At 42.3% G+C, this 288,358-nt stretch overlaps 3 protein-coding genes, 2 long non-coding RNA genes, 1 other non-coding gene and 3 pseudogenes across 8 annotated transcripts; 3 read left to right on the top strand and 6 right to left on the bottom strand.

Annotated features, from left to right (window-relative positions):
• The first annotated feature begins 59,518 nt into the window (after nucleotides 1-59,518).
• On the top strand, nucleotides 59,519-63,047 carry LOC110554967 (glyceraldehyde-3-phosphate dehydrogenase-like; annotated as a pseudogene).
• A 3,078-nt stretch (nucleotides 63,048-66,125) lies between these two features.
• Nucleotides 66,126-76,068, bottom strand: Mbl2 (mannose binding lectin 2). Of its 2 annotated transcripts, none has more exons than XM_021647896.2 (7): nucleotides 75,853-76,068; nucleotides 74,731-75,028; nucleotides 74,003-74,065; nucleotides 73,075-73,259; nucleotides 72,201-72,317; nucleotides 67,976-68,044; nucleotides 66,126-66,686 (listed from the first exon to the last, which is right to left on the bottom strand). In XM_021647896.2, exons 2-7 carry the CDS (start codon nucleotides 74,739-74,741, stop codon nucleotides 66,313-66,315), a joined length of 819 nt encoding a protein of 272 aa, XP_021503571.1. In that variant the 5' UTR covers nucleotides 74,742-75,028; nucleotides 75,853-76,068; the 3' UTR covers nucleotides 66,126-66,312. The 2 variants fall into 2 exon arrangements, with proteins under 2 accessions (XP_021503571.1, XP_060244306.1); XM_060388323.1 differs by having other exon boundaries at nucleotides 74,739-75,028; nucleotides 75,853-76,040.
• Nucleotides 76,069-81,533: 5,465 nt separating this feature from the next.
• LOC132655336 (uncharacterized) lies at nucleotides 81,534-102,337 on the bottom strand. Its single transcript, XR_009593179.1, has 4 exons — nucleotides 102,259-102,337; nucleotides 95,496-95,622; nucleotides 82,083-82,175; nucleotides 81,534-81,858 (listed from the first exon to the last, which is right to left on the bottom strand). It is a non-coding gene; the product is annotated as an uncharacterized LOC132655336 (long non-coding RNA).
• A 20,788-nt stretch (nucleotides 102,338-123,125) lies between these two features.
• LOC132651313 (U6 spliceosomal RNA) lies at nucleotides 123,126-123,226 on the top strand (annotated as a pseudogene).
• A 153-nt stretch (nucleotides 123,227-123,379) lies between these two features.
• Nucleotides 123,380-126,580, bottom strand: LOC132655329 (uncharacterized). Its single transcript, XR_009593178.1, has 3 exons — nucleotides 126,347-126,580; nucleotides 125,280-125,318; nucleotides 123,380-124,584 (listed from the first exon to the last, which is right to left on the bottom strand). It is a non-coding gene; the product is annotated as an uncharacterized LOC132655329 (long non-coding RNA).
• A 124-nt stretch (nucleotides 126,581-126,704) lies between these two features.
• Gldc (glycine decarboxylase) lies at nucleotides 126,705-210,396 on the top strand. The gene is made up of 25 exons (XM_021647898.2): nucleotides 126,705-127,174; nucleotides 127,715-127,793; nucleotides 144,255-144,390; nucleotides 151,234-151,398; nucleotides 157,376-157,453; nucleotides 158,734-158,881; nucleotides 159,197-159,393; nucleotides 161,208-161,304; nucleotides 166,355-166,460; nucleotides 168,554-168,693; nucleotides 169,229-169,309; nucleotides 172,667-172,764; nucleotides 173,176-173,260; nucleotides 173,431-173,472; nucleotides 175,072-175,214; nucleotides 184,797-184,872; nucleotides 189,496-189,621; nucleotides 191,711-191,860; nucleotides 193,663-193,775; nucleotides 194,834-194,975; nucleotides 197,762-197,873; nucleotides 205,180-205,275; nucleotides 207,200-207,372; nucleotides 208,941-209,021; nucleotides 209,731-210,396. The coding sequence occupies exons 1-25, from the start codon at nucleotides 126,917-126,919 to the stop codon at nucleotides 209,872-209,874; spliced, it is 3,066 nt and encodes a 1,021-aa protein (XP_021503573.1). The 5' UTR covers nucleotides 126,705-126,916; the 3' UTR covers nucleotides 209,875-210,396.
• On the bottom strand, nucleotides 179,696-179,799 carry LOC132652077 (U6 spliceosomal RNA). The gene has a single exon (XR_009589568.1). It is a non-coding gene; the product is annotated as a U6 spliceosomal RNA (small nuclear RNA).
• Nucleotides 210,397-217,151: 6,755 nt separating the features above from the next.
• Nucleotides 217,152-286,221, bottom strand: Uhrf2 (ubiquitin like with PHD and ring finger domains 2). 2 transcript variants are annotated; one of them, XM_021647900.2, is made up of 16 exons: nucleotides 285,719-286,221; nucleotides 279,646-279,879; nucleotides 262,303-262,562; nucleotides 241,903-242,121; nucleotides 237,821-237,930; nucleotides 236,687-236,873; nucleotides 233,422-233,545; nucleotides 233,084-233,191; nucleotides 231,589-231,693; nucleotides 228,921-229,027; nucleotides 225,210-225,372; nucleotides 224,332-224,472; nucleotides 222,790-222,886; nucleotides 222,396-222,553; nucleotides 219,068-219,166; nucleotides 217,152-218,146 (listed from the first exon to the last, which is right to left on the bottom strand). In XM_021647900.2, the coding sequence occupies exons 1-16, from the start codon at nucleotides 285,869-285,871 to the stop codon at nucleotides 218,000-218,002; spliced, it is 2,412 nt and encodes an 803-aa protein (XP_021503575.1). In that variant the 5' UTR covers nucleotides 285,872-286,221; the 3' UTR covers nucleotides 217,152-217,999. The 2 variants fall into 2 exon arrangements, with proteins under 2 accessions (XP_021503575.1, XP_060244285.1); XM_060388302.1 differs by lacking the exons at nucleotides 262,303-262,562; nucleotides 285,719-286,221 and having other exon boundaries at nucleotides 279,646-279,782.
• LOC132655323 (large ribosomal subunit protein uL23-like) lies at nucleotides 245,135-251,969 on the bottom strand (annotated as a pseudogene).
• Nucleotides 286,222-288,358: the final 2,137 nt, after the last annotated feature.

Here is a 288,358-nt window from a genome sequence, read left to right as displayed (position 1 = left end):
TTTGGTTCTGTTGCTCTCCTTGTGGAGTTCCTGTCCCCTCCAGATCTTACTATTTCCCACTTCTTTCCTAAGATTCCCTGCACTCAGCCCAAAGGTTGCCCATAAGTCTCAGCATCTGCATTGATAGTCTGCAGGGCAGAGCCTTTCAGAGGTCCTTGTGTCAGGCTCCTGACTTGTTCCCTCTTTTCTCCTTCTGATGTCCATCCTCTTTGCCTTTCTGGATAGGAATTTGTAGTTAAAACAAGCATTGGCAATTTTCTTTTTTACTGGACTATTTCTTTTTATATGTTAATTAATTTATTTATTTATTCATTCACTTTGCATCTCAATTGCAGCCCTCTCCCTCCTCCCTGTCCTACACTCTCACTTACCCCATCACTCCTCTCTTATTCTTCAGATAAAGGGAGTCCCCTCTACCCACCCACCCCCATCTCGTTAAGCTGCATCAGGACTGAGTGTGTCCTCTTATCCTGTGGCCACGGCAGTGATCAAAAAGCAGGCAACAGAATTGATCTCAGAGTCAACTCCAGCTCCCCTTGCTGAAGAACCCACATGAAGCCTGAGCTGCCCATCTTTAGGGGACATAGGTCCAGTCTATGCATGGTGCTTGGTTGGTGCTCCAGTCACCACAGTCCGCTCTGAGGCCTGGTTGTTTAGCTCTGTTGGTCTTGTGGAGCTCCTGGCACCTCCAGGTCCTTCTTTCCTTCCTTTCACTTTTCCAGAAGACTCCCTATGCTTTGCCTGGTGCTTGTCTCTGAGTCTCAGCATCCGTGAGGTGGAACCTCTCAGGGAACAGCTATGCTCAGCTCCTTTCTTATTCCCTCTCTGCAGCCGCTTCTGCTGTCTATTCTATTTCTCCTTCTGAGACTTAAGCATGCTCCCTTGGGTCCCTTTTGTTACTTATCTTCTTTGGGTCTGTGAATTCCACAATTTTGAAATAAAAGCATGTGTTTGATGATGAATCAGTTGAAAATAAAAAATGCACAGTGAAGAAAAAAATCAAGGAGCTCGTATGTGACTCGATTGTAAAATGCTCATCCAGCACACATGAACAAACCACAGTGACACAGTCACAGGCCCGTACTGAGGAAATGGAAGCAGGCATCATCTTGGCTACTTAGAAACCCACAGGTCAGAATGGGATACATGAAACCATGTCTCAGACATATAAACAAATGTTAATGATGATTAAATGTAATTACATATTGCTTGGCTGTTCTACACAAATTTATTTACAGTGTAATAATCCTTTCAATGATCAAATAGAAAATAATCAGAATGTACATGCTAAATTTAATACATTTTCTTTCCATATAGTCCAAAAACTAACAAATTTAATCATGTGAAATTAAAATTACATGTCTAATAAAAACTATTTAACTATTTCCACCAGCATCTGAGCTTGGGCTTAAAGAGCTCTAAAATGATTTAGCATCTTGCACAAAACGAGAAAATCAATTTTGAAATCACAATTAATTGTTACAAAATTTAAATTACACGACTCCCACCATATTTGTACAGAACAGTGATGAAGCAGGACCTGTAGTCGGTGGTAAGATGCTTGCCCAGAACAATGCTGATGCAAGATCACTTGAAAGAGTTTCATCAAACTTAAAAGTTTGCAGTCAGTTTTATGCTAATACTCTCTGTGGTTCTGGAGAGCAGCTTCACAATTGAAAAAAAAATATGTGCTATAAATACTTTCTCCTTGAATATTGCCTCCATGTCTCACACTTCTTTAGCATAATTCCATTGGTGTATATAGCATCCATATCAATCTCAAAATGGAATTCCCTTGAGTCTCTGAGTGCTGGTCAAAGGCTTGGTTTCATTATGACCATGTGTCTAAAAGCCTCAATCCCAACATATCAGGCAAGAACAAACTTAGAAAATGCTTATGAATATTAACATGGAAAAAAAGACAAAAGTAATTGGAATTGGAACACTCTGTAAGACTGGACTATGGAATAACAAATTAAATTTGAAATTGTTCTTAGAGGTACATACATGTGGAAACAATAGAAAGCCCCGGCTAGAAAACATGTCTGTTCAATCATGAATGGACATGGGATTTTTGTGAATTATTTTATATTAGAAATCTAGGCAAGATAATTTCTTCTTTTATAAGTTTACTGTCTACTTCCTTGCTTTTCTACAGAAATAGTAAAAAAAAAAAAGAAAGAAATATTTTTCAATATTTCTTAGTTTCAATATTTCAATAGTTTTCATGTCAAAATGTATAATTACATTATGCTATTTAAGACAATCATTCCACTTGCTAATTTTTAATCAGAAATTGCATAAAGTCCAAAAAACTATTTCTGACTTTTTCTCTAGAAAATGAAAGCATAATGTCGTGATAAACCTAACTCTCTAAACGCCATCATTCAATTTTCTTTCTTTGAAAATGTGTAAGAAGAATTGGGGAGACTCAATGGACTCAGTGAAAAAAGCACTTACCGTGAAGGCATCAAAACCTGAGTTCAACTCCCACGTCTACACTCGTAGTGCTCCCAGGGAAAAAGAGCAGACAGAGACCTGAAATCCCCAGGTGCTCAAAGACTAGCTAACATGGCACACACAGAAGCAAACAAAGAAATTCAGACTCAAACAAGATGGAAGCTGAGAACTGACCTACAGCTGAGTGAACCCTCCAAGTGCCACAAATACACCAGGGCAAATTCATGTGCATCTCATGCAATCAGAAAGAGAGAGACAGACAGACACACAGACAAAGACAGAGGGACAGAGAGAGAGATCGTACACACAGATTATCTATATATAATCATTTTCATATATACGGTATACATGTATAAGAAAAAAATAGTGCTCGCTCTGAAAATGCTAAATGAGATAATGTGCCTGGCATAGAGATATGGCTGTGCAGACACAGCTAAAGCACCTTTAACTTGGAATAAATCAACTCTATGGGGAAAAAAAAGGAAGAAGGAAATAGCAACCACATTGGTCCATTTGTCCCATTTGATGTGACTCCTACAATGGGACCATTAGTGCATATAATTGCAGAATTTGAACACAGGTATTTTTTGTACCTTGTACTTTAGGAAGAAGCTGGCTGTTGAACAAAGTGATCGAGAGTGCTTTCAGACATTTCTCAGAAGTGTGCTCAAGGAGCTGTCCAAGACAATTCATTATGAATGAAGTTTCTTTTTTAAGCGTTATTTCCAGAACGTAGGTTTATGACATTGCATTGGTAAAAATCTTCCTCTTCGCAATTTCTATTCATCATCCATGATCCTCTTAACAGAGCAGTTGTGTTTTTATCGCTATTGGACTGGAGTGAGAGATAGAAGCGTGGTGATCCCGCCATGGGCTTGTGGGAGCCTTTAGCACTTTGTTCAATCACTGAGACCGGGCTTGGATAAGGAACGTAACTAAGACTGTGTTTTCAAAACACTAAAATTAACCAAAACTTGTAAGACACTAAACTTAAAACTTTAATTTTTTTAAACTATTTTTTTTTTCAAACTTTGTTACCATGTGAATCTAAAAGAAGCAGGCTGTCACTTGGAAAGTGTGAGGGATAGGAGGTCCTTACACACGAACCAGATAACTGAAAAAAATAGAAGTTTATCGCCACAGAAAAACTGGCATGGTTTACTCCAGCCACTGTCCGCCAAGCACTTAACAAAGGAAGCGAGCCCCCCTTCATTCCAATAGGAACTTGGCGGGGACGCCCAGCCCCACACAAAGTAGGAGCGTCATAACTGACAATGCCACACAGTGCGCCCACTATCCCCCCGGGGTGCTGCTGGGAGAGTTATTTTTAGTTATTTGATGATATATTTCTCCTGATCCACAACGTTTTACTCTTCTCCTCTGCGTTTACATCTTAACCACAAAGTGAATGCTCAATAAATCATTTCATTCTTGCCACTTAAGAAACTTCTCTGCTTTTTTTTTTTTTTTTTAATTTTTTTTAAATCTCCATTTGTTGGCAGTTCGAGTACGTTGTTTATTTTAAGGTCGGGGAGGCAAATAGTTTTTAATTGTCCTGCAAACATCCACATCCTTTGCATCCTGTGATTATGGCAATTACACTTATCAGTTTCCCCGCCCTCTGCTGAGGTAACCACAAACATTATCATGAGGAAATCATAAAAAAAAAAAGCGCTTTAGCACACTCATTTGACTCTCACTATAACGCCAGGACAAACGCTGTCCTTCATGGACTCAAACAACAGGATAACTTTCCTCCTCGCAGCGATTAGTCTCCTTCTGCCACGGCTGGGCTGCCACTGCAGCAGAGCTTAAATGGGACCTAAGAAATAACAAGATGATTCCACTACAATGCCACGTCCTGCGAATGCTGGGTCTGTGACTGCCTTAAAATTCATGGTCCGCCATTCTTGCCCATGAGCTCACAGTCAGAACCACAACAGATTCCATTGCTTCTCGGTTATGAAGCGTGCAGGACAGCAGCGATAATAGTTAATATTGGAGTTCGTTTACCAAAGAAACACTTCCCAGAATTCTTCACGAGTTGATGGTGTTATTGAACTATGGTTCAGTTACTGGCTTGTTGGGAGTTTTCAGATTTTGGTTGGTTGTTTTATAACATGTACAAGAACAGAATTGCTTACCCATAAGGAAATAGTGCCAGTAATTTGGATATAAGATTAAACTGTATAATTCTGTACCTTATAGGTTTTCTGGCCTTTGGCCCTAGTCTCTTGTACTTAGAATAAACTGTACGTAAAATGAGGAAGTAGCAATAGCAACACCAGATTGCCTTGGGAGTATTGTGTGTTTCTGACAAGGTACAACTTAATCTGTTTCGTTTTGTTTTGTTTTGTTTTGTTTTGTTTTGTTTTGTTTTAGGAACTGGGCCACAGCTGAAATCCTCTAGGAAAGCTGCATGACCCTGTCTGTGTGGAACAGCAGTGACATCCAGTGATAACAGAGCTGGCGTGAAGAGTTCGAATAACACCACATCATTGCTCAGTAAAGGAGCAAGCCTGGTGACAAGAGAAACGTGGCTGAGACAAATGTCTTCCCGAGTAGCTGCTTAACTGCGTAGGTGAATGATAGACACAGATAGAACGTTTGGGAAGCACAGCCCAACACGGTACCCCCACCAGCCCACCGGCTTCTGGTTTGTTTCAGCATCACTTCTAGGGAACGCTGGCAGGGCCCTCGACTCTCAGCACACCCTCACTTCATATCTCCCTTCTGCCTTTGGTCTTGCTTCTGTGAGATAGTGGCGGCCCCTTGAGCTCTCAGCACTCTCTACGTTTATCAGTGAAATGGAGTTGGTGATGTCATCCCACTACTTGGCCACAAATACCACAGCCTCAGTATCTTTTATCCTGATGGAAGATAAATAGTCAGAAATGTCACTAAAAATGTAGAAAAGTCCTAACAGTAACTGGAGAAAGTTACTACTTTGCCTCATGTTGAAGCAGAACTACGCTTTGATGCTAGAATGCAGAGCCTTTGCTTATTTGTATGTTTTATTTTTAATGACAACTACCGCCCCCTTAATGGTCATCAATCTAGCGTTTACTGAATGTCTGTCACAGGCAGGCAGAGTGCTTACTCTTGTTCACATACTGTCTTCAGTTTTAACACGGCTCACATCACGCAGGTGTTGCCTCCGTTTTACGGGTAGAGACTGAGGCTTCAAGGAACTCAGTAATTCCCTGGGCTCACAAAACCGTTATGGGGCAATTGTATGATTTGGCTCAATATGTTCTGATACCACTGTTCCCTTTGTGCAAACAGAGTTCAGAATCCTAACCTGGCAAGAATGAGCATAATCTAAGAGGTACCCGAACTCCTCCTTTTGGCTAGCAGACTACTGAAGTGATGGAATTGCTCTAGGAATCTCATGCTAGAGTCTGGACGATTGGTGCCATCTCAGAGAGGAAGTTGTATCCCAGAAAGATATTTCATGTTGTTCCGACAACTTGGTATATCACTTTGTAGAGGAGACTGGAGTATGATGACGGGAGGGCCCACATCCTGACCAGAAGTTGTACTTTCCTCCTACCTTCTATTCATGCATAAACCTCGTGTTGGAACCCCAAAGATGGACCTGGGGTGGAGGTGACTACACTTCCTCGTTTCACTTCCCAGTGTGGCTGCTTTGAAGCAATCTCAGTTCCCTGCCTTTCATGGTTGCTTGCCCCTTTAGCTAGTCTAGCGAGGATGCATGGTTAGGTCCAGCTCATTAGGACTGCTGGGGCCCAGCCTGGGACCCCCAACAACACCAATAACACTAAGCCATCCAATAGCATCTCTAGACCCTCAGAGACTATAAACTGAGCTTCATTTACTGGTGGGAGCTGTAGCTCTAGAGATGGATTTATTAACATGGGTGACAGAGACGTGCACAGGTTCCCAACTAGAGAATTACAATTTTTTGATACCAATGACTGTACTGTTTTCTTGTCATCGAGTAGAGAATAGTTTAGAATATGTATAAAGCACTTCTTTTGTATTTGTTTTAAGTGGCCATGTGGCTAATGTGAATATAACAGCCTTACCCTCAAGTTCAGATCTCTTTTATTTTCTTAAATCTTAAATAAGGATGAATGGGATTATGTTTTCTAAGAAAAGAAAGTCACGGGATAGTTTCATTTGAATCCTTTGCAATCTGGGGCCCTGTGAAATGTGGAGACCGAGTCTTATAGATTTTTGATTACTTGAACTACCTAATCCAGTGAACTGGATGTAGATGCTGGACAAAAGCAGAGTTTGAAGACATATTGAATTTTGTTTGTTTGTTTTTCTGTGAAATCCAGCAAGTATGGGAAATACTTTCCTTTTCCAGAGACAGGAAAGAAACTTTATACAGAATCACCAGTTTCTGCTATCTCAGAAGAATCTGATTCTGCTCTCTGAAAGAATCAGCTTTCCTGGATGGTTTCTCTTCAGACTAAAGCAAGTTCCTGGAAGCATTCAAAGTATGTGGTGGGGAAAGGCCGACACTGACAGAGACAGAATGTGCTTGCACGCAGCCTCCTATCATAAGGAAGTGGGAAGTGTTTAATGAAGGCAATCTCTCGTCCTACACAGGCTGGGTAGGGTCCATACATCCTGAGGAGATGGGGCAACGGAAGCCCAGTCACACAAAGCTGCCACTGGCTCCAGGTCCTTGTCTGAAAATCTGAAGACTGATAAAATTTACGGACCACAAAGAGTGACTTTTAGAAAGGGAACTTTTGTTGAAGGGAGTTTAAGGAAAAGAAAGAAAAGCAGTGCCCCCTGGATATTGGGAGTGAGTACCAGGAAGTGGGGCAGCTCTGAGCTGTTAGCCCAGAGGCATTCTGCAGCGGAAACTAGGATGAGGTATGCGGAGGAAGTAGTTGCCCAACCACGAGGAGTCTAGACTCTTCTCATCTCTCTCACATCCTCAGGAACACTTTCCAGAAAGTGGTGCTCTTTGGGGGGAGCGAGACAACAAACTGAATTTCCTTTTGGCAAGAACAGAAATGACAGGACCAAGGATTTGTCCAGCTTTTACTCAAGAGCAAAATCTGCTAGCTTTCGAGGTCACTGCCTTAAAACTATATGACCAGTTTTTATCTCTTGTGCCCATTAGCAAGACGGCTAGGTGAGTAAAAATTCACCTTTTTCTCCCTAAGCAGACATTTGCAAAGCAAATACATGTAATTTAAGACAAATAAAACATTTACTCCTGCCATGAGGGCAGAAAGCATGTTTGTTTTGCTGAAAACTAGGTCCATAGGTCATAGTAACAAGATGGCATGCAACAACCAGTAAAATTCTTACAGTAATTAATAAGTGAATAAATATGTAGACTTTTTGAAGGACTTTAGCTGGAAGAGTCCAAGGTGGAGTTCAGAAGAGTTAACATCCAACTGCAAACTAAGCCAAACTAACCACATGTCACCATTTATATTTCTTTAAATAAAATTGGAAATTTAATTCTTCATTCTTATTAGCTGCACTTTAAACGTGTGGTGGTCACATCTACCTTATGGTTTCCATGAATCAAAATATAAATGCAAAATCATATCTAGCAGTATTGTAATGTTCTTTTGGACAATTTTGTTCTAGTGTATAAGACTTAAGGAAGGAAAGTCATGAATATTTTTAAAGTTCCCCTGCCTATGATAGTATCCATCTTAGATCAATAGTAAGAAAATATTCAGGACTCTGGAGTTAAAAAGTAATTCTGAAATAAGCAGTATTATGTGGCTAGGGAGCATCATTTTTGGTGTTTCATAACAGCAATAACTTAAACAAATCATGTATGCCAAGAGCATGCGGGGCATGAGGAGGTCCCCCTTAATGGCCTGGATCAGTCTACTCTCCAGTTAATCATACTTCTTTTAGGGGACTCCTAGGATTTGGAGCAAATTTTCACCTCAAGAAATAGAAGAAGAAGGAGAGGAGGCGGAGGAAGGGAGGGAAGTAAGCAATTTTTCTTAAACATCAAAAGTTAATAGGAATAGACGTGTTAAACAAAAATTTAAGTTAAAATGATCTGTTTTTCCACTCTGAAAATGACAAGTTTGAAACACAGCTTCTTTTTCTTTCTAAAGACTCATTCAGTAACTGCACTGCATCACAAACCGCTTTCCATGTCATTGCCATAAATAATCTTTTACAACTTCTTTTTAATGAGGCTATTTTAGACTGTGAAGGTACAAACCCTGTCTTGCTATTAAACATTTCATTCATTTGCAGTCTGGATGTCATTTTTATTACAATTAACATTCTCGTACAAAAAGTTACGGGTATCCTCAAAGCTATTATGAAGAATGAAAATTTAGGGTCAAGTTATCAGCAAATTTTAAGCCCTCTCCGAGAGTGTTTCCAAAACTGTCCACTGAACTTGTACTGGAGCTGCATCTAGCCACTGAAGTTCTCGCAGGAGCGTGCCTTTCTCCCAAGAGCAAAAGTTCTTGGCTGTCGTGCTTTGAGTTTCATTCAGGCGACTCAGATACTAATATGCCAGGCAGTGAATAAATCATACCTACAAGGAATCTCTGTCATACTGAGAACTTAAGTAATGTAGCCTAATCAACAGCTGCATGAATCTAAGTTCTCCAAAAGTATTTAGAGGAACAATAACATTGGTGTTATTGCTGCTTGTATCAGCGTACCGTCTGTAGCAAATGTTAGAGAGGTCAAAATGGAGCACGCTTACAACCTCATGTTGGTGTGAGGGACAGGCCATGCTACAAACAGAAATTCCTGGGTGTCAACCGAATAAAAATTCCTTTGTGTCACCACTCCAAGAAATGCTGTTTCTCCCAAACAATATGTCTAGTCAGCACATTTGAGTGTCAATTTTATTTTCTACTCCCGAAACCCTGGAGCAAAATAACATACAAGTTAGACACAGGGAGAAAAATGGTGTGGTCCCCTCTTTTGTTTGTTTGTCTGGGGGTTTGGTTTGTTTGTTTGTTTGGTTGGTTGGTTGGTTGGTTGGTTTGGGTTTGGGTTTGATTTTTAAAGATAGAGTTTTTCTGTGTAGCCTTGGCTTTCCCGGACTTGCTTTGTAGACTGGGCTGTCCTCGAACTCACAGAGACCTGCCTGCCTCTGCCTCTCTAAGTGCTGGGATTACAGGTGTGCACCACCAGGCCGAGCTGTCCCCTCTTATTTTTAGAGTCCCTTTTAGATAATGCACATCTCCAATTAATCTATTGGGCTTGCGTTGTGTCTTAGGTTAGAATAACGTGCTTTTGTTGCAGCAAAACGAGAATTGTTCAAGCCTTGCTTGCTGAGCCCTTAGCTTACCCTCCACTCCAGGGCAATCCTTTTCCTCAAAAGACACCCGCTACAATGAGTTAGCTTCCTTTATGCTGAGTCCCTAATAAAGCAATGCTTGTGATTTTGCTTTTGTTTTGGATTTGGTTCTTTTGTTTCTTCCAGCTCCTATTTTAGACAGACACTGAAGAGAAAGCTCTGTGAGTGACAAGACAGGCAAATGAAAACTCTGACGTGTCTATCTGTTTGGGTGCTTACTGTGTGTTGCTGAGTCACTTCCTTAACTTCTCTGACCCAAAATTTCTTGCCTGTAAAATTAGGATAAAACCTGACATTGCTTTGTAATTTTAATTGCTTATGATAGTGCCCATGCCTCGGAAAATATCAGGAAGTGTCCATTAATAAAATCAGAAGACCCTTCTTAAAGCCATCTTTTCACCCATGAAGGGATTTGGAGCATTCGTGTGTACTGTTGCTTTTGCTGTTTTGCTCCCTGTTCATGCATGTATAATTTGTTGCTTTTGTTCATTTATAATGGATTTTACATCACAGTGTAAATTTGAATTGCTCCCTCTTGTCTTAGATCAAACATTTAAGATGTCTTTCCAGGACTGCCTGCTATTGAGACTAAATAATGGAAGATGCATAGCACAGTTGAGCACTTAATTATGAACCAAAAATTAAAATAAAAAATTGCCTAGAATCTCCTTCAGTTCATACACACGCATGTACATACATACACACACACACACACACACACACACAAACTGTTAAACTCTTATCCTCATATCCCATACATGGCTAAAGAAATTAAGCCGTTCTCCCAAAATTGTATGAGCAGAGGCAGCAATAAACTGGGCTTGTTGAAGCTTTCCGAGGCAAGCTTCTCCCAGTGTATGCACAGACCAGAAACGTGGCTTACCCTTCAATTAGCTGTCTCCCAGTGAGCTGCTGCTTCTATACAGAGAGCCACCTCTGCTGGGTGTTTGACTCCCTGCAGCATCATCAATAGTTGTTGTTGCTTATTTTTTTTTATCTCTGCTTCACATGTGAGAGAGTCTGGAAGACGCGATTATAATCCCCTGATCACAAAGCTGCTAAGACACAGGTCAGAGCTCATTACACAGATCTCTTGTCAAGCTTGTCTATTATAATGTCTCCCCTAACATTGGCTCAGATCGATATAGGTTTATTTTTTTTTAATGAACTGAGTGTGTGTGTGTGTGTGTGTGTGTGTGTTTACCTGTCTGGATTGAGGGCAATGTAGAGGATGCTCATCCTTAGTTGAAATGATGTATCAAAGAAACAGTGAGGGGAGCTTACAGAGCCTACCCTGTCCTGCTTTTTCCATTTGTAAGAGCAAAATGCCAAGAAACAAAGAGTCCAACTGTAGGAGAGCCTTATTTGCTGTTACAGTAGGGAGTGACGGTGGTGAAAGCCTGCACAGATCCAGCGCATTGTTTTCTTGGAGCATTAGCATTCATCCTTCCATGCCTGGAATGCTTGGGAAGCTCTGTCAATCTCATTTAAACATGCTTCTGAAGAGGGCTCCAAGCTGTCTGCTCTGAAATGGAAGCTTACTGTTCTTATTTGTAAACTGTCAGCATGAGGCAGGAACTACCCATCAGTAGGATTCGCTCCTCCGAAAATGTCAAGTGATTGGAAGCCTGCGAGCATCTAGCAGTCTGCCTCCTTTCATTCCTTCCAACTCTTCCCTTTTCTGTGCCTCTCATGAAGAGGGCCTAGCATCCTCTTGGGAGTGTTCCTCCTTTGTGTGATTGACTTTTAATTCTCAGATGACTTAGTTAACTGCTGTGTCTGCAGAATCAGCTCATGAATGCAGGTTCAGAAAAAAAAAAAAAAGTAGCATTGCAAAAAAAAAGTTTCTCCCAGTCTTAGAAGTTGTCACGGCATTTGAAATGAATACCTTCTGGGTTTCCTCACATTTCAATACACTAAAGCACCAGAGATGGGCTCAATGTAATATTAAACACGGATCAAATATAATGATTCGGTATCTCCACTTCATGTGTGGTCTCCTCGGTATTTACAAACGCGGGATTGCTTTCCTAGTCACTCATGGTGCAGTCTCCCAGAAGCGCTCATTTAAAGACACTGTGCCCGCAGAGTAGGGAGGAAACACTAAGCAATGGATTTTAGCAGAGGGAGGGAGGGAAAACCTCTAGGAAGCTCAATCTCAGTAATTATAGGGCAGCACTGAGGCTCGGATCCACAGGCTTCTCTTGACTCACTTCGAATGTTTATTTGCCAAATGTGTGTGTCGGTGAGGATCCACGCGTAGGGAGTACGGTCTTAGGGTCAGCTCAGACCTCACGGTCGACTATTCCACAGCGAAGAGATGACTCCATACATCGGGACATGGCTCAGGGACAGCGCTGAGAAACTGGGTGGGTAGCACAGGAAACCGGGCACTTCAGTTCCTTTTGCATAGCAAGAAGTTAGCAACAGCCCTCTGGCAAAGGACAGGTTTCCACGTAATGTCAGCTTGCTGTGAGGATTGCTGCTTTCCAGAATAAAAGGCACAGGGAGTTTTTTACAGATCTCAAGGTCACCCTCCTCACTCTTTTTGCCGTCTTGCAAATCACCTGAAAGTCTGATTTAAAACTGATAGTATTTGAGTGTGCATTTTTAGAAGACCTATACACTGATTGCTTCAGATGCAATACTTAGCAAATATGAGTATTTGTTAAATAAATGAATTCACTGAAACATGAACAGAAACCAGTGAGTTAAGGTTTAGTGGGGAAAGGTACTCGGCGCCAAACTTTAGCAGCTGAATTCAATCCCTTAGGACTCATATGGTGGAAGAGAGAACTGACTCCTGCAAATTGCCCTCTGACCTCCTCATGCACGCTGCAGTCCATGAACGTAGCACACACGTACACACACATCTGCACAACCTAAATGACATTCTATCGATCATGAATGGGGATGATATCTGGTTTATTTAATATAAGGCTCATATGCATTACTGGAGCTGTGGGACAAAGCCCTGGTCCTGACAGTTCTAACAAGCTAGACTTACTCATCCATGTGCCAATTAAAAAGACAAGCAATTGTGAAAAACGGGGAAAGAAGATTTACTCAATGCGGTCACATTTGGGAAAGGAACGAAATGAGTTCTAATAACTCTCCACGTCTACCTTTGGCATTCTGACATGAAATTGAAGTTTAAACAGAGGGCAGGAGATGTGTAGAACCAGGCAGCCCTGATGAAGACATGCCTTCGCCTCTCACTGACTTCCCATTTTCTCTGTCCCTTGCTCTTGTCTGTCCAGCAAGTTGTCAGTACTTTGTGAAACTGCTTCCAGAGAGATGGGCTCCCCCTCTGACTGTCACCAGGTTCCAGTCTGCCTCTCCTTGCAGCAAGAGAGTCCTGGGAAATTTCCAATTCCACGGCGTCCACTGTCTCAATAGCCTGAACACCAATGATCATTATCATGATCATCCCAAGTGACTGGAAATCTTTATCGGATTTTACTTAATGTCCATACCCCTACTTGAACTGATGAGCCTTGCTAAATATAACATTGATATAACATCATGTATAAGATGCCTTGTCTTAAGGCTAAATAAGAAATATGAATATAAGATCCCCTCACTAGCCAACCCTAACATGCTCCAGTTTAAGAATGGACTGTATATAGGTACGAAAACCAAAACAATGACCAGAATTCTGATAGTGACAGATTCAGAATCCACTATGATTGTAAATATATTTAGGGATATCTCTAATAGAAAAGGAATTTTAAATATGGTGAAAGGAAAAACAGGGCATCTCAACACGGTTAAAAAGAATATTTCAAACTTCAGGAGAAAGTATACTAACCTAAGACACAGAAGCCCCTAAAAATATATTGAAGGGCAATATGACCTCAATTAGACAAAGTGCCCCAGACATTAGGTAAAATTATAAAGAAGGCTAGAGGCTTGTCAATTGGTAAGCATAGCCTGCAAGACAAGGTCCTTAATGATCAAGAAAATAGAAGGGTAGAGCAGAGTATCATCTCTATATGAAACATTCAGGGTGAAAATTCTGTAATCAGAGCCCCTGGCCAATAAAGGGAGAAGGTCTGTAAGAAAGAACTAATGTATATTCTAATATGAGAGTGTGCATTAGAGAATATCTTGTCCCAAATTCTCAAACCAAAAGAACTAGCTTTAAAAACAGCCGAAGTGCCTGACGACTTGGCAGGAGACAGAATTCTCACGTGAGCCCTTTCAGCATCGATGATTAATTCTCCACAGGAGCTGTAGGAAGAGTTGACAGAGGAGAGGAAAACCACACAAAAACATATTCCGTTTTAATGCTTTCTTTAGAGAAAGAACCAGCCAAACTGTGCCTATTATAGGAATATAAGGAAAGTCCCGAAGATGGGCTTTCCAACAGTCAGCCTGGGTGGTGGGCACCTGAATGTGACTGTGCATCCTGTATGTACCAGAATGTCCAGCTCCACTGTGGAAGAGAGAAAAACTATGCAGTGCTCAGGAATCATTCTTCCCAGGGGGGGAAAAAATCAAACACAGATAGGCTCTTCATCAACAGCACGCCTGTCAATGTTCTTTTCAGAGAGGGCGGAACACATGTCCCATGTAAAGCAAAAGTCTTTCAAGAGGGAGGCCCTCATGGGAATTCCAACTCTCACCCCCAATATTTATAAAATGAAACGTGGTAGAACTCTCATTCTTCAAATAAAGTAAACTTTGGAAAGAGGACTATAGTTGATTGTGGAACTATTAATGAAATTGTCCAAGAATTTCTTTCTACAGAACCTAATCCTACAGTCTCTGAATCAGAAGAGCCTAAATGGCTCTCTGCTCCTGATCTAAAGGGTGCTTTCGTTTGCTTTATGATTGAAAACCAGTCACAGCTACCTTTTGCCTTTGGATGAACAGACTGTAATCAAAAGGCACTCCTCAATACTGGTGGGTAGCCCTCCCTTGATTCAAACACTCACCGTCACCTTTGAATATATTGACTAAAGATTTGAGAGTGTTTCAATTAAGTTGGTCTCATTTATGAGGTTTTCCCAGAAAACATCATTTAGGTTCTTAATCACCTTGTTGAATGAGGGTATCTGGTGCCCTCTTCTAAGATACAAATCTACAAGGAAAAAGTTGTTTACCTGGGGTCCCAGTTTATAAAACATCAACAAGGCCTGACCAGAAAAAAATGGCTATTGCTAACATTTTGGTTCCCATAGCACAAAAACAACTGAGGAGTTCTTGGAGATGGCAGGCTAATGAAGAATGAGGGAAAAAAGATGAATACCTATTGCCTTTCCTTGGGATGGATCCTGAGCCCTTAACTCAGCCAACAGAGTAGAAAACTGCTTTTCACCTTTCAAAAACTAGCTGGCAGCTGTACCCACTTTGAGACTGCCTAACTTAACAAAACCATTTAAGCTTTTAATAATAATAATAATAATAAATAATAATAATAATGGATTTGGATGCAGGTTCTTGTTTAGTTTTGTTGTTGTTGTTGTTGTTGTTTTGTTTTGTTTTGTTTGCTTACTTCTCAAAGTAATTCAATCACATAGCCCAAGGGTGACCTTATCTGTTAGCACACAGCTCAGGCAAGGCCTCCTTATCTCTAGACAATAGCAGCCACTGGATGTGCTAAGAAAGAAGTTGAAAGCTTATCATTTGTTGGGCAGTCTATTACTGTATGTACACCACACAGGTATAGCCTTACTGGAAAAGAAGGGAAAGAGCGGCAGGGACTAACTGCTAGCAGGCCAAAAAGTGTCTTGTCAGGTAACCCTCATGTGACCCATCAGACAATACCAGCTTTAAATCCAGCCACTCTGATGCCTGCAAAACATGGGCCTGCAGCCAAGCATCAAAACATATGTGAAAGTCCTTGATGCTGTATTCATGGCCAGTCAGACCTGACGAGCCAGCTATTTGGTCAGATGCACTGAGGAAACTCTCCACAGATGGAAGCAGCTTCCTGAGTCACAGTGGATGACATGCCAGGCATGCAGTAGTAACTTTACAAGAGGTCACTGACTCAGAACCCCTCCTGGGAGAGACATATGTTCTGAATAGCATTTACCAGGGCTTCTAAAGCTTTCATAACAGAAAAGTCTTAACATTTCTACTGACTCCAAATGTACCCTTTGATTGCCCATACCCAAAGAGCTATGTGAAAAGAGAGGAAAGTCCTTATCTCTAATAATAAAGAGATAAAGAGTCTTTGGGATACATGACACTCCTGTAGAGGCTATCTGCATGCCAAAAGAAGTGGTTATCATACACGGTCATGGTCATCAAAAGGGGGACGGTCACAGCCCAAGACTACTGCCTGGTTGACCAGGACTCTGCTTTTGTCGCCCCTAATACTTGAAATAAACTTGACTTCAGTCTTCAGTCTTTCGATATTCAAAAGCAGACATGAGGAGACCCAAGGATGGGGTTTCAAAGAACAAGGCCGACCCTTCTCACTGGAAGATGAACTCCAATGGAGATGTGTGAAAAACTTGTGCTTGCTACAGTTAACCCTAGTCACCGAGGCCCTCACTGTGAGGAAGGCACACTCAATGAATTTTTTGGCCACAGCTCAGATGACCAACAATAAGTGAGGTAACTGAGACATGCCTCCCTGTGCTAAGAACAAGCCCCAAAATGAAACAGGTGACAAGAACTAGGAGACCCGACGTGGTAAGGCGTATCCCTTTAGACAGGCCAGTGTACTTCACCCAGATGATCAGGCTTGGAGTAGCTTGGAGTAGCTACTAGTCAGTGTGGAGATCTTTTTCAATTGATTTTAGAATAAAGAAAAAAAAATCTCATGAGGACAGAGAATGTCTCAAGTAGCATAGGCTCTTCTAAAGGGCATCATTCCCAGTTATGGTGTACCCAGCTCTGCTAATAACAAAAACAGTAACACCCCTGCCTGCCTTTGTCTCTGCAGTAACACAGTGGAATCGAGCCCCAGCAACTGACTGGAAACTATTCTATAAATGCCGCCTGGAGGCCTCAATCATCAGAAAGATGGAAATGATGAGCCACACTCTGAAAAAGACTTTAACTGCGATGTGTCAACAGGCTTGTCTAACGCAAAAGGTACTGCTCTTCTCTACGTTAGTGCGGCTCCTAAAGGCAGGCTTAGACTGAGCTTCATGAGATTACCTATGAGTGACCCTTCCAGACCTCCATAAAGGAGTCATGTGCCCCACAAGAAAACTGAAAACAAGCATTGTGTGTAACAAGTTAACTTAGTTCCAACCTCTGTACGTGAGTGTTTTTCCTAAGGTAAGGTCCTGTCCTGCGAAGAGCATACATCCTCGTCAACTAGGAGGTCAAGTCCTGTTAAAGACGTGGAGAAACTGGGATGCAGAAGAACAACTAATAGAAAAGTAGGTATTTCCCCTCTTAACCGCTCTGTTAGAACTTACAGGTCAAGTTGCGTATCCACAGGACCTGCGCAGAGATGACAGCCTCTGACAATTAACCTCCCACCCTTTGCAGGACCAGCAGTCATCTCGCTGGAAGACAACCAATCGGAAGGACCTCGGGTATCTATTATAAAAAAGATGTCCAAAAGAGAAATCTTACATAATCATAAACCGAGACGTTGCCACACTCAACTTCCTGTGTCTTTCTCTTGTTCCAGGTTAGAGCCGCTGTAACTTGTTTGCAGGTTAGACTTGTTTTATGAGGGTTACCAACATGCTGATTTGATGTGCAGGGAGCTCCCTCCCTCTCTCTGCCATTGATGGAGCCTTAGAAAATCCATCCGGCCAATCTTTCTATACGGAAAAGGTTCTCCCAGTTGTCTGAGATTGGAGAGTACGTTTTCCTTCATCTCTGTTTGAGAATACCTCTTTCCTTCCTTTACACAAGAGAATCCTAAGACGTTTTGAAATAAAAACAAAATGACACACGTTTGCCTTAACAGGGTGAAAAGATCAGTGGCACCGGGCATGAAGGAGCTGGGCAGTTAACAAAGGAAAAAAAATAGTGGTTGTCTTGGGATTCTCAAAATAATAGATTAACTCTTGCCCCAAGAAAGTTGTGTATTATGACTAACTCTGATGGAATCTATGTGGACCATTTGTCAGAAGTACTCTAGGGAAATGGGCACAACCTATGCCACGAGAACAGCGAAGATGGTGTACCCGGGGTTGCCAAGTCTTCTAAGATGAATCATCTCTCAAGAGCCAGCAGTAACTTACGCCTGGAACACTGAAAAATTACAAAACATAGTAAGAGCCTCCTATATTCCTGCCTCCAGGCCTTACTTGCCCCCGGAGCAGCTTCTATTGCTACAGAATCATAGGTAGAAACCGTAGTTAAACAACCTCTTTTAATCAAAGCAGATAGGCCATTGCCCACTTAAATAGAGAAACTGCACAAGTTCGCAAGGTGGTCCTCCAATACTGAACACCCTTGGCTATTTTGAGGATTATCCAGGAGGGAGTTCATGCTCTTACCAAGACAGAGTATTGGTGCTTGTATCCTCAGTCCTTCAGGAAGTTCCCTGAAGCAGTGAAGGATAGTCACAGAGGCACTATCAGTCCTTGGCAATACATTCAGCAACCGACTAGTCAATTCCTTCTCATACTTACAGTTATTATGTTTCTCCACTTTTCTTTTTTCTTTGCTGTTGTCTGACTTTCCACATATGTAAGCCCCAGGACCCACACAACCCATATCACCAAAGAAAAAGGCCTCTGCCTTTTTCAAGAAAGGGCATGGGAAAAGAAAGTTTCTGACACTGTCATGTCCTTACCCTAAAATATTTCTACAATGCAGCCTGCCATCAGGAAGCGGTCATTAAAGGAAATTACTTTTGGCCCTTAATCCTTCATTAAAATGAAATGGAGTTTTAGCAGGGGAAAACTTAAGGAAGAATGCCTGCCACTGGCCCAACTAACTCCATTTTGTTCTCTGCTGCCTCTGAATCTGCCTCCTTGCCCTTTCTTTTTTTCTGTACCCTTTCTTTGAATTCCAGGAACAACAGAACTGATAGATAAACTTTGTGGTGCCAAGAGACTCAAACTCGCCCAAGCAACAAATCTGCAGATGGCACCTGAACAGAGGCAGTTATCTGTGATGGTAAGGAGCAGAGGTGATCCTCTCATAAGAGCCAAACTCCTCTCTGAAGGGATGGCGAGTTTGAGTCTCCTGGCACAGAAACATTTATCTATCAGTTTGGTTTATATAGCATTTTTATCTGATTGACTTTTACAAACTGTTCAGGAGGGGGAAGAGTATATAAATAGTATATGAAGTATAAATATATTCAATTCCTTTCCTTAAGAAGCAATATTTAGTGTAGGTTAGAATGTAGTCATTAAATTCTAGGAATACACTGGTAGACGTTATGATATCGCAACTGCCTCTGAGGATTGTCTGGAGAAACAGGCAAGGCCACGTTTTCTGGAGGACAGTAAGGAAAACAAGAAACTCTTTCTGCTCAGAATAAGTTGATGTTTTCCTGGAGCAGCAGAGAGGCATGGAATTTGCAAGGTTCGGAAATTGAAAACGTGAGCTGTTTAAAGAGTTGCAGGAGCCCTAAGGAATGGGGGCACATGGTTCTCATCTCTGGGCCCGAGGCCCAGGCTGTCATGGAAAGTCAGACAGTTCATAGACCAGGTCTTAATCTGTGAACCTACCACAATGAAGTTCTTTCCATGGAGCAGCCACACACAATGCATTTCCTAACTTGTGTTACAATAAATACTTCTTCTTGTCTTTACAATCTTTTTTATTTTAAACTATGACAGATTTTTTTAAAGTATTTAACCATGTTAACTCAATGCAGCCATTCAATTGTTTTTCATTGTATTAGTAGGTTGGTTTTTTTTCTACTTTAAAGAATATTCAAAATCTTTAAGGATTATGCTAAGAGCAGAGAGAGAAATCTTGGAGGCAGCTCCAACCCAAAGAGTTTTCATGTTCCTTTCTTCTAGTTCAGAACAATGTTCACCTTTTAAGATTTATATGGTTCCTTTAGCCAAAAACATTGTTCTGAAAATAAGCAAAGGCTCCTGTGTATAAATAAGTCTGTTTTAACTGTTTGCCTAAAAAGAACAATTGTCCCTCAGAGAGACTCAAGATAATCTTTGGAACACCTGTTACTTCTCATTTCTCAGGCATGTCTGTGAGGAAACATTAAAACCCATCATCTCCAGCTTTGCTCAGCAGCCATTTCTGCCAATAGCAGGCCCCTCCACCATGCTGGGAGCAGTTCTCTCTAGGTATTAAATGTAAAGCTGTTAGATTGTTTCCCTTGTCTGTTAGTATTTTGGAACACAACCTGCTTCTGGGTTACCTAGCAGCCCATGATGATATCATCAGGTGTCGCCATCAGCAAGGTGACCACACCTGGAAGGCGTAGTGACCGTGTCCCCTTAAAGGGCCGATCCGACACGTGGTCGCTCTCTTACTCTCTTACACCCTCTCTTTACACTCTTCTCTTTCTTCTCTCTCTCTCTCTCTCTCTCTCTCTCTCTCTCTCTCTCTCTCTGAGCCCCTCCCTTTCCCCTTCCCTTTCCCCTTCTCTTCCCCCACCATGTCCCGCTACCCACTTCCTCCATACCCCCCTAATAAACCTCTCACAGAGAATACCAGTTGTCCCCCTGCGTCTTCTTCCTCTTTATGATTTTTAACATTGTCTTTGAGGAAATCAGAAAAAAGATCCATTTTTATTGCACAAAGCTTTTTTAAATTTAAGATAATTTAGTCTAAATCTGTTTCTTTTGTATTGTCAAAATATCATTCCTTAATCATGAAATTTGCAGGTAAATGGTGGGATCTGGAAAGGATCATCCTGAGTGAGTTGTCCCAGAAGCAAAAAGACACACATGGTATATACTCACTCATATAGACATACAACATAGGACAAACCCACTAAAACCTGTGCATCTAAAGAAACTAAGCAAGAGAGAGGACCCTAACTAAAATGTCCAATCCCCATCTGGAAAGGCAAAGAGGATGGACATCAGAAGAAGAAGAAAACAGGAAACAACCAAGGAACCTACCACTGCCCTACAGACTATCAAAGCAGATGCTGAGCCTGATGGGCAACTGTTGGGCAGAGTGAATGGAATTTTATGTAAGAACTGGGAAATAGTAAGAGCTGGAGAGGACAGGGTCTCCACAAGGAGAGCAACAGAACAAGAAAATTTGAACACAGGGAACTTCCCAGAGACTCATACTCCAACCAAGGACTATTCATGGAGATAACCCAGAACCCCTGCACAGATGTAGCCCAGGGCAGTTCAGAGTCCAATTGGGTTACATAGTAATGGGAAGAGGGACTGCCTCTGACATAATCTGATTGGCCTGCTCTTGGATCACCTCCCCTTGGGGGGGGGGAGCAGCCTAACCAGGCCACAGTAGAGGACAATACAGCCACTTTTGATGTGAACTGACAGACTAAGATCAGAAAGGAGAGGGGAACCTCCCCTATTAGTGGACTTGGGGAGTGGCATGCATGCAGAGGGAGGAGGGAGGGTGGGATTGGGAGGGGAGGAGGGAGGGGCTTATGGGGGGGATGCAGAATGAATAAAGTGTAATTGATGAAAAATTTTAAAAAAGGGGGGGAATAATTTAAGAACCTTAAATGACTTTCAAAAGTGGAGGAAAACATGGAGTTAGTCAATTTACATGGAGCACGTCTCGCCCCTGGGGGCAAAGGTCTCCTGAACCTACTCAGACCTCGGACACCACCACTGCTAGTTCTAGAACTGATGCAGGATGTTCCAACTAGGGGGTTAAGGCTTCTCATAATATTTCCTATAAGCCCACACCTGTTTGTTTATATCCCCCATTTATATTCATTATTAGCCAGATAGAGCCAAGTAATTGTGGTAATGATACTTGCTTTTTTTGCCCAATGCTGGAATGCTAGTAAATTTACTAGCTGGTTACTCGCATGCCTTGCTGGGTGCCTGTGCCCGTTGATGCCCCTCACGCTATGACTCTCTTCAGACAGAAAAGGGATCTTGGAATTACAGCCGCCATTGTTACTGCCATCTCATTGGTGGCTGTTGGAGCTACCACCGCGGCATTAGCCAGGAGTCATACTGTGCAGACTGCTCAGACCCTGAATAACCTTTTAGCCAATGTAGCTCATGCCTTAGATGTACAAAAAGGAATTAATGCTCAACTAAAAGGAGGCTTGATGGTGTTCAATCAGAGGATTGACCTCGTGCAGGAGCAAATTGATACCCTATGGCAAATCGCTCAACTTGGCTGTCAATGAAAGTATGCTGGACTTTGAGTCACTAGCATACAACATGAGAATTTTCCCTGTGCTGCAAATCTGTTTAAACAATTGTCTAGCTATATTTTAGGTAATTGGACTGGAGAATTCGATACTACGATGGAGCAGCTGAGAGTGGACATTGTCATGGTAAATTCTACCAGAGTGGACACAGGACTAGCCACAGGATTATCATCATGGATTGCTGCAGCCATGAATCATCTGAAGGAATGGGCGGGCATGGGAGCATTAGCAGGCCTTCTGGTGTTGGTCTCCTTGGTTTACCTGTGGTATATATGCAAGATTAGAGTCTCACAACAGTGTAATGCAGCCATGACCATTCAGGCCTTTACAGCCATTGAAGCAGGACAGTCTCCCCAAGCATGGTTGGCTACCATAAAAAGCTAAAATGTTACGCTCAGGATGCGAGGCTAAGCACTGCACTCAGGGTCAGCCGCTTTGGACCCAGAGAAGAGCATGTCTGATTGCATGCAGGTTGATGCCCCAGGTCCCGCCTCTGAGAAAAAGGTATCGGACAGGTCTGATGCTCTTTGGATGGATGACACCTAAATGAACATCGGTACAAAGTCCCAATTTATTTCTAATATCAGAGATCAGACCTCTACTCTTGCCTGATGCGTCTAAAACAAAAAGGGGGAACTGTAGAGAGCTGCGTAATGCCGTGCCTTAAAGATGGAGCTGGTTTCTGCCTTCCACCTTCCTGATGGTGAGTGCTCTCTGTCACGAACAATTCCATATTTGGCTAAGGCTGAGGATCTGGCTTGCTTCCATGTATGTGGACCTATCTGCATTGCCCATGTGGCATGCTGGGGCTGGCTACCCAGAGGCTATTTAAGCTGTGAGCTGGCTTTCCCCAGGGTCAGATGATTGTTCAAGGTTCCTGAATAAACTACATTGAAATAAATAAATAAATAAATAAATAAATAAATAAATAAATAAATAAAAATTAAGTATGAAGACCAGTACCAGATGCTGAGAATCAAAACAAAGTAAGATCTCAAAATCTCTGTAGCACTTTTGAAACATCACCTGCTTTATGGGGTCTATGTCCCACAATTTCAATTTCAGTGGGATTCTGAACACCTCAGCATTTTCATTCTGAGCAAGCAAGCATGTATATGGAATTACAAGCAATTTTATTTATGTCACCGAGGGTGGCTGGTGTGTAACAATAAAGAACTAAAATGACAAGTTTTCAAAAAAAAAAAAAATCATTCCTTTAATGACCTAATGATAGCAAAGATTGTGGTGGCCTGGGATGAAAGAGACAGCTCAGTAGCTAAAAGTGTGTACTGAGAATCCACGTTGGTTCCCAGCACTCATGTTGGGTAGTTCAGAAATGCCTTTAACTCCAGATCCAGGGACTCTATCAGGGTACCTAAACAGATTTCCTGAAGAAAGGCCAAATATAGAATACTGGCATGAGCTAGTAGAATTCATTCCATGTGTTCTTGCTTCTGGAAAGAGTCTAATTAAACCTACCCACTGACAATTGTGTTTTCAGAATTAGGTCTACACATACAATTCAAAGCACAGAGGCATCTCTTTCATTAAAGCTGTCTGCATGGTTCAGCTTGCCATGCTTCAGTGTCAACCACACTTTTCCTGAAGATACTCACACGCCTTTCATGAAAAAGTCAGGGTGTCTGACACATTGTGTCTTGTGTTCTTTGAACAGATGAAGACAAACATGACTCTTAGAAAGCAGAAGGTACTCTTATTGCTTTCCTATGATTGTCCTAACAATGTCAAAAGCCAGATGCTAAACAGAAGATGCCAAACTGCCTCACAGGCCTTGAGACCAGGGTCAGCAAGGTCTGAGCTTCCTCCAAGTTACTACAGAAGTAACACTTGTGTGTATGTCGCCTGCCTTCTTGTAGCCTCAGGCAATCCCTGCTCAACAGGTCCATCATACCAATATTGATGTCCCAAGATGATTCCTTCTATACCTGTCTCTTTTTCTAATTTCCTCTCTTTATAAGGAATCCAAGCCATAATGGATTAAGGACCACCTTCATGAGCTTATCTTCTTTTCCATTTATTTGTATATTTGTTTGTTTGTTTAATCCCTTTGCAGCCCCCTCCTTTCCTCCTAGTCTCACATTCTCACCCTCCTTTCTCCCCCTACCCCACATTCCCCACCCTCCTTCTTCTTAGAGAAGGGGAGGCCCCTAAGGGTACCAATCCATCCTGGCATCTCAAGTCCCAACAGGACTAAACATATCTTCTCCCACTGAAGCCTGACAAGTCCGCCCTGACAATTGCCACTGTAAAGATTTTATTACCCAAAACAGAGAGAATTCGAGGCATGGGTCAGAACTTCAGCACATTTTTTTTTTTAGTCAGATCACAAATAAATTCACAACAGTAGTCCAAAATGATTACTGTATGAGATGAGGTAGGAGAAGTCACATTTTGCCAAACAATGTGTTTGGAGTAGATCTAACTCGAAAAGACTGGAAAACACTTAAGACATGACCATGCTTAGGTTGTGGAAAATATATTTTCTTATTTGTAACCTTCCATTGTTAGCTCAATATTCAAAGTCACAGAGAACTTGAATGCTTTAGTAATATCCCTTAGATACTCAACACAGTAGAGTATAAGAGCCTATCCCTGGCAGTGGGAAGGAACTATCACTCACCAAGATCACATTTGATGGGATGTTTACCCTAAACTAATAACGGACTGCTTAGAATAAGAGACTGACTGACAAAAGCAAAACCCACAAAAGGTGAAATTCATTTTTACAAACTAACAAATGTTACACCAATACCATCCAAATAAAGTTCCTGTGTTCAGGCTTAAAGGGAGGCATCACTCAAAACAATTTTGTCTTGATTACTTTGAGGTAAGTTGTTCCCATTATGTCTCTAAAAGACCTTCTATTACCGTATATGGTAAGACAGCAGACATGAATGCGGCATTACAAAATAAGAAACCCCTGAAGAACACTATCTGGTTAGGCATGCAAGATGCTAACTATACATCAGCAGATTGTAATCCTTATTTGATTCATTTCTCTTTAGAAATGTATTATATTTTAAAGAGAAGGCTTTGGAGGTGTTTCTATAGTGAGATGGGATGAGATTTATATATATATATATATATATATATGTATACCTCTGGGAATATTAAAAAGTTCAACTCCGGAGTTCTCTGTTTTTCTTAGTTATATACAGTTCCATTAACCACAAATAGTCATTTTATTGCTTTTCTGCTGTTTTACAAGCACTAAGTTGGTGGCCAGAGAGACACCAGGGAGTCAGCAGTTCTAGACTGTCACACGTGAAAATGTCAGTTCCAGGAAGAAAGTCTCGTCCTCACAAGCATTGCACAGGGTTTGCTGTGTGGAAAGGTCACGCAGTTGACTGCAAAGAAGCTCGTGCCTTTCTCTCAACCTCGTCTCACCATCGCTCTAATTCTAACTGAATTGAACTGCAAAACCAGTGGAAGAATAGACAAGAAACCAAAAGAAAAATGACCACTATTTGGCAATCTTTTCTTTAATAACGTAGCATCACCGAAAGTATATTATGACTGCGCAAAGAAATAATAGACAGGTATTGGCTTTTATTTGAAAATGTTTCCTGTCTGGATACCTCAGTACCGTTGGCCCAGCTCGGGTTTATGTTTCTTCATTATTTGTATAGCTGTTGTCAGAATGAAGACTAATGAAGACCTGCAAGTGTTTCACTTACAAATATGTTGAAATATTTTAGTAGCTTCGATAATGTAGCCTACATAAAATAAACAGGCTTTTCACTTTAATGTTTTTTGGTTTTTTGGGGGAATACTTATTGAACCATTTATCCGTGTGACAGATAATTACTGAATTTCTCGTATGTACCAGACATTATTTAGGTCCTGACTAGGGGAAAACAAAACAGCCAACGGGCCTGCTCTGATGGGCTGTGTGTGTTTGTAGGAGCGGGGGGTGTGACATCTTGATGAAAAAGTAATGCCACCAACTCCACACAAACACAAGTGCTATGACAGGAATGAGAAACATTGGCAGAAAGAGTTCCCGTGCCATCCTCAGAGTGGGTGATAAGAGATCTCCCTGAACTGGTGACAGGTTAAGAGCAAAAGTACAAGAAAGACCCAGCCAAGGACAGAAGCAAAGAACCCACGGCATCATGTCAGAAGGTCACGGCGAGGCCCTGAAAAGTCCACGTTTTAAAACAGAAAGAAAAGTTAACCGTTGGAGTATAGAAGGCAAAGGAGCAGATAAGCAATGAGCTCAGAGAGGCAGGGTACAATCTAGGTTACACCAGATTGCATGAAACGAGGAGAATTCTCAGGGTGACAGGAAGCCACGTGGCGGTAGGGACTAAATTTTAAAATGACCCACATTTTAAAACTCACTCAGCGGGGCAGCAGAGAAGACCTTACCTGGGCTGTCAGCTGAGGACTGGTTTTCGGCACACGGCAGCTTACCAAGGATAGGTAGTTTCACATCGGCCGGAAAACACAACACCCAGGAGGGGCCTGAACCGCCAGGGATGTGCTGCAGTTCTTTCAGGGTTTTTTCCCCCGCTTTGGGTCCAGTATCTCTGACTCTGTTGCCTCCAATTGGATCCCTCTCTCGCCTAGCTGGGCTGCCTGGCCTCAGTGCTTGGCCCTGCTACACCTTGATGTGTATGGACCTATTCACGCCCAGAGGAGGAGGAGGAAGGGAGGGGAGAGCCTGGGAGGGTGGGACACCAGGGGGAGGCTGCGGTCAGGATGTAAAGCGGATAAATTAATTAATGGGAAAAGATAACATTACCAGGCACGGAACTGCATGTACTCAGCGATCTCCCCGCACGTGAGACTTCAAGAGAGTGATTATCCCTCCATGAGAGAGCAGAACAGGATTTTGTAGCGGGTGAGGGCGAAGGGAGTTCAGGAAGAGGAGGAAGTCGTGGCCTGCATAGAATCAAGAAATTCTGGGGTGCGTCTTACTGCAGAGAGAGCAAAAATCCCTGTAACAGTCATTCACCCTGACATTTCGAAAGCGTAAATAAATATTTTGAGTCTTTTCAGCATTAAAGCATACATTAGCCCCCAGGTAGCCGGCCTTTTTGGAGTCTAAGCAGAAGGAGGATGAAAGCCAGGAGGATGGAAAGGGTGTCTGTCAGCTGACTCCTTTCCCTTTAAACAGTGGGGTCTGCACTGCGTATGTGACCAACGCTTGCTCCGAGGAAGACCGCTTTTGAGGTTTGGATCAGACACACTGATGCCTGTCATGACCGTGGTCTCCGTAATCTCCTGCTTCCTTGTGTGTGCATAATTAATAAAATAACCGCGGGAGTATTCCGTGACGGTGAATTTTAAAACGTGAATGAGGTGACGCGAGGAGAAACAGTGAACACAAGGCATGATGTGGTGAGAGCCACAAACTCCTATTCGAAGGTAAGCTCCGTGAAGGCAGGAATCAAGCGTACCGCATGCAAGGACTTGATAAATATTTGCTCGGTGCTGAGGAAATAAATGCTCGAGGTAAAGTCTTCGTGAAGTTTAGGTGTTGTGACTGTGGTCGCACCGCAATGGGTAGAGTGTATACGTTTGTGTTAAAAATAAGGACGCGAGGGAAGACAGAGCAGCAGCAGGCTTTACAAACGTATAATTAGCTGCGCCCAGATTAAGCTCACCCTGCATTCTCTGGATTTTTGGAAGAAAAGTCATGGCTGGTGATGTTGTCTCTGGGGCCTCGCCAAGACTCACAACATAAATTAGCTTCAAGTGATGCTCTGAGGACAGAGGATAATGCAGAAGGAAGAGCAGTTTAACCAAGAAAACTCGAGGGTTTCTCAGTTCATTTGAAAACAAAAAACAAAAATAGCTATCATTTTAGTTATTTTTTCACTTTAGTAGAATAATTAACCTATTTATAAAAAAATGGCATTATCAACCATCTGCTAGTAATCCTTTTCAAGTTGCTATTTATATCTGAAGAAGGTGATTGATGTTTTTCATAAGAACCATCAGTATGCTCTTACCCATCAAGTCACTCTATGAAGCCTTAACTTTTTTCTTTCCATTGAATAGTGACAGAGAATACGAATGGACATCTGCTGCTTTTTCTCTACCTACATCTAAATTTTAAGGTCCTTGCTCTGTAGTTCTACTTTTTAATTTATTGTTATGAAATTGCATCTTCCAGAAATAAAAATTATAGTTAGCAAAATTTATGGAAAGACCTATTCCAGTGCCCAGTTACTGGTGAAGGTTTTTAAAGGGGAAGAGAAATAGTATATAATAAGTCTCTTTCCAGTAGAGCCAGAAACAAGGACCTTATAAGACCCATGCAAATGAATATATACTGTTTGCTTACTTAATACTTTTCACTTGTGAAGTTAAAATATAATTACATCTTTTGTCCTCTTGCTTTCCGCCCCCTCTAGCCACTCCTTACTCTCTTTCAAATTCATGATCTCCTTTTCTTTAACTATTGTTATATAGTATGTATTATTATATTTATATAAAAATTATATATTGTTATATTTAACATATGTGTCTAATTATATAAATACAACCTGCTCAGTCCATATACTGTCCATGTACATGTTACTTGCATGTATATGATTTCAGGGCTGACCACGTAGATAGCCAACTGGGGGAAGAGGGTCCTTCCTGGAGTAAGGCCATTTCTTGACTATAAAGATCCATGGAAGGATATTTGTCTAGTTTTTAGGTTAGAAATATGATTTTGTCTGCAAGATATGATTGATTTGAGAAAAGTTATAAAAGAGGTAGAATAGGGAAATATAGACACTCAACTAGTCAGGAATAATACGGTTGTGGCCGATGGTAGTGATGCACGCCTGTAATTCCAGAGGCAGGGGCAGAGGCATGTGATTTCTGTGAGTTCAAGGCCAGCCTGGTCTACAGAGCAAGTTCCAAGACAGCAAAGGCTACAGAAAGAAACCCTGTCATGAAAAAAGCATGTTTAGAACGTACAGTTGTACGCATTGTGCACATAGAACAGATACCTGTGAGTGAATTCGTATTGTCTTCTACAAGTAGAAGTTAGAGTAATAAACACAAATTGGATATGAAGAAACAAGGAAGAGGGAAAATAAATGAAAGTATAGATTTTACAGAAGGCAATTTAATTTAACAATGGATACAGGAGTAAGTCAGTGGAGAAATAAGTGAAGTTTGGACAGACCAGACAAAGCATCCACTCATGTGCAATTAAAAGATGAATGGACAGTGAAGTTTCTAGAGTAAGCTAAAAGATGTATAGAAAACCTAGTTGATAAAGCACAAATAGGTGCTTTCAGATTCAGAGTAAAGGGGCTATCTGGTTTAGGCAGCAGAAGAGGTCATCTGTGCAGATGTGTAGGCACAGAAGCCCAGGAAAAAGGTGGGAAATAAGATGGAGTCTGATACCTAAGTGTTTTTGTGTGTAAGACTGAAGAAGGGGGTGATGTCTAATTTTTAAAAAAGAAAAATCAGATATATCATCTATCCCAAAGAGCTTGGGCTTTTATCTTGTGGTTAGTGGGAAGCCATTGAATGGGTTGTAATACCATCACGGTGGTGGCAGTTATGATGGATGGCGGGCCAGGAATCTGGCGGGAAAAAGACTAATTAGGATGCTCTCGTAATCACTTGGTGAAAGATAATGAGAGTGTTTACTAAGATAGCAGCAGTGGGAAGGGATGTGAGGACAGAGAAAAGATATATTTAGTTGGTTGGGTAAGAGGACGGAAAGAGTGGAGGGGTCAAAGATGATGGCTGTCTCCATTCGAACAACACGATGACAAAAATCTCTTTAACAATTATGAAAATGGAAGAAGAAAAGGCAGCGTAGTCTAAGATAGGGCCAAATAATTAGGAAGAAATGTGGAAAGGAAGTGTAGCGTCCACATTAGGACGACGAGAGACTGAGGCGGCAGAGAGTGCTGTTAAATGCTCCTGGCTGACAAGTTAAGAACCAAGAGTTCCCCTCTGCTTTAATGGCTGAGCCTCTCTCTGGGTGAAAGCAGTTTCCGCCGGGTGGGAGAGACAAAAACCAGACTGAGGTGGGAGGAAGACTAAGACAGGAAATGGTGGTAGTCTAGACACCCTCTTCAGAGAGCTTAGAAAACAATGAAGAGGAGACAGACAGAGGCAAAGAGAGGCAGAGGACAAAACGAGCCTATAAAACAACTCTAATGTCTTCCTTGATTGAGATGTTTCGTATACGTGTGAAATTATGTATGCTTTGTCATATATATGATTATGTACGTATACACACCTATGCATATAACCTATCACCCACATAAGTACACATGTTAGTTTCTATTTTGTATATTCAACTGGTTTTGAATTTATAATATGAACAATAATTCTAAATTCTAAAAGTTGAAGATTAATACTAATATTAAGTAGTATTCTAGTGAACAATTTCAAATAAGAAATGTGGATCATAAACTATTACTTAAATGATATTAAATAGCAAAGAATTATTAGATTGATGTTCTAACTTATAGGGTATTTCAATTAAATGTTGTTTTGTCAATTTTTTAAAAAAATTAAAGAATAACATACTGATGAAAAGGAAGAAGTTTGCCCCCACTGCTTACATTTTCTATATCTTATTTATTTTTTTAACAATAGGATAATTATTTCCAGGTTAGCATTTACCCTCTGTAGGCCTCTGAATGTTTATTTTAAATGGGCTGCGTCTTACTGCTTTGCTGTTAAGTATTTCTTTAGAGTAGGATTTTATATGCTTAAGATTACCATCCAAAAACATGAATGGCCAATTATCAGGCCAAACACAAAGAATCTCATCCTTTAATAAAATGAAAATATTTCCCTTGTTGAGGTTCAGACTAGCTGTTTTAGAATGAGCAAGTTTTCTAAGCTCTTGTTCCTAACTTTCTCTCATGAGTTTGACCTATCATACAATACCTAATCATAGTACCAGTATGGTCCTGATACTGTACAGATGGTAGGGGACACAAAAGTATATATGTGTATATATATATACATATATATATGTGTATATATATATACGTATGTATGTGTGTATGTATATACACACAGACACACACACAAACCCAATAACTTTGCAGCCTCCAGGATTTTTGCTTTGTTTTGGTTTGGTGTTTTTGTTGTTTTTGTTGTTGTTTTTGTTTTGTTTTGTTTTGTTTTGTTTTGTTTTGAGAAAGGGTTTCCTCACTTTGTAGACCAGGCTGGCCTTGAACTCACATCGATCCTCAAGCCTCTGCTGGAATTAAAGGCGTGTGCTACCACATCTGGTGGTACCTGCAGGTCTGTAAATAAATTCTATATGAATGTGTTCCTTATCCAGCGCAAACTCAGGTGCTTACACCACATTGTACTCCTTTCCTGGCTTTGACATTTCAGACTGGATCATAGTGTTCCTTGACCTATGGGATTGTGGTTTGTTTTTTGTTTTGTTTTGTTTTGTTTTGTTTTGTTTTGTTTTTTAAGAAGTTTACATAAAACTGAGACTCAAGAATTTATTCAGTTGTGCACATCAGGAGAGACCTGATGACGTAACTCCCCCAGACAAACAGGGCAGGAGTTGGATGAGATGAAGACAGGAGAGTTGTGTGTGTACTTGGGAGTCATTTTCACTTTCACTTTGCTCTAAAGCTCCAGGTGAAATGGTGAAGACCTTTTGTGGTCTTCATGACCCTCACTTGCCATTATTGGTTCAAGTCCCTCCTGACAACTGTCACAACGGTTTTGCCAGGAGCTGTTTGAAAAGCCCCTCAGGTTTTCAAGGTTGCTGTGGCACCAACTCAGAGCAGAGGAAAGCATCAAGTGCAAAGAAATTAGGGTCTCTTTCAGGCTTCCGCTCTACCCTTCTCCCCCTGTCAGCATTTACTCTGCACGCAAGGAGCGTCTTTCTGTGAGATGTGCTAAGCTGTTTCCTTTGACTGAGTCCCAGCGGCTTTGAGACAGCTCTCTAACTTCCCATGTCTACATTTGGCAAAGATATTAAGATGAATCTGTTCTGAAGGGGGAAGGAAAAAGAAGGGGAAGAGGAAAGGAAGAGGCGGGAAGTAGAAGGGAAAAGACAATTAAAAAAAAACTGGAAGTGAAGGATTGTCAATTGCTTTTTTAAAGTGTTCTTGCCAATAAAATGCCTCTTCTGTTCATCAGCCCTCAATGGTTTCCTTGAGCTTTGGCAACATGAAGAGATCTGTGAAGATCAAGGGTATGTAGGCAGAAAGCTCTATTTTCTAGTTTCTTCATTTTCACTTACTTCTATGGCATTGAGGAAAATAATATTTCAGCTTCATTATTAGTGAACTCTGTGTGTGTGTGACGTGTATGTGCAATTTCATTAGTAAAGTAATTGATGCAGTCGAAAGAAGTCCAGTTCAAAATGTCTTGTTCAGAAAATTTCAGGGATGTTGAATTTGCACCTGGTGAGGGGGGTGGGGGGGAGGGAAGGAAGCTAGACTCAGAAAGGACAAGATCTAAAGGACCAGATCTTCCTCTGAGACATTTTATTTCCATTGCTTTTTGTGTGTTGATTTTTATGTCTTTTACTGCAATCAGCCTGTCTCTACAAGAAAAGAAGCCCAACATTAACATCCTTCACTACCAGCACTTCATCAACTCCAACAGAAACTTGTGTTTTATTTACCAACAGCAAGGAAAATACTTAGGAAGGGATGTGCATTTTGGCCTACCTTGGGCCATCTGCCCATCCTCAAGCGAACCACTGCGGCCAAAGGTATGAGACATTATGTTTAAATTATACCCTTTCTTGTGGCCAGAATTATGTTGTCAGTTACAGAGTCTTACCACCCAAGCCCAGACAATGGTCACTGTCCACTCCATACAGTTTATGTGAGAATTAGCTGTCTGTAAAAATACAGCCAGTGATGGCTGGGATACAGAGTTAATAAAATGTAACTGATAAAAAAAATAAAAAATAAAAAAAAGAGAAAAAAATACAGCCAGTGCTAGCGTGTGTGTGTGTGTGTGTGTGTGTGTGTGTGTGTGTGTGTGTGTGTGTAAAACAAAGGAACAGGATAACTCAAATCACAAAATAATGCAACCATGCTTTGGAAAACTCCATTGTCCTTAAAACTTCTCTAGGGTTATTTTTATCTGTTGTCTTTGTGCCTCGATTAAATATAGATAAGTTGTACAGTTTCTCTGGTTCATTTCAGCCACAAGAAAATCTTACCTATTGATCTCCAAAGGACATGGGTGATTTATTCTTATCCACTATTTAGGTGTGATCCGTGTTTATTTTTTCTATGAAGGTTAGAACTGTGTCGAGAGTAATAAATCTCACCATGGGCCACCATGTTTTACAACACTCGAATTTTACCTCAAGGAGAAAGATGAGTCAGATGGATGGCACAGGCAGGCACCGCTGCAATATGACTGATCACATAGCTGAGGAATATGCAATAGGATTTTACAGCTTACCAGACGTCAAAACTGACTTTTCCAGAGATTTCGTGCACATTCCCTGGTTTTCTGCAAGAACTTTTCGGTTCACTTCTATTCATTTGAGAATGCCATTCCTGGCTAGAAATTTTCAAGTCTGCTCCTGTTCTTCAGATCTCTGAATCACCTGTCTGATGGGTTACTTGACTCCTCCAAATGGCCTCTACTTCTTAAATTTTAATCTAACTATACTTCTATCATTCCCCCCTTTCCTTTTCTCTTGCTGACCTCTCTTATGCCCCACCTTGCTCTCTCTCTCAAATTTATGATGGATAGATAGATAGATAGATAGATAGATAGATAGATAGATGGATGGATATACAGATAATATATGTATATAACCACATATATCCAAATAGACAGCAAGCATGTGTCGAGTACTTATTTAACCCAGTAAGAAGAGAATAAGTGACATGGTAAAGCCAATTCAAAGAGTATTTGATAAAGTATACATGAGTACAAAAAAATGTTAGAAGAAAACATCTAGCAGATGAGTAGCTATAAACCTAATTCACTAAAGAAATATTATTTTAAAAAAAAACTGTAACTTTGGGAGTTGTCCTGCCCAGTGCACAGAAATAACTGACATCTCTACCTGACAAGAATGCACAGGTAAACATGGAACTTCACAGACTCTTGTCCTTCAGGACAATCACACTTTCAAGATGACTAACACTTCAGCACACGTGAGAACAATGTCCAGTCATCGTCTGCACTCCTCCCAGCTTTTCCTTAAAGGCTGTACGCATTTTTTATCTAAAATATTTATTGTACGATCATCCCTGGAAGTGTAGTTTCCTCACACCAAAGTTCCGTGTTTCCCACAGCCTCTTCGGCCCTGTTAAATATTTGGGGAGGAGGCAATTGTTACTAGGCACAGAACTGTTTTCACTATCTCCTTCTTTGCCCTCAGAGCATCTTTCTCTAGGACATAAGAATACTTGCCACCTATTGCATTGCTCTCATCATTAAGAACTGAATTTTTTTCTTTTCTTTATTTATTTATTTGCTTGACGTCTCAATTGTAGTTCCCTCCCTCCTCTCCTCCCAGTCCCATTCCCCTTCCCTCTTCCTCCAGAAAAAGCAACCCCTCCCCCACCTACCCATCCCAGCACATCAAGTTGTATCAAGCCTGAACCTCTACCAAGATGGCCTGGCAAGGCAGCCCTGCTAGAGGCAAGTGATAGAAAAGCATGCAAGCAAGTCCTTCTCAGAGACAGCCTCCATTCCCCTTACTAGGAAACCACTTGAAGACCAGGCTGTCCATCATGTACATATGTGTAGGGAGTCTAGGTCAGGCCTCTTTCATGCATAGAACTAGATGCTCCTGTGGGTGGGCATTTCCTTCAATTCTGTGCTCCAAGAACAACAGTTATCAGACAAGTTCCACTCCTGTCTAGCAAGCCTATGGTGTTTAATATGTGCTCCTTAAATGCTCATATTTTGAACTTTACTTTTATTACTCCCATTAATTCCCAAGAATAAAAGGTCTGCATGCTTGCATTACAGTGTCTTCAGAGGTTCCATTTTCAGAATCACCATTAGTCAGTTTTACATACCCATTGTCCCTCTGTGTTTCTGTCACAAGAAAGTAGCTGTTGACATAGGCATAATGGCTAGGAGCATGCAGTTTGTGGTTAGACAGAATTGAATCGGAAATGGCAATGCAAATTATCACTTGGGAACTTGGGCATATTGCTCAACTCCTGGAGATTTTAGTTTCCTTCTACCTAAAATAAGATAATAGAAACTTCTTTCCAGACTGTTATATGACTAAGGTAATGTTCTTGAAGTGTTTTGTGCACCGTACACTCTCCATAACTGATGGCTGTCCTCTCTGCGACCCTGAATTCCCATGTTCATTTCTGCTTCTCTCTTCGCATATGCTGCTACTTCTGATTTAGTTTCGACATTAAACATCCATAGGAGGATCTTAGAACATGTCCCCTGTACGTAGGGTAAATGACTGCATTTATTATAGTCTCCATTTATGAGAATCCCCCCATCTGATAAACATACCTCATTTCACTTTTACGTGCTCCCCAAATTATTTGTAGTTCTCCGTTGCAGCAAATGTTTCGTAGCGTATCGTAAGTTGTTTTTAAATGAGGGCCTTTTTAGAAAGAAAGGCAGAATATATGCGCAAATGCATGTTAATATACACTGTATATACATGTGCTAGACACATATAAAAAGATTGAATGTCCTCTCATCCTATAATATACTGTTCACTTTTATTCTAATAGCTTTGTTTTCATGTGTCCTGTGTCCTTACAGTCCACCATTTGTTAATAAGTTTACCTGTTATTAACTGATTTTACAGTTACATTGTTTTGAGAACATATTTTCTACTTTGTTCATATTCATATTTGTTAGCAATTAACTGTCGCATGCCTAACAATTTATTGAATATTGATGTGGATAATTACCTTGGTTTAGAAACTGTCACCAAATATTTTCCAAAGTAATAATGACTCATAGTAGATACCTTGTCAGTAACTGGATTCTTCGATGCTTTCAATTTACTTTCAAGATGCATTTAGCTTGTTTCCTAGGAATGTTTATTTTGTTTTATGTGTGTGTGTGGCCTGCAAATGTATATGGGCACCACGTGTGTATCTGCTGCCTGCAGAGGTCAGAAGACGGTGTCAGATCCTTGAAACTGAAGTTGGGCTGTTTGAGAGTCTCCACGTGAGTGCCGTGAACTGAACTCATGTTCTCTGCAAGAATCTTTAATGGATTTAAAATAACCACCAGCTTGTGTGTTTTTGAAAGACTAAATGAACAAGGAATAGAAATGTTGACCGAATATTCAAAATAAATTATTCAAATAATCAATTTAAAAAAAGGAAACCTCAACTGACTAAAATTTCCTCTGTTGGACTGGAGAAATGGCTCAATGGCTAAGGGCATTTGCTCTCTGTAGAGACAACCCAGGTTTGGTTCCCAAAACCCATGTAGTAGCCCACAACCATCCGTAACTCCTGCTCCAGGGCATCCAACACCCTCTTCTGGCCTCTGTAGCCACTGCACACACGTGGTGCACACACATACATGCAGGTAAGAGCATTCATACACATAAAATTAAAAAAAAATCAATAGATAGAAATGTTTTTAAAATATCTTTCTAACTAATTGGTAAAGAAACATGGCAGTAAATACAGGGATAAGATGTAAGAGTCCTTGTAAAAAGGTCCCTTGAGTTCTTAGCTATTACACTTCTTACTTTGCATTATGGATTTTTTTTACATTTTAATTAATCTTTTATAACAAAATTTCATGACATAATTATTTGAGAATCAGAATCCAATGTCCTGTTCTGGTTCTGGTTGTGGGCGTCATGGCAAATTGTTCTCCAGGCCTCATGTCCCTACATTACAAAGAGAACTTCACTTGCCTTAACTTTTGTCTTTTCCAGACACAATTGACCATTCTACCAATTATCTTCAAAGTACACGGTTACACTCCACAGAACTAGCTCTTGTGAGGTAGGTACATTCTGCCAAAAAGCTTTCTAATATATTAAACCAAGATTAAATCAGGAAGCAAAAGAACTTAAACCTACTGGAACTCCTATTAAATGACTATCGTTCTAAGATACTGTCTATCTATTCCTAAATTACCCAAAGAGAACAAATTGAAAATACTACTCCAGTTAAATAAGGCTGAACCCTGGTAGATAAACATATTTATATGGAACATTGCTTTTGCTTTTAACTATTTATAAAGTATGATAGAGATGTGCTTAGAGGCTTTGATTTTTTCACCAAACTTACTTTATTTAGGGTTCCTAAATGCTTTTACCTCCCTTCCACCCACTGACCAGAGATAGGGGAGAAAGAAGGTTAAAGGGCATTTAGACCTTTTTAGAAATAGTTCATTGTTTTGATAACCAGAAGTCTAGTCCAAAGGCCAACACCAAGCAGCAACATAAATCAGATGGTTCAGAAGACTGGGACAAGTCTGGGAAAGCCACAAGACTCAGTTGGATTGCCCCGAGAAGTTCTCTAGAATTCAAGTGTTCAAAGTGGGGTGATGTAGATCCAAAAACCAATGCCTCAATGTCTGTGGGCTTCTAGCTCCTCTTCTCAGAGTCTACCCACTGATGTTTCTCAGCTAAAGTCACACCCCTCACATTAGAGAGCTTACAGCAAAACATCATATGCCCTCTCACAAGACAGCTTCTTGCAAAGCATCACATGACTCAACTGAGTCTTAAAAAAAAAACCAGAAACTTGCACTTCATAGGTTATTTACAACAGTACTACTAATATAAACAACTTAGAAATTTCCATAACAAAAAAGGATGTGACACCAGGGACAACATCAATATGAGAAGATTGCTGAGGAAAACTGTAGAAGACATAACGTGTGTGTTCGTGTGCCTTTTTTTGTTTTGTTTGTTTGTTTGTGTTTTGTTTTGTTTTTGTGACAGAGTCTCTGCATGTAGTCCTGGCTGGACTCTAACTTACAAAGATCCTCCTGTATCTCTCTCTGCAGTGCTGAGATTAAAGATGTGCACCACTATCTCAGTCTAGACAGGGATAACCAAGTATCCCTAAAGAGAAAACTAAATAGAAAAAAAAAGTAATCCTAATGTAAAGATTCATAATGAAAACATATAATCTTCAAATTATTTTCTTAAGAAAAATTTTATGGGAAAATCATCATTATTATTTATTAAATCCTTCTGGCATTCGGGTTTAAGCATTTTACATATTATAATATATATCCTCCCATAATCTCATAATAGTGACAGTTTTATCATCTCCTCCTCAAAAGATAAGGAATTAAGCTTTGGCAAGTGTGCAGTCGTTCCCAGATTGCACAGCTGTGCTGACAAATGAAGAGATGAAGGTAACGTGGGAGGTAGCTGCTCAGAGGCGATGAGAAGTAAAAGGATAAAACCAAGAAAGCACAACATCATGTGCAGAGGCTGATGGGACTAGGACACAAGCGTCCCGCTGAAATCTACCAAAAGGGGCTAAGAGGAGTGCACATGATAAGGAGAGCCAAGTGAAATATGTCTGAGGTGACCTTTCTAAGCTTCTGAGAGTGCAGAACGTTTGCGTGTGTACTAGTTACTTTGCTGCGCCTATGATAAAGCACTATGCGTGACCAAGGCAACTTAAAGAAGGAAGGGTTTACTTGGGGCTTATGGTCCCAGGGGGTTGAGTCCATCGCTATAATGACAGGTAAGCATGCCAACAAGCACTAGGCATGGTGAGAAGAACCGTGGAAAGCTCACATCTGGAAGCACAAATAGGAAACAGAGCACTAGGCAGTAGTGGGAGTCTTTGAACCCACAAAGCCTGTTAGCAGTGACATGCTTTCTCCAACAAGGCCACCACTACTAAGCCTCCCCATACAGCTTCACAGATTCCTATTCAATTAGTGTATTCAAATGCCCAGGTAAGGATTCAAACACCCAAGATTATGGAGAACATCTCATTCGAACTATCAAAGCATGTTAAGATCACCTATTCTAAGTTACCAGTAAACTAAAATATTTTCACAATAGAATTTATTATAAAGTTTGTGTACAAATGTACAAAATACTCAAGATGTATTCAACTCCTGAGGGGCTTCCCCCAGCAGTTGATGGAAACAGATGCAGAGACCACAGCCCAAACATCAGACAGAGGTCGAGGAGTCCTTTGGAAGAGTTAGCATTGACAGAGCCAGAGGGATCAAGGACAGCACAAGAAGACCTACAGAGTAAACTAACCTGGGCCCACAAGGATCACAAAGACTGAAACACCAACCAAAGAGCCTGAATGGCCTGTGCCTAGAACCCCTGCACATATGTAGCAGAAGGCCGGCTTATTTGTCATGTGGGAGACAGCAACGGCTATCTCTGACTCTGTTGCCTTGGGTTCCTTTCCCCTAGCTGGGCTGCCTTGTCTGGCCTCAGTGGGAGAGGATGTGCCCAGTCCTGATGTAATTTGAGATGTGCCAGGGCTAAGGTAGGTTGGTGCCCATGAGAGACCTCCCCTTCTCCTCAGAGAAGGAGAGAAGGAGATGGGAAAGTAGGTGTGAGGGGACTGGGAGGAGAGAAGAGAGGGGGGCTGCAAACTGGATGAAAAGTGAATTAATTAATTAATTAATTAAGGAAAAAAAAGAGCCAAAGAGCTAAACAGACAGTTCATCCAAAAAGTTACAAATAATAAAGAAGGCACAGTTTCATTTTCCTTAATGTATGCATTAAATTTATTAAATGTAGTAAGAATGAGCCAGTGTGGTTAAAGGTTAACTTAAATGAGTAGTCCAATAGTGAAATGAAAGAGCCTTTTATCAAAATGTAGCCAGGGAGACCAGCAAGATGGCTCAGCAGGAAAAGACCCTTGCTATGCAAACTTGGAAGCCTGAGTTCAATTCCCAGAGCCCATCTAAGGGAAGGAAAGAACCGATCTCTATAAAACACCCTCTAACCTACACATACATGTACAACATGGCACGTCCACCCACACACATACATCACGTAGGCACACACAACAATCTTTAAGTATTACTTTGAAAAGGGGAAGTTGGCAGAAGAGACAACTCGGTGGTCATTACAGTTAAGTAACTTGATCTTCTTGTGGGAGCAGGGCTGGGACTTTTCCCTCCTACTGGGCCACTGTGTCCAACCTTAATCGGAGAGGAGGTGCCTAGTCTTCCTGAACCTTGATATGACGTGGCTAGTTGATAATCCATGGGAAGCCTGCCCTTTTCTGAAGAGAAATGGAAGAGGAATGGATAGGGAGCGGGAGAGGGAAGGTGGAGGGAGAGCCTGGGAGGAGAGGAGAGGGGAAACTGCAGTAGGGATGCAAATACAGAAATAAAGGAATAAATCAATAAACGATAAAAACAAAAACAGTGCTTGTTGCACAATCATGAGAACATAGTGGGCTGATCATCTGACAAATGGCTAATAACTAAAGGCCAGATCTAAGGATCCAAAAGTCCAATGTCCTCTTTTAAGACTACCTGGATCCACAGTCATGTAAACCCACACTCCTATACAAATCACAAACACACACACGCACAAACACATAAACACACACATGCACACACAAACAAAATAAATAGAAAAAAGAGAGATAAAAATGTAACAGCTTTTGGTTCTATGGTTCTATTTCACTTCCCAATTGATCCATGTATTTATTCACTTGCCAAAATCTAACCAGTTAGCTACTATACTGACCCTAAAGAGAAAATCTTCATTATCAGAAAGAATAAGATAAAAGGTAGAATCAAAATATAAAAAGAAACATTTAGGAAAAATAAAACATGTTATTTTTTTTACAATACCTAAGTAATTCCCATATAACTTAAGTAGCAAATTGATATCTATTAACATTGTAAACACAGAGAACCATTGTGTATGTGTAATAGATACATATACACAGAGAGAGATGTTGGAGATTGGTCTGATATGTGTCACTTGCTCTCAAGATCTGATCACACCTATCCTTGTTTTGTGAACTTTACAGCCTAATCACCACCTCTCCCTTCTCTTCTCCCAGTCCCTCCCTCCTGGAAAGATATTTCTAATTTCCTCCCTAGAGTTATGGTTCCACCTTGTACATGACACCATCATGTTGCGATCATAAATATACTCGATACAAATTAACACAATCTTACAAAACAATGTGAACACACAAAGTAAAAAGTTAAGGAACAGATAAAACTAGGGTTTGGGGGATGACCATAGTTTGCTGACAGGACACTTACCTATCATTTTGATTCCAAGCAGCGTGCAAAAATAAATAAATAACATTGATATAACCAAGATTTCCATTATTCTCTAATACTTATTAGGAATATTGACTTTGGAAATGCCACTTCCAATCCTTGACACTGCTTCTCCTAGAGCTACAGTGAGAAGGAAAACCTTTAATGTATCTGCATAAAGGAATTTTATTATAACCTTGGATATTTCACTAACAAATTTTATTTATTAATGTGGTTTTTCTGCTTGGATTAGATTCCATTAATGTAGTTTCCATTTTCATTTTTCATCATTATGTTTCTGGATATAGATTATCAGAATATCATGCCACTCTGTGGATGGACTAAATTAACTTACAAGCAAACACTTTGCCTGATGTTTCACTTTCCTGAGCCAACTTTGTCCATCCTTTGTTTGATATTATAAGAATACAACCTCATGGCTTAAAAAACAAAAAAGACGCTGGCAGCAATGTGCTGCAGTTGTTACTGGGTAGGATAATAATTTCTGTGGTAAGCTCCATAGACTATGTCTGTGGGAGATTTTTGCTTACATCACGTTTTTAAGCCAAACTTAAATACAGTAAAGCATAGGTTTCTGATACAGTATGTGCTAATAAATATGCTAAGTTCAAGAGTTTTTCTTTAACAATTCAGATCTTGCATAAAAATTACACTGTTAGTCTGAGTCAGTTTTTCTCTCATTCACTTAAAGTGCTTTTTTTTTTTTTGCATTTATCCATTATTTGTGGGAAGCAGGCGCATTCCATGGCACACGTGTGGAGACCGGAGGACAAGTTGCAGTAGCTGGTTCTCTCCTTTCACCGTGTGGCTTCTGGGATTGAACTCGGGTCTTCAGCTTCATGTTAGGCACCTGTACCCACTGAGCTGTCCTTTCTTTGATGTGAGTTTAAAGGTTGCCAAGCTTATGCTTACACACTTACTTAAAGAACTTAGAATTTTTCTGTGTGATTTTGTAATATCGCCTGACTTTCACCACCATCTATTAGCTTAATATGGAGAGGCAGGCTATAGCCATAAAGTAATCCGTATTGGAAAAGAATCACATCAGTGTCCTCTGTTATACAGTTATTCTAAGCATTTGGAATCTCTGTAACCAAGATGTTCCATTCACTTCCAGAATCGTATCATCTGCCTGTTTTGCCTGTATAATCGGCCTGTTTCTGGCAGTCTACTCATTAGAGCTCAGCTGGCATTTACTCCGACCTCCATGGCCAGAGGAGCTGCATGGCATTCTACACATCTAACAAAAACAACTATCATAAACACAGTGACCTTCAGATGACACCTGATGTGGGCGGTTTATATACATAATCATGGCCACAGACTGCCTGGTTTGGTCAAAGCCATGAAACAAGAGTGGGTTTGGTTACAACTTGGAGTCCTCCAATGTCTAGTTTGGGTTACCTGATGACCAACTTGAACTACTTTCATGTTCTTCAATAAGTACTGTGAAGACTGTCTCAATTTCAGAGAACGTATCATATATTTTATAGAATGAAAAGATGGTATCAATTTAATGTTAGTAGTCCCTTTCATTGAAGATGTCTTTTTCACACAGTCTATTCTGATCAGGGTCTCCCCTTAATAGCATTCTTTTTAACAAGTTGCTTTAAAACTGGAATATGTACATACATTTAAGAAAGACATAGTGGCATCTCTTCCCTGAGTGCCAATTTACTCTATCATTTAGTAGACAGTATGCCAAGACTAAACCCAGTAAACCCAGATTAAAATATTTGAAGAGTATCCAACACAGTTTAAAAATATGAGCCTTCAAAGAGTTAACTCTTCATTATTCCCCGTTCTCCCTTCATTCCACTGCACTCCGTTGTTCCTCCTGTGAAATCCACCCAACTACTTTTATACACAGGCATCCAAAGACCCAAAGCTGACATCACATGTAAGAGAATACGTGGCATCTGTCTTCCTGAGTCTATATTACATAATCATTAAGAACGACTATGTTCAGCTCTATTCATTTTACCTGCAAATTTCATCATTTTATTTTTCTTAAACAGCCAAATAATATTACAGTGTATAAATGTACCACATTTTCATTATCCACTTATCAGCTGACGGACACCCAGGTGGATTGCCTGGCTGTTGTGAACAGAGAATCGATAAACGTGGATAAGCAAGTAACATTACATAGGGTATACGCCCAAGGATGGCTTAGCTGGGTATGTGGTAGTCTATTTCTAGCCTTTGAAGAACCTTCATAGGGATTTCTATAGTGGCTTGCACCAGTTTGAATTCCCACCAGCAGTGAATAAGTGTTCCCTTTCCCAATAAATCCAGGAGAGCATTTATTGTCATTTTTTTTTTTTTTTTTTTTTTTTTTTTTTTTTTTTTTACTCAGCCATTCTGACTGAAGTAAAATAAAATCTCAAGGAAGTTTTACACTTCCCTGGTGGCTAAAAATGTTGACTATTTTTAAAAACACTTCTCAGCCATTTGTATTACTTTTGAAAATTCTATTTAGTTCCTTACCCCAGAATTTAATTAGATTTTTTGAGTTCTTTATACAGTCTAGATACTAACCTCTGTCAGCTCTGTAGATGATGAAGATATTTTTCTCTCTCTCAGTGGGCTGCTTCTTCAGTTGAATTATGATGTCCTTTGCTGTACAGATGCTTTCTGGTTTCATGAGCTCCATTAATTCCTAACAGCCGTGCTACTGGGGTCTGTTCAGAAAGACATTTCCTGTATCTGTAAATTCCAGGGTAATCCCTACTCTCTTCCGCCATATTCAGGGTATCCAATTTGGAGGTTCTAGCAGGGAAGCACAGCTACTAAAAGCCAGTCCTCTTTGTGAGGAAGTTCACCCTTGGGAAAGTCATCCTCTTCAAGCACTACAGAGAACAGGAGTGGACCTAGTGGGTACACTGGTCTCGTTCTTGATTACAGTGGAAATTCATTGAGGCTTCCCCTCCGTTTAGCATGGATTTGCTGCGAATTGCCTTTATTGTGTTGAGGTGTGTACTCTGTATCCCTAGATTCTCCTGGGTTTTTATCACGAGATGATGTTACATTTGTCAATGGCCTTTTCTATATGGGATGATCGTGTGGTTTCTATCCTTGAGTAAATTTATGTGATGGATTATATTAACTGACGTGTGTGTTGAAACATCAGAAGAGGAAGTGTGGGGAGAGAAAACTAGCACTAAAGACCTTTGAGAAATTCGTGTGGAAACCGACTACTGTAGAAGCTTCTTAAAATACACACATAATATAAAGAGTATAAATTCAGCTACCTGACGAGGTTGGACATCGCCTTTTCAAGAAACCAATGCGTTATCTTCTTTAGAGTTATTGGTCAGTGGAATCCCATCTCCCACCACCACTCTGCCAAAATGCAGGCTCTTGCCATTGCTCTTGGTTACCCTCCAGAACTCTACAGCAAAACGCTACTGCTAATTGTACCATATACTTGAATCGTGGGACACAGAGAAATAAGGCTGGCATTAACCTGGAAACTTTGTCCCTGCTTAGTAGCTTTCATGGTTCTAGAAGGTAGTATTCATGCCTTCCAGAGGAGAAAAGTACCCATCAGTCTCACCCAGCTATGAATCCTGAAAGCTACAGTAATGATTTGCCTTGGAGACTGTGTGTACACTGGTCCAACTGTATCATGAATGTTTTGGAAGTAGACAACCACTTTCTGATCTCATGGTCCACTCCAGAAGCTAGAACTGATGCTGGGGCCAAGAACCTGTCCCTATACAGGCACTAAGGCATAACCTACTAGCGTATTCTGCCATGTGGACAGAATATTGAACGGACTCCTAGCCACTCATCATTTTACTCAGGGACCTAGTACATCTTAAGACCGTCATCGGAGAAGCTTCTTTTTTGCAACAGCTGGTGATTAGCACAGAAACCCAGTTAGTCGATTTTGGAAAATAAGAAACTGGAGTGTACTCACCCCTGAGAGAGACATCTATATCATACCCTCAGGGCTTAACAATCATTGAGAAAGAACAGGCAGAAAGACTATAGGAGCCAGAGGCAGGGATGACGACAATAAAACAGTGGTCTTAGGACACAACAGGGCAGTTGAACATATACTCAGAGCATGCACAAGACCTGCTCAAGAGCAAGCCAAATTCCACCCTTAGCTGAGGAGCCATTGGTGACAGATGGCTGCTGGGAGAACAGTCAGGTGTTTTTTTCCAATGATGTGACCACTGAGAGGCTGCACATGCCCAGTAGATTCCCCCATACCTACACACACCGGAAGCACTGAGAGGACTTAGTGGGGGGAAAAAGAAGAAAACAGCTCCACAATGCTGGAGAGGAATACTGTATAGGGCTGTGCTGCATGGTCTTAGCAGGCAAAAAAAGGTCAGAAAGGAATAGTTGATGCAGAGGAGGTGGACTTGATCAAAACTTACTATATCAAAATCTTTGCACCAGCGCAGCCGGGTGACTGTAGTAGCTCTTTCCCCTCATCAAAGAAACTCCTTTTTGCCACAGGTGGAAACTATTCCAGATCCACAACTGGTCAACATGCAGAGGATTAGTCACTGTGGGATGGCCAGCACCAGCCGGCGGCATATCTACAATGCAGCCCCTACACCTAAGGCTCAGGGAAGATCGCAGAAAAGGAGGAGAAAAGTTTTAATTGCCGGAGGACCGGGATGCATGCTTCTAGATGGTGTCCTCTAGACAGGGAAGCCACCCCCACAAGACTGCAACAATATTGATGCCCAAACACAACCCTGCATAAGGACACACCACTACTCAACACGCCAACGTGGGTAGGGAAATCTTGCAAGGTCCCACCTATAGATTACAGACAATCAATAGCTACCGAGAGAAGGAGACTCCATTTTCTCCAGAGATGAGGTCCCTCATCTCTGTTGATGTTTAATTGGTCAGCTCTAAACACAAGTACATACAAACAATATTAGAAAGACTTGGTTTTGTGTGTGTGTGTGTGTGTGTGTGTGTGTGTGTAAAACAAGAATAATCTTAGAAGAGGCCATCAATTTGAGAGAGAGCTGGGGGACATAGGTGGAGTTGGGAGGAAGAGAGAGAGAGGTGGCAACAGGTGAAAATGCAGTGCTCATATATAAAATTCCTCCGAAAATAAGTCAGAAAGGAATGACTGATGCACATGGAATGAGGTGAACTTGATCAAAACTTACTGTCTCCAAAGCCTTTGCAGCAGCCCAGCCAGGTGACTGCAGTTAGCAGCTCTTTCCCCTCAGCAAAGAGACTTCTTTATTTAACAGGTGGAAAGTATTTACCGAAAAAAATAAATTTGAATTTAAAAAAACCACAGTGTATAAAATTCTTAAATAATAAAAATTTTAATCTTCATATTAAAAAAATTCATGCTTATTGTTGTACTATTCAGAATATCTAGGAAATGAAACCAGTCTATACATTCAACAACATATTAATGGGTAAAGAAAATATGGTACTAACACACAACAGAATGTTTCTCAGCCATTAAAAAGTAAAATCATGCTGGACAGTGGTAGCATACACCTTAATCCCAGTACTCAGGAAGCAGAGGCAGAAGGATCTCTGTGATTTCGAGGCCACCCTGATCAACAAAGCAAGTTTCAAAACAGCCGGCTACATAGAGAAAAACTGTCAAAAAGAAGAAAGAAAGAAAGGAAAGAAAGAAAGAAGAAACAGTGAAATAATGACAATAGTTTGCTATTATATTACAAATCTTGGTTTAGTATAATACCAGAAAGGAAGAAAGACAGAAAGAAAGAAGAAAGAAAGAAAGAAAGAAAGAAAGAAAGAAAGAAAGAAAGAAAGAAAGAAAGAAAGAAAGAAAGAAAGGAAGGAAGGAAGGAAGGAAGGAAGAAAGAAAGAAAGAAAGAAAGAAAGAAAGAAAGAAAGAAAGAAAGAAAGAAAGAAAGAAAGAAAGAAAGAAAGAAAGAAAGAAAAGAGAGAGAGACAAAAAAGCAGGTGGGTCTCTGATTTCAAGGCCAGCCTGACCTGTAAAGCAAACTCAAGGACAGCCTAGGTTACACAGAGAAAACCGTCTTGAAGGGAAAAGAAATCAAACAAACAAGCCTTATACATCTTTTTATTAAACGTCTACGAAGTTTTCAACTATTTATAACATTGTTTTTCTACCTGGTGTCATAGTTTTGGCTCATTTTCTTAGGCAGAGACTCACACAAATATAAAAATTTCAAGCATAGTCAAGTTTTTGGAAATTAACGCATTGCAAATTAGAAGCTGATGGCTTGACTATTAAGTTTCACAGGATAGTGTTTTGAAGGTCCTGATTTTCTCACTCGGCAAAGGGTTCAGTCTTCAAAAGGCCAAGGCCACTTTTAAAAGCTCCAAGCTTAACTGTCACAGTTGCCTGAATGTCGAGGCTGGTGTCCCGGAAGCACCACTTTCAAGTCTGTCTGGTTTACTGGGGAATTTCTTGATGTGCCTGACAGGGCCCATTTAATTTCACGTTCCTCTCTCATAATGCATGTGCGCTATTTTCCTTGGTTCTATAATCCTGACACATATAGATTGCGGAAACTCTCCATCTATCCCTCCTCTAATACGCATTTGTGAAGGTGAACTTTAGACAAACTCACTTTTGTTTTCCAGGTAAAACAATTTGAACATAATGTTCCTGCCTACAAGCAAACCAAATCATCTGATAAAATTGGTAGTACTAAAATTGAGGATATCTAAAAACAGCAGCAATCTGTAGCCGTGGGCCTCTGGGGTGATATAAATACTATGGCTGACAGCATTTTCAACCACAGAATTTTTGCCTTTTATACATTCGCGTAAGGTTGTTGAGTTGTTCTCTCCATGGTCCTTACTAAAATGCTTACGTTGGGGAAACGCACAACTGTCCATTTGTTTATCCTGTTTTCAAAATGAGTCCGTACCTGTAACCTTCTCGTCATGTCCGGGTCAATGTCCAGACAAACAGGTAAGTACATTCTCTCACGAGTGACAGCAATTCGATACTGTTTGTTGACAATTTGTCTGATGGTCAGACGCTTACATCATGTACATATATATGTATGTGTACGTATGTATATGTACATATAAGTGTGTTGTAGCATATGTATGTATATGATGTGTGTATATGCACACACACAACCCTTCTCAGTTGACCTAACACTCTAGAAGAGTTTCCTGTCAAACTTTATATAATCTAAGAAGAGTAACGCCACACTGATGAGAAATTGATGGACATCTGGGAAATCTTTGCTAGACTCATTTCAGTCTTCGCTATGCCTCGGCCTGCTTAATCTCTTTGTCAAACCCAGAGCCACAAAGCACTTCCTGCTGTGGCCTGCAGCTACTCTCTCTCGTTTTCCCTTGCGTTCATGTAAATGCAAACTAAAGGTATTCAAAATACTTTCTTTTGGGGTTCTACAATACCTAAATGAGGGTTATGGGAGTGGCCTCAGGCATTCTCATTTTTTTTTCCGTCTCACACTAGCTAAGTTCTGCCACCCTTTCCTCTCTTTGGGGGGGGAGGGTGGTGGCTTGTTTCTTTTTTTAATTAATTAATTTATTTTTTATTCATTTTATATCCTGGTTGTCATCCCATCCCTTCTTCCCTGAGCCTCCTGTCAGCTGTGCAGAAATAGAGAGAGATGCCCTCCGTGATCCCTTACCACCTAAGGCAGGCGGGAGAGCTGGCCCCAAGGTCACGAAAGTGGGAGAACTGTCTCTGTCCCTCGATGCAACACTACGGAGAGCGGGCCTGGGTCAACAGGGAAGAGCTGCCGCTGGTTGCAGGCGTTGCTGGTAAGCAGATGCCAGGCAGAAGAGCTGGTCCATGCCCTTGCCTGCTGCAGCTCTTAGATGAGCAGGCCCTGCACCTCACCTGGGCAGGAGGTGCAGCTGAGCCAGCACGGAAGGCATGAGAGAGCTGGCTCTGCTCCTGTTTACTGTGGATTTTAGTCCGGCAGGACAGAGCAGGGCGGGAGAGCTCACTCCAGTGGGTGCAGGGGAGCTGGTGGACTGACCAGATCACATATCTCTCAGGTCTAGATCCAGAGCTTTGAATTGGCACGCCCAGTATCTACGCCATCAGTGAACTTCTGGAGTGAATGAAGCTGCTCCTACAGATCCAAACTACAGGATCTCCCTGACACAGGGCCACAACAGTTTATCTGAGAGGTGTCCAGTGAGGCTCCAGTATTGATAGAGTACCGGAAGCCAGAGGCCCGGTGGCAAACCACGACTCGCTGCAATGAATATTTGCAAGCAGAGAAGTGTGCACAAAAGGACATTCTGTGGGTGTACTGTGAAACACTATAGCTGCCACGGCAGATTTTTTTTTTCTCTGTTGGGGGTGGCTGCTGTAAGGGTGGAAGGCAGGTACTGCGGGAGGGAAAGATGAGTGGGATTGGGATGCATGGTGTGAGGGGAAGATGAGTGAGATTGGGATGCATGGTGTGAAATTCACACACACGCACACAAACAACAACAACAACAAAAATTTTTCAAGAAGAATTCTAGCACAATTAACACTTCCTATGAAGGTTGTCTACATAGAGGCAATATTTCTTTTATTTTAGAGATATTTCAAAAGAGAGTTCTAACACAGCAATGAACCATGCTTAAAGCCTGAGCTTGCATGACATCCGAGTATGACCTTACTCTTTCCCCAGATCTTCTTTGGGAATGTCACAAGCAATACAATAGACTTTAATTTACAGTTAAAAAATATCTGAAATGGACTGAGGAGATGGCTGACTCAGCAAAGTGCCTGCCTCAAAAGCTTGATCACCCATGTTCAGATGCTCACAGGAAAGTCAGCGTGTGGGCACACACCCATAACCCTCGTGCTAACGGTTGGGAAGACCTGAACACCCTATGGAGCAGAGAAAGTAGGATTGATGGAGGAAAAGGGGGAAGGGGGACGAAAAGGAAGGATGTTCTCATGTATGTACTGCATACATACATGAAATTGCCAAAGGGTAAATTTAATTTGAAAACAAAAGAGAGCGATAGGAGTCTACACCTGCTATTGACCTCTGGTGTTCACTTGCATGTGATTTCACGGGCACCTACGTACACACATGCACACAAACACACATACCCCACACACACACCTTAACTTTCTGTGCAACCCTTAGGACCTAGGGTTCCTTTATTGGCTGCTTTGCCATCCAAAGAACATCAGAAACCACTTTATTGTCTCGTTTACTGAAAAAGAGAACCTTCCTCAACCCTCTGAGGAGTCGCTGAAGAGCCACAAAGATCATATACCCTGCTGCTTTCTGAGCTTAAGCTCGGTCTATCTCTCTTGCTGATCCCATGCCCAGACTTATGAGTTGCCTTATCCTTTTCCTGAGTTCTTCTCCATGCTTGATCCCTGCTGCAACAGCTTCCTAATAAAGTCCACATCTGTTTCACATGGACACATCGTCCAGATTGGTTTTTCCTGTGGCAAAGTCAAGACTCTTGGATTCCCCTCAGTAGAGGCTTCAGAACAAAAGTCCTCAGGCTACTGTAGGGCGAGGCTTATGTCCCCAGCTGCTTGTCCACTGTCCCTGACATTTTAGTTCTAAGTGAACTCAATCCTCACAGGGAACATTTAAGACATATTTTTGGATCCCCACAAATACAAGCAAATAAATGCACAAAGATGTGTTTAAAATTTATAAGGGTACTGCCTGGCCGGCTGGATAAAGCACAAGGCTAGCTTCTACAGTAAAAAGTCTGGGCTCCAGGAGCCCTAATAATCTAGACTCACCCACTGGCCCCTAGATGCTAATTAAAGAAATGAGTCATGGTGAAAAGCAGAAAGTGGTCACATTGGGAAGAAGAACAACTAAAGAGGTTCAGTGACCCCAAGTCCATCTTCAAGATGCTGACATGAGATTTAGTTTTAACCAGAAGGCAAGAGGTATACATGCAGTCCTGTCAAAAGTGTGGTCCTGTCTATCACTGACCCATCACCATTGTCTTAGTTCTCTCTGTCGTGAAATTGTTAAATAATTGATCTGGTCATTGCTGAGGGCGCAGCCTTGTCTTCAGAGATAATTATCTTCATCTGACAGGACAGTCTGTCTTGGGAGTGTTTGTCTTGAAATTTAACGTGACTGAAGAAAAAAAGTTAAGACAATTTATCTCTATGCCATCAGCCAAAGTACAGGTACAAAATTAAGACAGAAGTTCCAGGCTTTCAATCTGCTTTTCATTTTCTATAGGCACAAGTGAGTAGCCAAATTATTTTAAGAGTATGTGGGGGAGGGGCGTGCATGTGTATGTGGGTGCATGCTTGCATGTAGGGGCCAGAAGACAGCATCAAGATCCCCTGCAGCTGGAGTTACTGGAGGTTTTACATCACATGGTGTGGGTGCTGGGAACTGAACTTAGAGCCTCTGGAAGGACAGCAGCTGTTCTGAACCACTGAGCCATCTCTTCAGACCCTGAAATAATTTTGTAAGAGCAGCTTCTAGGTATCTGTTCAAACTCCACAGAGCCTGCCTACATTGTCACTGTATCAATGAGATCTTTTGTATGTATTTATTAGAAACATGGGGCCTGGAGGCAACTGTTTCAAGGATTAGTTGATCCTTTCTGGTACTTAATCTAGTACTTCTGTATAAGATACAGTAAGCCACTACTTCACTAAGAAGTGAACACTGGGCTGGAGAGGTGGCTCAGCGATTAAGAGCCCTGGCTGCTCCTCCAGAGGACCTGAGTTCAATTCCCAGCATCCACATGGCAGCTCACAACTGTCTGTGACTCCAGTTCCAGGGGATTTGACACCCTTACACAGACGTAGATGCAGGCAAAACACCAATGCACATAAAATAAAAATAAATAATTTTTAAAAAAAAAAAGAAGTGAATACCGAATAATACGGAATAGAAGTGTTTTAACGTATATACGGTATTTTATTAATGATGCTTTTGGGATATTAATTATCCTTATAATCTGCTACTTTGATATTCTCTTCTAGGAGGAGGCAATGGAGGAGGAAGAGGAGGAAGAGATGGGGAAGAAAAGGAGGAGGAGGAAGAGAAGGATAAATTAGCATCCCTCCTTCTTTCCCAGAGCCTGCATTTTCAGAAGAGCCCCACTCTGCCGGCCTTGTTGCTGACACTGGGTTACTTGACAGCTTCCTATGTTTTAAATGTATTTTGCAGAAAAGTATAATGACCTTTTTCACTTTCTTGACTCTTCTATTTGGAAAAAAATGTTACAGAACAAAACCTGCATTACTACTCTCCTGCATTTGCTCCTTGTGGTTCTTTTTCTGCCTCGTCTTACCTTTCAGTCTATTCCCTTGCTGTATTGTTTTTGTGTTTTGCTCTTAGATGTGTCATTTCCAGAGCCATTCCTCAGAGCTTTAGTGACTTTTTTTTTAATAGATAGTTTCAGCTCCGTGGCATTTACTAGTCCGCCCTCATTACATTGCTTCTGACTTTGACTGATGGAGGAAGTGGCCAGCCTGACTAGTTCACTGGGCACAGGCTCCCTGATCGCCGAGATCACTAACACCTAATGCTTCTCTAATTATAGGCATGTCTCATTCCTGGCTGGTTAACAGCCTCACCACAGGGAGTGACTCCACATCCTGACTGGAAGGCTCCCTTCATTAGCCTACACTATACATCATAACCTTCTAGCTTTACAATAACCCAAGGGCCCTCCCTCCCAGGAGTGCGGCACTGGGACATTCTTCATATTTGAACATGGACACAGATCATGATTAATGACCTCCAACTTCAAACTGAAAATGTAAAAACTAAGGGTTTGCGTTTGGATTTTTGTTTATTTGTTTGTTTGTTTAAGAAACTGCTTATTGAAATAACAGCTAAAAATGGGGATGTTGTTCTGTTAAAAGTGGAAACTGAAAGCAAATGAGCTATGGAGACTTCACTGTGATTCAAGGTTTCATACTCCAGAGGTGAAAGACAAAAACATTCAGATTGGAATTTTTAAGGCCTTGGTCCAAACTTTCCTTATATTTATAATGCGAATAATCCCACTTACCGCCTTGTGTGAAAAATCCTCGTGTGTCAAGTTCCGATGACCTCAGTTTGGATGAGAGGAAACCTTTACAGGAAATGTCAGCAAACTGGCAAGGACACTCAAAGGACGACACAACTGAAATTTGAACTCTTTGCTTGACTGGAGTATAAATCCTCTGTTTTTCATTGAATCTACTGTTTTCTTTAAGCTTTGTGGCTTTGTGATAACATAATATGTAAATTTCAAGGAAAGCAGCCTTCCCGCCTCTGACTGTCCACAGACACTTCCTGGTAAGCTTCTATTACACTGAGACGTTTTTGATCACAATAGGAAAAGTCATTTTACTGAACCTTTGTTATGAAACACAGTCATGTTACTCTCTTACTCCTTAAAATAATTCTTATGTCTTCACTCCCCAGTGAAGATCTTCAAGCTTAATAAGTTTACGTAAATAGGTCCAATGGCCCATTTGTGTTGGTGACACCCACTTTATAGTGCCCCTCGTGACGTTTGAGGCCCTAAATGGTAAACTCCATGCCAGCTCAGGCTATATAGTGAAACCTCCTCAAAAAAAAAAAAAAAAAAAAAAACACTAGCATGAAATAATGGTAAAGAACAACCAAAAAGTTTTCTTTAGATTAGTGACTCTTACACTATGTTGAATTGAAAAGACATGACAAATAAGTTTATCTCTTTTTTGTTTTTGTCTTTTGAGACAGGGTCTCACTATGTAGTCTTGGCTGGTCTTGAACTCACAGAGATCTACTCGACTCTGCCTCCTGATTGCTGGGATTAAAGGCACAAGTCACCATTCCTGTCTGTATAAGACAAGCATTTAGATTCGGTTCTTTCTTCAATCACAAAACATTAAAAAATATATTTAAATATTGCTATAATAGTAATCATTTACATTGCTGAGGTATTATCTATTTTCCCATTAACTTATTAATTTATTCACTTTACATCCTGATCACTGTCTCACTCCCTCCTCTTCTCCCTGTCCCTTATCTGTTTTACTATAAACAGACACATACAGATCACTTGCAGCTTTTACAATAAAGACACTACAACAATCTCTTATTTTAAGTAAGTCAGCAGAAAATTGATATTGTAAATTTATCAAAATGTTAATGTAGATTTATCAAATCTAAGATAGTTTTTCCAATTTTGTTTTATTATTTTATGTGTATGAGTGTTCTGCCTGAATGTATGTTTGTGCAGGGTGCATAGGCTGTGCCCGAGGAGGCCAGAAGAAGGCAGAAGATCCCCTGGGACTGAAGTCCCAGACAGTTGTAATCTGCCATTCGGGCTCTGGAATTTGAACCCAGGTCGTCTGGAAGAGCAACCAAGGCTCTCAACCACTGAGCCATCCTCCAGCCCCGAAAGATAATTTTCCTGTAATTTACAAATGAACGCAAATATCATTGAGTCCATATGACTGACAAGAACTGATTATAATTTTTCAACTCTTAGACTTCAATACAATTTGCCCTGCATAGCTTTTAAATGATGGAAGATATGTAATACATACATTTAAGCCACTAATTTGTTAACTATCATTATCTTAACACAACAAGAAATCAATATTAGCTATGAGTGTCATTAATGAGTTCAATACTGACATATAGAGTAGCGACCAAGGAGACAAGATCAGAAGGTTTGTAATTATTTCTGAGACCAGGCTCCAGAGCATGGGATCAATGCTGGCTTGGTTGATTACTGTCTTGTAACTTCGAGAAATTGTGTTATCCTCTGCTCTTAGTCTTATCACTAATAAATGGAATTTATGTCATTTATAACACTGGTATCACTATCTCCAGATATCTCTTGAATTAAGAGCAACGATGATTCAGCATTGAAATTCCTGATTGCAGGGTCAAGAGTCTCACACTCCCTGGAGTCTGGTCCTCTATTTCTTCAGACTTCATAGGCAGACAAATTTGCTCTGTTCTGCAGATTAAGTTGATGGTGAAATTACATGTATAACGCGGTTGGAAATTATTCTGCCAGCCAACCATTTTAAAACCTGGGACTGAAAAATTGTTCAATGTACAAGGATGGAAAAAAAATGAGAAAATATCTAAGGAGATTGAAAGGGAATAAAGTAGTTTCCCTGAAATGAGAGAAAATAAATAAATTTAGACACTAATTTTAAAGAAAACTTTATTGAATAGTGCTAAAATGTGTGTGAGAGGTAGGCACACAGACAGTTCTGTGTGCTCCAAGCTGTGATTTCTTTCTAGTTTAAAACACTGTTTAAGCTCCAGTCATCTGTCTTCGTCCCATGTTTTGTGAAATTTAAGGAGATGAAAAAAGAGTTGTGTTCAAATATTAAAATATCATTTAGCTTGCAATTTCTCTATGAATTTTATTTCAAATGTAATACAAAGATAAGAAAACCTCTCTAATCTCTTAAGAAAAGAAGTGATGCTAGGATTATCATATCATCACCTTAAGAACCCTTTAATAAATTAATGCACAAAGGTAATGGTTTTCACGAACTGATGGTATCATAAGAGGAGTAAAACTAGTTTCCATTCCAAATAAATGAAGCCTTTAGGAAGTAGCCTGCCAGGAAATAATACTTAAATTTTATCTATCTTCTAATCTTAATTAGTTAGCCAAAAATTCAGGGAACAGAGATACATAACAAATGAACTCATAGGGTTAGAATCTGAAAAATACAGACCAACTACGCTGCCCCCCCCCCCAAAAAAAAAAAATCACAAGGGCATAGAGAGATGGCTCAGCAGTTAAGATCACTTGCAGCTTTTACAGAGAATTCAGTTCAGGTCACATGACAGCTCACAACCACCAACACCTCCAGCTCCAAGGAACCAAGGCTCTTTTCTGGCCTCTACCAACAAGTATGTACGTGGTGAATTTATATACATCAAACAATCTTGTTCGCATGCACCCACTCATGTGGGAGGGAGTGCGTGTGCGTGCGTGTGTGTGTATGTGTGTGTGTGTGTGTGTGTGTTAAAAAAGAAAGAAAAAGATTTCAACAAGAATGTTTCTCATCAAACTTTAAAATGTTGAGGTTACAGTGTGCCTGCATCCCTTGTTGAAAGCTACATGGTGCTTTAAAAACTTCAGATATGCTTTGGAATTTGTGCGTGTAACATCTTAAGAGTTGTTGTGGACAACACTTTTGAGTACATGGCACACTGAAATAAAATAAACCTATTTATTTAGAAGCGAGGAGGCGGGGCTGGAGAGATGCCTCAGAGGTTAAGAGCACTGGCTGCTCTTCCGGAGGTCCTGAGTTCAATTCCCGGCAACCACAGGGTGGCTCACAATGAGATCTATACTGAGATCTTGTGCTCTCTGCTGGTGTGCAGGTAGAATATTGTATGCATAAAAAATAAATAAAATATATTAAAAAATAAATTAAAAAAGCAGAGAGGTGGTCCTATACATTAACCGCAACTCCAGAGACATGAGCTTCGAGGGCATTGTGCACTTTTCCCAGATGCATTGAATAATGAAGATAACAGCGAAGGTAAGGTCGTGAAGAAATAACTTAGTATTAGATAATCACAAGGAATTGCTTTATTTTAATTTTTAAAGGCCACAGTACCACTGTGCCGTTTTCGTTGTTTTTCTTTTCGCTTTTGTTTTAAGGCAAGGTCTAATCTATCCCAAACTGGCTCAAACCTGCTTTGCAGCCAAAAATGACTTTGAACACCTGAGCCTCCTGCCTCCACCTCCCAAGTGCCAGGATTACAGGAGTGAGCCACTCCATGCCTACTTTACGTGGTATCGGGATTGCACCAAGGGCTTTGTGCACCCTGGGCCAGCCTTGTGCCAACTGAGCCTGAGCGACATCCCCCGTCTCTTGGTCGTCGTGTTCAAGGAAAGTAGTCTGTGATACATGGGGTTCACATCAGTAATTTCAGCATTTGAAAGGCTTAAGCGGGAGGATCACGGTAAGGTTAGGAGCAGCCTGGGCTGCATAGTTATTTCCAGGCTAGCCTGAGTTAGAGAACGCCACATTGTCTCAAAAGACCAAAAGAAGGGGGTGGGGGGGAAGGAGAGGAAAATAGAAAAGAGGTTATTGCTCTGAAATACGGAATTTATGGTGGGATTGATAAGACATAAACTGTGTTTAAAAATCATTCGGTTTGGGAAGACAAGATCGTAATGGGGTGTCAGTAGAAGTAACTGAATTCATCATGGGGCTGTTTTGTTTTTTTTTTTTTTTTTTTTTTTTTGACAGTATGTTAAAAAAAAATTTCCCAATAAAACCTGATCTGATAAATAGAGCAAATGGAGAAGTCCAGAAAAGACGCACGGCTACCTGGCTGACTGCTTTTTGATGAAAGAATTCAGTGGAGGAATAATGGTCCTAGAACAACTGGATGTCCACACAGAAAGCCAAGCAGAGCAATGTCTGGTATGTAAATGTTAGCTCAGAATGTACGGGAGACGTCATGGACAACCCAGAGGTATAAAACCCAAAGAGCACATAGGACAAAAATAAGAAAAAAAAAAAAAAAACCTGATCTGAACTATTACTGGACATATTTTCAGCCATCACAATCTTTTTTAGTGTCCCTGAATATTTCTCAACAATTTCTCTAGGCATAAGTGAACAACTCACTATTTTGGAACGTCTGTAGCGTCCATGTTTCCAAGGACTACTGAATTAACAGGAACACAACATTAGCTACTTAATTTCCAAACCTTGTTTCCTTTGGAAAGTAGCAGCTTGAAGTGCACCACAAAAATCATTTCACTAAAATACGCTTCTGGTGAGTGTCTTGAGATGGATTTCCTGGCAGCTTGTGTCTTTCATTCCTCAGTGGGAGATTGCCCTCTGCTGTCGTAACGAAAATTGTCACCACAAATCAGGCACAATCGAATCGCTGCCCCCTTGATTTTTTTTTTTTTTCCAGTATGAGTCATTTCAAATGATAATATGTTGTCAAGGTGTGAGAGCAGAGCTGGCCAACCTTGCGGGAATTTTTTAAACGATTATATAAATGTCTTTAGTGTCTATATTCTGTATAGTTCATGTCATTCTTTATTCCAGTTGTAAGGCATGCTCCAAAACTGAGAAAAAAATTTTTTTTCTTTTTATTTGAAGAAAGAATTTGGTAAGTGTTGTTTTAAAAATTGTGTGATAAAGCCCCTGAATTCTTGTTCCAGTTTCAGAGGAAGGTTGTTTAATCTATTGGTTGTTTTGATTTTGGTTGTTGTTTTGTTGGGGTTTTGCCAATTTTCCACCTATAACCTTGGGCAACGGGTCAATACATATGTTGGCTAGATCCTGGAAGCCTGACGGAGCAAAATAATGTCAATAATTAAAAGGAGCTATCATTGCTAGCCATAGTGGATCTGAAAGCATTACATGGGATGCCATGAAACTACCTCAATAAATATACAAAGTTGGATTCCTTGGAAAATAAAGTGTATTAAAAATGATACAAAATAAAACAAGTGAAAACCCCTACATCATCATCATCATTCTGGTGACGCTGGAGCCAAACTTAGGGCCTCTCCCATGCAAGGTAAGTTTTCTGCTACTGAGCTCTTTCTCCAGTATTCAAGAACAGAGCTTCCACACACAGAACCAGGACCACGTAGCCATCATGTCCGGAATCACGTTTAAGCACAGACGGGAAAGTTCATGGCGAAGAACACAGCACGCTCCTCCGTAGCTGCTGTGAGCTCAGATCCTCTCCGGTTCTCCCCAACGGCTGAGACTTCTAGCTTCTAGGACAACACCCTGCGCAGGGGGAAACCTCACTGTCTTGAGTCCTCAAGAACTGGAGTGTTTAAGCTACGAGAGTAAATGAGTGCACCCAGAGATGCTCAGCGGCAACCATGGAGCAGGCTGAATGTGTCAGCAGTTCGCAACCCGCGGTCAAGACGCCTTCGGAGGCCGAAGGAGCCTTTCACAGGCGTCACCTTAGACGGTTGAAAAAAGCGTAAATGTTTACATCGCATGTCACAACAGCAGCAAAGCTACGGTTCTGAAGCGGCAATGGAAATAACGTTATGGTTGGGGGGGTCACCACAACGTGAGCACTACAGCTTTAGCGAGGGTGAGAACCGCTGTTAGGAAAACTGTTGGTGTGTTCTGGGAAGAATCTGGTGCTGGACCTGTTGAAATGTGCTTCGCCTTGACAAGACTCCTAAAGGCAGAGGCTGGCAAGATGGAGAATGTTGTACCTCTGGGAAGAGGGTGGGGCAGTTAGCTCTGGGCTGTAAAGGCCAGGCTGGCATGCATTGAGTGGGTCGAGGTACATGCCATACACTTGGGAAAGCCCGTTTCTGCTCTTGACCTAACCAAAGCAGGGCTGCACACCTTCACCCTCAGTGGCGAAACGGTGTCTCTTCCTCCAGGAGGTCCACAGAAAGAGCTCAGAACTTGCGCGGTCTTCCTTCTTTCACCACAGGGCTGCAAGTCCTGGGCTAGCCGGTGGCTTCTGAAATGAACAGGAGTTCCGTCTATGGGTGCTCTCAAGATCCTGTATTGCCTACCGATGAGTGGGGCCATTTGTGGAAAGGCCAACCTCCTAGTAAAGATTGGAGCGCCGGGAGACATCCTCTCCCAGATGGAGCAGACCCTGATCTGGAGCTCAGGCCTGCCACGTGGGTGTGGATTTATCTATCAACTGCCGTCCTCTGACTGGATCCATCATCACCATTGTCTCACATTCAGCATATCCATCTCCCGCCATGTGCCAGCACTCCCTCAGAATCAGGGACAACACCAAATCCAAACAAGAGCCCTCACTCCTGAACAAGAGCCTAAGACTTACTACCTCATTCATCCCACAGGACAAGTTTTCCCCTCAGGTTTTTTTTTTTTCCCAAAATCTTATCCACATTGCAAGCCTTGGAACCTGAAACTCCAACCCCAGCACGAGAAAAGGAAGAATGAGCCAGTAAGGAGGAGGCAAGATTGAAGGGCTCCATTAAACTTGCAGTGGCACGGCTCTGCAAAGCACCAAGACACAGCTCAGACAAAGCAGCTAAAGCCCTAAGTGTAAGGGCAAGTGTCAAGCAGCAGTCAGGAGCCCAAGAAGGCTCTTCATCGGATTGGACAGCTGAGGAGCCTTTTCATCCTGTGATGGATCTATACAGGAGATTCACAAGACCTGTATGGCAGATGATGTGAAACTGAGTCACCCTGTCGCCAGATAGCAGGAGACAGCAGTGTGTGATAGTGCGATAGTTCAAGCATCCAAGCTCCTCTTGGTTTCCTGTTAAATATTTACCACAGCCAAAGAAATTTTCCTATACAGAGAGACATGTTATATGCTAATAGCAGTACAGCTAGATGTAACAAAATGTGATGCCAACACATTTTGTTCTGTAACGGAAATAATGAAAACCTAGAACTGCCAGAGTCCAGGAAATCTCCCAAACTCTCCGTAGGCTGGAAGGATGGCTCTGTGGTTAGGAGTACTTGCTGCTCCTCCAAAGAACCACCCACATCTGATGGCTCATAACCCCCTGATCCAATTCCAGGGAGTCTGACACCCTTTTCTGATATCCGCAGGCACTGTATACACACAGTGCACATACATACACACACACACACACACACACACACACGCACATAAAACATGTAGAAAAATCTAGGAAACATCTCCTGTTTTGTGTAAAGAAAGCTCATAAGTGTTCAGGAAAAAAAAATAACCAATGTATTAAGATAGACATTATGGGATAATATATGTCAAAACAAATAAAAGTACTATAAGCCACATTTTTAAAGTACTATAGGCCACTGGAATTTAAGATTCAATAGTGCATTCTATGTATGCATGGAATATCTGATGCTGACTTTGTCGCAAATTAACTCAAGAACAGGGAATTTGCAGCTTCCCTAGAAAGGAAATGGTGATTTAGAAGTAGTGGATGGAGATTAAATTAGTCAGCTCTGCATCACTGCAACAACACACCAGAGGTTGTATGTAAGGTTTAATATAAAGAAAGAGGTTTATTTGGCTTATATTTCTGGGTATGCAAGCCATGACTCTGCTAACACAATGAGATAATGACATCCGGTCATTATGATATCATAATGGTATTATGACATCATAACGGTATTACGACATCACAATTTTATTATGACATCATAATGGAATTGTGACATTATAAAGCTATTATGACATTATAAAGGTATAATCATATCATAAAGGCATTATTTCATCATAATGGTCTTATGACATCATAATCAATTTTATGATGTCATAATGGTCTTACAACATCATAGTGGCATTATGGCATCACAATAGCATTATTTTATCATAATAATGGTCTTATGACATCATAATGGTTTTATGACATCATAATGGTATTACAACATCAAAATGGTATTATAACATCAAAATGGTATTATAATATCATAATGATATTATTTCATCATAATGGTATTATGACATAATAATGTTATTTCATCATAATGGTATCGTGACATCAAGGCTGATATCATAATACCATAATTACATAATGACCTGGGCCTCTGATGAGGTTACAACATCCAAAGAACCTCCTGACACTGTCAAGCTGGAGCCAAGCCCTTACATAAGGACCTTTGGGAAACAACCACCCTAGGTACAGCAGAAATGATGGTGGTAACTATCCAGGCACAAAGACTTTGAAAGGAAATGAAGTTGAATGAATACTAAGTCACAAGGTCTGGGCCCACTTGGTCTATATAACAAATTCCTAACCATCCAGGACCATACAGAAAGACCTTGTCTCCCCACGCCTAACGGTACAGAGGGTAAAGAAGAAAGGGTGAAAAGCATAGCAAGTGGGTTGGGTTTCTGTGTGTGTCTGGAAGCATAAGCGTGTGGATGGAGAAGAAATGATTCTGGGTTAATGGCTGGACACACTTAGGGTTCTTTGGTACTAAAGGTCGCAGATGACAGGAGTGCTAGCAAGGTGATATACTTGTCTTTAGCCACAGTCAGTTCCCCAAGCTCAAGCAAGAAGTAGATAGAGAGTAGAATGTAAACATGACTGAGGCTTTTCCTACTCCGTGTTTTAAAGGAAGGGAAAGTCAAAAGAATTATAGGGGCTCTTGGCTCCTCCCTATTCCAGAGACGTCTCTTCATGCTTATGAGATGGCTGGTTACCAGCCTGCTCATCTGGCAAGGTGGAGATTGTTGCCATCAATGACCCCTTCATCAACCTCAACTGCAGTATGACTCTACCCATGGCAAGTTCAACAGCACAGTCAAGGCTGAGAACAGAAAGCTCGTCTAGGAGCAAGATCCCACTAGCATCAAATGGGGTGATGCTGTTGCCGAGTATGTTGTGGAGTCTACTAGTGTCTTCACAACCATGGAGAAGGCAGGAGCCCACTTGAAGGATGGGGCCTGAAGGGTTATCATCTCTGTCCCTTCCTCCGATGCCCCCGTGTTTATGATGGGCATGAACCAGGAGGAGTAAGACAACTCACTCAAGATTGTCAGCAATGCTTCCTGCACCACCAAGTGCTTAGCCCCCCCGGCCAGGGTCGTCTATGACAACTTTGGCATCATGGAAGGACTCATGACCACAGTCCATGCCATCACTGCTACCCAGAAGTCTGTGGATGGCCCCTCTGGAAAGCTGTGGCCATGGGGCTGCCCAGAACATCATCTCTGCATCACCTGGTGCTGCTTAAGCTGTCGGCAAGGTCATCCCAGAGCTGAATGGGAAGCTCACTGGCATGGACTTCCTACCCCAACGTGTCTGTCATGGATCTGACATGCTGACTGGAGAAACCTGCCAAGTATGATGACATCAAGAAGGTGGTGAAGCAGGCATCCGAGGGCTCACTAAAGGGAACCCTGGGCTACACCGAGGACCAGGTCATCTCCTGTGACTTCAGCAGTGACTCCCACTCTTTCCACCTTTGGTGCTGGGGCTGGCATTGCCCTCAGTGACAACTTTGTAAAGCTCATGTCCTGGTGTGACAATGAATATGGCTACAGCAACAAGGTGGTGGCCCTCATGGCCTACATGGCCTCCAAGGAGTAAGAAGCCCTTGAACCACACACCCCAGCAAGGACACGAGAGCAAGAGGGAGGCCCTCAGCTGCTGAGGAGTCCCTGTCCCAACTCAGCTCCTGACACTGGCCATCTCCCTCACAGTTTCCATCCCAGACCCCCAAAATAGTGGGAGGAGCCCAGGGAGCCCTACTCTCTTGAATACCATCAGTAAAGTTCACAGCACCCTCAAAAAAAAAAAAGAAGAATTATAGGTTGGAAATAATGATTATAACAATTAATCTTGAGGCCAGCGTGGCATATATAGTGAGTTTAAGGCTAGCCAGAGACACACAATGAGACTCTGTCTTTAAACCCCACCACCCACCCCGAGACCCAATAAAAAGGAGACAGAGGAGGAAGAGGAAGTAGGGAGAGGAGGAGAAATAAAGTGTGCAGAAGAGAAGTGAAGCTAATAAAAAAAAAAACAGTGAAGCAGTGAGGGACAGTTACAAGACAAAGGGCTCAAGGGTTGCATGGCCTAGGAAGTCTCTAAGCTATTGGAATCTGGCTCCAGCACAGAGTGAGCTAAATACTGAGAGGGGAAAACTGCTGCATGTGTGTCTATGCGAGAAAGTCTGTCCCTCCCAGTGAGTCCCCAGCTAAGCAGTAACTAAGCTCATCTAAGCAAGAATGTGGCACAAACGCCCACCAGCACCCATCTTTATTTCAATCCTAACAGTCAGGTGGAGCCACAACTTTAGAGAAAGGTTAGGAATGGGTTTATTTTATACCATATGCCACTTTTCATTTCTTTTAAGCTTATGATCTTCATGGGTTTTGTTTGTTTTTTGTTTTTTGTTTTTTTTCTGTAGCGCTTGAGAACTGCTACCACACAGGCAACAGTTATAAAACTCCTTATCCCACCACTGAACTTGACTTTGGATTAGCTTTCTATCTCCCTTTGCCTAGAATTCTGATAAAAGCACAATGTCCGCTATGTTACTGAGAAATATTGACCACGGTAAAAATGACCTCTGACCTGGAAGGACAGAATAAAGTTAAAATACTAGTTTAGGAGACATAGTTTGGGGCTTCCCCTTACAAAGAAGGGTCCCAGTTCATACATGGTCCTTGGTTGATGTTTCAGTCTCAGCAAGAAAACATCAGATTGTGATGGAAATTGAAAAGACAGTTTAATCATTTATTTTGATACCATGTAGCTTTAAAAAAAAAAAAGCTGAAAGGCTTATATTGCCACAGTCATCCACAAGCACAGCAACGGTAAACATACACAGTCCAAAGACTAGTCCACACATATACACCTAATTTGCAGAAAGGTACCATTTTAGTTTCGATGTAGAAAACGCTTTTCCAGTAGACAATATGGATATGGGTTAGGGATAGGCAGAAAGTGTCACAATAGTGACAATGGGAAGGTATCATCACAGCAGGCAACAGTCAACTTTCCCAAAGAACTAAGCTTAGAAAATAGTAACAAGTGAGGCTTGCTCAAAAATGAAGGCAGGGAGGGGTACGCGGCAGGCTCTGAGGGGCAGGGGGGATTGTGAAATTATATTATAATCTTAAAGGTAAAAGACAATCCTACCTTCCTGGTGTTGGAGAGAGGTGCCTAAGAACACCCAGTGCTCTCTGAGGAGGCCAGCGCTCAGTTCCCAGCACTTACACGGCAGCTCACAACCAGCTGCAGCTCCAGTTCCTGGTGACCGGTTAAGGTCTTCTGGCCTCCTTCATCACCAGCAGTCACATGGTGTACATCAGAACATTTTTTTAAGTTTTTTTTTATTAATCTCTTATATTCATCAGAAATCAGTAACAGGATAAGTAAAAACCTGAAAGGGTGCCTGTGATACACATAAACAGAAGGGATTTGTGCCCTGAATGAAAAAAAAAAAATACCTATAAGTCAATGTGAGAAGCACAGACTGATTTAAACCAAATACAAAAGCTTCAAACAGGTAAAGCACAAAAGATGTTTAGATTACAATTACCGTGTGCACTGTTCTCGTTATAATTCACTGGAGAAATAGAAGAGGAACACGTAGAAGAAGAGGAAGAAGAAAAAGAAAACACAGGGTAATATTGCTTTTTACCCAGAAGAATGACCAAAATCAAAAGAGCTGTCGTGCAATCTCTTCCCTGAGCTACAGAATGTTCACACCCAACACACTATGTGGACAGAACGTGATTCATTTTTATCGACTTTAATTGCCTGCTTCCCCCCACCACCAACAACAACCAGCCACAAAGTAGCACACAAATCTACCAGAAGAAGGGTCATGAGGGCTCCCTTCTCTAGGATTTATTTTTACTCTTTCTAACTATGTGTATAATTTGTGTGAGTTTGTATGCGTGAGTGCGAGTCTCATGGAATTTGAAACAGGGTGTCAGCCCCCTGTGGCCATGAGTTGCCTGATGTCAGGGCCGGAAACTTAACTCAGGTCTGCTGCAAAAGCAACACCAGCTCCTAACACTGGAGCCCTCTCTCCAATCCCCGGAGTTAATGACCAAGAATTATAGGCCATTCAGTTGTGTCCATTAACAATAAAAACATAAACTATGATGCTTTAATATCCTTATTGCAACGAGAGAAATAAACTACCACACTCTGTAGCAACATGAATGAATATCACATGCTTAATTATGAAAGAACTAAACATAAGCCATCAAACAGTGCATACAGTATGATTCTGTGTTTATAAACAGATAAAATAATTTTGTTATGATACAGGTCAAAATCATACTTATCTTTGAGAACAGTGACCAGGAGAAGTAATTAAGGGGTTTCTGGTGTCAGGGAAGTATTCTGTGCCTCTACATACAAGATGGTTATTAGACAGACAGATAGATAGATGATAGATAGATAGATAGATAGATAGATAGATAGATAGATAGATAGATAGATAGATAGATATTTCGTGTGTGTGTGTGTATGTGTGTGTGTGTGTAAGAATTCATTGATCTGATCAGTTAAGACTTACATTCTGTACATAGTTTAATGTCACATTAAATATCTGAAAGTGGGCTGAGAAACAATGAAATTAACTAGGGTGACCTCATTACCCGAAGAGAAAAGAGCACTCAGCAGAGCACAAGCATTCATCGCAAATGAAAGATAAACTCATTTTTATTTCTACACCTTCACAAGAAACTACTATTCCAAAAAGTGTTGTAGTTTAACTGCATAGCTAACGTTTAATTGTTTGTGTTTCCACATATCTTATACTTGAGAACAAATTGTGGACTTATGGAGAGCAGCACACACAGCATCGAGGAGGGCTGCCAAACAAACACCCTCAGCCAGAGAATTCACAGACTACCAAGAAGGAGTCGCTGCAAGGGATGTCATTCCACTTGCCACTCGACAGAAGCACCACGCAGTCTTCAGCGCCGCCTACATTGTTGGGCTCACCGCCATTCCAATTAGTGTAGTCCACCTTGTTTCCCGTCAGATCCACAAAATTGTCTTCCCACTCCATATCTGTTATGCCCAAGAAGGCGTCATCTCTGGCCACGTTCAGGATGGCCTTGTTTTCCTTTTCGTTCCTAGGGGTGGCCATAGAGCCCTGGAATTGGGAGCACAAAGCCTTCGCTCTGTCAAAGCTCATCTTTTTACGACTGCTAATGAAGTACTTCTTCCCAACATGTTCAGCCAGAGCGAAGGTCAGCCCTGAAATGTAAAAAGGTGGGTGACATCGGCTTATCCTCTAGGCCACTCAGGTCAAATTCAAATTGAACTACGTATCTACTCCATTTTCTCTGAGCTTCATTCAAGAGACCCCTTGTGAAATGCTGACACAAATCAAAACATGCTTCTCTTACCTAAAATTTGACTGTTGTCCTCTTTTTTCCTTGTAGTCTTAATATATTAAAAAAAAAAAAACAGGTACAAAGCCTTTGTATGTTTAGATCTGTACTGTAGAGCACATGCTATCTGGAATTCTGAATTCTACCATTCTGTTAACTCACAAATAAACAAAAATGTCAGGGAATATCTGGACACAGCTGAAAGAAACATGATTGGCTCCTTCTCCTGGTCTAGATACCAGGATTAGAAAAGTGGCCCACAGTCTTTGAAAGACTCTACCTAGCAGCTTATCAAAGCAGATGCTGAGACTCAAAACAAACCTTCGGCAGAGTGCAGGGAATCATATGATAAAAGGGGGAGTTAGTATGACCGGAAGAGGACAGGAGCTCCACTAGGACAAAATATATCAGGGCACGGGGGTCCTCATTGAGACTGTTTCTCCAACCAAGGACCATGTATGGATATAACCTAGAACCCCTGCTCAGATGTAGCCCAGGGCAGCTCAGTATCCAAGTGAGTTTCCCTAGTAAGGAACTATAAGGAACTATTTCTGACATGAACTCAATGACTGGCTCCTTTACCTCCCCCTACCCACCCCCACCCCCCACTCCCCGCCAAGGGAGGAGCAGCCTTGCTAGGCCACAGAGGAGGACATTGCAGCCAGTCCTAAAGATACCTGATAAGCTAGGGTCAGATGGAAGGGGAGGAGGACCTCCCCTAGTAGGGGACTTGGAAATGGACAGGGAGGAGATGAGGGAAGAGAGGGTGGGATTGGGAGGGAATGAGGGAGGGAGCTACGGCTGGGATTAAAAGTAAATAACCTGTGATTAATATAAAAAAATAAAAAAAATAAAGAAAAGTGGCCACAGTTCATTTTGAGTGAGCAAAACCTGACTCTGCAGAACGGGGTCCTCATGTCAGACCCTCTGCGGTTATAAACTGCTTCTAGTGCTGCGCTACGGGAATCTGAGTACAAATAGTTTAATTCCCAATCTCCTCAATTTCTACCAAGCGACTGTTGGGATGAGACCAGGGGATCAGAACGTGAGCCTTTTTTTTTTTCAGGTCCTAGGAAATCACATGCTAGTAATATTCTGTCTTCCACCACTTCCAAAGTTTAAGCTGCCTGAAGAGTAAGCGAGGGTACTTACAGTTTCGTAAGCGTCCCACCTCTGATTTCAGGGCTTCGATTTCTGAATCAATTTGGCTAGAATCATATTCTATAAAATTAAGCAGTAAAAGGTAATGTTAGGACGAAGGACTCAAACTCTGCGTATTAGGGAGTGTGGTATCTTTTTTCAGATAAAAAAAGAATCGAGGTTTGCTTTTTGTTTTTAACATTAATAAACTTTAAAAGAAAAAAAAAAACGTTTTTCACCTGGCCTAAATAAAACACTAATCTTTTCCTGTTTTCTTAACAGGCAACTAAGAGCTAGTTTTTCTTGAAAATAATAATAATAAATAAATAAATAATAAAAAGACTTGACTCCTCACTTAGAATTACAAGGCATATAAAAAGTAGTTCTGCCAGCAATTTCATGATTTCCTGGTTTTTAATTGCTGAGTAGTATTCCATTGTGTAAATATACCACAATTTCTGTATCTATTCCTCAACTGAGGAACATTTGGATTGTTTCCAGATTCTGGATATTACGAATAAAGCTGCTATGAACATGCAAATGTCCTTATTGTGAACTTGAGCGTCTTTTGGATACATGCCTAGGAGTGGTATAGCTGGATCTTGAGCTAGCACTATTCTTAATTGTCTGAGAAAGTGCCAGATTGATTTCCAAAGTGGTTGTACAAGTTTACATCCCACCAGCAATGGAGTAGGGTTCCTCTTTCTCCACATCCTCTCCAGCATGTGTTAGAACTTGAGTTTTTTTATCTCAGCCATTCTGATGGGCGTAAGGTGAAATCTCAGGGTCCTTTTGGTTTGCATTTCCCTGATGACTAAGGATGTTGAATATTTCTTTTTTTTTTTTCAATGCAGTTTATTCAGGAACCTTGAACAATCATCTGACCCTGGGGAAAGCCAGCTCACAGCTTAAATAGCCTCTGGGTAGCCAGCCCCAGCATGCCACGTGGGCAATGCAGATAGGTCCACATACATGGAAGCAAGCCAGATCCTCAGCCTTAGCCAAATGTGGAGTTGTTTGTGACAGAGAGCACTCACCATCGGGAAGGTGGAAGGCGGAAACCAGCTCCATCTTTAAGGCGCGGCATTACGCAGCTCTCTACAGTTCCCCCTTTTTGTTTTAGACGCATCAGGCAAGAGTAGAGGTCTGATCTCTGATATTAGAAATAAATTGGGACTTTGTACTGATGTTCATTTAGGTGTCATCCACCCAAAGAGCATCAGACCCGTCCGATACCTTTTTCTCAGAGGCGGGACCTGGGGCATCAACCCGCATGCAATCAGACATGCTCTTCTCTGGGTCCAAAGCGACTGACCCTGAGTGCAGTGCTTAGCCTCGCATCCTGAGCGTAACATTTTAGCTTTTTATGGTAGCCAACCATGCTTGGGGAGACTGTCCTGCTTCAATGGCTGTAAAGGCCTGAATGGTCATGGCTGCATTACGCTGTTGTGAGACTCTAATCTTGCATATATACCACAGGCAAACCAAGGAGACCAACACCAGAAGGCCTGCTAACGCTACATTTCTTTAAGTGTTTCTCTGCCATTCAATTTTCCTCTATTGAAAATTCTGTTTAGCTCTATACCCCACATTTGAATTGGGTTACTTGATTTGGAATCTAGAAAAGATCATCCTGAGTGAGGTATCCCAGAAGCAGAAAGATACACACAGTATATACTTACTTATAAGTGAATATTAAACATATAATATAGGATAATCAAACTAAAATCTGTACACCTAAGAAAGCTAATCAAGAAGGAGGGCCCTGGGTAAGATGCTCAATCTTCATTCAAAAAGGCAAACAGGATGGACATCAGAAGAGGGAGAAAACAGGGAAAAGGACAGGCGCCTACCACAGAGGGCTTCTGAAAGCCTCTACCCAGCAGGTATCAAAACGTATGCTGAGACTCATAGCCAAATTTTGGGCATAGTGCAGGGAATCTTATGAAGGAAGTGGGAGATAAACACCTGGAGGGGACAGGAGCTCCACAAGGGGAGCAACAAAACCAAAAAATCTGGGCACAGGGGTCTTTTCTGAGACTGAAACTCCAAACAAGCACCATGCATGGAGATAACCTAGAACCCCTGCACAGAAGTAGCCCATGGCAACTCAGTGTCCACGAGATTTCCCCAGTAATAGGAACAAGGACTGTCGCTGACATGAACTCAGTGGCCTGCTCTTTGATCACCTCCCCCTGATAGGGGGAGCAGCCTTAACAATCCACAGAGGAAGACGATGCAGCCAGTCCTGATGAGACCTGATAGACTAGGGTTAGATGGAAGGAGAGGAGGACCTCCCCTATCAGTGGACTAGGGGAGGGGTATAGGAGAAAAAGAGGGAGGGAGGGTGGGATTGGTAGAGGATGGGGAAGAGGCTACAGCTGTGATATAAAGTGAATAAACTGTAATTAATAAAAAATCTGAAAATACATTCATAGAGTCATTAGACATATTCAGAAATAACAGACTGCTTTGATACCTGACAGAAAGCATATATATATATGCTTTCTATGTATATAACATATATAGAACATATATACAGTATATATCTATATATATAACATATATATAGATATGTATATCACATATATCACAACAGTGGCCTTTGGAAGCCTGCTGTTTCTGCACAGAAAATTGTGTGTCTAAATCATCTTGCATACACTCACACGGATGCTGATAATAGGCAAAACCACTAACACCAATCTCTGTGAACACATGGATAGACTCTTAAATGTCAACACAACATGAGAGAACAGTCAAAATGGACAAGTTTTAGCTACTGACATCACCGTGGAAGAATACCAAGAACAGAAGATTAAGTTAAAAGAAAAAAACCCAAGATGCATACTGTGTGGTATGAAAAATAAAGTTTTAAAATGGGAAAAAGGCAACTCTGTCAGTCTGTCTTCATTGTGTGCATGCTCCTCTTCTTTGGGCCACACCCCCTTACCTGTGCATGTCAGCAGGTTAGCTGGTCCCATACTGCCTTTCTAACCCTCAAAGAGGGTGCTCTTCAAGGATGACAGGGCAAAAATGTCCTCATTGGATCCCAGGAAGATCAAATTCTCACAGGACAGACCACCCCAAGATGAGGCAGTTACCCATGAGGCAAGACAATGCCGTGGGAATCAGTATTACACTTGTCGGAATCAGACCGGTCCCCTCAAGGGATGCTGGCAAAAAAGACTTCTTTAGCCTGCCTGTCTGAACCAGAACTGGGACAGTCGCCAGTGAAAGCATACCCAGAGCAGGACTGCTTAACTGTGAATTCTTTCTGTCCCTTGTTCTATTTGTTTCTATATTTAAGCCTAGCAACAGGCTGAGAATCAATGATACCTTTATTTGCTACTTTCTCAAATACTCATCCGTTTAATTGGTATATGGCAGTATGTGACCAGTCCTATCTTTTTGGAGGCATCAGAGCCCAAGCTTTTATCCTAAAAATTCTAGTCAGAGCCAGAAGTGATGACAAATGCCTTTCAGGCCACAGGCAGGTATATCTCTGTGAGTTCAAGGGTGCCTGGTGTGTATAAGTGAGTTCCAGGCCAGCCACGGATGCACAGTAAGACCCTGTCTAAGAAAATGAATGACGTGATTAATTAAATGAATGAATGAATTAATTAAATTCTAGTTCCATATACAAAGCTATTTCACGTACATGAAATATCACTAGCACATTAATGTATTCGCTGATTACAAGGCTTGATAACAGAAATGTGAGCAAGACCACTGACCATCGGCAAACAGCAGGTGCAGGTGAGAGCACAGCCAAAATCAGACCTTTTGTGGCTGACCCGTGGGATTATGGTTAAATAAATGGCTCTCTTCTTTACCTACTGAGTTTTGGATTGGTTTCTTAGAAGTGAAATATAACTTACATGCCTGCCAATCCACTTTGAGTAAAACAGACATTGTAAGCCCACACTGAGATCTAGTATTTTATCCTTGAGGTCAGAAATTCAGCTGAAGGAGACTGCTTAAGAAAACACAGAATCTGGACTCCCATCTCTTACAGAGTGCCTGGAAACAGGATTTCCTGAAAGATCTGCAAATATCTTCCCAGTCCTTGATGGAAACTGCCGCAGGCTCTGTGTCACCAGTGCTCAGGAAACTTGATCAGGGAGCAGAGCTGGACGTCTGCCCTTGCAGCATTGGGAAAACAGCACATCCCACCAACATTCTAGGTTCCCAGACCCGGAATGTTGTGAGACCACACGTTCTGAAATGACCGTCTTACCTACTTTCTCTCCACAGTCTCCTTTCTGCCCCACAGCTCCTTTTGACCCTGGAAGCCCTGGGGGTCCTGCAGGCCCTACCTTTCCAGGAGGGCCTTGCAAGCCTCTAATCCCTTGACCTGTTGGAAGACAAACAAAACGCTGGTCAATGTTTGTGGTTTTCCTCTTTTTCCAAAGCTTAATCCCCTGTGATGAGATAAGTCCCCTGTGTTCCTTGACACAGACCGACATGAGGTCCGCTTTCCAGGCCAGGCAACACAAACATCACACACTTGCAGGTGGGAGCCCAAGAGGCCAGAGACCTGAGGCTGTACCTCTTCTGAGCTACAGCATGTTGCTGACCAAAGTACAACAAGCCTAATCAAACCTTCCTCTCCTTGTATCCCTCATCAGTCTCCTCTGGAATGGAGAGTCAGAGAAAGGGGATGCAGAGATGGCTCAGGGGCTAAGCGCATGTGCTGCTACTGCAGAGGTCCTGAGTTCCGTTCCCAGCACCCGTCCGGGGAGCTCACAACTGCCGGTAACTGCAGCTTCAGGAGGATACTATGTTTTCCATCTCTAAGGTGGCCTACCACCTTGTTCCATATACAAAGCTATTTCACTGTGTTTGACTGTATTGATTACAGTGCACTGGGTCATAGTCATTTTTATTGTCGTAAAAGGTATATAACATCCCAATTTGACTATTATTAAATGTGTACGTCAGTAAGAACATTTATGTTGTTACAAGGTCGCCATAACCGTCTCCAACAATACTTCATCATCCCAAACTGAAATTCTACATATTAAACAGTAGCTACTCGAGTGTGCACGAGCATGCACATACACTTTTAAAACTAAATTTTTGAAGAGCAAAGAAAACAGCTTACTGCACACCTGGTTCTCCCTTTTCTCCCTTGGCACCGTCATGTCCATCTCTGCCTGGTAAGCCATTCAGGCCTGGAGAACTACAGGCAATCACAGGGCAGGTGCTTGGGGAAGCTTCAGTTACAGTCTCTGCATAAGATGCTGTTACCAGACACAGGAGAAGGGAAGATGAGAACAGGGACATGGTCCTCACCCTGGTGTGGGAAAAATCATGAAAAATTATCTCATCCCGTTCAGTTAATCATCATGTAACCACAACCTTGCCTCTGTCCTATAACTTGGGGACAGATAGTGTCCAGATTGGGCGTTTTGAAAATTAAGCATTCCTTATAATACTGTGTAGTTACTATTTTAACAAAAATAGGCACAATAGCATGCATTCAGTGAAGGCCCTTCTGAAGGAGGCCACCAGTGTCCAGGTCTCTAGTATCATGGCAGACAGGTTGTGAATGTTTCTCTCACAGCAACAAGAGCGAGATGCTTCTCATTGCCAACTCACTAACACCTGATGGCTTGAGTGAACTTCTTGGTCTTTCATTTCCACAAAGCAAGGCAGGATTGCTGGGGAACTCCATCTCTCTGTCAATTTCTCTCTAATAGATTCCTCTCTACGTTCTAGCTTCTGCATGCCAAAACTGCTGACAAGCGGACACCCTGCCTTGAACCCCTCTCTCAACACCTCCTCTGTCCCTCAAGACTTTCTTCTGACTGCTCCTCGCAGGAAACCATAACAGCTGAGCCCTAAAAGTCTTAGGTCCCACGACACTTTCTGTAAAGTCATCTTTGCAAACAAGCAGTTGAGAAAACTCCAACGCCTCCAGGCGAGCAGAATTAGTGCTGCCACCAACATGATTTCTACCTGAATGCCTCTCACCTCAGGCCTCCAGAGATTGACCACATCCCTAGACTTTAGATATAGGAACCCAAATCCACTCACCAGAAATGACTTCCAGGGCTTTGGCACAGCAAGGATTCAGCAGCAAGGAAGCTCTCCTTCAACCTGGAACTCTCGACAAAGAACTCAGAGTGAGGGAGGAGCTGAACCTGACTTTTTAAAAAAAGACAATCCAAGCTGACCTTCAACCCCAGATTAATAAGCAACTGTCATCGGGACTGTAGCATACGCTCCTCAGGAGCATTCCCCAGAGGCCTCCAATGAGTGCAACTTGGCTGTCCACCTTCCTACAGTACTAGCTCCCCTCTAACTGACATCCATTTGGCTGATTTTCAGCACTTGACTTGCTATGAAAAGTAGTCTCAAGGGGTTAGTCATATCAATCTTCTTGCTTCCAACACAGAAATACACACGAACCTGTACATATGCTCTCTGCACACTCACATATGTATGCACTTGCATACACTATAAAGCTTTCTCGTCTACTCAAAGATTCTAGTCTCAGAGAAACTCACTGTGACCTTTTCTAAACTGGTTCTACCCAGTCCTCTTACCCTAGGCTGTGTTTGACTGTATTGATTACAGTGTACTGGGTCATAGCCATTTTTGTTGTCGTAAAAGGTATATAACATCCCATTTTGACCATTATTAAATGTGTAAGTCAGTAAGAACATTTATGTTGTTACAAGGTCACCATAACCATCTCCAACAATACTTCATCATCCCAAACTGAAATTCTACACATTAAACAGTAGCTACTCAACTCTCACCTCCTTACCATCTCTGGTAACTGCTGTTTTACTCTCTGTCTCCAAGAAGTTAAATATCTTAGATGGAGCACCTTGTTGGAATCTTGCAATAATTATTGTATGGGCTCTGGTTTGTTATTTTTAGGATAGTGTCTTCCAATTTCATCTGTTACTTGACTTCATTCTTTTTTGAGGCAAAGTAATATTCTATGTATCATATATTTGGAAACTTCAGTTTTGTAGCCCAAATTACAAAAAGAAAAAAGAAAAATTTCTTCATCTGTGAATGATAATCTGATCTGTCATATAATGGAAAATCCTGAGGGGAAAAAATAGAATAAATTACTTATTTGTGCAATGAAGCATAAATCTCATAGGTCTATGTTAAATAAAAGAAGTTCAATTTCAAGTGTTTACAAACTGTGTTATTCTACGAAGTGGTTAAATTAAATCCACAGAGAAGAAAGTAGTGGTTGGCATAGATCTCAGGATGCTATCAGTTTAAAGTTGTCCAACAAGAAGATTTTATTTTGTGGTTGTGACATAAATCTATGATTTTTTTTTAAGTTTCATAGGAGTCACAAGAACAAGAGACACATAAATCATTAACCCCCCAAACATCTATATCTTACTATTTGATTGTCCCAGTCTGTTTTTGTAGTCTTGATATTTGCCCTACATTTCACAGATCAGAACCTGTGAATAAACGACAGATGAAGGGCCCATGGAAATCCTCATGTAATAGTTCCACAGCTTGTGTGAGATTCAGATGATGTCAAAAGAAAGGCATTTCAAAAAGGACTATCAAATACTGTGCCTTTCAGAGAATAGTCGTGGTCCTGTTAGACTCGGTTTTCTTGAAGTTTCACAAAGTGAATAACCTGGAATGTGGACTGAAGGGAAGGGAATCATCGACGCGATGAAGTCACCTGTGAGATCCACCTGGTAAGGAATAAAACTCCAGCCAATCGTAGCAGAGCTTACAAACTTCAGGTGTTCTCCAAGGGTCTTTAGAGGAATTCTCCCCCACCAAAAAAAAAAAAAAAAGCCCTTTTTCTATTTTTTAAGATTTGTTCTGTCTATGGTGACGAGAAAGACTAAGGAGAAACAGAACTGGACACTACAGAAGAAAGAGAAAATTACCTGATCATCTAAGTGACCGATGAGAGTGGCCAGTTGACTCAAGAAGGTGAACAAATCTGAGAGACGTTTGGGAAGTACAGACGGTTGAGCTCAGGAATTAGCTCAGTGTGAAACGATGAGAAATTCTGTACACGAGTTTCTGACTTGAGTACCTAAGGGCCGTTCAGCCGAGATGGGAAGCCAAGGCAAATGAAGAGCAGCTAGGGAAAGGAGACAATGGCGGGTCAGGGACAGAAGGTAAGATCAATAGTTGGTACCAGGTCATGCTGGTGGTGCTGTCTTTGATCACTGAATCTGTTTTTCACTTTGTTTGTTTTTTCTTTTGTGTGTACTTAGTCCCAAGGTGCGGAAACTGCCCTTTGGACCCTGCCCATAGCACGCCTAGAACTAGGCTGTGAGGGGGGATGGACACCTGGACGGGCTTTCAGCCTGCCCGCTAAACCACAGAGCTAAGGGCCGGTCGCATTAACAGCTTCTCCCCAAGACTCTCATAGGGCTGTTACTCCACAAGACAAAGTCACTAGAAAGGACTGATAACTAACATCTAATAATTAACACTGATGAAGAAATACGATCTGAACATCCAAAATAGGCAGGAGATGATACAAAAGCAATGGAGGAGAAATCTTAAAACAAACAATGTCATAATTTAAATCCTAAGCATAACCAGGATGTATTCAGCTAAAGAATATATTAGGAAAACAGGGCCTAGGCAGGGTGGAAGACGTTCCAGTGTTAGGAACTTGGACAAGCGAAAGTTGGGAGACAAGTATTAATGAAAAAGGATAACAATGAGAGATGGTGCAGCACACCTTTGATCCCAGAGCTTGGGAGGGAGAGAAGGCAGGTCTCTGTGAATTCAAGGCCAGTCTGGTCTACTACATAATGAGTTCCAGGACAGCCTGAGCTATGAAAGGAAGAAAGGAATACAGGAATAAGGCTTTCTGACACATAAAAACTGAACTGTAGAGGCTGCATTCAGCACCTCAAATAATCACAGGCAAGCAAGGGGGAAGAAGCAGAGATTGTCAGCGCAGTGTGCCTCGTGCGGGAACGCCAGGTAGAGGCCACAGCGGTACGGTGACCTCTCTACGCTCCCAAAAATGTCAGGGCTTGTGAGTACTTAGGCAGTCGCTAATGAGATCAAGTCTCCTTCTTTATAGAATTAAACAAAATATTTGCCCAACATTTTTTTCTCTTTTTATTACTGTGTCCATCTACATGTAATAGTAAAGCTTTAGCTCAACTGGAGACAAGGATGACCCTTAAATGAGAAAATGTGTGTGTGTGTGTGTGTGTGTGTGTGTGTGTGTGTGTACAATTAAAGAAAAAAGAAGCTAACAAAGGGGGGTACAGGAGAAGGTTTGTAGGGAGAAAAAGGTGGAATGATGTAATTATATCACAATATCAAAAATAAAATGTTCTTTAAATTTTTTTTAACATAAAAAGTGCTGTTGAAATCCTAAGATTCATATGTAAGCACAAAATACCCCAGATTGCCGAAGAAATGTTCAACAAAAACAATACTGCTAGAAGTATCATCACCACATCTGATTTCAAGCTATCTTACAGAGCTATAGGAGCAAAAACAGCATGGTACTGGCACAAAAACAGACACGTCAGTCAACGGCATAGAATAATGAACCAACATAAATGCCCACGCTATGATTACATGATTTTTGACAAGGATGCTAAAAGTACACATTCGAGAAGAAAAAAACAAAACAAACAAAACAAAAAAAGAAACAACTCTAACAAATGGAGCTGTGAAAACTGATTTCAACATGTAGAAGAATGAAACTTGATCTTTACCTTTCACCCTACCCCAATCCATCAACTCCAGATAAAAGCAAAATTTTAAAAAAGACCCTGACACAAGGCCTGAAGCTCTGTAACTCCTAGAGGAAAACGTAGGAAGTGCATGTCAAGGTACAAGGAAAGTAAAGACTTGCAGAACAGGACTCCAGTTACTCAGGAAATAAAACCAACAATCAATGAATAGAACCTCATCAAAGTAAAACGCTCCTGTACAGCAAAAGAAACTATCACGGGAAGAGACAGCCTATAGAGTGGGAAAAATCATCATCTACGCATCTGACAGAGGATTAACTTATAAAACATACAAGGAACTCAAAAGACTAAACACCAAGCAGGGAACCAATTGTAAAACTGGGTATGGAACTGAGAAAAGAGTTCTCAAAAGTAAACATAAAAACAGCTAATAAACATTGTTAAAGGTGTTCAGTATCCTTAGCTACCAGGGAATTGGAAGTTAATTTTGTAATTCCATTTAATTCAGGTATAATGTATAATAAGGAACGTGTAATAAGGAAAACAAACGCCAACAGTTACTGATGAGAGCGCGGTTGCGTTTACACTCTCAGCGTTGGTAGGGTTGTAAACTGGTACAACCACTAAATCAATGTGGAGGCTTCTTGAAAAGCTAAAAACAGAATTACTGTGTGACCCAGCTATAGCACGCCTGAGCACAGAACTAAGGAAAACACCTACTATGCTTGAGCAAATACCTACTATGAGAATAGTTGCATGTTCATGTTCTTTTCTGCTCTAGTCATAATAGCTAGGAACCAGTCTAGACATCCATCAACTGATGAACGATTAATGAGCCTGTGATACACATATGCAATGGAGTTTTACTTGGCTGTAAAGAAAAAAATGATTTTTGCAGAAAACTTGGTAGACTCGGAAGCTATTATGCTAAGCAAGGTAGCCCAGTCCCGGAAGGACCAATGCTGCATGTTCTTTCTCATATGGCAATCCTAACCTCAATTTTTTTACATTTGTGTATTTACTTTGGAGCGTCTGGAAGAGAGGAAGCTAGAAAGAGACCGTAAAAGAGGGGAGGAAAAAAGAAGCTTTGGGGTATCAGTAGGACATATGTAATGAGGGAATATGGGAGGTAGAAAGGATTAGGAGGGGATAGGTCCGGTGAGAGAGGAGGAGGAGGAGGGAGCATGGGAAGGGCCAACCAAAACTAAGGATGTACAAAAAAGCCGCATGAAAACTGTGTTAGAACACAGTCAAGAGTGATGCGTGAACAATGTGGCAGAGACTCCAGGAAGAAAAGGCAGAGGGTCTCCTGCCTCAGGTGCCTGTTTTTCCCTGATTCATTCTTGGACATGAGTTTGTGCCCTCCTGTAACATGTTTATTCCTGTGGGGTGTCAGAACACAGCTATGGAACCCGGTCTGGTGAAAGGATATGCCGAGCGCTGTCCTCAGCGTGCCCTGAATCTGGATATGGCCTCTGCCTTGCTTTCATTCCCTCCCAGATATAATCTATGCTATACGCCAGGCAATTGTGTTTAGACTGGCCTGTCCTGAGAAAGTTCTGGGGAAGGGGCTGCCCGGTTCATGTTTAGTACGTGCTTACTGACATTTATGTACATGTTTTTCTGATCATGTTATACGGATCCTGTTTTTCAAAACTCAAACAGCCTTCCTTGGATGATTGCTTTTTTGTTACATTTATATATAAAAAGTACACTGAAACTGGAGTAAGGCTGTCTATAACATTAGACTGTTATTTATTTATTTATGTATTTAAGTGTGAATAGTGGTATATCTTGCATCGATAAATAATGTTCTCCCAAAAGCTGTAGGTTATTAAACAAAAGAACCCAGTGCAGGGAACAGGATGCCTCCCTGTGAATTATGGAGCAGGAAAGCTCCGGAGACCCCAAAGTACTAGGTGCTGCTCCTCACGGCTCTTTGTTGCCCACCAGAACCAGGATCCACGACTGTATTGCTGCAGACACCGTATAATTTACTTGCAAGACATGGAAAAATCAAGCTGAAGCCAGGCTGGCAGTTTCCTCTCATTCGCTAGCCTCTGCGGTGCTGAAGGGTGTGGGAGAAAAGGCTGGGGGAGAAAAGCCTTCAGGGTCTTACCCAGGCGTGGACCTGGATGCTACCACACCCCCCTGCCAGGCAGAGTGTATACGGCAATGCGATGGCCGTGCTGCCGGCAGAGGCTGACCAGCTTCGTTCAGGTTGTGCGTAAGGCCTGCGCCATCGGAATGAATCCATGCCTGGCACTATAACCCATCCAGAGCCTGTGACTGAGAGGATCGTAGGCTAGGCACCCGCGTAACCTAATTGCCTTCTAAACACTGGTTTGTGCCCATAGGTTATTGTTCAGTCCGCCTTCCTTCCTGAAGCTTTTTTTTTTTTTTTTTTTTTTTCAGAATGTAAAGTGGTTGATGACATGACGAAACTCAGAACTGGTCAAAATGCTGGGAATATTGGGTGCCAAATCCCAAACAAGACACTTCTATCACCCCGTCAAAGCCTCGGGAAACATCACAGAAGAGGAAAGGACCTAAGAGTCAGGGGAGGTATCTTAGTGTCTTTTCCTGCACCGTAATAAAATATTGACAAAAGTCACTTAAGGGTTGACAGCTCAGCGCATAAAGGTTTCTGCCACCAAGGCTGACTATCAGTGCCTAATTCCTCTGACCCACACGGTAGCAGGAGAAAACCAGCTCCACACACGCATCCTGCCTGCACATTCCCACACACCTACACAAAACAAACAAAATACATCTTTTCAAAGCAACGTGAGGGAGAGGAGGGTCGCTCGTGCTCACAGTGTACGGGCACAGTCCGTCACGGAAGGGAAGTCAAGACAGCAGGAGCTTGAAGCCACTGGCCACATCACATCTGCAGCCGGGAGCAGAAGGTTATGCATTCCGTGACGAGCTGGCTTTCCCTGCTTGGCTATTCTGATAGCGAACGGGAGTGACAAACACGGACCCTTCAACAGTCTGTGATACAAGGACACACTTGTCCTCGCTGTTATTAAGAAGGCACTTGTAGCCAGGTGTGGTGGTGCCTTGCTTTAATCCCAGCCCTCCAGGAGGCAGAGGCAGGCAGATCTCAGTTCGAGGCCAGCCTGGTCTACAGCGTGAATCCAGAGCAGCTAAGGCCTGTCCATGTCACTAGGGTTCCTTCTGAGCTACTCAACCCCACCACCTGGCCTGCAACCCGGAGTCCTCTGTAGAAGTACAAGGTTGGTAAGTGCAGAAACTACCTCCGCTTCCTGTTTGAGGGCTTTTTTTGAGCCCAAACATCTACAAAATGAGGGGAGAGTGCAAGGAATGGTGATGAAAGGCAGGGACCTGAGAAGTCTCAGAAATGCGGCTGACCAGCACCTGGCCAGCAAGACAAGCCATTCTCTAGAATGGCTGGCTGCCTCTGTCCTCCCCACCCCCCACTCCCCGCAGCTAGGTTAAGCTCTCAACTGTCAGTTGTCCTCAGCATTCTCCCAGTCATCCATCTCTGCAGTAAACCACTCACCTGGATGGCAACAAGAAGTTTTTCTGGCAGAGAGAGATGGCACGACTCATCGATGGGATAAGTTAGTGCTTCGAAGGCGATCTGATAACGTGTCCCTTAGTAAAGCAACAGTAAAGTTGGTGGTAATTGCCAACTTGACAGACTGTTTCTGCTGGCTAGAGATGAGATGTGAGGCAGTTTTCCGGCCTTAGCCGGCTGCCTTCTCAGATCGCAGGTGCTCTGAATGAACCGTGAAGACTCGGATCCTCTCTCTCTCTTCACCGGCCCTGTGGTGGCAAGGATCCTCACTCTGCTTCTCCATCTGTGTGTTTGTTGATTTACTGTATGAGCAGGTGCGTCTGTGTGTGCATTCCTGTGGGAGGTACACATACTCATGGCATGCTTGTGGAGGACTGAAGGTCAACTTTGGTTGGTCCTCAAGCATTTTCCAGGATCTCTCGTGGGCTTGGACATGCCACCGTAAAGGCCAGGCTAGCTGGGCGAAGAGCTTCCGGGCATCTGCCTGGGCATCTCCCACCTGGGTTAGAGGCTCATGCCTCAGTACCTCACCTTTTCTGGGTGGCAAAGGGTAGTGGGGTCCAGGCTTCTTAACTCCTCTTCTCATGCTTTCTCAGGAAAGCATTTACACTCTGAGTCACCTCCTCGGCCTCATCCAGGGTTATAAGCTGAATCAATTATGACCTGAGAAACTGTCACATAGACACGAGCTTTTACATTAATCTCCATTGCTTGCCTGTGAAACTGGCTTAAGGGGGAGCATCCAGCAACTAGAGATGATGTCTCAGGGGGGCTCACGACTCCCCCTGCTCCCAAGAAAAGCAAACCCTTGTCAGTCACAAAAGGAGATTTCCGCTGGGATGCAAGGTGGCAGACACGTGGAGGTGCCCACGTGGAGCTAATCGGAACTACTTACCCGTGTTGATCTTTTTGCTTAAGGATCCATAGAACGCTAGAAAGGAAGGGTGTCTTTGTCCGGGCGGCAGCTCCGGGTTGGCTCTGGGAGGCGCTGTAATGAGCAAGTGCAGAGAAGAAGAACTTGAGAGAAATAAGCATGGTTCGTGTGTGCCAGGATACTGGTTCCATGGTCAACCCTGCCATCTTCTGGTCATACTGAGAACTGCAGTCAGCCAAGCTGCACGGAGAACGCTTAATTGTTAGGTACCTCATATATGCCTTACTTCACTGTTTAATTAAGGGGCAGTATCTCACTTAACTCTTGCAACAACCCAGAAATGGCGCTTGGTATACCGCTTTTGTTCCTAACTTATGTGAGCCACAGAAGTGCTTCCGTGATCCTGCATATATAATATGTGTGGCCACGAACGGTGAAAGGAGACACAACAGAATCAGCAATGAGAAACAATCAGCAATGGGAAATGGTGCGTAGGGTAAAGTCCAAGGGAAACAAGGACTGGGAAACAAGCAATGGGAAACACTTCTGAGAGTCCTTCCTGCATAGTTAGAAAGGTTCGTTCAATTCCTCCAACAAGGAACTGAAAAAAGAAAGCTGTACCCTAGAAATATTCATCAGTCTACGTGTCCAAGATTTTTATTGGATACTGACACACAGAGGGGTTGTGGTCTAAGACTTGTTAAAACCAACTTTATAAAGAAGTGTTCATTTTGCCTTTCAGCTTAAAAAGGGATGGAATCCATCCCAATGGGAGGACATGGTGGTGGAAGGCAGCTGTTCAGGTTATATCCTCGCTGGAAGCAGAATGAACGCTGGTCCCCATGCACACAACTGCATTCTTTCTTTTTCCCTCTCTATTCACTCGGGGATCCCAACCAGGGGGATGGCGCCACCTACACTCGGTGTAGGTCTTCCTTCAACTAAACCTTTCTGGAAACTACCTCAAGGACATGCCCACAGTGCGTCTCGAAATCCAGTCAAGTTGGCAATGAAGATTAAGCATCACCTCACTGAAGGCACCTTCTCATAGCAGGCACCAAAATCCCAGACTCCTGGAAGGACCCGAGGACTTTAGCATAAGTCATATTGTCCACACACAGTTTAGATGCAATTAGATATTTTTCTAAGCTCTGGGGATGATGAGAACTCTTAAAAGGGTTCATGTTCCTAGCCAGGTACAGACACGGCATGCCTTTAATCCCAGCACTCAGGGAGGCACAGGCAGGTGGATTGCTGTGGGTTTGAGACTGGCCTGGTCTACAAAGTGAGTCCAGAACAGTCAAGACTACACAGAGAAACCCTGTTTCAGAAAAAAAAAAAAAAAAAAGTTCAGATTCCCAGAAGGAAGTTTTTCTGATGGAGATTTGGTTGGTCGGTTTTCCCAAGATGACATCTCTGTGTAGCCTTGGCTGTCCTGAAACTTGCAGGCCTCAAACTCAAGAGATTTGCCTGCCTCTGCCTTCCAAGTGCTTGGCTTAAAGGTGTATGCCAACACATCCCGGCCCTGATGGAGTTTTGATGGCAGGAGCCAGAGCAGGTCACAGACAGACTTAACTTAGCAGAACAGTCACTAATCCACTGTCTAAGCAGAGCTATGGGGACAGCAGTCAAAACTCCAAAACCTTCCTGACCACTACACAGACGTGCATAATTCACGGCTGGAGGGCAAGGTCTTCAGCCTCGAGTACCTGCGAATGACGCTGGTGAAATGGATAATGAGCTGTTGGCCTCTGCCACCGCTGTCAACCTAAGTGTGACCACGGTCAACAGGAAAACATGGCAGACGGACCTCTGACTACACGGCAGGCAAGAGTCATAACGATGTGTTTGGGTACACTGCAGAAAAAAACCTGGAGTGCTACACTTTCTGCTGCACCCAGTACAAACCACTCAGTAGGGAGGACAGAAACCTAAGTGGGACAGTTCCTTTTGAAAGGGACAGTGTCTCTTGAGAATTTCTAAGGGCTGCAGTCATGTTGTGGCCATGTGCTTCGAATGCCTGGATCCCTTAAATTCGTTAATGCGATCTCTCGGCTTTTGACGTTACTGTGATACCCCTGCTATCGGTACAAACCGGGGTACAGGCCTTGTATTAGCTATGAGAGGTGGGAAGCAAGAGGGGATCTTCCCAGAGGTGTGAACCCCCTGGGAAAGGCTCTCTGGGACCAGAGCGAGGAGGCACTTTGGAACCCTCTTTGTGCCCATCCCAGCGCTAGGCTTCAGGGTTTTGTCTTCTTTAATCATCACAGACAAAAAGGAAGGGGGTAGAGCCTCCATTTCTACGTAAGGAAACCCTAGCTCAAAAACCAGAAACAAGCAACAACAAAAACACCAGAAACAAGAGCTGGAGAGAGGACTCTGCTTAAGAACACTGCCTGCTCTTCCACAGGACCCAGGTTCTGATCCCAACATCCACATGGCAGCTAACAACCACCTGTTAAGTCCAGTTCCTTGGGACCTGATGCCCCCCTCGGGCCTCCACAGGAACTGCACCCACGTGGTGCACAGACAGAACATGCAGACAAAACGCCCACATGCATAAAATTAAAACAATAAATCAAAAAACAGCCTAAACACTGAGACTGCTAGAATGAAAACATTGTAAGATGAAGGAATAGTGTTTGTATGTTTGCTTGTTTGTTTCTTTTAAAAGAAAACCTTCCTGAAAAGGACTCCAACCATGCAGGAAATAACCCCAAGAATTGACCCTTGAGAGAACGTTAAATGGCTTTTGCAGAACAAATGAAGATAACCTCGAAGACTAGTGTGGTGGCACACGCCTTTAATCCCATCACTTAGAAAGCAGAGGCAGACGGATCTCTGTTAGTTCAAGGCCAGCCTGGCCTACATAGGGAGTTCCTGGCCAGCCACCACCCACCCACCCCAGCCCCTCACCAGCTCCTGCAGTCGGGAAAGCTACCCACAGGGTCATGATCGAGGTAGAGAGCAATCCCTGTCCCTCACCAGCTCCAACATTCGGAGGAGCGGGCCCTGCACCTCATCCAGACAGCACAGTAAAGCTGAGCCCCACAGCGGGGGGGCACAGGTGAGCCACCCAGAGGACAAAAGCGAGGGAGCGCTGTCCCAGCCCCTCCCAGGCTATAGCACTTGGGATAGAGGGCCCTGCACCTTGCACAGTGGAGCGGGCTGTGGAGGTTGCGCGGAGATGAGCCAGCCCCTGCGGGCATGAGAGCAGGACAGTTGTCCTTGCCCTCTGCTGATGGCAGCCTGGGCTGTGCGGGCGAGCTCCCCCTGTTGGGTAGGTAAGGGAGAGGAGGCAGGCTGACCAGGGCAGCTACCACTCAGGCTCAGATCCATGGCTCTGAATTGGTCCACCCCAAAACCTTTATCATCTGCGACACCTTTATCATCTTGAGACACGTGAAAGGGCCAGTCCTGCTGATGCAAAGCTGCAGGATCTCCATGACACAGGCTAACCAGCAGGAGGCCCGCTGGGGGTTCAATATGGTTGGTGTCAAAGAAGCCAGAGATCTCAGACCAAACCAATGACAACATTTACAGGTAAAGATGCGTGGACAGAGGGATGTACTGTGGGTCACACTGTGACACGCTACAGCTTCCGTGATGAGATGTTTCCTATGCTCTGTTTTTATGTTTGTTTTGTGCGTGTGTTTGTGGGGGGGGGGGATTGAAAGGATGGAAGATGGGTATGAGGAGTTGGGGAGATGAGTGGGACTCGGGTGCTTGATGTGAAACTCACAAAGATTCAACAGAAGGCTTTGAAAACGTTCAATATCCCTAGCCACTTACAGAATAAAAGTTAAAATTACCTAGAGATTCCATCTCACCCACATATACAATGGAATTTTGTTCAGCCAAACATAAAATTGAAATCATGAAATTTGAAGGAAAAATGAATGAATCTGGAATTTATTATGTTGAGTAAGGTAGCCCAGACTCAGAAAGATAAATACCACATGTTCTCCCTCAAATACAAATCTTAGATTTTAATTTTTATATGTGTGCGTATATGTGGGGGGCATATACCATGAAACGAGAAAGGAGACGGAGAGAGAGGAAATTAGGCTTTGAGGAAGTGGGTAGGGATGAAAAAGAGGCTAATAGAATACATGTGACATGAAAGCAGAGAGGAAACTCCAGGGGTGGGAGGGGTGCAGGTGGGGGCCAAGGATGAGGGAGAGAAAGGATGGAAGAGGAGCAATGGCAAATCCCATAATGAAACTCATGTCTGTGCTAATTAAGAAACAAAGAGGGCTGGAGAGATGGCTCAGCCATTAAAGGTTAGGCTCTCAACCAAAAATACAAGAAACAGAGAGAGGGCACTGGAAAAAGGCTGGAATATGTGGTCTTACAGTCAGTACTTCGTGCCTGTCTCCTTCCAGAGTTAGATCCTGATGATGTGCGTCAGAAAGGGCTTCAAAGACCTATTTTGAGCCATTCAATTTAACGTTGCCAGATAATTATCTCTTGCACTGTTTTGGAAAGATACTTTATTCGAATTGAAATGGAGTACTACCCAGCAACAAGCAAGGGTGATCATTGACTTGTTTCATGATAGCAAAATTCTAGAGAAATCTCTGTGTATAAAATGCCACTAAAAGGTCACGGCGAAGTTTTGTATTATGGGGTGGGGGAGTCAGTCCTTTCCTTTAATCTTTTTTTCTATCTTTGTTTGAAGAAGGTATAAGTAGCTGGTTCAATGTCCAGCCTTCAGCCAAATGTTACCTTCTTTCTAGAAAAACTAGGTGTAATTGGGGATCAACAGTCTGTTAGAAAATCCTGTTCATCAAAGATTTCATAAGAAAATAACAAGTTGTGAAAATGTCTCACTCGGCTGCTCCCATTAAATGTTCTCTGTGGATCTCATTCCACTTTTGTTTAAAGAGGTAAATGTATTTCCTGGATCTTTATTGCCATTTAGCAATAAATAATTTAGGGGCTCTTTGATATGAGAAAGAATAATTTTATAACTTGTATAAAAAATGTATGACTTTCAAATTATTTAAAATTATACTATAAATTAAGCCATGAGCAGAAAACATAATATTTCTGATAAGTAATTACAACAGTGAATTCCCATCCTTATGATACCGGTATAATTTTTGTGACAATGCATTTCTATCTCAACTAGTCTAGATTCTGTCACACAAGTATAAAATTGAATTTCTAAATACCTAAATCACCCCTTTTCTGAAGCCCTGCCATGAAACTGAAAACGAATATTTTTTTCCTGTGAGACCTGTTTTAAAAGAATAACAATAGTCAGGCAGTGGTGGGGAGCACTTGGGAGGCAAAGGCAGGCAAATCTCTGAGTTGGAGGCCAGCCTAGTCTTCAGGGCAAGTTCCATGATAGCCTGGGCTACCCTGACTCAAGAAAAAACAAACAAACAAAAAGCAATATAAAACTATTTGTGTTCCTACACAAACATTATTGCATGTGTCCATTATATTACCAAATGTATTACAGCAGCTTATTTTACAATATTTTACAATATTAGATATGTATTAGCACCACTCCCAGTCAAAGGCAAACACAAAAACTTTATTACAGTTCATCTCCTGTAGAGCACGGATGCAGTTTTTTCAAATGTTGACAGTCAGAGCCTCATACCATTCATTCAGGTGATGCGGATGGATGGAATGAGATTTATAGCGAAGGCAATAATACAGTACGCCTTCCAGGGCTTGCTTACCCTTGAAGATCTAGGTGCTGTGCATTGAAAGGGTACATGGATTTATGAAAATCACCAGCCTCAGCTGACTACCTTGAATAAACCTGAATATTTTTAAAGTGGTAGGAGATGAAAGGTTTTAGAAATTTAGAATAATGCTTTTGATAGACAAGTCATCAGCCCTTTTTCCCCTCACTCATTCACTTATCCTTCATAGATAGACTGCTGCTTTTTTTATTACAGATTCCTATAAAGCAAAAGAGAAAGAAAAGAATAAATTCATTATGGTTGGAAAAGCTCTTTTTGTCTGTCACTAGTTTGGCCCTGTTTCTATGAATTGCAGAGACTAAATATTTGTATGAAATAAACTAGCTGCTTCGTTTAATTTTTTTCTGTTTGTTTGTTTGTTTGTTTGTTTGTTTGTTTTTGAGACAGTGTTTCTCTGTGTAACCCTGGCAGTCCTGGAATTCACTCTGTAGACTAGGCTGGCCTCAGACCCAGATATCTGCCTGCCTCCGCCTCCGGAGTGCTGGGATTAAAGGCGTGCACCAATACCACCTGGCTTAGTTAATGATTTTTTTTTAACTTGTCTGCACCACTTGTATGCAAGAGGGGGAGACCAGAAGTAGGCATCCCATGCCCTAGACCTGGAGTTACAGACCATATGATCTTGCCCTGTGGATGCTGGGAACTGAACCAAGTCCTCTGAGAGGGCAGTAAATCTTTTTTTTTTTTTTTTTATCAGTTACATTTTATTAACTCTGTATCCCAGCCGTGTCCCGATCCCTCATTCCCTCCCAGTCCCTCCCTCCCTCCCTCATCTCCCCCGTGCCCCTTTCCAAGTCCACTGATAGGGGGGACCTCCTCCCCATTCATCTGATCCTGTTTTATCAGGTATCTTCAGGACTGGCTGCAAAGCCCTCCTCTGTGGCCTAACAGGACTGTTCCTCCCTTCGGGGGTGGGGAGACCAAAGAGCCAGTCATTGAGTTCCTGTTAGAAATAGTCCCTGTTCCCCTCACTTTGGGAAACCAATTGGTTACTGAGCTACCACAGGCTACATCTGAATGGAGGTTCTAGGTTATATCCATACATGGTCCTTGGTTGAATGTCAGTCTCAGAAAAGACCCTGTGCCCAGATATATTTGGTCCTTGTGGAGCTCCTATCCTTTCCCCATCAGACTAACTCCCCTTCTTTCTTATGATTCCCTGTACTCTACCAAAGGTTTGGTCATGAGTCTTTGCTTTGAAAACACTGCTAGTTAGAGTCTTTCAGATGCGCTCAGTAGACTCCTATCATACATTCAATGCACATCCCATCTGTCTTTCTAAATGAGGATTGATCATCTTACCCCATGTCTGCTCAATTAATTATCTTTTTTAGATGTATAGATTTCATTATGTTTATCATATCTTATAGGTCTATATAAGTGAGTATATCCCATGTTTGTCTTTCTCCTTCTGGGATATTTCACTCAGAATGATCTTTTCTAGATCCCACCATTTGCCTGCAAATTTCATGATTTCCTCCTTTTTGATTGCTGAGTAGTATTCCATTGTATAAAAATACCACAATTTCTGTACCCATTCCACCATTGATGGACATCTGGGTTGTTTCCAGGTTCTGGCTATTACAAATAGAGCTGCTATAAACATGGTTGAGCAAGTGTCCTTTTTGTGTACTTGAACAAACTTTGGGTATATACCTAGCAGTGGTATAGCTGGGTCTGGAGGAAGCACTATGCCTAGTTGTCTTAGAAAGCGCCAGATAGCTTTCCAGAGTGGTTGTACCAGTTTACATTCCCACTAGCAGTGGAGGAGGGTTCCCCTTTCTCCACAACCTCTCCAGCATGTGTTATCGCTTGAGTTTTTCATCTTGGCCATTCTGATGGGTGTAAGGTGATATCTCAGGGTCGTTTTGATTTGCATTTCCCTGATGGCTAATGAGGATGAGCATTTCTTTAAGTGTTTTTCTGCCATTCGATATTCCTCTGTCGAGAATTCTCTGTTTAGCTCTGTTCCCCATTTTTTAATTGGATTACTTGGTTTGCTGCTTTTCAGCTTCTTTAGTTCTTTGTATATACTGGATATTAGTCCTCTGTCAGATAAAGGGTTAGTGAAGATTCTTTCCCAATCTGTAGGCAGTCGTTTTGTTTTGATGATGGTATCCTTTGCTTTACAGAAACTTTTCAGTTTCATGAGGTCCCATTTATTGATTGTTGCTCTTAGAGTGAATCTTAACTGAGCCATTTCTTCAGCTCCCAAGAATTTTTTGTTTCATTATTTACTTTTTTGAGAAAGTAACTATCACATATTAACTTCTCAGTGCTATATTTTTTTTCATAAGCCCGTTTTTACGCAAGGAAAATAACAACAAACTAAATTGTGTGTGTGGGTGGGTGGGTGTGTGTGATGTATGATGTGAAAGGGATCATAGCGCACTTCTAAATTGATAATTTGCTGTTATATCTAATTTGTTCTCCAAATGAGACTGAGAAATTATTTATAAAAATGTTGCAGTGTGAAGAATTTGGAACTCACTAATGCTCTCCTTAGGACAGCCACAAAAAGATGGTCATGCTAAAAATCAGCAAAGTTTCCCTGGCTTTAATTTTCTGATGGGTTCAAGGAAAGCTGAACTGTGGGAGAAGTGCACTGGGGTTAACCTACCTGGAGAAGTGAGACGCATTTCCCTACCAGCAAGCTGGTTCTAAATGGCTACGAGTATTCCCATGAGTCATCTAGACAAGCATCCCACCACCAAAGACTCAAGGGGCTTCACACACACACACACACACACACACACACACACACACAAATGGTGCAGAGCGTAGGAGCCAGTGTGCAGAGAAGAGAGCTGTGACGTGCCAGTTCTGGACATCACGTAGCTGTAGCGAGCGTCACCTCACAGCAGGGGGGTTACCTGCACGCAGTCAGACTCCAGAGCGAATAGGGGAAGGAGCCCCTGAAACTCCACCCTGATCGTGAGAGCTGATGCCAGTTGTTGATGGTAACAGAAAGAGAGTCACCCTCCTTCGGGGAACGTGCTCACTAAGAGGCTGATACTGCTTCAGTGAGGGGCCACACACCTGTGTGCCTATGGGCAGCTCCAAGTGGAGTCAATGGGCTACTAATAAGGCTAAGAATGGCAAGAAGACATGATCCCAGGAGGGGGTCATGATAAGTGACACTAGAGAGGGGTGAAAGGGGGGTGGATGAATGTGATCAATAGGTCATATAAATTTTATACTTTCAGAGAATAAAATAATACTATTTTAAAAATTAAGACGCGCATGGTGGCACGTGCCTGTCATCCCAGCTTTTGGAAGCCTGAGACAGGAAGATCTCTATGAGTTGGAGGCAAGCCTCATCTACATACTAAGTTCCAGGACAGCCAGAGTTACACTGAGACACCTGACTCAAAAGAAAAGAAAAAGAAAGAAAGAAAATTTGAAAATGGAGATAGGAAGCGAATGGCCGTTAAGGTGATTAAAGATAGCCCAAGATAATTTGGCTGTGTGTTTGCAACCTCCGAGCCTCGACAGTGATGGTCTAATCAGTCAGCCACACTTTTTGAATCTTTAACGGAGGTAGGGGTTTGTGGGTCGGGAACTCCAGTTCAGAACACAGGACTTGCTGTGCAAACCTCCACAATGGGGAGATTTACAGAAGGCTGATTACGTGCCGTGCCCTTCAAGACCATCAGATAGCACTAAGTATGATTCACGTTTGAACCAGCCTGAACACTCATTCTGCTGTAACCACACGCTCCTTACTAAAAAGAAGCACAAAGCAACCTTTCAACAGAAGCCTGAGAATGTGTGAGTCTGTTCCATTCAAAGAACAGGAAGTTAGTGTGTGAAGTAGCATCAGCATATTCTTGTTTCACAAATACTACAATTACTCACTGTATGACAAGAATCCATTAGAATTTTTTTTCAGTCAATGCGGAAGAAGTGTAGGAATGTTGTGGTGGTTTGAACCAGGATGTCCCGCAGAGATGCCGATGTTTGAATTCTTGGTCTCCAGTTGGTGGATCTGTTTGGGGAGGATGAGGAGGGGTGGACTTGGAAAAGGTGCATCACCGAGGACAGGCTTTGGCATCTTAAAGAGCTCCTGTCGTTCCCAGGTAGCTCTTCCTCTGTGCCCTGTGCTTGTGGATCAAGGTGAAAACTCCTAGCTACTGCTTAGCATGTTAAAAAGCAGGTCATTCAGAGTTAGTTCTGCCTCCTGCTTGTGGGTCAAGGTATGAGCTCTCAGCTACTGCTCCAGCACCATGCCTGCCTGTCTGCCGCCATTCTCCCTGCCGTGACAGTCAAGAACTCTAACCTCTGGAACTGTAAGCCCCACATCACTGTCTTGTATAAGTTGCCTTGGTCATGGTGTTTTATCATGGGCTTATAAACATGATGTCTGTTGCGTGAGTAGAAATGTTTATTTTAGACAGGGTCTCACTATGCAAGCCTAACTGTACTTGAACTCACAGAGATTGACCTACCTCTATCTTCCGAGTGCTGGGAATAAAGGCATGTACCACCATGCCTGGCCTACTAAAGCTTTATTATGTGAAGGGAGAAAAAGTTCCCTCTTTGCTTGTGATCATTAATTAGGAGCCTGAAAACTAAACCCTCTAAAGAGAGATTGGTAAGAGAAAAGGATTTTGTGTGCAATGCAGGCACACATGAGAGGTTCACTGATGAGTAATTCGAAGAAGAGATTGGAAACAGGGTTTATACACCTAACAGAGGAGAAAAGGAAGGAATGGGAAGGCAATATGTATGTGGAAAGAACAAGTAAGTTTCTTTTTGTTTCTGTGACACAGAGTCTCACTCTGAAGCTCTGAATGGCCTAGAACTCAATTCGCAGACCAAGCTGGCGTGGAGCTTACAGAGATGGCCTACCTCCCTCTGCCTCCCAAGTGTTGAGACTAAAGGTTGGCATGTGTCACCACACATGGCCACAAATAAGTTTCTTCTTTTCCAGCATTTTTTAATTTTTTTATTTATTACAGTTTACTCACTTTGTATCCCAACTGTAGCCCCCTCCCTCATCTCCTCCCAATTCCACCCTCCCTACTTCTTCTCCTTCCCTGTCCCTCCCCAAGTCCACTGATAGGAGAGGTCCTCTTCCCCTTCCATATGACCCTAGCCTATCAGGTCTCATCAGGACTGGCTGCATTGTCTTCCTTTGTGGCCTGTTAAGGCTGCCCTCCCCTTCAGGGGGAGGTGATCAAAAAGCTAGCCAGTTAGTTCATGTCAGAAACAGCCCTTGTTCCCCTTACTAGGGAACCCACTTGGAGACTGAGCTGCCATGGGCTACATCTGTGCAGGAGTTTTAGGTTATCTCCATGCCTGGTCCTTGGTTGGAGTATCAGTCTCAGAAAAGACCCCTGGGATATATACTCACTTATTAGACACATAATATAGGATAAACATACTAAAATCTGTACATCTAAAGAAGCTAAGCAAGAAGGAGGACCTTGGGTAAGATGCTTAATCCTCATTCAGAAAGGCAAATAGCATAGACATCGGAAGGGGAAGAAAACAGGGAACAGGACAGGAGCCTACCACAGAGGGCTTCTGAAAGATTCTACCCAGCAGTGTATCAAAGCAGATGCTGAGCCTCATAGCAAAACTTTGGGCAGAGTGCAGGGACTCTGATGAAAGAAGTGGGAGACAGAAAGACCTGGAGGGAACAGGAGCTCCACAAGGAGAGCAACAGAAACAAGTAAGTTTCTTAAGGAAAACAAGGCATGTCTAAAAAGTTTGAAATAATGTTCTTATGCAAATATGGGCCTTTCAGAAATCATAAAATCCCTACAGAGGGGTTCATGTAAGCTTGCTCTCTTGCTTGTCTTTCTCCCTAAAAGTAGAAGCCACCAAGAAGGGGAATTTACAGCAGCCCTTCCTCCTTACATGTTTCTGCTTTTAGATAAATGGGAAGGACTGAAGGCATGCGTCTGTATTTGTTGGGTCTCAAATGCTGCAGTTTAAAATCATTTTTATGCTAATTCTAACTCACCACAGTTATAGATTGCCTATGAAATCTGGCAAGTATTGTATATAGCACTCTCTAGTTTGCTGGGGGAGGGAATGTGTGGGCTCCTACAGGACATAAACAAATCACCTACCAAAGATGGCTCTTCACTCATTATTTTTGTATCTGAGTATCTACTACCACCCACAATGGGCTTTCTTCAAAGCCAGCAATTCCATAGGCTCTGTAATAGTCCTGTGGTTATTCAAGCAAATTATTGTGACAAATAACGATGAATATTAGGTGAGCTGCGGGTTTGATTGTTGTTCGCGTCAGGTATAGCCTCTGCTCCACACGTTCATGCAACCGGACTCCATCTGTTGAAATCTCTCAATGTCAACAAGATCTTTAAATCTCATCTTGACATTTATGATGATTCCCACCCGCCCAGCCAACCCTGGGGCAAGAACCAAAATTAGCTCCAGCATCCTTGCCGCAGGAAGTCAAAGGGCACCAGGAATCTTCTGAAAGAGGTCCCCTGGCTTCATCCCACTCCTCTCCTGCAGGTCCCAGGTGCTGCACTCTGAGGGCTGACCCAAATCCTGCCAGTGCTGCCTCACAGGTGCTCCGTTTTACGGCATGCCCTGAAAACCTGTCATGGTTTTTACCTTGTCCGAAGTCATTAAGGTAGTCTGACAACCATCCATGCAGCAAAGGACAGACTGGATCAAGTATCTGAGCAGAACCCTAACTTGGGAAAACTCTACTGAAAGGCTTAAGGAAAAAGAAAGTTGAATATCCTCATCTGAAAATAGGATATTTTACTTCTCCTTGTTGTAAAATCATCAGTTCAAAGCCTTGGGTTTAAAGTCCTCGTTTAACCTTGTTTCAGCAAACAGGAAATGCTGAAGAACCATTAAGTTATTAGGCACATATCATGAGCCTGCATTATACAATCTAGACACAGAAAGTATCAATGAAGTAAGCCAACAAAGATCCTGCATTCATGGAACCCATACCTTAGTGGAGGAAAAAGGACACATTGTGTGTAATTACTTGAGACAGGAGTGTAAAAAATGAAGTTAAAAAAAAAAAGAAAGAAAGGAAGGAAGGAAGAAGGGAAGGAAAGAAGCGAGAGGAAAAGTGGACCAGAAAACAAGAAGTTGGGATTTGGGGCACTGGAACCTGGGCTGAACAAAGTGTTGGCAGAGGTGATGAACAAGATGATGGTAGAGGGTTGAGCAGGGTGTTGTTGGCAGTGTTGACCAGGGTGTTGGTGGCGGTGTTTGAGCAGGGTATTGATAGTGTGTTTGAGTAGGCTGTTGGTAGCAGCGCTATTGTGCAAGGTGTTGGTGGCAGAGTTGAGCAGGGTTGAGCAGTTGGTAGTAGTATTAAGCAGGGTGTTGGTGGCAGTGTTGAGAAAAATCCTCGAGGTAGATCTCTTTGAGAGGGTGAAAGCTGAGCAAAGTAGATAAAGAGATTAGGTAAAACAATATGTGAGAAAGCATGTTCCGGCTAAAGAAGATGCTGGACAGACTCCAAGAGAGACATATAGAATAAGGCCAGTGCAGCCTAGAGGAGTGAATGAAGTAGAGATGTAGGCTGAGTTTAGAGGACTGTGCCGTGGGCTTTCGATGGTCCTCTGGACCGGCCACTCACCCTCTCCCACCCTGGTGTGTGTTCTTGTTCAATGTCCCCTGTACATTTGGAGCCCTTTCCCTTATGTATGGTTCCTTTAGCATGGGTCATGCTGGGTGCTCACACAGTAGTCTGTGCATCCCTCACCTTCCTCCTGTGGGACTCAATTTGGAGGAACCACACTTGGTCCGAGTTGCCCATGGCCTTCTCTTTCCTTTATGCTTGAGATGGTTTGGGGCAGAAGTGTGTGACCCAGGTCTCAGGGCGGTCCATCCTGAAGGAAGAAGAAGCAGAGAAGACAAGGTCTCCTTAGCTTAGAGTGAGTAATAGCACTATAGATGTGATGGCTGGGGAGGATGAGCCACCCTGCAATCATAGGGGAGTGACGCCAACATTCAGTTAGTGATGGGAGGTAGGTGGCAACTGGGCCGCTGATGACATTGTTGGGCTGCCAAAACCGACAGCTGCCTATGCCTGGATCTGAATGCCCCCTCACTAACTCTGCCCTTTAAATGCCTTTGCAATGTGAGCCAGGCTCACGCTGCAAAGTACACTGTTGTTTGCCGCCAATGGATTCCTAAACATGTCAGCCTTTGAGGCTCATTAGGAGTTGTCTGACCTCAGCTGGTCCCTGGGAAACCAGGGCTCCGAGCCTGAGTAGCATTCTTTGCCTAGGGAAGCAGCTCGCCAATGGTGCCTACCTAGGGGTGCCTATCTGGGTCTCACTTGGAAATGAGCTCTAGTGGGGTAGGGATTTTCTTCCCTGTGTGCCTAGAGCCTGCAAATGGAGCCTTCTATGCACCCAGGGACTGCCAGGCTCCTCCCATGAACAGATGCTTCAACCAAATGCCCTAGGATCTCTGAGGTGCGGGTGCTGTGTCCAGGCCCCACTGACTTTCCAGCCTCACTTGAATCCAGCTGTCACCCTTAGGTCTTACACACCTGCCGGTGCTGAGCTGTTAGTGAGTTCCCCGTCATGGCTGCCATGAGTTCACTGCAAAGAGGTGGAAACAGCTGAGCTGGGCATACACACACCTGTGCTGGGGCAGAGCAGACATCCCTCTTTCCAACTGGAGTGTCCATAAGTTTTGAGCAAGGCTCTACTCCACGGGGAGAGGATCCCAACAGAGGTAAGGGCAAAAGTCTCAGGCCCTCCACTGAGAGTAGGCACTGTCTGTGAAGTCAGACAGTGTCTTAGTTTGCTTTCTGTTGCTGAGATAAACACCACGGCCAAAAGCAGCCTAGGAAGAAAATAGTTGATTTGGCGTAAAGGCTACAGTCCATCATCAGGGAAACCAAGGCAGGAACTAGAGGCATGAACATAAAACAGAGGTCATGGAGGACCATTGCTTAATGGCTTGCTCCCCATGTCTTACTAAGAATGCTTTCTTATACAACCCAGGACCACACAGCCCAAGTTACTAATACAACCTTGAAGTCAGCTAAGACTTCAGACTGCTAGCCTACTGTGTACACAGCCTGTTTGTTCAACCTGCCTTAAGAGAACAATGCAGCAACCAACCTTCCTTGTCTTGAATTTCCCGTATAGTCAACTTTTACAACCCGAGCTAATGTATAACCACAATCTTAAATTATGTACTCTTCCATGCTCTTGATCCAGAACAATGCATGGGTATCAATTTGCTGAAAGCAGCAAACACATAAAAGCAACCTCCTAAAATCTGCCATCCATTTATGGACATCAGTTGATAAACAGTGATATCTGTTATCAGGGTCACTAGGGATCAGTTAGAGCCAGAGACTTAATCCCTTGCAAAATTCTGTTAAAGATTTCTGTAAAGTATCCCATTCCTTCCCCATGTGATGGTCTCTGGGCTGTTCAATTAATACAGAGAAAAGCCCTTTCTTAGAGACAGACATCGCTCACATACACACAGACACTCACACAACACACACACCCATACAAAAAAAAAAAAACAGAGACAAACACACAGCTCATACAACAGACATCACAGAGAGAGAGACAGATAGACTGACTGACTGACTGACTGACTGACTGACAGAGACCCAGGAACAAATAGATTCACAAGACAGCTTTCAGGCAGGCCCAGATTCAGACTCATGCAATAGATGGACAGAAGATGGAAGACAGGGAGTAAAAATGAAGCAAAGAATGCAAATCTGCACTCTTGTGTAGACCACCCCAAGGGGAAGTAGTTTTATTTCTTTCCTTGATGCCTTCTTCACTGCAAAGAAGCTGGGTGACTGTGGGAGGAAGGCAAGAGCAGGGACAGTGTAGGGATCAGGGCACACAGGAGATACATCACTCACACTGAATTCCACTGCCTTGGGCGTCTTGAGAACCTCTTGGAGACAGCGCCCAGTGGCATTATCGGTGACCTGGAGTTAATCACTAGCATGTAACAATTCATACATCTTACCACCCTGAAGGCTGGAAGCAATTCTCCCTTCCCCGGACCTATTTTGTCCTCTAACAAATGGAAGATGGATTTTTATCTGACCAGATTTGTCCCCTGAGGATTTTTGTGGGAGATAGGAACCATCAGCCAGAAACAACCCCAAACCAGATTCTGCCAGAAGCCATCAAGTCTCCGGTTTTGGCTCAGAGGCCATCTATTTTGTGTCTGAGCACTAGCAAGGAATGGTATCCCAGCAGCTTGTGGAAAGTCAATCTTTTCAGCCTAGGGGTCTCAGTTTCTCCAGCTGGTAAGACCAGTCAGAGCTCCAGCATCCAATGGTAGGAAACCCAACCCAAAATGATGTAGACATGCAAGCAAGGCAAGGCATCAGCAATCATCAGGTGCAATGGGAAAGTGGCATTGGGTGATGCTGTACCTGGGAGTTATTCTGACCTCTGACTCTGCTTCTTCCCTCTGCCCTCTGTCCTCTGCCCTCTGTTATTCTAGTGGGAGTCCTGACTTTAAATCGACAAAGTTGTCAACTGTTTCTGAAACCCTCACTCATGATTCCAACCCTGGAACCTGACTTGTGGAACTCACATGACCAGACACTAGCCAATTACATTTTCCAGGGAAAAAATACGTGTTTATTGACTGGATGGTAATTGTGTGGATGCTGTCTCCAAGGAGCCTTTTGTACTGTCTCCCAGTGGGGTCTCTTGAGATGCCCAAGGTAGTGGAATTCAATATGAATGATCTACCTCCTGTGTGCCTCAATTCCTACGCTGTCCTGCTCTTGCCTTCCTCCCACATACAGCTAGCTTCTTTTCAATGAAGAATTTAGCATCACTTCTTCACTTCAAGATCCAACTCCCTCCTGCCCGAAAGAAACAAGACTTGCCACGTGAAGGTACTGCTGGGGACTTGCTCCTAGCTTCTAACACTGAGCACAGCATGAGACTGCAATCAGTTGTGGTCCACAGACATCCACTGAGCAACTTCTAAGGATGTCTCTTGGCGGACTTCTGCATCTCTATAAAATGCCACCTGGCTGTGGGTGTCTCTCACAAAGTCCTCTAGGAATTGAACTATGGCTGACCCAGCACCTGGAGCTGTTTTCCCTCCTACTCAGAAACTTGCTGAGTGAATGCCTTCTCCTCTCTGGACCATCGTTTTCTCTTTTGTAAAAGGAGGCTCTTGGGAGACTAAGGTTCAACTCCTCCAGCTCTGGAGTAGTGCAATGGATTTTAACACGCATTCCTGCAAGGTCTCTGGCTTTCAGCACCATGGACAGGATGTGGCACACCCCGAGTGGGGCGTTTCTGACTTGACTCACAGCCACAGCTGTTCATTATTGAGAACGTCCATGTGTTCCTCCAAGCCTGGGGCTCCCTGGGAGCCTGTTGGGTGACATCTTCCCCTCAGCGGTTCTGGCTTCTGGGGCACAGCTGGATGGGGCCCACGTGGTTTATATCCAACACCCTTTCCTGCCATCCCGCTCTGTCTATCTGCGTTTTCATCCCCGAGCTGATGGCACCAGCATTCACTTATTACAGGAGGGCAGAGAGGCGAAGGTTCTCTGTCATCAGCACTAAGGTGCTGTGGTTTGCTGAGTACCTATATGCAATCAGCCCCTGCTCTGAGCAAGCAGGGACCTAGAAGTGACAGCTCAATTGCTCAGGTTGTCTTCACTTTCAGGTTAAGTTCTTTTTCAAGGAAGCAAGTGTTTTCTTTCTAGAGTGGTTCATTTGAGTGAATCTCTGACTGTATGTACAATGTGTTCTTTGTCTCTTGCCCCGTCGATTCTCAGATTCTTTTTGAGATTAAAAATGAAAGCGAATCCGGCATTGTGGCACTTTCCTTTAGCCCTGGTGCTTGGGAGGCAGAGGCAGGTAGATCTACATGATTTCAAGCCCAGCCTGTCTCTATATGTTTAGGCCAATCTGGGCTATATAATAAGACCCTGTCTCAAGAAAAAAAAAAAAATCAGTCTTTCCTTCAGACCCAGCCTTCCAAGGCATCTTGTCAGAGAGCACCTGTGCTGGTTTGCTATCAGCGAGTTGACTTGCAGACATCTGAAATGCTGACTTCTGGCTAAGTTACCCACCTTGCCAACTGCAGAGTCTAACATTACAACATACAAGTCAACAAGATGATTCTCCTGTGGTCCTGATGGAGACAGGTTCCCTAGCAACAAGGACAACACTGTTCCCTTTAATTCAGCATTTCATCAAGTCAGTCAAGGCACCCACTAGGTGTGGAGAGATTTATAAATAAATGCAAAGGTCTCTACTTTCCTATCTGGTCTTAATAGAGGGAAGCCAGGGTCTGTCTCTTTTCCTTTTATTGACCCCCTCCAATTAACCACAGGCAATGCTAGATTGGTTATTGTATCCAAATGTTATAAGTAGCCTGATGGACAGTAGAGCTGTAACCATATTCCATACCTTTTGTGGAAAAAAAAAATAATTGTTTCAGGGCTGGAGAGATGGCTCAGTGGTTAAAAGCACTTGTCCTTCCAGAGGACCAAGGTCAATTTCCATCACCCACATGGACGCTCACATTTATAACTCCAGTTCCGGTGCCACTATACCAACTTTCCTCATTTTTTTTTTACTGTTTTTTTTTTTCATTTCTTCCTCCTTTTTAGTTAGAAGGCAATTGTATATGATAGGATCATTTCTAGTTTTTTTATTTGCTATCAGTACAGAACAGGGATGTAGGAAAAAAATAAAGTCATAGTCTATATAGTCTGTATTGGAGAGACACAGAAATTACAACCACTGACCCAGAATATCTGTCACCAAAACCCCTTAGCAATGGAAGAGAAGAGAATGGGGGTGGGGGGAATCAACAGGGCTGTGTGTTCTTAGCTTCCCTTTGAAGGCTGTTGTGTAGAATCCGGACATCAATGCTGAATGGCCCTGACAGAATCACATCACTATTCCACTGACTTCCCTTCCACTTAAGATGCAGCCTCCAGTCCACGGGTACAAAGCAGATACAGTTGCTAGGCAACCTGCTCCTGGAGGCTGAGAATAAGGGGGTTGATGTTGGAGTAAATGGGATAGAATGCTGCTTGCAGCACCGCATGGCTAGGACAAACAGCATCTGCAAACCTCTACGTGTGTGATTTAATTCCCAGAAAATAGGCTCAGAGTAACTGTTACTTGCCAGGATGGCTCTTGATGGGAGAAGATGAGGATAGATGGAGAAGATTGGAGGCAGGCCTTGGGGAGTCCTTTTACTCCCACAATGAATAATTCACTCAGTATCTCACACAGGCAAAAGTTGGGGTGGAAAGGTCAGCGTAAGTGACTTTCTCTCTGTAGGTAAAGGGAGGGCCACAGAAGATGTGGTCCAAAATATGGCCATTGCTCTTTATTTTTCTCTTTTAGATGTTGTTTTCAGATTTTCTACCTCTTCCCTGGAATCACACTCAGAAGAGAAACAGTAAGGTAATGCTTCCAGTCGATCAGGCCCCTTGAGCACATCCTGTTTCTTCCCAGCCCAGATCTCTCCAGTCTGTGAAGGGGAGAGGGAGAACCAGGGCCTTGAGGCAGCAGCTTCAGTGTCCCATATCTTTCCCCCTCCACCAATTGGACCTTCATGCCTGCCGTGCAGGCACTGGCTAGATTCATGCTGATTTCAGAAGGAGGCAACCTCGTAAACACAAAGAGAAGGAAACTCACCAGGCTATTTCAAGCTAGAAAAAAGCCTCCCAACGTGCCTACAACACGCATTAGGCACCACATGTTTTTACTAAATGTGGCCACGGATGCCTTGAAATCTGCTGTCACTAGTGATGTTGCAAAAAAAAAAAAAAAAAATGTCCTGAAGGGGAGTTTCCATTTGAATCCCCAAATACTTCCCTAGCCCAGAGCACTAAAGACGAGCCTGGGCCTTGTCTAACGTGGTCTTAGATGTAAGGTGTGGAAGGCACCTTCTAAGGACATGAGGTTGGAGGTTGAAATCTATGACTCCATTCCTGGAGCTTCAGTGCTGCTCTCGGCTTAGCCAGGGTGGATGACAATGACAGACACACCCCAGGGCCTCCCCAGGCCAGCACAACTGTGCCAACACTTCCCGGGTGCTCACTCTGCTGTGGATGATTAGTGTGAGCATCAAAACCTCAGCGTGGAAATGAGCAACACCCGCCCTGTGCTCACATGGAGCGCATGGAGAAATAGGTGCCTCGTATCCACAGCACAGTGGGTGACTGACAAAATGGGACATGCCTTCAGAGGGAGAAATCAAGGACAGTGTCTCACGACTACAGACAACACTGCAACCAAGACCTGTTGGATTTGGTTTTGGATGTCAGTGCTGGGATGAACCCAGGTCCCTTGCTCCTATCTATCAACTGCTGTACCAGTGAGCAATATTCCCAGTCCTTGTTTTGTTTTGTTTTTTAGTTGGGGAGGGGTCAGTACAGAACACCGAACCCAGGGCCTCCCGCATGCCAGGCAAGCACTCTCTCTCTGCTCTGCAGCCCAAGAGGATTTCATGCTGGAAGCCCAGGTTCTTACCTTACTTCGATGTCGTTAAATCTTAAATCTGGTATCCAAAAATAAAACTGGATTTCACTGGTCCTTCCTAGTATGTACGATCTCTGAAAGTGAACACTAGATGGCAGCATTTAGGCAGGATGTTCTGAATCTGCCCAAACTACCCGTCACAGGTCACCCCAGAAGGCCCCACTAACTCAAAGGCCCTCTGGTTATCTGGATTGCTTCAGTTGGAAGCTCAATTAAGGGAAATTTGTAAAATTTGTAAAAGCAACCACTAAATTACGCGAGAGATGAGGGAACTTCTTGACATCTATTTATGCCCAGCACTCAGTTTTAAGTACTTCTTTTACAAAGAGCAGATGAGGGCTTTGGGGAACCCAATAGGACTCATATGGATATGTCTAGAAGTATCCTTATATAAATACATACTTACGTATATACACACACATAGGAATATCTTCTACTAAGGAAAAATAAACAAGAGGTGATTTTTACTTCACTGTAATGAAAGGGTCATAGATTTTTAATCTCTTTTCTGTTATCATCATTCATGCTTGCAACATCTATTTGTTTTTTACTTTTCTTTTAGACGTATTTATATTTGTTGTATATGTGTGAATGTTTTGCCTGAATGTGTTTATGGAAACTACCCACATACCTGGTACGAGCAACGGCCAGCAGAGGATGTTGGATCCCTTGAACTAGAGTTATAAATGGTTGTCAGCAACCATGTGGGTGCGGGAAATCAAACCCAGGTCCTCATCAAGCGCGACAAGTGCTCCAAACTGCTGAGCCACCCTCCAGCCCCTCAAGAACTATTTCTTAAGTGCACAGTGATCAAGGTATTAAGTGTGAGCCACCCTGGCTCAAAAACAAAGACCAGCTCCTGCCAGAGTGTGTCTAAGCTCCCACAGCCTCTAAAGCCCTTGCTGTAAAGCCAGTTCCAGCAAGGGGTTGTGAGGGAAAGGCTTATGCCTGAGCCTGAGGTCCTGAGTCTGATCCCTGGAACCCACGTGATGGAAGGAGAGAACCAACTCCTGAAAGCTGCCCTCACACCGCCACATGCACGCCTACCCACGTATGTGTGAGTGAATCTCTGTGAGTGCCAGGACAGCCAGAGCTACATAGCAAGACCTTGTCTCAAAAAGAGAGAGGGGGGGGAAGGAGGAGGAGATGGAAGAGGGAGGAGGAGAAGAAGAGGAAGTGGAGGGAGAGGAAGAAGAGGAAGAGGAAGGGTAATATAGCTGGGCACTGTGAGGTGACAAGTTCCTGCACTTACTCCAACTATTCTGAAGGTAAAAGCAGGAAGACCATGAGTTCAACACCAACATGGGAAACGTAGTGAGACCTCATCTTTTCTCCCTCAAGATAATCCAGATTCATTTTCCAGAAAGCCAAGATTATGTGTGCATTACAGGACGGTAGAGCTGTGACAGGCCAGGTGAAAAGTATCCAGGCATAAAGCACACTGAGTCCAGAGAGTGTGGGGCTGCAGAGCAAGTAGTAAGTCTGGTAGGAATGTGTGTAGATAGAGCCCAGTGCCTTTTGTAGACAGCTTGTTGCCCAGGCTGGCCTTGAACTCATGATTTCTTGTCTTAGTGCCACAGCCTCCCAAATGCTGAGTTACAGTTATAGATCACCATGCCAGGCTAACAGCCATTTTTAATTTTTTATGTATTTTGCGATTATAATATGATTATATATAATTTCCCCCCTCCCTTTCTTCCCTCTAACCCCTCCTATATAACCCTCGACACCGCTAGCTTTCAAATCCACACCCCTTTTTAATTTGTTGTGTCACACATACATACTTACATAAACACATAGTATGCATTTCTAAATATATAAATATATCCTGCTCAGTCCATATAATGTTACTTATCTGTATGATATGGCCTAAGCAGTTAGTGTTGGGTAACCAACTCTTCCACTCTCAGTATTTCTTAGTTTGTTTCCTATGGTTGAGGCCTCTTGAGCGCTTCCCCTTACACATTATCATATCTGTTGGTGCCATCCTTGTTCGGGTCATGTTTAGGCAGCCGTGTTGGTGAGACTTTATGAGTGTCGCATCTCTGGCATTTCTAGAAGACACAATCTTGCAGCAAACTCCCTATTTCTCTGGCTTTTGCAATCTTCCTGCCCCCTCTTCCACAATGATCCCTGTGCCTTGGATTCAGGAATTGTATTGTAGCTGTATCATTAAGGACTGGGCTTCACAGCTGCGTTTTAATTGGTTGTGGTTCTTTGAAATGGTCTCCATCTGTTGCACAGAGAAGTTTCTTGATGAGGGGTGAGAATCACACTTACCTGTGGGTACAAGAATATTTGGTATATAGTTAGAAATTAGTTAAGTGATTGATATAGGTTCTCTTCCAAGATCCATGACTTCATTAGCCCTGAATATTTTGCTTTGTTTCCAGTACCAAACATGAGTTCCCTCTTTTTCAGCAGGTCTGAGGTCCAGTTACGGAGCTGTTGGTTACCATCAAGGTACACTTGCTGCTACTGTACCCTTAGGGTTGTTGTGCCATGTTGGTGATTGTTGAGGCTCAGAAGCATGGCAGCTGGGCAGGACTTTTGGTTTCTTCCTTTCTTTGGAAGCTTGCATGGCCGATAGCCATTTTTTAAAGCAGGGGAATTTTTTTTTTTTTTTAAATATCCCCTAAGCCAGATGTGAAAGTGCATACCTGTAACTCCAATGCTCTCCAGTTGATGCAGGAATTGGCAGCTCAAAGTTAGCCTGGGCTATGTTAGAAAGACTATCTCACAAGCAAACAAATAACAACAACAACAACAAACTCCTCAGAGACAAGAGATGGCTACAAACTATACCATGCCTGGCTTTCTATGCACTTGAGTAAAAGACTGTTAGCCAAGCAGCCAGCAAGATTGTCCTCGTACCTGGACTGGCTACTTTGAACACTCCATGGACACCTCGAGGAAGCTACACACTAACAACAGCCTACTGTAAAAGAACATCAGTTCCAACAGATTCTATGACTGTCTCAAACAGCTTGCTTCACATTTTTTTGCCATCACTAGGCCAGGTGAACTCTAGGTGACCTTCTAGTCACTTTCGTCAGACTACAAGGAAAGTGCTTGGTCTGAAGAGCCAGCAAAAGGCCTGTGATTGGCAAAAGAATAGTTTCTCTTTTCCATGTGGAAGTCTGCCATGATTGTTGCAGTCCTTCTAAGGATGGCTGTGATGGATACAGATGCCTAGCCACACCGTCTCTACCAACAAGCTGTTTTGCTCCTGAGCGGGCTGAAAGCTGAGTGAGTTGGCACACATCTGTAACACCAGAACTCGAGGGATGGAGGTCCCTAGCTCCCGAGGCTTGAAGCTATATGCTTCTGGCTCTGCTAGTCTTAGCCCAGGCCTTGAGCACTCGAGAACCTAGGTTGCCAGCAATGAAGGGCTTCTCCTGGTTTCTCTACCCATGGTTCCTAGCTACACAGAACAAAAAGACCCAAGCTAGCTGACTGGTAACCCCTGAATACTTTCCATTTACTCACACATAGACTTCTTACCCTGTTGCTTCTAACTTAAGGTATGGCCTAATAACGTTTATTATTAGCCCTATAATTATTAAGGCAGTATTATCTAATCCACTATTTATTATAATCAACAAAAGATGCGTACACCTGATAAATTTTAGAATAGCCTTATCTGACCTGGAGCAGGGCAGATGTTAGCCCTCTAAACTACCTTCACCTCCCAGCCGCCTCCCAGGCTACCTCCCATCCATAATTCCACAAATACTTGCTTATTCTCCATCTGGGCCGCTTCCTCCACCCATGCCAGCCATGTGCTTCTCTCCACGATAACCCATGGCCAAGCATTTCTTCCTTCTTTCTCCTCCTGTACCTCTCTCTCCAGGAGCCTTCTGCCACCAAAGCCCTCCAACCTTAGCCCCACCTACCTCCTCTGCCCTGCCCAGGTATAGGCCTTCTTTTTTTCTTTTAACTTTTATTAGTTATACTTTATTCACTTTGTATCCCCCATAAACCCCTCCCTCCTCCCCTCCCAATCCCACCCTCCCTCCCCCTTCTTCACACATGCCCCTCCCCAATCCACTGATAGGGGAGGTCCCCCTCTCCATCCTTCTGATCTTAGTCTATCAAGTTTCATTAGCACTGGCTGCATTGTCATCTTCTGTGGCCTGGTAAGGCTGCTCCCCCCTTAGGGGGAGGTGATTAAAGAGCAGGCCAATCAGTTTATGTCAGAGGCAGTCCCCCTTCCCATTACTATGGAACTCACTTGGACACTGAACTGCCATGGGCTACATCTGTGCAGGGGTTCTAGGTTATCTCCATGCATGGTACTTGGTTGGAGTATGAGTCTCTGGGAAGACCCCTGTGTTCAAATTTTCTGGTTCTGTTGCTCTCCTTGTGGAGCTCTTGTTCTCTCCAGATCTAACTATTTCCCACTTCTTTCATAAGATTCCATGCACTCTGCCCAACAGTTGGCCATAAGTCTCAGCATCTGCTGTGACAGTCTGCAGGGCAAAGCCTTTCAGAGGCCCTCTGTGGCAGGTTCCTAACTTGTTTCCTGTTTTCTTCTTCTTCTGATGTCCATCCTCTTTGCCTTTCAGGATGGGGATTGAGCATTTTAGTCAGAGTCCTCCCTCTTGATTAGTTTCTTTAGACATGCAGATTTTAGTAGTTTTATCCTATATTATATGTCTATATGAGTGAGTATATACTGTGTGTGTCTTTCTGCTTCTGAGAAGCTCACTCAGGAGGATCCTTTCCAGTTCCCACCATTTACCTGCAAATTTCATGATTTTCTTGTTTTTCATTGCTGAGTAATATTCCATTGTGTAGATATAGTATAGGCCTTTTAATCAGCCAATCAGGGATAACTGGGGAACATTTCTTCTCATCACATTGTGATAATACCCATGACAGGGAAGTAACCAGATCTCAAGGTAATAAAATCAGCATTTGAATACATAGCACCAGACCAACCCCCAACATTACTCTGAAGGAAAATGCCAAGTACTGTACTGTGGGGTTTATGTATAAAGGCCTGCCAAGTGGGGCCTCTGCTTTCAATTTCTTCCCTCTAAAGTGTTGTCAAAACTGGCAGTTCCAAGAGAACAATGAGGGATGTTGGGACCATCTCCTTGGTATTTTCTTGCAAGTACAAGCTGGATTAGGTGTCTGACGAAATTGAGCAAAAGGCCATGAAAATCCCCAAACCCACAGAGCTGCTTTTGAAGAATCTGCAAGTGTTCTGATTGACAGTGGCACTGTGTAGGCCCCCCAACAGTCTCTTTGCACTTTTACATACAGTTCAGTATCTACCTGGGCACGATCTTAAGCGCCCGAAGTCCTGGAAGACGCAGAAGCTCTGCTCTGTCTGGAAGGATTGTGTTCAGCCTCTGACCAATGTTCAGCTCTGGTGATCCTGAGCTTTGCTGACCCTCAGTTTACTCTCCCGAAGGGCTGATTGACTTGGGGAAGATGGAGAAGTGTGAATGATTAATAGGAAGGGACTCGTGACGTCATTGCCGGTGAAACATTGCTGGAGCAGCGCCCTACAGATAGTGAATGAAGCCTCTCTGCACTGAGGTACAAATTTTCTGCAGAGGAGAGGGCTGAAAAGAAGTAATTTTTTTTCTTTCTGTTTTTTGTTTGTTTGCTTGCTTGCTTTCTTGTTTTGTTTTGTTTTTTAGGACAAGGCTGGCCTCCAGCTTCTACCTCCCAAATACTGCTATTACAGGTGTACGCCACCACCCCCACCCAGCCTTGTCGGGGGATGGGTTACTGTGGTTGAGTCGGGCTTTTGCTTTGTAGTCCTAGCTGGCCTCAAACCCAAAGCAATCCTCCTGTCTAAGCTGGTGCTGGCATTAATGTGTGTGCTACCTTACCTAGCTGGGAAACTATTCCTAGAATCGGAGGTCCACTTCCTGCTTCTTGCTACTTCATCAGGAGAGAGGTGTTGGGAGGGTTTTCTAACTTCTGGGGACGGGGGGCAGGGGGGTGGCTCTAGTCAGAACTGGGGAGAAAAGAATTCTCAGCTTCTTTCCATTTGCCTGTAGCACTGTGGTGGTGTTACAGTTTGTGGAGAAGATGAGACAAAAGCCAAGAAACATGTACTTGTAGATAGAGCTGGAAGAATGGCAGGATCTCCTCCTGCCCCAGTTCTTCTGGTAAGCTGAGTTCCAGGCTATCCTAACCCTAACTGAGATTTCCCTGTTAGGCCATTACAAAAGTAGTCAGGAACTGAGTTAATTTTCATTATAGCTTCTCAGGGATAAGAGGGCTAGACCCAATTCTCCCTCCTGCCTCTCCCTAGGGGCCCATTCTCTTGCGCTGGAGCAGAATTCTAAACCCTGGGTGGAAATCAGGCTCAGAAATCAAGATTGGTGGTCTCCTGGTTGGGTGTAGAGGTCACAGAGGCTTTGCCAATCACATTCCAAGAGAATGTTGATGTCAAGACTGAGCCAGCCAGAGTTCTGAGAATGACAGACCTGGTTCTCTCTCAAGCCTCTCTTTCTTTGTGGCCAGCTGTAGCCATTGGCCCAGCCCAGACTCTGAGGTTAATCCAATATCCTGGTTTCTAAGTAGGAGACATTCTTTCCAGCTTCATTTCCTTGCTCAGCATGGGATATTGGAGGGGCAGGGTCAACTTAGATGACCTCAACCTTGTAAATGTAGTATTTATTTCCTCAGATAAGGGGATGGAATGAGAGCCATTCCCAAGCCTTTCTAGCTCTTTCTGAACTCTCGCTGACTGGCTCAACTCAGCTGTTCTGGCCCAAACTCCTCTCCAAGATGATTGATTCAATCTGGCTTCTCACTGAACTACTCTGCCTGGCCTCAAATTAATTCTGGCTCCTTCTCATTCTCTAGGTTGTTCTGTCTTCACCTGTGTCTGGCCTGTTCTCTCTGCAATTTGTCTTTGTAGAACTGTCCTAGTTAAAAAAAAAAAATCTCTAAGTAAAAACTCCTCCTCTCTCTTCCTGTGCTGCTCCTAAGTAGCCTCTTTCCTGTCCTATTGGGTATGTTCTATCTCTGACTCATTCTGCCAAATCTTCCTCTGAATCATCACTTTGTCTGCACCTTGATTAGATGTCACTTTCAAAGAGGACTGCTTCATTCTATGAAGTAACCTTACCTTCATTGTTTGGAATTAAAGGTGCATACTCAGGGCGTGTTTGTATACCAGTCAGATCTTGCTATAATCCAGATTGTGTCTGAATTCCAGCCAGATCACATACTCCCAGAAGGTCTTTGAATGTGATCCCTTGCCAAAGCAGTCATGTTGCTGGATTCAAATTCCTCTATGCAACCTTTTTTTCCGGCACTAATTGTTGCCAACTGTTTAATATAACTTTTAAATAAATTTTATGTATTTTTAGCTTATGTGTATGGGTATTTGCCTGTATGTATGTCTGTGTACCACACTCATGCAGTGCCCACAAGGCCAGAAGAAGGCATTGGATCCTTTGGAAATGGAATTGTAGAGGGTTGTTAGCTGCCAATCTGTGAGAGCCTTTATTTTCAATACTTTGGGTTAAGAGGACAAGAATCTGGAAACAACCTACCAACCCCTGAGCACTGATAACAACAAAGCTGAAGTTTTCCTTTTGTCAAGATTTATACTTTCATAAACGAGATTAGCATTTGTAAGTGACATCTCAGGGTCCCTCTTCAGGCTTGTCAATAGGGAAGGCAGCAACTTAAGTCTGCATAACAGATCTTCCTAAATGCTCCTCTTCCTCTATACTTTCCCTGATCAACTTCCCATTGCTTCTCCACACCCCTTAGTTTAAGAACAGGATACTTCAGAAAACAGCATTTCTTTTTTGTTCGTTTGTTTTATTTTGTTCTGTTTTTCTCAAGACGGGCTTTCTCTGTGTAGCCCTGGCTCTTCTGGGACTTCTTTTGTACACCAGGCTGTCCTTGAACTCACAGAGATCTGCCTGCCTCTGCCTCCTAAGGGCTGGAACTAAAGGCATGTACCACCATGCCAGAGAAAAACCACATTTCTAACCACCTTTTTTGCTAGGGTCAGACAGTCAGACAGTAGGGAAGAACTTCCCCTATCAGTGGACTAGGGGAGAAGGATAGCAGAGGAGGAAGGAGGGAGGTGGGACCGGGAAGAGATGAGGGAGGGGACCACAACTGGGATACAATGTGAATAAATTGCAAAATAATAATAATAACAGGAAAAAACTAAAATTAAGACAAAGCAGAATCTCTAAATCCAATGTGCCGGAACCCTGAAACACGCAGAGGAGGCCTGTGTGCTCTTTCAGAGGTCCTTTATGTACAGACCATGGGCCACCCATGTTTTATTTGCTGTTTTCACAAGCTGGCCACAAAGTGACCTTTGGAGTTGACTCCCTGGGACCTGCTGGTGTAAAGCTCTGACCAGCAAATACTAACTTACATCACAGGCCAGCAGCAGCCAGGACATCCCATGTGGAGATGAGACAGGATAGCAAGGGAAATTTAAGGGGACATGAGAAAGGAGACCCCCACTCCAGAGCTTTGCTAAATATTTTCCAACCGAGAATCTGGAATTCTGGCACAATTAACAAAATTTGCTGTGAAGAGACAATGCTCTCTTTATGTAGTGATGTTTTTAAACAGGAAAGAGAAAATAGCAATGGACCATGCTGTGGCCTGAGCATGTATGTCCTTTTAGTCCTTCTCCACATCTAAATCAACAATTTTCTTGGATTCTCATAAATAAGTCTGTAAATTTTGCTTATAGTAAAAATGTCTGATTTTTTAATGCATCCCTTGTGACCTTGGTTTTGACTTCTCATCTATAATCTTATCTAAAACAGCTCAGGGACCACACCACAATCTTTTTACAGGACTGGTCCCCAATGAGCCAGGTTTAGCCACCTGTCTTGGATAAACCTTAATTAAAAGAACCAAATTAATACTAAAAAGCAGAAAAGGGAGAATTATTCCACATGGCTATATCGGAAGGGAAACAGAGACCCAAGCACTCCCCACAAGTCCTTCTTCAGGATCCTAACCTGAGAGTAAAGTTTAAATAGAAGGTAAGAGAAGCCTGGTCTACAGAGTGAGTTCCAGGACAGCTAAGGCTACACAGAGAAACCCTCTCTCAAAAAACCAGAGAGGGGGAGGGTAGAAAGAGCAAGAGAGAGAGAGAGAGAGAGAGAACTAAACAGTGAGGCCAAGGTGTGGTCTCACTCATCATTGTCACAGCTTCAAATCTTTCTTGCATGATCTTCTGAGAAGTTATAAATCTCCTAGAAGCAAGTTACCCTGGCTGCCCTCCAACATTTTCTTCTCCCAGCTAGTGGGCCTATTGTTTGAATAGTCTGACAGCCAAAGAAAAGGGCATGCATTTAAAAACCCAATGTGCAGAGAGTGAGCTACCTTAATCCACTCGGTCCTAAGTGATACGTCTTCATCAAACCTCTTTCCTTGGGGCTCTGGAAACTGTGTGGAAGAAGAGGTAGAAAGAGTGTAAGATCCAGAAGGGATAGATGAGATCAAGGAAACTGTCTTTCAGACACAGCAGACAGACTGTGGAAACCTACATAGGACCTGCAGAGGTAGGGTCCCAACCCTGAAAGGGAAAGTGGACAGCAGCTCCCATCCCTAACCAAGAAGGTATTGCCAACTGATAACCACCCACAGGAATGGCTTCTTCAAGGGAGTCTCTCTCGATGGGTATACAAACCATAGTTAAGGGCAGGCTCCATGCCCAGGAGTAGACGGTCAACATAAAATGAACTCAAAGATTTTTTTGTTTTGTTTTGTTTTGTGTCTCATATTACTTTGTTTTTTTTTGTTTTGTTTTGTTTTGTTTTTTCTTTTGGTCTGTTGCTTATAAATTATGATTTCTAATTTTGTGTTTTTATGGGTTTTGTTTGTGTGTGTGTTTGTATCTTTGCATGTGTATGCGTTTCTCAGGCACCTTACCTTTTGTTCATTTTGTTTTGTTCATGTTTATTTGTTTTAATTGCCTGTTTGTTTTTGTTTTTTTTTTCTTAAGAGAGAAATATTTGAAGTGGTGGAGAGGGAGAGAACCTGGGAGGGGAGGAGGGAGGAAAAGACATGATCGGAATGAAATACATATTTTTTTTAATTTTTAGTTTAAAAATTTTTAATTATTTTGAGTGTATGAATGTGTCCGAGTATACACATGAGTGTATACCCCTGAGTTCAGGAGCCCACAGAGGTCTGAAGAGATGCCAGATCCCCTGGAAATTACAGATTGTTGTGAGCTACCATGTAGGTGATGAGAAATGAACCCAAATCCTCTACAAGAGCAGTAAGTGCTCTCAACCACTGAGTTATCACAACCTGAAGAGATAACATGAGGCTCTTTAGAATATCTCAGTGTCTGACAGAAAGACTATTTGTAATCTAATTTACAAAAAAAAGAGAAAGTTCTTTTAGCAAACTTCTGGTGTTTTACAATATTTTAAATTACATTTATTTATGTGTTTATATGTATGGAGCTTCAGTTCTTTTTTTTGTGACTTATGTACGTGAATGTTTTGCCTGTGTGTGTGTGTGTGTGTGTGTGTGTGTGTGTGTGTGTGTATGTATGAGCTCCTTGTCCAAAACTAATGCCTGGATCCTGAGGAACTAAAGTTGCAAACAATTGTAAACCACCACACAGATGATGGGAAACCAACCTGAATCCAAAAGAGCAGCAAGTGCTGAGCCATCTCTCCAATGGTTGAAGCTGGGATTCTTCACTCTGCTATAAAAAAAAAAAGAATTTCAGGAATGCCAGGATGAAGCTGAATTGCAGTTAATTAAGAAGAGATTTTAAAGTAGCTTAAGCATGAAGGTCGACAGTAAAAAGAGGAAAGGGGCATACCCGAGTGTGGGCAGGAGCTTCTGAAAACAAAACAACAAAAAAACAAAACAAGCAAACAATAAAAGCAACTAGCTTAATAAGTCTTTGCAATAGCCACATACATAATTTTGGTGTCTTCTAAAGTTATATCTCAAAAGATGGCTTAAAACAAAAAATGGTGTCTCACAGCTGCAATCCGTGCATTGGGGAGGCTAAGACAGGAGGATTACTATTGGTTCAAAGCCCCAGAACAAGAAAACAAAGCATGTGGTGAGCCCCAGAACAAGAAAACAAAGCAACAGAAACAACATACTGGGAGATGAGATGGCTCAGCTGGTAAATGTCTGGCCACCAAGCCTGGTGTTCCAAGTTTGATACTAGGGACCCACATGGTAGAAGGAGAGATCCAAATCCTGCAAATCATCCTGTGACCTCCACACACATGCAATCACACACACACACACAAACACAAATAGATGTGTGAGAGAGACAGATGCAAGAAAAATAATAACCATGTTTCTCAAAGGTAGAGCTCAGTACGCATACCTCTTCGATTTTCAAGTTTCATTTCTTTCATAAGCCGCACAGTTCAAGTGTTTTCCTGATTTATCACCAGGATAAAGGTACATGGTTGAGAGTAGTGGTTTATAGTTTATCCCACCAAACGTCCACAATCTCTCCACATTTTTTTATTTAAAAGATGTTAGGTTTGCTTTTTCACATTCGTTTATTTTACGTACGTGAATGTTTTGCTTGCACATACATACAAGGACAGCAAGTGCTCTTAGCTGTCAAAACTTCTTGGTAGCTCCACTGTCCACTTTACAAGCTACTTTGTCACTCCATTGGCTCAATTTGAGACTGTGACTAAAAGGTGAGAGAGCACCATGGGCAAACCTTTTCCATCTTTATCAAGATGGAAAGCATGAATAGTAATCATATTTCACCAAGTGTGATAATATTATCATCCTCTTTCAAGGGCAGCGCTTCTGTGCATCTGAAGTATGGAGAGCTGCTTGTTACTCTTTCACCTTGGCCGTCTCCTGCAGACAGAGAAAAGAGGAAGTTTTGCCAAGTTTCTTAAAGCTTGCGTGACCTTGGACCATATCCTCTAGAGGGATGTAGTTTTTGAAAAGAAGTTAGGCATTTCCACGAACCTTTTCTTTTTGTACTGATGTGACTTGTTTTTGCTTTACCTATAAAAAAATAAACCCTGAAATAAACCCACCCTGCTTCAGTCATACTGGCAGCCCTCTCAAGCTGATCCGGAGTATAGTGTGATTTGTTTTAGTTATTTTAATCCTCACTCCCCACTTTTGACTCTGCTGATGGGCTCCAGCACTGATTCTCTCTGTGGTAGCAGCTGAGAGCCCAAGAGCACGTTGGTGTCCAGAGTTTCTTGTACCCTCTCCCTCCCTATCTTTTTTCCTCCCTCCCTTCCATTCATTTTTCTTTTCTTTTTCTACAGTCTTTCTTTGTAGCACAGGCTAGCCCCAAATTCAAGATCCTTGTGCCTCAGGCTCCTAAAGCCTTAGAGTTACAGGCATGTCCCACCATGCCTGGCTTTGTACCTGCTTCTTATTCTTTTTTTTTTTTAATTTTTCATCAATTACACTTTATTCATTCTGCATCCCCCCATAAGCCCCTCCCTCCTCCCCTCCCAGTCCCACCCTCCCTCCTCCCTCTGCTTGCATGCCACTCCCCAAGTCCACTAATAGGGGAGGTTCTCCTCTCCTTTCTGATCTTAGTCTGTCAGTTCACATCAAAAGTGGCTGCATTGTCCTCTACTATGGCCTGGTAAGGCTGCTCCCCCCCAGAGGGAGGTGATCAAAGAGCAGGCCAATCAGATCATGTCAGAGGCAGTCCCTCTTCACCAAGGTTATCTCAACACCCTTCACTTTGACCTGGCTCTAAATATCCAGCCTCGTAGAGAAGAGGCTCTGTGTCCTGCAGATATCATTATGAAATGCAAACTCTGACCACATCAGCCAAGATGCACCTAATCGGGGACAGTTTAAATGTGTGATTCCTCAATTTCTTAGCCCAAATCCTATATTTTCTTTGCTGTGTTTACCTGAATCAAGTTTTTAATAGAAAGGTTTTAATATAGATGTAAGCACAGAGAGTGGCATCTGAGCAGAGAGAGGCCTTCTGGGAGAAAGACAGTGTTAAATAACCTGTATTATGTTTTGGCTTCTCAAGAATTGGAGTCTCACAGTTCTCATATTTTCATGTTAACAGGATAATCTCCCCTTGAGAGAGATCCACATCATAACCATGTTCTCAGCCTAAACCTACATCTTGGTAGAACTTTCTACCAAGGCAGCCCACCCCTACTCATCTCCATGACTTCTGTAGCATGGGTGTAACCAAGCAAGATCCCAGGGGCACAGAAAGTGGTTAGGGTTGAAGGGGCGTGAGAAATAGACACTCAGAGGAGTTGGCTTTTCCCTCTGGGATGAGGACACCACTTTGGAACTAGATGGCGGGGCACAGCAACACATCTTTACAAAGATGCTGGGTGCTGCTAAATTGTTTGCTATCGCAAATTAAGGGCCATGAAGAAGGTTTCTTTCTCTTTCTTTCTTTCTTTTTTTCTTTCTTTCTTTCTTTCTTTCTTTCTTTCTTTCTTCCTCTCTCTCTCTCTCTCTTTCTTTTTTTTTTGCCAATTAAGAAAGCTATATGCCAATGATGCTTTTCATTTGTGCACCCAGGTTTATTCTTTCATGTTTGGTTTAAAGATATTTACTGTGGAACGAACTGCCTCACTTCAGACCCAAGAGAAAAGATGTCTGCAGTGACAAAAGATGTGATTAAGACGCTTTCATTATGTCCAAGGAAGATGTACAATAAAGGAGTGAAGAGGATTGTCTTCATAGAAACAAAAATCCACAAGTATGTATCTCTTTAATTATTAAAATAGAACTCCAAGATAGTGTTCTGGTTTACGTAGTTCTAAAAAGGAGAGTCCAGCAACCTGCCCAGGTACTTCAGGGACCACTTTCATTTATTCTCAACATTGGACCACTGTCCACACCCTTATTCTTCAGACTCTACTACCAAGATCAACAAAAGACTTCTTCTTCTTCTTCTTCTTCTTCTTCTTCTTCTTCTTCTTCTTCTTCTTCTTCTTCTTCTTCTTCTTCTAATACTCTGTGTAGCCCTGGATGTCCTGGAACTCATTCTCTAAACCAGGCTGGCCTCAAACTTAGAGGTCCACCTGCCTCTGCCTCCTGAGCACTGGCATTAAAGGTGTGCAACACTACATCCAGCACAAAGAATCATTTTTAAACATGTGTCTCCACGCCAAAAGGGAGGTCCAGACGGAGTTATGTGTCTTCTCTACCCACAGCTCTCTGTGAAATTTCCAGGGCTCAGGCAGGCAGCAGCGTCTGTTGAAGACACAAAATTCACATCAGTTAGTCACTAGAGTTGTTTTCATATTTGCTTGTTTTTGCTTCATTTCTTTCATGGGGCTGGCATCCTTGGCTTGTTGTTTTTTTACTCTATGGAAGGAGTTAAACAAGCTGAGTGTAAGGGCTTATTTATTGAGGAGATAGATGGAAAGTGTCATCATGATCTTTCAAGTCCTAGGACTGGCGCCCAGAGCAGAACGACAGCAATCCCAATGTGGATGTTATAAGAGGGGTTTGGGAAGATTTCACATCTTGCTTAATACTGAAATGACTAGCCATCAAATCATTACAGCTGCCCTTCCATGTCAGGTAAAAATGAAGATATGCCCTGGGCTTTACAAGTAACAAAAACGCCCCTAGTGTCCCACCCATCATCCTGTACCTAACATTACTCAGGTTTACCCATAGCTCCAGATCTTTGGATTGGTATGGCTTTTGCCATTCTGAATCCTGTGGCGTTTATGACATGATTTGAGCCCAGCAAATGACCAAAAAGGTCTTGTTCTAATTGCATCATATTGAGTTACCCAAGTTAGGAAAGCGTTGTGAAAGCAAATAGAAATAGCAGCCTGTTCAAATATTTGGCGTTGTGAAGCCTAACACATTGGTAGTACAGGAGAAAGAAGGGAAATAAAAATTTATATATAACTTAATGTCACTCTTTCATTATCATATATTAATTACATGTAGTAATAGGTTCACTTGCACCTTTTAATACATATAAGGATATATATGTGGATATAATATATTTTGATAATATCCGCTTTGTTACTTTCTTTTCTCCCCCTCCCACTCAATGATCCTCCTCCTCTTTCTAAATAGTTCCTCTTCTGCTTTCATGTTTTTATGATTATGTATTAGTGTGTGTGTGCACATGTGTGTATTGAGGAGTGGCACACATGTCACAGCATGCGCATGGAGTCAGTTCTTTCCATCTACCTTTGTGTTCATTCCAGGGATTGAACTCGTCACCTGGCTTTTATGGCAAGCGTCTTCGCCCACGGAGTCATCTTGCTGACCCTTCACTTTACTTTTTAAAGATTCACAGAAATTAAATAGGGTTGCTGGCGTATCTTCCCCCCCCCCCAAATTCTTAGGCTTAAAGATGCAGTGGACGCCAGAGCATGCCCAGTGGCCAGAACAGCACTTTGACATCACCTCAACCACTCAGTCTCCTGCCCACAAAGTTGAAGCCTACAGAGGTCATTTACAGCGCACCTACCAGTACGCCTGGGCGAATGAGGACATATCTGCTCTGACTGGATCCAACCTTCTGAAAACATACACAGAGCAGTATTTTGGCATTTTGGAAGGTCCTGTAGACCGATCTGTACTCAGCAGTTATTCAGACACACCCTCAGGACTGGTGAACGGCCGGAAAAATGATAGCGCACCCTGGCAGCCTTCCTTGAATTCAGAAGCCGTTTATCCTATGAACGGGTGAGGGAACTTGAGGCTAACCACAACCACAGAAGAAAATACCTCCCTTTTCCTCCTCTCAGCAAGCGTCCTCTCCTCCAGCGTCCGCAGGGAGGGGTGAGGCCCCAGGAGCCCTCCCTCATCTATGACGCGGTGCGGATGAGCGCAGTCTTGTGCAGGTCATCACAGTTCCTGCGAGTTCCTGAGCGCAAGGGAAGATAGTGCTCCACAGCACTCCACCTCTTCCTCTGGCTCTCACATTCGTTCACTGACAACGATTTCCTGGTGGAGGGAATTCGCCAGAGAAGACTATTGGGACACAGGTTTAAGGCAATAAGAAGTCCTTCTTAGCCAGCCATGACCACGCTGGGTGCTTAGGATCCCAGGATAGCCCCTGAGATTTTCTCAGGAGGAGTTTTAAAGCACAAAAACCATGTCCTGAGTTGTCACACTTCAGTTAACAAGAACAGTTCATTTTAATTATGATAAAATCAATGAAGAGTCAACAAAATAATAAGGAGAGGGGGAAGTAATAATACAAGAAGAATCAATTTTCTCTTTTCTTTTCTTTTTGTGTGCATGTGTGAGTGTGTATATACATAAACTACAGCACACATGTGGGTATCAGAGACCCATTTTCAGGAGTCACGTTTCTTCTGCTACCACATGGCTTCCAGGAATCGAACTTAGGCCGGCCATTTGGCAGCAGTCACCTGAGTCCCTAAGCCACATCACTGACCACAAGGAGAGTCGTTTTCCCACTGGTCCCACAGAGAGAGCACAGTTATTTATAGACTGACTTTCCCCCTTAGGTTCATGTATTTGCACACTTGGTCTCTGCGTGGTGGCAGTCTGTTCCTGGAGGAAGAGAAGCCTCCCTGGAGGAAGCAGGTTGGTTCCTGGGGGCAAGATTTGCAGTTTCATTATCCTATCCCCATTTCCTGACCATTCTATACTTACTGTCTGCTTCCTGTTTAAGACTGTTCAAGATGGGAGCCTTCAGCTTCTGCTCTGCCTGCCCCGCCTCCTACTTCTCTGCCTTACGGGACTGTTGTCTCTCTGGAACCACGCGCCAAATAAACCACTCCTCCAAGATGCTTCTGGTCATGATGTTTATCATGGCAATGGAAAACTACGCCTGGACACTTCAGCCTCGTTTTTGCACTTTCCCATCATCTGCCACCCAATAAACCCCTTCTTCTATAAGTTGCCTTGGTCTTGGTGTGTCCTCACAGTAACCGAACAGTAACGAAGGCACGGTGTGTCTGAAAGCCGGCTCTCAGACTTCAGCATGAGGGCTGTCCCTGAAGGGGCAGAATCAGACCCGTCGAGCTCAGAGGCCGATCGCAGCCCTAAATTTAACGAACAGCTCTGTGATCCTCAGTGATGAATGTGTGTTTCATCTTCTCATCGATGCACTGAGCTCACATGGAGGCACCACATGTCCTGGGATGTTTCTGTTTTAGTTCACAGGAGCTTCAACACACAGCAGGAAACCGTTCAAGCATGCAGTGGCACGCATCAGACACGGGCTTGAGTATGAATCACATACGGGCTTGGTGCTTTCCCTACTTTGCTTTGGTTTTGTTGTTTGAGGCAGGGTCTCTCACAGCCCAAGCTGGCTTCGGAGGCACGGCGATTACTCCCGGCACTTCTGATACCACCTCTTGGGGGTAGGATTGATATGAGCCCTTGCCCTCTCCCCTCACTGGCTCCAGTAGAATGTGCAGCATAATGATTATGTTATTTTATTTCTTGCATGATAATTCCGACAAGTATGCTGCTTTAGAGTCTAGTTCTAAACATGGTTTATGTCTTTAAGTTGTGTTGTTCCCTGGACTTTGCGAGCCTTGAAGTTTCCCGTTGGAAGTCTGATGTGATGCTTTGGAAAGAAGTTGTGTAAAGGCCAGAGAGATGGCTCAGTGTTCATCCATACAGAAGTGTTCCTACCACCCGCATGGCAGCTTACAACTTCTGTGACTCCATTTCTAGCGGATATAACACCTTTTCTGACCTCCACATGCATCAGGCATGTCTCTGATGCAGACACATATGTGTGGAGAAAACACTCATACACATACAGTAAAATAAAAATAAAATAATTATTTTCTTTTGAGGTGGAAGTCTCTCTATGTAGCTGAGGCTGGCCAGGAACTCTCACCATGTGGACCAGGCTTGTCTTGAACTCAAAGAGTTCCATCTTGAGTGCTGGGACTAAAGATACCAAAAATACATTTTTTAAAAAGCACCTATTTATAGCATATATGTGTATATACAATATTTTATATACATTATACATAATATATGCATGTTATGTACTGTACTCTTATATATTATACCACACACACACATAAAACCTGCTGAATGCTGGGACTAAATGATGACAACAGGAGATAGAAATGAGCTACACAGTTTAGGGTAAAAAGTTATGTTTCTTTGGAGAAAGAAACATAACCAGTTTATTTCTAAACTAAAGCTAGACATATCTTTTACCTCTTATTTCCATGCATCATATATATATTAAACATAACACAACATTTGGATTAAGGATTTTATTTTAATTTTGCTGGGAAGTTAGACTGTGTTTAGTTTTCTTTGGGCAATGATGACAAGGGCTTTGATTTCTTCTAGTGACCTAGTGGTTTTTTTTGTTTTTTTTTTTTAAACTCCTTTGATATTCTGAAAATTTTCCTGCACATTCTTTCAGAGAGTCTGTCCAGCATACCTAACAGTTGCCATCACTGGGGCCTTACTGGACTTAGTGTAATTGGGGGGGGGGGCACAACAGTGAGTGTTCTTTAATGTTCTGGTCACATGTCTGTGTCTTCACAGGCCTAAGTCTTGGGCTGTGACAACCTTTCTCTATGTTTCTGTACTGATACTTTTCCACTCCACCTCTTATCCTTTCCCTGGCTACAGAGTTTCCCATTGCATTTTCCTCAAGTGCTTACCCCTGTTGATCAGTTGATCATGTTCCTTTATTCTGTTATGCAGGGGTGGGGGTGGGGGGACTGGAAAAAGAGGAAATCCAAGCCTCAGTTTGAACAAAATCCTGACAAAGTCCTTTCTTTTGAAGAGAAGGCTATTGTTGTGAAGGACATTCTGGGCAAACTGGGTGTGGTGATGCAGGTCTATGATTCCAGGGTCTGACTGAAGTAGGCAAGATCAGGAGTTCAAGGCCAGTTTGGTTACACAGGAAACTTGAGGCCAGCCTGAGCTACAGGATACCCTATCCCCAAAGGAATGCACCCAGCCCGCACAAAAAAAGGAGGAAGATAAGGGAAGAAAGAGTGAGTGTGGAAGGGGAGAGGAAAGTAGGAAGAATAGAAGAAAAATATTTTAAAAAATAAGAAGGGAAGAGAAGAGGAAGAAGAAAAGAAAAAGAGGTAAAGAGAGGAGAGAAGAGAGGAAAGGGGAAGGGGAAAAAGAAAAAAGAAGAGGGGAGAAAAGGAGGAGGGGGAAGGGTGGAGAGAGAAAAGGAAAAGAGGAAAACCGAGAAATTCCATGCATGCTTCACCATGGCTCTCACTCATCTTTTCCTGCTAAAAGAGTTCACGCTGAAACCTGGTTGAGGTTCCTGAAAGTTAAGTCTTGTAAGTGTGGGAGTCCCCCCCCTCAAGTCCACACTCCCTTAAAATCAGACCAGCAATTCACCAAAAGTATCATTTATACATTCTTACGCATTTGTAGCTCCAAAACTGTTTTTACTTTGGTTAAGTGGAACTTGGTTGACTATCTTTGGATTGACCTTGTATTTGTAGAAATTATAGTGGTATTTTTCTCTGGAATCTTAGTTTGCTGATGTGTCAAATATACATAGATACATATATACACATACATATTTGACACACACACATATATTTGACACATATATATGTATATGCACATATATGTGTATATATACACATAAATTGGTTTTTCAGGCCAACAAGATGGCTCATCCAATAAAGGCACTAGCTGTTCAAGCCTGACAATTCAGGTTCTATCCCTGGAGGGGGAAGAAGAGAACTACCTCTGCAAGTTGCCCTCTGACCTCCACACACGTCTGGTAACATGGGAGCACGCACACACTCAACTAATAAATAGTCTGAGGCATCATCTCTATGCAGCCCTGGCTGGCTTAGAACTCACTGTGCAGACCAGGATAGCAGGGAACTCACAGAGCTTTCCCCACCTGGCTTCTCAGATCAAAGTAAAAAGTCTCTGAAGAAAAGGAAGCAGTTTTTTTTGTTGTTGTTTGTTTTGTTTTTGTTTTCCTAAGCTAAAGCTAGAAATATCTTTGGGTCTCTTGGTAGCCTTATCTTTGCCAGAGGCCAACAATGCCAAAACATATTCAGAGGCTCTGACCTCTTACCTGGTTTCTACAATGGTTTTAGGGTTGCAACTTCAGATGGGGCCGGGTGGGGGGGGTGTTAAAGTAGAACAACTTCTGCTTGCAAGACTGGAATCTCTGGCTTGGGTGGAGACCTAGCATTCCAGTTGGTTCACTCTGGCGAAAGGACCACCTCGGGGAAGGTGTCCTTACCTTAAGTTGTGCTAAAGAGACGGTGGAAAATCTGGTTCCTTAATGAGATACTAAACTTTTCTCTCCCAGACGCCCCACTTTCCCTGTGCAGGAGCTTACTTACGCACCTTTGCCTGGTGAGGTCGTAACTTTTCCTTCTCTTCTCTCCCCTTTCTAAGCATGCTCTCCTTAACATCTTGGGCTTCTTTACTCTCCCTCCCTGCCAAGTGTGCAGCTTGTCAATCATGTGTCTGATCTACAGGCCAGTTTACATTAGGTGGCTTCTCCTTCTCTCCTCCAATCATGGGTCTGATCTCCATTCTCCCTTCTCCATTTTCCTTCTCTTCTCCAGATAGCAAGCTGAGCAGCAGCTTGCCTGGCCTGAGATTCTTCTTTTAAACCCTAATAAAACTGTCTTGCTGCTTCCATTTGAGTTTTTTCCTAATTTCTTTTTTTTTCATGAGACTAAGAACCCCGAGGGAGGTCCCAATTTCCCTCATGTAATAAAGATATGCTCCACCACACCTGAATTTTTTTAAGTTTATTTTATTCTATGTCTATGGATGTTTTGTCTGCATGTATGTCTGTGTGCCATGTGCATGCCTGGTGGCTCAGAGGTGAGAAGAGAGCACCAGATCCCCTGTAACTGGAGTTATAGATTATTGTGGCAGCTGGGAATCAAACCTGGGTCCTCTGGAAGAGCAGCCACGTCTCCAGGCCCCAATTAAAATAAAAAGTTCTTCTACCAGGATGTATACTAAAGATTAAAAGATACAGAGGTTAGCATAACCTCCATGCAAGGATGACGTGCAAACTCATGAAGCATTCCCTACTTTTGGACCCACAAGTACCCTGTGACACCACTGGCTCCATGATGCTGCTCTATACTGTCTCTTTAGAAGGAGACAATTCTATCTCCGCTGTGTTCCGTGCTGCTGTCATTTCACAAGAATTAATGAATTAACTGATTAAAAAAAAAACATGCTTAGCTTTTTTTTTATTGTAAGGACGTGTTTAATGACCTCATCCTCCTACACATTGGAATTGAGGCTGTAAGCCCCTGTCTCCGTTGTTAAACTGTCTTTCATAACTCACTGAGGACAGTGGTCTGCCTCTGCAGATCTGCAGGGCTTAGAATCATCACAAAACCAGGCAATAGTACCCCACCAGAGCCTAGATATCTCTGTTTCCTTGGTAAGCGGCCACAGGTCTGCTGGTGGAGAACAGGAGCAAGGTGCACAGTATATCTGCAGCAGGATCCTTTATCAAGATCTCCTCACCTAAGAGGCACTGGTGAACTGGGTCGTAGTTCAAATGAGGCCTCCGTTTTAGTGACTTTTCAAGTTGTAGTTTCTCAGCTCAGGGAAAATATTAGCAGGCTGTACAAACCTACAGATTGTCTGGGTCACTGCCAGTTAGAGTGACGCTCCTCACCTTCTGTTGGCTAGTGCTGCCAATGGGGTTGGCCTCTTCCGCTCTGGAATTCCACTATTACTACTGTAATACAAGAGCTTATTCCATCAGTTCCCTCTCACACCATCACCACACCTGCAGAGGACAGCGAGTCCAGGGCTTCCAAGACCACCAGTGCCCCTCTTAGCAATGGGTGAAAGGACTGTCTTCTGGAAGATTGTGTTGTTATTTTCTCATCAAACTTTAGGGTACGCCCTCCTCAACTGCATCAACAACGATCAGGTATGTTAGTCCAATTTACAGAAGGGAGCGTTGTGCTGGATTTCATCAACCAACTTAGCAGACCGAGAGCCACTCCTGGTTGAACTTATCCACTGCCTTTGTTCTTTTCTCGTGGCTGTGATGAAGCACTCCCCAGGAGCCCCTTTTCCAAGGGCTTCTGGATTCTGTTAAGTTGATAATTAATACCCACCACCACAGTACCAAATCCATAATCACTGGTGCTGCAAACATCAGCAATTTCCATACACTCTCAATTTTCACTTGGTCTGGAATTCAATCTCAAGCAGAAATCTTGTCATTATAAAGTGTTATGAATGACACGAGTTGTCCCCTGTAGAATCCTCACATCGGACATCAGGCGTCTCCCTCATCTTCCTGGAGTATGATAAGCCATGACTTGGGCTATGGGTCTAGAGGCTAAGAGATGCTGACAGGTCCTCGCATGGTTAACATCTATCTGGTGAACTCATTATAGGGCTTTCAAGGAAGGTAGGGCCAGTCTGTTAACAAAGGAGGAGCTGGATCAGCAAGCAAGAAAGACTCAGGGGGAAAAAAAAATTATTAGACAAGGCCTCATACAACCCAGCCAGTCCACAGACCCCCTATGTATCCCAGGATGACCTTGAACTCCTGATCCTCCTGTCTTCGATCTCCCAAGTACTGTGATTACTGACATGCACTACCACATACTGCTTACCTCAGTAGAATGTGCCATTCAAATAATCATGTACATCCCAAACTACTAAAATGTCCTCATTCCCGGTGTTCAGATAGAAGGCTAAAAAAGCGTTACAAAGTCAGCTTGCGTGCAAATTTGGCAATCCAACACCGAGTGTAAATGATTGTTAAATATACAGTTCCTCTAGCAACAGGAGGAGATTCCTCCAGAGCACCGATGTCTTCTAAAACTTCAGAAAACTGACAGTTTTCTGACCTGTCGTTTTAACCCTCAAACGTCACAGCAGTTTTCCCTCCCTCTGGGTGTGGAAATCTGCTTGTTAAGCTGTTTTGTTATGTTTTCACCTTGGCCTTCAACTTGACAGAGAAAAGAGGAAGGTTTGCCAAATTCCTTAAAAGCTTGCTCCAAGATCCTTAAAGCTTGGACCCTAACTGCTTTAGGGAATTAGTTTTAGAAAAGAACTATATCTGCTATAGGGAAGTAGTTTTTGAAAAGAAGTTAGGCGTTTCCACGAACCTTTTCTTTTTGTATTGATGTGACTTGTTTTTGCTTTATCTATAAAACAAAACAAAACAAAAATGAACCCTGGAATAAACCCACGCTGTTTCAGTCATACTGACAGCCCTCTCAAGCCCATCCCCTGTGTAGTGTGACTTGTTTTAATTATTTTAATCCTCATTCCTCACTCAGGTACTGTCGACTCTGCCGGTGGGCTCCAAGCTCTACTGGTCTAAATTTAGCAAAGACCTGCCTGCAACAGGCATTTCAGTCACTCACACTAGTTTAGGCAACACTGTGTCTTGCGTCTTTCCCAAGACCCATCATTTTCTCTTTCCCCTCTAACTGTAAAGCCATCATTAAGGGTATAAAGGCTAGATAGCCAGTCCCGGTTCCTGTCCTTGGGGAATAGGGTGTCCTAGGGGTCCTCATCCTAAAGATGCTTTTGCTTCAGTTACAGCATCTGTTTAGGTTTATTCAGGAAGACAAAATATATCCAATATACCAACAGCATACTCAAGCATTCCAAGTAGAGGAAGATTAAATTTCAGGAATGGGTGCATTATCAAACCATTGCAGAGGGGAGGAAGGGGGAAGGAGGAAGACAGATCCATCCATTTGCCAAGGAAGGTAGGTGCTGGGGTGTCGTGTAGTGCAAAAGTCCTTGCTAGCACGATGGAGGCCCAGCGGTTTGAGCCCCATCACATTTTATCTCAAACAACGAAAGTAGGAGGCAGGAGAGATGGCTCAGTGGCTGAGCGCACTTTGCTGGTTATCAGCACCCACCTGACAGCTCACAACAGCCTGCAACTCTAGGGAATCGGATGTTCACTAGGGAGTTCTGCAAGCATTAGGCATGCATGTGATACGCACACATACATACATTTTCACACACCCCTCAAACAAAAAATAAAAAAGTAAACCTTTAAGGAAAATATAATACTAAAGCGATCTGGTAAGATATCTTAGAGGCTTTGCTCTTTGCCCAGATGTCGTAACTATAAAGAACCTTCATTTGCCCATCTGGTTCTCAAAAGAGATGGGACCTTAAAGTCAGTGAGTGGAGACTAACTACAGGAGTCTACCTTCAGTGAGAGACTCCTCTGTCTCGGTGCCTTGGTCCAGGAACGTCAAGAAACGTCAGAGCTGCCAACACTTCTTTCCGTGCTCCAAGGGGCCCTAGCCCCTGCCAGGGGGCCCATGGTGCATCCAGAAACCCCTGTTAGAAGCGCAGCTGGGAACCACAGACTGCGGGGGTAACGCAGGGGGCTCCACCCAGCTCCTGAAGAGGGGAGAGGAGTGGGAGGAGGTGGTAGGAGAGGAGGAGAGAGAAGGGGAGGGGCCTGCCTCGCCCCCGCCCCGCAATCCACTCCCATTGGCCAAAGGCTTCCTGGCCCCATCCCACCGCCCGCCTTCGGGCGACGCTTAAAGTGTGCGGAGCAGGTGCCTCCAGTGGAGGACGAACTTTGCAAGAGTTAGTTCCGATCGCTGCACCCATTCATTGCCCGCAAGCCTCCATCCTTCGGTCCGGCCCGCAGTTGTGGGGAAGGGGATCCAGGGGCCGCAGCGGCCGCTTGCGGACTACGGGGACCAGAGGAAGGGCCGAAGAGCGCCGCTGACCCTCGTGGGCTGGGGAGGTGACGGCGGCTGCGTCCATGCAGCTGTGTGCCAGGGCATCGGGGCTGCGCCTGGGCCGCGGAGTCGGGGGCGGCCACCGCCTGGCTCGGGGCACGGGCTGGAGCTGGGCGCCGCGTAGACGGGACAGCAGCGGCGGCGGCGGCGCGGACCGTGGCGCGGCCGGGGCCTCGCGCCTCCTGGAGCGCCTCCTGCCCAGACACGATGACTTCGCTCGGAGGCACATCGGCCCCGGAGACAAAGACCGGAGGGAGATGCTGCAGGCGCTGGGGCTGGAGGTAAGGCCCTCCGCTCTGTCCGGGCTCCGTCCGCGGGGCCTCCGGGCTCCCACCTTGCCCTCCTCCGTCCTGCGTCCCGGGCCCCAGCATGGAAGCCAGCTCCCTCTTAATCTTGGTGCCTCCCGCCTTCCCCTTAACTTTTCTCCTGCTCCCGCTCTTCAAAAGTGCATTTTAAAAAACTAACCCCAACTCCAGACGAACCCTAATTTTGCAAGAAAGGGAGGAAGACTCGCTCCTTAAAGAGTGCCTTAGTCCGGTCGGCTCCAGACGCAGACTGAACTCGAACCCGGAGTGGCGGATTTACCGTCTGTCTCCATCATTTTTCTTTTCCTCCAGAAGCTTTCTGTTGCCTGAAGTTTCGCTTTGAAAGAAACGCTAATTAGGCGATTTAAATGAAGTTCCTACCAGCCTTTGAAGATGAAAAACACAGAGGTGGTTCTCAATTCAGTCATTCTTCGCTGCTTGCCGTGTTCACCAGCTTGCGGGGTTTTTGTGTGTGTGTGTGTGTGTGTTTTGTTTATTTTATTTTTTTAATTTTAGAGCATTGATGAACTCATCGAGAAGACGGTCCCCGCCAGCATTCGCTTAAGGAGACCCTTGAAAATGGAAGACCCCGTGTGTAAGTGGCCGGGAGGGCTCCCCGGGGCTCTGCTTGCTCTCATTTATTTGGTTTCTGTAATCCTTAATGGTCCAGCCTTGGGGTCGGATTGGTGAGGACTAATGTGCGGTACGTTACAGACCCTAAAACGGCGGGACTCCCCCACCCCCACCCCCACCCCCCGGGAAGAATCTCCCCTGCCCCTCTCGGTGTTCTTTACCCCTGGGTTGCAGGCGAGGTACCTAAAAGCTTTCCCGAGGAAGGCACAGCACACGTGGTGCGTGCACTAGGACTCTCTCTACCTCACGCACCCCCACCGGAAGGGCTCTGGAGTCCTTTGAGCTGGGAGTGTTATCTCTGCAGATCCCGTAGAGAAAGGAAAAAGGAATCACCTGAGGTCATCATACAGCTAGCGAAGAGGCGCCAATTGGCCAGACCTACCTAGACTTCTCAGCCTTCTTTGCACCAGAGTTCCAAACTGTTCTGTCTCACATCCCTTATCTGTCTCACACTCACCTTCTGAAAGGCCGCAGTGCTTTGAGAGTCCGAATGATCTGATTTTTCTGAAGGGCACACAAATATGATTTATATTTGCTTAAGAAATCTTGGCCTATTTGTAGACTCTATCTCTATCTATCTATCTATCTATGTGCTAAGACTTGCTTGTATTTATCTTCGTGTACCACATGGGGTGTTGGATCCTCTAGAATTGGTGTTCCACATTGTCTTTGGGGGGTATTTTTAGAGTGGGGATAAAATCGAGACGGCAAGGGCATGGTCAGGGTTGAAAAACTCTTTTAAGAAAAAAGAAAAACCGCCAGGCTCCTCCTCCCCTGGTTACTCATATCATGGAGATACAGGGCAATTGTTTGTTTGTTTGTTTGCTGTTGCTTTGTGGGTTTGCTCACAAAGAAAACCACCTGCCTGGGACCTAGAGAGATAGCCTCACGCTGTAGCTAGCCTACCTCAGTTTCAGGACATCACAATTCCGAGCCAACAAATGTGGAAAGAACAAGAAGGTTGGCTTATTTGTCTTTTGAAACAAGGACTTTCACTCAGATCAGGCTAGCCTCAAACTTGTGCTTCTCTGGGCCTTACTCATCCAGTGTTTGTTTATAGTATGCGAGCACCACAATGTGGAACTGTATTTATTTATTTTTGAGCAACCATTGTTGTGCGTGTGATTCTTTCTCTCTGATGCCAAACTGATGCCGTCCTGCTTTTTAAGACAGGGTCTCGCTGCGTTGCCCTGGCTGGCCTGGCTACGAACACCAGCTGGGATGAAAGGAGTACACCACCACATCTGGCCTTAGTTGTGTATTTTTAAAGGAAACTATTGGTGGACATTTGTGCAAGTAATTGCCTTCCTGAGGCTTTCAAACTCAGAATGTCTAGATTAGCCCCTGGTACAAAATGCTCTAAAGTAAGATGTTCTTTTAAGAGTGTTAAAGCTTAGGGAACTAATCAGGGTTCGTCTGGAGTTGGGGTTATTTTGTCTCTTTTTCCTTCTTGTTTTTTTTTTTTTTTTTTAAAATAGCATCTCCCTGATTCTTTAGCTGGCCTGGAACTCACTAGGTAGACCAGGCTGTCCTCAAAGGCAGAGATCCACCTGCCTCTTCCTCCCTACCCCCCTCCCCCAGCACTGGGATTAAAGACTGACTTGTTTTGCTGTTGTTTGGTGCCAATGAGTAATTTTTATATCAAGAGATGTGCCCTGTCCCTTGGAACAGGTTCCCAAGATTTGCAACTCTGTAGACACTAAACCTAGCAGCTTCTGTGAGACTTTAGGTGGGTTCCATCTGCTTAGCCCACATTCACTTGGAGAAAATATTCTACAGTCAAAATTCCCACCTTCCCTTTCCCAAAGCTTGCTTATTGGATCAAGGGTCAAGGGTGACCTGAGGGTTAGGGATGTCCTGTTTCCAAGACTTGGCTGTTTTATTCTGCTGTGTCATGGCTGAAGAATGTTTTTTTGTGAGGAAAGCAGGTTGGCTTCTTGTTGCCTCCAGCAGGAGTGTATAGAAGTTGAACAGCCTTACTGAAACTTACTTCCTGTGAGCACTGATGCCGTCCTGCGCTCAGGAATAATTCTGCAGCCAGGATTTGTTTGCTATGGTGTCATCCTCATTGTAAGTAATGAGTAGATTTTTGCATTAATACCTGTACATAACTATTGTGAATGCCTGTGACCCCAGGACTGTGGGAGGCAGAGGTAGGCAGATCTCTGTGAGTTTAGAGTCTACCTGGTCTACGAAGTTCAGTCCAGGACAGCCAAGGCTACACAGAGAAACCCTGTCTCTAAAAACAAAAACCAACCAAACAAACAAAAACTTAAACATTTATATGGTACCTTTGAAAAGTGTTTTCTGTGTATTTATTCAATTCTCATTATAACCCACAACTAAGTCAGTCTTTTGCCCTTTCTCTCCTTTCTACTGGGTTGTCCAGACTGGTCACAAAACCATGAACTCAAATGCTTCTCTTCTCACACTACCATGCACAATTATTATCCCCTCTAAAAGGAAGAAACCATGGCATACAGAGGCTCTTTAACTCACCAGGGTCTAGCTAGGGACCTTTTGGTGGGAACAGGATGCAAACTCAGGCCATACGGCTCATTGCCCCCACTCTAGTCATGGCATTGCTGCAAAGCAGGGAACTCTTGTCCTCACTCTTCTAAGGTGCACAAAACCAGGCATCCCCGAGTCACTCTTGTCATGTGCAAAGCGCTCCAGTGGAAATGAGAGGCTATAATGAGGGCCTAAGTGTGGGAATGCTCAGGCCCGCTGTCAGGGTGAAGGGAGTGTAGTGAGTATTGGGGCCCATATCCCCTTCCCGACAAACCTGGAGGATGTTGCTACAGGCAGAGGGACCAGCAAGTGAAAGACAGAGCATAAGGGTTCCATCAGCCTGGAAGGAGACTTTCTCTCAGACACTTCAGAAAGTGCCTTGAAAAATACTTTTTTTATCAGCTAGTCATTCAGTAAGTCATTATTTAGAGAAGCAAGCAATGACACTCAGTTCAGAATCCTGTCAGTTTAATTCCACTGGGGTGAATATCCTTTCCCCAGTCACAACCTTGCACCAAAATAATAAATTAGTTTAAGAAATACAGTTTAGTGGGAACATTAGTTTCTCTGAATGGTAGAGGCTGTTTTTTAAGTATTTTGGATTTTTCTGCAGTACTATTGAAAAGTACTTCAGAAACCAAACTGATGACTCTTCAGTTGTGCTCTGGTTTGCTGTGTAATCTTTCCAGTCATCTCACAGGAGCCAGATTAAACTAGCCCAAATTAACCAGCTAACCGCCACAGAGATTAAAGTTTACACCAAACCACACGCAGCTTTTCCTGGGCATGCTCTGGGAGAGAGAGGAGAAGGAAACCCCCTCATGCTCAAATCAGTCAGCTGGGGCTGAGGAGATGAGCTGTCAGAACCAGAGCTCTCCTGGGGCCTGTGAGAACTGAATGTTCTAAGGTGTGTGGTCAGAGTGAGTTTTTAAATAAATGTTTAATGGAGGGCAGTGTTCAAGGGAGGGGCATTGTGCAATGTAGATGCAAGTGATAACTTTACCACCCGGGAGGGTTCTGGAGTCCCTGAGCTGATCCGAGAGCACCGAGAATGGGGCAGCGATCCTTTCCCATCAGTCCTGCCTGTAGGGTCAGTCCTCAGTCTCTCTCTTAGCTATTTCTGGCTCCTCCTATTCCCAACTGATATAAATATACCTCATTTGTAACTAGCATTTTTTTTCCCTTTAATCTAACAACTGTGGATGTAAAGACTAACCAAATGACAATGTCAAGGTTATTTACTCTGAACTAGCTGTAGCAAGAATCAGACTTGACTTTTGGAAGGAAAAAAAAAGCTTTAGAGCATGGGGTTGAAGGGGCTTCAGGTATGTTCCAGCAGGAGGCAGTTGGCTACCAGGACAGTACAGGAGGGCTATCGAGAGTGCAGTTTTTCCTGGGTGCAGCTTCAGGTGTGATGATGTAAGCATGTCTATATGGCTCCCTCTGGTTGTTAGGAATTGAACCCCAAGCCTCAGGACTACTAGGCAGCCCAAAAATGTCAGTCCTTATAAAGTTTATTTTTATCATTAAAATAAGTTTTCTTGGGTTTGGATGTATAACCACACTGACCAAGCTGTTGACAGAAACACCAAACTGTTACCTTTTCTTTTTAAAAAATTGCATGTGAGTGTGTGGGGACAGGGTGTGCACGGGAGAGCGGGTGCCCTTGGAGTGTAGAGAGGGGTACTGGATTCCCTGGAACTAGAGTTAGGAGTGGTTGTGAGCGACATAACCTGGGTGCTGGGAGTGTCTGAGCCATCTCTCCAGCCCTCCTCCTCCTCCTCCTCTCAAGGGATTGTGGATCCTATGCAGCATCCACAAAGATATTCCTTTTTTTTTTTTTGTTGTTTTTAATTTATTTAATGTGCTAGTGTGAGATGGCTCAGTGTGTAAGGCCACTTGCAACCAAGTCTGATGGATACCCAGAGCCCACAAGGTGGAAGGAGAAAGTGAACTACACAGAACTACACAGGTTGCTCTCTGACACGCACGAGTGAGCGCACATACACACATACTAAGTGCAAACCCTTAAAAAAATATATTTTGTATTCCAGGCATAGGTGGCACAAGTCTGTAATCCCATCACTTGGACTGGGGTATGGGGAGGGCAGAGACAGGGAGAGCTCTGTGAGTTCGAGACCAGCCCGGTCTCCAGAGAGCTAGTTCTAGGACGATCATTCCACTTTTGCATAAGTAAACATTCTTTGACATTGATTGTTTAAAGTGGACTGTTTTGGGAAAACTATAGGCTATCAGCTGCTAGTTAGAAATTATTGTCAAAATCAATAGTTTTTCTAAAACAATAATCTGCTATAAGAGTCTATTGGGTCTGCTTGCCTTAACTTTTCCTTTTTCTTAGTTTTCATTTCCCAAAAGGGGTGTAAAGAGGCTAGAAAGGCGGCTCATTAGGTAAGGGGACTTGCTGGTTTTTTGAGAGAAATGGAGTTCGGTTTCCAGCATCCTATGGCAGCTTACAACCACCTGTAACTCTGGTTCCTCGGGGTCTATCTGATGTCCTCTTCTGGCCTCTGGCTACCAGGCATGAGTACACAGTCATGTGCAGGCAAATATACTAGAAACGCACATCTTTTTCCTTTCCTTTCCTTTTTTTTTTAACTCCGAGATCTGCCTGCCTCTGCCTCCCTGACTGCAGGGATAGAAAGCACCTGCACCACCATGCCTGTCTCACCTTTATTTCTCAAGGGATTTTAAAAGCTATTTACAGATGCAGTGTTTCAGACAGATTTAGTGCCGTATACGCAAATTTCCTGTATATCTCCCATCCTCACCTCCCATCAGATTGCTCAGTTTGTTATGATTAATGGACCACTTTTTCCTTCCTTTCTCCCCTTCATCCTATGTATCCTGTGATGACCTCATCCTCGTGATGGTCTTGCTGCGCGCTAGAATGGATGTGCCCCACCATGCCTGCCTGGTGGATCCATGTTACCTATGATTCATAGTTAACCCAGGAATAACCGTAATTTCTTATGCAGTCAGTGGTGGATAATGAACTGTGCAATGACCTGCATTAATCATAGAAGTAGACAGATCAGTTTCACAGCCTTAAACTCTTCTGTAGGCATAATCCTAAAACTGCTGCATAGATCCCAATTTGTACATATCTCTTACGTATTATTAACTTATGGTGAATTTTAAATAGCACCAAAAATATTAAGATCTATTGAAGTCACTTATTCCACAGCATTGTAGATATATCTACAGTATTATCCTTGAAGACCACTAAGGATGGAAGGACCCTTTGCCCCTTCATGAAATTCCCTGCACCATTTTGGCTCTTTGGGTTTTGAATTGGTGTTTCCTATGGTCTTTGTCACCGGTAGGTATTTGATCCGCGTAACTAGATCTGCCTCCGTGGTTTCCTCTGTCAGCTTTCTGTCCTCATTTATCGAGAGGCTCCTCCTGAAAGGCACTGCCTAGGCACTGGATACACTAGAGTCAAGTGATAATAAAGATAAGGAAGACAGTGAGATAAATACTGAATATTTTTGCAGATAGGATGGAAACAGATTACGGCATCTGCAGAGATGAAAGTGTAAAAACACATGATTATTTGAGGAATGGTGGATCAACTGTAAGCAGACTATTTAGTTGCTGGGGGAAAACGAGATATGAGATGTCACTCTGGAGGCTTCAGAGCCAAAAAGTTTACCTGGCCTACGTTACATGTGACATAGTTCAGTTCTACCTGGAAGCAGACACCAAGACGATGTTAAGCAGGGGATGACAGGAGACCTCAGGCTGCTGCAGCTCTGACCCGGGTAGAATGGAACAGAGGTGATAGGAAGACTGAACGAAGAGACTCTTGGATGGTTGCACACTTCCTGGAAGAGGAAGGGCTGAGAAGCGTACAGAGCTCAAAAGCAAGCTCTGAGGCGATGCTGTCGATGTAGACAGTTGGCAGCGAGTTCACGGGAAAGGGTGACGTACCTAGTGGAATGTGGAGAAGAAAGGCAGCACCTAGAGGGGGGCAGGACAGTCAGGAAGAGTCACCAGGGCCAGGAAGACGTTTTCCACGAGCGCTGTGGTCCCTGTGTAGAATTCTGGACCTCTCTGAGGTCCGGGAAGGAAGAATGTCCAGAGTCAAGAGCGCCCCCTAGAGGGGTAGGAGTTTGGGCGCTGCCTGCTTGGTGCTCTCTTTGCGTGGTAAGCAGGAAGAAGACTGAATTAGGCAGAAGCGGAGTTTCAAAAGAGTCAGCATGTCTGTCTAGGTGGTAAAAACGGAGGTCACCCCTCGCAGAGAGCCTGCTGAGGTCAATGGCATCGACTCTGCCAGGCGTCATTTAGTGATCCAGGAGCAAGAACTTGTGGTGATTGAGTTCAGCTGAGGCTGACGGTTGGCGTCAGGTGCCAAAGACTTGAAGGTCTGCCAGTCAGCTCAGGTCACTGGGTTCGCAAAGAGAGGGAAAGGCTCATCAGCCTCGCACCTAGAGTTCCAACGACCTTCATGGAACGGGGAGCGAGGGCATGGGCCGCGCCCCGATTCCGAAGTCAGAAGCTCCGGGTGCACTGCCCCAGTGTCTGTCTTCTGACTTCTGCATGCCTTGGTTAAACCTCCTGCCCAGTAGCTGTGTACTTTCGTGTATGCTGTATTGTAGATGAAGACGTAATCTCTTTTTGAGATTTATTTGTAAGTTATGGCCATACCTGGTGGTGCACGCCTTTAATCCCAGCACTTGGGAGGCAGAGGCAGGCGGATGTTAGTGAATTGAGGCCAACCCGGTCTACATGGTGAGTTCCAGGACAGCCAGAGCTACATAGTGAGAGCCTCAAAAACAACAAAAACAGAACAGTTATTGTTATTGTTTATTTATATGGATGTGTACTTGTGGATGTCCTTGGAGGCCAGAAGAAGGCATTGAATTTCTTGGAACTGAAGTTATAGGTGGTTGGTTGTAAGCTTTCCAGTATGGGTATTGAACTCTAGTCCTTTGCAAGAGCAGCAAGTGCTTATAACTCTTGAGCCATCTCTCTAGCGCCTTAGATCTCATTTTCACTGCTCAGGCCTGTTTTGCTTAGTAATCCCAGTATATTTTTATAGTACAAACAGAGTTTTAGTATATATAGATGAAGTCTCTGAAAGTCTAAAGTTATTGTAGGCACTGATAGAACTTTATCCACAGTGTTGACTTTTCATTCCTAAATGTTCTTCCAAAGCTTTTGCTTATGCAGTTGACCCATGTATGAAAACAGTTTTTGTAGTAACCCGTCAGGTGCATTATAGGCATTCCGGACGACCTGCACGGTGAGTCCTTAGGTCATTTTCACTGCAACCCGCCGTGCTCCTGCCTACCAAGAGATTACAGTTCATAACTTGGTGAGCTTATAAATTAAACCACACATTTCTCCATAGACCGCTCCTTTGATCTATAAGAACTTGTCCTTTGTCTTTCCTTCAGGCCAGGATAAGTGGTTTGAGTTAAGCTTTCACTCTGCAAGCATAACAGCATGGCCAGGGGGCAGAAAAGAGGAAAAACAAAACACCCCACAGATGCTCGTTTCAGTCTAACCATCTGGCCTGGATATGAACACATAGGTCATCTGCTGTTCTAGATAAATATTGTGATTTGCAATGTTTCTCTGTGTGCTTACTTTAAAAAAAAAAAAGTGAACTAGAGAGGCCCTGAGAAAGAGATTTGAGTTAGAGGAGCAAAATAGCAGATAGCAATGTCCCTCTGTCTTCTCTCCTCCCATGTGGTTGCTGTTCTGGTGCTCTTCAATCGGTGTGTCTTTCAGTTGAGCAGGGTGGGCTGCGGAGGGCTGCTGTGTCACGTGGAGAAAGGAGCCACCAGGACCACAGAGGCGACATGCCTCCCCTCCTTAGGTGGGAGTGGGGGTGCGAGGGGTCAGGTGTGTTGCTACACATAGTATCTGTGATTTTCATTTTAATTGTCAACTTGACACTGCCTGGAATCACCTGAGAAGGGAATGTCTAAGGGGCAGGGGTGGATAGGGTTGTTCCCTGGGCATGTCTGGGGGCAGAGAGCGTCTTGATTACATTACGATTGGAAGTTGAAAGACCCGTCCATGATTGGTGGCACCTTTCCTGGTCAGGGGCCTCTGTATTGTTTAAGAGTGGGCGTGGTGTCCAGGACACTGGCATGCCGTCATTCATCTAATTGCTCTCTGTTGATTGTTGATGTAAGAAGATTGACAGCCCCAGGCACCTGCTGCCTTGACTTTCCCACAGTGACTGTAGCTGGAGTTGTGGGCCAGATTACTATTTCTCTCTAACTCTGCATTCAAAATTCAGAGTATTTTTTATCAGTGTGGCAAGAAATGGGACTAAGACAGTGATCCATTGCCAATAGCTAAGGGCCTTCCAGGGCATTTCTCCTCTACAGAGGGCAGAGAATCTAGTTTGGTTTGGATTCTCTTAATGAAAAAAAAAAAAAGAAAGAAAAAAAAAATCTGTGATTGAACTGAAGTTGGTCATGAAATCTTTCACTTCCCAGAGAAGAAAATTGACGCCAACAGGAGGTTTTTGGATTTTTTGGATTAGTGAGTGGCTGCTAGGTGGTCATATGGGTAAGACTTAAACGGAAAAAAAAAAAAAAGGTTGTAAATTGACTAGGTGATGTGAAAGAAAGGCTAAGTCTTTAGGCAAAATCTGAATCCTCATTCTGGCTTTTACTCAGAAAAATCAGAAAGTTGTAAAATAAACTATCACTCATAAAATATTTATGGTGGAAAACATTTATCATGGTTGACAGCTGCCCCCTCCCCCCACTGTGGTGGTTTCCACACAGCTTTGAAGCTGGGGATATGAATGCTGGCAAGAAAAATCTGCCAAGACAGCCTCCACCCTCACAGTCTGTCCGCAGCTTTTCCCTTCGGCCTCTGGCAAGGAAAGACCTTTCTCAAACTGGTGACATTGTCTGGGCAAACTCAAATATGAGTGTGTTGGTTTTCAGTCCTGACATGATTTCCTTGGAGACTTCCTCAGGGTCTTGCCAAGTGTAGGAGGGCGACAAGTCGGGAGAGGCTGCGACACTGCTTACTCTCTGCTCAGTGCGGGTGCTGCTGGCTGGGCTCCCCAGGAAATGGTGTCACTCACGGAGCGCCACACCAGTCTACTTCCCAAAGAGTACTGCACTCCAGGAGTGAGGCTGTCACTTAATCGTTATCGAATAAGTGGTATGAGTGCATTTTCTAACACTCAGATGCACAAAATTTTCAAGGGAAAGTGAGACCCGCTAACCTCAGCTCTCTGTGAATCATTTCAAGAGATGTCCTCTGTCTAAGCATGAGCATGTTTATTTGTGGTCATTATATTTATCTATTTAACCTATTTGCTTGTGTATGAGAATGTGTGTGGAGGTCAGAGGACTAGTTCATTCTCTCCTTCCATGTGGGTCCCAGGGATTCAACTCAAGCAGACCATCAGGCTTGGCAGCATCTTACCTTTACTGGGGGAGCCATTTTACCAGCCCTATTGTTTTGTTTCACTGAAGCTCTCTCTAGTTCAGGTTTGCCTTGACATCAGTGCGGTCTTCCTGTCTCAGCTTCTTAAGAGGATTAATAGACACACCCATCTTGTATTTGTTCTTTAAAAATATAAAGGTTTAGGTGTAGCTCAGGGTAGAATGTTTGCTTAGCATGTACAAGGGCTTTAAATTTAATCCCTCATACTACAGAAGAAGAAGAATCTGAGCGGTATGTTTGAATACCATCTTCAGATTACACAGCCTGCTAGTTAGATTCATTTATCTGAGGAATCTCAGCAGCTGATTAAGACCTATACTGTTATAAAACATTTATTTGAGCCAGGTGTGGTGACACACACCATTAATCCCAGCACTGAAAGGCAGAAGCAGGAATATCCCTGAATTTGAAGCTAGCCTCATCTACACAGAACTGTAAGACAGCCAGAGCTCCATAGTGAGAGTCTGTCTCGAAACAGATCAGTTGATACAAAGTTCTGGATATTTTAGGCACACATGGCAAGGAAGCTGCTGTTAGAAAGTCTTTCTCATGTGGAATTACATAAGGAGGAAGGAGGCGTGCGCATCGGTAAATTCCAAGAAGACGAAATGCTGTTGCCACCTGGAGACTCAGGAAGCTGAGCCCAGAGGGCACTGAACTCTGTCCTCTGTCCATTAGGGCCAGGGCGTTATGCAACACTCTGAGGCAAAGGAATAAACAGGTCAGAAGCAGGTGTTCATTCCACAAGAAAAGAACTTGCTGCTTAGATGTGAGAAAGATTGCTTATGCTACGGCCCGGCTGGGAGTGCTCGGTTGTGAGGGCACAGTGGCCAGCGGCCCTGCAGGGCTGAAGGCCGCAGAAAATAACAGCCTGTCTCCAAGTGGTTTTGTTTGTTTTGTTTTGTTTCGTTTTTTTCCTGTTTTTGTGAGAACAGGATCTCACTGTGCAGTTCAGGCTGGCCTCTGATTCAATATGTATCCCAGGTTGTCCTTGAACTCATGGTAACCATCCTGTCTCAGTCTTTGAAGTGCTAAGATTGAACAGTGCACAAATCACCATTGCCTGGTCCCTCTCCTTTTGTTTGTTTGTTTATTTTTGTTTTTTAATAGAATGAATACCTTCCTCGTTCTGTCCATTTCTCTCCTAGTTACTTTAGTTATACTCCACACTCCTGAGTCAGCCTTGTGCCTAGGAATATATTTGCTTTAGGTTGGTAGGAAAAGCATGAGAAATGTGCACGTTTCTCAAGGTGGGAGGCTCTGGTGTGAGAGCAGGGGATCTGGTCTTTTCCCTCATTCCTTTGTCTACGCAGCTTCCCCGGGGATGAGCTGCCCAGCAATCAGATGACACAATCTCATCTTTATGGGCTTCTCTTACCAGGTCGGAGGCAAAGGCGGCCATTTTGGGATTAAAGATCTCATCTTGTTTTCTATAGAAAGAGGGGTACTTTTCAAGGCAGATGAGAAGGGAAAGCAGTGGGTACTGTGTTCTGGCCAGTGGGAATTTTATTTAGATTTAAGTATGGTCTAAATCTTGGACTTTGAGGCCGGGCTCTGCTCAGCTCCATTTCAGCTGGTTTGGACTCAGTGTCTATGTCACTGACTGAGTGAACCTGTGTACTTTCCTCCTGTCTTTCATTTGCTTTCCTTTCGACTACTCCAGGCTTCCAGATACATTGGGTTGACTCTTCTGCATATGTTCCTAAGTGTCCTTTTTTTTCTGAATGGATCTGAGTAACAACAGCAGGGAGCAAACATTGGAAACTATTCATACACCAAGCTCTGGGTCTGGAGGATGATTTTCTTATGCGTAGGTGAGGAAGCCTGAGGTCCTAGATTTTTATCATAGCAATGTCCTGGCTTCTGGTTGGGGAGTTCAGTTATGGTGAGCAATGGATGAGTGAGTGGGAACAGCTTCTCACAGCATTCACACTTTAGAAAGCATGACCAGGAACTTGCTGTCTCAGTTTAGTTTCTAGTTGCTGTGATAAACACGCTGACAAAATTAATTAACTAGTTAATTAATTAACCAATTAAAGGGAAAGGGATTTATTTGGCTCTGAATTCTAGGTCACGGTTCATCGTTGTGCAGAAGTGAAGGCAGCAGGAATTTGAAGAAGCCTAGTCACATCTCATCCACAGTCACGAGCAGAGAGCAGTGTATCAATACCTGCATGATCAATACTCCCTTCCCAGAGGATTCGAGAGCATGTCAAGTTACCAATACCCTGTATTGGCCCTAGAACCCAGGGCTTCTGCGTTGCTGTGCAACTGAGCTACAGCCCCAGCCCTTTTTTTTTTTTTTTTGAGACAGGGTCTTGCCCTGTAGCCTAGGTTGGCCTCAAACTTAAGAGCCTCTGCCCTGCTTTCAGAGACCTGCTACAATACGTTCCCATGGTGAAGATTTCATGGCCTTAGTTAGGTAGGAGTAGAATCAACATGAGTCTTATAAGTTTGGCTTTCCCTGTAGGTAGGTGGGAGGAAATAGATTATAGGAACTGGGCTGGAGCTCACTGTTCTCCCTCACATCTCGAAGTATTAAAGGTTTTGTTTTCTTGTACAAGGAAGATTCAGGCTCCTTTACTAACCTAGTTTAGAGCCCAGGGTCTCCAGAAATGCCAGGACCTTCCATGGCACTGTCATGCTTTCCCACCCAAGTGACTGTCACACTTGAGATTTGTTTGTTTGTTTGTTTGTTTTTTGTTTTTGTTTGTTTGTTTTGAGATGATCTCACTATATAGCCCTGCCTGGCCAGGAACTTTGTTTGAAGACCAGGCTGTCCTTGAACTTACAGAGATCTGCCTTGCCTCTCCCACCCGCCGAATAGTGGGATAAAAGGCATGCACCAACAAGCCCAGTTCAAAAGCATTTTTATGCTTCTAGGTGTAATTACTTTGTTCCTCATTTATGCTCAAATGCCTTTTAAAAACCACACAAGTGTTACATGGGCTTTTTCACACTCAGTTTCCTGCTCTCTTTCAAGGGTCAAGTGCCATCTTAGTCCCTGTGTTCCATTTGTCAATCGAAAAGACGTCCCTACCTCTTATCCCCTGTAAAGCTGTCATTGGATTTAGTCTCTTAACTGGTCTTGAGTCTGGTCTTGTTGAGCTACTTCTTAGGGGAAGGGGGTAATGTCTTCTTGCAGGGATCCTAGACTACTCCTCTCTTACTGCTCCATGATAGGGTCTTCCATCGCAGACCTAAAACAGAAACTGTCTTTAGTGTCATTGGGAATGAGCACACACAGCCAGGGCCATCATAAGAGGACCAGAAAATGAAGCCTTGTGAAAGTAGAAAATGAAAGAATAAAGAGGAAATTAATTACTGCTGGTCTGATAGCAAAATCCAGCCAGCTTAGTGGAGCTTCTCCTGCCAGGAAAAGGCCAATGGGTTAATTGTGGTTCAGCAGTCTTCCTGAATCCCAGCGCTGAGCTCCGGAGCTCCTGTCACTGTCCTGACCTGCTTCTGAATCTTTGAATCTGAGTTTTAAAAACACATTTGTGGGGGCAGTAAGGTGGCATAGAGAATAAGGACATTTGCTGTGTAAGCCTGGGTGACCTGGGTTTGCTCCCAAGAAGCCATGTAAAGGGAGAAAGAGACAACTGAGTCCATGAAGGTGTCCTCTAACCTCCATACATGTGTTATGACAGACACACGCGTGGGCATATGCAGTCGCCCTAACACACAAACACACACACACACACACACACACACACAGTGCATTTTGCAGATAATTTGACTTAATGAGAAGTTGTGGATCTTGGCACAGTGGCCATTTCCCTATCCGGGAGGCCCATGTGTTCTCAGAGAACACCCCTGTTCCAAATGGTAAGGAGTCCCCTGCACTGAAAGAATTGTATTGGGAGTAGCCTGGGTAAATGTGAAAACATAGATGTTTTCCTGGGATTAAAGCCACACGGGTCAAATGTGAAACATTCTTCTGCTGTAGTTCTTTCTACTCTGTTGCTTTCAAGACTCTCCTGAGAAAGCTAAAATGTGTCAAGACCTAATTCATCAGGGAAAACCAGGAGGAAGCTCTTGGCCAGCATTTCACACTGGGCGATGCCATGGTGTGATGGTTGGAGGACCTCTCCACAAACCAGTCTCTCTTTCCACCATGGGTTCTGGGGATTAAACTCGGGTCTTCAGGCTTGTATAACCGCACCTTTACCCACTGAGCCACCTTATCAGTCTTATCATAGTTACTTCTAACCAAGACAACTAACTAGGATGGCTTCAAACTCTGATCCTCCTGCCTTATAGCCTCCACAGGTGCTGCTGTTCCTGGCTATTCAACATTCAGAAACATAGTACCAACCATAGTGCTAGTGGATAAACACCTTTTAAACCATCTGGGCTTGCTTCTTCGGTGGTAGAGTCTTCATAATATACTGAAAGTTTTTGTCTGGCTAAGACCTGGAGACCACCCTGGCCTGTGGCTATGGTTTCAGTGTCCAGAAGGGACAACTGTCCTACAGCCTCTCTAGAAAATGTCTGAGCAGATGCCTGTAAGGTTGCTGAAGTGTCGTACTGCAATCCGGATGGCTCAAGCAAAAGCCATTTGTTCTCTCTAGGCTGATTTCAATGCAAGGTACTGGCAGATTGGTTCCATTCTGGAGCTCTAAGGATGAATCTCTTCCATCCTCTAGCTTCTAGTCATTGCTGGAATTCCGTGGCTTACAGACACATCCCCAAACTCTCTACGTAACATGGTATTCTCTCTATCAAATGTGCCAAAATTGCCATGTTCTTGTAAGAACACCAGTTGCTGAATGGAAATGGCCCCGATTCAGTATGACCTGCTTTAATTTGATTATTTATATCTGTGAAGTCTCAGTTCCCAAGCAAGGTTATATTCAAAGATATCAAGAATCATTATTGTAATGTATTTTGTTTCAGGAGATATAGTTCAATTGACAGCACCCCTCTTTCTCATCTCCCTCCTGGACTCCAGTGCTAACTTCTAGCCACGTTTCCCTGTGACCAGAGTCTTCTCCACACCTTGTATAGAATGGCCTCCCCATCAGACAGAGTCGCTCTCCCACTATCATCAAAGAACTAAACTCTTGATTTGACTAGCAAATCCTTTCAGACTGTTCTCATTTGAAGGTTGGACCTTTGTCCTGATGGCAAAATGTGGAGCAGGGACCTGTCCATCTTGCACAGGGTCTTAATTGAAGCTGGGCTGGCCTGCCAGGCACCACTAATTAATCTCCCCTCCTACTGGGCTTTTGAATTACTGTTCCCAAGAAGATTATTTGGGGAGTGATTGGATCTCCTGCATTCACTCAAGCACTTTAAAATTCCTTACTAACTAGATCCCTTCATGGGAACACTAGGTGAGAGTTCATGTGAGCCTTTTATTATTATTTGTTATTTTATGTTGTAGGGTACTAGGGTTTTTGTTGTTGTTGTTTTGTTTAATATCTCTTCAAATGACAAGGAAAGTATCCAGTTCAGCAGAACAATTATAAACAAAATCGAAGCAATGTATTATATAAGGCTGTGACCTTGCTTGTCTCCAGAGACTATAAAACAACTGGGAAAAAGAAGAAAATAAAAAAAGAAAAGAAATAAGGAGCAAGAGAAGTGACTCAGTAGTTAGGAGCACTTTTTGCTATTGCAGAGGATTTAAAGTTTTATTCCCAGCACCCACAACGGACAGCTCACAGGTGCCTGCAGCTCCAGAGGGTCAAATAGGTACTTCTGGCTTCTGGGGGTACCTTTACACACACACACACACAAATAAATAAATACATTTATAAAAGAAGAAACATAATATCACTGCAACAAGACAATTTATGTAGAGGAAACAAAGCAGAAATTTAAAAGATACAGAAGAAACATGGATTTAGGCAACTGTTAAAACAGTTGGGTAAAGAGGCTGGGCACGATGGTACATACACTGGGGAGGTGGGTGGATGGCCAGCCTACATAGTGAGTTCCAAGCCAGTGGAGGGGACATAATGGACATAGTGAGACCTCACTCACCTCTGTCTCAGGGAGACAGAGAACTGAATGGAGGAGGAGGAAGAAGAGGGAGAGAGAGAACGAGCTCTGAATGAAGAAGAGTTGAAAAGAATCATGAATGGCTCAGTGGGTAAAGTGCCTGCCACAGAAGCTTGAGGACATGTGTTTGGTCTCTAGCACCTCCATAAAAGCTGACCATGACTGAGCATGCCTGTAACCAGTGCCCCGGAGGCTGAGACAGACACATCCCTGGGGCTTGCTAGACATGAAATCTATCAGTGAGCTCTAAGATTGAGAGGTCAAGTGTGATTTGGGGATCCTCCTACTGGGTTTCCATATACGGTATTATTTAAGGGTGGTTGAATGGATGATATTTATTCCATCTAGCTGCTCTCCTGATACAAACACCCAAACAGCAGGAGACTTTTAAACTGTAAGTGGAGCTTCCTGTCAGGGCCTTTTCTCTAGTAACCTGCCTTCTTTTCCCCACCGTCAGGTGAGAATGAAATCCTCGCAACCCTGCACGCCATTGCAAGCAAAAACCAGATCTGGAGATCATACATTGGCATGGGCTATTATAACTGCTCGGTGCCCCAGACCATTTTGCGGAACTTACTGGAGAATTCTGGATGGTAATGTATCTCCTCACTAGAGAACAGGTATCCGGGACTCGCAATCTGTGATGCTGTATCTCACAGATCAGACGCTGGCCCCTGTCCCCTCCTGCTCTCTAAGCTCCAAGAAATTCCTTGCAGGCTGTTGAAACAGAGTCTGTTCCCTTCCATTTCCATAAAGTCCAGCTCTGGCGATCTTTTTCTTGACAACCCGAATCTCTGCGTTGCTTTTGAACAAGGTTTCACTCCTCTCTGGTGAGGCCCCTGCGGCGTTTGGGGCTGTGTCTGAACTTAGTACATCTCGGTCCTTTGGCCTGTGCTTGCACAACCAGCTTCTTGTTCTCGTCTTACCTTGTGAATCAGATAATTCTTTCCTGCTCCTGAGAAGCCTTATGTGTGTCAGAGGACAGTTCTCTTCTGCCCTGGGACCTGGAGATAGAAGTCAGGTTGTCAGGTTTGTCTAGAAAAGTGATTTTACCCACCTACCATTCCTGCTGCTTTTGTCCCATCTTTACAGGAACCAGATCTGCTGCCATCGCCATGCCTGCCCTCTACCCCATGAGTGGAGATTTTCACTACAATAGACTCTGCTTCCTTATTAGGAAGAGAACAGGAAAGCAGGCCCATCAAAAGAGAGAGACAGCCAACTTTTCAGTATATAAATGTGCTTGCTAATGTGTTTGCATTGCTGAGGGCTTGTTTTTCACTGTGGCTCTGGTAAAAGTGTGCATGATAAACTCTAAAGGCTATTTGATTTCAAAAGCAAATAGCCTTTTTCTCCTCGCCCTTAAAAAAAAAAAAAAAAAAGCCTGGTGAGGTCCATGAATGAGCTGAAGCTTTCTCTGCCTAAGCTCTGGCCTGTAGCCTTCGCTCTTAGTGACCATACAGAATATCTGCCATATTTTTCTCTGGCTGTGAGCTAGTATGCTAATTCATTTGGGGGCAGCCAGCATTTTGAGAGGGAGACAATACTCTGTTTTGTAGTCTCTGGTTTGGGTGAATTTTAAATATTGCTGCTTTGCGTTATCCAGAAGCTGCCCTGGGCCCCAGAGCGATACTGCAGCCTGCCCATGCTGATAGGGAGGGCTGTGAGCTCATGGGTGGGTGGACTTCACATTATACTTCTGAATGGTTTCCATAGCGATGGAGCCAACAAATTCCGGTGACGTGAGAGGAAAATAAATGGGTCACATAGACTCGAAAGAACACAAACATTTGGGCTCTTAAAAGAAACTGTACACTGGGCCTAGAATTTGTTTCTTGGAGCCCACTGTCCCAAAGTATCCATTGCTGATAACGTCAGCAGCTAAAATCATTTCATAATTGCATTTTCCTTGTGGCTTTCTGTTTCGTTTTTGTTTTGTTTTGTTTTTTGTGTTTTGTTTTGACAATCTTGGCAATAAGATTAAAACAAGCTTTTTTATGACTTTATGAGCCCTCCTGAAAGCCCCTGCTTTTTCCTACTACCAAGAGAAAGTCATAATCAAATGATAGGGACAAACTGGTTATCTGGGAATAAATGCCAATGTCATATTGAGTATATTCCCAAGTAACCTAAGTTCAGAACTGTAAGCCCTTTCAGATATGGAGATACTTGTAAAATGCATTTATTAAAATGCATCTAGAAAAAGGAACCATTTGAACTAAGACATACCAATGGATCACAGACACCATTTTTCCCTCTTATAATTCCTCTTGGGTAGCTCAAACTGAACTGATGTCTTCATACATGCCACTGTCAGGCATCGCTGAGTCTGCAGGTCCTCAGACAATCGTTTTTAAGCAGATGTGGGTTTTTTCCTGATTGAGGTAAACTCCTGTGGTATGACAGCAGCCCTTTCATGGCATCTTGTAAGACCTTTTTTCACAGAGATCTGCCCCTGCCTCCCAAGTGCTGGGATTAAAGGCCTTTGCCACTATGCCTGCCCTATGTGTATGAGGTTTGCCTGTATGTGCCTTTCTGCTCCACATGCATGTCTGGTGCCCAGAGAAGCCGGGAGGGGGCATAAGATTCCTTTGGAACTGGAGTTACAGATGGTTGTAACTCCATATGTGTGTAGGGAATTGAACCCTGGTCCTCTGGAAGAGTTCTTAACTGCTGAACCAGCTCTCCAGCCACCCTTTGACAGCATTTCTTCCTTCCTTCCTTTCTTTCTTTCTTCCTTCCTTCCTTTCTTCCTTTCTTTCTTTTAAATTTTATTAATTAATTTATTTATTTATTTTCAGATAGGGTCTCATCATAATTACCCTGGCTATCCTGGAATTTGCTCTGTAGTTACCACGCAGTCCTGGAGCTCTCAGAGATCCACCTATCCCTGCCACCCAAGTATTGAGAGTAAATGATCACCACCATGTGTGGCTTGGTAGCATTTTTTAATCATGAGATGAGGGTTATTCTTTATTTCCTTTCACAGACCATTGCTAAGAAGAGCATTTTTGCCTGTTATATTTTCACAGTGTTAAAAAAAAAACAAAACCCACTTGTAACTATTTCAAAAGTTTGAAAAAAAAGAAGTGACTTTGAAAGCAATGGTGGTTACATTAGCTCAACTTTGGCTTATAGAAGAGTCATGGCAAGGATGGAATTACTAAACCCCAGTGACAGAGGTCATGGGGTCAAGGCAATCTCAGATATGAACAACTATGGTCAGAAAATATACTACCTTTTCCAATGGATAGTAGGAGGACATAGAGATTTTAAAAGTTGTTTTTATCACCTGATTAATTGCTGTGTCAGAGGCTTACTGTTTAATAAACTCACCCTTTCCAGCTCTTTTTGAACTCTGGCTGGCTGTTTCAACTCAGCTGTAAAGTAGGAGTGCACATGTTTTTAAATTAAAAAGAACACTTTAGTAGCTAGTTTTTTTAATTGATAAGCATAGAAATTTGCATGTGTTTGTGTGGGCCCCTTACGTCTGCTCTAGATAACAACTATCTAGTTGGCTCTTTAAACAAATTAGATATAGCTGGGTGTATTGGAGAATGTCTTTAAGCTCAGCTCTGGGAATTTAATCTGAGTTTGAAGCCCTCCTGGTCCACAATAGATACTTCCAGGCCAGCTAGGACTACACAGTGAGACCCTTTTCTGAAAACAAAAACCAAACAGAAAGAAAGAAATTTTCTGCGCAGTAATGTTAACTGAAGAAAAAGCAGGATGTAAAACCTCACACAGACTATAATTCCACTTCCTACGAGTGTAAATATGATTATTATGTGGAAAAGAAGCTGCAAAAGGCATCCAAATGTTGGTTGAGTTTTCTTGAAGTCTGGGGATTTGGGGTGCTATTCCAGCTCATTATGATGAACATTCTTAACAAGCTCACAAAAAAGATGCACACAGAAGTTGGTTAATAAATTGTAGCCACTCTCTTTGACATGTTAACGTGTTCAATAAAAATCTTAGCTGTTGCTAGTCTGATAGGTTGGGGGAAAGAACCTAAGGAAAATCACCCAAAGGAAAATCACTGTTCGCATTTTGGCTCATTTACTTGCTTTTACAGATTTACAGGAATTAGTTGATATTTTATACTTTGCCTTTTTTTGGGGGGGGGGTCTTTTTGTTTGTTTGAGGCAGGGTCTCATATACTTCAGTCATGTCTCTACCTCTCAAGAAATGAGCTTGCAAGCTGATTGGCTGGCTGGTTTCTTTCCTCCCTTCTTTCCTTCCTTCTTTCTTTCTTTCCTCCTTCCTTTCTTCCTTTTTTCCTTCTCTGTGTGGTGAAACTGGACCCATGGTTTCAAGAGTGCCAGGCAAACACTCTACCATTGGGCTACATTCCCAGTAAATACTCTACTTGTAAAAAATTAATATATTGAACGGGACGGGCGCTCGTCTTCTGTGTTGTCTTCAAAACCTCGGGTTTGGCCCTCTGGTTCCTTTGGCATTCATATGTTTAAAAGCTATTTATCTTGGCTTAAAAAAAATTAGTATATTATAAACCTCATCTCTTGTTAGGAGTATTTATAGCATCATTTCAGTGACTGCAGTCACTATGTGTACATGGATTAATTTGTACCATTTCCTCTTTAATAGTCACACAGCTCGTTATTCCCCCCCCCCCCCGGCCCCATGCTGAATTATTTCGGAACATTACTCTCTCCTAGTGTATTCTATTCCTGGAACATGTTTAGTCCTTTCTATTCATCAGCTGGGCTGGCTGGCACATGCATATGGCACCCCCTCTGAGGGTGTGTGTGTGTGCCTGCCTACCCGTCTAAATTTCAAATGATGGCTCTAAATGCCGTGCACCTGTCCTGCTGGGCGGTCAGTCCAAGCGTATGGCAGGAACAGAGTCACATCTGCCTTCCTAACAGCCAGCTGTGTGTGATGGTCCTGTCTGATTGGAATCACCACTGCCCATTGTCTGCGCTTCTGTATGACCTCATTTCTCTCTCGGCCCCTTCCACTTGCTGCACTGTGTATTGTATTGTGTTGTATTGTGTGCGTTGCTCATTCCAGTTCACCACTCACTTAGAATTTGCCTTTACAATAGCTGATCCAGGCTGCTCCGGGAACTAACTGAAGTACCGATGTTCTGCTGTACACATACACAGTTAACCCCAGTAAAAGATAGAATTATTTCACTGTGCTGATGTAGAACTGTGTGCTAAGACAGTCTTCCATGGCAAACCCTTTCATTTATTTATTTATTTATTTATTTATTTATTTATTTATTTATTCTTTTGCTATTTTTCCAGAGCTTTATTTTTGTGGATTTGTTTATGCATGTGCATGCAAAGACTAAAAAAGGACATTGCGTTCCCTGGTCCTTTAGTTAAAGGTAAACCCTTTTAAATAAAGCCACCATGACAGTGCTTTCAAAGCCTGCATATAATTATCAGAACAGGAGAAAGAAAAAAAAAAAAAAAAAAAACAGAAAAAGACATAAAAAATCGAAGCCATCAAGAAATCACTTAAAACTCTTTTGGCTTGGTGCCTTAGTTGATGCTTATAAGAAATCCATGACCAAGGCAACTTACAGAAGAGTTTATCTGGGGGCTTACAACTTCAGAGGGTGAGTCCGTGACCCCCATGGCAAGTCCATGGGAGCATGGAGGCAGGCAGGCAGCAGGCATGGGTTTTAAGAGCCAGCTTATAACAAACCACATGCGGATGTCCTGGGCAAACAGTCAGATCCCCAGCATTCGCATACGAGCTTAGGGCAATGGCATTCATCTGCAGTCCCTGTGCTGAGGAGGAGATAGGTTGTTCCCTAGAGCTCATGGGTCCTAGGGGAGTTGATGAACTCCAGTTTTAGCAAGAGTGCCTGTCTTCAAAGACAGGATAAAGCTGGAGGAGACAGGAGAGATGGCTCAGCAGTTCAGAGCACTGGCTGCCCTTCCAGAGGACCCAGGTTCAATTCCCAGTAGACACACAGAAGCTCACAACTGTCTGTAACTCCACTGCCAGAGGATCTGACACACTTACACAGACATACATGCAGGCAGAGCATCAATGCACTTAAAAAACAACAAACAAACTTAAAAAAAAAAATAAGCCAAAGAATGGTTGAAAAGACACCATCAGTTTCTGCCCTCCACATTGCAACGCTCATACAAATACATTTGTACAGTAAGATAATTAAAAATAAGCCAAAGAATGGTTGAAAAGACACCATCAGTCTCTGCCCTCCACATTGCAACGCTCATACAAATACATTTGTACAGTAAGATAATTAAAAATAAGCCAAAGAATGGTTGAAAAGACACCATCAGTCTTTGCCCTCCACATTGCAACGCTCATACAAATACATTTGTACAGTAAGATAATTAAAATAGTAATGTAACAATAACATAACTGGGAAAGAGAACGAGAACCAATTCAAGGCCAGCCTGATCTACTGAGTGAGTGACAGGTAGCCTGAGCTACACAGCAAGATCATGTGTTTAAAAAAGTAAGAAAGGACAAAATGTCGGGGGGCTGAGGAGGTGGCTCAGTAGTTAAGAGCACTTGAGGCTCTTGTGGAAGATCTGGATTTGTTCCCTAGCAGCTACATAGTGGTTCACAGTGATCTGCAACTCCAGTTCCGAGTGATTTGATAAGCATGCAGGCAAAATATTTGTACATGTAAAATAACATGAATAAATCTAAAAAAAATGAGGGAACATAAGTATTGGTTGTGTCCCCAAAATAATTATTGTTTCTGTGACAATTCTGTTCTTCCCCATAAAAAGTTCAAAGACAAGATACATTGATTTGCTTTTTATTGCTGTGACCAAATACTCAGCATAAGTAACTTAAGGGTGAAAGGTTTATTTTGACTCAGGGTTTTGTCTCTCTCTCCCCCTCTCTTTATCAGGGTGGGCTGCACTTTCCAGGGACGTCCACAGCATATGCTTGATAATTTGTGGACTTAGTTGTCTCCTTCTACCGCTCGGGTCTCAGGGATTGAACTCAGGTTGTCAGGCTTACTAGCCAACACCTTTTCCTGCTGAGCTATCAGCTGCCCAGGCTCACTAAGGATGTCAGTCTGTCATCACTGAGAGGGGAGGGGAGGGGAGGGAGCAGAGCAGTGCACTTCCTGGCAGCCAAGAACTCGCCTTTTCTTTTAGTCTAATAGTCCTCCGACCTCTTGGGTGGTGCGGTGCGTGTTCAGGCTGAGTCTTTTTTTGCCCACATTCCGTCTGGGTCTTCTGTCTCAGTCGTTTCTGGAGATGTCCACACAGACACACTCAGAAATGTACTTCATTAATCTAAGCGATTTTAAGTCCAATCCAACTGATCATCTCAGGGTCTTATCAATGCGTTACATAGCTCTCAGGAGATTTGGACATTGAATCTGAAAAGAAAGGGATTTCCTGAGCGGTTCTGGACAGGAGAGGCACAGTTTGAATGGACATGGTCTTCTGTTTCTCTCTCAGGATCACCCAGTACACTCCGTATCAGCCAGAGGTGTCTCAGGGGAGGCTGGAGAGTTTACTCAACTTCCAGACCATGGTGTCTGACATCACAGGTTTGGACATGGCCAACGCCTCCCTGCTGGACGAGGCGACCGCGGCTGCAGAGGCGATGCAACTGTGCCACAGGTGAGAGGGTCCCTCCAGCGGAGGGGCATCCCTTGCTCCCAGCACCTTAAGAGTGCTTAAGCCCTCTGTGGGGTGTCATAGCTCAATGGACAGTTTGCCAAAGGAAGATTGGCCATGGTAAAATGGTTTTCTGAATGTGCAGCAACCAAAAATTAACTTAAAAATAAAACACTAATGGATCTGAGGCGTTTCCGGCAGAGCTTGCATCATTTGGCTTCTTTGAGGCCTTGGTCCTCAAGTGCACGTGACACATGCACTCGACACTTCGAACCTCCCGTGTCTTCATGTCACATACCCGCCAGCAAATGCTGCCTGGAACGTCTCAGCTCAGGCTCGAGGTCATTGTGTGCTGTGAATTTGCAGGAGTGTTTTGTTTTGTTTGCTTGTTTTTGTCCTTTTTGGTCAGGGCTTATGCACTCCTGGTTAGCTGCATAACTGAGGATGATTTTGAACTCCTGATGCCCCCCTGCTTCTACCTTCTGAGACTCAAGGGTTAGGACTACGGGCATAAGCCACCATGGTCACCTGACTCATGGTGTTTTGTTTTGTTTTTTTTTTAGCTGTGCATACAGTGTCTTCTGCTCCTTGTTTTACACTTTGTTAGAATGCATGACTTCAAAAATTTGCTGGTTTTTTTTTTTTTTGCTCATGAATTTTATAAAAACTGTTACATGAATTTTGTCTTGGGGTAAAGATAATTTGTGAGTGGCTCTAGATTTACTTCTGCCATACTGCACTGTATTTATATCAAGAAGTACTTTAGTGTGGGCCACTGTAAAATCAAAGTGGCCATCAACTTGAGAAACCTAAAGGTGTTTTACATCTTCTATGATGTAAATGTTTATTCAGCTATCTCCTTAATATGCAAATTTGATTCAGTGGTTGGGCCGGGCATTCCAACCAATCTGTTAATCAATCAATCAGTTTGCTTTTGTTTTTATCACTTGACATATATACATATGTCAAAAAATATTTCAAAATAAATTTCTTTATGCTCTATTGTCAGAAAATATGTGATTTGGATGTGTATTTTGTCCACCTATTTGCCTTTTGGTCTTAGTTAGGATTTCTGTAGCTGTAATGAAACACCATGACCAAAAAGCAAGTTGGGGAGGAAAGGGTTTATTTGCCTCACACTTTCATGTTGCTGTTTGTCATTGAAGGAAGTGCACATATGTGTACATATACATTTATATATATGAGAGAGAATTGTATCGGTTAATTTGAAGTCTTTGACAATACTGTTTTTGTTTTTTTTTAAGCCTCTAATTGTTTGACAGAAAAATAATTGTTTTTCTTGCCTAAGTCCAAAGGTGACTTACTGGACTGGTGCCCCGTCTGTCTGCCATCTTTAGCATTACATTTTATTCTCATGTGAGTAGACAGCTGTTAGGCCTCTATCCAGAGTATCAACCCCTCCTCTCAAGAAGAAGCACAGGGCTGGGACCCTGCGGTGCTTCTACCTAAAGGCCTCTGCAGAGGTTTCACTCAACAGCTTTTCCTTACATTTCACTGAGCACGCTCTCTTCACGTGACCTGGTCACGTCCTTGCCTTTGTTACTTGGGCTTTAGGGAAGAGTGGACAGTGAGGGGAGCTGACATGGTGTCATGGAATGCAGTCAGCCCCACCTCCTTAGGGACAGGTTCTGTTTAAAGTGTTTGCGTTGTTTTCGTTTCTGTTTTTTTAAATCTGCCTTTCTCACTCCCCACTTCTTGTGCTGCATATAAACCGGGGCATGCTGTGACACTCCTACTCCTTGGTGTTTTGAGAGCAGGAGGGCTTGAACTGGAAATCTTCCTGCCCTCACCCTTAGTGCTGTCATTTCAGGCATATGCCTCTCCACCTGCCTTTGTTTTCTCTTTCACAGTGTATATTTGAACACCTCATTCTTCCTCTAGAATATTCCATTCTAGAAGAGGACTTTGGAAAGCTTTTTGGTTTTTTTGGTGTGTGTGTGTGTGTGTGTGTGTGTACATGTTTTTGTGTGCCACATATGAACAAGTGATTGCAGAATCTGTTTGCTGAGGCTTCATTTCCAGAAGTTATCAGGCTAGAGATCTCTCTACACTTTCCCTTCCTCCTCTTTCCTTGGAAGAATATTGGAGCGTGTCTTCCTGGATGAATTCTCATGGAGGTTGGGAAATCTGCCTACATTCATGGTGTCTTCTAAGAACTGGAGCCTCTGTCCCTGAGTGTCCCTGAGGTTATTTCTTGGCTCCCACAGATATGGGGCTGTAGGTACAGGCAGGTACAGTCTCACCCAAGGTATGATCATTCCTGTGGTGGAGGCCTTCTGGGGCCCTTCCCCCACCTCAGCAGTGTTGAGGGTAAGGTCAGGCTCTTCATGGAAGTCTTGCAGGATGGCCACCTACATGTCTTCTTGGTTACTAACTAGTCTCAGCTTTTTATTTATTTTTTAGTAATTTTTGTTCCCTCCTTCTAAACTTCAAAATTATTTGTATCTTTTCATGCAGGATCTCATAGTTCATGCTGTCCTGGAACTCACTGGATAGCTGAGGATGATCTTGAACTTCCGATGCTCTTGTTGTCATAGCCCAAGTGCTGAGGTTACAGATACACACCACCACACCTGGTTTCTGCCGTGCTGGGGTTGGAACCCAGGGTCTTGTACATGCTAGGCAAGCACTCTCCCAGTGAAGCCACACCCCAAGCCATCAGTGATAGCTTTTACCTCACACTCACAGAGGTGGAGGTGTTTTCTTCATTGCTTATTTGATTGTTTGGGCTGAGGATTTCCCACCTGCCCGTCAGGGTTTGCTTTGTGATGGCCTGCACTCCTTCAGGAAACACTTGCTTCTCTCCTGCTTTCTCCTTGGGTCTGCGTGTAGACTAGCTTTACAAAGCAGCCTGGGATGTGCATTGAACGTATGACAGGAGTCTACTGAGCGCATCTGAAAGACTCTAACTAGCAGTTTTCAAAGCAAAGACTCATGACTAAACCTTTGGCAGAGTACAGGGAATCATAAGAAAGAAGGGGAGTTAGTCTTTTGGGGAAAGGATAGGAGCTCCACAAGGACCAAATATATCTGGGCACAGGGTCTTTTCTGAGACTGACATTCAACCAAGGACCATGTATGGATATAACCTAGAACCTCCACTCAGATGTAGCCTGTGGTAGCTCAGTAACCAATTGGTTTCCCAAAGTGAGGGGAACAAGGACTATTTCTAACAGGAACTCAATGACTGGCTCTTTGGTCTCCCCACCCCCGAAGGGAGGAGCAATCCTGTTAGGCCACAGAGGAGGGCTTTGCAGCCAGTCCTGAAGATACCTGATAAAACAGGATCAGATGAATGGGGAGGAGGTCCCCCCATCAGTGGACTTGGAAAGGGGCACGGTTGGAGATGAGGGAGGGAGGGAGGGACTGGGAGGGAATGAGGGATCGGGACATGGCTGGGATACAGAGTTAATAAAATGTAACTGATAAAAAAATAATAATAATAAAATAAAAAAAAAGAAAGACCCACAGCTAGTCAAAATGCAAAAAAAGGGAGAGGGGGAATGTGGGATGCCCAACCCCAGTTGCTATTTCTACAATGATACCTCTACCCCTAAGCTGTAGGGAATATTGTGGATGAAGAGCAGAAAGATTTAAGAGTCACATCATTGGGATACCTGATGCTAGCTTGTGTCTCCAAAGCATTTCAGGGAAGCGACACTCACAAAATCTCAACAATATGGTTGTATAAAAAAATCTGCATAATGACAATACTCTATGACATGCGAGCGTGGATGGAAAAGTTTCATAGGTCCTCACTTCCAGATGAATAGCTACAAGCAGTCATCAGCTATGGCTGATGAGAGAAGATACTGTTTTCTCCAGGGATGGGTTCCCCAATAACTTATCCAACCCTTAGCGGTCAGCCCTAAAGATATGCCCAACTAACACAAACAACAATAAATGGACTCAATAACGAATACATGTATGTATTTGTATAGCAATAATAATTATAGATGGTGTCATGGATTTGAGAGGGAGTTGAGGGCATGAGTTAGGGGAAAGGAAGGGTGCAGTGAGGTAAATATAGAAGCTACATACCAAATTCTCAAATGAAAATAAATTAAGTCATAGTTGAGTCATTTCAATAAGAATGGACGGGCACGCATGTTTTGTAATGTATTAAGACATACAGAGCAGATTCAATAAGCAAATTACTTTTGTGTAGTTGAATGAATAGTGAGGCTATTTACTTTGACCAGTAGAACAAAATAATGCAAATATGACATGCAGGCCACACAGTCTTCTTAGAGGAAGTGTGGATTGTAGAATTAGGTATAATGTGCTCTTCAGTGAAGAGACTATAACCATTATTAAACAAGTAAGCTGGAATTGTTTAGAGGGGTAAAGCGGGAAACCTGCCTCTTACTATATGCCCTTCCTCAAAAATAAACAATTTTTATGAAAATAGATTTTTTACAATTAATATAATTTCTAAGTCATAAAAAAAAACAAAAACAAAAACAAAGCAGCCTGGAGAGTTTCGGTGTGTACTTCCCAACTTTAGAAGTTGTTATAGACTGCGCTTGGCTCTCTCCTCAGGTCACTGAGTCCCTACTATCATTTTTCTTCAACTTGTTCCCGTTCAAACTGTGGGAAGTATTACACATGAGGTAATTATTTTTCTTAATTTCCCCAACTTGACTTATTCCTTTATTAAATTGATGTCTATGCCAAATGTAGTTGTATGCATCTATAATCCTAGCACTCAGGAGTACAGCAGGAGGCTTGCTATGAGTTCACAAGCCAGCCTAAGCTGAGATCCTATCTCAACAGCAACAAAACAGACAAAAATAAAATAAACTGTATGTAGTTGTGAAAGTAATAACTGTATTTAGTGAAAACACATCCATCAAACTGAGTGGAATATAATTCAGTGTAAAGCATGCTGTTTCCTAGTCCAAGCCCCCAAAGAAACCATTGTGCAGCTACAGAAAATTAATTGTGTAGCATGACACAAGTGAGCATACTCCATGCCCTTTTTTTCTGTGTTCAGATACTCAATGGTTGCCGGAATTTTTATATATCCACATCAATCATGTTTCCTGAAACCATAGAAAGAGAGGTATCTCCCAGCGCTGGCCCCTTGAGACCCTCCCCTGGCCCCAGTCCTGGGTCTTCCTGTGTGCGTTTCAGGCCTCAGTCCTTTTCCCTCATGCCGGGTGAGGACATTCGGCATAGATGATGTCTAAGTGTTCCTCTTTATTCTTTTTTATTTTTGTATGTGAGTGGTGTGGGGGGGGTGGTGTGTGTGTGTGTGGGTGGTGTGTGTGTGTGTGGTGTGTGTGTGTGTGTGTGTGTGTGTGTGTGGTGTGTGTACCATGATGCTCATGTACAGGCTGGAAGGTAGTCTCTGGGAGTCAGTTCTCCCACTTTGTTGAGTTCAGGCTCTGTCTCGCTTTTGCCTGACTGAGACTCTAAGCTAAAGTGCCCCTTGTGACAACAAAATCCTAAGATGTATTACTTCAAAAGTCTTTTTTTGTAGTGGTTTCAATTTCCTCAGATACCTAATGTTTGCCCTTTTCTTTTCATCGTGATACAGAGTTTTGAAAAAAATTGAATTGGCGTTTGTTATGCTCCGTTAGGACAGGCTTGGCTTTCTGGGGACTGCAGTCGGGAACTGTCAGTCATCAATCTCTCAGTTCTTTTTACACTATGCTTGGATTTCCCCTCCCTGCTTTGCCTTCTTAGAAACTCTGGCTTTGGTGCCAGGGAAGTGGCTCAGGTGGTAGAGAACTTGGCCTGGCTGATCACCAGCCGTGCCTACACTAGGGATAATGGCACACACCTGTCATCTCACCTCAGCACTGTGGAAGTGGAGGCAGGGGGATCTGAAGTTGAGTAGAGTTAGAGGCCAGGCTGGAATACCAAAGAGAAGAAAAAAAAAGCTAAACAAAACAAAAAAAACCTGTGATATCTGGAAATGTTCAAGCCTGAATGTGCTTTTTCTTTTCAACAGACACAACAAGAGGAAGAAGTTTTTTGTTGATCCTCGTTGCCACCCTCAGACCATAGCAGTTGTCCAGACTCGAGCCAAGTAATTGATTTATTTTGGGTTTTGAGCTGAGGGTAATACCGTATTTTATCTCTACCTTGTCTCTCTTTCCCACTTCCAGTCTGACTGGAAGTGAAGCCGCTTTACCCTGAATTTGGTGAGTTTCCTTTTCCTCCCCACTCTCTCCCATGGGTATTTCTGCTAAGTACCTGGGTATTTCTGCTAAGCACATGGCGAGTTTATTTGCCTTGACACAAGGGTGAGCTATTCTGCCGTCTTTCGGTAAAATTTAAAATGTCAAAATCAGTGTTGGCAAGAGGATTTCAAGTCTGTGGTTAGAGTTAGCCACATACTATGAACTTGTCCCAATGTAGAGATTATGGCTATAGCTCATTGGTAGGCCCTTGCCTTGAGTGTTGAGACCCCAGGACCGTGAAGGAAAGACTCTGAGGTCCTGTCAGACAGTGAATAAATACAGAAGCAAAAGACGAACTAGAGTAACTTCAGCAATGTTTGGGCATTGTAGGCGGAGCTCACACACAACTGTCATGGTGTCGTGTCTGCTCCGTGCACACAACGCCCAGAGGCTCCATCAGTGTGAGTAGCCCTATGTGCCTTCTCACGTCTGTTTAGTCCCATAAGCAAGTAACCCACCCCCAGTTGAGCCAACGCTGTATCTGCTTCCTGCTTTGGCAATGTGGGGCATTCTTCTTCAATCCACACCGCCCTTCAGAAGGGACTTGGAGTCTTTGGAGCGTTTCGAGAAGCTGAGGAAGTCTTTCCTGCCATCTGGATGTTTACTGTTTACTGAGTCGGGGTGGTGGCTCTGTTGTAGGCATCGATCTTTAGCTCCGGAAGTGATGCTCCTCTCAGGAGTAGGTTCTTAGAGGGACTTTAGGGGAGGGGAGCGGGAAGGGACAGAGCAGGGTGAAGCACATACGTAGGTGTGGAGCACTGTTAGCACGGAGGGCCAGGTTACCACGAGAAGAGGTGGGGCTGGGAGTGAGGCTGGAAGGACACTGGGGGAAAGCATAGAAAAGGAGCATAGCCTCCCTGCAGAGAGCTAGTGCTAATCACATGGGGGGGGGGGGCTGGCGTAATGGCTCAAGAGATGACTCAGCAGGCCTGACAGCCTGAGTTCTATCACCAGAACCCATGAGGAAAAGAGAGAGCTCACGCTCTGAAGTTGTCCTATAACCTCCACACATACGCCTCGGAACTTGAGCATCTGAGGCGCGCTCACAAACACACCACACACACACACACACACACACACACACACAGGAATAATAAAGGGAACAAATTTTCCTTTATACTTTCAGATATAGGGGGGTGCTGGTTGAGCTGAAGTTACCCCACGAAATGGATTTCAGTGGCAAAGATGTCAGCGGGGTGTTGTTCCAGTACCCAGACACTGAGGGGAAGGTGGAAGACTTCACGGAACTTGTAGAAAGAGCCCATGAGACTGGGGTAGGTAAGCCCCTTGTTGAGGCCCGGGAAGGTATGTCCCAGTTGTCTTCTGGTATATTTTAATCTCTTTATAATCATCACCTGGGGGGGGGTGATGTTCTCCTTCCCTGCTCTTTCCTCTTACTCAACGCTGCTCACTAATTCCTTGTCCCCAGTAGGCACGCGGTAGATATGTGTTGCATAAATGCATAGGCAAACGGAATTCACAGCAGTGCAGCCTCCCAGCCTGTCTGTCTGTAGTGGAGATAACTCCTGTACACTCTCACTGCTCAGGATAAGCTAACAACCCTGACCTCTTCTCCTTCTGCTCTCCAGAGCCTGACGTGCTGTGCTACCGACCTTTTAGCGCTGTGTGTTTTGAAGCCACCTGGAGAGTTTGGCGTGGACATTGCCCTGGGCAACTCTCAGAGATTTGGAGTGCCGCTGGGCTATGGGGGACCACACGCGGCCTTTTTTGCTGTCAGAGAAAACCTGGTGAGGATGATGCCTGGAAGGATGGTGGGGGTGACAAGGTAAAGCTTCACACCCCTTGCTGCGGGTGATTATGACCTTCCCTGTTCTTTTTCTCCGCTTACGAAAGACTCCTTTGCGTTTTGCCTATGTGCGTGTGTCCGCCCGACTGTGTTTCATGGGTGCCCAAGGAGACAGAAGAGGGCATTGGGTCCCCTGAAGCTGGAGCTAAAGGCAGTTGTGAGCTGCCCAGTGTGGGTGCTGGGAACAAACTCAGGTCCTCTAGGAGGGCAGCAGGTGCCCAAAATCTGAGCACCCGCCCCCTCTGGCTCCCCTGTTCTTTTTCTCTGATTTCTTCCTAAATTTAATTGGTCCATGTCAAGTAGATCAAAAACAAGTACAACACAAGTGAAGATGAGGGACACCACGGTCTGTGGTGTGCTCTGAGCACTGTTACAATGTGAAAACGTGTGTGCGTCCTTTGCAAGGCATTATATGGTCATGTACGGGCAGTTTAGGGTGATGGCCTGAAGAGACCTGCATCTTTTAAATGCTTTGTACTAACCAGTTTCTTTCTTAAATACCACATTGTAGAAGGAAGAACTCACCCATGTAATTTGTCCTTTACACACATACACACACACACACACACAGAGAGAGAGAGAGAGAGAGAGAGAGAGAAATTAAAGAACAAACTTAGTGTGACCCAGTTGGCTTCTGGAGGTTCCTGTCACATAGATTTGAGTCTCAATGCTCTGATGTTTTTTTCTAAATTCAGAATTTGGAAGAATTCCAGGGTTTTTACTGGGGAAATATCTCAATTTTATCATAGTCCCCCAAAACTGTGTGTGTGTATCATATATATATATGTGATATATATGTGTGTGTGTATGTATATACATTTGTTTATCCATATGTACATATATAACTTGTAAATATATATATTTATATTTACATTAAAGAAGAAAATTTTTCATGAAATAAGTAGTGAGACTGTTAGCTTTCCTTTCCATTTTCTTTTCTTTTTTATTGATTAATTAAATTTATATCTGGTTATAGGCCCCTTCTTCCTCTCCTCCCAGCCCCACCTTCCCTCCCTCTTTTAGTTTTTTAGTTTTCTGAATAACCAGTCTCTTCAAACCTCTAATGAAGAAATTCTGTTTTCTCAGATTATCACCCTTTCCCCTTATCAGCCATGAAGATTGGTCCCCATCATCCAGCTAGGCAGAATAATTCCTAGGAAATTTCTTTTCACTGTTCTAGACTTTACTGTATATATTTCAGAGACCAAATTAAAGCCGATAGTCCTATTAGAGAAGGGACATTTGGAAGTTCGTCTTTATGAACTTGCACCCACACAAATCTGCTGAATTCCCTCAGCTGGGGAAACAAACGCATCTAAGGCCCGGGGAGACGGCTCAGTGGGTAAGATGGAGCCAAAAGTGAAAGGACCCATGTGCAGATCCCCCAAAGCCCACACAGAGCCAGACACGGAATGCGACCTTTGACCCCTGGGGTTGTTCCCCTGACCTCCACATAAGCGCCCTGACATGTGTGTGCCCACACTCACAGATACACGAAATCTTCTCAAAGGTTGAAGTTCTCAACCTTCCCAATGCCGCAACCTTTTAACACAGTTCCTCATGTTGTGGTGACCCCAACCATAAAATTATTTTTGTTGCTACTTCATCATTAATTTTGCTACTATTATGAGTTGTAATATAAATATTTGATATGCACGATATCTGCCGTGAGACCCCTGTGAAAGTGTCTTTCACCCCAAAGGGGTCACAATCCACAGGTCGGGAATCACTGTTCTGAGCCATTCCTGGTGCTGTGGTGGTCTGTGCTGACCGAACATGTTGTCTTGATCTAGGGATGCCACAGGGAAGGAAGTGTATCGCCTTGCTCTTCAGACCAGAGAACAGCACATCCGGAGAGACAAGGCCACCAGCAACATCTGCACTGCCCAGGTGAGTGCCGGAGCCAACCCGATGCTGAATACCAGGAGGGCCCCACTCACTCGCTCTCATTTTCCTATTTGATCACCGCCTACTGAACAGGTTGTACACTAGCGATGGAAAGATCTTATTGACAGAGAAGCCCGGTCTCATAAATTACTGCATGTCTATATCACATACTTGGAGCATGCATTCATTTCATTATTGTTAACAAAACAATAAAAAGTAAGACATTGGGCCGAGTGATGGGGTAGAACGCTTTTAATCCCAGCATACAGGAGGAAGAAGCAGGCGGATCTCTGTGAATTTGAGGCCAGCCTGGTCTACAGTGTGAGTCCAGGACAGCCAGGGCTACACAGAGAAACCTTGTAAGGCGTCACTGGTGTTTATTCTGCCTAAAATCAGACCTTCAACAGCTTGAACTGAATAAGATCGGAGGGAGGATAGAGGAATACTCTTTACTTTAATTTCCATGTGCTTTAAGTGTGTCAGTTAGAAGTATTGGGCTCATGGTCTCTTGAAATCTTAGCTATGGCCAGTCCATATGGGTTTCCACCATCCCTTTGAGTTATAAGGAAGATTTTCAAGAATGAGGCCAAGAGAGCAGAGGCAACAAGCTGGAGGGGAAGGTCCAGATGGGCATCTTCTGGTATCATGAGACATGTTTTAGGGGAGGAGTCATGAAAAGTGTTCCTGAAGTTGATGGAATACAAGTAGCAATTCTGGGGCTTCTGACCTTGAGTTGCTTCAGGACCTGAGTCAAATGAATCAAACAGCAATAAACAAAATAATCCAATAAAAAAAAAATGGGGCACAGAACTAAACAGAGAATTTTCGACAGAGGAATCTCCAATGGCTGAGGAGCACTTAAAATGCTTAACTTCCTTACTGATCATAGAAATGCAAATCAAAATGACTCCAAGATTCCATCTCACACAGGTCAGAATGGCTAAGATCAAAATCTCAAGCAACAGCGCATGTAGAGAAAGGGGAACACTCCTCCATTGCTGATGTGAGTGTAAATTTGTACAATCACTTTGGAAATCAATCTGGGGCTTTCTCAAAAAATGGGGAATAGCTTTACCTCTGGACTCAGGGATATCACTCCTGGGTATTTATCCAAAAGACTCTCCACCATAAAACAAGGACATTTGCTCAGCTATGTTCATAGCAGCTTTATTCATAATAGCCAGAATCTAGAAACAACCCAGATGTCCTTCAACCAAAGAATGGATAAAGAAACTGGCACATTTACACATTGGAATACTACTCAGCTATTAAAAGCAAAGAAATCATGAAATTTGCAGGCAAATGGATGGAACTAGGAAAGATCATCCTGAGTGAGGTAACCCAGAAGCAGAAAGAAACACATGGCATGTGCTCACTTATAAAGGGATTTTAGCCCTCTAGTACAGGATAAACACACTAGGGGCACAGACCCAAAGAAGATAAGTAACAAGGAGAGTCCAGGGGAGGATGTGTCAGTCTCACTTGGAAGGGGAGAGAGTGCCTAAAGAGGTAGTGGCTAAACAAGGGAACAAGGTAGAAGAGGGGGCACAGAGAGTTAAAAGGGTGGAGATCAGACATGGGGAAAATGAGGGCTAGAGGACAGAAGGCCTGTAGAGAAAAAAGAAACAAGGTGGGGGTCTCTGTGACAAGCTGGAGACTTAGGTCAGGGTAGTCTCCTGGGGGGATATGAGAAGGATTCAAGCAGAGACTGCTAGTAGCAGAGACCATAGAGACAGTAAAGGACATCCTCTAACTACAGTAGCCCAGTAGGGGAGGAGAACTCCAACCCACCCACAAAAACTTCAACCCCCCAATTACCATGTCTGTAGGATGTGTAGGGATATCTGGACGACGCTTAGAGAGTCTTATGGAATAGTTGGAGGAAAGAGAAAAGGACCTGGAGGTGACAGGCCGCTCCACAAGAAAACCAGCAGAGCCAACTAAGCAGGGCCCAAGGACCGTGCAGGAACTGGACCTAGGCATGCTACAAAGATGTAGCAGATGGTCAACTTAGGCTTCAAGTGAGAGTCCTCTAGTAAGGGAAGTGGGGACTGCATCTGATAAGGACACCCTTTCCAGCTTTTTGATTACTTCCCCCTGGTGGGATCGCCTTACTAGGCCACAGGGGAAGAGGACATGCTTATCCCTGACAGCAGGGGAGGGATAGGGGATGACGGGTGGGGGAAGGGAGCTCCCCTTTTCTGAGCACATGCGTGTATGAGTGCAGGTGCGTGTGTGCCGTGACACACTTGTGGAGGTCATAGGACACTTGCATGGATCTGTTCTTCCACCACAGAATCTGGAGGTCAAACCCAGGCCATCAGGCTTGCAACAGCAGATCTTTCACCTGCTGAGCTGTCTCGCCGGCCCTTTTGCTTCAAAGTTTGAAAATCATTTTCCAAGTACACCCAGGCTGTTTACAAGGAACAGTGTTATGTGGCTGCTGCTTCTTCCTTTACTCTAGTAGAACTCATTTCATCATTTTTTTTTATGTATCATTTACTGCAGTTATGAAAATGGTGCTTGTAAAAAAGAGAGAGAGAGAGAGAGAGAGAGAGAGAGAGAGAGAGAGAGAGAGAATGGTGTTCCCCTTGGGAATGACCGGTGCTCTGTCTGCCCTGATTTTTGCCTTTTCATTTTGCTCATCATCTAGCTCTTTATTGCATCGTTCCTTTTCCTCACCTGTTCTGAAAGCAACTGATGGTTCAAAGTACTCCAGTGTCTTGTCTCTGCACGTGTGCTCTTGCCCTTCTGCTAAGACGTGGCTGACCTTCCCCGAGCTTTTTCCTCCGTGCTGTCTTTGAGTATCATCTGCTGCCGTTTCTGTCACCTGTTCTTTTAGTCCTGCATGGGGTCCATCACGAACCTCTCTTAGATTTATATCACTGATGAAGCATGGCTATCTTAAAAACCTCTGAAAGGCTGTGGATGGATTATATTTTTAAATCTTTCTATGAACTTGTGGCCCAGCTGATATCAAAATTCTCACCATATTTTGTGGGACCCCCTCTCATTTTTCTTTGAAACAAGGCCTCGTTGTATCCTGGGGGTAGGGAGGAGGCTCAGAACCACTGTATAACTAAGGCGACTCTTAAATTTCTGACCTTCCAGCCTCTAGCGCTTGGGAGGTAGAGGCAGGAGGATCATGATTTCAAGGCCACCCTGCATAAGACCACTTCCCCTGGAGAAAAATAGATTTATTTTTACTGTATAAAATGATAAATGTGTTATACATGAATCAGAAGAATCTCTGGGCCAGTGGTTCTCAACCTTCCCAATGCTGTGACCTATTAATTATTACAGTTCCTAACGTTCTGATTCCCAACCATAAAATTATTCTCATTGCTACTTCACAACTGCTACTGTTACGAACTGTAATAGAAATATCTGTGCTTTCCAATGGTCTTAGGCAACCCTTGTGAAAGAGTCATTCGTCTGCTGGTCTAGGCAAAGCATAGACAAAGAAATTCAGAGGCCAGAGGACTGGATCTGGAACAACGAATACTCAGTCTGAATCAGAATGTATATGTACAATGAAAGCTTTTTAAACAGAAAATAGGAGTCAGGCATGATGGCGCACGCCTTTGATCTTAGCGCTTGGGAGGCAGAGGCAGGCGGATCTCTGTATGTTGAAGGTCTACCTGATCTATATAGTGAGTTCCAGGACAGCTAGGACTGTTATACAGAGTGACCCTGTTTCCAAAAAAGAAAAAAAAAGAAAAAGGCATTTTAAAAAATCTCCTTGGAAGCCAGGTGTGGAGGTACATGCCTGAACTCTCTGCAGTAGGGATAAGAGTGTATGTAGGTCAATATATACATATACACATATATTTAGTTTTTAAAAATTACAGAGCCTCCCAGATACGGTGGCACATGCCTTTAATTCCAGTACTCAGGAAGCAGAGGTAGGCAGATTTATGTGAGTTCAAGACCAGCCTAGTCTACATAGTGAGTTCTTGGTCAGCCAGGGCTGCAAAGAGAGACAAAACATATAAATAAATAAATTACAGGGCTGGGGAAGATAATCCTGTATTAAGATCTTTTACTGATCTTGCAGAGGACCTGGATTCTGGTCTCAGCATCTCTGGTGGCTCGCAACTGTCTGTAACTTCAGGATCCATTTCTGCTTCTGACTTCCATGGGTTCCTGCACACATGTGATGCCCAATATACACATACACTCAGGTACACACATACATGGGAAGTTAAATGAGTGAATATTTTTAAGTTACATTTCTTTATTTAGTGAACCGGTTCTCAGCTTGTGGTTCATGACTCCTTTGCAGGTCACTTATCAGATATTTACGTTATGATTCATAACAGTACAGTGCAGCTATAAAGTAGTGACGAAATAATTTTATGGTTGAAGGTCACCACAGCATGAGAAACTACTGTTAAAGGGTCACAGCGTCAGGAAGGCTGAGAACCACGGACTTAGTGTGTGTGTGTGAATTTGGACACACACATGTCATGGTACTTATGCAGAGGTCACAGATGTTACATTTCTGTGTCTGGCTTTATGTGGGTTCTGGGGGGGCGGTCTGAACACAGATCTGTTCACTTTTGCCTGAGTATCTCACCCACTGAGCCAACTTCCTGGGCCTCACTGACCTGTTGGTTCCTGAAGTTCAGTTTCTTGTGCTTTGTATTCTCTGAGGGTTTGAGGGTTTGAGAATTGCTTGCAGTTTTGCTTCTTGAAGAAATATCTAAGTGTGCATAAAATTCTCAGATCTCGCTTTTTCCCCATTGAGGTCTTTATTGCCCCACAGTGTTCTAATGGTAGATCTTGCTTCTTGGTGATGATCACAGCCTGCTTTCCCTCTTACGCCAGACACGATCCTGCTGTACCAGTGAGACCCCTTTGTAAGGGTCAGGATAGTGACGACTCAGTGCTGTTTTCGTATAAATGGTTCTTACAGAGAATGCAGGAAATTAAATCATTTTGGCTCACTTCAGTGTGGGCATCCTCAGTCAGCAATTCCTCCCGCCCACCACTTGCCTTCCAACACATGGTTGCTCGTGGTTAATTCCGGAAATGCTCTCTCTTGTTTCAGGCCCTCTTAGCCAACATGGCTGCCATGTTTGCCATCTACCATGGATCCCATGGGCTGAAGCACATCGCTAAAAGGGTTCATAATGCCACTTTGATCTTGTCTGAAGGTGAGTGCGTTATGTTCCCGGTGTAACAAGACTGATACATGTATCTAAATACATGAAAACTTGGGGTGTGTCCAGGACTGAATACAAAATAGAGGTCACATAAGAAACAGGATGATATTTTCAACATCTATGACAGTATGACAGACTACTATCTTTCTTTCCATCTGTCTTTTTTCTATCTATCTTTCTTTCTTTTTTTTTTTTTTTTTAAGACAGGGTCTTGCTATGTAGTCCTGGCTGGCCTGCAACTCACCATTATAAATCAAGCAGGCCTTGAACTCAGAGATTCTCCCATCTCTGCCTACTGAACATTGGGACCAAAGGCATGTGTCACCACACTCAGTGGATACTGATATTTGTAATAGATGAAGTTCGTAATCTTTCTCACCCAAAATACAAAAGGATGGACATTTTTATGAGAACGTGATCAGAAGTCATTATATAATTTAGAAATAAATGAGTAAGTATACAAATAAATGACCAATAGACTCATGTAATTTCAACATTATTAATCCAGGAACCACTTAATCTTTTTGTTGTATTCTTGACAAAGTTTTGTGTAGCTCAGAAAGCCTCAAACTTATGAAATAGCTGAAGATAGCCTTGAACTCCTGATTCCCACCTGTGCCTTCCAAGTGATGAGATTGCAGACATGCACCATCACACATACTGCCTTATTATTTTTAAGGTTTGATTTTTGTGTGGTTCTGGGGCTGAAGCTCGGGACCTGTACATCTGCATGTTCTACCATTACTTAGGCTCTCAGCCCTTGCCCTCTACCTTGGTAAAGATTAAGAAATGACAACACTCTATGGTGGTAGCTTTTTATGGGTGGCAGTTAAACATCAAAAAAACAAACCAAACAAAACAAAACAAAACAAAAAAACCTAAGTGTTCTGGAAGATGGCCTCACAAACACAAGGCCTTGAATTTAAATTGTTAGGCCCCACTTGCAAAGCTGGGGTGTGGCTCAGATTTCAGCACATAGCTGTAATCTCCGCAGTGGGGAAACACTGACTAATGATGCCCGGTATTTACTAGCCGGCTACTTTAGCTGATTTGGTGCACCCCAGATTCAATTTGATCCTGTTTCAGTAAGTAAGTAAGCAAGTAAACAAACAAACAAACAAACAAAGTAGAAACCCAGGGTTGACCTCTAGGAAAAAAAAAAAAAGCTTAATTATGCCTACAGTTTGATTCAGCTATCCTACTATGAGTTGTATACCTAAAGGATATAAGTGTGAAAGGAGAAGTGTAAAGCATAAGTGTGTCCATTGGAAGCTTGTTTGCAGTAAGTAGCCCAGTCTCGGAGGCAGATAACACATAATTACATTACAGCACACCTGTAACAGATATTGAAAACAATCATGCGGGAATTGATCTGTAGACAAGCTGAGACCTAGCATAGACTCTGTGCTCATGCCTGTAATCACAATTGAGGTAAGTTGAGGCGGAAAGATCGTCACAAGTTAAGGCCACCCTGGTCTCCGTAATGAGCTCCAGGACAGACAAGGCTACATAACAAGATCCAGACTTTAAAAAGAAGTATTTATGAGGAGTTCCAGACCTGTGTGAAATTCATTGCAGTCCTCCTGTCTCGGCCTCCCAATTTATAGGGTTCTAGGCATAATGTTCTTGTTTTTCTTTTTTTTAAGATTTATTTATTTATTATGTATAGAATATTCTGTCTGCCTGTACGCCTTCACACCAGAAGAGAGCACCAGATCTCATTATAGATGGGAATTGAACCCAGGACCTCTGGAAGAGCAGACAGTGCTCTTAATCTCTGAGCCATCTCTCTAGCCCCATAATGTTCTTTTCAAAAGTGTAATCACACACAATCACATCCATTTCTAATATGTACATCAAAATGTAGGTAGTATTTATTTCTGGCTAGTCAGCTCGTAATTTTTCCTCACTTGTTTGATATGTTTTTCATGATTTTCTGTAGCACAGTAATGAATTCATTTACTATTCTTCTTAAAAAGCCACCAATATACTTGCCAGTAAACAACCTACAGTGTTGCCTACTGTGATGCCAGCGGCTGTTGTCCAGAGCTCTGTCTGAGTGGGCTGTTCCCTGTCTTGTCTAGGTCTCAAGCGGGCAGGACACCAACTCCAGCACAACCTGTTCTTTGACACTTTGAAGGTTCAGTGTGGCTGCGCCGTGAAGGAGGTGCTGGGCAGAGCAGCTCAGAGGCAAATCAACTTCCGACTCTTTGACGATGGCACAGTAAGTCGATTACTTAATCTTTTCACTAGTTCTTTGTGCCTCAGGAGTTCTCTCCTGAAAAGCCTTCCACGTTGTTTAACAAACATTGGAATTGGGAGTCTATATTTTGTAAACAGTTCCTAATTTCCAACTTGTTCTACTGTGACCTTTTCAAAGGAGAATAAATTGTCCTCGACTTTTCTCAAAAAAAAATTTTTTTTGAGTGTATGAGACTGTTTATGATTATGGCTCTGAGTTAGAAAACAAAGAGAATTAAGGGATGAAGAGCCTAACACACTGAGTGTCTGTGGGAGCATCCTGAATTCATTAGACTGGTAGGGTCCACAGGTGGCTTGCCAGACTCCAAAGCTTGTCAAGTCTGAGACCGGTCCACTCACTTTCCCTTAAAGATCAGCTTGGTCCTAAGGGTACCCTGGTGTTATAGAGTGGATGAGGAGTTTGACCGGAATCTTCTCCCCCGTGGTATCTTGTCCAGTTTCCCCCAGTGATGTGGGATTTGGAGCTAATGATTTCCATCTGGTTTTCTTTTCTATAGCTTGGTATTTCTTTGGATGAGACAGTCACTGAGAAAGATCTGGATGATTTATTGTGGATCTTTGGCTGTGAGTCATCCGCAGTAAGTAAAGACATTCTGTCTTTTATTAGATGTGATGTCAAGAAAGGTTCTGTTCTGCCCTTCTGTGGGCTTGAATATGAGTGAGAAAGGGCTCAGCTCGGCAATGGCCACTCTGCTCTTCAGATTATGACACTGCCCGTCCCTTGTTCCTGTGACTGCTGATAGCTAAAGGTCACTGTTAACAGATGCTACCAAGGCCAGCGCCTCCAGGCTAAGTGGATTGTTGGTGGCGTTGCGCCCTGACTTTGAAACAAAGATCTGTGACAGCGCATCTCGGTTTTTGTCAATTCTGGGAAAGTTATGACACTCTTTCACTTAATGAGTAATTACCAAACCTGTAATATGTGCCAGATATTGTGCCATGCCCTGAGGTTATGGTGGCAGATAGAACCAGGTTCCTGCCTCCGCTAACATAGTGAGGAGCCAGACACATAATCCCAGCATGGTCTGTGAGGAAACTGAGCCGATTGGATTAGCTGGTCACAGGGCGTTTGGGTCAGTTTCCTACACTAAGATCTGAAACATGAGTGTGAGTTATTATATACCAAGAGAGTGTGCTAGAGGAGAAGGGTGGGTTTAGATATGGGCTCAATCCTAGTGAAAACAGCCATAAAGACCAGGAGGAAAGATAATTCCTGTGACACTAGAGCAATTCTGTATGACTGAGTGGATTTCCACACAGTGAGCTATCGGGGATGAGCCATTCGATAGGATGGAAGTAAAAGAGAAGCCAGTTGCTCCCTAGACCCGTGCCAGGATCTAACCCCGGGCACGTTACACTGCTTATTGCCTGGAAATTACTTCAGTGAGTATCGGCTGAGAGAGTCCATGAAGAAAGCTATTCCTGTTCCATAGAAATAGAATTACCTTCCTGGGTGCTGAGTGGTGATCTTTGGTTGTCTGGACTCCTTAACTGCATTATTTAGCTCCAGATACCAATTACAAGCTACCAAGAAGCTTCACAATGTTTACCCCAGTGTTGAGTTTTATTAACTAAATAGGACCACGTAAACTCCTTCCCTGCAGAACACCTGGGTTTAAGACTATTGATGGGTAAGCGTTTGAGGGGCGTTTCTGAAGTCATCAGCATGACTCAAGATGCTGTGTATCTCTGTTCATTTTTTTGTTGCTGTGACCAAAAGCCGCTGAGGGGCAGGAAAGCAACAGTCCATCGCTGAGGGAAGTCAGGGCAGGAACTCAGGTGGCGACCATGGAGGAACAGTGCTTACTGGCTTGCTTTCTCCTGTGAGCCAGGCCCAAGGTGGGCCAAACCCTCCCCCATCCTCCCCAGGGGGCCAACCTGATGGGAGCAGGGCCTCCACTGAGATTCCCCCTTCCCAGGTGGCTTTGTGTTGGCCAAGCTAAGAAAAACAAACCAACACATCATGCTATTAGCACAGGGAGGGATGAAGATTAGATATGTGATTAGATGTTTCAGATGTAGAACCCTCACATTTGCATATGTTTTCTCCCATTATTTAAGCAACATCACGGCTTCATGGCTTTCCTGATGATATCAGTGATGAACGAATGTTCTTGTTTTTTGCTTACTCCTTTTGTTGTGCTAGTGACTGAACTCAGGACCGCACACATCCTGGGAAACTAAGGACTACTAAGCTTTAACTTACAGGTCTTGGTTGTTGTTGCTAGTGGTGGTTTTTAGTTTGTTTGTTTGTTTGTTTGTTTTTGTTTTAAATTCTTTTGGTGGCGTGTTCTAGCTTTTAACTTGGGCCTTGCTTATGCCAGGCAAGCGATCTGGTCCTTAGCTACACCCACAATTCAAATGGTTTGTTTATTTATTTGTTTGTTTATTCATTTATCCATTTATTTGTTTGTTTGTTTATTCACTCATTCACCCATTTATTTATTTATTTTAATTTGTTGTTTTTGAGACAAGGTGTAATGTAGCCAAGGGCTGAACAAACTTTTTTTTAGATTTATTTATTTTTATTTTCAATGTATCAGTGCTTTCTGTATGTGGTCAGAAGAGAGTGTCAGATTCCCTGGAACTGGAGTTACATTGGGTTGTAAGTAATGCTGGTGAACTGAACGTGGGTACGCTGGAAGAGCAACTAGTGCTCTTAACCACTGAGCCATCTCTCCAGCTCCTTAAAGATGGAACTGTTAATCTTCTTCCTTCTACCTCCCTAGCACTAGGATTATAGGTTTGTGTCACACATCCAGTTTGTGCTGTTCTACTCAGATCTCATGCTATTTAGCTACACCCTCACCCCCTCAAATCTTTTTAATTTTAATGAAATGCAAGTCTGCAAGGACCTCTGCAACCTTCATGGGCAGCAGATAGATGAGCCAAGGGAGGCAAGAAGACAGTTCAGCTCAACAAGACTCAGAAGCCAGTGTTGGTTCCAACTTTGTGAGTCTGACCTCTGGTGGTTTATTTTAGGTGTATTTAAGCACAGCATAGTTTGGTGAAGTTTATTCTGGTGATAATTGACTCAGTCTTGCACACATAACAAACCATACCGAGATCTCCCTGAGGAGCAAAGTAAGCTAAATACAGATTAGATGGGACTACATCAAAACTCTGTAAAGTCAGTAAAAATTGGCTCCCTAAATTGATTGGGATAACAGGCTTATTTACAATTGATTGAGGAAAATACATTTGTGGTATGGACCTGGAGGAGGGCCCAGTGCTGGAAGAGTCTGTACCCGCAAAAATACTGGAGATAGAGCACAAAAGTTACCAGGCTAGAGAGCACACCTGCGCCAGCCTTCCCAGTAGAAAACAAGTTTTACATTCCTTCCCTTGACGGAACAGCCCTGTGCCTTTAACTTTCCAGGCTCCTCTCCTACAGTTCTTCTCAATCTCTGGGTCATAGCAAGAAAATAATTTTACAGCTAGGGGGTCACCAGAACATGGGGAACTGTGTTAAAGGGTTGCAGCATCAGGAAGATTGAGACCTCTGCTCTAGTGCGTGTCTGTGGGTGGGCACAAAGACCTCTGTGCCCCTTACACAGGTCACCATTTTCTTTCTTTTGATGCTCATGCTTTTTTGTACAGTGTGGAATCCTTATTAATGAATCCTTTAATCCCAGCACTTGGGAGGCAGAAGCAGGTGTGCCTCTTTGAGCCCGAGGATAGCCTATCTACACAGCAAGTTCCAGGCCAGCCAGGCCACACAGCGAGGCTCTGTCTCAAACAGATAATAACAGGGAACAAGAAACTATTGCCAAATCATAGGTCCTGCATTATCTGGCTCTATGTTTTCTTCTAAGTGTTCAAGAATTTGGGCTTTTACACAAATGTCTTGGCGCATTTTGTTAAGCTCGTAATCTAGCCTGGAAACTTCCCGCCTGGAAGCCCCTATCCTTCAGCCTCTGCGCTCTCTCTTTCAGGAATTGGTGGCTGAAAGCATGGGAGAGGAGTGGAAAGGTATTCTAGGGTCTTCATTCCAGAGAACCAGCCCATTCCTCACACATCAGGTGTTCAACAGGTTTGTGTGGCTTTGGAGAATTCTGAATTTTGTGTTCTGGCAGCGAAGCAGGGAGCCTTGGGAGGGTGTTGTTTCTGACACTGACCATAATAAAAGGTTCCGGTTTATTGCCGCTTAGCCAGGGTCACTAATATATTCATGTCAGAAAGACCCCATCCCTGATGAAAGCCGAGCATACCTTGTCTCCTGATAGTTCTGCTGTGCTGGCGCTGTGCTGGGGGTGGGGGCAATTTTCAGATGTACTTCCTAAGTTCATCTCAGGAACCCCATCCTCATCTCAGTATTTCCTCCTTCTTGAGATCCATTAGAGTCTGTGACGTGCAACTAATGCGTCTTTGAAGTTGGGGCTCCTTTCTCTTTTTGTAAGAGGACCAGCATGATTCTAATTTAATGGCTGTTTTATGCTTACAGCTATCACTCAGAAACCAATCTCGTCCGGTACATGAAGAAACTAGAGAACAAAGACATCTCTCTTGTCCACAGCATGATCCCATTGGTAGCTGTTTGGGGCCCTTTCTTCTCACTTCTAAACCCTTGCTCGGTTCCTCCTGTGCCTCTAACACAGTGCAGGAGGGGAGAGGCAGGGCCTTGTGGGGAGGTGGGAGGGTCCCTACAAGGGCCGTAGAAAGTCGCTAACGGGATGCTCCTCGGATGTGCTTCTTCAAGGGCTCCTGCACTATGAAGCTCAACAGCTCCTCCGAACTCAGAGTAAGTAGGTCATGTCTACGAAGTGTGTACCTAGGGGCAGATTCCCAGTTGTACAGAAATGGATGACAAAAGCCTGCCTACACTGGGACTCTTTGCCCTAACGATCCTTTCTGCATCCTTCTGCAATCGTGGTAGAGACCCTGATATCTCTCACAATTTGATCAGTTAAATTCACAGATAAAGCTGGGTGTGGAGGCACACAACCTTTAATCCCAGCACTCTGGGAAGTTGAGGCAGGCAGATCTCTGAGTTTAGGGCTAACTCAGTCTAAAAAGTGAGTTTGGGGATAGCCAAGGCTATACAGACAGACTCAAAAACAAACAAAAAAAATTATGGATAAAAATTATTATTCTTATTGACAAAGTTTTATCTCAAGGAAGTTTTAAAGCATTGATGAAAATCTTCCTAGCCCAGTGTCCCAAGCAGCTGTGTCTACAAGCATGTCCACCATACCCAGCTATGTAAAATGATTATTATTGTTATCATTTTTAATAGTTTCTTTTAGTATATATGTGGTGTGTGTGTGTGTGTGTGTGTGTGTACATGCACTTGCATGGCACAGTTCTCCTATGCGTGAGTCTCAGGGATCAAAGCCAGGTCATAAGGCTTCATGACAAGTGACTTTGTCTCTGAGGTATCTTCCCAATTATGTGAAATAAATTTTTAAATTAAAATAATCAGGTGACTAGTTTTTTCCCCCCTAAATCTGGGCTTTTAAAGACTTCTATTTTTTTTTTCGTTTGGAGTTAGCCTCAAAGGTTCATTTGAGAATGTTCGGCCTGGCCTGGATGTTGGCTCAGTGATAGAACAATTGCCTGGTACTCATTTGCTCTGGTTTGCATCTTAGTTACAACAACAATGAAAAAAAAAGAATTAGAGGGCTAAAGCAAAAAAATTAGAGGACATGCCTGTAATTCTCTCACCCGGAGAGCAAAGACGGGACCTTGAGTTCCTGTGTCAAAAACCAAACAGACAAATGAAACTATACCTCTTTCTAGAAAGCCATTCACAGTGTCAGAGGGTGAGGTTTGAGGTTTGGGTTTATTCTCTGGGTCAACAGGAATTTGATTGACAAGGTGTGGTGATACATCCTTATCTTTTACGAGGCCAATATTATATTAGCAGAGTTAATTCATTCTCTTTTAGGATTCTTCTGATGTTGTAAGTCATTTCAGGCAAAGAAACTAGGTTTGAACTGGGTTAGGAAGAGTCTTTCCTATTTACATTTCTGTACATGGCTGGTTTGCTCAGTGAAAAGAAACTAATCTATATGCTTATGCACACATGTAAGAATTTGATTAAATGCACTGCTTTATGTAAGTCTGTTTTGGGACCTTTCTTCTCCGGGATAAGTAGAATGGTGTTTCTGTGTGAGTTTTCTTTATTGCTTCTGTGTCCCACTTATATAGTGTAGACATTAATAGTTTTTATTTGATTAGGCTGTGGACAGAAACTGAATGCATATTCTAAATGTCTTGAGAGCCTCTGGCTCCTTGATGCCATTCTTGGTGTTGGCATATATGTCGTCATCGTCATCATTAAAATCATTGTTAACTTTTACAGCCTACACATGCTTACTTCCCTCTTCTTGCTCTTCAGCCCATCACGTGGAAAGAATTTGCTAACATCCACCCCTTTGTGCCTCTGGACCAAGCTCAGGGATACCAGCAGCTTTTCCAGGAGCTTGAGAAGGATTTGTGTGAGCTCACGGGTTATGACCGAGTCTCTTTCCAGCCTAACAGGTAAGGGCTTCATTCCCTCTCTTCAGCAGCAAAGAGCAAAGCGTCCTTTCATCGCCGTATCCTAGTTTTATCACTTCTTACCAGGTATCATTCTGAGTCCAAGGTGGCCTCGTTTACACAGCTGGAAATTTGGTGGTCATTTGTGGGCTGGGAGAGAAACCGGGAATGTTGAATAGGGCCTTGGTTTTCCACCCTATGAACCTCTCCCTGTTGTTCTTTGGGTCTCCTTAGAGATAGCGTGGTGCCTAAGTTCCAAGGTGAACTAATGTCCCAGGTGAAACCATGCAAAGTTACAAATGTCCCCAGCCCCCAGCCTGCTTCTCAAGTTACATGGGATGCGCTGAAGTGTGAAAGAGTGAAACATGGTGCTTCCGTTACGATGAATTAGCCATAGAAGCTATGAGTGAGTCAAATCACCATAAACTTTGACATGTAAACTTTACTTAATATTAAGAAAGGCATCACTGTCCTTTCTACTTCCCTGGAATATTTAGATGTTAAATGCAGAAAAGTCAACAGGATTGTCCCTGCTGGGCACAGGGGCATGCATTTGTAATCCTGGCATTCAGCAGGCAGAGGTAGCTAGATCTCCGTGGGTTCAATGCTAAGTCTGGCTCTACATAGTGAGTTCCAGGCCAGCCAGGCCTACATAATGGTTTTTAATCCTGTTTGTATTCATTTGTTTGTTTCAACCCTGTTTTTCCATTTATTTGCTTAAAGCATAAACCCAGAGGACATTTATAGCCTGGGCAAGAAAAAAGTCTAATAATATTTAATTGCCTTTCTGTTTCCCCATTGAGCTCAGCATGGCTTGCTTCAACTTGTTCCTAGAACTCTTTGCTGTTCTTAAAATTATGCAATAGCACACAACAAATATACTCTAGAAACTTTCGAGGCAGTTACTGTGCTCTCTAGTTTTATGTCAACTTGACCCCAAGGTACAGTCATCAACAGAGGAGGGAGCCTCCCCTGAGAAAATGTCTTACAAGATCAGGCTGCAGGCACACATAGACCATTTATTCTTTCTCTCACTCTCTTTCTCTCTGTCTCTCTGTCTATCTGTCTGTCTGTCTCTCTGTCTGTTTTTCAAGACAGGGTTTCTCTGTGTAGCCTTGGCTGTCCTGGACTCACAGGCTGGCCTTGAACTCAGAGATCCGCCTGCCTTTGCCTCCCAGAGTGTTAGGATCACCACATCTGGCTGGCATTTTTTTAATAAATGATTTGATGGTGGTGGTGGTGGTGGTGGTAGTGGTGGCTGTGCAGCCCTTATGGATGAGGCTACCTCTGGGCTGGTGGTTCTGGGTTCTATAAGAAAGCAGACTGAACAGGCCATGGTGAGCAAGCCAGTAAGCAGCACCCCTTCCTGGCTTCTGTATCAGCTCCAGCCTCCAGGTTCCTGCCTTCCCTGAGTTCTTGTCCTGATTTCCTCCAGTGAGGAACAGTGTTTTCAGTCGTGATGTTTCCTCACAGCAATAATAACCCTAACTAAGACAGTTGCTTTTGTAAAAAGAAACTGTAAATGGGCTGGAGAAACGGCTCAGTGAAGTAAAGCATGTGTTGAGCAAATGAGGAAGTGGTAGTAACCTGGGGCCCTGTGGTAAGGTGGGAGGCAGAGTCCTCACAATCTGTTACTGCTTTTTGTTTGTTTTTCTTTATTATTATTATTATTATTTACGATTTATTCACTTTGTATCCCGGTTGTAGCCCCTTCCCTCCTCTCCTCCCAGTCCCACCCTCCCTCTCTTTCTCCCCTATCCCTCTCTCCCCTAGTCCACTGATAGGGAAAGTCCTCCTCCCCTACTATATGACTGTAGCCTATCAGGTCCCATCAGGACTGCCTGGATCCTTTTCCTCTGTGGGCTGGCTAGGTGGTCCCACCAGGGAGAAATGATCAAGGAGCAGGCAGCTGAGTTCATGTCACAGATGGGCTGTTCTATTACTAGTGAACCCACATGGAGACTGAGCTATCTGTGGGCCACATCTGAGCAGAAGTCTAGGTCCTCTCTATTCCTGGTCTTTGGCTGATGCATCAGTCTCTGCTGCCCCACCTGGGCCCAGCTTTTCTATGGCTCTGTTGGTTTCCTTGTGTGGCTCCTGTCCCCTCTGGGTCCATCTATATCCCCCTTCTTCCATAATACTCCCTGCTGTGAGTATCTGCATCTGCCTCAATCCCCAGCTGGGCGGAGTCTTTTAGAGGACATTTGTGGTAGGCTCCTATCCTATTCCCTCTTTTCTACCATGTGTGGTGTCTATCCTGTTTTCCCTTCTGAAAGAGAATTAAGCGTCTTCCCTAGGGTCTTCCTTATTGTTTAGCTTCTTTAGGTCTGTAGATTTTAGTATGTTTATCCTATATCATATGGCTAATATCCACTTATCAGTGAGTATATACCACATGTGTCTCTCTGCTTCTGGGTTACCTCACTCAGGATATTTTCTAGTTCCATCCATTTGCCTGTGAATTTTATGATTTCCTTGTTTTTTTTATAGCTGAGCAGCATTCCATTATGTAAATATACCACAATTTCTTTATCCATTCCTCTGTTAAGGGATATCTAGGTTGTTTCCAGATTCTGGCTATTATGAATAAAGCTGCTATGAAGAAGTTGAGCAAATGTCTTTGTTGAATGGTGGAACATCTTTTGGATATATGCTGGAATGGTATAGCTGGGTCTTGAGGTAACACTATTCCCAGCTTTTTGAGAAAGTGCTGGAGTGATTTCTAAAATGGTTGTACAAGTTTACATTCCTACCAGCAATGGAGGAGGGTTCCCTTCTTGCCACATCCTCTCCAGCATGTGTTGTCACTTGAGTTTTTGATCTTTGCCATTCTAATGGGTTTGAGATAGAATCTCAGAGTTGTTTTGATTTTCATTTCCTTGATGACTAAGGACATTGAACATTTCTTTAAGTGTTTCTCCATTCGATATTTCTCTATTGAGAATTCTCTGTTTAGCTCTGAACCCCATTTTTAAATTGGATTATTTGGTTTGTTTGTGTTTAATTTCTTGAGTTCTTTATATATTCTAGATATTAGCCCTCTGTCATATATAGGGTTGGTGAAGATCTTTTCCCAATCTGTAGGCTGTGTCCTTTGCTTTACAAAAGCTTTTCAATTTTATGAGGTCTGATTTATTGATTGTTGATCCTAGAGCCTGAGTTCTTGGTGTTCTGTTCATGAAGTTGTCTCCTGTTCCAATGTATTCAAGGCTCTTTTTCACTTTTTCTCTTCTTCACTTTTTCTTCAATAGATTAGTGTATCTGGTTTTATGTTGAGGTCTTTGATCCACTTGAACTTTTTTTGTTTTGTTTTGTTTTGTTGTTGGCTAGTTGGTTGGGTTTTTGTTTTGTTTTGTTTTTTAATTTTTATTTTATTCTCATCTATTACATCCGACTGGCATTTTCACCTCCCTCCTCTCCCGCTAGCCTCTGCCACACCATCCATGCCTTCCCTCTCCCCCAGATCCATCTGAAGGCCTCCCAGGGACATTAACCAAACATGGCATAATAAGCTACAATCAGACCAGCACATGCCATCACATTAACACTGGACAAGGCAACCCAGTAGTAGGAAAAGGGTCCCACAGTAGGCAAAAGAGTCAGAGGCAGCCCCTGCTCCCACTGCTAGGATTCCTACAAGAACACCAAGCTATGCAGCCATAACATATGTGCAGAGGACCTAGCTCAGACCCCTATAGGCTTTCTGATTTCTGGAAGTTCCCATGAGTCCTGCTCAGTTGATTCTGTGAGCTGTGTTCTCCTGGTGTGTCCACGTCCCTTCCGGTCCCTCCTCCACAGGACTCCCCAAGTTCCTCTTAATGTTTGGCTGTGGTTCTCTACATCTGCTCCCATTTGTTTTTGTTTTTTTAAGTTACATTTTATTAACTCTGTATCCCAGCTGTATCCTGCTCCCTCATTCCTTCCCAATCCCACCCTCCCTCCCTCATCTCCTCCCTGCTCCTTTCCAGTCCACTGATTGGGGAGGACCTCCTCTTCCCTGCACTCTGCCGAAGGTTGGCTATGAGTCTTAGTATCTGCTTTGATACACTGCTAGGTAGAGTCTTTCAGAGGCCCTCTGCTGTAGGCTCCTGTCCTGTTATTTGTTTTTTCCTACGTCCAATGCCCATCCCATTTGTCTTTCTAAGTGAGGACTGATCATCTTACCCCAGGTCTTCTTTCTTGTTTATCTTCTTTAGGTGTATAGATTTCATTATGTTTATCCTATCTTGTAGGTCTATATAAGTGAGTATATACCATGTGTGTCTTTCTCCTGTGATACCTCACTCAGGATGATCTTTTCTAGATCCCACCATTTGCCTGCAAATTTCATGATTTCCTCATTTTTGATTGCTGAGTAGTATTCCATTGTGTAAAAATACCACAATTTCTGTATCCATTCCTCCATTGATGGACATGTGGGTTGTTTCTAGGTTCTGGATATTACAAATAAAACTGCTACAAACATGGTTGAGCAAATGTCCTAAAAATGTATGGAACGCTTCACGAAATTGTGTGTCATCCTTGAGCAGGGGCCATGCTAATCTCTGTATCGTTCCAATTTTAGTATATGTGCTGCCAAAGCGAGCACCATTTATTTGTTTTTAAATCATGACAAGGTCTTAGTCGATAGCTTACGCTGGCCTCAATTTCATAGCAGTTCTTCCAACTCATTCCACCCTAATGCTAAGATCATAGGCCTGAGCTGCCAAGCCAGCTTTAGCTTTTTTGTTTGTTGGTTTGTTTTTTTTAGCTTTAGCTTTGTAACTAAACATAATATGATATGCTAATACTATTATAATATATCCATAATATAATCTTTCCTTTAGGCAACAATTAAATGCTTTAATTGATTATTATTAATAAATATAATTATTAACTAACATAACTAATTGATTAATTATTAATTGACTAATTGAGACAAGATCTCACTATGTAGTCCTGGCTGGCTTGGAGACTCAATAGGTAGACCAGACTGGCCTCAGGCTCACAAAGATCTACCTGCCTATGCCTGCTGAGTGCTGGTGCCACGCCTGTCTTGTAGTCGTTTCTCGGTGTTAGGTTTGACTGAGGGCCTGTGTATTCTAAGTATGCTGCAGTACTCCTCAAACCATAATCCCCTCTGACTTGTACAAAATACAGTATCCTGAGTTGGACATGGTGGTGTGTACCCAGCATTGGGAGATGGAGGACCAGGAGTTCAAAACCGGTCTGTGCACATGAGACCCAGTGAGAGATCTGCGGACAGCTGACGCTCAGCGTGTTCTTCGCTCCCGAGTTCCGTGTTGCTCTTGTGTGTGGAAAATATGTAAAAATATATATCATTAAAAAAACAAAAAACAGTGACTACCGTGACACCTGTCTCCAAATACTCCAAAGCAGCCCTCATTTGACAAATTTCTAGGGTGCTTGTGAAATTAGACACGATGTTCCTCTTTCGGCACAAGGAAGAACTAAATACACGCCCCTAGATAAAACTAAGATGACTGCAGCAGCTGCTTTAAATCTCAGACTTTTCACCCATGATTCCTGGCAAGGGACCTCTAATTAAAAAAAAAAAAAAATCATTGAGCTTTATCACGTCCTCAAATTTTTATTCTGCACTCAGGAAAGAAAGCTTTAGCTGTTAGGAAACACCTCCTCATCTCTGTGTGCAACACATTTATTTATTTTTATTTATTGAGTTTTATTTATTCTTCAGTTCACATTGTCTAGCTGGGCTTGTCCATCAGTGTCCATGTACCGAGACAGGGAGACTTTCGTTAGCCATAGAACAGTGGGGTCTCCTCAACTCCAGCCTCTTGCCATCTTGCTGGCTCCTGACCCATTATTCCGGATTCACCTAGCATATTAAATTTCCTGGGGCTTCTTTGAGGAGTAAGTACTAGTTTTAGATGAAGTTACCCACCATTTTCCCCCTCATTCTGCATTAACCAGTGAAATGCACAGCCCCTCCTTCCTCTGCCTGAGGAACTGGAGAGGCAGTTCAGGCCACTGCTCACTCAGCACAAGCAGTTCTGAGGCCTGCCATCCCTGAGCATTAACCCCCCGAAGGCCGCTGGGCAGCTCCGTGGCCATCGCCTTGTCATTTCAAATTGATGTTAAAGCTACTGCCTTAAGTCCGCCTCCATATGAGGTGCTTTTCTGATGGTCTGTGCCTGGCTTATACAGATAAGCATTTTTTCATAACGCTTTTCCACCAACAGGTGGCACTAATAACTTTATTTAAGAATTCCTCTGCATACTTGCAATATTCAGAGGAAAGAGCTGATACTAAGAGCATCTAAGGCAAAAGAAAGAAAAGAGCATCTAAGGCAAGAACTAGTCAGCATTTCCAACCTTTCACATAGTGCTCTCCTTTTGGATTACCAGCTCATAGCTCCAAATAGCATCTTCTTAAGAAACACACACACACACACACACACACACACACACACACACATATACACACACACACACGATTTGCTGAGTGCGTTTAGTGTTGTGTGTGTGTGACTTCAGGGCTGACTACTTTGTGTTAGATAACTAACCAGGGCACCCATCCCTCAGGAAGACTACTTGCCTGTAGTTCTCTGCCTAGGGGTGGAACCTCTCCTCCCTCTTCCAATGTCAGCACATCTGTTGGTGTCATCTTTGTTTATCTTGTGTTTAGGCAGCCATATTGTTGAGGTATCGTGGGCGTGGCTTCCCATCATTTCTCAGAGACACAATCTCAGCAATTTTCTTGTTTCTCTAGCTCTTAAAGTCCTTCTGCCCCATCTCCCTCAACGTATCCCAGCTTCAGGTTCAGGAGTTGTGTTGTAGATGTGTTCACTGGGACTGGGCACCCCATGATCACTTGTTCTCTGCATTTTGGCCAGTTGTGGTTTTCTTCAGTGGCCTCCATCTGCCACAAAGAGAAATCTGTTTAATGAGGGGTGAAAGCTACACGGTATCTGGGGTGTAAGGATAAGTTCAGAATGCAGTTAGGAATTACGCTGGCTTAGTAACGTGTCTTCAGCAGGTTCTCCAAGGCCCATAACTTCACTCTTGCCGTGCAGTTGGCTAGGCTTCCAGTATCAGGTGTGCTTTCCTTCTGTTGGTTCAATTAGACAGCTGCTGGTTACCTCTAGGATATGAGTGCCACTATACATTTTTTTTCAAAGTCCCTTACTACAGTGGAAAGGATGTCTTGTGTGTGAATTGCCTGGACTGAAGGGTGAAATTCAATTTGGAACGAGACTCCTGAGCATCTATTTCAGAGCCACTTCATAAAGATACAGTTCTTTAGATTCCTTGTGGGAAAATGCTCAGAACTCCAAGTCAAGATCGTACTTTCAAAGTGTCTGGTTAGTTGAGAAAAGGTAGGCATACCAGGTGAGCATCGTAGAAACTTTCCCAGTCCAGTAGATGGACAGTTAGATGTACAGGCTGATCTTAGGTCACGTGAGCATGTAATGTAAAAGTCAAAGAGGCTTCTTTTTAATGATGTGTGTGTGTGTGTGTGTGTGTGTGTGTACCCCAGGAAATCAGAAGAAGGTGTCAGAGCCTCAAGATTGCTGTTTCAGAAATGTCCTCCACAGCTAAACTGTCTCTCCAGCCCCTGCAGTAAGAGTTTGTCGGAGGAAGATCATTCATTCACCACTCTGTCTTATCGAGCATCCTCCTTTCCGTCGGCATTCTTGGCACAGGAAACAAAGTTAAGAACAAAGTAGACAAGAACCTTGCTTTCAGGGATGGCCAGCCTCTTTGGGGCCTCCAGGTTGAGAACCAGTCACTCACATTGTGATCTGGAGATACTATGCTAGCACAAGGACCTTGAGTAGGAAGCCCCATCATGGGAATTGGCTAGATATGGCTCAAGGATGGCCTAGGCAGCTGGAGGACACTAGAAGAAATTGGTTATAGGGCCACAGGACTGGGCTAGAGAGTGGGATGGGTGGCTTTGGGAAGGCTCATAGAGTGGGGCTAGTCGAAAAATGAGTAGGACCAGGATAATACTCTGCATGGATTTCCTTACCACTCATAACATCTGCGTGGTTTTTAAAGCCCCATTTAATAGATGACAGAGCAGCAAAAGGGGACCATGTAATGAGTGATGACAGCAATTTTTAAAGTGTGACACTCTTTTTCTTGTTCTTGAAATTAAAATGTATTAGGTGTTCTAGAACTTTGGTTTCAGAAATCAATAAAGCAGATGAGTAGCCTCTGCCTGTGGAAATAGGGGTAAGGCTGACAGGGGGGTGGAGGGGAGTGGCTAAGTGTCTTGGCTCTTGTCAGACATGTTTTTGGTTTGTTTGTTTGCTTGTTAGTATTTTTGTTTTTTCATATTTAACTTAGTCAGTGTCCATTTCCCCTGCCCCACCTGCCTCCCTCACTAGTGATTGATCACAGAGTCCTTGAACTTGCTAGGCATGTGCTCTAACCCAGTCTCTATCCCCATCCCAAGAGCTCACTCTTATGACTCTCAGTCCTCAGACACCAACATGCTCAAAGAGCACTTTGACATAAGCTGACGCCATTCCGAACTCTCCATCAGTCACTGCTAGCCCTTGACCCCAGCTTAAGCTGTAAAATGAGAGAGCCCAGGGCCATATCTCAGGGCAGTGTAGAACGGAGGACAGAACATTCTGAACGAGACAGAGAAACCTAGTCTTCACGTCCCTTTCCTTGCTTCATGGAGTTACCAGGGCATTGGCCCCTTTGCAGTGGAGTCAGATTTGCTCACAGGGACATTAGTCATTAAGCATCCTCTCCAAGTGGTGCCTGAAGTTAATGCCAGGCCTTCCAAGCAGCCATGCAGATGAAGGGTAGGACCAACCAATGCCATGATGAGAGAGGAAAGTTCCTATGGAGATAGTGTGTGTGGCCTTTGTCTGACTCAATATTTGATAATATTGGAAAACTTGTATTATTCTAAGTGATCATTATGCTGCAGTTACATTTTTAAAGCATCGTCCCTTCGAAGTATACACATTGGTTTGAGCTGATAAAACATGAACCCGAGGGCCTGAGGTCTGTTTCCTAGTTACTTAGTTTAGCTTAAAGGGTTCTGTAGAGTAGAAGATGTGCTTAGGAATGAGACTGCCCATAAACTGATCCTTATGCCTTTTTTGTTTTGTTTTGTTTTTAAGATTTACTTATTTATTATTTAAACAGTGTTCTGTCTGCATCTACACCTGCACACCAGAAGAGGGCACCAGATTTCATTATAGATAGTTGTGAACCACCATGTGGTTGCTGGGAATTGACTCAGGACCTCTGGAAGAGCAGCCGGTGCCCTTAACCTCTGAGCCATCTCTCCAGCCCCCTATGTCTTCTTAAAATTTCAAATCTCCCCATTGTTAGAACTGGGCGATGGGTTCCTTAAACAGTCTCACAATTTTTTTTTTTAACCAGTCAAATCATGCAGGTAAAACCAGGTTCGTTTGATGGTCCTGAACAGACAAGTAAGGCCCACTTTTGGTTAGTGCCAAGCTGTTCCCTTTGCTCCTGTAAAGATCCTTTGAACTCAGACCGTGACTGCTTAGAATGTGGTCAGTGAATACCGAATGAACAGGAGAAAGCCTAGAGACCACAGCCTTGACCGCTCTCTTCCTGTCTTTGCAGCGGAGCCCAGGGGGAGTATGCTGGCCTGGCCACTATCAGAGCCTACTTAGACCAGAAAGGAGAGAGGCACCGAACGGTGAGCACGCGCAGGTGGCGCTTACTCCCTGTGGGTGGTTTCCGGCTCTCAGGGTCTCTTTTGTTCTGTGGCATTCGCCTTTCCAGCCTTCTTGGAAGCCGACAGGGAAACGTATCATCAAGAAACACATTTCTGTGAAGTGACCATCATGGTTCTTGCCTCCAAGACATCCCGTGAAATCACTGTGAGGGAAAACATGCAGAGATAAAAAGGCTTTTGTGCGAAACCAGCGGACGGAACCAGCCAGCTAGCCATGGGACTGCCCTCTGGGGAGAGGGAAGCGGGCAGCAGGGGCATTGCCATTGCTGCCCTTCGCATTGGCTCAGCCCTAGCTCTCGGCCTAAGACCGGAGCACTTTTGAGCGAAAGCATAAAGTAGGTCATATGTATCTTCAGAAGAGACAGTTGAATAAATGTTTTCCCGTGGGCTTGTTCTCAGCACTGAGCAACCATGGTGTTGGGAGGCATATGTATTTCTGCTGCTACATGCTTTGCTTTGGGCATGGGAGTTTTCAAAAACGGCGCCTCGTAAAAGATTCCAGCTGTTGCCACTGGCCCAGACAGATGTGTTGTCATCTCTCCACAGCCCCTAGTTATGCCCACAGGAGGTCTCGGCACCTGGGGTCGGTCCCTTTGCTTTGGAGGCCAGCTCTGCTAGTGTTTCCATAGAGCTGTGGAGCTGAAATTCTTAGAGGGATTTATAGGATAGCGTCAGGGCCAGGACAGAGACCCTGGCTGCTTCAGGAGAGATAGTACCAGTGAGTCACAGCCCAAGCTCGGGTCCTTTCTGAGTTTATTAAAACTGAAAGCTCTCACCATTGCTTGTTCATACTGATTATAAAAGCGTGTCTTCCTATTGGACTAGATTTTTTTTTTTTTTTTTTTTTTGTGGTGCTGGAGATGGAACCCAAGCCTTTTCCACGCTAGGGCAATACTGTATACCCGAGTTACATCATCAACGGTTTTTTGCTTATTTGTTTATTTACTACTATACCATTATTATTACAGACTTGTAGCCCAAGCTAGCCTCATACTCTGGCTAAGAATGCCTCACTCAGCCTCCTGCCTCCACCTCCCAGGTGCTGAGGTTATGTTCCTTAGCCCACACCCCACTTGGCTTGATATTTTGATTTGTTTGTATATAAGTTGAAGTAGGGTCTCAGTACATAGTTCAGGCTGGCCTTGAACTTGCAATTGTTTTGCCTCGGTACCCTGAGTGCTGGTTTCACGGATGTGTCCCACCATACCTGTCATGTGAATTGATCTTTAAAATTCTTTAAAACAAGCCATATATGAATTCAGAAAGTGCTGAGTCCTGGGCATGCACAGTGAAGAGGCAATGACAAGAAGCCCCAAGGTTTACAGGTACTTACTTAGGAACCATGAAGGAGCCAGGAGTGAGTCCCTATGCTGACATTTCAGCTCCATAGTTCCCTTTCTGATTCTGTAAGTCTCTGGATCTAAACTACCTTTCCTCCTCACGGTGGAGCTCAGAAACACGGACAGAGCTCACCAGTCTAGAAACGTCGGCAGCCTTCTAGACAAACAGCTCTAATTTTAGCCCATTTTTAGAGGAGAAGAGAATGATTTATTATTCAAATAGCCAGCGAAGAGTTTCCACATTAGTGGTGTCTAAGGCAGCTGCTCCCACACAATAGGCTTTAGTTGGACTTCGGTCCAACATACCCTTCTCTCTTGAAAAGGAGTTGGAGAAGTTTACATGCCACAAAACTGCCCAGGTTCCCAGTGGTGCTCTGCCTTCAAGCTGCTTTTGGAAGTTATTTTACAATTGCTCTTTGGTCAAGTTTCAGAGGCTCCTGAAATAGAACGCCCGAGTTCATGATTCATCAGTTTAATTTGGGAAAATGAATTATTTAACAAACACATTTAGCAATTACCACGTGCCAGGCACAAAGCACTTTGCTGGTCAAATCTGAACTCAAGCGTTCTGGCCAGAGACTGAGTTTCCTATAGAAAGGTGAAACACTCAACTCTCACATGTACACATCCCCCTTTTTTTTTTTAATTAATTTTTGAAACCCGTTTCTCTTCCTGAATGATTGAATTGGTTATAGCCTTTAATCGTCAGGTTTTAACCCCTGGAAAACACAGCTTTAGCTGTTATACATTCAGCAATTCTTTGAGGATAAAATCCATGGTTCTGCACCAGGCTTCCCGGAAGCTAGGACATCGTCCCCCCCAATAGTCCCCCCAAAGGCTATAAATGTACCACAGCTGGATTCACCTGAGAGAAACCAAACATCAGATCTGGGTCGTGACACTTCTGTGTCCAGCACAAGACTATGATTTTAAAGTGAGGGGAAAAAAAAAAATCAACGCTCATGAAAGTAACTCAAGGCTGCTAAGTCTCCCGAGAACACAAGGATGTCCGCAGCGCCTGTGTCGGCTGTTCCGGGGTGGAACTGATTTTCCGTGGCTGCTCTAACAAATGACTGTAAACTCGGGATCTCCGTGACAGCACTCAGAGCCCCCTAGAATCAGAAACGGTCAGGATGCTTTCTCGCGGTGGAGCTTGGGAAGACCTTAGGCCGCTCCTAGCTTCTGCAGGCCACCTCCCTCCCGGGCTCATGGCCTCTTGCCATCACACAGAATTCTTGTTTCACCTGTTACAGCGCCCTCTGCAGCCAGGTCCTTGTGGTGGACCCCTGTGAGCACATTTAGGAACAGTTGAAAATCCAAATTCGCAACCATACTCTCTCCTCCAGACCTTTCCCTCTCCCTTCCTGTAGAAGCTAACACCCATGCCCCAAGGACTTGGACATGAAAAACTCGAACGAGACACAGGATGGCTGACAGTTTCAGCTCGTGTTCTGGTTCTGGTGACTTCCTTTGTATAAATTCTTAATTTTGGCCCATTAGGTATATTTTATATTCTTTTTCTTAACAGTCTTCTTTCCTGTTCCTTATCAACATTATGTCCTCAAGGGTTGGTTTCCTCCTGGGATGTAGAATTAAAAATAACTTGTGAGAAAGAATAATTCCTCCAGCTTTGGTCCTGATAGATTGGGGGGGGGGAGTTTAGCCACTTGAAACAAGTGTTTAAACAAGGAAAAGGACTGAGAAAAAAAATCAGCATACACAGCGGTGTGACCACTAGTCATCTTAAAAGGACTTAATCAGTTAGCCAGAGAGTTGGATAATTCCATTTGCTCTTTGCTTAGGGCTCTGGATGGGGTGCTGATTGTGTAAGCACGCACAAATGCAGGTGCCCACTGACTTGAGATGTCAGATCCCTGGAGCTAGGAAGGGAACCGGAATTCAAGCCCTCTTTAAGAGTAGTGCTCGCTCTTGACCGATGAGCCATCTATCCAGCCCCCTCCTCACGTGGGAGTGTTCGTGTGTATTTGAGTGTGTGTGTTTGCACACATGTTGTTTTTCTTAAGTCAACCACTGTTTTGGAGGAATCAGCTAGAAGCCACAGGCTCATTTTTATAACTCCTCTCCAGCGGAGATGGCATACTGGGTCTATGATTTTTTTTTCCAGGGTAGGCTCGCTTTCCCACTTGAGTTCTATTGGGGAACTTGTGTCCTGTCCTCTCTCGATATCATTCTCCTGAGATCTGCAGGCTGCAGCTTTCCAGTATTCATGCTACAATGTCTCTGCCACCCATCCGCTGCTGCAGATCAGTATCAGAGCTTGCTTGGTTTGCCTGGCGTGCACAAGACCCTGGGTTCAATGCTTTGTACCTACCCTTCTTCCAATTAAGAAAAAAATACCTTTTTTTAACTTTTATTAATTATACTTTATTCTTTTTGTATCCCCCCTCCACATCCCCTCCCAATCCCATCTTCCCTCCCTCTTCTTCACGCCTGCCCTTCCCCCAAAATACTACAAGGGCTGGGAATATTGCTCACTGGTACAGCAGTTGATAGATAGGAGCAAGGGACCTGGGTTCATCCCAGCACTGACATCCAAAACCAAATCCAACAGGTCTTGGTTGCAGTGTTGTCTGTAGTCTTGAGACACTGTCCTTGATTTCTCCCTCTGAAGCCACGTCCCATTTTGTCAGTCACCCACTGTGCTGTGGATACGAGGCACCTATTTCTTCATGTGCTCCATGTGAGCACAGGGCGGGTGTTGCTCATTTCCACGCTGAGGTTTTGATGCTCACACCAATCATCCACAGCAGAGTGAGCACCCGGGAAGTGTTGGCACAGTTGTGCTGGCCTGGGGAGGCCCTGGGGTGTGTCTGTCATTGTCATCCACCCTGGCTAAGCCAAGAGCAGCACTGAAGCTCTGGGTCTGGAGTCATAGATTTCAGCTTCCAACCTCATGTCCTTAGAAGGTGCCTTCCACACCTTACATCTAAGATCAGGTTAAAGAAGGCCCATCTCTAGTGCTCTGGGCTAGGGGAAGGCATTGTGATGTCTTTAGGAAAGGACTTGGGGATTCAAATGGAAACTTCCCTTTGGGACATTGTTTTGCAACAGCAGCAATAATGACAGCAGATTTCAAGACATCAGTGGCAAGGTTTTGTAAAAAACACGTGGCCCCCAATGTGTGCCATTGGCATGTTAGGAGACTTTTCCCTAATTTGGAAAATCCTGGTGATTTTTTTTTCTTTCTTTCTCCTTTTGTGCTTCCTTTCCTTGTGTTCCCAAGGTTTGTCTCATTCCCAAGTCAGCACACGGGACAAATCCAGCCAGCGCTTACATGGCAGGCATGAAAATCCAGCCTGTGGAGGTGGACCGATACGGGAACATCGATGCTGCCCACCTCAAGGACATGGTACCCACTCTCCCCTCCACAGATTCGAGCGGTCTGGAAAGAAACAGATGATGGTGATGGGGGGAGAGGAAGGGGCTAGATGGATGGTGGGAACTTTGTCTTCTCTTATATTAATGAAAGACAATGATTCCTCCTCTAAGTGAGTCTGTGGGGAAAGAGTACAAATTCACAGAGCTAACCATCTTTAAGGAAGGAGAAAAAGAAAAAGCAATTGTATTTTTGGTTCCCAATTAAAACTAGCCATGTCTGCTAGCCCCTCTCCCTGTCTCAGAGAGAGAGGAGTCTTTTCATTGACTCCTCCTCTCCTGATTCTTCCCCTTGAAATATAATAAACGAAGTATTTGTTGTGATGTCATAGTATGAAGACTCTGCAAGGCCTGCTTCCCTGTCGGTCCTCCAGTGTTTCCATTCTCAGCCAGACAGACAGTCACAGTGGCATTGAGAATTAAAGGATGCACGCGGATTATGTAAAGGTCCCAGCAGCTCTGTGCTGGATTCCAGGCAGCATTCTACCATTTCCTCCAACACCAACCCCCACTCCCAATCTCCCAACCTCAAGGAAGAGGTTGCCTAGCAACTGTATCTGTTTTCCACCAGTGGACTGGAGGCTGCATCTTAAGTGGAGGGGAAATTGGTGGAATAGCAATGTGATTCTGTCAGGGTTATTAGGCATGAGCGCTAAAAACCTACGCAAAAACCTTCAAAAGGATGTTGAAAATACACAGCCCTGTTCATCTTTTCTATCCTCTACTTCCCTTTCGTTGCCATTTTTTTTCCCCACAAATATTCTGGGTCACTAGTAGTTAGTAAGTTTGTCTAATATAGAATATATGGAACATGACTTGATTTTCTTCCTACATTAACCCTGCTCTGACTTGCTAGCTAAGGAAAAAAAACCCAACTAGAATTATATTTTTATATACAGTTGCTTTCTCTGGGTGGGGAATTGGGGGAATGAGAAAAGTAGGCACAGTGGCACACACCCACAACACCAACACTTCGAATTAGAGTCAGAAGTTCAAGGCCATCCTTGGCTACACAGAAAGCTGGGAGTCAGTCTGAGCTAAGTAAGAACGTGTCTCCAGCTGGGCCTTAACAGGTGGTTCTCTGTGAGTTCGAGGCTAGGCTTGTTTACAGAGTGAGTTCCAGGACAGTTGGGGCTACACAGAGAAACCCTGCCTCAAAACAAAATAAAACAAAACAAAAGCCTGTTTCCAAAACAACAAAAGTGAGGGAGATTTTTATCAAAACTGTAACCCTTATCAAGTATCTTCGAGAAGGAAGGTAGGAAATCGAAAAGGAACAGAAAATCTAGCTGCAAGATCAGTCATGTATAGGAATACCTCCCCTCACCCCCCACCCCACCCCCAAACAGCCATTTTACAGAACTGGACTTAAAATATCCAAAAATCTTCTGAGCAGCCTCTGGCTTTTTGTTTAATTTTGTTGAAACGTGGTCTCATGTAATCCATGCAGGCCCAAAGCTGCTGTGTAGCCAAGGACACCGCCACTTCTCCAGTGCTATGGTAATGGGAGTATTCCGTTATGCCTAGTTTTTTATTTGGTACAGGGAGTAAGCCTAGGGTTTTATACAAGCTAGGCAAGCCCCCATCTGCTGAGCCACATCCAAAACCTGGTTTCTTTCTTTCTTCCTTTTTTTCTTCATTCCTTTGTTCCTTCCCTCTTCCTCCTCCTCCTCTTCCTTCTTCTTCGGCTTTTCAAGATTCAGTTCCTTTGTATAACAGAGCCCTGGTTGTCCTGGAGTTCACTTTTTAGACCAGGCTGTCCTCAAACTCAAAGAGATCCACCTGCCTTTGCCTCCCTAGTGCTGAGATTAAAGGTGTGTGTCACCACCACCCAGCCCAAAGTCTGGTTTCTTTATCTTCAACACAGACTCCTGAGGGGACTTTGCTGCTGCTTTTGGGTGATTTTTGAAGTAGCTGGCTGTGCATTTTAACCACTATTGTAGACTGAGATATTGTCAAGAATTCAAACACCAAGATTCCACTTTTCCTAATCTTTTAAAATAAAGAGTGAAGTCTTGGCTGAGAGACAATCTCTTCCTCCCATGGCTCCCTTCTCTCCACAGGTGGATAAACACAAGGAGAACTTGGCTGCCATCATGATTACGTATCCGTCTACCAATGGTGTGTTCGAAGAGAATATCAGTGATGTGTGTGCCCTGATTCACCAACATGGAGGACAGGTCTACCTCGACGGGGCCAACATGAATGCCCAGGTACAGATGCTTAGTGCCCACTGAGAAAGAGATAATGAGAGTTTATTTGTTAAAGATTAGTTAGTTTTATGTGCATGAGTGCTTTGCCTGAGTGTATGTATGTGCACCACGTGTGTCCTTGGTGCTCACAGGAGACAAAGGAGGGCATTAGATCACCTGGGATGGGAGTTTACAGATGCTGGCAAAACACCATGTGGGTGCTTAGAGCCAAACTCAGGTCCCCTGAAGGAACAATTAGTGCTCTTATGCGTTCTCTTTCGGTTAGTTTGTTTGTTATTTTCTTTTAGTTTTTTTGTTTGTTTGTTTGGTTGGTTGGTTGGTTTTGATTTTTGAGATAGGGTTTCTCTGTGTAGCTCTGGCTGTCCTAGAACTGGCTCTATAGACCAGACTAGCCTGGAACTCAGAGATCTGCCTTCCCAAGTGCTGAAATGACAGGCGTGAGCCACCACTGCTGAGCCCCTAACTGCTTCTTAACTGCCAAGCCATCATTCTAGGCCCAGTTTTCTCCACCTTCCCCTTTTTTTCATTATTACTATTATTATTATTATTATTATTATTATTATTATTATTTAAGAAAGCCATAAATTTGGTCCCCAGCAAGGAAAACAACTCTCTGTGGCTTCGTGAGAGTCCCTTTAAAGACATGACACTGAATTCAGAACCAAGCTTCTCTTCCCTTTTTCATTTTCTTTGTGATGCTGGGGCTTGAGCCTGGAACTCTGTAAATGCTACCATGGCTCTGCCTAAGCTGACTTTACCGTCAGAATCTCACAGGTCACCTCAGTTTCCCTGAGCTTATAGCAACTAGAGGAGGTAGGTGATAGGGGCTGTGGTGAACACGGCAACAGTTTTAAAAAGAAGCATCTTATATTGTCCTCTGGGGACACTCTCTAGCCGATGGAGCTTAGAACCAAGTTCTGGGCACTGGCACAAGCCAAGATCCCTCGGACCTTGGTTAGACAATCCACTTCACCTAGAGTTTTAACTTCACCAGTTGAAGCCTGCCTGCTTGGGTTGCAGGAGTGACCGAGGGTCTGTGTAATGTAAATTCCTTCCTTAGTTTGATTCTGTTCACAACTGTACTCCAGGGATTGCCTTCTACTTCAGTATCCTAGGGCAAATATGTCTGTCCTCCGTCAAAGTGGCAGGACTGCCAGTTGAATATCGCAGCTGGGTATCTGGATTGTCTCAGGAAGACCAGCAGCCCCACCCCCCACCTCTTCAGCTCAGCATCTTCTAGGGTCTTGAGTCCAGGCCCTTCCAAGGAGCCAACCAGCCTTGCGCGTAGTAAATGTCCAGCCTGGAATTTGCCAGGCAAAGTGGTACTGGTGCTGTAAAAGGTGCCTGTTCAACAGAACGAACACGGTAACTTCACGGTTAGTGGGACTCCCTCTCCTCTCTTTTTAATGTAGACGTTTAGGATAAGGACTAACCGAATGGGGCTAACCGGTCAGTTGCTGTTTCCATAGAAACCACAGTCACTTTGACTCTGGGATGCCAGAACCCCCTTTTTCTCATTGGTATTTTTAAATCACGTGTGTGCGCGCATGGGTAGGTCAAGGGACAGCCTGCAGGGGTCAGTTCTCTTCTTTCATCATGTGGCTCCTGTGGAGTCAAAGTCAAGATAGCCAAACCTGGTGTCACACACCTTTAACCGCTGAGCCACCTCACTGTGACTGTCATGGAGGTGGCTCTGCTCGCCTTTCCTGGGAACACACAGCACAGACCAGCAAGTCCTCCCCTCATTGGAAGGGGCCCTGCCAAGCTCTGATGTTGACTTTTGCTCTTTCCCTTTGTGGTAGGTGGGAATCTGCCGTCCTGGAGACTTTGGGTCTGATGTCTCTCACCTAAATCTTCACAAGACCTTCTGCATCCCCCATGGAGGAGGTGGCCCTGGCATGGGGCCCATCGGAGTGTGAGTTGTGGGGTGCTGGCTTCAGGATTCTTTTGAAAGTAGGATGGCCCCAAACTTGTATTTTGTTTTTGTTTTTGTTTTTGTTTTTTTTTCCTATCAGTCATCACGTATCAATAATACCTTCATATCAAGTGCACTTCCAACAACCAGATTCAGGGCTGGGCAAGGCGTGCTTTTAGAGTGGCTCCAAAGAAAAGTGTGATTTTCTTAGTAGCCACGGTATTCACTCGGCCTCGCTGGGCTCCAGGGCATGCTTATTAACGGTACTGAGCAGGGAGCTTTTCTAAAGTATGAGGTCTCAACTGGAATGGCAGCACCTGTAAGTGTCTTGGATTTGAACCTAGATTCTAAGAGCTTTTTATTTATTTTTTGTTTATTTATTTATTGCTCTTTTCCTTTAAAAAAATAGTTAACGATAATATTGACAGTGAATTGGATGAAAGGCACTGGACTTCTCGCAGCTTTGATTTTCATTACATCTGTGCTAAATAGGGAGGAAACAAACTGTATTACTATCAATAATCGGGTGAGCTCACCATTTACTGAAGGAATGTTTCTTAGCCGTTGATAGCTTTCTCATTATAGTGAGAACAGCCTTCTGTGGTGGTGGTCGGGAGGGCCAGTGGTCAGGGTTGCTGGGAACCTGGCTTCCTTGCTTTTCCTTTTGTTTTGTTTTGTTTTATGTACGGCTAAAGAGTGTCCCAGGTGGTTCAGAGTGTAGTGGGGTGGGTATTCATGTGTTAGCCTCCAAGTGGAAGGCCGAGGGGCACCATTCCTCAGTGGCCTTCTCTGTTCAGTGGATAGCTTAGAGGACGTGGGGGTTGCTCTGAGGGTCCTCCACACAGTTCTTGGAAGGTGGTAGGGAAGGAAGGAGGGAGGGAGGGAGGGAAGAAGGAAAGAAGGCAGGCAGGGAGGGATGGAGGTCCCTTCCTTGTTATCTGTCCCCTAGAAGTGTCAGGTCCCTACCACCAAGAACAGCGCTCCCAGAGAACTTGGCCATTTGGCTCAATTGTATTATTTTTTGCATCATTTCAATGTGTCCTTTCAAACCAATGCAGGAAGAAGCACCTTGCTCCCTTTCTGCCCAGTCATCCCATTGTTTCCATAAAGCCAAATGAGGACAGCTGGCCCGTGGGGACCGTCAGTGCAGCGCCGTGGGGTTCCAGCTCCATCTTACCCATTTCGTGGGCTTACATTAAGGTGAGGCTTGTGAACTTGGGTTTCTGTGGAGAGGTGGGACTTGAGACTCTCTTAGAGGGGCTAAAAAAACGAAGGAATGTGCGGTTGGAGGTGGGAGTCAGTGAACGCTGCTGACGGCCGGCGTCCCTGCCAAAGCTGGGGTGGAAGAAACCTTCTAGAAGGCCAGCTAGAATTGTCTCATCTGTTCCTTTGGGCTCTCGTGATGGGTTTACATTTTTCCAGACACACTTAAGTTCTATGAATCATGTGAATGTTCTGGCTGCGTCATTTGGTTTCCTGTCGGATTCAGATGGCTCCGCATAAGCAAAAAGCAGTGCGTGAGGTCATTATGACACTTTGCTGAGGTCCTGGGGAGAACATTTCTTGGCAGCCTGGAGGATGAGAAGAGAGAATTGGGAATTTGTTTGGGGGTGATTTCAGAAGCGCTGCACTTGGGACTTGGGGAACTTTGTTCTAGGGGCAATTGAGCTTTGTCGGAGAATAGGCTTGCTCCCCCTTTGTCCTTCCCCACAGAAATGCTCAAGGCAGAGTTGATTTTAATCAGCTTTTGTTCAGACTGGCCTGCCCACCTCCTACAATGTCAGATCTGTGGTTAGGCACTCTTGGTTGGTCACTAATTAGAGCAGCCTTTCCAAACCAACGGCCTTTGTTAAAGGAACGGTGGCCGCTGGCGAGACAAAAGCCCAAACTCAGCTATAGAAATTGTGCCGGGTAACTGTGGAGCTGGCCTTCTTTGAATGTGGTGGCATTTATGTTTTTTTTTTTTTTTAAAGCTTATTATTTTCTATTTTGAGACACAGTCTCCATATATATATATATATATATATATATATATATATAATCACTAGTTTGGGAGTCTCTCATATCAGCCTCCCAACTGTGGGACTGTAGGCAAGGATGGGTTGCCGTGGCTGGCTGCTATTTATGATTCCTTTTTAATTCATGTTTTGAGGCTTTGTTTATTGTGTGTGTATGGGTGTTTTGTTTGCATGTATGTCTTGCCTGTTGGGTATATCAGATTGGAATTACAGATCAGTATGAACCACCATGTGGGTCTTGGAAACGGAACAAGGGTCCTTTGAAAGAGCTGCCAGTGTTCTTAACTGCTGAGCCATCTCTCCAGCCCCTATGATTCTCCCCCCCCCCCTTTCTCGGTTTCATTTTGTTTTTGAGACATTAAAGACATGCATTAAAGGCTGTCTTTGAGCTCCTAATCCAGCTGCCTCTGCCTCCTGAGTGCTGGCTTTACCAGCATGCATGCTTCATTTGTGATTCTTAATGAAAAGTTTATTGGAAGCAAAAGCAACAGTTCTGTACCCTGGAGTCTTGAAGCTGACTCTGAAAAGTCATGCAAGTCATTTTGCAAATTAGGAGGAACAAAAACAACAAGAATGAAAATCTCCGCAAACAACCAAATCCCCAGCTCCCTTTGATCTGTGGATCCTGTAAATATGGACTATTTGTACAAACATATTTGGGCTGGAGATGGCTTCTTACGTATAAAAAGTAAAGCCCCATAAGGCTGTTTTGGCCATCTGCCTAGAACACCAAACACAGCATGATTTTTAAAACTAAATAAGCAGTGTTTATCCAAGCCTTATCTTATTTCAGGCTGTTAATTCTATAGATATTAGGTGGAGCTTCTCCCTTGTCGTCTGCACTCCATTGTGGATGCTTTCTAAGGATAATTTCTCCCTAATGCCCATAAGCCCTCTGCGCCCCTTCCTGCTACTTTCACTGCCTGTTCTCGCTAGCAAGTGCTTTGGTCTCATCCCAATGAGAATAAAATCCCCCTGATGTGGGCTTGTGCTTAGAGCCATCAGCATTTAGAGAATGGTACTCAGTGACTCCATCATGTAGGAAGGCAGGCAGCAGTTGGCTGGACCAAGTCCATGTCAAAGTAAAGACTTAGATCATGAGGTCCTACTCCCTGTTGCTATGGTGACGCCCAGATGATAGTCACATGTCTTTCCCACAATTTTAAGTTCTCTCATTTGGCACATTCCCCCTTTCCCTTCACAGACCCAACCTCCACTCATTTACTCCTTTTCATGCTTATGGTAAAGCTTAGCTTTTACATTACGAAGCCAACTTTGACTAACCTGGGGCCACTGGACTTCGAACCACTGTCTTACTCAGTTACATATTTGGATATGAGGTCCCTCGGCCACAAACAGTGGTGTAATCTTGATTTTAAACGCTTTGCTGTTGGTGACTTTTGCCCTGTATGACAGCGGGGACTCAATCACCAGAATATGAAAAGATTGAACCTGGCAGTTGGCATACATGAACATGAATAATGTTCCTCATCGTTTAATAATGTTTGCGTTCCTCATCGTGGACGATGGAAAGACAAACCACACAAATTGATCTGATGGATTTTGACCAAGAGCTCATCAGATCCCTCAAAATTCTCATTACAGCTCAAATTCACAGGACATGAAAAATAAACATTACAACACTTCTAGAATGGCTCTCTTTCCTCTTTGGTGTGATGTGCAGTCAAATGGGCCCTGTTTTCAGCTTTGTTACAATGACACTCCCCTCTCCCCCACAAAAAAAAAAAAAAACAAAAGTAAAAGTAGTGCTTAAAGAAATAAAATTCTTCCAAGCATGGGGAAGACTGACAGATCTCCTTCCTGGAATTTTCCATTCCTTTTCAATCTGAAGTGATGGTGAGCTGGTGAGCTCCTTTGAATGAATTCATCCGGAGGCAATCTGCTTAGTGTCTTGACCTTTCACCTCACCCATTCGCTGGTTGATGGCTCTTTTTCTCTTTGTTGCAGATGATGGGAGGAAAGGGCCTCAAAGAGGCCACAGAAATCGCTATTTTAAATGCCAACTACATGGCCAAGCGATTAGAAAAACACTACCGAGTCCTTTTTAGGGGTGCAAGAGGCAAGTATCAACTCTTTTTTATCTTCATTTTTTTTTCTTTTGTGGGGGAGAGGTGGTCCCTATATCCAACCCATGCTTGATGTACATGTAATTTTGCAAGGTGGGAGGAATACTTTGATTTCTTAGACTATGAAAAGGGAAGTGTAGAGCTCTTGGAAATAGAGCCAACTTACTCACTACTGTGTGCAAAGCTATCCCATCCTAAGTCTGCACAGCCTAGGTCAGCAAGGGGCCTACACCACAGAGAGAGATGCTCACAGAAAACCCAAGAGCTGATCACTCACAGGGGGTTGTAGAGGTGTCTGAGAGAGTTGAGCCACTCAGAGCAGGTGGTGTCAGGGTGGAGTAGTTTCATAAGGGAAACAGTTCCTTAATGTGAGCAAACATAACCAGGAGCCGGCCAAGCAAGGAAGAGTTTCCTGGAGGGTGTGCTTGATTTGAAGTAAGGTAGGAGAAGACGGAGCCGGTGAGATGAGGTTAAAAAGAGAGCTTGGTGCCTTGAAGGTCTTAGAAGAATCTAGACTTAACTCCTGAGCCAGACCATCACCTTTAAGGGTTTCCCAACGTGAGGAGTGACACGGTTAGAGTCATTAAAGGCTGAAGGCGATTAAGGTGGTGAGATGGATAGGTTCCCGCAAGTGTGATCAGCTGGACAGTGACTCATTAATGTGGTGTGTTAGGTAAGCAGTTAGGCTTACATTAGAGGTACTGGGGGGTAGAACAAGACCAACCCAGAATCTATAGGAGGTGATGGAAGTAAGAACCAGGCAGGGGGACAGAGAGATGGTTTAGCGGTTAAGAGGACTTATTTATTGCTCTTCCAGAGGACCTGAGCTAGGTTCCTAGCACCTACGACAGGCAGCTTACAGCCACCTGTAGTTCCAGTTCCCGGGGACCCAATGCCCTCTTCTGGCCTCTGAGGGCACCTGCATAGGTGTAGCACATGCTGTATATAAGTATGTATAGAAATAATTGAAAAAAAAAAAAAAAAAGAACCAGGGAGATACCCAGCCTGGCTACTTCAGTCATGGAAGAAGAGACGGATGGAATATTGAGAAGGGTGGTCCATGGTGCCTGCTTGGGCCCTTGGTTCATCCAGCCCCGGCAGAGCCTGCATCTCCATTGCTTACGATCCCTAATTCAAAGGCGGTTCTGACCTTGTCAATATGGACCCAAGGGAATACTTGAGGGGGCCTGAAAGTAAAGAGAGGTAAATAACTGGAAGCCCTGGGTAGGAAGCTCCGGGAGAGTAGGGAAGAAGGTTGTGAGGTCTCCAAGCAACACAGCAAAATGCGTCTGCAGTTACTAATTAATCCAGATACAGCTCCCGGGCTGTGAAGTCGCTCCTGATGTGCATTTGCTCCAGTGCTTAGCTGGAATATTTATGTGGCGTGCTTATATAGGTGATGTGTGTTGTTCAGAAGCCTGGGAAATTAAAAAAAAAAAAAAAAGCACGAAAGAAAATTGGGATGATACTTGCATCCATCAGCCAGATAAAGCTAACATTGAATATCTTATTGTATCTCTCTTAGAGAACTAAGCTGACGTCACAGATGCAGTTTTTTTCATCTGAGTGTGGGAGGGTGTGCACAGGAAGAGATATACTCATCCTTAGGAGCTCCCGAGGAAGCCAGAGGTCGATAGAAGGATGCCTTCCTTACTAGCTTGCCCACCTTATTTTTTGAGACAGGGTCTCCCCTGAACCTGGAGCTGACCACCTCAGAGATCAGCTAGACTGGCTGACAGCAAGTTTCTGTCCATCTACACACACGCACGCATGACACATTCACACATACATGCTGCCTCCTTCATCCAATGTCTTTTCATATGGTTGCTCAGACTCTCTCCCTCCCCTCTGTCTCTTTCACACACACACACACACACACACACGTCTTTTTGTGGTTGCTCAGATTCCAAACATCATCCTCTCTCTCTCCCTCCCCTGCTCCTCACATGCACACAGGTATGAGCTGCCATTTAATGTTTTTTTCTGTCATTCCTCGGTCCTCCTCCCTGTGTAGCAAGCATTTTACCCACGGGGTCATCTGCACAACCCCACAAATAGCATCCATCCTATTTTCATGAGTCTACCGTTCTATCTCAGTTGTTTGCATTGTAACGTTGGTATAAGAATAACCCCTTATAGTAGTTTTTTTATTTTTATTTTTTTTATAAAAGATTCCGACTATTTCTCTTTTTTTTAGATAACTCACAGAGAGGGTAGGGATGCTTCTTACACATGTGTCCTCAATTTTCTCAAGAGTCGCTGTGCCAGTTATTTTATGAGAAGTGACTGAAAAACAACAAAAGCTAATTGTTAATTTCATGGATGAATGATATTATTGTTTTAATTTACAATACTTGGGTTTTTCTTTGATTTCTCTAGTTAGTGATTTAGTTGTCAGTGGAAGCACCAGTCTTTCAACCTTGGGCTTCATGTTTGCTAGGCACGGATCCTACTGATGAGCTGACCCAGCCCTTAATTTTTTATATTATTTATTATTTAACTTTTGGTGGCCTTACTAAGATTAAATTAACATACCTTTTAATACAATTTGCTCATTCAAGCTGCACAGTTCGGCGATTTTCTAATATGTTCACCGATTGCAAAGTATAGTTTTTAAAAGTAGGAATTAAAGTGACTTAAACTGAATGGGGGTGGTGGGCAGCCATGAGAGAAGGTCCTACGTCACCATGCACTTAGCATTTAAGTGGTGACTTTGGGCACAGAGCCTCACACTGTCCTGCGGGACTTAGAGTACAAAAAGATGGATGAAATTTCCACTTGTTTTGACATTTTACCCCAGAATTAAATTGCAAGTAGCATTTCTCATCCCATGCTGAAATGGGTTGGTGATTGTAGACTTGATTACTCAATCCAAAAGTTTGTCAAACCAAACATTGACTCATGCTGGTCTGCTAAATGCATACGTTACACAATTTCAAATCCCATATTTTGGGGTCTGAAAACTCAGCGCTGTGGTACCTTCTGGGAACTCGAAGTACCGATGTTTTCAATAATCACGTTGTGTTCCAATGTGTCCAAAAGCACTGTTAGAAGACTGATGCTCATCTTAATCATATTTGCCAACGATAACTCAGATGCTGGAATCACAGATGCCTCTGAGGCAATGATTTTAATGAACTCCAGGCTTGCCATCTTGAGCTGGTGCTCTGAGACCTGAATAGTAACCACACTGTCTAGGCTAGCGGCCTTTTGAACAAACAAGGGCGTGACAGGCGAGAGACAGGTAGAGAAGCTGCACACGTATTCTGCTACAATGAAGAGAAAAAGGAATTACTTTTAGGCAGGATTATTGTTTTGTTGATGGTGTTGGCCTGTCTCTTTTGTTAGATGTTTTCGTTTTTCTCTTTTCAGGTTTGGGTTTTTTTTGGTTTGTTTGTTTTTGCTTTTGATAGAGGGTCTCACTGTGTCGCCCAAGCAGACCCGAACTTGTGAGTGAGCCGTCTTTCCCAGTTCTGGGATTACAGGCACGTGGCCCCACCACACCCGGAAATGTCAGTAGATACGTAAGAGAAGGAATTTTCAAAGTTAACATGTCTCTTGTCTTTTGGGCTAAGTTCATAGTGTGTTCTGAAGGGCGTTCCTGTCAGAAGACTCTGCCGGCATATCATTTTTACTAATTTTTCTATATGCCTTTCATCTTGGGCAAACCCATTGCTGCTGTGCTGTGGATTCCTGTCCCCCAAGAGGTTTCCAGGTGGCCTTTCCTTTGAACCTCGAGCAGGGGCCTCATTGGCTGACCGGTACATGCTGTGACCAGGGGCCCAGTGGTGCCTGACGTCATTCCCAGGAAAAACTGGCAGTTTTTTGTTTTGTTTTGGTTTTGTCTCAGGTTACCACAGAGCTGGGAGGCTCTTTGATTACTCACCCAAGCTTTACACGATTTACTTGGTTCCAGCGTTCTGAGGATGTCTCTGTGAGAACCTCTGTATTGTCCAGAGGAGCTTGAAGAATCCCACCTTGCCCAGCACGACCCCACTGTCTCAGTTAGGGCTTCTGTCTCTGCGAAGAGACACCACGCCAGCTCTTACTAAGGAAAATATTTAATTGGAGCTGGCTCACCGTTTCAGGGGTTTAGTCCGTCTGTTACAATCATGGTGGGAACATGGCAGCCTGCAGGCAAACAGAGCCGAGAGTTCTGCATCCTGATCCACAGGTGGCAGGAAGAGAGACAGTGTGCCCGGGATGAACATTTGAGACCTCAGGGCCCACCTCTGGTGACAGGCTTCCCCCGCAAGGCCACACCTCCTCATGATGCCAGTGTCTATGAGCCTATGGCGGCCATTTTCATTCAAGCTGCCACGCCCATAGTGTTCAAGACAATCACGGCACGAGCCAGGCCACTTCATTTGGTGTTCCTATTGTCTCACCCGCCTCACTTTTTTAATATAACATTTTTATTAATTCTTAGAGCATTTCCTACATGCAAATACAATGCATTTTGATCATATTCACTCCCTTTCTACCTCCTCCCCCCAGTGCTTGGGTCCTTCTTCTTCTTCTTTTTTTTTTTCTTTTCTTTTCTAACTCGTTACTCAAAGAGTCCAGTTTATCCATGTTATGGGTGTAGTGCTGGACAATCTTACGTGGTCCACATACGAGGGGCCGTATCCTCAGAACCGACCCTCGGCAGAAGCTGTGGACTGTCAGGAGAGCCTAGGCTAGGAATGTTGACCGCCTTGACCTTCTGCAGGTCTGTGCGGGCATTCACGGCTGCTGCAGGTTTGTCACGGTCCTGTCAGGTGTGGGCAACACCATTGTTTCAAAAGCTCCCCGAGACCAGAGGCTCTTCCAATCTTCCCACCCCCTCCTCTTGCTGTTTCCTGCTCCTCCGACTTGGCGTCTCTGTCCTGGTTGTGCCTCCAGGAAGCAGCTGCTGTTTCAGATTGCCCCAGTTTACCGTATGCCTGGCAGGTCTGTACATCTTTCTCTTAGAAGCTGCAAGCATGGAAGAACATCGTGAGGTCCTGCCTCGGATAGCCACTGAAGCTGGAACGCTATCTCTTAGGGGGCTCTTAGAGAGAGAGGGATGCTCTTTGGATGAGAATGTACACTGAGAAAATAACATCCTAACCTCATTTTTGGAACGGAGCTCTTCCCAAACCACTTGTCTGTGGTGGCCCTGCAGACGGAACCTAGGGTTTAGCGGTGCTGCGTCGACTTGGTTAGATGGACTTCCAGCTATTGCCACTGGATCTCCATTCGCAAGATTCTCCTCTAAGCCTGCCAATGAATGGCTCCTCTTTTGCTGACAGCATACATTTCCAGCCTCAGGCTAGCCACATGCCCTTCAGAACAGTAAACATCACTAGCTGTCTTTAGGCTGGTGATGCATTGCCTGGGAGAGCAGCCACGGGCTCAGAGGAGAAAGGGCAGAGGCCGACACTGGCCTCTAAGCATCCTGAAATTAGGTGTTGAAGGTCTCAAGGATTTTTGTGATTTCTTTTTTCCCCTCAAGACTTATAATGGTTATTCTGTTGCGCACATTTTTTTCTGAGATTCCCTAGAAATTACCCTTCTAGTTTTGAGTTATTCTTAACCAGTTTCTTTCTCGTCATTGTTAGAAAGCATACTTTAAAAATAGGCAGCTTTAGTGTATTTATTCTCACACTGTCACATTCGTGTTTTCAGATGAAAGCGTTTATTCATTATAAAAAAATAATGGTGGTTCAGGCGGCCGTTAGGGGTAGTTAGTGACTGCGGTTAGTTTTGAAGGCTGGTGGTTTATCAGTGGATTCACTGGCTGAGAGTCAGAAAAGTGGGTTATTTGGCTTGGTTTGATCTGGTGTGCATGCTTCTGTGCTGCATATGTGTGCTATGGGCATGCACATGCCAGAGCAGGCCTCCCTTTGCCTTGAGATGGTGTCTCATTGTTAGAAGCTTACTGAGCTAGGCTGGGTGTCATGTGAGAGTTTTGGGTACCATATGTCTCTCTCCTCTTAACCCTCCTCCCCTCACTCCTGGAGGATTCAGGCACACGTTGCCATGTCCAGATTTTACATGGATGTTGGGGATTTGAACCCAGATCCTAATAGAGTAAGTATTCTTAACCTCCTGCCCATCTTCCTAGGCTGGTTAAAAACAAGTAAGGAAACTTATCATTAGGCGGGCCATAGAATTTGGGAAGCTCTCAAGAATGCTGATTGAAGCTGACTTACTTTCGCTGGCTTATTCTTTTAAAGATTTTCCTTATGTTATGTTTAATTATGTACATATGTATATGTCTGGGTATGGGTTTTGCACATGAATGCTGTGCCGCCAGAGGCCAGAAGAGGGGGACAGATCCTCTGGAGATGGAGTTAAGACGGCTGTGAGCAGTCTGCCATGAGTGCTATGAACCAAACTCAGGTCCTCTGGAAGAACAGGAAATGCTCTTAACTGCTAAGCCATCTCTACAGCCCCATCTCTAGTTCATTCTGATGGTTGGGTCCTCAAAGCTGAAAACAGAAGAGCATCCTGAGATCTGGCCTCTGACTGCCACCAAGTCTAAATGCTGTGTCTTAGAGGGGCTCTGAGGAAAAGGGATGCTTTTCTGATGGCTCTAGAAGGCATGGGATCAAGGCGAATTGACCCCCACAGATTTCAGTCGCATTGTTTCTACATGGACTGTTTGACAGTGCCTCCTTCTTCAGTTCTTTCTTTTCTTTTCTTTTTCGGATTTTGTTTGAAGACAAAGTCTTGATCTATAGCCTTAAATGTGTGATCCTCCTGCCTCTGTCTAGTGTTAGGATTCCAGGTGGGCACCACCTCATCTGGCTGACAGGGCTTATTTCTAATTCTTGGTCTGCAGCATGAAATTAAACCTTTGAGACTTCTTTGAAGAACCACATTAAATTCTGCGTGTGTCCTGTGAATATACTGATTGGCCTGAACCATAGATGCCCAGGATGGAGTTATTTAACCTTCCAAGTAAAGGGGCTGAATTTATCAGTGAAGCTTTAGCTCTGAAAAGAATTTGTATAAAAGGATCAGGATTGCCTTCAACTGCTGCAAGTAGATTTTAAGTCTTCAGAACAGACATTCCAGATATCTCCTGTTAAATGTTCCAGTAATGCCCACCCCCCAACTTCCTTCATCCATTATCAGGCTCTCAGATGTGCAGTGAACAAATCAGACAAATGTGTGAGAGAGTAAATGAGGTCTTCACTGCCAACTGTAACCTTATCAAGCTCTCTTAGCCTCTTAGTCCCCATGGAGCTGTGTAATGAGCTGAACTGTTGATATTCACATGAGTGAAACAAGCCGATACTCACCTTCAACTGATACCGTGTTCTTGAACAGGGTTTGTGGCTCATGAATTTATTTTGGACACAAGGCCCTTCAAAAAATCTGCCAATATTGAGGCTGTGGATATTGCCAAGAGGCTCCAGGATTATGGTAAGTGTTTTTTAATACCCACACAATTGTTCCTATAGGCTGTCTTAGAAGCACATGCAGTCAGGTACATGACTAGATAATGTATCCAAGAACTGCATGCCCTGGTCCCAACTGGCCATGACTCATCCTCCGTCCAGGAAGTGAGCTTGATGGAAGGGAGGGGGGCCTGCTGCTGCCAGCCCGCAGGGGTGCCAAGAAGAGACAGGGAGGACCTGATTGTCAGTTCATTAATAACCGCTGTCTCTCGCATTCTCATCAATTGTGCGTAATTCTGCACCATAGGATCATCCACTCATGAGGAGTCATGCCTGGGCCTCTCATTAAGATGCGTCAATAAAACTGCTTAAAAATGTCTAACGTACATTTCTTCTTAAAACAAATGATTAAGGAGCTAGGGAGGTGGCTTGGGGGTTAAAAGCATCTTCTGCCCTTGCAGAGGACCTGGGTTCAATTCCCTGCATGTGTTACCTGTGTGGTAGCACCCATCCAACCCCAGAGTTGGGTACCTCCCTTCCTGAGTTAGGGTGAAGATCCAAGAATCTATTTTTAGAATAGCAGGTGGCTGATTCCAGGTGCGGGAGCCACTCAGCAGAATATGGATTAAATTTGTTCACATAAGGCATCGAGGGCAGATCTTAATAGATAATGAGGTGAGTTTATGCTTTAAAGAACAAAACAACTCCTTGCTGGTTAGGTGACACAGATGTGTGCTTTTTGCAAAGCCCATTAAATGGTTTAGCTAAGATCTTTGCATTTTACTGTAAGGTGTACCATAAAATGCATGCATATTGAGTTCTTTCACTGATGGGCATTCTGAACCGCTTGCAAAATAAAACGTTCTGATGGTTGCAGTGTTATTCGAATTACATTAAAAATAAGATGGGGCTAGCAGTATGGCTTAGTGACTAAAGACATGTGCTGCCAAGCCTGACTTCTGTCTCTGGGACCCACAAGGTGGAATGAGAGCTAACTCCCAAAAGGCTCCCAATATACAAACACACATCTGCTAAATACATGAAAACAAATTTTAAGAATAAGATGGATGGATGGATGGATGATGAAGCAGACATCAGTGAAGAATCTCTAGGGGCTACGTGGGTACCTCGCTACAAGTGCTTTTAAATCACCCATGTACTTGAACATTTTATTAAAATAATGTTGGGAAGCTGGAAGGTTAAGGCATTGTGCTCTGAGGAATGATGAGACCTGCCAGAATGTGGGAACCTCTGTTCTCTGGAGCAAGATTAGCTGGGAGGGGCTTCAGCTGGGGAGATTGTGTTTCATCTTAAGACAGTGTCAGAGATGGGATAGGGAGACAGATTGCTGGAAGTCTACATGAGCACAAATAAGGGCCTAGGTTCAATTTCTAGTATTACACACCAAAAATGGTGCATAGATTTGTCTGAGGAATGAGGGGTAGGTGAGTCCTTTGCGTTTGAAAACTTATACAGAGGCTTCAGGTGTGATTGGTTACACTGTGTTTAAGAAAGGGCAAAGGTTCACACATGCTGATTCAGCCTCAGCTTCTTCACAAGGTAAATGGGAACAGTGACATTTGCTTGCTTCCTCATTAAATCTGGATTTGACATTACAACATCCCATCATAAAAAGGGGGTTTTGGTTTTTGGTTGTTCTGTTTTTCCTTCTGAGGTGCTGTGATTGGAATCTCAGACCTCGTGGATGCTAAGCAGATGCTCTGCAGCTGAGTGTCAGCCTCAGTCTAGAAAGATTCTAAAACATGAAGTGAAATGGAAACCCCACTCTGATTTTCTCCTGGTAGCCTGTTGACTCTCTCTCTCTCTCTCTCTCTCTCTCTCTCTCTCTCTCTCTCTCTCTCTCTCCTTGTCGTTGTAAAATGCCATATTAGGAAACTATACATTTGCCAACTTTGATTTGTGCCTGTTCTTCTGGTCTCCCTTTGCAGGATTTCATGCCCCTACCATGTCCTGGCCTGTGGCAGGGACTCTCATGATTGAGCCCACCGAGTCAGAGGACAAAGCAGAGCTCGACAGATTCTGTGATGCCATGATCAGCATCCGGCAAGAGATTGCTGACATAGAGGAGGGCCGCATTGACCCGAGGGTCAACCCCCTGAAGGTATACAACATCCCAGAGAATTGAAAATGGTAACTGGAAGCTGGGCATGGTGGCGCACACTTTTAATTCCAGCACTGGGGAGACAGAGGCAGGTGGATCTCTGTGAGTTTGAGGCCAGCCTGGTATACAGAGAGGGAGTCCAGGTCAGCCAAGGTTATACAGAGAAGCCCTGTCTTGAAAAACCAGAAAGAACAGAAGGAAAGAAAGACAGAAAATGGTCCCTAGGGAGTGTGCTGACCCTTCCAGAGCTCTCTCTGATGATTAAATTACTGCCCAGAATGAGGCAATTATGGGAAACACGGCAAGCAGTTTCTATCTTCTTGAATGGCAGTGGTGGTTACTTGGTTGTAGCAGTGACTTGGATGGACTTGGGCTGTAACGGCTGTGGACTCCAAACACGGAGGAAGATGGCTCCCTAGCTGGAAAACTCTTATCATTTAGCTGGATACACTGTATCAGACTGTCGCAGACCTGCTTCACTCACTCCCTTCTTGAGCTCTCCATATAAACACGGTTCTTATTGGCATAGCAACCACAGACCAATTTAACTGGTGTTTGATTCGGCCTGGGAATTTCACAGTGCCTAATGGCCCATGTGGAGAAAAAGTTCAACATTTCCCCAACCTCTTGCAAAACGCGTTATTTTTGGAGTGGTGTGTTCCTGGTTCATTGTAAACAATCAGGAGACAGCTTGAGAATACTCCATGGACAGCGGTTGCATCTTCCTGGCTATGAGCCAGAGAAAGATGCTGAGGCAGGCTCAGAACCCTGTCTGGAGGTGCTTTGTGGAGCTACTAAAAGCCCTTGCTTGAAATGCTGCATCAAAGGGAGGACCCCTCATACTGTGAGGCTGTGCCGTTAGGTGTGACAGCTCACGCTCGGTGTTGCTGTGTGCACGGTGTATAAACAGTGGAAACTCGAGTCACCAGATTCAGGGGGAGTGGCCATCACTAGGGTGGAGATGGATGGAGATGGATGGAGGGACACGTGGGCAGCACCGCCTGTGCCAGCTGCTTCACTTTAAAAGGTGAAGCAAGCATGGTTTTTAGAGGGGGAAAAATGCTCAACTTGCCCTTTGGTGGTAAATTATTATCCAACTTTTCTACTGTTTGACATAGGTCCTCATAAAAATGTCACTGACCCGCCCCCCCCTAGTTTAAGCAAAAGAGCAGCTTCCTGTCTGTGAGCTTCCATCAGCTCTGTTTGGGATGAGGTGTGGGACAAAGCAGCATACTATTTTTTTTATTTTCTTCATTTTTATTATTTACAATTTATTTACTTTGTATCCCAGTTGTAGCCCCCTCCCTTATCTCCTCCTGGTCCTCCCCTGCCCCCTTCCTCTCCTATCCCTCTTTCCTAGGGGAGAAGAGACAATCTCTGACATGAAGTCAGTTGCCTGCTCCTTGACCACTTCTCCCTTGTGGGGCGACCTAGCTAGCCCACAGAGGAAGAGGATCCAGGCTGTCCTGACAGGACCTGATAGGCTAGGGTCAGACAGTAGGGGAGGAGGACTTCGCCTGTCAGCACACTATCTTGACCTGACCCTCTGCCACCATTTCTCTGTCCAGATGTCTCCACACTCCCTGACCTGTGTCACATCCTCCCACTGGGATCGGCCATATTCCAGAGAGGTAGCGGCATTTCCCCTGGTAAGTCCTGAGCTGAACTCGGCTAACTGAGATGTTATTGTAGCCGATGCTGCCCGGCAAGGGTTTCCCACCTACATACGGTCTCATAAAAAGCGGGTCTGGGATGGCCCACGACGAGGATGAGGAACAAACGGAAGACTCAGACCTCGAGAGCCATCTGAGCTCATCCAGAGTGTCAGCCACAGGCCTGGGAGCCCCCAGGGACAGGGTGTCAGCACTGAGCAGCAGTGCTGGTCTGATGGATCAGCGTGCTCTCTACCGAATCCAGCGGGAGGTGGACTGTAGTGTGATCTGAATAAAGATTTATTACTTGTGTGTGTGCGGCAGGGGGCAGGGTTGTGGATGAGTTTATGTGTGTGCTGCATACAGAAGGCCCCGGGGGTGAGGACTTAGATTCACTTGGCCCTGAGTTTCAGGTCGTTTGTGAGCTGCCGTGGAGGTACTGGGAACTGAACCCAGGCCCTCTGCAAGAGCCATAAGTGCTCTTAACCAACGAGCCGTCTCTCCGTGTCTTCCTTTCCTTTTTGATTCTTATATGCAGAAGGCATCTTCTAGTCCCAGAGGCATAGAGACTCCAAAGTCGAAATTGTGAAAAGTGGTTTGTAATACTTGGGCCAGTGGTGCCTTGGGTTGTAGGAACACCAATCACTACCTCACCATTCCCCAAAGGACTCGGACCATCCCAGAACTTCCATCTTGTCCTTTTCAGCCCTTCGTGAAACCAGAGAACAAATTCTGGCCAACCATTGCTCGGATCGACGACATCTATGGAGACCAGCACCTCGTCTGCACCTGCCCACCCATGGGGGTCTACGAGTCTCCGTTTTCCGAACAGAAAAGGGCCTCCTCTTAGTCCCGTCTCTCCCCACCCCCAGTTCAAAGGACTGATTTGACGGCCTTTTCTGGAGCATTTGATGAGGACATTTGCTCTCCTGCACGTGGCTCACTCAGGAGTTTCGTATGCTGTATATTTCTGTAATCTTTCAAGGTAATGTAAGCACAGTTAGCATGGTGAGTGGTTGCTGCCAGCTGCCAGGTGGTTGCTGTTCACGTTGCCTTGACTGGGAGCCATTTAGTTTTCCAAATAGAAAATCTGGGGTGTGCTAGGAAATTTTAACTTTTTAATTCAGGAAGTTTGCAGAGGTCAGAGCCTATGCTGGAGATTCAATAGACATTCTTTCTGTTCCAAATAAGCCCCTGTGGACTGTGCCCTCTGAGGGAAATCCCAGGGCAAATGTTTACATTTTGTATACACTGAAGAATTATCACTAATGTGCCTGATCTGTCACAGCATTTCTGAGTGGTTTCCTTCCACTGTGTGGGTTTTTTTTTTATCTGCTTTTGTTAGTGTTCTAATAAAACTGAATTTGAATAATGCTGTCCCATTTTATTTTTATACCCATGATGCCCTGGACTCAGAGGGAACTGAAGGGCAGTGAGAACACTCAACCAACAGCTATGTTTACATGATCACTCTTGCTTTTGATTGGCTAAGAACAGTCTACGCAGCCTGTTTACCAGAGAGGCCTCTCTGGCTCTTTTCATCACGGGCCACGTGCAACTTAACCTCAACTTACAGAAGTGCAGTTTCTTACGGAAGGCTCATTTAGCAGTGTGCCCAGAGGTAACGCGCCAAAGGCTCGCAGTCCTTTGTGGGGAGGGGGCAAGACTTGAGTGAACACAGGAGTAGATGAAGTCTTAAGTAAATGTGTGTTATTGACAAGGACCAGTGTCTGAGGCTCATGGGAAGTAGCAAAGCCTTACCCATGTCAAGCTCGAAATTGGCAAAGAGTTCCTGGTTCTTGTGCTGGCATGTGTGTATAGAAAGTAGCAGTCACAGCTTCCTTCTCCTGGATGACTGCAACCTGACACTGTTCCCTACTGAGACAAACCAACTCCTCCTCGTGCTGAGCTCATCACGCTACTGAAATTCCAAGTTTTTATGCAGTTGGTGCCAACTCCTCCGCACAAGCGTGGCCCACCCAATCCCAGACACATCCAATCCGGCTATGTCTGTCCATATGTCTGTCCTTTCTTCATTCCCTTGTCACCTCAGTTAGGTTTCGAGGTCCAAGCTGTTCCGGATGCAGCAATCCTTCAAAGATGCTCTTCAGTATCTTTTGCATACAGTCCATACACCTTATGACTTTAAGATGGCTGCTCTATATTGAGGCATCTTATATGCCAGCTAGACAAGAAAAGGGGTGGGGGGGGACAAAAAGCAAAAGGCAGATCCCATTTTCTCTTGAAAAGCTTTCCAAACAGTTCCACTCAATAAGTTCTGATTGCTTTTTAGCAAGACCCTTAACTTCTAACTACGGAGCATTCTATCTGGGCATGCTGAGTGTCCAAGATGAAATGTTTATTAACTTAAGAAATGGAAATGATGAGTTTGAGATGGGCAGCTAGCCTACCTGCCACAAATAAGTCATCCCCAAAGTAGCAATGACTTGTGATGCTCTTACCTCACAGTTACAAGATATTGTGGTGACGCTCTTTACCTGGTTTTACCATCCTTCAGGTGGATCACCCCAACAATTTACTCCATCACTAAGCTTAATGCTTCATGCTAGTGACCTGAACAGAAGGTTTGTGTGCTCTTGTGAATTCTCTGCCAGATTCCATATAATCTCACACATAAAAAGCATATAGAACAACCTGTTTTAGCCTAACCAAAGCAATGAAGTCCCTGGTTCTCTTTTCCTCCACTAATAATTTAAATAATAGCTATTGAGCACTTTTCAGGTAATAAGTATCTAAACAATCACACTTGACCCTAGCAAACTATGCAGAAATTCCAGAGGTCACACACTTGATCACGGGGAAAGGCAGAATTTGAACCTAGCTTTAGTGCCTAACAGTGCCAAATGGGAGTCTAGGCTACCATAGCAACAGCAAACCTGAAGAGCCTGCCTTTGCTGAGCAGGAAACCATTTTCTGAGCGTGGGCGAGCATCTGAACACAGCGGTCCTTTCTGTGGAAGCACCAGCATGTGAAAAATAAATGGAACCAACAGCTGTGTTCTACTTTGCTAAAGTGCTTGCAGATGGTTGCTAAGGTCATTTTCCCCAGCTAGATATCTATATTTGTCTTCAGAATGTAGCAAGTAACCACTCATCCTGCACTGTCATACCTCTCCTGTGTTTACCTCATGCTAGGCTGGTCCTCCTCCACCGGTCTTGGCAGGTAGGGGATTTCCTGCCTGGAACACTGCCCCAATCCCACAATATTTTGCTTGGCTCCTATTTGCTTCCCATATCTCAGCACCTTATAAAGGTCTTCCTCGAATCCCTGAGAAATGGGAGACTTTATCTTCCCTCTTCCCGATGTTTGTTCCTTCCTTTTTTAAAAAGATGTTTGTTAATTATTCCGTTGTCTTTCTGCTTCACAGAGCAAGCGAGAACAGGACTGTATCTCAGTCCTCGCTGGATTCCTAGCGTTGAGTGAGGGCTTCCTATGCTGTGTTCACTTAGAACTAGCATCTTGTGAATTAGGGGATGACCCTGAGTCATGCTGCGTGGGAACCAGCACTTGCAGCATCTGCTGTGAACGGCTCTTTTTGCGTCAGGCACAGAAACACCAGGCCTTGAAGAAAGCCTCTGGCTTTGTGTAGAATCCGCCCCTAATTAAAAACAGTTTTGCTTATTCTGGTAAAACACATATCCTAATGTTTAGCCTTGCAGCTATTTTTAGTGGTACAAAAGAGTTGCATTAAGGACAAAGTTGTGTAAATGTGCCTTTGAGCAGTTTTAGACTAGGAGTCTATGAAAGGCCTGTGCCTGTGTCCTATGAACTGGGAGTCCTCTGTCTCCTCATGCCCTGGGCTCCAGTACCATCTAGGAATGGTCCTCATCTGGCAGGATACAAGGACTCTGGCTCATAATAGAAACGATGAAATCCATATGCCTTGGAAACATCCAAGATCCAGTATCTGGCCCAATGCCATGCAGACTGTCAAAAGTGCTGACATTTCGCTTTCCATAAAGCTTGTCTTAGGTGGCCTTTACACCCAGAAAAGGGACACTAATTCTGTATTTGGCCAAGAAACCATTTCTTTGTTATTGAATATATCATACCCCTCTTCCAGGTAAAAGACTGAATTTCATCTCTTTTTGTTCATAATTTAGAGAACTTTCTGGAACACTAGGTCTTCAACGGATGGGTCTTTAAAGGTTAAATTTTTGTCTTGTGTTGATTTGTGAGGTGGTGTGGGGTGGGATGGTGCTGGAGTCCTGGGGATCTAGCTGAAGGCCTTCCTTGCACATTCTAACTTCTGAACTACATGGCCAGCCCTTCAAGGTCAATCTTACTACTTTGACAAAAGACCCTTTTGACTTGCCTGAGGCGTTCCATAGCTGCTCCGAATGAGGTGCTGATACTGTGCACTTTGGTCAGCTAGGCTTAATCCTACCTGAATCAAGTAAAGAAAACATCTCTCCTGCACCCTTCCCCCAAACAGGTTATCTACCAGACAAATAGTACAATTGCAAGGGCAGGAGTCCAAATCTGAGGACAAGACTAAGGATGCCAGAGACAGGTGCTTGATGTTGAAAACTTAAACCAGAGCAGTGATCCCTGAGAGCAGGGTTGGTGAAGGGGACCAAGGGTTGTCATAGAAACCCAGGGTACAATACTACCTAGGGGTACAGGGAGCCTTAAGGTTTTTGATCATGTGATTTCTTTTTCCCCTCCCTCTTTCTTCTTGTTAATGTGATTCCCATCCAACTTCACTAACTGCTTCATCTCACCAGTTATTACTCCTCGTCAAGCTTGACTGGATCTGAAAATCAACTAAGAGACCTGCCCCTGGCAGATCTTTGAGGGTATTTCCAGGAAGAAGTAGGAGCAATGCTTCCCATCAGAAACCCAGATGTGAAGCAGTTCTATTCAGCCTGGCCACCTTTGTTCCTTGCTATGACTCATGTACTTTTTGGCTGTAGCTGCTACCATATCCAGCACTTTCAGCTTTCCAGAACGGACTGCAGAACAGTGAGTGGTTCTCCAGGCATCTTCCAGGCAGTGAGCGGCACACTGAAACTGCTGAGTACGGAGCAGCGCCTGAGTTCTGAGCCACTGAGACCACCCGGCCCCTGTATGAGCTCATGCAATGAATCCCTTTTCGTAAATCTGTCTGTTCTGCTCCTCCTGGGACCCTGATATACTTAGTCCCTATTCAAGAGTGTCTCCCAGCTGTTGCTGCCTCATGCTGCCAAGCTTGAACTTCAGAACCATATCCCCTGGAGCCTCCCCCACTTCTCAGAATTAGATTTCTGCTCCCAGATCACCGGTTTTCTCAGAAAACATGGCAGGAGACAGGATCTGGTGCCAAAGAACTGGCAAAGATTTTTCAATAAAAGCAGTGAGTTTTTGTTTTATTTTTTAATGATGGTGTGATAAGCTTTGTTAGATAAACCAGTAACCCAGCCCTTTCTTCTCTAGCACTGTTCCTGAAAAGCATATTTGTTTAAATCCATAAAACATTATTTCAATTTACTCCCACAAGGAAGATGCCTTGTTTTTCTGTTAAAAATTAAACTCTAAAATGGGAGCTGTTGTGCTGGGGTTGTAGCTCAGAGCCCTTACATGGCATTAACTTGAGGACCAGGGTTCAATCGACAGCCCCACTAAATAAACAACATACAAGCTTAAGTGAGTAAATCAAAATAGAGTTGGAGAGTGCTTATAATTCTTCTGAATTCAACAGAATGTAAAACAAAAGTGGATGAGCTTTATTCTGTTATGGATTTCAGGAATTAAGAATGAACCAACATTTGTATTAAAAACAGGGATTGAATGGAAAGATGGGGATCCAGCTGCAGGGAGCTCAGGGTACTTTATGTTCAGTTCTGCAAACCTAAAACTGCTCTGAAAACTGAAGTGCTAGCCCCGATGGGACTGGGTTGACTGTCTCTGTTGGCCTTCTTGTGAGGTTCCTGTCCCCTCCAAGTCCTTCCATCTTTCCCTAGCCACCAAGGGCTTTATCCCAGCTGATGCCTGCTGCTGGGAGTCTGAGCAGCCACAGGGCCAGTCACAGGCTTTCTTTAAAAGTCAGGCATGAAGGATCAGGTGGAAGGAAGAGGTAACGTGCTTCTCAACACAGAAATTATGAGGAAGAAAAACTCCCTCAGACAGAACATCCAGATGTTTTAATCGATTAAGAGAGGCTATTTCAAAAGACAGTGAAGAAAATACTCTCCATAAGAGATGGCTGGGCAGGCTATTCAATTTGCCAGTAGAAAAAACAAGCTAGCATCATTTTGGAAGAGGGAACTCACTTGAGAAAATGGCCCCGCTAGACTGGCAGGTGAGTGGGGCATCTTAATTGACAACTGATGTGGGAACATACAAAACAATCACTCCAACCTATTGGCAAATTTAATAGCCTGTCACAAACTAATCATGATACTAGAAACTTACTTTGAACTGAATGTAGCAGAGCATAAGACAAAACCTAGTTTTCTATCTATCACACAGGATCACAGTACAGATTATAGTTTTGGACTCACCTCCCACTGAGGGGATAGCAGCTATCTATCTCTTAATGGTTGGAAGGATTACACACACACACACACACACACACACACACACACACACACACACACACGTCCCAGCATTCAGGAGAAGGCAGATCTCTGAGTTCCAAACTAGCCTGATCTACTTAGTGAATTCCAGGCTGGCCAGAGCTACATAGTGAAACCCTGTCTCAAAAAGAATATGCAAGTGAATAATATAAACTTTCAATATTTGTATTGAATATTCAATAACAATATTCAATAATATTTAACAAATTGTTGACAACAGATGTGTGTAGACATCTGTGTATTTGACCCACTTTCTGAAAAATGAAGTAGCACTCAAAATACTAAGAAAAAAAAAGATAAAAGCTGCATATAACAGGAGGAGGAGAGGGCTCAGCAGGTCAGAGCACTTGCTGTTCAGGTCCCAGCACTCATACTGGGTGGCTCATTACCACCTGTTACTCCAGTTCTAGGGGACCTGATCCTCTTTTCTGGTCTCTGAGGAACCTGCGTACATGCCACATATAGCTGTAAGCAAAAATTAAACTTTTAATTATTTTTCTCTTTTAAAAAAATCTATTATTCTTTTTTTATTAATTACAGTTTATTCACTTTGTATCCCAGATGTAACCCCTCCCAATCCCACACTCCCTCCCTTATCTCCTCCCATGTCCCTCTCTAAGTCCACTGATAGAGGAAGTCCTCCTCCCTTTCCATATGACCCTAGCTTATCCTGTCTCATCAGGACTGGCTGCATTGTCTTCCTCTGTGGCCTGGTAAGGCTGCTACCCCCTCAGCGGGAGGTGATCAAAGAGCCAGCCACTGAGTTCATGTCAGAGGCAGTCCCTGTTCCCATTACTAGGCAACCCACTTGGAGACTGAGCTGCCATAGGCTACATCTGTGCAGGGGTTCTAGGTTATCTCCATGAATGGTCCTTGTTTGGAGTATCAGTCTCAGAAAAGACTCCTTTGCCCAGATATTTTGGTTCTGTTGCTCTCCTTGTGGAGCTCCTGTCCCCTCCAGGTCTTTCTATCTCCCCCTTCCTTCTTTCATAAGATTCCCTGCCATCTGCCCAAAGTTTGGCTATGAGTCTCAGCATCTGCTTCGATACCCTGCTGGGTAGAATCTTTTAAAGGCCCTCTGTGGTAGGCTCCTATCCTGTTTTCTCCCTCTTCCAATGTCTGTCCCGTTTGCCTTTCTGAGGGAGGACTGATCATCTTCCCAGAGTCCTCCTTCTAGCTTGGCTTCTTTAGGTGTACAGATTATAGTATGTATATCCTATATTATATGTCTAATATCCACTTATAAGTGAGTATATACCATGTGTGTCTTTCTGCTTCTGGGATACTTCACTCAGGATGATCCTCCCTAGTTTTAAAAAGTAGATGAGTATCAGAACAGTCAGCATGCTCTTTTCAATAATAATCCTCAGTTACAATTACACCAAAGGTGAAATGTGTCCTTACCGGGTCAGACTTCATTCTAGCTCTCATACCAAAGTCAGAGGAAAATTGTTCCTTTCAATAAGACACAATGAAAACTGAAAATTAAATTTACAAAAATCCACTGAACAAGCCAGAAGAATGTAAACAAGTAAAGCTAAATGCATCATTTCTGATCATAAAATATTTATTAAGGTATACTCTTAAGGAATATAGTGAATATAAAATGTAGGATCACAATGTGAAGCAATTTCAGTCTTCTCAAAAGCCAGCACTGCAGATGGAAACCACTAGTAGGAACTACTAATTGTGCCAGACTAGGACAGAAGCGGCTCTCCACGAACATTTACAACTCGAGCTTCTGACACCTCGGCCACTGCAAAACCACGTTACACTAATGCAGCAACAACGCATTCATATTGTTCTCATTAGTCATTAGTAGTCAATTTGCATAAAACACCAGGAAAAAACCACAATGGAAATCACAAATGAGTTAAAAAGTGAACCTGTTCTTGCAAAACACACACTGTGATGGAAATAGAGACGTTTAAAAAAAAAGTAGTATGCATATTACAGAAGCTGCACTCATTCCAACAATCTCATCTGTCTGCTTTCCTGGAAAAGCAAATTACAAGAAACAGGCACAACTAATATTTGGGAGGCAGTGTGTAGCTAAAATCTCATGTAACTAATTAGTCAATGATTTTTAAAATCCCCATAAATCTTTTCTGTCCTGAGGTAGTTGCAAAATAAATCATAATTGGGTATCAACTACAGTGGAGGCTTTGACTCTTCATTCATTAAAATTAGTTGTTACTGAGAAGAACTACCTTTTGATATCTAAAAGACAGTTGAGAATGGGCCTCTTACTACTACACACACAGGAGGATGGCTGAGGGAAAGAGCAGCAGCTGCTTCCAGACGAGAGACACAGTCCAGCATTGTTTTACCCTCTCCACTCATTTCAGACTTGGTATTGTCCAAAAAGCCACCAGAAATAACCCAGAAGCACGCACATCACCGCCCTTTGCTGTAGCCAGGGAAGAAAAGGTCAAGTAGAGTCTGGAGGGTCTCATTTGGAATCATGATGTAATTCTGGCCAAGATCATGCCGGCAAGCAGGGCAGGAGAAAACCTGGGCCTTGAAGGAGCGTTGTAAACAATCCTGAGGTAAAAATAAATGAAAAGCACACAAGGAGAGGGTGATGGAGGGAGAAAACAACTTCAGTAATATGGAAAAGTCACTCAACAAGTTATGTTCTTAAAAAACAAGATATTTCCTGCTCATTACAAGAGAAAGGTCTAGGATGAGCAATTCTGAAGGCCTGAATCTGCACTATACTGTCTACAGGCATAGCTTTACTTAACACATACTGTGAGACTTGAGGTAAAAGACTGAAATAGCTTGTGCCTCAATTTCCTCATCTAGTAAAGTGAGTGCTACAGAGCAGGCATGCTTCCCATTATCTTAACCTTTAAGGCTGGATTGAATCCTCAAAGAATCCTAAAGACAAAAAATTAAGATTCTGCTGCTCAGAATGAAAATTCATGTTGTCAAATCATGAAACCTAATAGGTACTCTGAAATAAGCTTACCTGTACTAATCCAGAGCTTACTGATGTGTGGTTAGGCAAGAACATGTATATAGAAGATGTATCCATTTCACAGAAGAAACCGAAGTTCCGAATTTCAATCAGTACACAGAATCACACTTGGCACAGCAAGCTTCCAATCCTGGCCTACCTAAAGCTCTATTTCCCTCTTTTACTGCACCAACAGCACAATACTCAGTTTCAGCATTCTGACTTCTTATTAAATGCACATAACTCTCTCAGGTGCAGGACAGTTTGGAAAACACATGCTCTCACACTGTGGCCTCTTACTCTGCTCCAACCCTTCCTCAACCCCAAGCACAGTACAACACCTCCAGCTGTATGTATGGGAATCTTTGCTATTAGGGAATTTCACAACGCATTTACCATCCAGATGTAATAAAAGTTTTCTAACTAATAAAAGGCCCATAACTAGCAGGTGGCACCCACCGCGCCCCGTCAGACCTACCAAGGGAAAGTGGATCTGAACTTACCTTACAGACGTTGTGAAAGCATTCTGTTGTAACAGGCTGGTAAACCAGTTCTTGGCAGCATACACACATAAAAGACTGTTCCAATTTTTTCAGAAAATTCTACAAGGTGCCCAAAAGGAAGAAAGAAGAAAAGACTGAAGGCTCAAAATATAATCATGAATTCTAAATGATGGCGGAAAATCTGTCTTAGTCACATTTAACATGCTCTCTACTGAGAAAAGCGATTAGTGACTTCCTGAGGTAAACAAACCTAAATGAAAGAAACTAAGGAACTTCATCAAAGGCTCTCAAAACTTCCCAGTCTATCGGTAATAACCATTTTATTTTGTTTGCTTGTGTTTTGGGTGTTGTGCTAGACAAAGAGGAGAGGGAGTCTTTCCTACCACAGATTAGGCCTCAAACTATGTAGGAAACAGTTTCAGTATACTTGCAGCTTCTGCCTCTTGAGTGCTGGGGTAACAGGGCTGTGCCGCCATGAACCTATATTTTTTACTTAAAGGGGTGGGGGTGGGGGGAGTTGGGGGCAGCCAGAAAGCTCAAGCAGGAAAAAAAAAGGAGCTTGATGGTGAACCTGACGACTTGAGACTCACCACTGAGAACCACATGGTGTAAAGAGAACCAACTCCCAAGAGTTGTCCTCCAACCTCCAGAAGTACTCTGATACACACACACGCCAAGGAAGGGTAGAGTTCAGTGGTATACCACTGGCCCGCACCGTAACAAAACAGAAAACACAGATAGTTTATCACAGGGCCATGCAGCACTGATGTCCTTTTCACTCTGTGTGCTCCACTGCAGATTCCAGCACATTAGGTACTTAGTCTTTTCCCGTTACTAACTACAGTTTTTTGAAACTCAAAAGCACGAGGCAATAACTAGTCTCCACTGTCAGAAGAAACCGGAAGCTAAGATGTTGTATACTGTTTTGCCTCAACTTCCAAATCATGTATTATCAGCAGTAGTTTTTTTTTTTTTTTTCAATACAGGGTTTTTCTGTGTAGTCCTGGCTGTCCTGGACTCACTTTGTAGACCAGGCTGGCCTCAAACTCACAGAGATCCACCCACCTCTGCCTCCCCAGGTGTGGGATTACAGGCGTGCACCACCATACTGTGTTATTTTCTAGGGGATAGGATTCATTTAAACATTAGCAAATGGATTCCCTGTTATCATCAAAAGCCATCATTAGTTCCAACTTACCCTGGTTGTGTATGCCTTTCTTTTTAAGAAAAGGTCTCACTATGTAGCCTAGGCTAGACTAGAACTCACAGAGATTTGTGAGTTCCTGCTTCTGCCTCTGCTTCCTGTGTGCTGGGATTAAACATGCACACACAATGCTTGGCTGAGTTGTGTCTTTTACACCAGAAACAGGGTGGTTTTCAAACATAAGGATGACCCTCCATTTGGTTACTTATAGTAATAATGGGGTATTCAAATTAAAACACCAACAAATGTTACATTTAAAAAGATGTCTGATGTTAAGTGGTATTTTAACATTTAAAAAAATTGCTGAGGTCGGTTAACAGAGATCACTAGCTGTCAGGTCGTAATAACTGGATGCAGCATCTTAGGTCATATTAAGAACAGGACAATAAATGAGAAGCATTCTTGTGTACGCAGGTGGCTTTTCCCACAATCTAACCACTGCGGCGTCAATGCCTACCTTAACAGTAGCTTACTGAAGTTACCAACACTAATCAGCTGTAGCCTTCCCGATAGATCCAACTGTTCAACTAAGTTATGACTAACAACTGATGGACTTTAGCGTGGCCTAAGTGAAAAAACAGTCTAGCAGACTCTCTTTTCATCTGGGTCACTTGCCTAAAAAGCAAGTTATCCCTCTCATGGAACAAAATCACTGTACTTGGGCTATTTAAAAATATCTAAGCCTCACCTCACTTTACCAATGCTAACCCAAGATACCATCACACCTAAAAGCAAAGAAACAGGGATTTCTGATATAAAGCTAAACAGTATTTGATAGTCTTCTCTTACAAGTTTAATGCAATAATGTTAACGATCTCTCAATTAACAGGGCGAAACAATCCTAAGAGTCCTTCCACGTTAGATGTGATACAGATACCCCTTACTTTACTTACTTCAGACACATGAGAAGCTTTAGCTTTGCAATAAAAGGAAATAAAGGCAACAAAGGAAGGAAAAAGCTAGAAAGAGGTGACAAAGTATAATTTATCTAGATGACTTACAGTAGCTGTGCATCGTACTACATTAGAAAGAAGAAAATGAAAACATTACACACAAGAGATCAGATTAACAAAAGAAGAAATAGTAAATGAAAAGGACACATAATTCCCATTTGAAGCTTTTTCATTTATTATTATTATTACTATTCTAAACAGTGTCTCTCTATGTAGCTCTGGTGTCTTAGAACTTGATATGTTTTAGACCAGGCTGGCCTCAAACTCACAGGCTTCTGCCTCTTGAGTGCTGGGATTAAAGGCACGTAACACTTTAAAATTTAATGATTACAAAAACCAAAATGTCTTAAATAAAAAGATAGATAAATTGATTTTTTAAAAATCCTTTAAAATTATGTGTATATTTGCATGTGTGGGTGGGGTGGGGTATCTGTGCCTGTGTAGGGCAGGTGCCCACAGGTGTTCAGAGGGCAATGGCCCTCAAGAGATGGAATTATAGGTGGTTGTGAACTGCCCAAATTTGATGCTAGGAGCCAAACTTGTATCTTCTTCAAGAGCACTACAGGCTCTTAACCACAGAGTCACCTCTCCAATCCCCAATGAAAAATATTTAAATAGATCAAGACTGTTTACTTCAAAGCTGAACACACAAGTTTTGAAAAACATACGAACTATTTAAGACTTACACTGTAAGATATCTCTGAACTATATTATAACAAAAAACTTTTCTGCTGAGTTTTAGATTCAGTTGATTGCATTTTACAACTCAAAATTCTGCTCCAAAAGAGCACCTCAATGTAAGTTACTTAATTCAGATTAAAAACTAGTATCTAAAAAGTATAAAATAAATTTACAGGTGTTTAAATTTATTGACTCCTGTTATTTCTGAAAGGTCAAGGAAATGAATTAAAAATAAGATAACAGTTTAGGATGACTTGTGAAAATCATTGTTTCCTTTTTTTTTGGGGGGGGGGTTGTTCGAGACAGGGTTTCTCGGTGTAGCCTTGGCTATCCTAGACTCACTTTGTAGACCAGGCTGGCCTGGAACTTACTGAGATCAGCCTGTCTTTGCCTCCCTGAGTGCTGGATATTACAGGCGTGTGACACCATGCCTGGATCAGTTTCCATTTTTTAAATCAGAACATCGTTATTTAAGAAAAACTTTACATACCGGTCCTTCTACAAGAGATGCAAGCACTTCATCCCACAGCTTCTGGTTCTGACAGTCTTCTCTGATTAGGCGCTGCTGTTGAGGGGTGAGTTGGAAAGCCTCAACTGCTTCTGTTGAATCTGATGTCTTCAATACTTTGGAGGCACTTGCACACTCATCTAGGTGTATTTGTAAAACATGTCAGTGGACTTTCACAGTTCTGCACAGTACCAGTGATGCTCAGAAGGAAGATGCTCCATGCCACATGGAGCAGCTTTCTCTCAAGTCTAGAATACTTGCTGCCGATAACACCCCAACCCTTTTTACTCTAATTGCTTGTGACCCCCTCAATTTATCCTCTCTCTATATTCCTCTTTACTGTTATTATTATATATGTTCTGTGATGGCTACTCACCATCTGAAGTTGGCCTTTTGGTGGTTTCACTGGTCTGCTTCTTTGACTGTCCCTTTGTCTTCTTCCCTTCCTTCTCCGAGGGGTAACCTGCTGGATACTGGTGAGGGATGAAAAGAGACAATGCTGATTTAAATTTCAAGGGGGAGAGGCTCGAGATCCAGGGGAAATTTTTAGAGGGGACAGAGCAGTTGCCTATACTTTCTCCACACTTACATAAAGCAAATACACACAAAATTCAAAGGGCAGAAGAGAAAAAACCTCAAATTCTACTTAAGCCTTGCAGCTTTAACTGCTACAATGCTCCACTGTATAATTTGATGATCTTAGCTTCTGATCTAAGCAAAGAAGAAAATCTTCACATGCTTTGTTGGTGGCTTGAAAATTTTAAGAGAAAGAGAAACTAGGTATGAAGTGAGGAACAAATATGGAACACAGGAACTGATATTCAAATAGACAAGATGAAAATTTTGGCTTGAATCTCAAATAAAAATATATGGTAAAATTCTCATCTACCAAAATTATGGGAAGGAAGGAGATTTTAGAAAACCAAATGGAATCAAATAAATTTTCTATCACCTAAATGTTAGATTTGCAGGGGTACACTCTACCTCTTACCCTTTACTGATTCCTATTTTAGAGGGACTGCATGACTTTGTGCTAAGGCTCATGCTTAAAGCTCAGTGTATTTCTGGCTTCAACACATTACTATTAACCCAGCACAGTAGATACACTTTGATGCTTCTTCCTAGTTTCCAATCTATTCTACTTGATCAATGAAAGCTCTGAACACTGAGGTCTAAAAACCTTTGTCAATGGATTTGGCAATTTAAAAACATTATAGAAAAATTATTCTGGTTATTTTAACAGCTGATAGATCTCACTTAAACAATCATTTCCGGGAGTTAACAAGACAAGAACAACAGAAGCAGACATGCACTCAAGGGTACACATTCAACTGCAGAGTCGTCAGACACTGCCCACAGTTCGGGGGCCGCACGTAGCAGGACAGAGCCAAGTGAAAAGACATTGCTGACCGGCTTCATGGGAAGAACCATTGATGGGGACAATATATAGCCTACGAAGGGGAATGTAGCCACACCATCCACATTCATATAGAACCAATGCACCTTTCATGGGTTCACATCAGAGATGCGCTAAGGGGAAAAAGATAACAAACTCAAGTTTGGAAAGCAGATTTGCTGGGTAGAAGGAAAAGGAATAAGGAAGAGTGAGAAGGGTAAACAGTGGAACACTCTATGAGCCACCACCTACCCTTCAGCCTTTACCAAAAAACAAAACAAAACAAAAACCTTCAACCAAGTTCCAAACAGAATTAAGAATATGTTGTTTTTCACTGACAATCTAGCTTTTTCCAAGCATGATACACAAGAAGCCACCTTTTGTCTGCTTTACTTCTGCATCCTTGTGCACTCTATCTCTCACAGCATACTGGCTAACTGCTATGTGCAGCATAAGGTTAAGGCACGGACACAGTTGTACATTCTTGTAACACACAAGCAGTACAGGCCAAGGGGATTTAACCTGCAATCGCAGACACAGTCTCCGTGATCGTTCTATTCCTTCTGAGGTCCAGGGAGCAGGCTCAACATCATCTCTTCTCAAAAGATAACGCCAAACCAAAAAGCCATGGCTGGATGAAATCTCTGGCCAGTATTTTACTACCTGTATAATAGTATTTCAGTATTACATTGAAATCTAATTGAACATAAAGTTGAAATAAATCTGCCATAATTAAATCCAACCTCAAAAGATAACTGCTCTGTTAAGAACAGTAAATAAAAGTCAAGACTATTACTAACACCTTGTTACAAGCGTAGACAGTTCTCATATAAGGATATAATACTATAAATTACTATAATAGTAACACATTACCAGAATTTTATTTTGCAAATTATGTAAAGGAAAATGGTGGTCAATGATTTCCTTATTTTTTAGTTCAAGGACACAAATCCATTTTTAATGCTATAATGCCTTTAAAAATCTATTATAATTATTAAAATTAAAACCATTTTTAAAAGAAACATAGTAGCCAAGATATATAGCAGTCAAATTAGTTACACAGTTTTATCATACAGACAATATACTTAAAGAAACTTGGGACTAGGGTAGAGTGTTTGCCCAGAGTGTAAAAGCCATGGGTTAGGGCCCTACTGTGCCAAACAGGAAATAAAGGAAAGCCACTTGTGGCCAAATTATAACTCTACCTTAGGAATTTCAAAGCCCTTTGCAGAATATTATAACTAAAAGTTCACTTCATGTATCTTTTACATTTGTAGAAAAAGTGGAAAAACCAACTAAACAGCCTATCTTCTCTCTAGCCCACCCAGAGTGGATCACTGTGGTAATCATGTCTTAAAAGCCCCAGAATGACCAAGGAGATGTCATGCCAGATAGAGCACCTTATAAATGCCATCATATCTGTTGCCTTCTTCTGGAGCATATTTGCTGATCTTCCTCCCTTTAAAACTGCGTATCACTCTGACTGGCTTACCAGCTCTCCAATTCCGAGACTCTGCTCCAATTTTATCATCCAATGGAGCATCACAGTTTAGGGCCAATGCCCTAAAAAAGATAAAACAAAGCTTTATACCAAGCAATCTTTCTCCAAATATATAATCGAGGCATTAGCTCAATTAAAAGGTAAATTATGCCTTACCTGAAGATTAAGATTCTATGATTCTTTCCATATTATTCCAGACAATAGGATTATGCTTTCCCCCACCAGCAGAGAAGACAAATCAGTTTTCTGATGTCACCCCCAAGCCAGGGGATTGGTTCTCAGAGAGCCTGTAGGGTTCTTCTGAAAGTAATAACATCTGTGCCACGTATAATAGAAAACAACTAGAAATACATGGAATTTGCTTAAAATAATGCTTGCTGAAAAGAGGGAGAATGTTGGAAAACTAAAGCAAGTGATTGCTTTAATAGTTAATTTTTGATGAAGTGAGGTAAATTGCTGGAATAATGTAGAAAGAAATCCAGAAAAATAAATTTGTCAGCAAGGTACAAATGGCTTTTCTAGATTTTCCACATTCCAGACAGCAGAAATTCTGAAAAGTCTGAAGGATATTAAGAAAAAGTGTGACACTAGAATACTCTTTACAGACCTTCACCGAAGGACAAATTTAAGTGTATCAAAAGAACATGTCTTGGTTGAAGCTTCCCCAAGCATGTAGTAGTGAATCACTGAGCATATGTTTTATCAACTCTGAAGGACATTTAGTTCTCAAAATAGCAGTTTACCCAAGTTGGGATATTTCTTTAATATACCTACCTACTTCCTAACCTCAGTGAAAGAAAAACATTGCTAACACATGAGGGTTAAAACTGAGTTGATGTAATAGGTAAACCGTTGCCTTGTAAGCAGGAAGAGCTAAGTTTTCATTCCTAGAACCTCCATAAAACATTCTAGGTCATGACCACAAGTACATATATGGGTAGCACATATGGGACTCAGCATAGAGTTGGGAAGGCACAGGGGAACTGGGAATGGACCCGAGGGGAGCTCACAGGAAGAGTGCTGAGCACATATAATCAAAATACATTGTGTACATGTGTTAAGATCTCAAAGAATTAATAAAATTATTATATTTTAAAAATTACTAGTGTAGTAAAGTATGCTTATACCCCAATGCTGTCACATAAAAACATGAAGAGCCCTGGGCCTTCCCCATCAGCCCAGCCTACTCGGTGGATGCCAGGTCAGTAAGAGACCCTTCACACACATACAAATACACATGCACATAAATAGCCCATCTGATAAAATCAGATTATAATATAAAATATTTTTTGGTATATTATATATATATATATTTTTTTTTGGTAGACTGTGACTATGTTATGACAAGGAATCTCTTAAACACAGTCTCTTTTTCTTTTTTTTTTTTTGGTTTTAAGACAGGGTTTTTCTGTGTAGACTTGGCTGTCCTGAACTCACTTTGTAGAACAGGCTGTCCTCCAACTCACAGAGATCCACCTGCCTGCCTCTCTGAGTGCTAGGATTACAGACATGCATCACCATGCCTGGCTTCACAGTCATCTTCTTACGGTAAATGGAGTGTAACTTTTCCAGCTGTGTACAAAATTCTGCTTGCTAAAATTATCTTTTACCTAATGGGGAGATATTTTAAAGCACTAGAGGTAGGATAAAATATACCCACATGGCTCACAACCATCCAATATCCTCATCTAGCCTCCTCAGACACAAGACACACACATGGCTGGCACACAGACAAACATGCAGGAAAAAATATCCATACATTTAAAATAAAATTTTTTAATTACGAAAATATAGCAGTCTAAGAAGAGTTATTGTCTTATCTTATACGGAACACCTGTGAAATGATTACCGTCTTTTTAAGGAGGTACAATAAACTCTACTATCACATCACCGGCTGACATACTTTAAAGTTCACAAGTGCCATTAATCATAATTACTGCCATCACTAAAGGGCACTGTCAGCTCAGTTCTGGCTTCATATAAGTTTACAGACTACTGAAAAATGTGAAAGGAGTCTGAAGAACGAAACAAGGCAAAACAAAGGCAATAAAGTTCTTTTATTTTTGTATATAACTCCAGCACCAGTGGCCTCCGATGGCCCTGACATAATGGACAGCTGGGATACCTAAATGTCCTCCTCACTTTCTGCAGTAGAAGAGTTGGGAAGAAACGGGCACTGCTCAGAAGAAGGTGTCAAACTTCCTCTTAGCAGAGAAGCAAGAATGAACTGCATCATATGCTACATGGTAAAGAGTGTGTTTGGGGACTAAGCTAAAGGCCTTTCACTTCATTTCTCGTGTTCATAGAGAATATATTTCTTCAGAAGACTTAAAACCGCAAGGTACACACAGTTCAGTGACTAAAGCAACCAACTGATGGCTGGCTTGGCTCTAAGACAAGTCAGTTCTAATTGTTTTCAGTCTACTTGATTTTAACAGCAAACATTGTTGCCCACCATTTTCTAAGGACACATAATATTACTTATTGAACTTTGCAAAAATTTTAAAGGAATGCAACATGTTTATTCCAAGTATGGGTAGTTAAGAAATTTCAATAAAACAAAATAGTCTTATTATGACCAAAAAATGTAATTCTCCTACATTGCAACTTAAAAAGCCATTGTTAATTTAAGATGCATGTTCACTGACAAAAATGGGTCAGGCTATTTCTGACTTCTCAGGTCATTCCTCTTAAAGCTGCCTTCTCTGTAGAAAAAGGAGAGCAAGGGATTGTACTCCTATGAGAATTCACCAGCCACTCTGACCTGTCTCCTCTGCTAGTTCAGTAGAATAATCCTACTGCCAGAAATAATATATAAGATATGAAAACAAGATTCTACATAACCTGGTATGCAATAAAGTCTTGAAATAACATTGGTATATTCTTTATTTGACATGGTGATAAGAAGTTAAAGGGACACTATTTAAAACTTAGTGCTTTATACTTAGTGAAAAAAATTAATGATTTTACTCAATGCTAAAATGTTTTTTATAGGACACTTAAATCTTAACTTTTATATAGTGCACAAATTTTTTACTATGGCAAGTTATAAAACAATCTTTGTTATCTGGGGTTTGAGTTATTTATTGTTTACATCACTGCATTTACAAAATAAAATATTTGAAAATTAAATTTTCTATTGTGTGGTAGTAAGAATGTTTGATATTAAAAGTCAATGGAAGGTGGATCTTTTGTAACGTATTAAGGAACTTTAGTTCAAAAAGAGCACATGAGGTCATTTTATTAATAAAAATCCCAAAAGTACAGACTGATATTTCACTTACCGTGCTCACCTCTAAATCAAACTTGTCACAAAGAAGATCATATGCTGACTTATAATGTACTAAACTGCCACCTTACCTCCAATTTCCCTTAAATCATAGAAGTTCCCTTCCTTTAAAGGTGTGAATATGTTTCAAATGTTTGGCACAGGTATCGAGTAAGGGGGAAATTATACCACTTAAAAATTAACAGTATAAGAAAACCAAGAGAATTTTAATTTCATCTAACTCCTAGTTGAAGATTCTGCCGTAACACTTAAATAACAAGCTATAGTGCTGGGATCAAAGTTTCAGGGAACCTCCAGCCTGCACAGTCTTTAGAGCAGCACCTGTTCATGTTTGTCAGTGTCTGGTCGGCCGATGGTGCACCGATTCTTTTATTACCAGCAAGATTTTTACCACCGCTTCCAGTGTACGTGAACTCATCACCTCGGTCCTACAGGGAAAGAGTTTACGGTAAGATACTTAAACCTGAGTGTAACTCCCCCAATTCTCATTTTAGAGTCAGAACATTAGGTTAAGATGTTACTGACATGTTTCTCAGAGAATGTGACAAAATAGAGCAAAATGTAATCACCTGTGCACACCTTCAAGTTTTATTACTTGGTCTAAAGATTTTGCTTCAAAGTTACAGTTTCCAACATCTTCAAACATAGCTTTTCTTATGCTGTGTATGTATCCAAGCAATCCACAGCATTTTATAAGGTAAGGACTTACGGATTAGAAACATTTTATTTAATTCAATGGTAACTGACATATCAACACCAACTTGCAGATTCTTTATGGACAATGCCAATTTCAAAAACATTTCATTATGGAATTTTGGCTATCATCTACACCAGGATTTTTCTGATGAATATTCAAATTTTGACATGGGCATTAAATAAATTTTATAAAGTTATCTAAAAGCTTCACCTTACAATTCTAATAGAATAGTAAGCTTTCCATATTTCATACTATGAAATTATCCATAGTACACTCAGGTTAAAAATAAGGTTACTACTATCAAAAAGAAATCTAGAAAATAATTTAAAAATCAAATGCAGTATCTATTAAATTTGATAACTATGCCCAAAGGAGATGTTACAAAAACCAACAACACGATCTTTTCCGTGGTAGCCACAAATTTAGGTAACTAAATCTTACCTAATTCAAAACTCAAAATACCCTGAGAAAAGTATCAGTCTATAACTCACTCTACCAATACTAGTTGGCTAGTGATTTGACTTTTTAAATTTATTTTAATTAATTTATTTGGTGGTGGGGCATACACATGCCACAGCCCACAGTTAAAGGTCAGAGGACAACTTGTAGGAGTTAGTTGTCTCTTTCCACCATGTGAGTCCTGGGAATCAAATTCAGGATGCCAGGTTTGGTGTAAGTGCCTCATCCACTGGCCCAGCATTCCCTTTTAATGTCAAATCAGGATAAACTTAAGACAGTGCTGTTTTTCTATTAAATTCTTATTCTTTAAAGGTTGCTTATTTCCATTCCATTATTTAATCCTTGGATTGTGGCCTAACTACACTTGTGTGCTAAGTGCTTTTAGGATGCAGATGTGCACACTGTAAATCGGCACTCTCAAAGGCAAAGAAGACGAGTAGAGTTCAAGCATGTGACCACCTTCGGCTATACAGTCAGCAATGCTGTCTATGAATGAACAAACGAATGAATGAATGCTTCTACTCGCCCTCAACCTTCAATTCACATTTGATAACGAAATATTTAAGATCTCCTTTTAAATTTAATCTAGTGTGCATTCTATTTGAAGAAACTCTAATCAACAAATACATGTATAATGGCCCAGAGCACTTTATTTTTTTCTTTTTCTTTTTTCTGTCTTTTGTTTGTTTTGAGACACAGCTCAAGCTAGTTTTAAAGTTACTGTGTAGCGAAGAATGAACTCCTGGTCCTCCCTCCACCTCCCAAGTGCTGGGTTAATAGGCATGTGACACCATATACTACTAAAATACTTCCTAAATTGATGAGAAACAATCCTTCACACTATATCTGGATTGACTCCAGAACAGTCAATATACTCGTGAGAGTGCTATAAAGAAAAAGTAGTGACAGAATAGGCACAATCTAAGCTAAACGGTGCTTTAAACAGAAGAAAAATAATTCTGAACATCTTCAAGTAGCAAACACCAAATTGTGATTAAAATTCTACAGCATGCCATTAACATATTTGCATATCAATCATTACACCAACCAATACAGCTTTCTATTATCACAGAGAAGACCAGCCTGATGTTGTGCTTTTTAGACCATGAAGTAGCTTATGCAAGGCTGTGGCCTAGAAAGAGTGCATACAAAAAAGCCATACATGCTCAAGGACATGATGCAAGTAATCGAATTTCCTACACTCCTGCCCTGCTATCACACCCATAGTCTTGTGCATTCTAGGCTTGCACACTGATCAGAGTTCCATTCTTATTCCACCATTTTCTAGTTTCTATTTTACCTCACAAGCTGCCAAAGAAAGTCCCAAGAATAGACTGTTGTAGGGATTCCTAAAATTACCCTAAGCACACAGACCAGAATCTTCATCTCAGCTCTTCCAACTCATGATTAGTTCAAGGCTATCCAGATAATGTCTTAAGCTATCTCATAGTACTCTGCTGTGCCTGTAAAATACACAATACTATATGACCCACAAATCATACTTCTTCATACAAGCACTATATATAACCATTGACTGCAGCTTTATCTGTATCATTTCTAATGCTATTGTGAAAGTACAATTATTTAGAAATAGGCTTAATTTAAAAGAACTGCACAGAGAATATTCCTTTTTTATATTAGTTACCATCAGCTTACATTAAACTATCACATGTAAAAAACACTGCTAATCTTACAGCTTATATAGAACCAGTAACATCAACAAAAACTAGGCTAAAAAAAAGACAGTAGTATTTGATATATTTTTGACACAGCTTTTGTTCTTTAAAAAAATGAAGATAGGTTCAAAAGAATAAAGTCATTATCATAACTTACAACTTCATCTGCAAATCCTCCAGCCAACACAAGAGAATAAGCTCCATCATTGCTGCGACCATGAATTCCACCAACATGAGGCCTATGAACACCTGCTTCGCTCACCTATAAGGGAAAAGAAAACAATGATAAAATACATTAGATATGTATGAAATTGGGAAAATACATACAAGTAGGAGTAACAAATGAGTTAGACTGACAAATGCTTTTTACTTGTGTTATTAAACTCTAAAGCCCAACCATGTTTTACCTAGAGTTCACTTTCTCATTTTAGTTTTCCCAAATAGAATCTGAAGGTGCTGAGTTCTTTTCCAGATCTAGCACCCAATCCTGCTTTGAGATCTGCACACTGACAGACACTTCTGTACTGTCTTGTTCTGCTTCTTTCAAATCCACTCTATCATAAAGACAATGATCCTTCTTTGCTTATTTCTAGACAAAGCCCTATGAATTCGCCCCAACTGGCATTGAATTCACTATGACTATCAAGCTGACCTTGAACTTACAGCCATTCTTCTGCTTTTGCCCTCCAAGTGCTGGCATCACAGGCATGATGCACCATGCATGGTTCAGAATGGTCCTTATATGGGTAATTTTCAGTTGGGTTGAGGAGATGGCTTAGTGCCATGTAAGCAAGAAGGCCAATATTTGGGTAGTACAGTGGCTTACCTCAGAAGGTAGGCAGGGAATCCCTGGAGCAAGCTGGCTAGCAAGACTAGCAGTATAGACAAGCTCTGGGTTTCATTAGAAAACAGCAATTCTTAACATTATAAATTGGTCAAAAGCCTGTGGCTGGGGAGGTCAAAGATCCTTCAAAAAAGCTACTATTACTGTTTTGCTACATAGATATGATACACCAACAAAACTGCCTTCTAAGTAACTGTTGGCTTTTGTCATAGAAGTCTTTTCTCTGTAGTGGCCAGTGTTCACTGCAGACCCTCCTAATGGCCAAACTTTTGAGAATAAATGACTGTTAAAAACTCAGCCATAAGTAGGACATCTATATGACCACTCCAAGACTGGGGGAACAGTGACAAAGAAGAGTGAAAAGAATGTAAGAGTTAGAAGAAATGGGGAAATGTGAAGAATTTTAGTCCTGGATTAACTGGCACTAACCAGCTCACTATCTCACTACTTATTGAAGAAAAATCTCAAAGAAAATGTTTAAAAGGAAGCCTAAAGTTTAATGACATTAAAGAATTTACCACATTAACTTAAAACTTTTCAAATATTATTTTTTCTAAAAAATTTCCTGAGAAAGCTTCTAATACCATGCAAAACAGAACAATAAAGCAAAGTGATGAAACACATAGCTGACACCTCACTCTGATAGGTACTCTCCTGTCTGATCATGTCTGGGGAAAGATACTCGAGCAAATGAATGACATGTGCTACTTAGTTGAGCCCCATTTATAACTAAAAACAAGTGTAAACATCACTTCAGTTTTAAAGATACGAACTATGCTCTTCCAACTAAAAAAATGTAAAGGCATACCTGCACTCTGAATCTCCATGTCGATCCAACAGGGATCCCAGGGATAGGTCCATAATGATTTGAAGGAACAATAGTACACTCTTTTGTGCGACCAACACAAGCCATTCCCTGGAAGTCACAAAATAAACTGAGAAATTGATTATATAAAAAATATTTTGAAGATTTCCAATTCTCATAAGATGTGAATGAAATAACCAGATGAATGAAACCATTATTTATACAATTTAACTGTCACTAATACTGAGTTAAATTGTTTAATCTTTTGTACTATGACCACCAATATTAAAGCACTGTTTACTATGAACTGTTAAAGGGAATGAAAGGAAGTCTCTTTTTACCCTGCCCCAGTCTCTCCGGCTTTCAGTACTAGCGGATGGCATCTTTGCTTTCTTCTTACTCATCTTGAGTTTTTCCCCAGCCTTTACAACCTCACTGGAATCAGTTTTACAGGAAGGACAATACCTTAAAGAAATTAAAAAAAGAGTATTTGGTAATATCATACTAAGACCAGTAGCAGAATAATTACTACATTAGGACAAGTATTAAGATATACTGGGTTCTACTACAGAGCACCAACTGTCACTAACATTTTAAACTTTTCAAAAATATTCACATGATAAAACTGATAGTAAAAAAAAAAATTCTTGTTTGGCTGTCAAAGGATTTCAAGATCTTATATTACACACCCTGAAATTCAGGCCAAAAGTCTGGAATGTGTGTGTGAGGGTGAGATTCAAATGTTACCATAATTTTTATTACTAATTATAATAAAATAAAATATTCATTTGAAATTCTTACTATAAAAACTAAAGGAAAAAGAATTCTAGGTTCAATAGTGAAATACACAAGGGCTACACTTTCTATCTAAACAAGTTATTAGAATTCTCAAAATAAAAAACTATATGAGGACCCAGTGAGATAACTCAGTTAAAAAGGCCCCACCAAGCTAGCTGACCTGAGCTCACTCCCCAGGACCCACATGGTGAAAGGAGAGAAACAATCCCCAGAAGGTGCTCCCTGAACTTCACACTTACACTGTGGTACACCAACACACAGGAAATAACTGGAATAACTGATGTGAGTGTGTGTATGTGTGTGCATGTGTGCGTGTGTGTGGGTGTGTGAATGGTACAGCTCTTTGGCAAAGAGCTTGCCTAGCTCTCAAGCTATGAGCAAGGCCTCAACACCACAATGTCTAGTCTACCATAAATCCACACTCCTACGGGCACTTGATTTTCAACAAAGAAGCCTTTAAAATCATACAGTTAAAAAAAAGACAGCATTTTCAACAAATGTCACTCATCTAACTGGATGTCTGCATGTAGAACAATGCAAATAGACCCATATTTATCACTCTGCACAAAACTCAAGTCCAACTGGACTAGACCTTGACATAAAACCAGAGACTCTAAAATCAGAAGACAAAATGTGGAGAAGTCTAGGAGTCATTGGCACAGTAGACAACTTCCTGAACAGAACACTAATGGCACAGGCTCTGAGATCAACAATTAATAAATGGGATCTCACAAAACTGAAAATTTTCTGTAAGTCACAGGACACTCTCAATAGAACAAAACGGCAGTCTATAGATGGGAAAAGATCTTCATCAACCCTATATCAGACAAGACTAATATCTAAAATACACAAATAACTTAAACTAAACATCAACAAATCAAGTAAGCCAATTTAAAAATGTGTTACAGAGCTAATCAGAGAATTCATAACAGAAGAATCTCAAATGGCTGAGAAGCACTTAAAGAAATGCTTAATGACCTTAGCCATCAGAGAAATGCAAATCAAAACGACTCTAAGATTCCATTTTATGACAACCAAAACTCAAGGACAACACATGCTGGAGAGGATGTAGAGAAAGGGGAACAGTCCTTTACTGCTGGTGGGAGTGCAAACTTGTACAGCCTCTCTGGAAATCATTCTGACACTTTCTCAGAAAGCATCTCAGAAGATGCTCCACCATACATCCCTGGCATTTGCTCAACTATGTTCACAGCAACTTTACTTGTAATAGCCAGAAACTGGAAACAACCTATGTCCCTCAACTGAAGAATAGATATAGAAATTGTGGTGCATTTACACAATGGAATAAATATTCAGCTTTTAAAAACAAAGAAATCATGAAATCTGTAGGCAAATGGATGAAACTAGTAAAGATCATCCTAAGTGAGGCAAGTCAGACCCAGAAAGACTCACATGGTATGTACTTACTTACAAGTGGATACTAGTGGTACAGGAGAATCATATTACAATCCAAAGTTCAAAGAAGCTAAGTAACAAGTAGGGCCCAAGGGAGAGTGCCAGACTGTCACTCAGAAGATGAAACAGAATACACAGCAGAAGTGGATGGAAAGAGAGAACTGGGCAGGAGACAGAATGGGAAGGGTACAAGGATGGGGATCAGATGTAGGGAGAATGAGGGTGGGAGGTGCGAGCACTGGGAACAAGAAGGGAAGCTGAGGGAGAGGCATCTCTTTGTCCTGAGAGGATATGGGTGTGACTGTGGCTGAGACTTCTAATGCAGGGTGGGGATGAAGACTAAAGTGACCACCTCCTTGCCAGGCAGGCCTAATAGAGGGAAGGGAACAATAACCCACCGACCAAACCTTGGATCCAAAAATTACCCTGCCTACCAGAAGTGCAGGGATAAAGAGGGAACAAAGATTGAGGGAAGGCCCAACCAATAACTGGCCCAACCTGAGACCCACCCCACGGTAGAGAGCCAGCCCCTAACACAATTAATGATGCTCTGCTATGCTAATAGACAGGAACCTAACTTGACTGTCCTCTGGGAGGCTACAGCCAACAGTGGATGGAGACAAATGCTGGAACTTGCAGCCAAGCAAGGAGTGGAGCTCCCAGGGTCCTGTGGAAGTGTTGGGGGAAAGATAGAAGGACATGGAAGAGACAGGAACCTCACAGGAAGACCACCAGAGACAACTAACCCAGTCCCATGGGAGCTTACAGAGACTGAGACATCAACTAAGGAACATGCATGGTCTGGATATAGGGCCCTGCACATATGTGGCCGATGGGTGGCTTAGTCTTCATATGGGTGCCTGACGAGTGGTAGTGGGGGTGTTTTAACATGGACTCTATTGCCTGGTTTTGGATCACTTCCCTCTGGCAGAGCTGCCTTGCCTGGCCTCAGGGGATGAGGATATGCTCAGTCCTGATGTGACTTGATGGGCTAGGAGGTTGATATGAGGGACAAGTCCCCTTTTCTGGGGGAAGAAGAGAGGGGAAGGGAGGAGAAAGAAGAAAGAGGGGAAGGAGGAAAGGCTTATTAGACATACCTACGTGAAAACTGAAAAAAAATGAATATTACCTTGAAGCTAAGCATAAGAGGAAAATGCTTCTAAGAAGAAAATGTGTTAAGTATGAAAACAGGGAAAAAAATATGACTTAAAGAGTTGAAAGATATTGAATCTGGTTAGAATGTATAGTATTTTGAAAGTGCTAGGCCAGCCAGTGCTACATAATAAGAAACTATCTGAAGAAAAAGAAGGAAGGAAAGGGAAGAAGAAAAATCTATTCTTCAAAGATCCATTTTGATTATTTACATAAAAGACAAAACCCTGGTGATGATACCAGTATTCTTCTTCTGGAACTTTATCCAAAGGTGGACTCAGGCAGTAAATATGATATGCCAGATTGCACTCATCGCACAGAAGCTGCATGTTGGGATCCCGTTTCTCTCCACACTGATGACAGGAACACATGTGACATTTCTTATCAGGGTCTCCACCACACAGGTCACATTCAGGGTCATTTTTCCCTATAAAAAACAAAATTATGGAAGTTTTACCTTTTTATATCTATTATCACATAAAGAAGTATCTATTGAAAAAAATAAAGTATCTTTTGAAATAGTATACAACTTTTTAAGTGCAAATACATACATACATACACACATACATACATACATAAAAAGGTACTGAAAAAAATAACCCATGGTGACTTTTAATGAATGCCTCAGGGCTAGAGATGGCTCAGCAGATAAAGGCACCTGCTGCCAAGCTGGGTGACCCACATGGTTTAAGGAAAAAAATAACTTTCACAACTGTACTCTAAATTTCACACCTGTGCTGTGGCATACATATACACACAAAGTCACACACAGACAAACACACGTCAAAACAGAAAAAAGAAAGATAAGAACAAAATGCTTCATCTCAGATTTACTAAATCAGAATTTCATGAAATGTGTCCGTGTGTATGCCATTTCATGAAATGGGTGATATAATAACAATAAACGTAGGGATACTGTATATTTCTGCCCTAAATTGCATTATATACATATTGATGTTAAAGACTGAGTAAGGACATACAGAAACTGTTGGTAGTAACACATACAGAGGGCCACTGAGATGGCTCAGCAGGCAAAGGCACTTTCCATCAAGTCTGACAACCTGAGTTCAAAGCCCAGGATCCACACGGAAGAAGAAATTTCCTAAAATAGGACTCTGATATCAACTTACACACAGGGACACACATATAGAAATAATTTTTAAAAGACCTGATTTTAAATAGAAGACACATGGATAAGCACTTGAAAGACCATTTTACAAACAATAATTTACTATACAAGCTGTTCACCTTTTCCTCAAAGTAAATTTGTATGGTCTACCATTTCATAACTCCTCCAAAATTATTCCCTGGTCAAGAAGACTAAATTGTCACTACACAGCACATTGATTATAAACCTAAAAGAAAAACACATACTTAAAAACTTTCCATCTGCAAAAGAAATAGGATGGGCTCCAGGTTTCTCAATCTTGAAGATTTCATCTACAAATATCACCCGGCAGTCATTTAATGTTCCTTCAGAATCCCTGTTTAAAAAGAGGAAGAAACATTAATTTCCACAAGCAAAATTTAAAGTATATGAAAATAATAATAATAATTATAAGTCATTGCGGAAGTTCACAAAATTTCTCCCATTTTAAACTGATTGAGCGTCTTTGATCACCTCCCCCTGAGGGGGGGTGCAGCCTCTCCAGGTCACACAGGAAGACAATGCAGCCAGTCCTGATGAGACCTGAGAGGCTAGTGTCATATGGAAGGGGAGGAGGACCTCCCCTGTCAGTGCACTGGGGAAGGAACACGGGAGAAGAGGGAGGAAGGGTGGGATTGGGAGGGCACGAGGGAGGGGGCTACAGCTAGAATACAAAATGAATAAATTGTAATTAATAAAAAATAAATTAATTTAAAAATAAACTGAACTTACAGCTATTACAATTATTCTAGTCTATTGTTTTTAGTAGTAGTTAAACCTCAAAGTTAGATGTAACTTCAGGGTAATATCAGGAAAAAAGAAATTCAGAGATTTTATTACTTAGATTATCTGGTAAGAAGTAGCTGTCTTATAAATTTAGCATAAAGACTAGTAAAATTCTGTTACTTAAAAAAAGATTCAGTCATATTTCCAATATTTCTAGGCAAAAATAAGATGGACTCTTACTAGATCTTTTCAAATATGAAGCCACAGTTAACTTAATTTACATTTACTTGCATTTTCTTCAGTGACCTACTTTGACTGCGAACTTGTTTCTCCTTTTAAAAGAACTAAGTGAAGTTTGTATGGGTTTGTGCAAGTACTGTACATAAATACATGCACCTGCTGAGGCTAGATGTAGTGAATCCCCTTGGGGCTGCAGTTACAGGCGGGTGGGTTTGTGAGCTGCCTGACATGGGTGCCTGGATTCAAATGGGTCCTTTATGAGAGCCACACACTCTTAATCACTGAGCTTTTTCTACAGCCCGGTTTATCCTTTTTAATTACAGCTTTTACTTTGTGTCTGGAAAATATTAGGTATACATATATTTAAGAACTTTATATATTTGCTTTTGGCTCTTGAAGTGAATTCTTCATCATACCTACACTTAAAAAAACAAGGTAGCATTCATTTACTTTCTCTTATATTTTTCTATTAAAATTTAATATAAAAAACTAATATAGGAAAGTGCATCGGTAGATGTGTAACTCAAGCAACTGTGAGGTATCTTTGTTATCCTCAAACATGATGGCAGACGGTTGAACTGTCACACTACCTCAGAAGTAACCTCAAGAGTTAACATTAATTTTCTTAGTCTTATTGCCTACCTACCTCCCTATGTATATGACATATTTTCACTATCCATTAAGTCTATCATCTATAAATTCTCACACCATCTTTTTCTGCCTTGCAATCTGCTTAAGAATACGAGTCACTTGTCCAAACATCTCTTTCTCAGTCTTGAGTTTTGACATTTGTATTCCCAGGGAACGGTGACCAGTTAACTCAAGTTAAAATTAAAGACACTCTATAACCTAACGTTCTATAGGTATACAGGAGTCCATGGAAGCCAGAAGAGAAAGCTGGATTCCCTGGAACTGGAGTTATAGTTACAGTGACCCTGAGATGCCCATATGGCTGTACAGAACCAAACCCACGTCCTCTGCAAGAGCAGCAAGCGCTCGCACCAGTGGTTCTCAACCCTCCTAACGCAGTTCCTCATGCTGTGGTCAGCCCCAACCATATTTTTGTTTTATTTTTGACACAGGGTTTCTCTGTGTAGCCCAGGCTCTCCTGACTCGCTCTGTAGATCAGGCTGTCCTTGAATCCACAGAGATCCGCCTGCTTCTGCCATGTTCTGAGGGTGTGCACCACTGCCACCTGGCTTACTAAAATTATTTTCATAGCTACTTATAGCTGTAATTCTGCTGTTATGAATCATAATGTAAGTATCTGATAAGCAGGATATCTGATATGTGACCATTGTGAAAAGGCCATTTGACCATCCCAAGGGGCTGCCACCTACAGCCTGAGAAACACTGCCCTAAACCATCTCTGTAGCCTCTAGGAAGACTTTAAACTATGGAATAAAGGCCTATCCTCAGACTATCCTTGCTTCTTTTATGGCGGTATGTTCCTAACACTTCTAGTAAGAGCTTGTAGTGTTTTATAGTTGGGACAGCTATCACATAACCGTTATACCAATCAATATTTGCCTGCCCATATTTCCACTCCTCCTCTTAAGTCTAGTCACCAAAGTAAACTTCTACCTCAGGACCACTTAGACTGAGAAACCTTTAGCAACATTTTTCTTTTCCTTCAAAAGCATTTATTGTTTGTTTTGAGAAAGGACCTCACTATGTAGCCCTGGTTGGTCTTGAACTCAGAGATCCTTCTGCCTATGCCTCTCAATGCTGTGATTGAAAGGTGTGTGGCCCCATGCACCACACCCCAGATTCATTCTCTTTCTTTCTTTCTTTCTTTCTTTCTTTCTTTCTTTCTTTCTTTCTTTCTTTCTTTCTTTCTTTCTTTCTTTCCTTCTTCCTTCCTTCCTTCCTTCCTTCCTTCCTTCCTTCCTTCCTTCTTTCTTTCTTTCTTTCTTTCTTTCTTTCTTTCTTTCTTTCTTTCTTTCTTTCTTTCGCACAACACTATGTGTTTTGGTATCTCCTGTTATATGGTCCTTTTTTTTTTATGCCTCCTATAACCAAGTACATTATAAGGTTCTGTACACAATCAAATTACTTTGGTAGTTTCTTCAGATTTGTATACACGTCTGAATTTTGAATTGTTTAGAAGTCTGTAATTCAACTACATTCTTAGTTGAGTAACACAATCATGTTATTTCTGTCCGAATCTGTTTTCTCAATATAAGCTTTGATTCTAATATTCTAGTATGAAAACAATAAAGTAAAAGCTTTCTTCAGCAGGTTCCAATAGTTTATCCTTATGTCAGGGTTGGTAACTATTTTCATAAAGGGTCAAACCAGAAGCAGTTTAAGTTGTGTAGTCAGATAATCTCAGTTGCAGCTTCTCTGTGCTGTTAAGTACATACAAAACCAGTGTAGATAATAACCGATGGACACTGATGTGTTCCAATAAAACCTTATTTACAAACACAAGCAGCAAGTGGGCTGTAGTTTACCTAACCTTGCTTTCTGTTAAGCATAAATAAGTATTTCTAGATGTGTCACTTTTTGCCATTAATGCAGTTAAATACAATATGAAAAAAATATAAATTTGACTCTTTCTTAACAAGTGAAACCTGTTAGTGGCATGCGAAATTCCTTCACTGATCAATATGACAAATCTGGTATAAATCATTATAAAAAAGAAATGCACATGGAATGACTTTATAATGAAAATTTAAAAACTCCTTAACATACATGACCTTTTTAAAAGGCAAGGAAGTGATTATTCAGTTAATAAAAATTGAGAAGCAGCAGAGAGAATAAAAACAATTTCCCAGGTGTAAAAGCCATCTGTGAGACAATGCCCACTACTCTATCACTTGGGGAAAATTCTGAACAGTTCCAGGCTAGGAAATAGAGGTTAAGCTGTCATCTACAGTAAATATATTAACATGGTATTTTTTTATATTATTGTTTCATCTGTTATTCCACAAAGCACAGATTTCTCTAATCAGACACTTTTATATCCAAGATTCTCCAAAATTATCTTTAACCTTAGAGACGAAGATATATTCAGTTGTAGTAAAAATTCACAGAATTTATAAAAATATTCTCCTATAATGGGGAGGAGGTCCCCCCCTATCAGTGGACTTGGAAAGGGGCACGGTGGAAATAAGGGAGGGATGGTGGGATTGGGAGGGAATGAGGGAGCAGGATACGGCTGGGATACAGTTAATAAAATGTAACTGATCAGAAAAAAAATAAAATTAAAAAAAAATATTCTCCTATAAAATGATAGCTTCTTTCTAACCCCACCTTCTTTAATGAGACTATGTCCTTCATATCTAAGATTTACATTCCTAATTGAGTAACCAGACAGCGTTAGTGACAAGAACCTTACCCCAGGAAAACTTTGACACGAACTTCCTTTTTGGTCCTTGATATTGTCTTCAGTGTGGTAATTTCAGCATCATACCAAAATCCCCTTTTGCCTGGATTTTCTACATTGTAGTTAACCATTACCACATCGCCAACATTTAGTTCATTCCATTTTAAAGTGGTCCTTGCTCGTGGTCGCAGATCCTTAACGTTCATTTCTAGTGTACCACTTTCTGGGTATCTGAGGGAACAGGAAAAAGAACCCACACAATAGAGATTACAATCATTTCCACAGAAGGCTAAAATCTGTATGCACTATATACAGAAGACCAAGTTTTCAGAGTTGAAGAACAAGTCTTCCAGTAGTGGAGGTGGTACATGCTGGGAGTATATGCTGAAGAGGTGGAGGTGGGAGAAGGAATCAGAGATCAGGGCACGTGTGCACATGTGTGCAGACACACACACACACACACACACAGTAACAGGCAGCGACATCTTTTATTCTGGGTACATTTCTCACCTGTACTGTGATACTCACAGGATGGTATCTATGCAGGTGAACATGAATGAACTCTTCCCCCATGCAATCCCTGGACAGGAACCTTCATGGCTTACACAGTTTTTGGCAAGTGTAAATTCCATGTTCTGTATCCATCATCCTATTGAGTTGGGATTTTTTTTTCCAGACTCATTGTTCTGTGTTTGTCTGTGCATGTGTGAATGCGTGTTTGTGTGAAGGAGCCTGCTGAAGCCATCACATGCCCTGGAGCTGGAGTTTCGGGCAGTTTTGACAAACTCAGATTCTTTGGAAAAGCTGAAAGCACTCTTATTGCTGAGCCACATCTCCTGACCCTGGGGTTTCTTTATGTAATGAATTTATTCTGCCAAGTATTACTGTTATAACAGCCTAAATGAGATTGTGTATTTTTTTGATGCTACTTAAATGATGTACATTAAAAACAACTCTTAAAGCTGAGGAAGATATCAATTACTAGCTAAGAGATGGAACAGGAAAAACACAAATTCTTGTTTCATACTTAAGTTTTAAGAATTATGTTATAGAAGCTGGGAGAGATGGCTCATTGGTTAAAGGAAGTGGAGAATGTGGGTTCAATGTCCAGTACCCATATAGCGGCTCACAAACATCTATAAGTCCAGTCCCATGGGATCCCACACCCTCTTCTGCCATCTGTGGGTACCTGGTATATACATGGTGCAGAGAAATACATGCAGACAAAACATCCAAACACATTAAATAAATAAAGTCAATACAGGCTGGAGAAATAGTGAGCCATGAAGAACCTTACTGCTATATTAGAGCACTTATTCTTATAGAGGACCTGACTTTGGTTCCCAGCACCCACATAGTACTTCACAACTTCCTATTGCTCCAATCCCAAGGGACCTGACATCCTCTTCTGAGCTCACGGGCAAAAGGCACATGGTACACACACATACATGTAGGCAAAATGCCCATATACATAAAATAAAAATAAATATAAAATTTCTTAAATCATCACCACCATTTTAGCAGGCTTAGACATCAGCATCTCCCTGATCTTAGAGCCAGTTCATCAAGTTTCATCATTTGCTTCACTCATGAACATAGCTAGCATGTCCCAAAAGCTTCCATTTTTCCAGGAAAATGTTCTCATTAAAATTGTTGATCCTAAATGTAGCAATGATCCCTAGTAACACTTAAGACCAAAAAACAAATCAAATAACCAACTCCCACAATTTTATAAGTAGCAGGAAGTAGAACCATGCCAGGAGTGGGGGACAGGACACCAAAGAGGGTCTTGGCCTTGATTTCTTAAGATTTATGTGGTGGCGTATACCTTTAATCCCAGCCCTCAGGAGGCAATCAAGCCATACACCTGGCTTCTATAAAGTTAGGGCCTGCTGCCTTCATGCCACACTGCTGTGGCCCTCAGTGTGGAGTACAGACCAGGGCATCATCACATCTGCAGACCCACTGAAAGCCCATTTTCGGGCTATAGTTCAGGCCCAAGAAAGGGATTCTGAAAGTAAGGCTCAGTATTAAACTTTTAAAAATCCTTTCAGTCAGTCAGGTTGACTTCATGTTATAGGAATACAAAAACATTCATTATGCTGATTCCCAAGGGAGTCAGCAGCACAAGGCAGAAATTAAGGTAAGAAAACTAACTATTGGCCAAGTAAGAGTAGCATGTTCAGACTAAAGCTGGTTGAAAGTTAGAAGCTGCTCCAGCAGCTGGTCTTGGTTCTTCAATATCAAACGAGGACTGTGCTAGCCCATGAATCTCACAATTTATCTGACTTACCTACAGTGAGTACAAACACTGTAAGAGATCTTTAATCACCCAGTTTAATCAAGTCTCTACATGTCAGTTAATAAGATAAAGGGAATTCCAGCACTGGTGAGGGGCCCCAGAGACACCTGGTCATTTATCCTCATGGCTGTAATTCTCTTTGGCAAAGCTTTAAAGTAATTAGCCACTGCTGAGACAGTGACTAATGGAAGGAAAGTCTTGTTGTGACACAGTTCTAATACAAGAAGGAGAAGATAGTTGATACAAAGACCAGAGATGTGTTTTAAACTTATTCATGTAATTCCATGGAGAAACCCAAACATTCTCTTCAGAAGAGAAATAGCATGACAGTCTTAAATATCCCCCTGCCAACCTTCAATAATCTTCTTTTCTCAGACGTACTGTTTTTAGTGAATTACCTTTAACTCAAATAACAAAATTTTATTTCTTTTCTATCCTAGATCTTCATTCATTTACTGTCCCAATTGGTTTCTTGCTATTTTGTACACTTAGGAAAGCTATTTTAAATCCCTGTGACTGCTCCTCAACCCCCACCCCCTGCCCATCTCATGAACTTAGTGCCTCACCTGGTGGGTTTTTTTTTTTTATCCAAACATCCTTATTTTTTTTTCTTATGTATATTTCACCACAATAAAATGTTTTACAAGACAAATAAGCATTTGGTCTCTATAGTTAAAAGTGCTATTTTTTTATAGTAATAACTATTTATTGTGTAAAATCATTGTTTTGTACCCATCAGGAACCAGTTCCAGGATCTCCCTTAAATTCCCAAATCTACAGATATAGCCTCCTCCCATGTATAATATTTTAAGTCTTTTTTTTTTAATTTTTAATTTTTTTATTATTCTCATTAGTTACATTTTATTAACTTTGTATCCCAGCCGTATCCCTCATTCCCTCCCCAATCCCACCCTCCCTCCCTCATCTCCTCCCTGCCCCTTTCCAAGTCCACTGATAGGGGAGGACCTCCTCCCCTTTCATATGACTCCATTTTGTCAGGTATTTTCAGGACTGGCTGCAGAGTCCTCCTCTGTGACCTAGCAGTGTTCCAAAGTAGATACTAAGACTCATAACCAAACCTTCGGCAGAGTGCAGGGAATCATATGAAAGAAGGGGAGTTTGATGTGGAAAGGATAGGAGCTCCACAAGGACCAAACAAATCTGGTCACAGGGTCTTTTCTGAGATGGACACTCAACCAAAGACCATGAGAGGATAAAACCTAGAACCTCTGCTCAGATGTGACCCGTGATAGCTCAGTAATCAATTGGTTTCCCATAGTAAGGGGAAAAAGGACTATTTCTAACATGAACTCGATGATTGGCTCTTTGACCTCCCCACCTCCCAAGGGAGGAGCAGTACTGTTAGGCCACAGAGGAGGACTTTGCAACCTGGTGGGTTTAAGAACTAAAATTTTGGGATCTTTCAGGTGCTTAACACAGTACATAATAAATATAAGTTGCTAGCATTCTGTCATTAAACCTAAAGTAATCTTCTTTGACAAATATAGTATCCATAGTTCTATTCCTTTTCTAGTTCAATGGTCAAACTGGAATATAGAAATAACTGACATTTTTCTCAATATATAAAGTGAAAAAATTAAGATTTGTTTTGTTTAGAAATGAGGAATCATTGTAGTCCAGGCTACCTGACACTAAAAATGTAATTACAAAAAATCCAGCTAACTAGATTCCACCCCCCACCTCCGAGACGGGGTTTCTTGTATAACAGCCTTTGCTTTCCTAGACTCATTTTGTAGACCAAGAAAGCTTCAAACTCACAGAAATCTACCATCCTCTGCCTCCCAAGTGCTGGGATTAAGGGTGTCTGTCACCACACCTGGCTAGGCTTTTAATTCTTAAATTGTGAATTCATTTCCTGCCTCATTTTAAGATAAATTTGTGCCAGATAAGGTTCTTTTCTTAACTAAAATGTAAAAGTTGTATTTTGACACCATAAGTTTATCACCAGTTTGAATTTAAAAAAAAAATAAGAGAAAAGCATGTTTCAGTAGCAAAAATATCCTCCATTTGTCTAAGTCTTTCAAAAAGTACATAGAATGTAAACACTTTGAGCAAAATAAATGCCCTGAACAAAGTGTTTCCCCTCACTTGGCTGGTTTCTGTTAATCTGAGATAGGGCCTTACTTTGCAGTTCAAACTTTTCATCAATTTGCAACCTTGTAGCCTTGGTCTCCCAAGTGCTGCAATTACAGGTGTGTAGCATTTTACTGCGCTCCTGTTTTACATAGACTTGAAGGAATTTGGAACATGTCAAGTTATTTGCTATTAAGACCATCACGTTTTGTGAAGGATTTGTGATTACACTTTATGTGTTAGTGTTCTTAAGTTCAAGCCAAGTGATTCACGGATTCAAAACTTAGAACCCCCCCAAAAAAAAAGACAGATTGACCAGAAGAAACCAGACACACTATACTCAAGCTCTGCGTGTCCTATTCCACACAGAATATGCTTCTTCCAACCAAACTGTAATGTGCAACATTCATTCTACCATGCCAATGCATTAGAGCATACAGTTGTTAAAGGCTGGCCATATATATACACAGTACAACCCAAAATTCCTGAGTCCCTAAAGCAGACCTTCAACTTAAATTATACTAAAAAAAAAAAAAAAAGTCCCAAACCCTAAATTTCCAAACATCAGCCAAAGCCAGGCACATAAACAGACCTTTTAAACAGTGTCAGTCTGTGATCAGATGTCAGTTCTTTCCTAGAAATGCTAAAAAAGAATCATTTTAACTATTTGTTGGCTGATGGTTTAGGAAGCAGATGTTAAGATGGTAACAGTTCTAAAAGACATTGAGAAGAATTGTTACAAGGCAATAGGGCCCACAGAACATGATGATGGTAAATTTTGTCCAAAGGGGAAAAAATTAGGACATGAAAGTCTTGGAGACCTGGTTAAGTCTTGGCCAACACAATACCTGAACTCAGGTACAGAAATTAACCACACTGGGAAGAAACAGACAAGCCCTAGAACTCTTGCTACACTCAGTCTTGGGCTGAAGGGTACTCAGAAGTGAATATGACCTTGGCTTAAACTATCAATTGACTCAATTTCTTAAAGCTGATGGTAGAATTTCCTTGGGAGCTCTGAATAGCGTACCCACCAGGGACACTAAAGCTACATATAAACCCATTTACTCCTCAAATGGTTTAAACTCTGTGACTCTATCAAATTAATCCTCTGGTACCTGCAGGTAGATAGAAAGAAAATTGGCCATGAGTTAATAGTGACTGAAGTTAAATGATTCATAATGTTGTTCTCTCAACTTGCCAATCTATTTGCAGATTTCTATAACAAAGCAAAAATACTACACATAGCCAGGCTCAGTGGCACATGCCTGTAGTCCAAGCAGTCAGGGAGGCAGTGGCAGGCAGATCTCTTTGAGATTGAGGCCAGCCTGGTCTATAAAGCAAGTCCAGGACAACCAAGGTTACACAGAGAAACCCTGTCTTGAAAAATCAAAACCAAAGCCAAGAAACAAAAAATACTACAGGTTAAAAATCTAAACATAAAAGCCTCTCCACATTTTTAAACTTCCCCTTATATTTGCAGAAAATTCATGTTGATATTCAAGGCTTCTAATAAGGACAGGAAGTCTTCTGCCCCGCCCACCACACTTCCTGACTTTCAAGTATTTCTCAGAGGTAAAAGTGCTTTCAGTTCTTAGCTACTTTTTTTTTTTTTTTTGGTAGGAAGTAAGGAGGAAAATGCTTAAAAAAAAATAGTAATAAATCAAACCCAGGGCCTTAGGCACACTAGACAAGCAACCTACCACTGAGTTTTATCTCCATCCTCAAGGCCATTTTCTAACTATCCCCATTTCTTCTCCAAATAACATGCAACACTGTACTTTTCAGACAGGTTCTCTACTTATCCCCCAAATCTACTCTGCTCATTCACATCTTCTACATAACACATACCAGAAATTATTAAAAGTGGCTACATGTTTTATAACAATCTTCTGACAGTGATAGTAGTCATTTTGTCCTAATCTTGCAGATGAAGCGTAGACGTAAAATAATTTATTCAGAGAGGGGTAAAATGCAGATGTTTCAAGTTTATCTTTTTCTTGACTCCATACTTTTTTCTTAATGGTGGAAAAAGTTTGTATTTAGAATTAGCCAGCTGAACTCAGTTTAGATGATCCCAATGTTGTTGGCAACATCCATAGCACCATAATCAGGAGCCAACCAAAAAATATGTCTTCTTCTCTCCGTCAGGCCTTAACAGGTATTAACTTTGGCCACATCAATGTCATAGTTTCTTCACAGCCTGTTTGACCAGGTGCTTGTTAGCCTTGACATCCACAATGAAAACGAGTGTGTTGTTGCCCTCTATTTTCTTCATGGCTGACTCGGTGGTCAAGGGGAATTTGATGATGGCATAGTGGCCAAGCTTGTTTCTCCTGGGTACACTCTTTTGAGGGTATTTAGGCTGCCTCTGGAGCCACAGGTCTTAGAAGGTGGGTGACATGGATCCTCTTTTTGTGGCTGTTGGATGCCTTTCAGCACTGCTTTCTTGGCTTTCAGGGCCTTTACTTTGGCTTCTGCTTTGGGAAGGGCAGAAGCTTCCTTCTTTGCTTTCAGCACCATCTTGGTGAAAAGCTAGTCTCCATACTCTTAAACTGTTGATAAACTGTTTTGCTCTTATAAGCACATTATTCCATTTGGCTTTTAAAAAGTCAGTTTTTTAACACCCTGACTTAGTAGTATTCACAGCTAAGTAATGGTGTATAATTCAGTTTTTTTTTGTTGTTGTTGTTTTTGTTCTTGTAACTTTTCCTTTTGATTGCTGTTTAATTTTCTCAATTCTGCAAGTTATAATTAAACATTTTAGATTATCTATGGGGATCTTCAAAATTCCATTTCTAGACTGTTTCGTCTTTTCCGATATAAGCTGCCTATTTGAAACAGACCTATGCCTATTTCAATATTCATGGTGCTATCTCCTTTGGTGTGCTGAATACTAATTCCTATATACTCTACACCTTCTTTCTTGTGTTAAACACAGCAAGGCAGTGATGGCTAAACTGCTCTCTAATACAAATTAAGTCTACCATCCCAGGCCCTATTCATGCGCCTACTTCCAGGGTACCCAGTAAACTCAACACCTGAGCCTTTCCAAAGTTCTCCAGTGCCTGCTTGTTTCTGGTCCATGGAGTTCAGCTTTTCTCTGGAATGTTGCCAAGCCCCAGAAATCATTCCAATTAGTTACCAGCTGGGAATACCAGGAAAGAGCATACATACCTTGGCTCAAACACTGGCAGACCTTGCAAGTACCATGGTTGAAGGTTACCAGTTAACTCCTTGAAGCTCATCAGAATTCTTTTTTAGAGACAAGAGTGTCCACCAAGGCCACTAAAGACACATCTAAGGCCATTCATGCAAATGGGACTTGGCTTTCAAAATGTTGTTGCTTTCTCTTTTCTCTGTCCTCCTAAGGGATCATTTGCTTACTCTCACTGTTTTCTTGGATTGTACAGACATGCATAAAGTAGAAATATTTAGTTATTTACCATCTCATTCTGTAGCCTGGGCTTACCTGAAATTCATTATGTAAGCCAGCCTGACTACAAATCATGCTCCTTCTGCCAAGTTCCACTATGCTCTTAACTTTTAATTAATCTTCAGTCATTTTTATCACACACTCTTAACGATTTAGTAATATGTATCTATTACTCCCCCAAGCCCATTTTCTGCTTCTTCCACCATTCCCCTTCAAGAGCACAGAAACACATCTACCTTGTACTCTTAAATCCAATTGTAAATATTTTATCACAGCACTCATGCAGTAAAATGGCAAGTTTTCACTGAGAAACACAGCCTGTTTGTACTTTAAGGTATTTGGGATATAACACTAAAAAATTTGTAAATATGTTCAGCTCATGAAGTAAAAAGTCTGCTTTTATATAATTAAATCCTTAAAAATATTTTTATGTGTACGAGTGTTTTTGCCAGTTAATGCAGACCATGAGCAGTGTCCACAGAGGCCTAAGGAGAGCAACCCCAGCTGGAACTGGAGTTATGTATGGTCGTGAGCCACCATGTGAATGCAGGGAACTGAACACCAGTCCTATGCAAGAACATTAAGTGCTCTTAACTTCAAAGACATTTCTCCAGCCCCAAGTCTCTTAATCAAGTACTATACATTATAACTGCTATATTTGAAATAGATTTTGATTCTGCTATAGTTCTTCTTCTTAAGAATCACTGGCCCAAGTATTTAGGTGGCAAATGCATTAGTCTATCTTGTATCACTATAACAAAACAACTGAGGCTGCATAACTTTACAAAGAAAAGACAGTTTTTGGTTTTTTTTTCTTAAAATTATTTTAAGTTTGTGTTCTGGGGATTCACGGTCCAAGGTGGGCTCCACTGGTTTCTCTGTGGTGAAAGACTAGCAGATTTACCACAGTGATGTGGCACAATGTTGGGAGCATGTATGAAAGGAAGTAACCCATCTTGAAATATGAAGTCTTACCCATTCTGATCTGCTTTAGATGGAATCTCAGAGTTGTTTTGATTTGCATTTCCCTGATGACTAAGGATGCTGGGCATTTTTTAAGTGTTTCTTTGCCATTCTATATTCCTCCGTTGAGAATTCTCTGTATCCTATTTTTTTAACTGGATTTCTTGGTTTGTTGGTGTCTAATTTCTTGAGTTCTTTATATATTCTGGATATTAGCCTTCTTTCCCAATCCATAGGCTGTTGTTTTGTTCTGTTGACAGTGTCCTTTGCTTTACAGAATCTTTTCAGTTTCATGAGGTCCCATTTGTTAATTGCAGATCTTAGAGCCTGAGCTGTGGGTGTTCTGTTCAGGAAATTGTCTCCTGTGCCAACGAGTTCAGGGCTCTTCCCCACTCTTTCTTCCAAAAGATTTAGTGTGTCTGGTTATATGTTGAGATTTTTGATCCACTTGGACTTTAATTTTGTGCAGGGTGATAGATATGGGTCTATTTGCATTTTTCTACATGTGGACATCCAGTTAGACCAGCACCATTTGTTGAAGATGCTATCTTTTTTCAATTTGATGTTTTTGGCATCTTTGTCAAAACTCAGGTGCCTGTAGGTGTGTGTGTTTATTTCTGGGTCTTCTGGTGGATTCCAATGATCCACCATTCTGTTTCTATGCCAGTACCATGAAGTTTTCATTACTATTGCTCTGTAGTACAGCTGGAGATCAGGGATGGAGATACCTCCAGAAGATCTTTTAGTCAAATATTCAAGTATAAGCAACTGCTAGCACAGCACCCTCTTTCCCATGAAGCTTAACATACAGCTGAAGTTAATGAAAACTGGTCCAGGCAGCCATTTCCTGTAGCATTTACACTGAGGGAAACTACAGTGTGCAAACTATAGCAAATACTCTGGGGAAAAATGGAAACCTGAACAACTTTTACGACATGGTTTAAAGTATTCATAAGGAACTGTAACTATGAACCAAGGCCAACTACCCTACTACTGTACCAAGAGGCCAATCTGAATTCCTGTGGGAGAAAGAACCTAAGGCCTTGCTTCTCAGAACCTGGAGGTCAGGGCATTATTTCACAAGTTCAAGTTAGTGCATCCTGGATTTTTACCCCACTCTGGTTAAGGGTTAAGATTCCCAATAAGCCTTAAATAAATTAAAAGCTTACGTTTTCCCAGCACAAGTTGCACTGCCCCGAATGTAATAAAATTCTTCAAGTTATCCTTCAGAATATTATCCTCAACCAAATTACATCTTTATCAACTAAAAACTCATTTTTGCTAACAGATATTGATGAATAGTCTATAAAATCCTGTTTCAAGGAAATGAAAATAGTTTTTCACATAATACTGTCACTATTTTAATAAGTGGCTTTTAAGCTAAAAATTCTAATACTCAAAACTATTAAGCAAGGCAATTATCAATGAAACCCTATTTCTTCAAAACATTGCTTCCTGAAGAAAATACATTTAAAGAAGGACACCATTCATCTGTAGGCATGTTCTAATTTGGAAAATCTTTAATGTCAAGCTGCATGCAAAAAGAAAACACTTCATAATCTAACAGAAAATATTATGATTATCCCACATCTTAAATTTAGAGCTTACAGACAAACAGGTTACTTAGAACTGCTTATATGGGGATTTTACAAATCACATAGCAATACAGCTCATTTTCAAACACATTAGCAATGATGGATTATTGTTTTTATAAAGGCAGAAATAAATTTGTGTTAAAAATATCTAAGCCCAAAATACAGTACTTTAAAAATACTTACCAAAATAACCTGAATTTATTCAATAATTTAAAAAGGCAGAGCATTCCATTGTTAGGTATTTTTTCATGTTATAAGAAAAAAAAATCCACATATCAAGTAGATGTTTACAGAAAGAAATTAAATCAGAAAAGTTTAAAATAAGCAAATCTTATTCTATTTAATGTGCACAGTATTAAACTACCCTGACTTCTCCTTTTTGCACCCATAAATCAGTACATTTCCCAACCCCTATCAGAGAAGCATCTGTTGGCACATGATGATTAACACAGAAACTCACAGCTGGTTAAACAGTAGAGAGTAAAACTGTCCTAGTACCCAGCTCTAAATGGATGTACCTATTGATCTTCCTCCCAAGGCACAGGAATCTTCATGGAAGAGAGGATGGGAAGATAATCGTTAAGAGCCAGAAGTAATAGATACCCAGACCAAAACAGTATATGCTGAACTTGACAGGCCCGTTGAGCATATAAACTCACAGCAGCTGTGAATGCATATGTAAAACCTACATGAAATCAAGCCAGCAAAAAGAATGGATAATGGAGGGGCCATGAAGTCCCATTCCTGTATAAGTACTATTGGCAACTGATGGCTGTTGGGTGGGAGAAAGAAAATTATTCTTCAGTAATGTAACCCCTGAGACGCTACTCTGCATATATAAGCAGCACTGGGCTCTGGGATTTAAAAGAAAGAACACAAGAAGTTGGGAGGGAAGTGAGGCACAGATGGGGAAAAAGTTGGAGGGGTGGAATAGAATGTGGATTTTATCAAAACACAGGCATGATAGAATTTTCAAATAATTAATAGCAAAAAAAACCTTACCAATAAACTGAAGACTTGCTACTCAAACAAAATACTCTGTTTACTGCATAATATAATCAATACTGTTCTGTATATTTAACAGGCTCTTAGGGCATCTATCTGAAGAACACATTTCTGAGGCTTCCCAAGGGCCACCTAATACAGATATGAGGCAGGATCCCCTTAAGAATTTGCATCTTACACACCTTATCTGGATGTAAAATCTAGTTATTTCTGACCATCTTACAAAACACACTCATAGAGAAATGATGAAAAGTCACAGTTTTTTATTTGAAAAGTAAAAAAAGAAAATTGTGTGTATAAAGCTTCTTTTGGAGTACAAAGAACTCATGGAATAAAAATGATGTCACATGTACATCTAATGTCTCCCAGTATCCTTTTGATTATCATCTATTCAGAACCTTGTAATTCATAGAAAACTAGAAAAATGTACTTGGAAATCTTTGGTAAACACATTAGTCACAAACAGACAGGACAATTAGTCACTGCAGCAAGATACTAGCTGATACTAGCAAGATACTAGCAAGATACTAGTTGATACTAGCTCCCTACACTGAAAAATCAACATGACAAACATTACTTAAGAAAAAACTTTCTATCAAAATCAAGAAATTTTTATTCTTAACAATATTTAATTTTTAAAAAGATAACGACACATTAATATTCTCAAAAAAAATCAGTTTTGCTACCTGTAGAAAAGTTTCTTCTATTTAAACATACCAGCTGGTTTATTCACAATTGACTCACTAGATTCTCTATGCAGTAGCCATAATTAAGACTACTCTAAGACAGGAACCACAGGCTGAAAATAGCTTCAAGTATCGTAATGAACACTCAAAGCAATAATACCACTTCAATTCCTCTTCTTAACATGTTTACAATTACCCTCCATTATTAATTCTTCCAGTCTTTCTTGCCCATAGCATATTTGACCTTAATTAGATGAAAATTAATAAGACAGACACACTTTTGAAAAGGATCAAAGATTTATGATCCTCATAGACCAGAGATTTTTAATACTAAGATATTGTTTGAAATGGGCATGGTATTGCATACACCTGTGAAACCTTCCAGGATTCATAAGGCTGGCACAGGTGGACCTCCAAGTTCCAGCAACACATGGGCTACAGTGAGAGACCCTCTATTGACTGCAACGGTCCTATGAATCACCAAGTATCTTCCTCCCAATTTCAATGACCACTTACATATTATTATGAAAATATTTCAAACAGCAGTATACACACACACGACATATCTTTATAACCATTACTATCTCTCCACAAACAAAAGAATGCCTGATGTCAGTTATTTTGGCAAATAATAGAAATCAGACGTTAAACTTTATTCTAAAAATAAAGGACTCGAATCTAGATGTAGTGCATTTTTATAAGCTCAGGACTTGGGATGTAGAGTAGGAATTTGAGCCTGCCTTAGCTACAAAGCAAGCTCAAGAATAGCCTGAGCTATATGAGACCCTGCCTCAAAAGACAGGGGCTGAAGAGTTGGCTCAGTGGTTAAGAGCAGTTCCGGTTCTTCCAGAGGACCAAAGTTCAGTTCCCAGCACCCAGGCTGGGTGGCTCACAACCATCTCTAACTCTACCTCCAGAGGATCTGACTTTCTTCTGACCTCCAGATCACTCCCTCATTCTCCTATCCAAAGAATGTGCATGCACACACACATACACACAGATAATCTAAAAAGATTTTTTTAAAGAAAATGTCAAACAGCCTGATGCCATCTAATATACTCAAAATGTTGATATATATGCTTCACACACCAATTAATTATGATTACACCATTATTCTGGCAAATCTCTCGAGTACAATACTTCAGTTCATGCCATTATCTGAGTAGGTTTAAAAGTAAACATACTAAGGAGGCTGGAGAGATGGCTCAGAAGTTAAGAGTACTTGTTGCTCTTCTAGAGATCTTGAGTTCAATTCCCAGCAACCACATGGTGGCTCATAACTATCTATTATGAGATCTTGTGCCCTCTTCTGGCATGCAGGCGTACATGCAGACAAAACACAATAAATAAATACATCTTTTTAAAAAAAGTAAACATACTAGCTATTATTTTATTGCAAAGTAAACATCCACTTCACAGAAGATGCCACTAAATACTTTTTAATAAAAGTAACAACATTGACAATTCTAATAACAGCTATTACTGCAAAAATGCTTCATTCAGGACAACTAACTACTACAAATAACCGTAACTTTTAAGTACTCCTTTTAATAAATAATTCTAGCATTGCTCATAAAACTAAGACTACTCTTGAAATTTGAAGGTTTTTGGTTTGTATGACCTAAATTCCTAATTCACTGTTGATAAATTAGAGAGTGCGGTGTGGTGGTAACACATTTGTAATCCCAGAATTTGGGAAATGGGGGCTGGAGGCTTTGATGTCTTCATCCTTGGCTAACCTTGTTTGTATGAAACCTCATTTAGTAAGTAACAAAAATCTCAGAAGTTTGATGGTACTAGTAAAGATGTAAGCTTGACATGATACTGCTGTTAATTTTTCCTCTTGAATGATAGATAACTCAGGTAGACTTGCTAAGTGGTGATAGAGCTCCTAGAGATTAAAATAACTAAGTCAAATGTTAAAATAAGCATGAATGTTAAGACTTACGGGATAATTCTTATTTCCTGACCTTTAATAAAATGTATTTACATTAGGTAAGTGGTCATACAGAAACCATTTCCTTTAATATTTTTCTTGAGTATTGGGAACCTGAGGGCAATGGACTAAGGGTGGACCCAAAATCATCAATAAGTGAACTTCAACATGCATGGACCTGCTGGGAAGACTTCTTCAACTCTTTGTCAGGCCAATCTTAAAAGATTCATTCATGTTTTACCGAGATCATTATGTACATTTCTAACAGTGTTGCTCCTGCTCATGGTGAGAGATCAATCATACTTTAAGAACTACTAGTCTAATACAGCTGTTGTCAGCCCTGTATATACATTAAAATTACCAGGAAGAAATTTTTGAAACCACCAATACCTACCTACAAAGTCCCTAGAAATTCTGAAAACATTAAGTCTTAGACACTAACATGTTAAAAAAACTTTTTAAACAACTGTAGCCAGTAATTTAGTTAATAAACAGAATCTATCCCAAATCCACAAGGAACAGAGAAAACTTTCAGCAAGCTGCTTTGAAGGGTTGAGCACTGGTACCACCTGGAGGGCTGTGTCTCAGTTGCTGATACATCCAAGGCTTCGCTCAAAAGTAGCTGTAGGTGTCCCAAAGTCTAAAGTCTTTACATCAATTTGTTTGATTTGTTTTTGGCTTATTGAGACAGGGTCTCCTGTGGTCTTGGGATCATTATGTAGTGGAATATGACCTTGAACTCCTGATTCTGAACCCCCCCCCCAAGAATTTAAGTTATAGGTGTTTTGCTGCCACACCCAAAGTTCATGTGTGCTTTACACAGAATGGCTGACCTTTGAAAGCAGCAGAAATGTAGGCTACTAGTAATCATGTGTACTGTGCTTTGAGTTGTCTTTTCACTACTGGTTAACTCTTAGGCTCTGGACTCATACAATTTCATGAATGTAACCTTTGAAAACTATGTAATAGAGTGGTTTCCTCAGGAGTTCATGTAACACTACTACTATGCTTATGAGCATACTACATATGCTTACGCATATGATTATATGAGTATCCAATGTGAGGCGTTAGCTCAAAGTTTGTCATACTAAATTAACATTACTGAAGAATGAAGATAAGACTCAGCTGGTAAAGTGCTTGTTTCACAAACATGAGAACCTGAATTCAAGCCCCAATACCCACATAAAAATCTGGGTATGGCGATTCATGGTTGTAATCCCAACAACAGGGAAGCAAAAACAGGAAGATTCTAATAAAGGGATAAAACCGAGGGGAGATAACAAACAACTACTTCTGTGCCAAACCCTTTGTTAACCTCACATATACATCACTTACATTAGCTGCTATAAGATGTAAAACACAGGTATCAGCCTAACACTCTTCACAAGAAGCCTCCAACAAGTCTGCCTATATTCTTCAAAGAATCTTCAGAAGAGACATGCTCTAACATCAGAAAACCCTAACATCTTAAAAGCATGTCAGCATACGGTGGGACTAGGAGAAGACAAGGACTACAATCGGGATATAAAGTAAATAAATTTATATATAAAAACATGTCAACATGACTTCTTCATAAACTTAGTGTATGTTTCTCATATATATATATTAGATAGATAGATATATAAAGCATTATATATATATATATATAAATAATACTTTTTGAGGTTTGAAACAGGCTCTCTCTATAGCCCTGGCTGCCATGGCACTATGTTAAACTAAGCTGACCTAGATCCACCTGCCTCTCCCTCCTATGTGTTGAATTAAGTCATGTGCTGACACACCTGGTTTGTTGCTATAATTTTGAGAGAAAAATAGCAATAATTTCTAGTTCAAGTATTCTTGGTTTGTTTTAAAAGTCCTTTTACCTAAAAAGAACTTAATTCTAAAACATCATTTTCACATAGGTTAAAAATTGTCAGCTCTGCTCTGAATCGAAAGGAATTGAAGATACAAGGGAATGCCTATCCTATGTATCTTGATCTGGTTCTCAAGCCTTTGGAATTTGATAAGCATTGCACATCACCTTAAAATGGAACTGCTCAAAAGTTGTTTTTCTTTTAATTAATTAATAATTACTTTTGAGACAGAGTTCTCAAACAATTTTGTTCTCCAGTGATCTTTTTTCCCCAAAATGAGAATTCATGTGGTTTGATAATATAAAAGATAGACTTTTATTATAAAAATCACTTTTCAAAGAGTTGGGTACTCAGTAGTAGAGTACTTGCCTACTTTGCTTTGGCCCTGACTTCAGTCTCCTACCTCCAATATGAAAAAGGAAAAGTCATTCATCCAGATACTATAATCCAACCTCTCTGGAAACTGAAGGAACACAAATCCAGGAGTTTAAGGACTTTGTCTCAAAAATAATTATTAATTAATTAAAGTAAAAGCTACTTTTGAGCAATTTCATTTTAAAGGGATGTGCAATGCTTATCTAAGAATTCCAAAGGCAGGTTCTTTTGTTCCACATATATATTTCCCTCAGTGGTAAACCACAACTATGTAAACTCTACTGTACTTGTCCACTCTATACTGCAGTACTTAGAAGTTAAATCTACAATTAAGTAAAAACACAGGTCCCTGAAAAAAAATGTAGTGCTTAAATCAGTATCATAAATAGGCTGATTTACAAAGTGTTCTGAAAATAGAGCTTATAGCATAGACTAAGTTATCTAGTGTAACTACTAACTTTACAAATTCTCTTTACGTTATCTTCTGTACGCATCCCAGTCTGCAGCTGAAGAATGACCACTGTTTATTCAATGGCCAGTCTCAACTCAAACCATTCTTTCCCTTCAGAGATTTGAAGTCTGGGTGCTCCTGTATTGATGTACAGAATCTCCTTTCTACACGAAGATTTTACAATAAGAGCTTATCATTATTCAAGCTCTTCAAATTAGAGATTTAACTCTCCAACGCTCTTCATCAGAGTTTTACATTCTTATATTTTAAGTTCTACTCTGAATATGGACCTGTTGTGTAGGTGCTGTTTTTAAAACAAGGGAGCTGGAACAGTATTGCATATAGGGAACAAGCACTCCAGTACAACCATAGCACTATCTGACAGCCACATTCTACTGCCTCATTTGGATCTTGCAATCCAGCAAAAATCACATAATACAGCTTGTACACTGGCATAAGCCTGTATCCCTAGCTACTTTGGAGGCTGAAAAAAGAGGATTGTTTGAGACCAGAAATCTGGGGCTAAACTGAGCAATAAAGAAATATTCTGTCTATTTTGCTTTTGCTTCTTTGGCTGTTTTGATTATTTTAAAAATAGGGTCTTGATTTGTGGCTCAGGGTGGCCCTAAATTCATGGTATTTTTGCCTCTGTGTTTTCTGAGTGCTGGTTATTACTCACATGTGCTCCCACGGCTGGCTGACTAAAGAAGGAGGGGGCTTTAAATCTGTTTATTTGTACCACTAGACCAATTAATTTCAATATATTCTCCAAACAAAGATGAACCTGTCTAATGATGTGTTAGAGTCAACAGGCAGTGCACTCTACTTAAAATTCATTTTTCTAATCACCACAAAGCCCTAGCAAGATTCACTACCATCCCCACGCTGTGTCATGATGACTCATCCTGTGAGCTTCTACCAGCCTTCGGTCACAGGATCTCAACTATTTTAAACACCATCTGCCATATTTTATACAGTTTTCTCTTTGTAAAAGGTGTGATGACATCTCCCACTAAGTTTCTGATATCTTTTGTTTCTCAAAGAAGTCCAGCTATGTAATTATCTTTAAGTTGCCAGAGATGAAGCATATAAATGTTTATGTATCACGTAAAATTTACTGCAGATTTCTTGTGCAGGTTGATTTACACTGGCGGTTCTCAACCTTCGTAACAGTTCCTCATGTTGTAGTGAATCCCCAACTATAAAATTATTTTTATTGCTATTCCATAACTGTAATTTTGCTACTGTAATGAAACACAGTGAAAATATTTGTGTTTTCTGAAGATCGTAGGAGGCCCCTGTGAAAAGATTGTTTAAGCCCCCAAGGAGTGACAACCCACAGGTTGAAACCACTGACTTAGACTTACTTCTATTATTCATTCTTATCAGGTAAAAAGAGTGTAGAGAATCTTATGAAAGAAGGGAGAGATAGAAAGACCTGGAGGGGACAGAAGCTCTACAAGGAGAGCAACAGAACCATAAACTCTGAGTACAGGGTCTTTTTTGAGACTGATACTCCAACCAAGGACTATGCATGGAGATAACCTAGAACCCATGCACAGCTGCCAATGGCAGCTCAGTCTCCAAATGGGTTCCCTAGTAAGGGGAACAAGGACTTAGTAAGGGGAACAAGGACTGTCTCTGAAATGAACTCAGTGGCTGGCTCTTTGATCACCTCCTCGAAAGGGGAGTAGCCTTACCAGGCCAGAGAGGAAGACAATGCAGCCAGTCCTGATGAAACCTGATAGGCTAGGGTCAGATGGAAGGGGAAGAGGACCTCCCCTATCAGTGGACTTGGAGAGGGGGCATGGGAGGAGATGAGGAAGGGAGGGTGGGATTGGAAGGCAATGAAGGAAGGGGTTATAGCTGGGATACAAAGTAAATAAACTGTAATTTATAAAATAAATAAATAAATTTTAAAAAAGAAAAAAAACTCCAAATAAATATGAAGGTTTTGTTTTATTTTCTAACACCAAAATAAAGCAGAGGTCCTATCTTTTGGACAGTGTTATTCCTAAACCATCTTCAAAAACCTCAAAAACTGTAAATTGAATAAATACTGGTTTACTTTGTGTTTAAAGCTCCAGGCACTATTCTTGTCTGTGCTATTATGCATAATTATTTTTTGCCAAATGAGAATATTTTTCGGACAGAATAAAACCTCAGGTTTTAGGTTATTTTTCCAGTTTATCAAAAGGTAAAATTCGAGGCTAGAGATGACTCTGTGACTAAGAGTCCTTGCTGCTCTTCCACAGGACCTGGGTGTGACTCCAAGCACCAACTAGTTGTCTGTAACTCCAAGGAATCCCATACCCTCTTCTGGCCTCTGTGGGCACCAGGCACATAAGTGGTTCACAAACATATAGATTCTTTAAAAATTAAGATAAAACTCTTTCAAGAACTAATCATTACTTGTTGGTAGTAGATAACTGAGTCTGTAGCTGCAGTAACTCGTCTCCATACTCTATCGCATAGCATTTATTAACTCCAGAGAGGATTGATCATCAGCCCACTGCATCCAGACCCTTCCTACACTAGCACCAATTCACCAATATTACCAGTCTTGGCAAAGCCCATTATCTTTAAATGCATTCTCACTGTTGGTACTATTAAAAGTGGTATGATGAATCATTTGAGGTAAGTAGTATTGATAAGCTAGCCAAAACCACAAGTATCAGAAAAGTATAGATTAAAGGTGTCTATTTTGCTTCCAGAGATCCTGGAAATGAGTTTCTACCAAATTGTTGTTGCCTTCTTTTCCTTTTTATTATTGTTCTTATTATCATCATTTTATGTGTATGGGTGTTTGGGCTATATGCATGTCTGTGCACCCCATGCATTCCTGGTTCCCAGAAGCGGCCAGAAGGTGGCACTGGATGTTCTGGAACTGCAGTTACAGACAATTTTGATGATGTGGGAACTGAGGCTGGATCCTTTGGATGAGAAGTCAGTTACAACCTCTGAGCCATCTTTCCAGACCCCTCTACTAAGTTTTCTTATAATCATCTTGTAGTATAAAAATACACATACATTCTAATATTTGAGTTTGTATCATGTGGCAAGAATTTTCTGTGTGTTTAGTAATATTTAAGTGTGTCCCAATAATAACGTTTGTTCCACAATTTTTAATAAAAAAATCTAGTGCTAGAATCTAGGCTTTAAGACCAACTTCCCCCATAGTATTTCAGAACATAATTTTATCTAGAGAGGGAGACTGAGACATGACTGTCAATGCGTATGAGATTTCTTACTTTGGGATGACAGAGATGAAAAAGTTCTAAACTTTGTGGTAATATATAATCCTGTGGACATATAAAAATTAATGAATTATTTCCTTCAAAAGGTAAGCTGTATGTAAATTATCTCAATACAAGCAGTTTTCAGTATTTTTGGCCTCATTCTAATAGCTATTACAATGTTTCCTAACATATTAAATATAACTAAAAACCTAACAGACAAATAGAAATTGGAACATCCTAAAATAAGCCAATAATAAGATGATTAAAAGCAAGCCACTTATAAGCCAGAGATGACTGACAGTTAAAGGGCCCTTACTTGTTGGGTAACAATCACTAAACAAGCAGAAACCAAAAGACTGAGCATGACCTCTAAATAATTGCTTCAGAAAGACTATTCAAAATAATCTTGAAATGCAAAGCTTCGCTTCTACACATGAAAACATGAATGAAGTCCTCAATAACATGAGCACTTACTCATCATACTCGATATGATAAATAACGTCTTCATCAGCAGCAACAGAGTCTGAATTAGACGTAGAGGGTACATTGTCCAATTTATTTGTGTTCTCTTTGGAATTATGATTTACATTTCCATTAGTCCTTTTATAAGAATTGCCATTCTTCAGTGGAGTTTTGCCACGTGAATGTCCATCAGAAGCTCTAGTAACACTATGTATATGTGCTTCAAACCAAGCACCAAGGCCGGCATCTCTGGCATCCACCAATTCATTTACCTAAAAAAAGTTTAAAATTAGTTAATGAAGCTTAATTTCATCTATTGCTTCAAAAACTTTAATATAACTCAAGTTATTTGAGAGTTATGGTAAACAATATTTGTTGCTACTCATGTTTGAAATGATTACAGATTAGAACATAACTACTGTTTTAGATTATATTGTATTATTTTAATCTTGGTATTTACTAATATAATTAAACTTCTTCCCAATTTCCTTCAATAAAATAGATGTTTTAATTCTTCCTCATCCATGTCTACACTCTACTTTTCAAAACAATGATTATGTATGCAGGAGACATGTTAAGAACACCGCCATTACAGAACCAACACTTTAAGTAATTAAGACATCAATTTGTTCTAATAATTTCTTCATTATCCCAAAATAATTTACACAATCAGTCCAACAACAACAACAACAACAAAGTAAAAATAAAACTTGAAAATAAGTGAATTATTCATAAAGAACGACGGGAAGAGTCTACTAAACTAATGTATACAAACTGAGAAAAGTTCTGCCATGGTTTAGTAACTTACTAAGCAAATATGTTCATTTCCCAAGCAAAAGATAAAACATAAGAGAGGCACAAGACACAAAGCTGAAGACCTAACCAACAACTTTTACAAACGAAAAACAGTAATTAAAGCATAGGTATACCACGACTAAGAAACAGAGGCAAGTTTTTAAAAATTCTTCTTTAAAAAATGTGAGAACACTGTAAGAGAAAGAGGGCTTCATTTGTTGTTTTTTCCTTTCCAGGGAAAGAGAGAAATCTCATAAATCTTATTTTTTCAAGTCCTTACAAAAACAAAAACAAAACTGAAATTACCAACGTATAATCATCACTTAATCAATCTAGTTTTCCCTTGAAGACATAAAGGACCACTTAATATACTTAATATAAACCCTAGCAGATGGTGGTGGTTAATTTTTATTGTCAACGTGACACAAGCTAGAATTACCTGGGAAGAAAGAAACAAAGAAAGAAAAAAAAAACTCAATGTAAGAATTGCTTCAATCAGACAGACCTGTGGAAATGTCTAAGAGAGAATGAATACCCTGACTGAGGACTAATGTAGGAGGGGCCCAGCGCACTGTGGGAGGCACTCTCCCTAGGTAGGTAAGCCTGAGATATGTAAGAACACTAACACAGAGAAGCCACAGATGAATCTAAGCAGCCTTTCCCACAGTTTCTCCTTCAGTTCCTGCTTGAGTTCTTGCCCCACCTTTTCTCAGTAAGGAACTATGACCTGAAAGTGTAAACCAAACCAGCTCTTTCCTCTCCAAGTTGCTTTGATCAGAGTGTTTTATGACAGCAACAGAAAGGAAACTAGAACAGATGGCATAGTTTGGAAATAAAAGTTAAGTTCTAAAAAAGTTATACCCACAAGTGCCAGATAATATACAACGTTGTTCTTTACTTAGATTTGCCTAATCATAACGAGCCTATTAGTTACTACTTCATGAAGAAATATAAATTTTATTAGCTTGTTGTAGGCAAAAGCTAATGAGAGGTAAATCCAGATATCTGAAAGCACTTTGACACTGAAAAAGTGTGAGTGTTGCCATTATACCAAGAACCTTGTTAAATCTGACAAAATAGGTAAACATAAACTTAAAGGTAAGTGATAAATCAGAAATCTACCTTATTATCTTATTATTATTATTTAGTTTCAAATCACCTAGCTGACAAAGAAAAGAGGGAGTACAATAAGTAAAAAAGATTACTTTTCATCTTGGTCCAACAGTCAACCAAAGGCAGATGCAAAGTGAATACCCTAGCAATGAAACAGCTTTGAAAGACATGGTTTAATACAACAGAAGAACAAAGCTTTTGCAGGGAAAAATAGGGAGGGAGGAAGGGAGGGAGACAACAACTATTGCTGCTACTATTACTAATAGTCAACACGGCTAGGTATAACAGAATCAAGAGCTGAAACATGCCAGCTATACATGAACTGCTTTGCTTATTAAATGGATACAAGCTTATTTCTTCCACAATAGTAACTGACAGATTTAAACAACAGAGGTAAAACACAACAAAAATAACAAATTGCTAAAATAAGAATAAATTTGTAACTATTTACTCACAGCAAGCATAACATGTTTCATTTAGCATTCCACCTGTATCATTGTAACAGGGAATGCAATATGTGGCTGATAGTAAAACAACTGCCTTAGGGATGGAGAGAGAGGTCCTGAGTTCAGTTCTCAGCATACACATCAAGGTGCCTCACAACCTTCTATATCTCCAGTACTAAGGAATCTGATGCTGTCTCATAGCCTCCCCACACATGGGACATACATTCACATGGGACATACACTCATACAGGCACACATATACATGCACATAAACACAAATGAAAAAAAAAACAGTAAAAAGCACACCTTTAGGCTCAAGTGTAGGGTGGTGTGATGTAATCTGTAATACCAGCACTCCGGAAGCTCAAGCTAGAGGATCACAAGTTCAAAGCCAGCCTAAGCTACATAGGCAGAGCAGAGCTTGTCTCAAAAAACAAAACAAAGCAAAAAAACCCCTACATGAATATAAAATCTACTGTGGATCAGTAGGTATTCAAAATGCTAAAATTTGCCTACCAAATAAAGTAAGAAATCAGCAAGGACAATTAATATTTTGATTAACCTAAAAAAAGTATTAGTTCATAAATGTAGAGATTGTTATTTGAGTAGAGTAAATCTATACATACAGCTGGAAACTCAAGTTTTGTTAGCCTATTCACCATAGCAAACCATTTATAATAATAAAGGTGGCTGGTGGTGCTTTTAAACTCTAAATATACATATATACATATATATAATTCTATTTATATGTTTTATATATTAATATATATACATATGCTAAAAATTAAATAGGTTAAATTGTTTATAAGAGATAAAACTTTCTTAGAGCCTGGGATTTGATGGTAGTTCCAGACAAAAAATACTAAACCATAATTTAATATAACAGGATTCTGTCATTGGTACCCTTCTAAGTTACTTAGTAGAAACTAAGAACAGAAAGAATTAGTCAGCAGAGAGTGAACATCTGGAAGCATGTCCTTCAAACTCCAGCTGAAGGGAGGCTAAGGCAGAATAATCATAAGAGTTTGATGCCAGTCAGAGTTAAAGAGTAAGATCCTGTTTCAAAAAACGCCAATGTGAAGATACAACATGACAAAAAAAGATAATGTATGAGTGGAAGTTTTCAAATTATATATAGCCACGTGATTTTAATTTATAGAATTAAAATGCAAAATGGAGATGTTGATATTAGGACACAAAGCAAAGCAACAGGTTTGGTCAGGAGCAGAAGAGCCAGGCTGTAGTGGCACATGCCTTTAATTCTGGCAGAGGCAGAGGCAGGCAGATCTGAGTTTTAGGCCAGACTGAGTTACGGGACAGCCAGGGCTTCAGAAAGAAAGTGTCTCTTAAACAAACGCAAAGAAATAAACAACAACAACAAATGATACAAACAAACAAGGCATAAGAAACTAAGGAAAATCACAGCCCAGAGTATTTACTGGGTCTTCTCTAGGGAGGCAAGGCAGGGTGGGGCAGGGCAGGGCAAACATCTAAGATTAGCTAGTATGAATGTGTCACAATAGGCTTCAGGCTACTGGTAAGGTCTGACATCATGAATCCTTGACATGGGTGATCAGAACAGAATGTATGAGACAGAGAGAAGAGAGGTGATGGGGTATGAACTCAAAACTGAACCACTGTATATTAAAGACACACTCTCTGACAACATAATTATTTTTAGGAACTCATAAGACAAAAAAGGAATTCACTAGTCCTGGGAAAGGCAGTCTCTCCCTAGTCAACAAAGTTTCTTCACAGATGTAATAAATAAATACATACATACATACTTTATATATTTAAAAAATAGATGAATTTATATATAAACAAGAACAGAGTGGTTTGGGGCTACAATGTGTGATAGGGTAGATAAGTCAGATGAACCTGTAATTAAAAGCTGACCTTACTTCCTATTAAAAAAAAAAAAAGCTACAAGCACCCACAATTGTAAAAAGGTGAAAAGAAAAGAAGAAAAGAAAAGAAAAGAAAAGAAAAGAAAAGAAAAGAAAGAAAACCATACATGTTCATTTCCACCTTGAAAGACAAAGACTTAAAAGGCTTAAAATTTTTTTTAAAAACCAAACTTAGGTTTTATTCAGATGACCAAAGCCAGTGTGTATATGTGCATTAATAAAAGGATCACATACCTTCTTTTGAAAGAAAATATACAAAGCCGCATGTAAAGTCAGCATGCTGGTGGTGCATGCCTATATATACACGTACTCTCAATATTGTACAAAATGTGCAAGGCAGCCTGGACTACATATTGAGATCTTGTCTTAAAAAGCAGAAAACAAAGCAAGCACAAAAGCATATTTATACATATGTGTGTACATACACACGTATATACATATATATACATAATCTCCACATCTAGAAAAAGTCACACATATTTTATATTTAATTAGAACCACTAACTTTTTAAAATATAGAAAAACTGAAGCATAAGAAGCAATGTAACTAAATATTAGATAATACCAGACAGCAAATCCTGGAAGGATTACGGTTCATCAAGCTTGCTCTGTATCCATCTCTCTCCAGTACTATATTGAAACTATGGCCTCACATATACTAGGCAAGTACTGATTACTGAGCTACAGAATTAGTTTTTTTGTTTTGTTTTTAGCTTTTATTTAAGACAGGACCTCATTGTGTGCCCAGGCCCTAAATTTAAAAATTTCCAGCCTCAGTCGTGAGTACCTGGGGTTACAGACTTGAACTACCATATCTTTGTTTTGTTTTCTTCTTTGTCTTTGAGGCTAAGGGTGGGAAATATGATCTCACTATGTTGTATATGCTGTCTAAAACTTGTGGTGTAAAATTCAGGCTGGCCTTGAACTTGCAATCCTACTGTCTTAACCCCCCCCCTCCAAGTAGCTTGGATCATCAAATACATTTCTAAACACCTTCCTTTGTTCTGTGAAAAACATAGTTCTGCAGATAAATCAGCATTCAAACCTTTAAAAACATACATTTTAAGCAAGTTATCTTGTCCCAACCTCATACTTTTGCAGTTTTAAAACATACCTATCAATACATCAGAGAAAATCCAACCCAGTAGGCATGTAATTGATCAACTGTCTTTTTTTACTAAACATCAGCATATCCAATGCTGACTCATTCAACACAGCAATCTTATTTTTCATCATCTGCTTAATATTAGCAGTTTTATTATATAATTACTTCCTTTAATAATTGTAACACAAAATCATTCCCATTTTCCCAATGAAGTAGAGACACGAAACATACTTGCCTTCAACAGACACACAGCGAAGGACTGGGGGAGGGCTCATGCTACAGCACCAGCACGAGGACCTGAGCCTGAACATTAAACACCCACACAAAAGCTGACCATACGGGCATAGGTCTGTAATCCCAGGGCTCTTATGGCAAGATGGAAACAGAGACCACAGACCTCCCAGAAGCCTGTGAGCCAGCCAGCCAGGAGTGCAAACAGCAACAGTGAGAAGACTGTCCTGTCTCAGACAAGAGAGGGGAAGGGCCAACACCTGGCGCTGTCCTCTCCCTCCACACTTATGCCATGGCACCTGCACTCAGATCCACGGACATACACATATACACACATCCTGTATAGCACACAGAGCTAAAACAGAGCGAAACTGGGACCATGGGCTTCCCCAACTCTAAACATGACTTATTTTATTTTGTATTTTATTGTAAAGGTGAATTTTAAAAACCCAATAGGCTTCCATTTATGTAAAACTCAGGAACAGCTAAATTGGGGTTGCATAAACAGATTATCTGTTAGCAATTTGCTAAAAATCACATAAAGACCACGGAAAAGAATACTATAAATGTTTGGGTGATAGTTTCAAGATAAGAATGTAGACTAAGGAAATGGCTCAGCAGTTGACAGACATCAATGTTCTTCCCAAGAACGCAAGTTATTTCACTTCATAGACATACAAATGCAAATATAACGTTCTAAGACTATGAAGCTATAATTAGGAAGAGAAACATGGGGAATTATGGGGTACACTATTCTGTTTAATACTTTGGTGGGTGTTTAGAAATATTTATAGCATTTCATTAAACTGTTCTTTTTCATGTTCTTAAATTTCATAACTGAATTGTACTACAGGTAAGTGGAGACAGAACATACTAAAATATCAACACCTTTATATGGATTACTGATCATTTCTCTTTTTCCTGTATTTCCCAGTGAACATAAAATGACTTACAAAAAATTAACTGCTATATTGAACTAAATTTAAATGCTCAGCATTTTACACACGTCATTTGGACTGGATGACAACTATTTAAAAGATAAAAACATACTTGAATCACAGAAAGTTTCCTTAATCATAAACCAAAATAAGTTAATCAATTTAAGTATCAAAAGACCACCATGTTTCGTAAAATGAATTTATCTCATAACCTAATTTCAGTGATTCAACACATGTACAATAAACAATAAGAATGGATAATCCTGGTTCCTGCTCAAACATCTCCAGGCTCTTCAAATAGGATTGATAACTAGCTCCTAAAATGCAATATGCAGCAAGCTGAACTGCTGATCACATATTACTCAAGGTTAGCAAATAAAGCAACATAACAGCAATGCTAGGTAATGAAAAGCTTCATGCCTGCCTTAAAATTAGTTTGAAAATTTCACCTGCTCTTGTTGTCCAAACAATATTTTAGTCAAAAGGAAAGGAAAGGGGAAAGCAAAGATCTGTTTGTGGTAGATCAAGTCCTAAAAATCCACAAGGTCTTGGGTTATATTCCTAACACGGTCACTCTCTCCCCCTTAAAAACAAAAACAAATTTACAAAACAAAATGACAAAGATCACCCAAAACTCAATATAAAGGGAAGATTCTGAATTGTTTATTTATTTATTTATTTATTTATTGTTTATTTATTGAGACGTGGTCTCATTATGCAACACTTGTTATCCAGAAACTGTTATGTAGATCAGGCTGACTTTGGATTTACAGAGCTCCACCTCCTCTGCCTCTGGGATTAAAAGTGTAGACCACCATGCCCAGATGCTTCCCAATTTTTAAACAATGAATTTTATATAAAGTTCAGAACTAAAAAAACAAAAGCTTTTTCAAAAACCAAGTTTATTTTTATGTGTATGAGTGGTCTGCCTGTTTCTCTTTACGTACACCATGTGCACAGAGCTCTCAAAAACACCAGAAGAGGGCACCAGAACCATGATTGTAAGCCACCATGCGGGAGCTACAAACCAAACTCAGGTACTCTGCCAATCCTAAAGTAGTAACATTTAAGTGTTTTTGGCTTGCCTAAAAAAATTAACACTTACACCTTCTAAAGAGATAGGGGAAAATATCCGTTTACTTCTCTGTCCCTAACCCTAAACAAATAAACAAATGTGTACTAAACACGTGACTATTCATGGAATGAATCAACTACTCAGAAACAAGCACTTCTAAAGCATTAGACAAAATTTCAGAAATTTGTAACATTAGTAACTTCACTTTAAACTGAAAAATGAAACAAACCCATGTTAGCTTCTGCAGCAAATAAAGTTAATTAAATGCAATTTTTAAAAAGTAGAATATTAATAACACAGTAGCCACTTTACAGTTAAGAGTCAGATTCATTATGTTCCTAAGTGGAGAAATGGAGTAAACTGCCTTGCAAGTTTACACAACTAATGAACAATATAATTAGAATTTGAAACCAGTTTTGACAGTGAAGTCTCTTTTTGCCCCAAATGGCTATACCACATAGCAACAAAGTTAAGATAGTCAGCATCTATATTATATACTAACATAAAATATGATGTATTAAATAAAGCCAGACAAGGTTATACTGCAAGCCTGTAACATCAGAACTTGGGTGTGCTAAGGGAAAAGGATTACAAGTTCAAGGCCAACCTAGATAAATAGTGTAGACTCTACTTCTAAACAAACTAGTTGACAGGCATAATATAGAAATTAAAGAGAAACCTACCAAAAAAAAAAAAAGAAAACAAAAAACAAAAACAAACAAAAAACCCCAAAACAACTAGCTTTGTGAAGCTCTTCTAGGATAGTCTAGAAAAAAAGAAATAGAACAAAAGAATTTTAAGTACATAACTGATTACTTTCTCTTACATGAAAATAAATTCATTCCTTCACTACCTTCAAAATTAGCACTTTCTGACCAAGCGTGAGGACACTCATCTGTAACACCAGCATTCAGAAGGAGAAGCAGGAGGATCTGGATTTTAAGGCCAGCCTTAGCTATAACCTGTTTCAACACAACAGAAAAACAAATGAACAACAACAAAAAAGCCTATCATGTCTCTATCACACCAACCACACACACACACACACACACACACGTTAAGAAGAGAGAAGAGATGGCTCTGCAGCTAAAAGCACTCCTGTTCTTGCAGAGGAAACAGATTTGGTTCCTAATACACACACAATGGGATACAACTGGAGTAGGTAATTCCAGTGCCAGGCTTTTTGACGCCTTCTTCTGGCCTCTGTGGACACTGTACCCACACGGCACATATACATACATACATACATTCATCCATCCATCCATCCATCCATGGAAACCACCCAGACTCATAAAAAAGGTAAAAGATGGAACAGGACAGGAGCCTTACACAGAGGACCTCTGAAAGACTCTACGCACTAGGGTTTCAAAGGATATATTGAAACTCATAGCCAAACTTTGGGCAGAGTGCCAGAATCCTTATGGAAAAAGGAAGAAATAGAAAGAGGGGACAGGAGTTCCACAAGGAAAACAACAGAGCCAAATACCTGGGCCCAGAGGGGGTCTGGAGAAACTAGTACTCCAACTAAGGACCATGCATGGAGAGGACCTAGAACCCCTATTCAAAGGAAGTCCATTGGCTGCTCAGTTTCCAAGTGGGTTTACTAGTAAGGGGTTCAGGGGCTGTCTCTGACATGAACTCAGTGGCCAACTCTTTGATCACCTCCCCCTGGGGAGTGCAGCCTTGCCAGGCCACAGAGGAAGATGATGCAGCCAGCCTTGATGAGACTTGATAAGCTAGGGTCAGAAAGAAGAGGAGGAGGCCCTCCACTATCAGGGGACTAGGAAAAGGGCATGGGGGAGAAAAAGGAGGGTGGGTGGGACTAGGAGGAGACAAGGGAGGGGGCTGCTGCAGTGGCGATACAAAGTGAATAAATTGTAATAAATATATAAATAAAATTAAATTTAAAAAATAAAAAGGTAAAAGATAATGAAAATTTAATACATGATATTAATAGTGACATATATTCAGATACATGTATATACATAAGTTAGTACGAGTGAATATATACATATATAAAATAGTCTTTTTAAAAATGTCCTTGCCCAGCTCAAGGCTTTAACAACTACACCTACAGGGAAGAGAAACTGGCCCAGTTGGCAAAGTACTTGCTATACAAGCAAGAGGATCTATGGTCAGACCCTTAACACCTATGTAAAAACCCAGGCACAGTGGTACATGCCTGTAACCCCAACACTGGCAGGGCAGCGTGGGAAGGTAGCATGGAGACAAATGGATTCCTGGATCCAGCCAATCTGGCTAGATCAGTGAGCTCCAAGTTCAGTGACACCAACACACACACAAACACACACACGCTCTACTCCCAGAACACAGACTGTATGGGGTAGGGGCAAAGTGCCAGCCCCAGAAGCATGAAGACCCGAGTTCAGATCCCAGCACCCATATAAAGCAGGGAATGGTGGCAGGCATTTGGCACTGCAGTGTCTGGGACAGGACAGCAACAGGCAAGTCTTGTGTGCTTGCAGCCAGTAACCCACTCAATCACTGGGCTCTAGGCTAAGTGAGAGGCTGTCTTAAAAACAAGGCTGAAAAGTAAATGAGAAACGTACCCAACATTGGCTTCTGGCTTCGGTATACAAATACACATATCTACAGGCAAACCCACAAAAACATACACACACATTCTGAGGAGGGTGAAAGAAAAAGAGAAACCAGTGCCCCTTAGAAAATAGCTCATTACAGTACTGGAGCAGGAAATATGCAAGGTGACTTTGAAACATCTACAATACCAGAAACAGAAAGAAACCTCACAATAACAGTACAGTAAGAAGACAGATGGACAAGAGAGAGAGAGAAAGAGAGAGAGAGAGAGAGAGGAAGGGAGAAAGGGAGGAAGGGAGGAAGAGAGAGAGAGAGAGGAAGGAAGGAAGAAAGGAAGGAAGGAAGAAAAGCTTCCAATGGCCCAAACTGGAATAATTTTAAGTACCAGTGCATATCACTATAAACAAATCTCCCATGTTTATGATTTTTTTCTTTATACTCTGTCCTCAAATGGAATAAATACACAACTTCTGTCTTCTACACAGGCTATACATAATGACTTCTAAAAGATTACAATATGGAAAAGAAAAATTAACAGTGGAAAAATCTGAGAAACAGAACCTCAGCCAGATGATTAAGGTTCACCAACAGTGTTAGCAAAATTAAACTCCTACCAATGCAAATTCTAAGTTATATTTACTAGCATGTTCATAGTGCCAGTCCTAAATGAGATATGATGAAAATAGCATGTTACATTTCTGTAGTCTGTCTCAAATCAAATTTAGTCCATTGATGAGAAAGTAATAAATAAATCCTGAAAGAGACATATTATGAAAAATGTTTAACCAGCCCTTACAGCTTTCAAATCAATTAAAACAAATTTCTAGTGGGACATGATGGTACACAGCTTTTAACCACTGCACTTGGGAGGCAGAGGCAGGTGAATGAGTCCCAGGCCAGCCTGGTCTACATAGCAAGTACCAGGTCAGCAAGGGCTACAGAGACAGAACATTTCAAAACAAACAAACACAGGAAATGTGATGCCATATCTTGGATGACAGTGGCTGGGGGAGTAGGAAAGTAGATATTACTTTCCTGGAGTAGGAAAAAAGATATTAAGTAAAACCTAAAAAAAATATGGTGGTTCATTTATAACAGATGTGCCATAGTATAAGACATTAACAGGAGACTGTGTGTATGGTACATGTGAACTGTCTGAATAATCTTTGTGATTTTACTATAAACTTGAAACTGCTGTGTCCCACGACACTTGACTCTTATGGTCTAAATATGAAATAACCCCAAAAGACCCAGTTATTAAATGCTTTGGTCAGTCCCACATTAATAGCTCTACTTGGGGAGGTTCTGTAAAGTTCAGAAGATGGTACCTAGTTGGGGAAGCAGGTCACTTCCGGTGTACCTCTGAATATTATTTATACATGCTCCACAATTATTACCCTACTTTTTTGGTTCCTGTCCCTCATGAGGTCAAGGATCACTTCCACCAAGAGTTCCTATGGCCATGATGGCCTGATCAAGCAGGTGGGCTCAAGCAAACACAGACTTAACCCTCTGAAACTGTTAATCAAATAAATCTTTCATTAAGTTGTTCTCTAAGGTACTTTGGTCATAGCAATGAAAAATAACTAATAAAATATGGTACCAAACAGGAAGTAAATCATTCTGGTTCATTTTCAGAATTAAGCATGATCAGAATCCATCAAAGAGTTAGAGATAAGCAGGGGACAGTAGGCTCCTCACTTCCTAGCTGGCAACTGGTGTCTGCTTGTCTTAGATCTCCACGAGTTTCAAAATTGTAGGCAGTCTGCTACATGAGTGAACCCACAATCAGAAAAGGAGAGAATCTCAAGCCCCAGGATATTCACTAGGTAACACTCTGCATCCCGATCCAAGAGGACAGAAAATTTGGAAAGGGGGCTATGTTAGAGGAATGCAAAGATTCTAACTCCCTAGTGAACCAACCTACGGAAAAAGGGGAGTAGGAATTTCTAGCAATATATAACTTTAGAGAAAGGGAAAAAAAAAAAAAAAAACACTGTCTAGTGCTAAATTAGCATGTCATCCGGTTTTGAAATAGCTTTTCTCTATGCTGGTATCTCTTTCTGCAGAATGGTATACTAAAATTTTCTACTTCCATTAATCTCTCAAATTCATTAGAGTATACATCTTGTTTATCTCACACAGTAATTGTGGTCACTGATATGACTAGACTATAAGCCTCTGAATCTGGTTTATGAGAGAGATTTGGAAAAGTTTGGAGACACTAAGCCTCAGGATGCTATAAGCTCAACTTAATGGGCAATTCTAGAATAAGCTCAGAAGACCAAAAGGGATGCTGACTAGGCAGACTAGACTCCCCACCTTTCACACACATGTCCATGACCTAAGACTTGTGGGAAGCTGATCTATTTATTTTTCTTTTATGTGTATGGGTTGTTTTGCCTGCATCAAGTACACAGTATGCATGCCTTGGATTCTTGGAGGCCAGAAGAAAGAGCAGAATTCCCTGCAACTAGAATTGCAGAAACTATAAGCTATCAAATGGGTACTGAGAACAGATTCTGGTTCCTCTGAAAGAGCAGCAAGTGCTCTCAACCACTGAACCGTCTCTCTAGGCCCTGTGGAAGGCCAAAATTTAAGAGTGACTGATTAGAGCAAAAAACACTTGAGAAACCATCAGTTTGGTCAAAAAGCCTACTTAAAGTTAGAGCTAAGGAACACTTGTTTCTGAACAGCTAGATCAGTGTCAGTTAAAAAAAAAAAAAAGCCAAATGCTTTGACAATAGACAAGATGTTTAAAAGTGGCTCAGGAATGGGCCATGCTTTACCCACTGGAGATTAGGTAGATATCATAGTTTTAATCTCTTTGAAAGATCTTCCTTTGAGAAAAAGATTACTTCCAGGGTATGTAACCTGCCTGTACCACCTAGAGAAGATTTTCCCTACATACATCAACCCAGGTCCTTGGAAGCCACTGCAGCCAGGGACAAAGGGGACTTAGCAACTGCTCAGGCTGGTGGCTGACCTTGACACTGACATTGTCCATGTGGTGCTGATTTTTCAGAGATACAAAATGCAAAAGTGGTAAAGGCTTCTAGCAAGAGTTCAAAAGAAGGCCTGGGAGATCAGCTAGTGCATGGCAGAAGCGTAACTGTGCAGGCAGCCCTAGAGAACAACACAAAGCTGCAAGGGTGAGACCTGAGCTTCACTGAGGATTCCAGGGTACTGAGGATACCATGAATGTCAAAAGTGTTTGGAGAAACCATATGAGCTACAAATGTCAAGGTCAAAGAGCTGCCCAAGCCCACTGCAGCGCACATGCTGACATCACACTAGAAATGGAGCTGCGGTATTCAGTATCTGCACCCCTGGATCTTGGTCTTGCTTTAGTCTAACCCTTTCTTTGTATTCTATTTCTCCCACTGGAGTGATAATGATTACCCAGCACTAGGCATGCAACTTGCTTTTTTACCTGCAAGGGACTCATAGTAAAGATCTTGCTTTGAGTATCACAGGAGACTTGAATTTACGACTAGCCCATAGGCAGCTCAGTCTCCACTTGTGTTCCCTAGTAAGGGGAGAAGGGACAATCTCTGACATGAACTTAGTTGCCTGCTCTTTCATCACTTCCCCCTGGCTGGGTTGCCACAGAGAAAAAGGATCCAGGCAGTCCTGATGAGACTTCATAGGCTAGGGACAGCTAGTAGGGGAAAAGGACTTCCCCTATCAGTGAACTCAGGGAGAAGTATGGGGGGGAAAGGAGGGAGTGTGGGCCTGGAGTCGATGAGGGAGGTGGCTACAACCAGATACAAAGTGAATACATTGTAAATAATAATAATAATAACAATAACAACAATAATAATAATATGTGTAACATAAAAAAAGAACTCTTAAGATAATGGAGAAAAGTTAAATCATTTTAATTACTAAATGGCCATGAGCCTTTAAATATGAGATGTTTCAATCACATTTGTGTCTTGAGCTCTTGGTTTAAAGTACTCTTTGGGGGGGTTCCAAAACTTTAGGGGTTGGAGCAGAATTAAAATCAAGAAGTCACTTGGAGTGTGTGCCTTTTCAGGTGTGTGTGTGTGTGTGTGTATGTGTGTGTGTGTGTGTGTCTGTGTGTATCAGGTCCACATATCCCACCTTACTTTGGTCCCAGTCTATCATAAGTGAAAAAACTCCTTTTCCACAATTTCCCACAGCCCTGATACTCTGTCAAGGTGTATAGAGCCAAGCAACCATGAATTGAACTGCCTGAAACTATAAGCTAAAATACATCCTTCCTCTTTTAAACAAGTTTTTTTTAGGCATTGGGTCATAGAATTAAGAAGTAACTAATACATGTTCTAAGCACACTTTAAAAGTAACATGAAAAAATTTAGAGTATCATACTGCTGTATTTGAGTATGGTTTGCCCCTCCAAAGCTGGTATTAGAGTTCAGTCCTCATTCAACGTGAAATATGAAGAACACAGAAATTCAATCAAGCACAGCATGTCTGTAGTCTAAACTACTCAAGCTAAACCAAAAGGATTAATTGAGCCCAGGAGTTCCAGACAATTTGGGGACCATAGCAAGACCCATCTCTCATAAATAAATGTGGATGCTTACTTTATAAGAGCAAGAAAGAACACATACACAGTCTCTTTTCTGTGTTGCATGGGACCACCAGCTAAAAAGGAATCACCATTAACCTTTTACCACAACCAATAAGCCAAAATAAGCCTCTATACACCTTACCTGCTCTGCATTACTATATTATTAGCAAAGGAAACAAATTAAGATAGATGTCTACAGGAGATGAAATGAAAAGGGTAGTGTAGACAAAATGGCAAGCTGGCTTTTGATGCTTTAAATAAAACAGAAGCAGGTTTTTTTTAATCTCCATAAACTAAACAACTCAGTTTTTTGCTACTGTAACCGAAGCACGTAGAACAGCAAATTCATATTGTGTGCTCTAAAAGAAGTACTTGTTGCAAAGAACACAGGGAAGACAGGAGGATAGAAGAGAGAGAAGACAATATACAGCACTATTTTCCCCTACTAATAAGAAATCTACTAGTATTTCAGATATTAGCTTTGGAAATGACTACCTTATTATTAGATCATGTTTTAAAACATTCCTTTTCTCCAGCTTTCCTAATGAAGACTAACTTTGTTTGATCTTGTAGTGACGGTTTTCCTGCTTCACTGTTATTTAGCACTTCCAGAGAGATGTCAAGTAGCAGCAGCACTGGTTAGCTTTTCTTCCTGTCCTTTATTCCCCATAAGCTAGTCTCATGTAGATCAGAAAGACTTTGAATTTCCTGTATCATCTCCCAAGTGCTGGGATTACAGCTGTACACTCCCATACCAACCCATTACTGGCCTTCTGACTGGCTGTTTCTAGCTTTTTTCCATCACTGAGCATGAGTGGAATTTAACATATTCATCTATCTTATATACTCAAAACCATGAATGGACTCAAATTTGTATTTAGATGCAGAAAATATTTTATATTGTGTAAATTTTCTTTAGTTTATTACACTACTGAGTTTATGCTAAAATATTTCCTAATAACAATCTCCACTTTCTGACAAACCAAATTTTGTCAAGATATTATTTAATACATAATGATACTCTACTTGAAAAATGTAACCACTATTTTAAATAGTTAGCATAGCAAATTGCTTCTGGTCATGTTTTAGTAATTGTGTTTTGCTTAAGCTCTGGGTCAATTTATGTAACATCAGAATTATCTATTCCTTAAATGTTTGAAACAGTTCACCAGTGCAGTTGCCCCAGTACACAAGCCTCGTACTTCTTGGAAGTAAAGTTCTTTACTAATTTTCTTCATTACTTCTGTACTTATGAATGTTTGCATTTTTTCCACAATTTCTAAATTATTTCTACTTGCATTTTCTTAATTTATTTCACCAACCAAATTTTAATCTTGAAAATGTAAAATCTAAGTACTTATTTATCCCAAAAGAAAATGAGTTATAAAGACCAGAGAAGGTGAAACAAAACTGTCCTTAAATTTATTAAGAATTTTATAAACTCTAGCTACAAATGCCAATAAATAACCAAAATGAATTTCTATGTATCAGTAAATAAATGATCATTTAAATAGCTTCAAAATCATAACGTTATCAGAAATAAGTCCAATATTCATTAAAAGGTTTGGTCAAAGATATAAATTAATGGCTCTGTGTCCATGAATTTAAAAACCCATAAACATGTTAATTCTGTAAACTAACCTACAGAGGTAATTCCCACTAAAATCTCAGTAGATCATAGATCATTTACAGTTTTATACAAGCAAATTCTAAGAATTTCTATTGCAAGTATATAGAAAGCCATAAAGCCAAAAAAAAAAAAAAAAAGCCAACAACAATCTCCACCCTCACCCCCAAAACCCTTGAAGAAGAGTTACATGTTCTGTAAAGCTACAGTTCTTAGAATAGCATGGGCACAGGGACAGACAAATAAACCAATGAAAAAACATAAAAATCTTGACAGCATACTTTGACTTGGCAATCAGTGCCTCTTTTTTAAAATAGAAATCACCAAGGTTCTAGAACATGTGTACCAGGGTATATATGGGCTAACAGCACGGTTGAAAACTGAAACTGGAACACTGTCCAGGCATCTAATAAATACACACTGGACATATGGTAGCATGTCAATAAGTAGAATGTAATAATGCAAAGGAATAAAATACAACTATATCAGAAACATCAAATTGAGGAAAAGCAGAACTTCATTATAAACAGACCTAGCTATACATAAAACAACATATTGTTTACATAAATAGACAAAAATAGTGAAAAAAAAAAGAAAACTTGCATTACAAAGTCACTGTAAGTAATTTCCTTGGGGGGCAGTGGAGGCAAGCAATAACCTTTTAGAAAGTGTTAGCATCATTCTACTTCTTCACCTGAGTGGAATTATACAAGTATGTTTGTCTTATTATTCTCTGAACTGTAGATGTACAGTTTACAAATTTCTACCACAATTTTTTCCTGGTAGCATTAAAGCTCAAACCCAGAGTATTTGTAAGAAAAGCACGCACCAGCTAAACTGCATCCCCAGCCTTATGGTAAATTTTCAGACTACTTCTGAGAAAATATGAACAGCCTCAATCTTTACTTAATGGAAATCAATGCTTACTCACAGCATCCCAAAGAGAACAGACATTTGTATTCTCATAACTAACAAGTCTGAAGATAACATACCTTATATAGTCCAAAGCCAGGATCAATAAGACAAGTGTGAGCTGATGTAGATGGCTGACTGGAAGATGCCCCTCTTGCTGTTTTCTTTACTTTAGGCGGATTATTAGGACAGGGTTTAGTCTGAACATCATTCTGCTTAGATGTGCTAGGAAGACTAGAGTCTGGACGAACTAGCAGCTGAATTATATCATTCAGTCCAACGTCGTAATCAAATAAAGTATATCCATTCTCCAACTAGAAAAAGAATAGAAACTACAGTGAAATGCATATCTCAAAACTTGTATTTTAAAATATTTAGTTTGTCCAAACATCTTAGATAAACTATTAAAACTGACAACATTACATCTTGAAATGCTTATGGCTTTTAATATCAGCATCTCTCTGAACCCTAATAAATTCTTAAAAACCACTCCAAATTAACTACAGGAAGCACTACTTGCTATTAAAATAAAAATCATTTTTTCAAAACTGTTGCCATCTCTCCTCCACCAAAGTTCTCTAAAACTACCTTTAACTTCGCATCTACTTTGTTTCCTAGATTTTTTGAGAGTCTTTCTATACAGCCCAGGCTAACCTCAAACTCATGATACTGTCTCTGTCTTCCAAGTACTGGGACTACAAGTATAAGACACCCAGGTTCTCTCAACAAATTTTAATCAACAGTGCCTAAATCCACTCCAAGTGTGAACACATGAATTTTGAAAACAAGGAGTGTTTATTTTTACAGCCTGTATGTAATAATGGTTATCAAGCACTTCATCTTTTTGAAGCACTATTAATAATTCTTTTTAAATAAAGCAAGATTTTGAAAAACTAATCAAATATATTCCAATTATGCTATATTCTAACCTTCTCTAAGGTTCTCTAATTCTATCCATCTGAAAATACTAGCAAGTTTTGTCAAAGTCATCTAGGATATGCAGCACATCAATTATCCCGCAACTCACCCATATTTTCAGAAGGTTATCCACTAATCTGTGCTCACCACCACCACTACTTCACCTTCCAAAAGACATAAGCAAATACTACAAGCTCTATTCCATACTACCATCAGAGGGCTGAGCATGTGGCTCAGTAGTAGAGTCCCTACCTGATATGTATCAGATCCAGGAATTCTATTTGCAACACCAAGGGAGTGCAGTGCCTTGGGACCTAATTTTATTTAGAAATAGGGTCTTTAGATGTAATCCAAGACTACAAGTGGCTAAAGAAGCTTAAAGCCTATTGTTATGGATTAACTTGGTCTTCTAAACACTTTCACTCTGAAGTCCTAATCTCTAATATCTCAGAATGTGATCCAGTTTGGAGATAGGGTCTTTAAACAGGTAACAAATTTAAATTGAGGCAATTAGATGAACCTTTAATCCAGTCTGATTGGTATCCTGATAAACACAAATGTGGGCAGAGACAGAAAAGGCAGGAGGACGTCAGGAAGAGACACAGAAGAGAAAGTCCTGTAACAGGAGTGATAGCAACTTGAAGCTAATAAGCACTATTTCCCACAAACAGGTCCTAAAGACAGTTCCCCTAGAACTAGCTATCAGAGAACATGATCCTACCAATAACACCTTGAATTCTAACCTCTACAATTGAGACAAATTTCTGTGGCTCGAAGCCATACCATTTTGGTACTCTGTTACAGCAGTACTAGTCTATTTTGTTTCTTCATAAAGTATGGTAACAGTTGACTATTTCACGGATACAATAACAAGAAAATTCAACTCCTTAAATACTGGAACTACTATTCCTTCAGATATTTCAGTTTAAGCACTACATTCACCATTCTTATATGTTATACCCATCACCATTCAAAACTGTGTAATATAATAACATATTTAGGACTTCAACCACAGAAAGGGCAAAGAAAAGCATCTGTCCTTTAATTAATTATAAACTCACTAATGTGAGATTTATTTAGGTGGTAGACTCAAGACCATAACTAGCACAATTCCACAGGTTACAGGTGGAAATTCACATTTGTTAAATTTCACAAGCTTTCCAGTAAAGGAATTAAGGAATTAAATTAGGTACCATCTCATAACTTAGTTAACATATTTAACCTGAGAGCTCAAAGTAGCTTGCAGGCAGTCCTGGATTCAATCCTCAACAACACACACACCATATTTAGTAAGCAAATTCAAAATAAAAAAGTAATGCACCCAAGGTATCTCTGGCAGGAGCCCATGCTACACAGCAGTGACTCCATGGCAGCCTTGATTCCAAAAACACAACATGCATTTTGCACTGTGCATGTCATAAACACACAACTGCAAGTGAACACAATACCTAACACGCTCTTGCAAATTTGCTTGTATTTAACAAATGGTATGTTTATATGAATACCAAATCTGCCTGACATACTTATTTTCTATACTTATTTATACTGTATGTATGTATACATGTATGTATATTTCTTGGGCCAGAAGAAGTAAAAAAAAAAGTTTTAAAAGCCTTGATCTAAAAATTACAAATACCTGTAGGTCTACAGTATATTAACTATAGACTACCAATGTCTCATAAAAATAAATAGTTGAGAATTGCCATATTAGCAATTTAAGTCGTAAGATTTTTCCATTCTGAAGAAAAAGAAATGGTTAGGACTTTGCCAGAATATACTACTGAATTTTTACTTAATTAAGAAAGAAATTCCAGGAAATGAAAAAGAGCTGCAACAACAATGGCAAAGAAAACCAAGGGGAAACAAATGAAGTGGTAGTGGCCAAAAAAACAACAGGGGAAGTCATTTCCACAGAACTAAGAGGTACAAATAGAGGGCACTGTGGCTGGTAGTTATATGATAAATACGTATACACATCTTTTAAATAAATACTTTCACTTTTTTAATCCATGTGGAAACAAAGAATATGGAGGCAGGTGTCAATTGTTTAGTTTTTCTTCCAGTATGGTTCATATTCCTCATCTACAATCTATTTAAAGCTATCCCAATATTGATGACAAGAGAAGGCAGGGGAAATGGAATTCGGTTAACCAGGTTGCCTGCTCTTTGATCACTTCCCCCAGGCGATTCAGCCTTGCCAGGCTACAGAGGCAGTCCTGACGAAGCTTGATAAGCTAGGGTCAGATGGCAGGGGAGAAGGATTCCCCCTTTCAGTGGACTAGGGGAAGGGGACAGAGGGAAGAGGGAGGGCAGATGGGCTCGGGAAATGAAGGAGGGGGCTACAATCGGGCTATAAAATAAATACATTGTAAAATATAAAAATAAAGAAATAAAATAAATAAACACACACACACACACAAAAGTTGCAAGAGTTTTAGAGCCTAAGATTTCAAGAACAAAGCCCAATGTGTGGTGTGTATCTATAAGATCCAACAATGCTTGCAATTCTATAAAAAAGATCAAGTGTGGCTGAAGAGATGGCTCAGTGGTTAAGAGCACTGGCTGCAATTCCAAAGGACCAGGGTTGATTGCCAGCACCCACATAGTAGCTCACAACTACTGACAACTCCAGTTCCAGATCGGATGCCCTACTGTCCTCTTCCATCCAGTCTGCGCAGCAAGCACACATGCACATGGTGCAAAGACATCGTGCATGCAAAGCAACCATTCACAATAAAAGAAAAAAGTGGAGTTCCTTGCACTGCTTTTCAAACTTCACTTGTAAACAGAGCATGTGGAAACCTTGTAAAACCAAACTCTGCTTCAGCAGACCAGCGCCAGGCACCCATGCAAAGCTAATGCTGTTGATCCTGAGAATGCAGGAATCATGCTTGAATAGAAAGAAACTAGTAGAAAGCTAACCACTCAGAGTTCATTTTAAAGCCAGTGTTCATAAAAATCTCCTGTAAAGCCAGGCAGTGGTGGATCCCAGCACTCAGGAGGCAGAGGCAGGCAACTCTCTGGGATCTCTGAGTTCCAGGTGAGCCAGGGATACAGAGAAGCCCTGTCTCAAAACAAAACAAAGCAAAACAACAAACAAAAAAATCTGTGAAATCTGGTTAAATTCAACTTTACTCCAAAGATTAAAAGCAGCAGAAATAAGTTGGGACACAGTAAAATTGGGTACATGATAATTGGGGTTTTTGTGTTTTGTTTTGTTTTTTTTTCAAATCAGAGTTTCATTGTGTTACCCAGGCCTCTTAAAATCTTGGGCTCCAGAAATCCTCCTATGTCAGCCTTTAGAGTAGCTGGGAATACACTACCCACCTTATGTAAATCTGTTTTACTTGTAACATTTTTACTGATAACATTATATGACAGTAAAGCATATGAGAAAGCACACTTTTCTATTAAACATAAACTCATTTTACAGAAAATGGCTAGCTCTGTGATACCAACTCAATTACCTACAGACACATTTTGCTATCTCCATTAACTGGAAAAATATCAACTACTGCCTGGCTAGTTGTCATTCATAAAAAAGCAAATAGTCAGGAGCAATGATTTCTTTTTTTCGTGTCCAAGTCAATGGCTGGCACCTAAATTCTATTTTTCATCCTTACTGATTCATTATTGGAAAGGGGAAAGGAAAATAACAGTCCTGGGGTGGGGGTGGGGGCGGCGCTCTGGGACACAAGGGTTATCTGCCCTCAACCAGGAACCATTTTCGATTATTAGGGTAAGTTTATTTTTTCAGTCCTGAATTTAAGACAATGTCTACTTTTACGTTAAGACATCAAATGAGCTCACTTTCGCATTATTTCAACACTCCACTTCTGGGCTGTTGCCCACTAATACATTCTTATCCCTCATTTGCATCTGCTGTGAACTCACCCAGGTATTCTAGGAATAAATGTAGAATATTATTATGACTTACACAGCTTTCACTGATAACCAAAAGGAAAAGTTATCAGCCACTTGAGGCACAATAATACAATGCTACACAATATTTAATACAGATATGACTGTTTAAAAATCAAACCTTCCAATAAAGTGAACTTACTAGTCCAACACTAAAGAATCAACAGAAAACTGTAAAACTGGCAGTAAGAGAAGCAGAAAGTGCTATATAGTTTTTCTAAGGGAAAGGACCTCCAAACAAACACTTTTTAACAAAACCCTGGCTTTTTCTTTCCAACTGTATAATCTGTTACTTTGAAATTTTTGGCCAGTCTTAGAAGTTGTAAATCTGTAAAGGGAACAAAAATATTCCTTCCAAACCCTTTGTGGCTTATAGGCTACTTCCACCGAATCAGAGAGAACTGCATTTAATTCAAACCTCAGGAATGGAGCCAAATTGTGGTCTATCTTCTGCAGGATGCCAACTTTTTAGTGGACTAAAGACAACACAAAGACAAAGGCAAGATGGGTCTGGGTGTCTAATCATAGACTCTGAGACTTACCGGACAGGAAACATCTAGCCTGCGCAGGCAGAGCCATACTTAAACCAAGATGCCCACAAGCACCCTTGTGGTCCAGAAACTACTTTCTGCCTTTTGAGTTACTGCTGAGTATGCTGAAGGGCTGAGTTAAATGCCTGAACTCAAAGATGAGAAGTAATTAATGTCTACGGGGAATAATGTCCCTATACTCAACAGACTTAAAACCCGACTTCACTTTACAAACCTCGGTCCTTAAACCAAGGTCTCTAATCTCGTACAGAACAAATTGCCATTCTGAGACTGACAACAGGAAGGGCCACCCTTCGGATACTCAGCGTGCTCAAATCCTTCCGTTGAGGGAGCATAAGGTGCCTCAATTTCCATATCTTAGCTCGGGGCCCCGGGGCAGGGAAGCGAGGCATGTCCTCAGGCGTCGAGTCAGCATTGCCAATAAAGGCCGCCCGTCCCTCCCGCGCCCCGGCATGGCTGCCGGAGCCTGCTGCCCTTGCTGGCTCCGATTTCCCCCGAAGCGCGGGAAGAGAGGCACCCAGGGCCCTCACGGGCTGTGTCTGCGGCCGCTGCCCCACCACACAGAGAAGCCAGGTCTCCCGGGCCCTTGCAGCCCGGCCTTGCGACCCGCTGGGCGCACCTGTGGTCGGGGGGGGGGCTCCCCCAAACCGCAGGCCCCGGCCCCGCATCCCGCGCCCCGCCGGCGCCCCATCCCGAGCGCAGCGGGGAGCAAGCAACCCGGCCTGGCCGCCGCGGGGCTCCGGCTGCCGGCGCCCGGGCTCACCTGCTTGCCCCGGTAGAACAGGCGCTGGCACTCGGGCCGCACGTCGAACAGCGCCCACACCCGCTCGCGCAGCTCCTCGATGGTGGCTTTGCGAGAAACGTCCTCGATGGTGCGCGTCTGGGCGCCGTCGATGGTGCGGACCTGGATCCACATCGCGGCGCGGGGACAGGGGACCGGCCCCCTTTGTCTGTCCCTGCGCTCGGGCCGCCGCGCCCCGCCCGGTCGCCGCCGCCGCCGCCGCCGCCGCCGCCTCCCCGGGAGGCTCGGCTCCGCCGCCGCTGCTCGGCGCGCGCGGGTGCGGGCGACGACTGACGCGCCAGCCCGCGCGACGCCCGCCCCTCCCGGGTGGAAGGAGACCGGAACCCGCCCGAGGCGCTGGCGCGGCCGCCGCCTCACGAATGGGAAGGAGCCATGTCCCTCGCGGGCCGCGCGGACTGTTTACTTATAGAGCTGTGGCTCCCACATGGAGGTCACGGCGCCAACCCGGATCTCGCGAGATCCACGCGAGGCTCCGCCTCACGCACAGCCCCGGGGCCTCGGTATTAGGAGGGGCGGGGCTTTCGGGGCCGTTACTCGGGAGGAGGCAGAGCGGGGCGGCCTAGCTGGCCCTCTGTCTTCTTGGGCGTGGAGACTCGTGCCCACGCTGGAGGGCCTAAGCTCTAAGGTGTCAAAAACACACTAACTACCCCTCCTGCGCGCTTGCGTGACCGAGAGATGGGGCTTGGCACCGGGACGCCCTTTCCCGGGGAGCGTAGGCCTCGTGGACACGCTTCCCGCGCGGCCTTCCCTCGGAAAGCCGCTTCCGGGAGGTCCGGGGGGATGAGGCCTAGGCCGCTCGCTCCGCTCAGGGCCGCTCCCACCCGCGCTTCCCGCCCGGGGAGAGGGAACTGGACGTGACCGAGGCGGCCTTGTGCGCTAAGGGCGCTTTCGTACTCGGGGATGCTGGGTTTGCAGAACTATACACCTCCGAACAACAACAAGAAATCCGAGGATCCCAGGAGGGATACGCCACCCAGCTACCCCCGACGCAGGGGGCCCATCTAAAATTGAAAATCTAGGAGAGAAGGCAAACCAAACACAAACGGTATTCACCAATACCGGTAACGTGGACGTTCAGTCCTGTGAAGATAGGAAGCGGGACTTGACCAACCAAATTCAGTAGTCCAGATGGCCTAACGGGAAAGACAGGAAGAGTGGGTTGTACACTCATATTTCGTGTTTCTGTCAGCTTGCTGGAAAATATTCGCCTAGAACCTCTTAAGTCACCTCGCCTGCTTCCAAATCAAAACGTTTAGAGCGTAAGACCCAAGAAGGGATCAGCTGTTTGGTGTTAGGAGATTATGCTAGCTGTTAAAGAATAGGTGATGCAATGCGTGGCTGAGTTCAATGGTGTGCTGCAATCCGAAGCGAGCATTGCGTGTTCGGCTCCTGGCTTGAGATTCACGACAATTGTAATGTTTTTTTGCTTAAACTGTGACCTTGATTTCCTCCACGGAAAAAAAAAATAGTGCATATAAACACCTACTGGATGTTAGCTTCCTGCTAAGCCCTTAATAGTACACAATAAGGTATTCTAGAGCTTTTGTTATCAAGAGAGTTTAGATAAGCTGGGAATATTCAAAGCTAGGGTGCTTAAGCAAAGACGGGAGTATGCGTTTTCACACATCAGAAGACACTGCACATCTGGTTGACTAAATAAAGAAGGGCACTGTGAGGACATTAGCATTCAAAGCCCGCTTTTGTAGGCCTCCCGGGGAAACCTGGGCTTTTTAAAGGGTGCATTGATTAAGTATTTAGAATGACAGTGGAAGGCCTTAGAGAAAAAGCAAGCTGTGGGAAGGTGGGAGAGGCTGAAATTTAGCCAAGAGGCAACTGTTGTCCATTTTGGAAAAATTAGAGACAAAAGAATATGTTCTTGAGTGTTCTAGAAAAACTGAGCTCTTGAAGCTTGTAGAATTTGTGAATGTGAAGAATGAAGACAATGGAATGTTGACAATAATTCTCGGGGACGCCTAAATGGATGGGTTGGATAAAGGGTGTTCTTAACTAGAACATGAAGCGAGCTGGGGGAAGGCCTTGAGTTCTATTTGCGTTGTGCTGCATTTGAAATCTATCCCAAATGACCTAAAATGGAGAAGTCTGATAGTGGAAAATAACTGTCCAAGAGTGGGAAGGGAAGAACAAAGGCTCTGAGAAGAGAACCAGTCTTTTGGCTTGATGGAGATGCCTGTATTTTGAGGAATGGAGAAAAAGGTGATAATGATGGAAGAGAGTAAGGGGATGTTCTGTTTGATGGTTAGGTTACTATAACCTGGAGAGTTGACCATGGCAGGGGAGGGATTGTACATATTAATGGGTTGAACATTGGTTTGCTGTTGTTTATGTCATATTTTATGTATGCTTACAATCACATTATATAGAAATCCTTAGAAAAAAATATGGTTTATTTTCTACTTATTAATGGTATAAATGAAAGCATAAATCCCATCTCTGTTTGTAGGGCTGATCTCTACAGAGATACCATAAAGGAAGATTTCTCTGCTCTCTCAATTCGGAACAAAGCCGGGTGTAAAACTTTGATCTGTTTAAAGGGTTTTGTTGTTTTTGTTTCTGTTTTTTTCCTTATTTGAGAATTTCATG

The sequence above is a fragment of the Meriones unguiculatus genome, chromosome 1, assembly GCF_030254825.1.
Source record: "Meriones unguiculatus strain TT.TT164.6M chromosome 1, Bangor_MerUng_6.1, whole genome shotgun sequence".
NCBI lineage: Eukaryota > Metazoa > Chordata > Mammalia > Rodentia > Muridae > Meriones > Meriones unguiculatus.
The sequence above is the reverse complement of the archived record's forward strand: the minus strand, read 5'-3'. Positions and strand labels throughout refer to the sequence as shown.

Excerpts from the sequence above, each read along its gene's own strand:
- Gldc (XM_021647898.2), top strand. The coding sequence starts at position 126,917 with ATGCAGCTGTGTGCCAGGGCATCGGGGCTGCGCCTGGGCCGCGGAGTC. Across the intron at positions 191,861-193,662 it reads GGGCCAACATGAATGCCCAG|GTGGGAATCTGCCGTCCTGG; the intron begins GTACAGATGCTT and ends CCTTTGTGGTAG. Across the intron at positions 197,874-205,179 it reads CCTTTTTAGGGGTGCAAGAG|GGTTTGTGGCTCATGAATTT; the intron begins GCAAGTATCAAC and ends GTTCTTGAACAG.
- Mbl2 (XM_021647896.2), bottom strand. Across the intron at positions 73,260-74,002 it reads AGCCCTGGAAGTCATTTCTG|GGTGAGGACCATGTCCCTGT; the intron begins GTGAGTGGATTT and ends TTCCCACACCAG. Across the intron at positions 68,045-72,200 it reads AGACTGTGGAGAGAAAGTAG|AATATGATTCTAGCCAAATT; the intron begins GTAAGACGGTCA and ends TTAATTTTATAG.
- Uhrf2 (XM_021647900.2), bottom strand. The coding sequence starts at position 285,871 with ATGTGGATCCAGGTCCGCACCATCGACGGCGCCCAGACGCGCACCATC. Across the intron at positions 262,563-279,645 it reads CTGGCTTTGGACTATATAAG|GTAAATGAATTGGTGGATGC; the intron begins GTATGTTATCTT and ends AACTTTTTTTAG. Across the intron at positions 218,147-219,067 it reads GCTTTCACAACGTCTGTAAG|GATTGTTTACAACGCTCCTT; the intron begins GTAAGTTCAGAT and ends TTTTTACCTCAG.